Consider the following 264663-nt stretch of genomic DNA (forward strand, 5'->3'; position numbering starts at 1 on the left):
TTGAATAGGGATTTTTAAAGAGTGTAGCTAGAAAGCTGAGAGCAGAATTAGAAAGTGAGGCTTCTGGAGTTGGTATGAGATGCCAGCAAGAGAAATGTGTATGTGTGTGGGTGGAGAAGAATTTTTTTTTTTAAATATTTATTTGGCTGCTCTGGATCTTAGTTGTGGCACTTGGAATCTTTAGTTGCTGTAGGCAAAATAAATTCTTAGTTGTGGCAAGTGGAGTCTAGCTCCTGAGCCTCCTGCATTGGGAGGGTGAATCTTAGCCACTGGACCACCAGGGAAGTCCCTCTTTTTTTTTTTTTCAATTGAGGCAAAACTAGCATGAAACATTATATAATTTCAGGTGTACAACATTATAAATTGATATTTATATACATTACAAAAGGGGTCATGATCCTAAGTCTAATCACTACGCATCACCATACAATTGACCTCCTTTGTGCATTTCTCCCTCCCCTGGGCAGTGTGGGGATTTCTAAGAAGCAATGCTGAGGGTTAGAAGTTAGACCTCTTAATATTCCTTTGTAGATGTAGGCAAACATTCAAAAGACTTGTAAATATCTGGGGGTTGTTGGATTGTATCCTCCTAAGGCAAACTTGCCTTGAGGCTGGGCTCTAGGAGGCCTGATTCAGAGAAATATTAAGAAGCCTTTAGTTTGGATTTGCGAAGCTCTCTGCTAGGTCCCTTTAACATTCACTATATAGCAATGAGGCGGCTTCAGTTTCTGAACTGGACCTGGTGGAGGTAAATTGATTCCGTTCCTCTAGCTAGCTCGAATATGGCAACCAGTTCTTCTCAAGCGGGAATGTAAGAGGCTGAAAAGCTGGCTTTGAGGCACCTCTGGATGTTCACCTACAGAACACCTAGAAATGGACAAAGAAAACAGTGATATTTCATCCAAACCTGTTGATGTGAATGTAAGTACATTGTGAGAAACCTTCTCTGTTACTTGAATGCCATTTATTGTTGACCTTGTTAGTAAAATGAGACTGAGTCACTTTACAAAAATGAAGGAAACAATAATAAAATACTTAACCTTCCTTTGGTACTTAATGGACTTTACAAATATGAGCTTGTTTTAAAGTGCTACACTTGGTAATTGATTTGCAGCTGTTTTTATAAAACTCCAGGGAAATTGTACTGATCTCTATACAAATTCCATTTTAAAATTTAATCAGGGCTAACTGAGACTGCCTGTAATGTGTTCCCGCACTTAAAAAGACCCAACTTTGGCCTTTTTAGTTCATCATGGTCTAGAACTTCTCTATGTTTTTCTTTTTTACTTCTTGGGGGTATATTTTAACGAAACTTGACACCATAGTCAACTCAGCCTATAACAGAATGTTTTCTTTTTAGAAACACCATCCTCAGTCCTACAGAACAACACATTAGATGAACTCTGGTCTAGTTCAATTTCACTGGGAAGCATACAAGCTACATTTCACTCCAGGGGTTGACAAGAGTGTTTGGCACAAAGAATGAGGGAGCCATGAATAATTTAGAATGTTCTTGGCCACACATTATCCCATTAATTGGTAGGATTAAAGACTGGAAGACTTGTATTTTGTAGGGAACAGTGAGAGAGAGTAAGAGAGAATGAGAACACTCTTAGAGGAGAGCTAGAAAGGGGAATTATTTCTTTAACCTGGGTGTTCCACATTCTTGCCTTTAAAAGAATGTGTGGTTAAAAGTTATTTCATCATTGATGTTTAGTTACCTTGACATGTATAAATCTCTCCTTCAAAGAAGCTGAACTCTCACTTACATTATTAAAGAATTCACAGCATCAAATGACAGAGGGTAGAGGAGAAAAAAAAGAGGAGGGCAAAGAGTTAAATAATATACTTCTTCCCCCTGTTGCACACAACACTTTGTATGTCATTGTGCTAAAACTGGTAATTTTCTAATCTAACATAAGTCTCGTATTTCATTGTTTATTTATTTATTTATTTTTTATCATTTTTTCATTTGTGATTGAGAAACCGAATTATTGTTCAGTCCAGTCACTGACTTCTAGAGCATGCCTGTGAGGTGATGGTAAAATAAGCACTTGACCCCTGTCCTTTATCGCTACACAGACTGAAGGAGGAAAGGAACAGGGTGGGGCTGGCCCCATCTTGAAGAAGAAGGAAACTCCATCTTACATTCCCAGTGAACTTTGGACTATGCGCCTAGGTGCATTTTCAGTGAACTTTGGACTATGTGCCTGGTAGCCATGGAGATAACATACCTACAGCGGAACAGGCCTCCCGGACTGATAAACACCAGGTTCCATATGAAGATTTCCCATAGTCAGAAAGAATGCAATAACCCCCTATGCCGTCAATCACCTCTGTAATCTTTATGGCACCGACTGGTGTAGGCTACAGCGTATAAACAGCTGACCCTTCTGACTATGAATCATGGCTGTGACCTGACTGCATCTCCCTTTAACATTTTCCAGGCTAGGTTTAAGGAATTTGGGGATGGGGTCTTGAGCACGTACACTTAAGGTATGTAAGGTTTTCACGAAAGTCTGTCAGGATCCCTGGCTAAAGAGGAAACTCTGCCTAGGACCCGCCAGTGTAATAAACTGCACTCCGCTATCCACTCTGTCCTTCTGAGTGAGTTTGCTTCCCGGAGCATTTGGCTACAACAAAACAAGAGAATCATTCTGAAATTTTCTGTTTACTGAAGCCAAACCCAGCCTCTGTACTTGGACAAAGAATTGATTTTCAGTGACAGTTTTTAGGTGAAGTAGAAAAAAATAGCTTTATTGCTTTGTTAGTCAAAAGGAGCCACAGTGGGCTAATGTCCTCAGAATTGTGTGTCCCAATCTGGAGACGGTAGTGAGAAATTTTATAGTAATGGTTCAAAGAGGTTATGACCAGTTTGTGGGCCACCTTCTGATTAACTGGTGGTGAGGTAAGTGGGAGTCAGCATCATTATCTGCAGTCAGTATCTGCAAAATGGCTTAAAAATATTGTTATGTGTATCCCTTGATGAAGAACCAAGACTCTGACTCAAGGCTGGACTATTGCTCCTCCTTTGTCTCTGCATCCACCCTTCCCTAGTTAGCAACAGTTTGAACCTGCTCGTTGGAACTCAGGAAAGGTAATGGAGGCTGAATGAAGCCCATTTCCTGTAATCAAGAAATGGGGGACACAGAACAGGTTTTGTGTCCGGGAACCCCACAGAGTCCTGCTTGGTATCACCAGCACCGGTTCATGAAGCCATAATTCGGAAATCAATTCGTTTCTCTGAGGGACTCACTTCTGTTCTTACTGTCAATCCTGCCTCAGCCTAGAAGACACTGATTGTGGGAGAAAAGCTATATATATTGCAAACACACACATCCCCAGAGATGTGGACTCATGAATCAAACCACATAGAATCCTAACTGTCTGCCCTGGTCTTCACTACATAAAATTCAGGTCTATCCTCTCTAGCATCTATTTAGCAGAGTTGGAGAGTTTGTGGGAGAACCTGGATACAATTTCACTGGAGTTCACATACTGTCTATTTTTTGTTTTTGTTTTTTTCTGATTGGTCTTAATTGTGTGATTCAGTGCAAGTTGTTGCTTCTGTAAACCATGTGACTTATGCAGGCCTTTTAGCACTAAGATTCTCCTGACTGAGTGGTTGCGTTTAAGCCCGAGACTACTTCTGATTGTTAACACATCTTTCGTTCTTTTGAAGATATCCAATATCTCAGTGCAGGTGGTCAGCGCCCCAGGGAAGTTGCCAGGGAGACGACCTCCGAGAAAACCCATCGCCAGAGCCAAACCCGAGAAGCAACTCAAGAAGAAAGCGCCCTTTTGGAACGTCCAAAACAAAATCATCCTCTTCACAGCATTTTTGTTCCTCCTAGCGGTCACAGCCTGGACACTGCTGTGGCTCTACATCCGTGAGTTGAAATCCCTCGCACTTCGGTGTCAGGGCTTGCCCTGAGGGTTCTATTGCAGTGCAGGCCCCCTCTGCCCCTGGGTGTTTCTGATAGAATCTTCTTACTTCTCAGACTGAAAGCCATTTGCAAAACTGTTGAGGTTTTAAGGAAGAAGCCAGAACTGTCTTTCTCATTTCTTATTTTACCACCACTGCTTTCTTCCCAGAGGAGCAGAGATGCCAGAATGAGAAGAGCTGAGGAAAAGGCTTGGGAGCTTTTGACTGGTTCAGAAATGTAACGCATTTTTAGCTGTGAAAAATGAATGGAATGCTAAGCTGTTTATTTCCTCATCTACCCACTCAGGCCTGTTGCTAGGCAACCTCATGGTTCCAGCTCCCTGAACTTCAGTTTACCAATACACCTTTCTCTTCTTTGTTTTTATGTCGTTTATCCAGTTGATTATGGTTTTGTCAATCTTACTGATGCTTTTGGATAGGAGTAATAACTAAGTTCTTCCTTAGAGAGTAGTTACCCAAGCAGCTCAGTAGCTATAGCATTTATTGATTTATGCTGGACTTCCCACTCTACACATTATTCTATTTAATACAAGATACTCTCAAGGATATTAAAATTTGATTGGAAAACTAGATTATAGGCAAAGAATTAATGAATATTGTCTTGAGCAGTTCAGGTCAATTATATATAGAAATTGATCCCCTATGATTTGTGTGGCACCATGTAAGATATCAGGCACAGCAAGATGCATCTCCTACTTTTAAAAAGCTCACAGATGCATTTTCTACTTTCAAAAAACTCACAGCTCAGTGCTGGAGAGGCAGTGAGGATTGATTTTTTGTTTTTTTTTCTTAAGCAATTACTTTGCAGTCACAGAAGGGAGGCATCCAACAACCTGTTCAGGGATCGAGTCTAGATAAGGCTTCATGAACTGGCTTCTGAAAATTCATTTGACACAACTTGGGAGTGCCCACTATGAGCTGGACCCTGTGAAAGACATGGAACAGAGTGGTAGACAGGAAAGAATCTGTCTTTACAGACTAGCGGAGGCTGTCAAGTCAATGAGCAATTAAGACAAACACAAGACACACAGCCCCATCCCAGAGCAAACCAACTTATTTCCCATTGGTTCTCTGTCAGCCCTAAACTGATGTATTTGCATTGCCTAGCACATTCGTCGGAAAAGGCAATGGCACCCCACTCCAGTACTCTTGCCTGGAAAATCCCATGGACAGAGGAGCCTGGTGGGTTGCAGTCCATGGGGACCCTAAGAGTTGGACATGACTAAGAGACTTCACTTTCACTTTTCACTTTCATGCATTGGAGAAGGAAATGGCAACCCACTCCAGTGTTCTTGCCTGGAGAATCCCAGGGACAGGGGAGCCTGGTGGGCTGCTACCTATGGGGTCGCACAGAGTCGGACACGACTGAAGTGACTTAGCAGCGGCAGCAGCACATTGGTATAAAGCTCTGGGACGTCACTATGATGAGGTAATTTGTTGGTTGTCTGAACATCAGAGAAGGGCATTCAGAAAGACAGGCTACTACGAGGAAAGGAAAAAAGATATGAATAAGAGAGAATTGTTTGATGAACAACAGAGATTAGCTTTGATACATGAAATCTGAGCATGGAGGGTGCCCTTGAAAAATGTTAAAAAACAAAAATTCAACCAAGTAAATCTAGTGATACAACTGGCTTTATGCAGTTGCTCATGAATCACAGCATCCCATCTATTAATAGTCATTAAAATAGTAAATGGTAAATACTAGCAAGAAAAAGTAAATAATAGCAAATAAATCAATAAATATTATTTTATTTAATAGTAAATAAAAACCTTGGAGCTGGTGAACAAAATGGAAGGTTTTATAGGCAGAAGGAAGGTGGGGCAAGGAGGCTATTAGCAAAAGAAAAGACAGGATTGTTTCTGGGCAGGCCCTCAGATCTTGGGGGAACAGGGGTCTTTATCATGCAGCTTGCCTCTCTAGTGTTGTTCAGGAAATTTCAAATTGCCTATTTAAAGGTCACATTCCTGGGAGAGAGTGAAACTGCAATTAAGCCTTTTTCTTTACAATTTTATTTATTTATTATTATTTTTTAATTTATTTTTTGGCTGTGCTGGGTCTCTGTCTCTTTGTGCAGGCTTTCTCTTGAGATTGGGGGAAGGGGGCTTCTCACTGCGGTGGTTTCTCGTCGCTGCTCTAGGGTGAATGGGCTTTAGTAGTTGTGGCGCATGGGCAGGGCATGTCGCATCTTCCCAGACTAGGGATCAAACCTGTGTCCCCTGCACTGTCAGTCAGATTCTTATCCACTGCGCCACGAGAGAAGTCCTGCAATTAAGTCTTGATTTGAAGTCATGGGGGCAAAAGACTCCATTTGGGGCTTGTGAATTTGTTGTTGCTGTTGCTGGTTTTTTTTGGATGCACCTTGAAGCTTGTAGGATTTTATTTCCAGAGTTCAATCTCTGTCCATCAGCAGTGAGAGCATGTAGTCCTAACCACTGGAGCAACAGAAAATTTCCATGTTTTTAAAAAACATTCCATTTTTTTAACAGAAATGAGGTGGACAGCTCATCTGGAAGACCATTTGTTGTTGAATGCAAGCTTGCTCAATGCACAGTGAGGCCAAATAAACCATAATATTGGAGGTTGGAGCAGAGAGAGATTTATTTCAGGGCTCAGCAAGGAGAATGGGTCACTCATGTTCTAAACTCCCCGATGGTTTGGGGGGAGACGTTATTACAGGTAAAATCTGGAGTGAGGACTGCTGGGTGTACAACTATCTTTTAACTGGTTGGTGAGCTAACAGGGTGGTATTTAAGGATTCCTGTGCTTAGCCTGAAGTTAGCATCCTCCATCTGTATGGGTGGTTCCTGCAAAAGAACCAGGATCCTGGACGATAGCTGATTGTTTCCTTGTTTCAGCATCCCTTTATTTCCCTGGTTTTTAAAAATAAGAAAACTGGGGACACAGAAAGGCTTTTGTGCCTAAGAGGGCCCCACAGGGTCCTGCTCAGTTTCACAAGCAGGGATTGTATGTTGACCTGAGCTGAAGAGTTAGATAAATGTAAGCTGGCTAAACTGAACTCTCTTGCATTGTTTATCCCTCGAATACTTACGGATAGAAGAAGGATGTGTATAAACTTCTAGATGAAACCATAGCTTTCATTTAAATTTTAAGAATCTGTAACAGAAAAAAAAAAAAGAAGAAGAAACACCTAAGAATGACTTTCTTGGTAAAATCAGAAACAGAAACAAATGTTTCTTTATACAAGAGGCCTAATCAGGCAAAGTGGTTTGTCCAAGGTTACATAACTGTTGTTGAACCCAAGTTCATGTGCCCAACTCACAGTGAAGCCAATCAAATTGAAATGTCAGAATTTGGAGTAAGAAAGGTTTATTTTATGAGCCAAGCAAGGAGAATGGGCAGCTCATGCTCAAAAGATGCTAACTCCCTGATGGTCTTCAAGGAAGAGGTTTTAAATGAAAATTTTGTGAATGTGGGCTGAGGGGTGTGTGACGTTCTTCTGATGGTTGGTGGTGAGATAACAGGATGGCATGTCAGAAATCACAACCTTCAGGTTGAATCTGTTTCAATCTCAGCTTTCTGGTTCAACCCAGTCTGGAGTCCATGTGTTTGTGCTCAGCCTGAAGTCACCATTCACCACCTGTTTGGGGGCCTCAGTTCCTATAGAAGAACTCAAAGATATAGATCAGATTGTGATTGCTAGGTAGTTAGAATAGGAAAAAGCAGTCCAGAATGGTGGTGGCTAAGAGACAAGGAAGGGAAAAGCCCATGAAAACAGAACAAAGGAAGGTCCGAGGACTGGAGTGAGGACCTCAGGTAGAGCAAACAGCACTCTTGGCTAGCCCAATTTACATAGGCACTCAGGGGGAGGAGAAGAAACATATAAAAAGAGGAGCCAAAGAGTCAGGGGCTCTCTCTCTATCTCCTCTCTTTGTGTCTCTTGGGTTGGCAAGCCCTCATGCCTCGAGGATGTATTTTCCTTTATTTTCTAAATAAAACTGAGCTGTAACATGGAGCTGTGACACTGGCCCGTCTGAGGGTGGTAACACTGGTTCGTCGCTTCACATTTTTGCTGTGACAAGACAGAACCGAGGAAATCACACATGCCCCCGACGTGATGCATGTCCCTTGAGGAGGAGCCAGGCCTCTGCTTTATCGCTGCACTGTTGTTGCATGACCACATTTCCTTTGTTTCTGCATTCCTTCATTTCTAACTGGTAACTGTTTGAATCTACCTTTTGTAACTCAGGAAAGGTCTGGGAGGATGAACCCTTTTTCCTACAAAAAAGAAATGGGGAAAACAGAAAGGCTTCTGTACCCAGAAGGGCCCCCCAGGGTCCTGCTCTGGCTCAGTTCCCTCTTTTCTTTGAGGTGAGCAGCTGTAGGACAAGAAAGGGAAGAGAGTTTTGGACAGAAAGGTGAGTCCTAAACTCTGCAGAGGAATTCAGTTTTAGGAGGCTCAGCTTCATAACTTGAAAGAACAAATTTAGGACAGGAGCTCAGGCCTCTGGCCCCTCCCCCACCCTCCTCAGCCTCACTACAGGGCGGTGGCTCCCCAACCTTCACACAGGTTGCACCTTCTTTTTTTTTTTTTAATATTTATTCCGCTGTGTCTGGTCTCAGTTGTGGCATGCATGGCAATCACTGTTGCATCATTCACGACCTTCTGTTGTGGCACACAGACTCTCTGATTGTGGTGTGCTGGCTCAGTAGCTGTGGCAAGTGGGCATGTGGAATTCTAGTTCCCCGACCAGGGATTGAACCTGTGTCCCCTGCATTGCAAGGCAGATTCTTAACCACTGGACCATCAAGGAAGTCCTGGTTGCACCTTGTTTTAATTCAGCCTTCACTTATTTAGCATTTCCAGGCATTGGGCATTGTACTAAGAGAGACTATTCTCTCTTTTTCTCTCCCCTTCCTTCCCACCAACATTTATTGAGCTTGAAATCTAAGTCAGGCACTCACTACCCTATGTTAGGGGCTGAGGGACAAAAAAAATTTACTGTTCATTTAGAAAGACAGAAATTCAGACAGTTCTGATACCATGGGACATGTGTCTCAGGAAAGAAATATACCATGGCCATGAGAGCCTGGGGGTGATGCTCACAGCAGTGAAACCTTGTAACAAAAATGAAAGTCTGAAAAGAGAGTCCGTCATCTCCCTGGGCTAGTCTTAGGGACCTGAAGGCATCTCAAACATGGCAATATCTTTGTCTGTCTTGGCAGCAGTTTCTGGCCTGAATGATACCCCCTCCTGTGGTCCTCCTTGGACAGAATCTTTGAGCAGCAGTTATTTGACACTGGACTGAAGACCACACTTTGTGAATAAGCTCTCCATGAATTTCCCAGAGCTAAAGATTGGCCTAGCACCCGGGGCATCATCCACAAAAGTCAGAAAGGGGTGAGAGACTTGGGGCTCAGCGAAGTCAGCGGGGGGAGCCCTTCCCTCTTCACCCGCTGTGCTCACAGCGCCCCAGAGCTTGGCAGTGAACGTTTCTCATCTCCTTACCTGCCACAGACTCAAGACGTGAACATTGTCTATGCTCTGTTTTTGGCCCCTTAGTGACTCTGAAAGTGAAAGTTGCTCATTTGTCAGACTCTTTGTGACCCCATGGACTATACAGTCTATGGAATTTTCCAGGCCAGAATACTGGAGTGGGTAGCTTTTCCCTTCACCAGGGGATCTTCCTGACCCAGGAATCGAACCCAGGGCTCCCGCATTGCAGGTGGATTCTTTACCAGCTGAGCCACAAAGGAAGCCCAAGAATACTGGAGTGGGTAGCCTATCCCTTTTCCAGTGGATCTTCCTGACCCAGAAATTGAACCAAGTGGACTCTACCAACTGAGCTATCAAAAGTCCTTATTTAGTGACTCTAGGACAGACATAAAGTCAAAGAGGTCTGTGACCTTAAATTCTTAATCTTAAGCATTTGCCAGAAGATGATAGAAAGATTAGAATATAAAGGGCTATGATGGTTACCACTGATGGAAGAGATGTTGTAAAATACATTTAGAGCTTCTCAGGCTATGAACAGTAAAATACAAAATTGTCTAAAATAAAATCATTTTAGAACGGTGATACAGACATAGAACATGCCTCACCACCACACAGGTGGGAAAGCCTCCTGACCACCTTCCCTCCTGTCTTACAGGCGAGACAGAAAGCAGAGATGCTTTTTACTTTGCTGGGATGTTTCGCATCACCAACATTGAGTTTCTTCCTGAATACCGACAGAAGGAGTCCAGGGAATTTCTGTCAGTGGCGCGCACTGTGCAGCAAGTGGTGAGGTGATGGCGGAGCTGGGAGAGGCTGGGGAAGGTGAGGCCAGTGGGGAGGGACGGGGGCAGAAGGAAGAACTCAGGAAAACGTGGGATTTAGCTCATCATGGCTGTAAGATAAAATTGCTATTTTATCAAATTATTTCTTTTTTTTCCTACTGAAAATAAAAAGAAAGGACTTCCTGCACTTCAGTTTTTCTTATCTATAAAATAAAGTAATTGTATCAGGTGAGCTTTAAAATGCCTCCTAGTACAGAAATTACATGCATACTGATTAATTCTGTGATCCATACACATTTATTTCAACACTGATACATTGGCATCTCTTCACTTAAAAAAAACCCATTTTTCCTATTATAGAACTAATTCATATTTATTGTAAACATTTATAAAATTTAGAAAAAGTATTAAAAAAATAAAATCTCCTTTAATGCAATCTCCAGAGATAGAGCCTCTTCTGATTTTGGACCACACAGACATAGGATATAGCACAGAACTAGAGTATTACTAAATATTCAGTTTTATAATCTGACTTTTTCTTCTTAATATTGCATGTTTCTATGTGAGTACGTAGTCTTTAGAAAAAAACATAAATTTTGATAACTTTGAAGCTGGCAAGTCCCCTTTTATTAGATATTTAAGTTGTTTCCTATTTTTGCTATTACAATGTTATAACAAAACCACCAGGTAAGCTGTGTGTCTCTGATTATTTCCTTTGCTGAGTTCCCAGAAGTATAACTGGTCAAACAGAAAAATATCTATCATGGCCTTTCCTAAACATCAATTATCTCTCCAATTAGCCCAAAGAGAGAGGCATTCTTTTTAAATCTCCTTAAAATTTGTTTCCAATCCCAGGCAGTATTCCTCCATCCCCACCCAAAATCATTCCTCTCTACCGCTGGAGTGATCCTTGAACAATAACATTTCTCCTTTGGCATAAGGATAACATACTGATTCTGAAGAATGGCAGGCAAATACTTCTAGATCTGTCCCTGGTCATCCCAGTCTCATTTTTCACCACTCTCTCCCACAGAAACTTTGTGAAATAAGGCAATTGTTGCTTGTTATGAATAACCGTTGCGCTGACGTATCTGGTGGCTCTGATTTCTCATGTTACTCACTTTGGACCTAAACCTTTCTGTCCAGCCTCTAGGGAATGAAATTCCACCCGTCATTCATGACCCATCCAAAAAACCTCTTTCTCAAAGCAACCCTCCCTGGCCTCCTGCAGACTCAATGCTGACTTTGTGTAGACCCTGTTTGTATAGTTAGTACTGTGCTCAACCCATTTAATTATAACTATTTATCATCCCACCCAAAGAAGTAGGTATTTTTTATCACCTCTTTACAGAATAAAAAAGAGAGAAGGAGGCGGGGGAAAGGAAGCTCAGTAGGCCAAGGTAACATGTTCCGTGTTGCATAGTGAATTTAAACTCCGTGGATCATATTTTTCCATGATGCTGTATTATTTCTAAGGTTTGGGGAGTTTTGTGTTTTTCTCATGGGCCATTTGTTGTTCGCTCGTGTCTGACTCTTTGCGACCCCATGGACTGCAGCACTCCAGGCTTCCTTGTCCATCACCATCTCCCACAGCTTGTTCAAACTCACGTCCATTGAGTTGGTAATGCCATCCAACCATTTCGTCCTCTGTTTTCCCCTTCTCCTGCCTTCAACCTTTCCCAGCATCAGGGTCTTCTCTAATGAATTGGTTCTTCACATCAGGTAGCCAAAGTATTGGAGCTTCAGCTTCAGCATTAGTCCTTCCAATGAATATTCAGGATTGATTTCCTTCAGGATTGACTGGTTTGATCTCCTTGCAGTCCTAGGGACTCTCAAGAGTCTTCTCCAACACCACAGTTCAAAAGCATCAATTCTTCGGCACTCAGCCTTCTTTATGGTCCAATTCTCACATCCATACATGACTACTGGAAAAACCATAACTTTGACTAGATGGACCTTTGTTGGCAAAGTAATGTCTCTGCTTTTTAATATGCTGTATAGGTTGGTCATAGCTTTTCTTTCGAGGAGCAAGTATCTTTTAATTTCATGGCTGCAGTCACTATCTGCAGTGATTTTGGAGACCAAGAAAATAAAGTCCGTTACTGTTTCCATTGTTTCCCCATCCATTTGCCATGAAGTAATAGAACCAGATGCCATAATCTTAGTTTTTTGAATGTTGAGTTTTAAGCCAGCTTTTCCACTCTCCTCTTTCACCTTCATCAAGAGAATCTGGTAGGTTAGGTAGGTGATTTTGCTACTATGTAGGAAGGGGAATACAGGGAAAGACTTGGTAGAAGAAATTGGTTTTAGAAATGCTAAGTAAGGGCACACCATGCCAGTTGATTGAAGTAGCTCACTTTTTGAGATCCATTTATGGTGTTAAAAAAAAAAAAAATTCCTAAAAACTAGAGAGTTCTGAAGGGAGATGTAAGACCCTACCATGGGTACTACTCGCCCTCTAGCGGCTAATTTAGGAATGTGTCCTTGAGAATATACATTTTCCATGGTGTACGTTGATAGAAGAGATTGGGTCAAACACTTTGAAAATGTTCTTAAAGGAATTTTACTCATTGTGGGGAAAATTTACTATTGGAGTAGCATAATTCTGAAGTTAGGCTTGATTAGGGTGTCTAAAGACAGCAATAAATGAATAAAGGTAGCTGATTAATTTTAACCAACAGCAGAATGACAGTAACTCTGATACAGGAAGTAATAAATTATTTTAGTTCAAAGAATAATGCATGGGTTTGGGATTAGAAGCCTTTAGTTTGAGCCTGGCTTTTCTCCTTGCTAACTGTCAGAGCTTGGACCTATAGAATGCTGGGTACTGTGCAACGAAGCCAAGTTTGGGAGACTTCAGACATCTTTGCTATTCTTTTGCAGATAAACCTGGTTTATACAGCATCTGCCCTCTCCAGATCTTACCGGCAGTCTGTGGTTGCGGACGTCAGGTGCGGAGCCCCTGCTTTGGGACTTCTGGGTCACTGCTGTAAAGGCTCACAGCGGTGTGGACGGGCCGCAGTCACATCATTTCCAGTAACTTCTTGGAGACAGTTGTGTGTTAATACCCTTTTAGCACAATTGTGACCCAGAGCTTTGTCAGGCTGAGTTTTTCTCTTCATTTACCAAAACTCACTAGGAACTCCCCTGGAGAAGGAAATGGCAACCCACTCCAGTATTTTTGCTGGGAAAATCCCGTGGACAGAGGAGCCTGCTGGGCCACAGTCCATGGGGTCACAAAGAGCCGAACATGCCTGAGAGACGGAACACACACAAACACCAGAATTAACTTGGAGCTCTGCGCTAGTGCTGCTAGGCAAAACGGCCACAAACATGTCCACTATTGTTAGGGGAAGGCAAAAATAAAACACTGATCGATGTATTTCAAAATATGCTCAGTAAAAAACTAGTTGCTAGAAATCTTCTGAGAAAAAAGGCACCCCGTGGTCAAATGAGTTTTAGGAAAATGTGTGTGCTGTGGACTGTATCTGCCTTCCCCTACCTCCACTATATCTGCAGAGATTCACAATTCATTCTGGCAGATTAAAGGCACTGAGAAAGTCTTGTAGTAAAGCAATTTGTTTCCTTCCCTTCACTTTCCATTTCCCAAAATATGTGCGGTAGAACACTATCTTATGTTTTTTTTTTCATAAAACATGACAATATTTATGTCTTAGGAGATTCTGCTCCAAGAGCAAACTGAAGCAGGAGCAGCTACATGAAAACCAAATTAGGCTTGAATTCTAGGTTTGTTACTCAAGAGCTGTATGATTTCAAGCTGACCCTCATTTCTTCATGTGTAAAGTTGGAGGAGTAATAGGACCTTCCTCACAGGATTAATGGGATAAAGCAGATTTAGCACTGTGTCTAAAGATCCTGAGGTATCAAGCGTTCTAACTGCTGTTATTTGTAATGGCAGTGAACACTGATTGATACTCATAGAAACAGTGTATTCTCCATGGAGATGCAAAATATACTAACAGTTCTAGATTTGAACCCAGAGCAAGAATACACATATCAAGATGTTTTTCTTTCTAAATTCCCATAAAAGTGGCCAATGGCTTCCTAAAGAAGGAAGTTATGTTTAGTTGAAGGGAGTGCTCGTTGGCTTCACCTTGAATTTATCAGTTGGGTCACTGGCTCCTTACGAATGTCTACTTCCTAAGAGGTATATCCCTGAACTTCCTTCTCTTTTCACTGTAGCAGTAACAACAAAGGTGGCCTCCTTGTCCACTTTTGGCTTGTATTTGTCATGCCTCACGCCAAGGGCCACATCTTCTGCGAGGACTGTGTGGCTGCCATCCTGAAGGACTCCATGCAGACAAGCATCATAAACCGGACCTCTGTGGGGAACCTGCAGGGTCTGGCTGTGGACGTGGACTCTGTGGTTCTAAACGGCGATTATCGGGTAATTCTCCTTCAAGCTCTCCTTCCCGCAGTACTCTTGATGCCGTTTTATCGTAAGCAATGTTGTCACGAAGTACAGTCTTCCCTCTGTGTCCATGGACTCTGCATTCATGGATTCAACCAACCATGGATTGAAAATATTCAGGAAAAAAAATCCAGAAAGTTATAAAAAGCAAAACTTGAATTTGCTGCAGGCTGGCACATTTACACAGCATTTATGTTGGATCAGCCACTATGAGTAATCTCGAGATGATCCGAAGTGTGCAGCAGGATGTGCACGGATTTTAATGCAAGTACTGTTCCACTTCATGCAAAGGACTTGAGTGTCCTTGGATTTTGGTGTCCTTGGGGGTGGGGGTGGGTAGCCTTGGATCCAGTTCCTGGTGGATACTGAGGAATGACTGTATTCTTTTCCACAATCTCAGTGGAACAGGATTAGCTAAAGACTCTGGAGCTACATTGATTTAAAAAGTTGCTAAATGTTGTATACAGTGATTAGACAATAGAATTGGGGTCAAATATATTTATGAAATTGAATTTATTAAAGTATATTCCCTATGGGGCTTCCCCAGTGGCTCACTGGGAGAGAACTTGCCTGTCAATGCAGGAGATGTGGATTCAACCCCTGGGTCTGGAAGATCCCCTGGAGAAGGAAATGGCAACCCGCTCCAGTATTCTTGCCTGGAAAATCCCGTGGACAGAGGAGCCTGGCAGGCTATAGTCCACGGGGTCGCAAAAGAGTCAGATAGGACTGAGTGACTGAACAACAAACTCTTCTCTGTACATAATTTGGCTTCAGGCACCTTCAAACCAAGGCTCCAGGGGACAAAGTCCTGAAGAAGGAAAGGTTTTTCTGAGGTTTACTTTCCTTGTTTCTTCCTTCGTTCAGACAGAACTGTGTTCTATAGTGTGTTCCAGTGCTCCAAAATGGCCTGCTCCACAGCACAGTCAAGATGCAAACTCCATCACTTAACAGAGAAGTGGTTTAATTATCGTTTAATCCCAAATTTATGCATGTTTCTATTTTGATTTAAATGAGATAGATATAAGTGGGCATATAGTAGGTAGATGAAAAATAGAATAAGTAATGAATAAATGGAAAAATTTCTAGTGGAAAATTCTGTACCACATATACTATTTCAGATGCAAAACCAGTTATTTTCATATTTTGTTGGTGTTTTTTTTTGGTCGCAAAAAGTGTTTAAAGCTTGTTACTACAGATGATTTGAAGCATAAAAGTAAAGAGAATAGTTTAATGAACTCTTACACCCTTTATTCAGCTTCAACTATCAACTCATTATTTTTCTATTTGATCTCTAAATACCTAAATGACCTCCTTTACCCTTCCAGGATTATTTTAAAGCAGATCTCAGATATACTGATTGCTTTTAAATGACTGAAAATATTTTTACTAAGCAAAATTCTGACAAACTGATTTCTGGGACTGACAGTTTTGTTTTTTTTTCCTATGTGCTTTTTCATTGCAGCTGGTCTTCGGTCAGACTACGCTTCAACCACAGGATCTGGTAAATTATATCTGTGGTTTCTTCCCTGCCCTTCCTCCCCCTACCCATGTCCCTGCCTACAAATCTATATCCTGTCTGACTGTAACTTTCCTGTTAAAGGTATTTGTTAGTGTTCTTTCAGTTGCAAGTGACAGATGGATACTCAAGCTAGGTTAGGCATGAAAGAAACTTGATTCACTCATATAACTGGGACAGACACAGAGCACGTTGGCTGCAGGCGTGATTGGGTCCAGGTTCTAAGATAAAATACCATCAGGACTCCGCATTTCTGCTTTCTTCTGTTGAGGCTTCATCAGGCGGTTCTTCCAGGGTGGTGGTGTAAATGGCCACCAGCAGATCCACGCTTATAATTTATCAGTTTAGCAACCATGATGGGAAAAAAAGAAAACCTCACCTACATTTCATGATAGTTCCTGCAGAAGTCCTGGCACTGAGTCTCATTGTCTCAAACTGGCTGACATGCCCTCTCCCGAACCAGCTTCTTTGGCTCTGATTGGTCAGTCTGGATTGTGTGCTCACTTCTGGATCTAGGGGTGAGTTTAACCCCAACCAAACCGTGTGGAGGATGGTTTCTCAAAGTAAAATCTAGGGACTGCTATCAGAAGAGATGAGAGTGGATTCTAGGCTGGCAAAAGCAGCAGATATTCTCCATGTGAGCTCTTTTGTTGTTTAGTTTTTATAAAGATTTCTAGAAAAATCATTCCTAAAACAAAACAAAGCAAAACCAAGTGCTGTCTCCGCAGACAAAGGCTGCTCCCAAGACTTCTACGCAGATCACCTGTCTCTCCGCTACCCTCTGGAGATTTCAACAACCTCAGGGAGGCTGATGTGCCACTTCAAGCTGGTGGCCTTAGTGGGCCATCTGATCCGACTCTTGGTAGAGTCTGTCCAGATTGAAGCTGACAACTGTGTCACCGACTCCCTGACCATTTACGACTCTCTCTTGCCAATCCGGAGCACCATCTTGTACAGGTATGATGCAGGCACTCTAGTTGGCAAGTGTAAAGAGTTTTTATAATCTCTCCTTTTGCAATGTCTGGGTTGCCCTTGGATTTTCTTTTAACCATTTTTGTGTATGTTCATGAGGTCAGAGATTGCCCCATGCCTTAGTGAGTGCCCAGTGGATTAGCCAGAGCCTATCAGACACAACGTTTCTTTTCACTTAAGAGCATACAACAGGCAAAATCAGTACAGTGGGAACTTTGCTCAACAGTTTTGATATATAACAGATTTCTGGGGGGTGGGGAACCTTAATTTTACTTCATTACAGTCACAGCAAAGGCCATTGTTTCAATAGAATATTTAAATATGCTCTCCTCCAGGGGATCTTCCTGACTCAGGGATTCAACTCACAACTCTATGTCTCCTGCATTGGCAGGTGGGTTCTTCACCACTAGAGCCACCTCGGAAGCCCGTTTGAATAAATATTCTATTATGATTACATAGCTGTAGAAAAATAAAATTTTTCCTTTTTATAAAGATAACACAATGTTCATTGTGAAAGTGAGGTCAATCAGAGAAAACAATGTCAATTATTTTGCATTTCCATTACCCAGAAAAAATAAGCATTATATTTTTGCATACATTCTTTCATTCATACATGTACATTATTCTACACGTATATACATATACATATCTTAGTATTTTTTACTTACTAGTAGACATCTTTTTGTGAGTGCTGAATAGTTTGATAACCTAGTAATGTCAGTTAGGCTTTATTAAGAATTTGTTATTTTTACTCATTGTGCTAAAAGACATACAAATTATCTTATCATTTTAATAATGTTTATGTATATATAGAATAATATTTTTGTAAGTGTTATTTCTTCATATTTTGGTGGTGAATGAACATGTTAAAAATTCAGTGTCTAAAAATTTGTAATGAAAAGTATTTGTGACTAATTCTCATCCCTCAATCATTGTTATTGGTTTCTTTTCACTATTCCCAAACACAATTAGTCATCATCTCATTTAATCCCCATCACAATGCTATGAGGAGTATACTATTATTATTACTGCCGTTTCAGAGTTGTGAAACTGGCGTTTATGAAGAATTGGTTACTTCATTGCTCAGTTAAGTGACGGAGCTAAGTTTTGAACCCGGTTTTCCCTGGTGAAGAGCTGATGAATTTTGCCATTAAATACCCTTTGGGTATACCTTGTTTGCCCTCAGGAGGGTCCAGTGACAGCCATCCAGGAGAATTCTTCAGTAGTCCCTGGACAAAAGTTTCTGTGTCTGTATCAGCTCCGCTCCCTCTGCAGGGCCCTGTGGGAACTAACTGATGAAGACCTGGCTGGCAAAGTCCCAGATGGAAGAAGTAGCTTACGTCTGCAGCTGGCCCCAGAAAGGTGCAGAATTAGTGGCGGACGAAGGTCCAGCCCTCAACAGCCTGTTAATTATGTGCTTTTGTTTTGTTATCTGGTTTCAGAATTTGTGAACCTGCGAGAACACCAAAGTCATTTGTTTCTACAAATAATCTCATGTTGGTGACATTTAAGTCTCCTCAGGTATGGAGGCTATCAGGAATTCGGGCATATTTTGAGGTCATTCCAGAACAAAGTAAGTCTTTCCCAGTTGAAAAAAGTTATGAGAAATAGTTGTTTTGATAAGATATTCCAGTCATATCTCTCTTGAGGCTGTGTTGTAATACTAGTTGAGACCCTGAGTCAGGGTCTGGTCAGAAGAGGGAGATCTCATTAGCTACTCTAACAGAGAGGATTTAATATAAAGAACTGTTAGCTTAGTGTAGACGTGTGAAAATGGGTATCTCAAAAGGCCAAAAAAAAAAAAAATACCGTAAAAACACGAAAACAAAAAGACTGTAAATTATCATGGATGTAACACATGGAGGAAGCAACTACTACTGGTAGAGTTGGAGGAACAAATAAAAGCAATTGGAATGATTACAGTTTAGCACTTGGAGGAGGGGGGTCTGTGGAATGGCCCCTGAGGAGGGGGTCCTGCCTAGCTGGTGTTCGTGTCTATGATTTCGGAGGCAAGTGTCCATTAACTTGGGACCCAGGCCTTTGAGGGCAGGGTGCCTGACAGCTGAGCTGGCATCTTTGAGGGAGACACAATAAAGTGGAGGCTGGAAAACAGCTAACAAGATTGATTCTGCTACAAGAAGGAGGAGAACCTGCAGGGTGAAGTAGCATTACTGGGGTGACACTCCCAGAAATAAGAAACAGACGCAAGTCTTCCCCTCCAGATTTCTAGCCTCTCTTTAGCACCCCTTACTGGCAGAGCCTGTGTACTTGCCTGCTAAGTCACTTCAGTTGTGTCCGACTCTTTGTAACCCTATGGGCTGTAGCCCTCTAATCTCTTCTGTCCTTGGGATTCTCTAGGCAAGAATACTGGAGTGGGTTGTCACGCCCTCTCTAGGGGATCTTCCTTACCCAGGGATCGAACCCGCATCTCTCAGGTCTCCTACATTGGCAGGTGGGTTTTTACCACTAGTGCCACCTGGGAAGCCCTCTGGCAGAGTCTATCAGGAGGTAACAGAGAGAAGTTTGCAGAGTCCCAGACCAGTCTTGCGAAGCAGAGAGGGATGGGTTTGGAGCTGAGGGACAATAGCTCAGCAGAGCACATTCTTTTAGCACATTCTTTTGTGAATTCTCTTTTACAGTAATGCACATGAGTGCCAGGATTCCCAGGTTGTGCTAGTGTTAAAGAACTCGCCTGCCAGTGCAGGAGACACAAGAGATGTGGGTTTGATCCCTGGGCCGGGAAGGTCCCCTGCCGGAGGACATGACAACCCATCCCAGTCTTCTTGCCTGGAGAATCCCATGAACAGAGGAGCCTGGTGGGCTACAGTCCACAGGGTCGCAGAGAGTCGGACACGGCTGAAGCGACTCAGCATGCATGCACACAAGTGCCATCCTAGAAAGTGCTTGTGATGCAAAACCCAGAGGTTTTCTAGTGAGCAAAATGTGACCTTTCTCTTCATTCCTCTCTTTTTGACTTGGGTTGAAATAGTCAAACAGAACAGGATGAAAAGAGCCTTCACTGAAACGCTCATGTTTTTGTAACTTGGTTGCCTCGGAAACTGCTCAGATCTTAACAGGTCAGGTTTTGCTGACTTCTTTATGAACATCAACAGAAAGATCAAGATGGGGGGTATGGGAAAGGAGGGAAGATAATTTGGCTTAAATAGATGGTGAGAGCTACAGATCCATCAATGTTTTGGGGCAGTGGCTCATTTTGATAAATTTTTACAAAACCGAATGTAAACTTAATTTGTTGAACAAAATTGAACTAGATATTTGAGATATTGTTGCTTTGAAAGTTATCTGTAACTCCAAAGGTTAAAAAAAGAATTATAATAGAAATATGGTACTGGAATTTGTCTGTTTACTCAAAATATACTTATTGAATGTCTGTTGTATGCCAGAAACTACTTAGGTGTTAGGGAAATAATAAGAGAAATAGATTAAAAAAATCAGTGCTCTCAGGCAGCTTATATTCCAGCAGAAAGATGACTATATCAGTAAGAATAGACATTTAGATCGTCTTAAAGACGATCTTAAAGATCTTAAAGACATGTTTACATAACATGTTATGTAAACTGGGTATATACTCTTGAATAACAAATACACACTAATTTGAACAAAATTAATTCAGAACTTTAGAAATATATATATATAGTGCTGTATGTCAATATATACATACAGGGTTAATATTTTAATCATAGCTCAATAAAACTGGAAGAAAAAATATATTTAAACCATGTTTTTTAAAGAAAGGAATAGCATCCCATAGCATCCTGTAACCAAAATAAATTATTTGAAAACAAGTGTAGACTTTGAACAGTATAATAGCTATGTATCCTAGGGTACTATTTTTTTTTAAAAAAGTAGCTTAAATTTCAAAGATAAGCATTTATTGATCAAGAAAATGTGTATTTATAGTTAAAGAAATGTATGCTATCTATTTCTCATAATTTCACAACTGCAAATCACTATGTGTTACTGGATATTTTTTTCAGAATGTGAAAACACAGTGTTGGTCAAAGAAATCACTGGTTTTGAAGGGAAAATTTCAAGTCCATATTATCCAAGCTACTATCCTCCGAAATGCAAGTGTACCTGGAAATTTCAGGTAGCCTAGTTTTACCACTATCTTAGAAAAATATTGTTATCCTATTCTTAGTAGCAATTTATCTCTGAATTTAATTATACTGAACATTTAAATTATTGAAAAGAATGTAGTTTTATAATATTTAAGCTTTATTAAAATATTTTACCTACAACATGCAAGTTTGGTGTAATTTCAACTTGTTACCCACAGATTAATTGCTGTTTGCAACCTGGAGCTTATTTGTCCAGTTTCTTGTTCTGTTTGTACTTAAAAATGCAGGCTTCCCTGGTGGCTCAGATGGTAAAGAATCTGCCTGCAATGTGGGAGACCAAAGTTTGATCCCTGGGTTGGGAAGATTCCCTGGAGAAGAGAATGGCTACCCTCTCAAGTATTCCAGGGGCTTCCCTGGTGGCTCAGATTAAAAGATGCAAAGACATTATTATAGGATCAAGCAACTTATTTTATTATGATAGAGCTCATTTATTATTAATTTTTAATTACTTCATCAGCAAGAATAATTTAAAAAATAAAAATTGAATTAAGCAAGAAATGGCAACCCACTCCAGTATTCTTGCCTGGGGAATCCAATGGACAGAGGAGCCTGGCAGGCTACAGTCCATGGGGTTGCAAAAAGTCAGACACAATTTAGTGATTAAAACAAACAGAAAACATATATATCATTGTATAAACAAATAAGTTCAAGTTTATATGAAATACATACACCTCCTTCTAGTGCTAGACAGGGAGTCCCTGGTTTTCGTTTGTTTCTCTGTTTGTTTTTAAAATCTCAGTCTGTTACCCGTTTTTCCTTCTTCACCTTAATGTTCATGTCAAGGGAGATGGGGCAAGGTGTCACCTTTGCTCTCCCCGCATTGCACATGAAGTCATTCTTGTGAGACCATGAGATGTAGGTATTGTATGTAAGCGGCGAGCCCTGTCTAGTTTGTCTTCATTCCGCACGTTGTTATTAAATGTCTGCTGTGTGTCAGGCAGTATTCTGGACACTCAGATCCATGAAGTCTGACAAACACACACACACAAGCTCTGCTCTCGTGGCATTCACTATAAAGCAGAGGGAGACAGGTGACAAATAAACAAGTTAAATGTGTAGAGGTCCATATAGTCAAAGCTATGGCTTTTCCAGTAGTCATGTGCAGATGTGAGAGTTGGAACTAAAGAAGCCTGGCGCTTCAGAATTAATGCTTTGGGATTGTGGTGCTGGAGAAGACTCTTGAGAGTCCCTTGGACTGCAAGGACATCAAACCAGTCAATCCTAAAGGAAAACAACCCTGAATATTCATTTTAAGGACTGATGCTGAAGCTCCAATACTTTGGCCACCTGATGCAAAGAACCGACTCCTTTGAAAAGACTCTGATGCTGGGAAAGATTGAAGGCCAAAGGAGAAGAAGGTGGCAGAGGATAAAACAGTTGGATGGCATCACCAACTCAATGGATATGAGTCTGAGCAAACTTCAGGAGATGGTGAAGGACAGGGAGGCCTGGTGTGCTGCAGGCCATGGACTTGCAAAGAATCGGATACAACCAAGCAACTGAACAACAGCAACAAAAATGTATATAGTGCATTCCACGATGGTAGAATGCTGTGGAGAATGAAGCTGGGGAGGGGCTTTGTAGTGGAGTGGGGGTCGGGGTATGAAAGGTAGAAAGTCAGGGATTTGTTGTCTGAAATAGGATGGTCAGGGAAGGCCTCACTGCCAAGGGGACATTTGCATAGAACCCTGAGACACAAGGGAACTAAACTGGTGTGGGCCGAGGGCAACAGTGCTGCCGGCAGAGGGGAACGCTGACACAGAGTCTCCCAGGTAGGAGCCTGCTGACTGCACGTGCAGGGTGTGTGCAAGGTCATAACCATTAAATATGTAAATAATTTTATTATACCCAAATCTGTACTTGGTGTCAATGTCTTGCCAGCATGCATCCTTAAATTATTTTTTAATCATTATCATAAACATTTAAAATATATTTAAGACATAAAGGTGCTGAACTCTGGCTTACTGTCAGATTTTCGGTGCCTCAGGGAAGCAGAAGCTCAGAGCCTCAGGTGGCTAGCTAGTATGAAGGTGGGGGAGGTGGGAAGAGTGGAAGAGAATATGAGAAGGGTTGGGGAAAGAGGAGGGAAAGACATCAAATATGTCTCTTCAATCTCCTCAATGAACAGTTATCTTCTTTATAATATCTAGAACAAGAAAGGGGCTTCCCAGGTGGCGCTAGTGGTGAAGAATTTGCCTGTCAATGTAGGAGAGGCAGGAGACACAAGAGATGCAGTTTCCACCCCTGGGTCGAGAAGATTCCCTGGAGTAGGAAATGGCAACCCGCTCCAGTATTCTTGCCTGGGAAATCCCATGGACAGAGGAGCTGGGAGGGCTATAGTCCCTGGAACTGCAAAGGGTCAGACATGACTGCATGACTAAACACACAGAACAGGAAAGACTCCATTCCTAAAACCTCCAGGCGATTTTGAAACCCCTTTCGAGATAAAACAACTATTGATCCCACGTATAACTTAAAACTTCCTAAACATTACTGTGATTAAGCTTTAGTTTAAGGTACAAATAAAAATATCCAATCACTTTCTGTTTCACAGAATCAAGGGTTAGAAACACTGAATAAAAGGAAATCTTTAAAAGGAAAAGAGCCTGGGGGTGGGAAATGGGAAATGAGAGACAGGAAATATTGGGAACAGACTTCTGGGATGACGCCATTCCCCAGAGATCAAGGTCAGTTGTTCTCAGCATGAAGGTTAAATAAAGCTGTTCCTTCCTTGGAAAGCTTTGAGCAGCCACCAATAGCTGCATGAGAACATGTTTCTGAATGGAAATCCTGTAAAAAATAATTTGTCACCTGCAAAATAACTTTGTATTTATTAAAAATGATTAAGAACCAGATGACGTAAGTAACAAAAATACTGACTCAAGTCATGATAAACCTTTTTTACGCAAAAGTTACTTATGTTATCCACAGTCCTTCTTAATGCCTGGTTCAATTTTCAAATCTACTGAAGAACAATCAATTCCCTTCGCCAACTCACTTTCAGCTGAGTTTTTAAGGTCTTATTTATCTGAGAAAGTTTAACTCTTGCTCCAACTTAAAGCCCATCTGATTCTTCTCCCAAGCTCTCCTGTTCATTCTGTAAACATTTGTAGAATGTCTGCTACATGTCAGACACTGTACCTGTACAGGGTTGCCTAGTAGCAAGGTGACCAAAGTCCTTGGCAGAGCTTGCAGACTACAGAGGAGGGAGATATTAAATCAGAAAAACCAAAAAAGATCTTTGAGATTATAATATGTTGTCTACTTTTGTTTAGGGTGCTTAGTGGCATGGACTTTTTGTGACCCCATGGGTTGTAGCCCACTAGTCTCTCTGTCCATGGGATTTTCCAGGCAAGAATACTGGAGTGGGTTGCCCTGTCCTTCTCCAGGGGATCTTTCCGACCCAGGGATTGAACCCACGTCTCTTATGTCTCACTAGTGCCACCTGGAAAGCCCCACTTTTGTCTAGTACTTTAGTGCTTTCAGCACAAATACATTTTGCTCTTCAAAATGTAGCTCTGATGTAGGATAGATACTCTAGTTATGGTTTACAGATAAGAAAACAGAAATGGAGGCAAACCATTTGCCAGAAGCCACTCCAGTAGCGAGCAATCCATGTGGAATTAAAAGGAATCATACTTCCTCCATAAATAAATTCGGCAGCCCCTCCTTTTCTGGGCTAAAGAAGGCAGAAAGCCAAAGAACTGATGCCCTCAAACTGTGCTGCTGGAGAAGACTCCTAAAAGACCCTTGAACAGCAAGGAGATCAAACTATTCAATCTTTTTTTTTTTTTTTTTTTTAATTTTTTTATTAGTTGGAGGCTAATCCAAACTATTCAATCTTAAGGGAGAGCAACCCTGAATATTCACTGGAAGGACTGCTAAAGCTGAAGCTCCAGTATTTTGGTCATCTGATGCAAATAGACAACTCATCAGAAAAGTCCCTGATGCTGGGAAAGATCGAGGGCAGAAGGAGAAGAGAATGTCAGCGATGAGACGGCTAGATGGTATCACTGATGCAATGAACATGAACTTGGGCAAACTCTGGGAGATGGTGAGGGACAGGCAGCCCTAGCATGCTGCGTTCCATGGGATTGCAAAGAGTAGGACATAACTGAGCAAGTGAACACAACAACAACGAAGATGTTCAACTTCCCTGTGTGTCGGCAATCACTTATCTGAACATTCACCTCCCTCTCTCTTCTGTTCCCCGCCCCCCAAAATAATCAGTTTTGTTTTAGAGTCTCAGAAGCAAAGAAAGGAGCTGTCCTTTGAGTTGTTTTACCACAGATGTTATCAGCCCAACACCCTATACAATTAGGTATGTTCTACCAGATATAAGCAGGGATCACCATGGGCCATGGGAGTTCACCTCCTCAGATCAGATGGGATTCCCAGAATGAAGCCTCTCTTCCATGCTTCTGTGGCAAGCATCTTTGCTGCAGAATTCTCCAGTGTTCATCTGAAGTTCATCTGAGCTGTGTGTACACAACTGTTGGCAAGCTAGGGGTGATTGAAGATAAGGCATGTCCTGCATTCTGTCATCATCTTTGACTAGAGAAATATTTAAATACAGCAGGTCCAGATCAGACTTCCTCCCCTTAGTTGGTTAAAGGTCACAAAGCAAAGGCAGGGGCTGGGCAATGGGAACAGAGTATAGAAAGTAGAAGGAGATAGCGTGCTTAGTAGATTGTTCCTATTTCTTATCCATTTCTCAAAAATAGCTTGCAATGCTTTGTCAAAATGCACCTTGTCCCTCCGTTTACATCAGAGTGATATCACTAGTGCTTCTTGTTAATCTGAGTATGAAAGCGGAAAGTGTGCCGTGCTGTGTCAGTGGGATCAGCGTGCAAGGGGACATATTTCCTTCCCCTGCAGACAGGCTTTGTGCTGGGGAGAGGGGTAGTGGTGCCTATAAATCCATTTTTGTTTCGGTGCCCTGGAACAGTGAAAATGCCTAAGCGAGTTTCTTGGTGGAGGATTACACTGGAATATGTTCTTATGACATACAATTTAATTGATTCCTTGAAGAGTTTACTGTCTCTCAATTTGCATCTTTTTTTTTTTTTTTAGTATAAAGAAAGTCAGATGACGAGTGGAAAAAATGTGATATGTGTTTTCATTAGTCTTATGGTGAATAAAAAACAACCCTGTTCCTTTTGAGTTCCCAACATGGATCTCTAGTTGGGACTAAGAAAAAGGAGGCCTTCAGAGACATGCAGGACTAGTTTGGACATGCAGGATTAGTTCATTTCTTAACCTTGGGAAAGTTACTTGTCTTTGGTTATTTTAGATTTCTTCTTCTGTAGGATGGGTATCATACTACCTGCCTAACAGTGATGTTGTGACATTTAAATCAGAATCATAAAGTACCCAACTCCTTCCCTCTCAAAAGTAGGCTAAGGGGGAAAATCTACATTTAAACACACATTAGAAAGAAGCACACCACACAGCAAAGAAACTGTAACATGAAATATGACATAATTGAAAAACCAAATGTCTGTCAGAGAAATAACAATGGGCAAAATTCATATGTTAAAAGAGCAAGACAGTAAGATTGAATCACAAAATATTGCCTAAAACTTAACTATATGCTGTTTTTAAAAGACAAAATGAATTTAAAAGGTGATTTAATAAAGCTGAAAATAAAACTAGGCAGTTATACCAGACCATATAATCAATAAGAAAGCAGGGATCTCAACCTTAACGCCAGACAATACTGAAATCAGGGCATTCAGTGAGAAAAGGAAGGCAATCTACAGTTATAAAGAGGGCAATCCACATAAGGATCTAAGCACTACAAGTATTTATGCACCAAAGGACCTAGTGTTATTACTTGTAAAACTTACAGGAAGTACGAAGAGAAGTGGAGAGTGCTTCAGTAAGAGGTTTTCCTTTTTCTTGGCTCATTACAGAGGCAGCGGGGGCAGGGGTCAACAAATAAGGCTAGGAAGAGTATTAAATCATACAAATAATAAGTTTGGTAATATATGTATAAACAGAAATTACCCTCCGTTTCAAACTGACCTTGGAGACTTCATACATTTGATCACAACAAAATTCTTGGTAAACTAAAAAGTTAAAAGCTACATTGCAATAAATAATCTCTTATCTAACTTGGATAGAATTAAAACTTGAAAATGCTGCTGCTGCTAAGTCGCTTCAGTTGTGTCCAACTCTGTGCAACCCCATAGACAGCAGCCCACCAGGCTCCCCCGTCCCTGGGATTCTCCAGGCAAGAACTCTGGAGTGGATTGCCATTTCTTTCTCCAATGCATGAAAGGGAAAAGTGAAAGTGAAGTCGCTTAGTCGTGTCCGACTCTTAGTGACTCCATGGACAGCAACGTACCAGGCTCCTCCATCCATGGGATTTTCCAGGCAAGAGTACTGGAGTGGGTTGCCATTGCCTTCTCCAACTTGAAAATAAGGAAGCCAAAATTCTACTCCCTAAAATGTGAGAACTCTCTCTTAATCTCTGAATCAAAGTGAACATAAAACAAGCATTGTGGCATATCAGATGTGATGTATGTGCGTAGCATTCAATGCCACAACAAGGCCAGTTGCATTGTGTGTGTGTGTGTGTTCACTTGTGCATGTACCAAATAGGTAACTGCTTCTTTTATTTAATCTTTTCTGAGAATAGGGATGACTCATTTACTGCCTTCCAAAATACTAAGGTTTAATAGAAAGAGGATATTGATTCATTCTTCCTTTTTCTAAAGAATCAGAATAGTGTCTTAAATAAACTATGTCATTATTGTATTTAGGGAGGAAAGTGTGTATACTTGCTAACAAGTGGGTGTTTTCAAAGTTGAGCTCATTTACTAGGAGGAAGCAGAAAAGTAGAGATGAACTAATGCATCTACTCTAGGTCACCTGGGTCATCACACTGCTGCCTCACAGCAGCTCCCTAAGCCCTGGGTGGTTCACGTCTGTCTCTCATTTTCTCCTTAGGTAGGTTTGTTCAGGGGGACTGGTCTACTTCACCAAGTGCCACAGGGCACAAGGCCAGGGAGTGAGTTCTGAGTAACAAAATCTTAGTCTGAAACATATTCTTCAATTGAGTCATTTTTCTGACACTGACTTACCTTTGTTTTTCATAGTCTCCCCTCTCAACTCTTGGCATAGCATTGAAATTCCATAACTATTCAATAACCAAGAAGAGTATGAGAGGCTGTGACCATGGATGGTGGGAAATTAATGAGCACATGTAAGTGTTTACGGTATGTGAAGAATTTAATGAAAAGCCTTGTCCAGAAGTTCAAAGCCTTGGATTCCTTTTCTCCAAAGAGTTTTCACTTTGCTATTTACAGACAGGGGAACAGAAAATACAGGAGTTAAGTAATTTTCTCTCGGTTGCTCAGCTCGTAAAAGATTAAGCCAGGATTCATAAATCCCTGTTTCCATCACTGCTCCATGCTGTTGAGATATGGATATACATACTCCGTACTTCACAAAAATAATTGGCAGATAAACCATTGCAGTCCTGAAAGAAAATAGTAAAGAGAAGCCTTGGTGATTATAAAAGCTAGAAACCGTGAGCCAATTCTGTGCAGTAGGAGAAAGAAACTGAGAGAAATCTAGGTGTCTGGGCTTCTTGAATTGACCTAGTAGGTCCTCACTCTTTCCCTTACTTCATTCTTTAGCTGTTCCTACTGTTTATATGCTTCTAAAGTTATAATAGGTCTCATATCTTAAAAAATTACAGGATGCCCTGTTTTTGCCAAGTAGCTTCTCAGTTTACTTTAAGGATCCTTGTGAAATTAGCCTGAGAAATCCATTTGCTGACTCTTTGCTTCTTGTTCTTCCATGAATGAAACCTTCCCTTCCTATATGATTTTCCTGAGTAAACTTCTTCGATTTTCTTTAGACTCTTAGATGACTTTCTAGGAGACCCAGATTTGATACCTGGGTCAGGAAGATCCCCTGGAGGAGGAAATGGCTACCCACTCCAGCATTCTTGCCTGGAGAATCCCACGGACAGAGGAGCCTGATGAACTAAAGGCCAGGGAGTCACATAGAGTCAGACACTACTGAGCGACTAACACTTTTACTTTCATTTTCTGCTTGTTTTAAAGGCTTTCTTGGATCCATTATTAATGTGTGGCCTGTACTCCTTTGGAAAGTATTTTTGAATCAAGAGTCTATTATGTAAGAGGCAGAAGACCTAGGTTCAAGTTGCAGCCCTGTTATTTAGTAGCTATATTAACTAGGACAAATTATTTAATTGCTTTGATTGTCAGTCTGTAAAATGAGGTAATAAGGTGGAGTTTTTCGGTAAGCATTCAGTGAAATGATGCTTATCATACATCAAAATATATTAACTATGATTAATATGACTAAGATTGCTAAGGAAAAGACATCAGATGCATAAATACTTTGGAATATGCCCCAAGGCTTTAAAGATACAGCATTTTGGTATTTAATCAGAGGTCCAGAACACAAATCTTTACAAATCTTTTGTAAGCTTATATGCTTAAAGCAGCGCTTTGAAAATGGTATACTTCCCCCACCTAAGTAACAACCCCTACCACCCACGATGTATTGCTGCCAAAATATGGACAGTTTCCTCCCACAAATACCGGGAAAGCTTTCTGCCCTCAATACTTCTCCTGAAGGGCCAGTTCCTCCCCTTGTCTTGTGGGTTGGCTGAAATCCTATCAGATTCTTTTGATGCTAGCAATACCCAAAGGATTTTAAATGCCAGCCCTTTTCATTATCAGTTCTTTTCATCAGAAAGGCTCTAATTGAACTAATTTCTGACACTTTGCTGCTAAGTAGCCTAAAGGCTTTGGATCTAGAGTAGGGATGGAAGAAAAAGTAATGCTGATACCCGGAAGCCTGGTGATCCTAAATTTAGAGAACACAGGGGTTGGGTGTGAGTGTCCAAGGCAGCCAGAATGCAGTATACAAAGCTGAGAAAGGAACGGCTTCCCACAAAGCTTTTGTGCAACCAAGTTCCTGAGAGGAAGGCAGTTGGTTGGTTAGAAAGTGTAAAGGTTTAGTATCTGTTGAACTCTATCCTAATCCTATCTCTTCTTATTTGCTATTTGAACTTTAACAAATTACTTCACCTCTTACATCTCAGTTTTCTTACCTGTCGCTCATCTGTCCATGTAAACTAACACTTGCTGGGTTTCTCAGTCTCTCACTTTATTTTACGTTCATTTCATAAACTACCACTGTCAGTTCAGTTGCTCAGTCGTGTCTGACTCTTTGCGACCCCATGGACTGCAGCATGCCAGGCCTCCCTGTCCATCACCAACTCCTGGAGTTTACTCAGACTCATGTCCATTGAATCAGTGATGCCATCCAACCATCTCATCCTCTGTCATCCCCTTCTTCTCATGCATTCAGTCTTTCCCAGCATCAGAGTCTTTTCCAAAGAGTCAGTTCTTCGCATCAGAACTATCAGTATGCTCATCTTTGGAAGAAAACTCTAGTACATGTTAAAATCACTATGAGATACTGATACAATCACTGTGATATTAGAATGCATGATTCTGATTCCAAGATGAACACCTAGAGTAGACTCTGGACCCAAGAGCTTGACTCAGCTCTTAGGTACCTCTTGGATGCTGGCTCCCACTTAGCCAGTTGGGCCCTTACAGCTCCTCATATCCCCGGAGCTGATATATTCACCCATCAGCTCCTGAACTTCAGCCAAATGCAAAAAATTCTTTCTGAAATATACATGAATGCTTTGAACTATGGGGCTTCCCTGATAGCTCAGTTGGTAAAGAATCCACCTGTAATGCGGGAGACCTGGGTTCGGTCCCTGGGTTGGGAAGATCCCCTGGAGGAAGGGAAGGGCTACCCACTCCAGTATTCTGGCCTGGAGAATTCCATGGACTGTATAGTCCTTGGGGTTGCTAAGAACTGGACACAACTGAGCAACTTTCACTTCGCTCACTTTGAACTGTGAAATGATAGGCTCTTCCCACTGAATAATAGCATCTGATCCATGGAACATGTGTGGTTCCCAAATGCTTTGCGGACCTGGAGCGATTTCCATTCACAGATTCCAAAGGAGAATGACCTCCCTCAAACCTAGTGTTTACTGGTTCCTTTTGGAAACTTACATATTTCACCTGGAAAAGTCTTGACCACACAGGGCAGAGCCTAACTTACCGTGGGTACCCAGTGTATTAATGATTATACTTCATGTTCTGCTAACCATAGTGCTCAGATAATAAAAACTAATAATAGGAGGGACATTTTCTCCTAGCTGATGAGAAGTAAGAAATTGAAGTAGGGAAATATTGCAGATAGATATCACTATTTTGAAATTTTGCCAAGGACAAGCCCTGAAGTTCACCAGAGTTTAATTTAGACTGAAATATTGTTGTCTTTTGTTTTAAGTGTTGCTGGAATTTTTTGCATGCTTTTAATTTTAGTTGATGGATTTCACTCTGTTCTGTAGAAAGGTCTGAAGCTGAACAAAGGAGGCAATTCTTTTTTGTTAGGCAGTTATACATATGCTGAAAGAAGAGAGAAGACTAAGAGATATAAACCCATATTTCTTCCAGTTTTAAGTATTGGTGAGGAAAGTAACAGATAATAACATTTAGAGCACTGCTATTGTTTTATTTAGCAAGGGAGAAAATCGAGGGGACAGAAGTGACTCAATCATAATCACTTAGCGTAGGATGGATGACTACCATCAGACTACCATCAGCGTTACTATAAGCGTCTCTGTTTATGAAGCTCAAATGACCAAAGTATCAGTCAGTTTGGTCACCAAGCAGTTAACACAGTCTCAAGCTGTGTGCCCCTAACTCTCGCTGGCAGGTACTGCGGCTCCTACACGGATCACCAGACGATTTTCCGAGTGCCCAGCTCTCTGGCTCACATTCAGCGGCAGTGCAGTTCAAGACTTTCGGACAAGCCGCTTTCGGTGGAATATGGCAGTTACAACATCAGTCAACGTAAGATGGAGATCAGTCCCTTAAGAAACCGTAACGAAAGGTTAAACAGAGGCCAACATTTTATGACTCTAAACTTTGAGAATTTAAGGAATGAAAACTGCTTCTTTACTTCTGCTATTGACTAGCATATTTTTATAATCATATTTAAATAAATATATAGTAGAAACAAAATATATGATAAATAATACATACAATTATGTATTTATTCTGCTGAAGTTTAAATTATAGAAGAAATAATATAATTGCTTGTTATAATTGAAAAATAGTTTCTTACATTGTTCCTGAAATATCAGACAATTTCTTGATTCATTGTTCTTCTCGCCATCCATAATTTTTTGTAAATATGAAGTTTACATCATCATTTGGTGGATTGAACGGCAATAGTTGCAATTCACTAAGACCTCTGATACACAGGGAGAGCTGGCCATTCAAGGAGTCCAAATGCCAACCTTCAGAATGTTGGACTTCACACTGAGAACTACTGGAAACATGGCCAGGAAGCGGTCAGGGGAAAAGGCAATGTCTGAGGGAGTCATTAGTGCTGGAGAGAGTAGACCCTGACTCAGGAAATTCATGACCTGTTTTAAAAGCAGGGAAAGTAAGGGTTAATCACTTAGGAATCCATGAGGTTAAGACTTGAGAGAAAGCTCAGTTAGACCCTTCCATCTCTGCCAATACTAATATACCTCCTTCTGGATTCAGAATCTTGCACTTCTGAATATCAGAATATCACAGTCACCAGTGAGGACAGAGGTAAATAGTAAGCTATCTTATTTTTAACTATTTTTTCGAATGATGAATCTTTTCTAGGAACTCATCCTTTCCATTGTGTGCTATTGAGACAGTGGTTGACCTGACCATGCCCTATTCCTATTCATCTGCACAAAGCATAGACTAGGTAGCTTATACAGAACAGAAATTTGCTTTTCACAGTTCTAGAGGCTGGACATCCAAGATCGTGTTCCAACTTGGTTGAAGGAGGGCCATCTTCTGGCCTCAGACTTCTCATTAAGTCCTAGAGTGATGGAAGGAGTGAGGATGCTCTGGGCCTATTATTGAAATAAAGGCACTCATCTCATTCATGAGGGCTCTGTGTTCATCATTTATCACCTCCCAAAGGCCCCATCTCCTCCTACCATCACTTGGGGCATTAGGACTTCAACATATCAATCTGGGGGTGAAGAACACAGTCCTTTAGACCATGGCAGAGAAAAAACATTCATTATTACTATCATGATAAGCTACAAGCCCAGGAGTAAAGATTCTGGGCCAGGCAGGCAATGAATCTTTGATGAGTAGGCTGGTTGAAGTGCCTTAGAAGTCCTGAGTTTTGAGAACAGTTGTTAATCTCTCTAGGTCCAACCTTTAAGATCAGTGGTTACTAATACATTTTATGGCAGAGATCACTTGAAAATGTAATTAAATGCACAGACTCAGAATGATGTATCTGATCATAGAGGATTCAGAGACACCAGAAAGCCATTTAAATTCCCCAGAAACCCTAAAGACTGTACTCTGAGCCTACTAGATTCGAAGTCATGCTCCAGGTTTCTCTTTCTTTGAGTTTGGGATAAAGCCAAGACTCACATCCTTGCTGAGTCAAGGGTAGAGATGTAGGAGTCTGATTGTACATGGTGAACTGGATGCAGTGTTGACTCAGCTTCTTGTGGATTCATTTGCTTTCTTTGCTGTCTTAAATTCTCCCTTTTGCTCTTTCAAATATCAGCTATAGCTTTGCTTTGATGGAAAAATTGTATTATTACTATTGCCACATTGCTACTCACGTCACTTAGCAACTCACATTTCTTTGTTAATGTGGTCTGGTGCATTTTAGGGACCCACACAAGATTTCCTATTTTTTGTTGTCTCTAGCCTGTCCTGTTGGATCTTTTAGATGCTCCTCTGGTTTGTGCGTCCCTCAAGCCCAGCGATGTGATGGAGTAAATGACTGCTTTGATGAAAGCGATGAACTCTTCTGTGGTGGGTATTCAAGCTTTTATTATGACTTTTCTTAGGAATAAGTGGCTTGCCAGGATCATTGTTGGCGCTGATATATATCCTGGTCTTTGTAGCTGTTGTCTATTACCACATAACAAACTACCCCGACCCCCACCCCCAAACTCAGTGACTTGGGACGATCATTTGCGCCAGATCATCCCTCTGCGGGTTGTCTGAGGCATGACTGATCTAGGCTGGGCTCAGCTGGGTGTCACTGCCTAAACTGTGGTCCTCCTGGGCTTGGTTCTTCTCAGGCTGGAGTCCGGTCTACTTCTCATGGTTCTTTTCCTTGTTGAACTAGTGGACTGGCCACAGCAGTGGTAGAAACAAAGGCGGGGTGACCAAAAATGCAAGTTTCCTGTTAAGTCCTGGGCTTGGAGCTGGAACAGTATTACTTGTATCATATTCCATCAGTCAGATAATGAGGCCATAGTCAAGGGGCAGGGCTGGGACCATGGCAGAGGTGGAGGCGCATAGTACTATTATAGGGAGTGAAGACCTGTGGCTAATATTCAATCCACCACAATCTTAAACGTGGTCCCATTTTAAAGCACAGATCTTTCCTCTAAAAAGAAGTTCAGAATCTGCGGAGAAGTAAACTATCTCAGAATGCTTGTTTATGGAGTACAGGTGTTGAAAATAAAAAGAAAAAGATTTTTTTTTACCTGTATAGTTTACATCAATATCACATTGGTGATAATTAAATGGTGGGGTATTGGATATTATTATTTTGGGCAGAGAATCTCTGATTTGGCTTTTCATTACTATTTGCACATCATTTCTGAATCTATCTCCAGTTTTAGGGAGCAATATGGGAAGAATAGTTCACCAGATCATATGACGCCACTGGCAACGCTTTCTTCTGAAGAGCCAGAGTTTGGGACTTCCCTGGTGGTCCAGTGGCTAAGACTCCACACTCCCAGTGCCGGGGACCTTGGTTCGATCCCTGGTCAGGGAACTAGATCCCATAAGCTGCAACTAAGCGTTTGAATGCTGCAACTAAAGATCATGTGTGCTGCAACCAAGGCCTGGTACAGCCCAAATAAATAAACAAATATTAAAAATAAATAAAGATCCAGAGTTTAATACAATTGCTATGGTGATGCTATTTAATCTTTTTCATATTTTAGAGAAATATAAATAACTGAAAACTTCTGTTCATAAAAAAATAACCTATGACTCTACACCTTTTTTTTTATTGGCAAAACAAAATAAAACCCTCTTAACTTAGGCTTCACTAACAATTCAAATCTATAGGATCTTCTATTTCTTAAGAAAACATTTACTATTATATAGGGATTGAGGTTGCTTTTGTTTTTTATGTTATTATTCCCTATTAATGTGTCACTTGATGCTCCAAGTGAAAGTGATTATTGTTACTTTGTAACAAGAACTGTGCTTTAGTAATCATCATTTCTCATCATGTCATGTTGTGAGCTGTTCTCTAGGAGTTGACTAGGTTACCAGCTACTCTCAGAGTAGATATACGACAGCAATGTCCTCCTTTCTGCTCCCCTCAAGATGTACCTCTGAAAAAACAAGAGCAGATAACACAAATAATGACTTCTCAAAAAAAACAGAAATGTCTAAGAAATTATACCTTCTAAGAGTGCTCATCAATATGTTGTATCTGTCATTGGTTTAAAGGAAATTCCTGCAAATATTTCAAAGAAGAAAAATTATAATACATTTATATTGGTATTTCCTAACTCAGGAAATGAATGTCTCCAGGATAAAATAATTTTAAAGAAGAGTTTTCCTTACCAAGAGACTACAAGTCTGTTGTTTCTTGAGATCTCACATTCACTAATGTATTCAGTAACTTTTTGTGAGCACCTACTATTTGATCAGGCTTCCCTGGTGGCTCAGTGGTAAAGAGTCCGCCTGCCAATGAAGGAGATTGATCCCTGTGTCAGGAAGATCCCCTGGAGAAAGAAATGGCAACCCACTCCAGTATTCTTGCCTGGGAAACCCCATGGACAGAAGAACTTGGTGGCCTACAGTCCTTGGGGTCACAAAAAAGTCAGACACGACTTAGCAACTAAACAAGAACAACTGCTTGATCAAACACTTGGAGTACAGAGATGAGTAAGACAAAGTCCTCAACCTCAGGATACTCCATCTTGTTTAGGAAGGTGAACAAGTTCAATTTAGCTAACAGCTTATGATTTTTATTTTCCTTAAAATCTTATGATACATTTAATTGTAATTAAATAAACCACCAAAATGTAATACATTTACGCACAGCAAAAGTCAGATCTGACAAACTCAAAGTGCAAAGAGTTACCCCAAAGCTTAAACATCTACTTTTCCTCTTGGAGCTGTCAGTTTTGAGAAAATACACATTTTGTTTTAAGTCATCTTAACCACTTGCGTGTTTATAGGGGCACTGCTGGTCCTCAGGGTCCCGCTGATGTCTCAGGCTCACCCGCTTCTGTCTGTTCTCCTTCCAGTGACTCTCAAGCCTTCCTGCAATGCCAGCTCCTTCAGGCAGCACAGCGCCCTGACCTGTGACGGCTTCCAGGACTGTGAGGACGGCCGGGACGAGCAGAACTGCACTCACAGTGAGCGGGAGTGCTCTGCGCTCTCCTCTTCTCCCTAGCACACTCTTCTTTTTTTTTCAACTTTCCCATTTTATTTTTTTAAATTTATTTTAAATTAATTTATTTACTTCAATTGGAGGCTAATTACTTCACAATATTGTGGTGGTTTCTGCCATACATTCACATGAATCAGCCATGGGTGTACATGCCTAGCACACACTTCTAAGCCAAAATCAAAATATCTCTGTTGAGCTAGGGCAATCGACTTGTCCTAGTTTTTCCCATTGAAAGTCTCAGGTCCCAGGAATCCTCCTGGGCCCAGATAAAATGGATGAGTTGTTCACTAATTGAGGTGGCGTCTGCGCGCGCATGCGTGTGTGTGTGTGTGTGTGTGTGTGTGTGTGTGTGTGTATAGAGAGAGAGAGGAAAAGAGAGAGAGAGAATACTGGAAGATTTTCCTGGCTGACATAATTTTAATGCTACTCTTGACTAAAATATACTGTGGATCTGATATAGAGGGATGTGCCAGATATTGTGATTGGGTATAGTCTATCTAGCCCCTACAAAAACACACACAGCCAGGGTTGTGAACAAGTGTGCTGTATATTCACAAAATCTGCCCATTCCCCCCCCAACGGTATAAAAGGACTGAGTATTATTTTTGCTTTAAGATTTTCCTGGAGAACAAGACAAAGTAATGTCAAAGAGGTCATTAAGCCACTGACACAGCCGACTGCTTGGCATCTCCCTTACGTGGAAGAAAGGAGAGGCTGTTGGATTGATTCTGAACTAGCACCTGCCTGCCTTTCAGAGGCTCTGCTGAGACGCAGGGACGGGACCCTGTGGGGTTGCTCCAGTTCCCTCTGCCATGAGCAGCAAATACTGACCCTGTGGCCAAGCCATCCTTGGTGGACAGAGCTCAGTGTTACTCACTCAAATCAGTCTCTTCTTTTGCTCATTTTTAGGTATTCCATGCAACAACAGAACTTTTAAGTGTGGCAATGATGTTTGCATTAGGAAACAAAACGCAAAATGTGATGGCAACGTGGATTGTCCAGATGGAAGTGATGAAGAAGGCTGCAGTGAGCAGAAACACGTTCCTTCTGATCTTTTGTATTTCTCTCTCAGTCGACCTGTTTTTTCATTTTCATTTCATTCTTGATATAACTCCCCTGGCAGAAGTTGCCACAGGCCAGGCAAGAATAGTAGATATTGGTGAACTGAATCTGAAATGGTTTCTCAGAATTAAAAATTCTAGAGTGAATTCTTTTAATTCTTTCTTAATTCTTAAAAATAAGAAATAATTAAAACTTACTTATTCTTTATTTTCTGCCTTCTTTCTTGATAGTAATTATTCATGCACTAGCTGTTTACACGAAGAACTTCCACTTTCTAATAACCTTAATCAAGGCATAAGCTCTTAAAAAAAAAACTATGAGAAAAGAAATAGGTACTGGAATACTGTGGATGATTTTATTAATTATGCCTTATGTTGTGATCAATGTCAAGAGATGGTTCTTTCTTTAGCTATGACCTGAGAACTGTAATCTGCCATGTGTCATTATTAATTGCATGATCTCTAATTGGCCGTGTGCCAACATATTAATTATATATCCTTCTCAATACTATTTACACTGGAAAATAATTGCTTTGATACCTAGTTTTTCTTAACTAGGTTTTCATTTGTTTTGGATTTACAAATTCTCTCCTGAATCAACACAGTTTCAAGGACACTCTCAATTCAGTTGCTTTTGGGACTAATCTTTCTTCTCTGCCTAACAACCTGAACTCCACAGCTGCTGCTTTTACTGGTACGGCTGTTACTATTGGTCCCTTCCTCTCCTCATGTGTGTTACTGTACAGAGACTCTGCATCAAGGCCTGTTTTCAGGGGGGAGGTAGTGGTTTGTTGGTGCTGGTTTCAGACAGACCCACGTGTTGCCTCTCTAGATAAGCAGGGGATTGCAAGTTGCTTACCTAGTTAGTTACTTCCTAACCCAGCTCAAAATTTGACTGAATGCTTGGTTTTTCTTTCAAGTCTGCCTTTAACTCATGGGACCCCTCCTCTCCTAAAGGCTGCAGCAGCAGTTCCCCCACCCTCCACCGCATCATCGGGGGCACCGATACCCAGGAGGGGGGTTGGCCGTGGCAAGTCAGCCTCCACTTCGTTGGATCTGCCTACTGTGGTGCCTCAGTCATCTCCAGGGAGTGGCTCCTCTCTGCCGCCCACTGTTTCCATGGAAGCAGGTAGAGCATCTCAATTCTTACTCTGAAGTGACCACAGACCACATAGCTGCTCTGACATTGTGGGAAGAAGCTTGCATTTGGATCCATTCAATCAATTCAGTTGGTCGTTCTTAATTTCGTTTTGTTTCTGTGACACCAATTGTATGCTGAATGTTCTTTTAAGTTATTATCAACTTAAAGGGAAGGTCACAAAAGTATATCAAGAATGAATAGGCTTTTACTAGGCTGAGAAAATAAGATAGCGCTTTCAGGTTGGAAGGAATTCTAAGGGAACGTGTGAAGACTGTGGAGTGTAGGAATGTGTGGAGGACAGCGCTGAGGGATGACTGGAGTATGGAGACCCCTACTCAGGGTGTGAAGGCAACGACTCTGTACCCAGTTTCCAGTGCGGTGGTGGGGAGCGTTCCCACACCCCAGAGCAATTGTCTGACACCAGCTAGGTGTCCTATAATTCAGCTCAGTTCTGATTTGTCTGCCCATATAGACAGATTACGCACTTTAGGGGCTCAGTCTAACAAATCTACTCCCCTCCCCTCAATTCAGACACCAGTAGAAAGTCCAGGTTGTCACCTGCACTTTTGACTGACCAGCTATAGAGTGTAGGTTCCAGGGAGCCCCTCCTTGGATTTTACTAATTTGCTACAGCAGCTCACAGAACTCAGAGAAACATTTTACTTGCTGGCTTGCCAGTTTATTATAGCAAGATACAGTTTGGGAACAGCCTGACGGCAGACATACAAAGGGCGAGGTGTGAGAAAGTATGCAGTTTTCCATGCATGGACTGTTTAACTTCCAGTCTTCACGTGTCTACCAACCTGGAAGCTCTCCAAACCTTTTGGGCTTTTATGGAGGCTCCCTGACACAGGCACAATTCATTGAATCATTGGTCACTGGACACAGATTCAACCTCTAGCCCCTTCAGCCTTAGTTGCAGTCCCAAAGTAACCTCAGTAACATAACAAAAGACACTTTGGTTCCTCTCATCACTTAGGAAATTCTACAAGCTTTAGGAGCTCTGTACCGGGAATGGAAGGATGACCAAATGTATATTTTTTATTGTAAATCGCAATATCACAGAGGAGGATCACAAACAAGTCCTTTGGGATAATTGTCAGGAGGGCTCTGTCTGTCCTTACCGATGGGGTTATCGTGGGCCAGACATTCTCCCCTCTAAGGGAGAAAGGAAAGCTCGGACAACAACTTCACTTAAAATGTGACCTTATTTGGAACCAGTTGAATCCTAGGTACAAAAATATATCAATTATTTCTCACCTAGAATTTTTAAAAGTACTTCAATGAATTTATACAATTAGAGTATTTGTTTCTCCTGGAAATTACAGGATTCATGTTAATGACTGAAATGGCTATGCTTCCGTTCCATCACTAGTCTTTTATGTAATATATTACCCTTAATACTCCCCTAGGTCCCTGTACTGCATGTGAGATTAGGGGCCAAGCACTTTGGGATGTGTCCTTCTTTTTCTTCCAAAGCGTCCACATTCTCTTCACCGCACCAGAGCAAGGCAGCTGTGCTGGTGGAGATAAGAAACCCCAGATGGAGATTAGAAAGCCCTCATGACTTCATGCCAGTCCACTGGGGGGCTCATAGCAAGTGGGGCCCTGTGAATAGTCAAGCTTGAGCAGTTAGAGCAGCAATCTTTAAGGCTTCTGGTAGTTTGCAAAAAGAAATCTCCTTAAATTTCTGTTTGGAACACTTTGATTTCTAATCTGTCTTGGTATCATTTGAATTTGGTGAAAGGATCCCCAGATCACTGTCTTATTGGCCCTGTCTGTCACCATCAAATGCCACTGTCAGCATGAATAGGAAGAAGGTACCAAATAAATTCCAGTCACTAACAATCCTAACTTGTGGGTGGTTCCTGAAATATCGATGGCAAGAAAATTTCCAGCATGTCCTTAGAACTCACTGAGGAAATGTTCTGGAGCCCAGCTCTCATCTGCCAGCCCTACTCTACCTGACTTCATCTTGGTTTTACTAGGGAGACAAGGGAGGCCCGGAGGCACAGTCAGCTACTGCAATAGGGAGTGAAAGTCAGACCTCCCTTCCCGCAGCCCCTCTCTCTGCGGAGGGCTCTTTCCAAAGCACGTACGGTCTTCAAGCCTCTGACTCTGTGCTTCCTTCCTTTCGTCCCAGGCTGTCTGACCCCACGCCGTGGACCGCGCACCTTGGCATGTACGTGCAGGGGAACGCCAAGTTCGTCTCCCCGGTGAGGAGAATCGTGGTCCATGAATGCTATAACAGCCAGACCTTCGACTACGACGTTGCCTTGCTGCAGCTCAGTGTCGCCTGGCCCGAGGCCCTGAAGCAGCTCATTCAGCCGATATGCATCCCTCCTGCCGGCCAGAAAGTGCGCAGTGGAGAGAAGTGCTGGGTGACCGGCTGGGGGCGCAGGCACGAAGCAGGTGTGTGTCAGTGAGTGCCCTCCCCTCCCCTCCAGATCACAGCAACTCGTGTTGATGTGGTGCTTTGGGGTTCATAGAGAGGGTTTTTGTATAAGATCTCATCTGAGCCTTCTAACAACTCTGACAGATAGACTGGAGGAGAGTATTAAAATTCCGGTTTTATGATGCTCTCCCCTTGTCCCCCAGAGAAGTGAGAACCACTTCTTAAGGGAAGGTCTATGAGCAAGGCAGGACAGGATAGTACAGGCCCTTTTCAATCTCGTAGGAGTTTGCTATGTTTTCTGCTATAGAAGAATATTTCCTCCATATTTTTAGGTTCCCTTTCATTAAAAAAAAAAAAAGACTCATTTTCATAAACAAGAGAAGGTTGCTCATACACAACTTACTATGTCAACTCATAGACAATAGTCTGCAGGATTATGCAAGTACGTCCTTCATGAGGGCAATTGGCCAAGTGGATGAGAGTGAAGGCTGAAACCCAGATTATCCTCAGTTCCCCAGACTGCAGATTCAGGCCTGGGGGATGGTCACATCAGCCTAGGAATGGTCCAGCAAGAAAGAATGCCATTTTACAATTCCCCCGCCCAGAGGGGGCATCTTTATCATATGCACAAAGGTCAGATTGTATGGCAGGGAAGTCTTTACATCTGCCCTGCCAAGGTTTTTATGGCTTAGGATTCTAAATACACAGTAAAGAGGATAATCCAAAACTTTGTGAACATCTCCCCAGAGGTGAGAGCTGATGCTTTCCCTTGATCTCTTAGTCTTTATCTTGGATTCCCTTATAGTCATTTCTAAATGCTTAAAACAGATACATTATCTTTAAATCTTGAACTGTATCTTGGCCTTGCTTTGACACTCTCTAAAGATTCACTATGGGCAGCTTCTCCAGTGCTAACTACCCACATTTAGTTATTGAACTCATGAAATTCACCACCTGTCTGGGCCTTCTGGGAGAAGGCAGGTCACTGCTCGAACACCTATAAACCATCAGGGCTGTGCTCAGGGCTTTCATTACATCGTTGTTTATCATACGAGGAAAGAGTTTCTTCAACCACTTTATCATGGGGCATTTTCTTTTCTTTTTAAAAAAAAATCATTCTGCTGACTTTAATGTTTCTGATTGTATTATTAAATAGTTACTACACACAAAGAACATTTTAAACATTCATGTAAAGTACAAAACTTTGCACTACGCTGCTGTGTTCCCCAAGCCCAGAGGTGGACGTGGCCACCCCTGCAGCTGCCGCACTCACTGCTGCACTCCCACGCCTTTCCAGGAGCCTGGGCGGCCTGGCACTGCTGATGGGTATTTTCTCTACAAGCATGAGTGCGTCAATGAATTATCTTAGCCATATGGGTTTAAAAGGAAGTGAAAGGGCTGTATCCAAACTGTTACGTTTTTATGGTTCCTAGGATACTCCCAGATGTCAGTTATCATGTTCCACTTAAGGGGCCCTCTTGACCAGGGAGTGTTGGTAACGGCTGTTACTGACTCACAGTCTTGAAGGTAGGAGGTATGTGGAGAAGGACCATGGCTCAGATGGTCGAGTCAGACCTTGGGTCTGAATCCTGCTCTATTTTTCCTATTTGTGTGCCATTGGATAAGTCCTTTATCCTCCTAAGCCTCCATGTCTTCATTTGAAAAAATGAGGATCGTAATAGAATTTACCTAAAAACAATTGTTATAGAGTAAAAGGAGAAAATGAATAAATTGTCTAATAAAGTAAATGTAATCATTGCCTTGATTTCTACTTCTGTGTGTTTTCCAGACAATAAAGGCTCCCCCGTTTTGCAGCAAGCAGAGGTAGAGCTCATTGACCAAACCCTCTGTGTTTCCACCTATGGCATCATCACTTCGAGGATGCTCTGTGCAGGTGTCATGTCAGGCAAGAAAGATGCTTGCAGAGTAAGCCATCTTATGTTTTCTTTGTCTAACATGTTGTACTTTCCATAAATGCTTTCATGTTTAATCTACACCATACTGGCAATAACTCGGGCAGGTGATTGCCTTAATTCAGACACTAATTATAATCCAATTGTCTGAGATGAGGGAAAGGTGATTAAATACTAATTGGATCTGTAAAACTCATTTTCTAATTCCCATGTATTTTTCTCCAACAATTAGAGAATGGGGTCAGCATTTATCATTCTGCCATGATTGTCTTATAACCAGAAACTAAAAAACATAGCAAGATGGACGCAGTGTTTTAGGATTGCTACCCACTTCCCTAGCAGTGGCTGTGTACCTTCTAAAATAACAAGTATTGTATTCACTTACTCCTTTGACACACAGGCTGGGGGAGAGAAAACAGGAGTGGGAAAGGTGACTGGAGGCCTCCTGACAGTGGTGAAGCTGAAGGTTACCTTTGGGGGGATGTTGCTATGAGTCTCAGATTCCAATCTATGCAGATACCTAAATGATTACCAAAAAGTGAGCAGATGTTTTAGAGGATGAGCCAGTGCAGGAGACTCGGGTTCAATCCCTGGGTCAGGAACATCCCTTTGAGGGCGGCATGGCAACCCACTCCAGCATTGTTGCCTGGAGAATCCCATGGACAGAGGAGTCTGGTGGGCCACAGTTCCTGGGGTTGCTAAGAGTCAGACACGACTGACCGCATGTGCAGGCAGAGGGCAGAGGAGCTGTTCCCACATCTTTCCGTAACCTTAGACACTGCGCTACAGAAACTCATCTCATTATAAAGATGACTTCTATCTTCTGAACTCCTATTTTGTGGAAAGGACTATGCTAGGATCTTTACAGAAATTCATTCAAATTATTCTTTCATCCACATTTTATAGAAGAGGAAACTGGGGCACAGGGAGCCCAAGTAAATTACTCAAGGTCACAGAGCTAGTTGAGTTGGAGTTTGAACTCTTACCTCTGAAAGCTACTATATTTTGGGTGCTTCCTACAGGTAGCTGGTTATATAGTTCTGTTCTCCATAGCTACCAGGGTTTAGAGGTTAAATGAGGCTTCATAGAGTTGGAGTGCCAACAGTTAAAATAAAAAGATTTCAGTCTCTCTACTAGTTAGAATTTACCTAATCAGGTTTAGAATTTTGGGAGTGACATCCAGGGACAATTTTGGAATGCCTTTTTTATCTTTGCCTCTGAGTAGGCAGCTTTAGGGCTTCCCTGGTGGCTCAGATGGTAAAGAATCCGCTTGCAATGCAGGTAGACCCGAGTTTGATCCCTGGGTCAGGAAGATTCCCTGCAGATGGGAAAGCTACCCATTCCAGTGTTCTTGTCTGGAGAATCCCAGGGACAGAGGAGTCGGTGGACTACAGTCCATGAGATCACAAATAGCCAAACACGACTAAGCACCCACAAACATCTTTAGCCGAAAGTAAAAGTTCAGACGTTATACTTTAAATAATGAACAACGTAGAAATTCTATGTAAACATTGAATTATTTCAGCCTTTGTTTTTGGAATTCAGATGCCAGAAAGGGCTCTCGAGTGAGAGTGCTTTCTCTGTAACAACTATCAGCCAGTGATCCTTGGGGCTGTGTCATTGGACCCTGCAAACTACAGAGGATCTCCTTTCCTTTTTTCCTCACGGCCATGAGCCAACACTGAAGTTGCATGGCATAGAGGTAGAAGTCAACCAATCCTCCAAGATAACCATGCCGCAAGAGGTTATTGTGAAGATTAAATGACCCAAAATAGTGTTTAGCACATACTACCACTAAACGAAAGTGAAAGTCACTCAGTCGTGGGCAAGTCTTCTCGACCCCTCCCTTGTAGTATATTGAACACTTTCCAACCTGGGGGGCTCATCTTGTGTCATATCTTTCCATGTTTTCAGACTGTTCATGGGGTTTTCACGGCAGGAATATTGGAGTGGTCTGCTCTTCCCTCCCCCAGTGGACCATGCTTTGTCAGAACTCTCCACTGTGACCTGGCCGTCTTGGGTGGCCCCAAACAGCATGGCTTATAGCTTCACTGAGTTACATGAGCCCCTTCACCACGACAAGGCTGTGATCCACGAAGAGGCAAAGGTTATTATGAGGATTCAATGACCCAAAATAGTGCTTAGCACATCCCAGCACTAAATAAATGTTAGCTATTATTATTACTGTTACTACTATTACTATTTTTGTTATCGAGGTTTGCTATTTGTTTGTAGGTATATGAATGTTGATTCCTTTGCAAGAATCTTCAAATGTTACTCCTGGCCTAAAGAATCAAGTTTCTTATGATGAATGAAACTTTTTAATTACAGGAAAAGTAATTCTAAAACAACATTAGAAGTTTCACATTATTTCTTGATACTTCCCCAAACTGCATAGGAATTAGCTAAGAACCCGGTCAGACTGGGAGTTTGAACACAATTCATTAGGCACTTTAATAACAAAATTGACGACCATGGAACAAAAGTGCTTGTTACTTACGTTATCTTTTTCTGTAGGGAGATTCAGGTGGACCTTTATCCTGTCGAAGAAAGAGTGATGGAAAATGGATTTTGACTGGCATTGTTAGCTGGGGTCATGGATGTGGAAGACCAAACTTTCCTGGTGTTTACACAAGGGTGTCAAACTTTGTTCCCTGGATTCATAAATACGTCCCTTCTCTTTTGTAATTGTGCAAGTTTGATTTTTGACTGTGTTTTATGTGATAGATTCTTTTAAAAGGAATGCAGTAATTTTCAATAAAATGAGATAATTTTTTTCTTCTGGAAATTTCAGATTGCATACATTTGGTGTTTATTGAAAGATTAATATGTATTTTATTCCATGAAAAATTGCATCTAGGATACAGCTGTATTCATTCTTAAGGGTCAAAGGGCCCTTGATTCAGGAATGGAAGAAAACTAAAGTAATGTCATGAACCAAGCCTCTAAAATAAGATAAGTGGGTGAGATGTTCAGGAATCCACACCTTAATTTATGTTCTTATTCAAGGGCAGATATTTATAAAGATCTAGGTAAATATGATTTATTGAAATAAATTCCATAAAAAAAAACCATGCCTGATCTTTGGTGTTCTAATGGAATGCATAAAAATGACTCCTTCACAAATGCAAATAAAGGCAAACTCTGTTACTAACAGAGGAAATACCTATATCGTTATTTTCCAATATTTGGTCTAACCATATCATGGGGACATTTTTCAGCAATAACATGGTAATATTGTGTACAGAGAAACCATTAAACAGCTAACAAAACTAACAATTAGTACTCTTCATTAAAATGATAGAATTCAGCATTGTGGGAGGAGGATTGAAAACATTTACATGGGATTTAAAAGAATTGTGGTAAGGCTGGCCAACAATTTAAAGACAAAAGAGTTTTTGTTTTTGTTTGTTTGTTTTCATTTATTTTTATTTAGTTGGAGGCTAATTAGTTTACAACATTGTAGTGGTTTTTGCCATACATCGACATGAATCAGCCACAGATTTACATGTGTTCCCCATCCCGGTCCCCCCTCCCACCTCCCTCTCAATCCCATCCCTCTGGGTCTTCCCAGTGCACCAGCCCTGAGTGCTTGTCTCATGCGTCCACCCTGGGCTGGTGATCTGTTTCACCCTTTATAGTATACTTGTTTCAAAGCTGTTCTCTCGAAACATCCTAACCTCACCTTCTCCCACAGAGTCCAAAAGTCTGTTCTGTACATCTGTGTCTCTTTTTCTGTTTTGCATATAGGGTTATCGTTACCATCTTTCTAAATTCCATATATATGCGTTAGTATACTGTATTGGTCTTTATCTTTCTGGCTTACTTCACTCTGTATAATGGGCTCCAGTTTCATCCATCTCATTAGAACTGATTCAAATGAATTCTTTTTAATGACTGAGTAACATTCCATGGTGTATATATACCACAGCTTCTTTATCCATTCGTCTGCTGATGGGCATCTAGGTTGCTTCCATGTCCTGGCTATTATAAACAGTGCTGTGATAAACATTGGGGTGCACGTGTCTCTTTCAGTTCTGGTTTCCTCGATGTGTATGCCCAGAAATGGGATTGCTGGGTCATATGGCAGTTCTATTTCCAGTTTTTTAAGAAATCTCCACACTGTTCTCCATAGCGGCTGTACTAGTTTGCATTCCCACCAACAGTGTAAGAGGGTTCCCTTTTCTCCAGCATTTATTGCTTGTAGACTTTTGGATAGCAGCCATCCTGACTGGCGTGTAATGGTACCTCATTGTGGTTTTGATTTGCATTTCTCTGATAATGAGTGATGTTGAGCATCTTTTCATGTGTTTGTTAGCCATCTGTATGTCTTCTTTGGAGAAATGTCTGTTTATTCCTTTGGCCCATTTTTTGATTGGGTCATTTATTTTTCTGGAATTGAGCTTCAGGAGTTGCTTGTATATTTTTGAGATTAATCCTTTGGAAAGACAAAGAGTTTTTGGATGATTGTTTTGAAAGGGAAAATTTTCAGAAATCATCTAACTTCTGATCCTTTTATAAAACCCAAATGGCCAAGATTTTCTTTTATTTTCAGAGCCTTACAGTATCTAACATAGTTGTAAATCTATAGTACATGCTCAGTACATCACAGTTATTGATTTATTTTGTCCTGATTTACTGTGTTTCACACTTAATCTCAGAATAAACTTTTCATTAAAAGAGGCCAGACTTAACAATATCACCAAATAGATAAAAACAGCAGAAAGAAGAGTGATATTATTTTTTTCCTTGGGACTAAGTCAAAAAAGTAATCGCAATGCTATTTTTTGGTAGGGCTCAAAACAGTGGGACTGCTTTTCATAAGACATCAGAAAATCTTAATGTAACAGCAAAAGAATAGAGAGCAAAAGGTGTCATAACTGGGATCAGATAGTAAGGTTGAACTCTAAATATGATTTCTCTGAGACAGTGAATATTTTCCTGTTTGCAAAACATATTTTGATTTACAAAAAGGCTATTTCCTTCAGCTAAAGGATAAAACATTTTAATGATACTCCTCTGAATAGATCTTTTCAGATTCATTATCTGGCTGTGGCATAGTGCAATTCAGAGGGCCAAGTCACCACTTAATCCACAAATGGGGACTTAGCTACTGAATCCACTGCAGAGAAGAGCAAATTAGGCTGACAGTTCTTAAAACCAAGGTTTGTTTTGCCTCGTAATGCTGTGACCTAGGTACATGGTGAATTGTACTTTTTATTTATGACCATTTCTAAGGAAATTTGTTGTTCACCAGACTATTTCACAGCTTTATATAGGTTTATGATCTCAGTTAGGAAATGAAGAATGGCTGGCATGATCTGTCAGATTCATCAGAGGGAGTTTTCAAACCACACACACTTGGTACCATTCTAAGCACTAGTTGGTGCTAATGTGAGTGTACCACATTCCTCATCAGTGCAGAGATGGAGGAAAGGTTGAGAAACACCCGCCTAACTTATTTGGCTATTTCATGCCAAGATGCCTCTATAACCTGAACAGTGTGGAAAGGTCTACTTCATTCTTGAAAAGTGTGAGCAGGGGCAAATTCTAAGCTTGGTTTATTTAGCAGCGGGGAGTGGTCTCCAGAAACAAAGACTGGGACATTTCCATGTGTCAGACCACTGGGAGAACTTGTAGGGACTCCTGGCCTCCTTCACAATGCCTTGATAACTGAAAAATGAAACACTACAAGCCAACCAACTATTTCTCAGTTGTGTTCTGCTTGATTATTCTGCGTGGCTGACCCAATTGCTGATGTTCAGCATAGTACTGCTTGCCATCTGACAACATATGGGTACAAATTGTGGTGTTTTGAAAAGGCATAGATCTATTTGAAGCTAATGAGATGCTTTACTGATGTCACTTTAATGGTGTTACTTTTTGTTTTATCTGATAACATTTGGGAAATTATTTGCTCTTACAGAAGATGAAGAAAGAAGAACAAGTATTATGATGAGAAAAGCAAAACTGAACATTTTATACTGGTCAGCAAGTCTTGGCAAGAAGCATGTTTTAATTTTTTAACGTTATTTACATTTGGCAACTTGAATGAACTAAAGTAACTGAGTCAATAATAATTTTTAGATGATATTAAAAAGAACTATTTGTGCAAGAACAGTACACTTTTTGAAAGCACATTTAAAGAGGTATTTATGAAAGAACAAGATCCTTTAAAAAGCCACCCCTATAGAAGTCAGTTTTGAAGAAAATGCAAAAACAGATCTAGATAGAATTTGGTTTCTCATTCACAAATCCTAAACCTTCAACAAGAATTATTTAATCTAAGTTTGGTTCTACCTCCAGGATGAAACACTTCTTTCTAACTCTTTCTGAATCCTTAGAGTCAGACTGCCAGAGTGAAAAAAGTCCTCAAATAGAAATTGCAACATCCATATACATTCTAGGTCAGCTGTCTGGAGATGAAGAAATTTGCAGTTATCAGAAATCAGAATAAGTTCCATGTAAGAATTTAAGTAGTTCATTGTGAGTAATATTGTGAGGTGTCAGCAAGTGTCAGCAATCCAGAAAACATGATGGGACAGGAACACAAGTCAATATCAAAAGAAAATATATTCAGTATTCAAAGGTTATTTGTGGGGGCAAAGAATTTGGAGTGGGCAGATATTAGTTACAGAGATACAGTCATGAAAAGAAAGGAACATTGGGAATATTTACTGAGATTCTGCTTTTGTTGGGCACAGGGATAAATGCGTTCTTTAATTGCCTCATTTAATCCTCCTAATTCTACTCGGTAGGAAACATTTTATAAGGAGGAGAGAAGCTCATAGACTTTAAACAACTTGCCCAAGAACACACAGATAGCGAGGGTTTAAATTTGATCCTAACTCTTCTTCACAATCTATACTGCCATCGGGATGTCAACAGTGTACAAGGGCTAGGTTCATGAAATTCCGGAGATGCATTAGAAGCTAGGTGAGAGAATACATAGGCCTCACTTCACTGTACTCAGAAGGCATTGAGAAATCTGCTGTAGGCGGTGCATGTGACAGGAAGCAGTAGCTTTTTGATCCTCTGGAGGAGTGAAGGAGAGTTTTGGACATCTGCTCATGGAGAATCTGGAGAAGGCGATGGCACCCCACTCCAGTATTCTTGCCTGGGAAATCCCATGGATGGAGGAGCCTGGTGGGCTACAGTTCATGGGGTCGCGAAGAGTCAGACACGACTGAGCGACTTTTCACTTTCACTCCCTTTTAGGCCTTAGGGTATGGAGGGCTTTCTGGTGTTGCTAGTCCTTGGGTGCCTCAGCACCCCTTCTTGGTTCCCTTAACCCTTGCTCCTTCATTAAAAATCCTCTTAAAGAATTCTGGCTGAGAATGCAGACTGAGTCCTACAAGATCTGCCTTTTAGGGTAGAAAAAGCAGAAGTCAGTGACGGCCAGCAGCTGAGTGGCTACTGGATCCCATCTGGCAGGCTGATGGAATCCCAAGTCCAGATGAACCTGTAGCAGTCAAGAAACAATTAGAGAGTCCTGATATCTAGGCAGTGTCTGAAGAGCAGGCATCAAGGATGCTGGATTTTTGGACACAAGTCAATGTCTTCTGAAATGGAGCTAATTTTTATGTGACCCGTCTACAACACAAACTTATCTCAATGTGTGTTTGTTGGAGACAAGGATGAGAAGTAGGGAAGCAAGCTGGCTCTCAGCACACACCTTGCTTAGCAAACAATTTCAGGCTCATAAGACCAGAAGCTCTGAACCGTGGATTGTGGATTGTGGGTTGGTGCATAATTTTTCCCTCGGATTGTGTGTGTGTGTGTGTGTGTGTGTGTGTGTGTGTGTGTATGTGGTGGTGGTGGGAGTGACGGTGAGGTACCTGTGACTCCTCTTCTCAAAGGCATTTAATAATCGCCAAGGTTTGTGAATATTTGCTATGTATATCTAACTGCTTTGGTGACATCAACTCTTAGTCCTGGCAACAACTCCACTGGGTGAGTATTAACATTAGGTCAACTTTCCAGATGAGGAAATTCAGCACAGAGAGCTGAAGCCCAGGGTCTCGAAGTTTGGAACCCCTTTAGCACTGAGAGGGGATTAGTCTGGCAGCCTGGTTCTGGAGCCTGCAGTCCCCCCCTCTACCCATCAATGTGTCTTTGTCTGCCTCTGGACTCAAGAAGGAGGAGTGGGTTTGTGCGCATTAGTCACTGCCATTCGCTCAGTGCCTTGAGCGATGGCTGGCGCTCAGGAGACAGTTATATGTTCACTGTGGCTGTTGCTCAGTCGCTCAGTCATGTCCGACTCTTCGTGGCCCCAGGGACTGCAGCACGCCAGGCTTCCCTGTCCTTCACCGTCTCCCAGATCTTGCTCAAACTCACGTCCATCGAGTTGGTGATGCCATACAACAACCTAGTCCTCTGTCGTCCGCTTCTCCTGCTTTCTATCTGTCCCAGCATCAGGGTCTTTCCCAATGAGTCGGCTCTTATCAGGTGCCCAAAGTACTGGAGCTTCAGCTTCAGCATCAGTCCTGCCAATGAATATTCAGGGTTGGTTTCCTTTAGGATTGACTGGTTTGATCTTCTTGCGGCCCAGGGGATTCTTAACAGTCTTCTCCAAACTTCAGTTTGAAAGCGTCAATTCTTAGGTGCTCAGCCTTCTTTATGGTCAACTCTCATATTCATACATGACTACAGGAAAAACCAGAGCTTTGACTATACGGACTTTTGTCTGCAAAGTAATGTCTCTTTTCATATGCGGTCTAGGTTTATCATAGCTTTTCTTCCAAGGAGCAAGTTTCTTGATTTCAAGGCTGCAATCACCGTCCACAGTGCTTTTGGAGCTCAAGAAAATAGTCTTTTACTGTTTTCATTGTTTCCCGATCTATTTGCCATTAAGTGATGGGATTAAATGAATGAAATTTTGCTAGGCATTGAAAGCTAGAGCAAGCCCTGGCAACAGACAGCTCCTCGGGGAGGATGGAATGTCCATCCATGTCAAACCCCAAAGCCCAATCAGGCCACCCGCTCAGCTTCTTCTTTGTATTGAATTGTGCGAATTGAAAACGGCAGAGCAGGCAGCGCCCTGAACAAACCAGAAAAACAACCTTCTTCCGCCGTGCTCCCGAGCCCACAGCTGGGAATGCCTGTGGCGCCTGGAGGGAGCGAGGCGCGCTTCCCCCGCGCTAAAGTCAGAGGCCTGCCCGCCCCGCCCGGCGGGGCCCCGCCTACCACCCGAGGCCTCCCCGCCCGGGGGTGGAGTGAGTAGCTCGCTGGGCCACTTTGGACTCTGCACCCGCGGGTGTGTGCGTCCTGCTTCCTGGCGGGCTGTTTAGTCCCCCTCCGCCGGTTCATGGAGGGGGCCAGTCCCCCAACTCCAGGAGGTGAGCTGGAGCTCTCGGTGATCCAAGGGCAGCCAGACGAGCAGACGCCTCTCAACGGAGCCGTCCAGGGCATCCTTTCTTTAGCCGAGGAGCCCTGCCCAGAACCCCAGGTAAGGTCTCCTTGGCCCTGGCCGCTGTTATCCTGGCTCTGAGCCAGGCTGCAGGCCAGGGCCCGGGCGTGGCAGCGCGGTTTCAGGTTTCCACGCAGCTCTGGGGGCGCAGCCGACCCCTAGCGCCTGTGGTACGCTCTGAAACATTCTGAATGGAGCAGACACAGAAATGCCCTCCAGCCTGAGCCTGCCCTCGGATCACTCCGACTCAGGGAAATTAAAGAGTCTTATCCGGGAAGTGTGCGCTCTTCTCTTCAGAGAGAGAATCACCAGAGGTAGACGTGGTTTTGAAAAATTTTTTAACTTTCAAAAATCACCCCCCCCGCCCCCGCCAACCCCCCCGTGCAAAGAATTAGAATGATAACTGGAGTCTTTTCTTGAGAATCTCTTAGCCTTCCTTTTCTATACTGCCTTGCCACTTGTTCCCCTACCACGCTCCCACCCCCAGCCTTCACCCACTGCCCACTGTCATCCATCTTGGCTAACCACCCCTGGGGCCACACTTCACGTCTTCGCCCAGTCTGGCCATTTGGTTTCGCAGAAAGAGATGTAGGGGAGAAGGGAGAAAAGGGCAAGAGAAGGAAATGGCAGCACACTCCAGTATTCTTGTCTGGAGAATCCCACGGACAGAGGAGCCTGGCCGGCTGCAGTCCGAGGGGTCGCCAAGAATCCGACACTGCTGAAGCGACCTAGCACTTAGCACCGAGGACTGGGGTGGGGGTGGGGGTGGGGGTGGGGGTGGGAGTGAACTTGCGCTGCTTAACTGAGTTTCCAGGTTCGTGTCTCAAAGAACTAGACTATGATCATTTGCTTTGGCCTCATTTCAGTTTCTGAGAAAGTCGCTGGTGATGTTTAGACAGAACTCTTCGGATTCAGCCCTAACAGTGACAGGAAACTTATTCATTCTCATCAAATGCTTGTAAAACAGCAGAGACTTTGAATTCAACTTCTGATTAACCCTTCAAACTGGTTTGATGTTTACTAGGCATATGGACCTCCCCATGTATATACATATGCTTCCAGCCTGACCTTTCTGGGTTCCTCTCCTCCACTCCTATTCCTTTGACTGTTCAGCTGTTAATTTGAGGGGTAAACAGGAAATTCAGAAGTTGAAAGCATTGCTTTTGCCTTCTTCTTGATGCCTGGAAATAATGTAAATTCTGCTTTTATAGGTACCCTGGAGAGTAATTTGGTACTTTATATTTGAATGAAAGATGAATGCCATAGGGCAATGAATGTTGAATAAAGATGATTTGATCTCTGTGTATGTGGTTGTAATGGTGGACTTGCTTGGGTGGACTTGTATGGGTCCTCCAAGGTAGTGTCAGGAAGTGGGAATTGGGAGTACTTGCCTCATGTTGGGTAGACCCAGGAACCCCAGGGACTCCATGGTTTGGGACTGAATCCAGACATCTGAGTTCTGGTGATACCTTCCTTACTAAAAGGTGTGTCCCGAGGCAAGGAACTAAGGTCTATATTTTCTTTTCCCAGCTGTCAACTGACAGTAATGTAATGTGGCCAACCAGGCTTCTCTGTGAGCCTGGGAATGCACATTGAAGACAGTGGAGGAGCCGGACAAATGTAGGGTGTCAGTATTTTATTATCATTTAGTACCTACCTGGTAGAGATTGCTCTTTCATGTTTTAATTACTTCCTTGTTAGCCAGGTGTATACAGATATCTGAGACTTGTGAACTAGCTTTGTAGGTCACTGAATAGGAAAGCTGTGTGAGGAACAGAATGGTGTGAAGATGAGGGTTACATCAGCATTTGGAGACCATTCTAGAAATGATTGAAGAGGAAAAACTTTTTTAGAAAAGAGAAGAAAATCCTCATCTAATGTGTTGATCATTCTCTTCGGTTCCACAGCATCAGTGGAAGTGTATTTTAAATTGAAAAGTCAACAAGTGTAGCATAAGCATGAGATACAGACTCTTAAGAATTTGGTGTGTAGGTCTCTTTATACTGTATGTTAAGATTTCCAATTTTGAAATGTAGCATAAGACCATGTGTTTTTATTAATCATATGTTTTGTACCTATCATGTGTCAAATACTTCTGCTACCTAAATGCATTTAATTAGCACAGCTAACTTCATTCTGATTTGACAAAGAGTGACGAACTTGAGGCTCAGAGGAGTTACCAAAATACTGAAGTTCGTTGGCTCTGAGATTGAACTCAGGCTTTTTAGGATTCAAACTTATGCTGCTTTTGTTGATTTATTTTATATGTGTGCATATACATGAAAAGTGAAAATGTTAGTCTCTCAGTCCTGTCTGACTTTTTGTGACCCCACGGACTGTAGCCCACCAGGCTCCTCTGTCCATGGGATTCTCCAGGCTAGAATATTCGAATGAGTAGCCATTCTCTTCTCCAGGGGATCTTCCTGACCCCGGGATGGAACCTGGGTCTCCTGCATTGCAGGTAGATTCTTTACTATCTGAGCCACCAGGGAAGCACATATGTGTGTGTGTGTCTATTAATATGTACATCTAATTTGACTATATAAACATAATCACATAATTTATATTCATTTGTGTATAATTGCCTAAGTTATATACCATTACTGATTCTGTAAGTTATGGAACATAGGTGAAATACGAGGAGTTGAGTGGTATATCGGGACTGATGAGGGAGTTACAGGCAGATGGGTAGATGGGTGATGAGCAGGGAACAGTTTGGGCATCATTGGGAAGAAGACATCCCTTATCATGGAGTATCTTCCTACTTGGAAGGGATATCTGAGAGAGTATTCAAGGGTCATGGGAAGTTCTTTCCCTTTCTTATTTGGGTTTGGAAACTGAAGGAAAAATTGTAAGTCTTTGAACTTCACTTTGCCTGCCTACCGTCAGTGTGAACAGGGTAGCGAAGTTGGGTCAAAACTGGAAAACCATCAGGGGTAATTGAGCCAGACTAGCTTTTTTTTTCTTTTTTTTAATCAATTATTTAGTTGCCTGTGCCTAGTCTTAGTTGAGACATGTGGGATTTTTGATCTTCATTGCAGCATATGAGATCTTCAGTTGCAGCCTGTGGGATTTGGTTTCCTGATCAGGGATGGAATCCAGGCCGCCTGTGTTTAAAGCATGGAATCTTAGCCACTGAACCACCAAGGAAGTCCCAAGACTAGTTTTCTTTTATGGTTTATTATATGGACTCTGACCTCAGTTTTTAAACAAAGGTCCCAGAGACATTTTTAAGGATAGTAGCCTCATAATAATAATAACTATAATTCAGTACATGGAGAGTTTTGAAGCAGGCAAGGTAGATTTGAATAAGTTGGATAAAAATTAGCCCACTGCCACGTGTTGTTTAGAATTTAGGACTAGGATCAACTGGCTCTTTTGTGCTTCAGTCAACGAGTAGGTTAAGTCCCACAATGAAAATTAAAGTATAGATTTTACTGTGTGCTAAGAAAATTTCCCACTCATCTATATAGTATCTGGGCTTTCTTGGTGGCTCAGTGGTAAAGAATCTGCCTGCAATGCAGGAGCTGCAGGAGACATGGGTTTGATTCCTGGGTTGGGAATATCCCCTGGAGGAGGAAATGGCAACTCACTCCAGGATTTCTGCCTGGAGAATCCCGTGGACGGAGGAGCCTGGTGGGCTGCAGTATACAGCATTGCAGAGTTGGACCTGACCGAAAAGACTGAGCGTGCACACATACAATGTCTGCTCCTCTTTGAGCCAAAGAGGAGAAAAGCCTTTTGTATCCAAGAGCTATGTAGTCCTGCTATTGTTGTAGGACCTTATGTCATGTATTTGAACCTTTTCTGAAGAAGGATGTGAAAATCTGGGGGAATAGGCAAAGGAAAATCACAAAAATTCTTGGGCTGTATACTTCAATCATAAAATGTAAGATGCAGTTTGTAAAAATCTTTTAAAGTCACTCTGGAGAAAAAACTTCCTGTGGCCTCTCCTCATGACCTAGAGTTTGGGCAAGAGAGACTAAAGAAGGCAGTGAAGGAGGCAGTATGTTCTCATGACCCCGTGTGCACGAGTAGCACACATCTTTTGTGTCAGAGGCTCTGCACCCTCAAGGTCCAGTGGAGTCCCCTGGGGGCACTTCTAAAAAGGATTCTTGGGTTGACTCTAACGTAGAGACAGCTGAGAAGCCCTATACTCAGTTGTTGTGTTGTGTGTGGCTAACTGACCATTTTAGTATGACTTAAAGGATGTGAAGATGAGTCATTCAAAGGATAGTGGTCTCTGCCTTGGAGCGGACAGCAGGCAGGTGAAGGGGGCTGCATGTAGGATGGCTGTGACGGGCTGGACTGGAAAAGGCATTTCCTACAGAGGGGGTGCTATGTATTCTGAGCCGAGTTCACCCAGGAAATCAGAATATTGGTCTCCTCAAACCACTAGGGTCCTGGTTGTGGTCTATAGGGGACAGCACATATGAAGGCCCAAAAGACCAGAGAGGTACATGACCCTCATTCTCTGGCTCATTTGAGACTCCAGGACATTTCGTGCAGGGCCACCCAAGATGGTCATGGTGGAGAGTTCTGACAAAACGTGGTCTGCTGGCGAGGGGAACGGCAAACCACTTCAATATTCTTGCCTTGAGAACCCCATGAACAGCATGAAAAGGCAAAAAGATAGGACACTGAAAGATGAACTCCCCAGGTTGGAAGATGCCCAATAGCTCCAGGAGATCAGTGGAGAAATAACTCCAGAAAGAATGAAGAGAAGGAGCCAAAGCAAAAACAACACCCAGTTGTGAATGTGACTGCTGATGGAAGTCAAGTCCGATGCTGTAAAGAGCAATATTGCATAGGAACCTGGAATGTCAGGTCCCTGAATCAAGGCAAATTGGAAGGGGTCAAACAGGAGATGGCAAGAGTGAACATGGACATTTTAGGAATCAGTGAACTAAAATGGACAGGAATGAGTGAATTTAAGTCAGATGACCATTATATCTACTACTGTGGGCAGGAATCCCTTAGATGGAATGGAGTAGCCATCAGAGTCAACAAAAGAGTCCGAAATGCGGTCCTCGGATGCAGTCTCAGAAACGACAGAGTGACCTCTGCTCGTTTCCAAGGCAAACCATTCAATATCACAGTGTCCAAGTCTTTGTCCTGGCTGGTAATGCTGAAGAAGCTGAAGTTGAATGATTCTATGAAGACCTACAAGACCTTCTAGAACTAACATCCAAAAAAGATGTCCTCTTAGGGGGCTAGAATGCAAAAGTAGGAAGTCAAGAGATACCTGGAGTAACAGGCAAATTTGGCCTTGGAGTACAAAAAAGAAGTAGGTCAAAGGCTAACAGAGTTTTGCCAAGAGAACGCACTGGTCACAGCAAACACTCTCTTCCAACAACACAAGAGAAGACTACACATGGACATCACCAGATAGTCAATACCGAGTTCAGATTGCTTATATTCTTTGCAGCCAAAGAGTGAGAAGCTCTATATGGTCAGCAGAAACAAGACCGGGAGCTGACTGTGGCTCAGATAATGAACTCCTTATTGCCACATTCAGACTTAAATTGAAGAAAGTAGGGGAAACCACTAGACCATTCAGGTATAACCTAAATCAAATCCCTTACAATTACACAGTGGAAGTGCCAAATAGATTTAAAGGATGAGATCTGATAAAGTGCCTGAAGAACTATGGATGGAGGTTCATGGCATTGTACAAGAGACAGTCATCAAGACCATCCCCAAGAAGAAGAAATGCAAAAAGGCAAAATGGTTGTCTGAGGAGGCCTTATAAATAGCTGTGAAAAGAAGAGAAGCAAAAGGCAAAGGAGAAAAGGAAAGATTTACCCATTTGACTGCAGAGTTCCAAAGAATAGCAAGGAGAAATAAGAAAGCCTTTCTCAATGATCATTGCAAAGAAATAGAGGAAAACAATAGAATGGGAAAGACTAGAGATCTCTTCAAGAAAATTAGAGATACCAAGGGAATATTTCATGCAAATACAGGCACAATAAAGGACAGAAACGGTATGGGCCTAACAGAAGCGGAAGATATTAAGAAGAGGTGGCAAGAATACACAGAAGAACTACACAAAAAAGATCTTTATGACCCAGGTAATCATGATGGTGTGATCATTCACCTAGAGCCAGACATCCTGGAGTCCGAAGTTGGGTGGACCTTAGGAAGCATCACTACAAACAAAGCTAGTGGAGGTGATGGAATTCCAGTTGCGCTATTTCAAATCCTAAAAGATGATGCTGTGAAAGTGCCGCACTCAATATGCCAGCAAATTTGGAAAACTCAGCAGTGGTCACAGGATTGGAAAAGATCAGTTTTCATTTCAATCCCAAAGAAAGGCAATGCCAAAGAATGTTCAAACTACCACACAATTGCACTCATCTCACATGCTAGCAAAGTAATGCTCAAAATTCTCCAAGTCAGGCTTCAACAGTATGTGAACCATGAACTTCCACATATTCAAGCTGGATTTAGAAAAGGAACCATAGATCAAATTGCCAACGTCTGTTGGATCATCGAAAAAGCAAGAGAGTCCCAGAAAAATGTCTACTTCAGCTTTATTGACTATGCCAAAGCCTTTGACTGTAGATCACAACAAAGAGATGGGAATACCAGATCACCTGACTTGCCTTCTTAGAAATCTGTATGCAGGTCAGGAAGCAACAGTTAGAAGTGTACATGGAACAGCTGACTGGTTCCAAATCGGGAAAGGAGTACATTAAGGCTGTATATTGTCACCCTGCTTATTTAACTTATATGCAGAGTATATCATGTGAATTGCTGGGCTGGATGAAGCACAAGCTGGAATCAAGATTTCCAGGAGAAATATCAATAACCTCAGATATGCAGATGACACCCCCCTTATGGCAGAAAGCAAAGAAGAACTAAAGAGCCTTTTGATGAAAATGAAAGAGGAGAGTGAAAAAGTTGGCTTAAAGCTCAGCATTCAGAAAATAAGATCATGGCATCTGGTCCATCACTTCCTGGCAAAGAGATGGGGAAACAATGGAAACAGTGAGAGACTTTATTTTTTCAGGCTCCAAAATCACTGCAGATGATGACTGCAGCCATGAAATTGAAAGACACTTGCTCCTTGGAAGAAAAGCTATGACCAACCTAGAAAGCATATTAAAAAGCAGAGACATTGCTTTGCCAACAAAGATCAGTCTAGTCAAAGCTATGGTTTTTCCAGTAGTTATGTATGGATGTGAGAGTTGGACTATAAAGAAAGCTGAGTTCCAAAGAATTGATGCTTTTGAACTGTGGTGTTGGAGAAGACTCTTGAGAGTCCCTTGGACTGCAAGAGGATCCGATCCTAAAGGAAGTCAGTCCTGAATGTTCATTGGAAGGACTGATGCTGAAGCTGAAACTCCAATAATTTGGCCACCTGATGTGAAGAACTGACTCACTTGAAATGTCCCTGATACCGGGAAATATTGAAGGTGGGAGGAGAAGGGGACGACAGAGGATAAGTTGTTCGGATGGTATCACCGACTCGATGGACATGAGTTTGAGTAAGCTCCAGGAGTTGGTGATGGACAGGGAAGCCTGGTGTGCTATAGTCCATGGGGTTGCAAAGAGTCGAACACGATTGAGTGACTGAACTGAACTGAATTGACTTGTGATACCTGCTGTCTCTTGAGAACTAAAAATGCGTCTCAGGACCTCTGTTAACAGGAAGGTATGTTTCTAGCCCCTGAGAAATTCACGGCTTCTTGTATTGGGCTCCTCTTTGCTGTGTACCTTATTGAGCCCCTAGCCTTAGTCACCTTGGAGCAGTGCTCAGGCTTCAGGTGAGGATGAGAGGTGAGTATGCTCGGACTCCAGACACACTCACCTCAAGAGAGTTTGCCTCTGTCTAGATGCTGCTGGGGCCTTTACACCGTCCCCCCACCACACACCACCGGAAGGGCCGGTGCACGCAGGGGCTCCAAAGTGTGACCTCTACTCTAGAACTTTTCAAAGTACGTTTTCAAAATTTGGGGCACCCTTTGTACCTCAGGAACACACATTTATTAAGTGCCTCTTACCTGTATGAGGTGTGGGATATAAGAACAGGGGAATTTTAAGAGCCACTGCTCACTCTGGGTGGTTTCACTTTCCCTAGGAAGATAAGGCCAGTATCTGTTTATGTTTGGACCTGAAGGCAGAAGAGGCAGGTGGTAGCCACAGCAGTTGAGCTGTGTGGACAGGTCATGCACTGGGTTGCTCTCTGAGGGTAGCCTGGTAGGGAGGCCTCCACAAAAGGGAGAGATTTTACCTGCTTTCCGGACAGCAGGAGGCTCCAGGCCAGGGCCCCCCACCCGCCTCTGGTAAAGCAGCTGGTGCATGTTGGGAGGTTTACATTTTCAAACCAGGGCTGCCCATTTCCCCTATAATCTGGGCCTAGGTGTGTGTTGTTTAAATTCCCCTTCAGGAGATGCTGAGGGTTGGGACCCGTTCAGTAAGAAAAACTGCATTGTCCTTCCGTGGAGAGTTTTCCTTCCTGACGGCTCCCGCTAAAGTCACCGCGGGAGAAGACGTTAACAAGGCATCAGTCCAGGAAGCGCCTGCTGCTGCTTGGCGGGAAGGTGAACACCCAGGGTAACGCCGGCTCCCATGCGCTCAGGGCTGCCGAAGCGCGACCTCCGCTCTGCCCTTGTTTAGCAAGTGCTTCGTCGGCGTGATCTCTAGTTTTTACAACAGTCCTCTGGGCCAGGTTTATTACTTAATGTGTTTTTCAGTTGTGAACCTTGGGGCCAGTGAGTTTCGGTAAGTAGTTTGCTGATAGGCACCCTGCCTTTAAGTGGTGTAACTAGGATTGGGATCCCATCCAGATACACGTGTTTTATCCATCATATTCTATTGTTTCCCATGGTTTTCATGTAGGACATAGGAGAAGAGGAATGGAGCCTTTCAGGGGTTAGCTCCACTGCTGAGAGAGGAGAAAGCCGGGCACGCGCGTAAGCTGGAGCTCCACAGGCTGACGCGGGCGGCTGTGGAGCAGGGAGGGCGCGTGCGGGGGCCGGTGAAATCAGCCAGGATACAACCCCGACCCGGCTAACCTCTCCCGACTGCTGCTTCGACGTGGACTTATCTTTGTTCCTTTGTAGATGTTGCAGTCTCCTCGGGCTGCCATGAGAGAACACCCCAGGGCAGGTGGCTTAAACCACAGAAATTAATTTTCCCACAGTCCAGGAGACTGGACGTCCAAGATCAGGGTGCCAGCATGGTTGGGTTTTGGTGAGAGCTCTCTTCCTGGCAGTAGAAGGCCACCTTCTCGATGTATCGTCCCATGTCCTTTTCTTGGTGCGGGCACACAGAGGGAGAGAGAGACAGTGTGAGCTCTCTGGTATCTCTTCTTATAGGGACACTGTGTGGTGTGTGTGTGTGCTAAGTCACTTCATTCGTGTCCGACTCTTTGTGACCCTATGGACTGTAGGCCGCCAGGCTGTTCTGTCCATGGGATTCTCCAGGAGGAATACTGGAGTGAGTTGTCATGCCTTCCTCCAGGGGATCTTCTCCACCCAGGAACTGAAACAGCATCTCTTATGTCTCCTGGATTGGCAGGTTCTTCACCACTAGTGCCACCTGGGAAGCCCCATAAGGACACTAGTCCTACCCTTAGAACTTCATTGTCTATTATTTCTTTACCAGGCCCATGTCCAAATACAGCCACACTTGGGTGGTGGGTAAGGTGGTTTAGGATATCAACATATGAATCTAGGGACAAAACCATTAAATCCAAAAGAGGTAAAATGAGTTTCCTCCAGCTGCCTTCAAGATATTTTGTGTGTTTGGATTTCAGCAATTTGAATATTTGTCTAGATACAGTTTGTTTGTTTTCCCTAAGTTTGGACTCATAAGTTTCTTAAGTATGTAGTTTTGTGCCTGTCTGTAGTTTTAGGATATGCTTTATCCAGTATTTCTTCAAATATTTTATCTCCCCCCAGTTTTTTATTCTCCCTCTGGGATTCCAGTTATCTTTGTACTGTGTTGTTTAATATTGTCCCGCCGTTCTTCATTGCTCTGTTATTTATTTGCTCTTTTCTCTTCTCTTTGCTTTTCACTTTATGTAATTTCTATTATCCTAACTTCAAGTTAGGTCTTCCCTTGTGGCTCAGTGGTAAAGAATCCACCTGCCAATGCAGGAGACAAGGGTTCAATCCCTGGGTTGGGAAGATCCCCTGAAGAAGGAAATGGCAACTCATTCCAGTATTCTTGCCTGGGAAATCCCAAGGCCAGAGGAGCCTGGAGGGCTACCGTCCACGGGGTTGCAAAAGAGTCGGACATGAATTGGAGACTAAGCAACAACACTAACACCCCCCTTGCAGGGCTGCTTAGATAAGTGAAATGGTGTTCAGTAGACCACAGCGGTTGTATTTACTTTGACCCCACCCTCTGCATCACTGAACACACTGCAGCTTATTTCCTGGTGTTCCTTCCTTATTACATAGAGTCTGGGCCACAGCAGTAGGTTCTTAGCTTTTTCTTTTTTTTTTCCAACGTAACATATCACATTTATTACTGGTCTCAGACTGATAGTGAGGAAATAAGAAACATCAGGAGCCAAGCATTACAGTAGTGATGTTCTCACTGTGATTTGGCTGCTTAAAAAAGTGGTCTTAACATGTGTGCCACTTTTCACGTGAGGCTTCTAAAAATATGGAACGCTTCACGAATTTGCGTGTCATCCTTGCGCAGGGGCCATGTTCATCTTCTCTGTATCGTTCCAATTTTAGTATATATGCTGCCAAAGCGAGCACAGTTCTTAACTTTTTCTTGGTCTAAGCTATACATTATTTTTCTCTTAATCTTCTACTCAGCTTTTGTGTACCAGAAGTCTTCAGTGGGTTCCCAGTACAGACCAAATTAAGTCTACACCAGTCTGGCAGCATTCAAGACCTCTTCAGGGATGCTCCAACCTTTCATTCTCTCCAATCTTAACTCTCATCACTTGCCTCTGAAACCTGCATTTCCATCAGATGAATCTTTTAGCCAATTTCATTATTAATTAATGCTGAGGATGTTCTTTTCTGGGTTTGGAATGCCTTTCTCTGTCCTTCTTTCAAAATCTTGCCTGTTCTTCCCACCTCAGAGTCCCCAGAGCATGTTCTCCTTAACCTCTTTATGAGGTTCCATCTGTCCTTTTGTGAACTTGACTCAGCAGAGTGGAGTTCCTTGAGATCAGGATCCTGCTGCCTTCATTTCTGTGTCACTGGCCCATAGTAAGCATTAAAAACTGTTGCTTGAAACCAAATGACTGCATCACAGTCTTCCTCTGCTTTCCAGGCTGACAAGGAAAGCCCTTGGAGCTCCTGTAATAAGAAGTTGATTGGAAAGTGCAAACTCTGGATGGTCCTCGCCTCTATTTTCCTGAGTTTCATTATAGTCATCATCATAAGCTTATGTCTAACTGGAGGTAAGAGAGTTCTAAATGTGACTAAGTTGATGTATTTTAAGAACTTATGTAATGCTTATGACTTAAATGCTGAAATAGAAGATCTACTTACTGCTACTTCATTATTTATAATATGAATTTAAAATTGCTTTGGGGTATGTTGTATAGATGGGCAATATACATGATTTTGCTTTTTTTTAATTTTACTTTTGGTTTGTTTGTTTGTTTGTTTTATAAACTCTGGTAGAAGTATGGGGATCATTGTTTTACTCTATGCATTGGATGTTGAAGATTTCTTAATTTTTAATTTATTTAAACATAAATTGATATTTTATTGTATCTTACACATGTGTGTTTGAAAATTTTTTTAATAATTTATTTAGTAAATATAATTATTGTAAAGGGTTTTTATTGTATAAAGCCAACTTTATCTCACATACCTGGCACATCACTGTAATGACAAAATGATGAATAACATATTTGAAAGGATTTTAAAAACTATAGAGCCATGTATCTGTTAGCTGTCATTATCTTAACTTCTTTTAGAAATCACTATGTTTGTGTTGTATGGGTGTGCAAAATAAAAACTCATGGTGCTGGTGTTACCTATGTATTTTACATATATTATCTCATTTTATTTTTTATTCTGAATATGAAAATAGTGCATGTTCAGTTACCCATAAAGCCCACCCACATTACTAGTATTTTGCTACACTCTTCTCTAGTCTTTTTCTTACTTGTGTTTTAAGGATAATTTGAGGTCAGTTTTTTTTTTTATATATAATTTTGTGGCTTAACTTTAAAATTTTAATGTTACATTGCGATCATTTTGACAATTCATTAAAAGTTATGTGTGAACATATATATATATTTAAAAATTACTACATGATGTACTCTTCCACACTTTTAAAAGTCTTTTAGGTAGTTGCTATTATTTTTTTAATGATTATCAGTATTTTTATGATGCCAAATATAGCGCCACCTAGTGGAAAATCATTTCTGTTTCAAAAAAGGAGAAAAGGCTTTCATTTGTATGTGGGGGTGGTTGCAGGCTGCAGCGGTGTGCGGGGGCTCTTTGAAGCGGGGATACTCACTCTGAAGTGGATCATGAAAGTGATCCGGTCACCACAGGATTAAGGTGGAGCTGGGCTGTCCGTGGCAAACCCAGTCACAGAACGAGAGCCAGAATGGCGGCCCCGAGTTTCTCCAGAGGGGGGCCCTGGGAGTTCTCCTAAGGGACTGCATTCGTTATTCGCCTTCTGTTCCGCCTTGTCCCAATCCTTTGGCCTCCTGTCTCAAGGTTTCATGGTCCCTGAAGGAACAGGAAAACTCTGGTGAGGTGGGCCAGCCCCCAGCGCGCGCGCCTCCCAGGCGGCCGCCATGTTTGCTCAGTCATGGCGGTGTGAGGCGGGATGCTGTGGCTTTGTGCCCACAGCTGGCCCGAGGCAGGGAGCAGCGGATAAGGGGTGCTGCCGCCCCTCCTCCATCACACCGAGGACAGTAGGTTTAGTGTGAGTGCTGGAGCGCCCTCTTCCCATCAGCGCCCACGTGTAGATGTTGAAACTGAACTGAGTCACACAGCCTTGTCCTGTCACACCAGCCAGTGCTGTCCTGAAAGTTGGCTGGTCTGTCTGCTAGCATCGGGAGCCTGTAACAGAGGACGATGCCGCAGATCTGGTTGGTTTGATTGATATTCAGGATTCTAAAGCCCTGGACCCAGGCACTTCCCTGGTGGTCCAGTGGTTAAGACTCCATGCTGAGTTTGATCTCTGGCTGGGGAACAAAGATCCCACCAAGTGTATGGAGAAAAATGAAAACAGACAAAACCCAAAAGACTCAAGACCCCAGAGCTGTCTTCCATTCTCAGAGAGTCATTTAACTTCAAATCATGAAGAACAAATTGCAGAGGAAAGGATTCCATTTCCCTCCACAGTTTCTCAGGGGACAGGAGAGTTTACAGGATCATATTTAGGGAAGAACTTTTTCTTAACACCTGTGGTGCACACTTTCTTTTTAATTTGGTTATAAAATTGTTTAAAAGTGTTGATGCTCCAAGAGATTTTCAAACTTTTACTTTTTTTAAATCAGGGAAATACTTTTACTTTACTTGGCACCTGAACTTTCAAGGGTTTGGGCCTGTGGGGAGAGTCTAGTGTGGCTGTTGGGGGTACGGGAGGTAAGAAGGAGGAAGGACAGGATTCCCTCTGGGCATCCCAGCCTCACCCAGAGCAGCTCCATGGGTATGCCTGGGATGATAGTCTGCAATAATCAGCCATTGTTCAATTGCCAGGCCCATTGATATGAATTGAATGTTGACAGAACCTCTTGGCAATCTGTGGAAAATGCTGCTGCCTGGGAAAGTCGAAGGCTGTGCCTTCATTAGTGAATGTGGGAGGGGCGATATATGGGTAAGGCGGAAAGAAATCCAAACTTTTAGGTATAAAATAAGTGACAGGGATATATTGTACAACACGGGAAATGTAGCCAGTATTTTATAATGACTATGAATGTATTATAACCTATAAAAATTGTGAATCACTATATTGTACACTTGATAGGTCAGTTGGTAAAGAATCCGCCTGCAATGCAGGAGACCCCAGTTCAATTCCTGGGTTGGGAAGATCCGCTGGAGAAGGGATAGGCTACCCACTCCAGTATCCATGGACTTCCCTTGTGGCTCAGCTGGTAGAGAATCTGCCTGCAGTGTGGGAGACCTGGGTTCAATCCCTGGGTCAGGAAGATACCCTGGAGAAGGCCAAGACTACCCACTTCAGTATTCTGGCCTGGAGAATTCCATGAACTATATAGTCCATGGGGTCGCAAAGAGTCGGACACGACTGAGCAAACTTCACTTTCTTTTCATAACTTATATAATATTGTATGGCAACTATACTTCAATATATAAAACAAAGGAATGAGTATGCATTTGTTAAAAAGTGATGCTGTGTCTTCATTCAGAAGTGAAGTTTCTCAGGACCTTGTTTGCCATTCCCTTCCTCCTGCCTCCTTACTCTACTGTCTCAGGGCTCTGCAGTCCCCAGACTAAGGCTTAGAGATGAAGATGATAATAACCGCGGCGCTGGAGTGGACAGAGAGGGGACATTAACTGTATCCCAGTGTGGAAGGGCATCCAATTCTAGGGAGGGGACAATAGGGTACCCAGAATGAGATGCCTGGGGGGAGCTGTATCTTATCACTGACATTGATAGGAATGGCCATGATGTGGTGATAATACAAGCAGACCATCCTGTGGTCAGTTGCATTATTATTAATTCTATACAGATAGTGCACCCCTTCTTGCCTGTACCTGGGATGAGCTGGCCCCCCACTCTGCCCTTGGAATGCCACTGAAGTGATGGAAAGTTAGGATCACAGCTCAGCTTAAGGCATTGACCCTGGGCTGTGTCCATATTGTGGATCAGAGGCTAACACTCCTCCAGGCTCACGGAGACAATGAAACTTTATTATTATAATTTTTTTCTTTTTGAGACCTTCTTTAAATGGACAATTTGGGGGCGGGGGCATAGATCAGAGAATCTCCTTGTTGTCTCTAGAGGCCTAGTTTTGATCCAGCTCTCAAAAAAAGAAATACTGATGGATTCTCTCTTTCTCCCTAAGGAATTACAAATTCCTTGTTGTGAAGGGTAAAGGCAGTGGGCGGGGTGGGGGGAAGCTTTCCTCTCTGTCTCCCTCCCTTCCTCTCTCTAAGTCCTTTCCTGTCTGGATAATTTGAAGAATCATTTAAGCATCCTCAAGGACTCTGCTTTCTTTATTAACCTGTCCCAACCAGGCAGGGGAAAGATCCTAGGAACACCTTAACTAGTGAAACCCTTCCTTGGTTTGGGCAAAAATATTTTAAGTGTTACAGAATGCAAACTGTGACAAGTAGGTAGATGCTTACAAATGTGATTGAAAGGTGACCATTTTTAATAGTTTAGAAACCCTTATGTGATGCCTCTCAGCTCTCTTACCAGATCTTGGGAATAAGAACCACAGCTTACATCACACAGTCCTGATAGATAAGTAGGTCACACAGGTTGCTCCCTGGTATAGGGTGACTTTGGGAAAATCTTAGGCAGACAGCAAGGTCCTTGGGAGCAGGAACTTCACAGTCCAGGACCTTGAAATTTCTCTGCATTTTCCCCTGCTTCTCTTTCCCTCATGTATCATATGATCCTCTGCCTTCCTAAGACCAACCTCTTCACCTATGCGCTCCATAGAATCCTCTCCAGCTTCTTCTGACCTGTGGACTTCCAGATATTGCACGCCTTCTCTAAAAGCATCCTCTTGGGCCTCTTCAAATGTGCTCATAGTCTCTCTTTCAGAGCAGTCTTCCATCAGCATCTTGCTACTTCATTTAGATATTTCTCTCTTTTCACTGGCAAACTTCTAGAAAGAGAGATCTGTACTCCTAAACTACTGTATCTGTTGGTCCCAAATTCTCTTCCTAAGGTGAACAGCAAGTGTCTGACGATGAAGCCCGGTGGTCTTTCTCCCGTCCCCTCTCTGCCCTGTTTGCAGCTGTCAGCTCTCTCTGCTGTGTTGTACTCTTTCAGGCCTTCAGAACTCCCAGACTTTATTTCTGCCTTTGGCCTCTGTGTTGTGGTTGCAGGAGGCATATCTTCAGGTTTCTGACTTTTCTCATTCTTCGTTCTTTCCCTTTAGAAGTTCATTTAGTCCCAAGTCAGCGGCCATCCCCATCTTGGAAATGACTCCGAGAAATTCATGCACACATTTTCCCTGAGTTTTAGTCATGCTCTTTGCTGGAGTTCTCAACCTGGAAATAACTATCACTGTCTTAATCATTCATCTGAAACTACTATTTGTGGGAATCCCCTTCCTCACCCTTTATATTTTCGTGGTGAATCATGAAGCCAGATTTATATCATCCAATTGTGTAACTTCAGGCAAATTCTTCAATGTTCGTGGCCTCAGTTTCCTCATTTGTAAAATATAAGTGATTTCTGAATCTGTGTCTATAAATATACCCTGACCCTCCCACTTAACTAGCCCAATTGTCCTAAGCAAATTATGCCTTTTTTCTAAGAATGTCTTCATTTTAAAATGAAAACATAAATATTTAATTCATAAGGTTGATTGGAGGATTACATGAGGTTAAAAACTGCAAGTGCATAGCAGGATGTCTGTGCATAATGCTTAATATAGCAGCTATTATTCTTCCTGTTACCCATGGTTGATTCTTTGGAACATTTTTGATTTCTTCTTCTCTCCTGTAGCTAGATAATGACTAGGTCTTATCAATCATTCCTTGGTAGTGTCTTGATAGTAACTTTCAACATTGACTACCCACCTACTTCTAGGCTCCCTGCTGGATATGGTGGTTCTTACCTTTACCATCAGCTACAGTATAGGCATTGGTATTTCTGTTGAGGAAACTGCTTCAGAGATTTAAATGACCTAAGTCACATGGCTTGTGACTGGCTGAGGTGGAATTCAAACAACTTCTGGCCACCTTTACAGTCAGCTCTGCTTCCACCATCCTGGTCTTCCTCTTCCCTCTCCTTCCTTCCTCTTCTCACGGCTGTCAGTTGAAATCTGTCTTTCCTATTCTGGCGTCCGGTGGCCTCTTTACCTCCAGTCTCCCCCAGTTGCCTGTCATCCCATCTGTCACCAACAGATTTTCCTCTGTCTCCTTCCTGGGAGACATTTAACAACTTCCGTTATCTCCTGAAGACATCTGGCATTTAAGTCCTCCCTCTCTGGGCTCATTTCTTATATTCCTGCCAAAGAGCTATTTTTGTGTATTTCCAATGTACTTTTGTATATACTATGATTTTCAAAAGACATTTTCTCTACCTGGAAATACTGCCCATATTAAATCTCAACAATGGACATGAACTTGGGCAAACTTTGGGAGATGGTGAGGGGCAAGGAGGCCTGGCATGCTGCAGTCCACGGAGTCACAAAGAGTCGGACATGACTGGGCCACTGAACAACGACAACAGTGTACTCTGTGTATGTACTATGATTTTTAAAAGACATTTTCTCTACCTGGAAATACTGTCCAGATTAAATCTCATTAATAGCATAAAGATTCTGCTGACTGGGTAAGCCTATTGTGGCTGTTGTTACTATTTTAACAAACACAACTCTTTAGCTAGTTCTTGTACAGATTCATTATTCAGAACATACAAGTTATTACAGTAGAGCTATTATTAGAGACCTCTTTTTGATCTCAGCATTTCTTAATAGAAGGCATCCAAATTGGAAAAGAAGTAAAACTGTTACTGTTTGCAGATGATATGATACTATACTTAGAAAATCCTAAACACAATACCAGAAAACTACTAGAGCTCATTAATGAATTTGGTAAAGTTATTGGATGCAAAATTAATATGCAAAAATCTGTTGCATTTCTATACACTATCAATGAAAGATCAGAAAGAGAAATTAAGGACACAATCACATTTACTTTCGTACCCAAAACAATAAAATACCTTGGAATAAAGCTACCTAAGGAGGTGAAAGACCCTTACTCTGAAAACTATAAAACGCTGATAAAAGAAATCAAAGAACACACAAACAGATGGAAGGATGTACCATGTTCTTGGATCAGAAGAATCAATATTGTCAAAGTGACCATACTGTCCAAAACAATCCACAGATTCACTGCGATCCCTATCAAATTACCAATGACATTTACAATTATAATTTACAATTACAAAATACAATTACAATTTACAATTACCACTTTTCACAGAACTAGAACAAAAATTTTTTAAGTTTGTATGGAAACAGGAAAGACTCTGAATGATCAAGGCAACCTTGGGAAAGGAAAAAGGAACTAGAGGAATCAGGCTCCCTGTCTTCAAACTATACTTCAAAGCCATACTCATCAAAACAGTATCACACTGGCACAAAAACAGAAATCTAGATCAATGTAAACCCATGTGATTATGGGCAATTAGTCTATGGCAAAGGAAGCAAGTATATACAATGGTGAACTTGGCATTTCTTAATGCCCTTGAGTTCAGCAGTTCTGTGACTCCTGTATCCATTCTCTGGCATCCCTATTCTTTTCTGAGGTAATGATATCTACTCTGGAAATGCACGTGGTGGGTGTAGAGCTGAAAGATACTCATTGCAGCATTATTTATAACTTTGGAAAGCTGAAAACATTAAATGATTTTAGAACAATAATGTAGCCATTAAAATAATCTTTGCAAGGAATTTTGAACATGTGGGAAATGCCTTTTGATATGTTAATAACAGCAACAAAAGAATCAAGACATATAAACAATGAGGGCAGCAAACAATAAAAAGCAATATATAAATTACCTTTTCATTAAGACCTCAAATATATAAAATATGGGGGGAGACCTTTTGATTAAAGAATTATTAGTAATTTTTTTTTTTGCTTTGCTGCAGTTTTCTATACTTTGCAAGTTTTCTGCTTTGAGGCCCTAAGTCTTTTTTTTTTTTTTTTTTTTGACTGGTGGTTTGTGGGATCCTAGTTCTGTGACCAGGGATTGAATGCAGGGCCATAGCAGTGGAAGTGCCGAGTCTTAACCAGTGGATCACCAGGAAATTCCTGAGGGCATAACTTTTTATTCTCAGACAAAATAACATGATGACTTACAACAATTAATGATGCAGGGATAATTCCCTGTGTTGGGGTCCCCAGGATTACCCCCAGATTCATCAGTTTGCTGATAAGACTCATGATACTCAGCACATATTATAAAGGTGATTATGATTTATTACAGCTAAAGGATATAAAGCAAAATATAGAGGAAACCAGGGGCAAGCTTCCAAGAATCCCCGTCCAGTGCAGTCACACAGGTGCACTTAATTTCTCCAGCAATGAATTGTGGCAACAACATGTGAAGTCTTGTCCACCAAGGAAGCTCATTAGAGATTCAGTTTATATTGGGATTGGTCACATGGGCAGGCTCTGCCTGGCACCTACTAAAACCCCAGACTCCCAGAAGGAAAGGAGAGGCTCGGCACAAGCCACGCTGTTTCTGTAAACAGTTGAGGCACAGCTAGCCACTCTTACCAGGGAACATGGGAATTCTCTGGGAATCCAAGTTCCAGATTCCAGTAAGGGGTCAACCTTGCACCGGCCTTGCCAAGGCTGGCAGCCTCCGACCTGCTGTGTTAACTCCTCTGCAACTTCCCTTGATCTTGTGGCTCACACTTCAGACTTCCTCAGGGAATAAGGACCTGGACTCTCACTTCCATCATAAACCCAGAGTCGATACCACAGTGGCTTTTGCAAAGTCCAGTAAAGAGACTGATAATGTTATGTTTGAGGCACGGGATTACAGAGAAGTCCATGGCCCACAAACACCAGGTTCCTCCCACCCACGCTTTTCTCAGGGTTGGAGAGGTGGTCCCCAGGTGGTGCTGGCAGGGGGCCAGGGGAGCCTAGTGAGTGCCAGTGGGCCAGCTCCAAGTTCCTGGCTGCTGACTTAGTGTGTTTTCCCTTTGGCTCTAACAACTTAAAAATCAGTTAGCTCACAGTCCTTGGAATGCAAGCAGCACAGAACTGTTGTCTTAGGAATGTGAGTCCCGTGGGCCCTGGGACTCTGAGTGCAGTGTCCATTCCTTCTACAAACAGAGTGTGTCAACATTTCCCACCTGGGACATCCTGGAGAGTGATGACTTCATGCTTACTGGCTCGGATTCTAACCCAGGAGCTGTTCTCAATGATGTCACGTCCTCAGCGTGGGTACAGAAGCACAGGGGATTCAGGGAAATCCCTTGCTCTGCTCCTGTCCCCCATCTCCTGTTGTTTGTTGGCCATCTCTAGGACCTGCCTTGACACCTGTAAAAGTAGCTAAGTTGCAAGAGTCAGTTTGACAAAGAAATTCATGTTCTTCCCACCTCTTCCAGCTGCCCTTCACCCAGTCTGTGTTCAATGGAATCTGAGCCCCCTCTGTCATCAGATAAAGAAACAAAATTTTATTGTGATGGAGGCAAGCCCCTGTCTTTATTCAGCCTACCTGAGAAAAAGAAAGCATTTCTGCTCATACTTGCTTACTGTGACTAGGCTTGATGAATACTCATTGTTCGTTTATTTCTTAAGTATAGCAGCCAATGGAATGAATGTTATTTTATGCATGTGCTTACTTTTACTTTTTATCCCCCCCCCATTCTGTTTAGTAACTTATATTGATGAAGATGAAAATGAAATACTTGAATTGTCATCAAATGAAACATTCTCGGTCATGCTAAAGATTCCAGAGGAGTGTGTTTCTGAAGAGGAATTACCTGACATGCTCCAGAAGCGGGTAAGTTACCTTATGTATTATTACTGAGTTCTTAGCATTAGAGTGTGAATTCTTCTGGAGCAGCTGGGTTAGAGCTAGCCAGTAAGTAGCTTCAAGCTTGGATTCTTTGGATATCGGCAGAAACCAGTGCTTAGAAATAGATTTTCTGTAGTGCAAAGCTGGAAGGAAGAGCCCTGGCCTCCAGCTGAATGTGTCCTGGAGGACAGTATTCTGTTTCTCACTCTGGTCTTAGGTTTGATTCAACCTGAAATTTTATTGAGGGTCTGTGAGGTGCTAGACAACATGCTTAGTGCCAGCGCCATAGAGGCTGTGCCCTCAGTGGGGCTCAAAGTCCCAGTTGGAAGAATTTGGAGTCCAAGAGGAAGCAATTAAATAGTTATGAGCAGTGTGGTATGTTCCATCACTGAGATATGTACAGTGTGATTTACAACCGCAGAGGAGAGATGGAGGCTTGGAGGGCCTCCTGGAGGAGGATGAGTCTTGAAATGTGAACTAGGGGTATTCCAGATTAGAGAGCAGAGAACACAAGGGTATCTGCCCAGCAGTGTGCTATGAGCTCCACATACTGTGTAGCAGAAATGCAGAGGTGAGGCTGAACGGAAAGGAAGGGGTCAGATTACGAAGGTTTCCGGTTCTTTGGCGAGGTCCTGGAAGATTTTCATCTGCAGGCTGACATGGTCAACTTCTCATTTTAGTCTTTGTGTGATGATGGGAACATTGGAAGTGGAGGGCTTAGTTAGAAGGATGACAAGTGAGGGAGCCTAGGATTAGGGCAATGTCCGGGGAGATAATTGAGGTTCAGGTGAGATTTCAGAGGTCTGCTCCCTCAATAGGACTTCATGGCTGGTAGGATGTGGGCTGAGGGAGAGCATGGCTCCAGGCTTCTGGTTGGGTGACCACATGGGTGGATGGTGATATCGTTCATGGAGCGGGGAATGCAGGAGAAGGAGCCTCTGTGTGTAATGAGGGCTCTGCAGTAAGACCATAAAGGTTGGTTGGAGCAGCCCTGGTTATTCTGTCAAAGACAGAGTGGTTCACAGTCAGACCCAGAAAAGTTTGTGAGAACAAAATCTAAGCATGACCAGCCTGCTGTCTGTTACTCTCGTCCCTATGGTAGATAGGTTGAACGGGGTGAGTTCCCTTTATTTCCTGAAGGGCAGAGTCTTACCCAGTGGATGGCTAGGGCAGTGCCCTCTTTTTTACTTTTTTGATTGAGAGGTTTTGCATTGGCCGAGGAGAAACCAAGTGAGTCAGCATCCACAGTTGTCACTGGTCTATGTCAGGGGGAAATGGGTGTCACTCACTCACCTGAGAGCCATCTCTCTGGTCATAGAAGCAGATATGAGCAGCTTCTACAGGTGTTTTTAATTCATTGTGGTATAATGGCTGAGGAACAGGGACTGGTGGGTCTCTGGGGCAAGTTCACAGGCCTCTTTGAGTTGGTTCCTACTGTGATAAATGGAAATCACCTCACTTTCCCTGTATACCCACAGATGCATATAAAGAACTTTGTAAGGCATTTTTAAAAAGAATTATCTGATTTGCAGATGATAAACATAAGGTGCAGTGAGGTGAAGAAACTTCTGCTCTCTGGTTTCCCAACAAATGTTCAGGGGAAAAAAATGAGGAACTTGGAGATATTACTATCTTACTGTCAGATCGAGAACCCTTTTCTTCCACTTAGGACAGTTTCTGGGTTTGGAAAGTAAATGGGAATGGATATTGAAACACTGCACCCTCTGTTTTGCTTTATTGTCTTGCTTTCTAAGCACAGTTTTCCTGGCTCCTCTCATATCTCACTGCCAGTTTCCTTCTCTTTGGGTTGGGCTGATAACTTTGCTTAAGCTAACCTGGTAGCTACTCAGCGTCAAAGCTCAGCTTACCTGCTCGATGCCAGAGTCAGCAGTGGCCCTTCTAATAATGCAGGGGACATATCCCTCTTGCTCTGGAAGATGTTTTTCTTTTTTTAACATTATTACTTAAAAAAATTGAGATATAGTTCATACACAGTATTATATGTTTCAGGTGTATGACATAGTGATTCACAGTTTTTAAGATTACATTCCTCTTATAGTTACTAAAGAATATAGGCCATATTCCCTGTGTTATATAATATATCCTTATCGCCTGTTTATTTTATGTATAGTAGTTTGTACTGCTTAACCCCCTGCCCACATCTTGCCCCACCCCCTCCTCACTCTCCCCTGATAACCACTAGTTTGATCTCTGCATCTGTGAGTCTGTTTCTTTTTTGTTCTTGTTATATTTACTCATTTCTTTTACTTTTTAGATTCCGCATATAATTGATATCACACAGTATCTGTCATTCTCTGACTTATTTCACTTAGTACAATACCCTCCAAGACCATCCATGTTGTTGCGAATGGCAGCATTTCATTCTTTTTCATGGCTGAGTAGTTTTCCATCATCTGCGTATACCACTCTCCTTTGTCCATTCATCTGGTGATGGACTCTTAGGCTGCGCCCATATCTTGGCTATAGTCAGTAATTGTGTGTGTGTGTGTGTGTTCAGTTGTGCCCGACACTTTGTGACCTCATGGACTACAGCCCCTCAGGCTCCTCTGTCCATGGAATTTTCCAAGCAAGAATACTGGAGTGGGTTGCTGTTTCTTTTTCCAGATCTTCCCACCTAGGGATTGAACTCCTGTCTCCTGAGTCTCCTGCATTGGCAGGCGGATTCTTAACCATTGGACCACCTGGAAAGCTCCATTGTAAATAATGGAAACTGGTTTCTGATGAGCCACTGTGCCTGACTCTGGTGATCGGCTCGCTGGGCTCAAAGCTCAGTTTGCACTCAGCCTCATTGGCACAGTTTGGGAAACACCAGAGCAAGGGGTGAGGAGCGCCTCTTTTCACTCTTTTGATCCCAAAGTAGTGTGGTTGACAGCTCCTAAATATGTAAATATTTCCTAATCATAGTAGGTGATGGTGCCACAAAAAAAAAATGTTAGAGTGGACACTGAAATTGATCTAGTATACCACGCCATCTCTTAACATGAAATTTTAAAACTTTTTCTGAGTATCAATGTGCAAAACACAGTGCTTAGGACCCTAAGAATTAATGAAAGGAAGAATGAGAGGGAGGGAAAAAAGAAGGAAGGACAGACATAATTTCTGACAAAAGAAGCTCAATCTAAAAGGAAGAGAGGGATAACCAGGTGGGGTTTGCTATATGACGCAGGGCACTCAAAGCTGGTGCTCTCTGCCAACCTGGAGGGATAGGGTGGGGAGCGAGGCAGGTGGGGGCTTCAGAATGACCGGGACACATGTATACCTATGGCCAATTCATACTGATGTTTGGCAAAAACCATCACTATATTGTAAAGTAATTATCCTGCAATTAAAGTAAATTAAAAAATAAAAGGAAGAGAGGGATATTGTTGTTGTTATTATTGTTGTTATTTTCAGCGCTTGAGAAAAAATGTCTTCTCTAGCATCCTCATCTTCCTCCCTGTTCTGAGCAGTCCTGGGATTGCGCCAACCTCCGGGTTTTCTAAATGACTGTTGGCAACTTTCTCTGGGGCTCAGAAACTCTAAGATGGCCCAGTCATCTTCCCCGCAGAGTTCTTAACACTTTATGCTACTTTTGTCCTTGTTGTTCAGGAGACACTTTCCCCCTCGCTCCATCTGAACGGGTTGTGTGGTAAAACGTGAGGACGCTGGGCTGTCTGTACATCTAGGACTAGATTCCTTACTAGCAGAGTGACCTCCCTGAAGGCCTAGAGTTTTTTTAATTTTTTTCCATCAGCACAAAGGGAACAGAGGGCAAAGACAGCAGTGCCTCTTCTGTCAGCTTCTGATGCAGGTGACAGCAGTAGTGGCCGGGTTGGAGGAAGTGCTCTAAACCCCTCTGCTCTACCTTGGGGAAATTTGATTGTCACCTGTGAGTGTAGTGGGAGCAAACAACGGATGCAGCCTCCTTGAGATTCTGCCGAGGGTGGGTGGGGGACGATGGGCAGGCTTTCCTCGGGGGTAGTTCTGCTGCTTGCTGCGGAATAAAGCAGTGAGGCGACAAGCCATGATGGGTGCAGCGGGGCATGCCAAGCTCAGCACAGAGGACCCATGGGGGTGAAGTTTCCAGAGCAACGTTGGGCTTGAGGCTTCAGGCCAGCAGGAGTGGGTCTAGCTACAGGCTTGCTTCCAGCCTCAGAGCTGGATTCATGCTGGGGTAGTACCCAGATCCCAGCACTGTCCTCCTGCCTGCTAAGAACAAGGCATTTAAACTTCAAAGTAATAATTTTAGAGAGATGCAATGTAAATGCGTTCAGCCACAAGTTCTGGGGTACTATAGGTTGGGGTTTACATCTCTGAAACATGATGGAAAGACTAATCAAAGAGTGGGAGAAGATATCTGTGACATCAAACCAACAGCTAGTATCCAGAGTGTAAAGCAGTTTGGGTAAGAAAATGCAACCCGAGAGAAAGAACACTGGCAGACAATTCAAAGCTGAGAAATTCCATAGTTAATAGACACCTGAAAAGACACTCAGCCTCACTAGAACACAATATGACAGTGTAAACACAATGAAAACTCATCAGATTGGCAAAAATTGAAAAATCTGGTAACCTTAAATGCTGGCAAGGCTGTGGGCAATAGAGCACGTATACATTGGTGGGAGGGGAGTGAAATGGAGTGCAATTCAGAAAGAGTTAAGGTGGAGATGTGCTAACTCTTAGACCCAAGTCGTCCTCTTGGTATATGACCCAGGGAATCTCTTACCTGTGTGAGAAGAGAGGCCTAGGGATGTTCAAGCAGATCACCTCAGCATAGCTGTGGCAGGAGACAGTCGGAAACAAAGCACGTGGCCCCCAGGAGGGGAGGGGAGGAGGTGGAGCTGTCATTTCACGGAATCTCTGCAGAGGTAGGAGTCAGACCGAGTGACCTCCATCTAGAAGTGCATTGTGTTGTTGTTGTTTAGTCGCTCAGTTGTGTTCAGCTCTTTGCAACCCCACGGACTGCAGCACGCCAGGCTTCCCTGTCTTTCACCATCTCCTGGAGCTTGCTCAAACTCATGTCCATTGAGTCGGTGATGCCATCCAACCATCTCGTCTTGGGTCATCCCCTTCTCCTGCCTTCGATCTTTCCCAGCATCAGGGTCTTTTCTTTTTCAGTGAGTTGGCTTTTCAAATCAGGTGGCCAAAGTACTGGAGCTTCAGCTTCAGCATCAGTCCTGTCAATGAATATTCAGGGTTGGTTTCCTTTAGGATTGACTGGTTTGATCTCCGTGCTCTCCAAGGGACCATTGTGGGTAAACTGCAAATGTGATTTTGAGTGAAAAAAATCAAATCAGAGAAGGTGTAGAATATGGTATGTTTTATTTGAATAAAAACATGCATTGAATTTATATATGTATTTCTAAAAAGATCAAGTTGTTGGGGACTTCCCCGGCAGTTCAGTGGTTAAGACTCTACACTTCCATTGCAGGGGGCATGGGTTCTATTCCTGGCTGGAAAACTAAGATCCCGCATGCTGTGTGGAGCAGCCAAAAAAAAAAAAAATTACATATAGTTATGATTACACAAGGGAGTGTTGCATCCATGAAAACATGCGTGGAAAAGATACACGACAGCTTCAGGACAGTGGTTCGTAGTGGGCAGGGAGAGAGGGAGGTGGAATAGTGTGTGAGAATAACGTTAACTGTGCTGTTTCTTCAGGTAAAGGGCTCAGCTACATGTGGTAAAATGTGAAGGGGTGAAACCTGGGGAGTGGGAACACAGGTGTCCTTGTTTTTTATGGTTGCAACACTTGATGGCTAAAATAAGAACTTTGTATCATTGCAATTGTACCACTCATTTGGTTGCATTATCCAGAAACCACATGACTGTGTCTCCTTGGAGTGAAGTTCCCGGGCAAGGAGAGAAGAGGCCTTTCTTTGTCTGGTGATGTGTGGGCCCCTGAGTCGCCTGTTCTGTCTTCCCAGCCCCTTAGAGATTCCCTCCTTCCCGTGGTGCTTGGGTCTTTGTGGGCTCAGGCTGTTGACCAGTCAGACCACACGTCACAGTGCAACGTGTAAGAGTTGCTGAAAATCCCAGCCTGATCACTTGGTCCTTACAAATGAGGTCCTTTTAAATGAGTGCCAACTTAAATTTAGGTTGGTGTGGGGCCCACCCCTTCATGTTTCTTCACCCAGAACCTCTTGGTAAGTTCATTCCTCCCTAGGGTGGAATTTCCATCACCCAGGAGTAGTTTTGCTTGTCAGGTGATATGCAATATGATCTGGCTGTCATGTGTGGTTGTTAACTTGCCCCTGTTTGTTTTAGGTGACACACGTGTACAGTGATTCACCAGCTCTGAACCGCTATTTCACTTCGGTTGAAGTCATGGACTTCAGGTAAGAATGTAGAGTATTACAGTCTCTCTCTGGAGGTTGACAGTCATCATGAGTTACCCAAAAGGACTTCCCTAACCCCAAAGCACAAAGTTCAGTTCAGTTTAGTCACTCAGTCGTGTCCGACTCCTTGCGACCCCATGAACTGCAGCACGCCAGGCCTCCCTGTCCATCACCAACTCCCAGAGTCCACCCAAACCCATGTCCATCGAGTTGGTGATGCCATCCAACCATCTCATACTCTGTTGTCCCCTTCTCCTCCTGCCCTCAGTCTTTCCCAGCATCAGGGTCTTTTCAAATGAGTCAGCTCTTCCCATCAGGTGGCCATAGTATTGGAGTTTCAGCTTCAACATCAGTCCTTCCAACGAACACCCAGGATTGATCTCCTTTAGGATGGACTGGTTGGATTTCCTTGCAGTCCAATGGACTCTCAAGAGTCTTCTCCAACACCACAGTTCAAAAGCATCAATTCTTCTGTGCTCAGCTTTCTTTATAGTCCAATTCTCACATCCATACATGACCACTGGAAGAACCATAGCCTTGGCTAGATGGACTTTTGTTGGCAAAGTAATGTCTCTGCTTTTTAATATGCTGTCTAGGTTGGTCATAACTTTTCTTCCAAGGAGTAAGCGTTTTTTAATTTCATGGCAGTGTACCATCTGCAGGTACCATCTGCAGTGATTTTGGAGCCCAGAAAAATAAAGTCAGCCACTGTTTCCACATCTATTTGCCATGAAGTGATGAGACCAGATGCTATAATCTTAGTTTTCTGAATGCTGAGCTTTAAGCCAACTTTTTCACTCTCCTCTTTCACCTTCATCAATAGGCTCTTTAGTTCTTCTTCACTTTCTGCCATAAGGGTGGTGCCATCTGCATATCTGAGGTTATTGATATTTGTCCCGACAATCTTGATTCCAGCCTGCGCTTCCTCCAGCCCAGCATTTCTCATGATGTACTCTGCATATAAGTTAAATAAGCAGAGTGACAATATACAGCCTTGACGTACTCCTTTTCCTATTTGGAACATGGACCACAGTCTTGTCTAACTCAATGAAGCTATGAACCATGCCGGGTAGGGCCATCCAAGATGGAAGGGTCATGGTGGAGAGGTCTGACAGAATGTGGTCCACTGGAGAAGGGAATGGCAAACCGCTTCAGTATTCTTGCCTTGAGAACCCCATGAACAGCATGAAAAGGCAAAAAGATAGGACAGTGAAAGATGAACTCCTCAGGTTGGTAGGTGCCCAATATGCTACTGGAGATCAGTGGAGAAATAACTCCAGAAAGAATGAAGAGAAGGAGCCAAAGCAAAAGCAACACCCAGTTGTGAATGTGACCAGTGATGGAAGCAAGGTCCGATGCTGTAAAGAACAATATTCCGTAGGAACCTGGAATGTTAGGTGCATGAATCAAGGCAAGTTGGAAGTGGTCAAACAGGAGATGGCAAGAGTGAACATGGACATTTTAGGAATCAGTGAACTAAAATGGACAGGAATGGGTAAATTTAAGTCAGATGACCATTATATCTACTACTGTGGGCAGGAATCCCTTAGAAGAAATGGAGTAGCATCAGAGTCAACAATAGAGTCCAAAATGCAGTCCTTGGATGCAGTCTCAAAAACGACAGAATGATCTCGGTTTGTTTGGGCTTTGTGATCTCTGGCCACAAGAGAGAGCTCTTTGCCAGTCGTTGGCAGGGACAGTGTTCTGATTCATTACTGGGACTGGCTTGACTGCAAAACTTACCCTTGGCTAAGAGTCTCAGATGTGATCACTCTTAAATATTTTATTGCTACCTCTTAATCTAGGCCTTTAAAAAAAAAGGCTGGCCTTCTTGAACCAAAGGATAATTGTGAGAATTGTAAATGGGGAGGTAGCGTTTAACAAGCTGTGTAGACCATTGATCAGCTGAGGATAGCCGTATGATTATTTTTCTTTTAGAAGTAGGAGAATATGTTCTAGAAAGAGAAAAACCCTCTTTCCTAGGTTCCCTTACTGAGTGATGCAAAACCGTGGGAAGTAGAAACAGGACAGAAACCGTTGCTCACTTTGGGGACAAACCAGGGAGGTGAGATTTGCTGCTGGTACCCAGGGCCATCTGGGGAGTTTAGGATTGTGTATCCTGCCAATGGCAGGGAGCTTTGGGCCCTACATGGACCATTTTATAGGTTAATTGATGAACTGGTTAAACTGGAGAGCTTTGACAAGCCCGTGGGAGAAAGGAGACCAGGGAGAAAAAGGCTGCCTTGGCCTGCCTCTGGGCAAAGTGTGGTATTAGGTAGCTCTTGGAGCCTCCCCTGCATGGGCTCTCACGGTGGGCTTCTCGGGGTTGGGTTTTAGGTGAAAGGAGGTTTGGATAACTGCAATTTTGTGTGATGAGTGCATTGACGAGGGCTCTTCTATGGTAGTACACTCTTTGCTTTTTTATACTGGGAGAACTTGTAGAACTCAAAAGATGTTTTTGCTAAAATCAGTTTCCTGAGTTGCAGTGTGATGCTGTTGATATGTTTATTGTCTCTGTTTGGTTTGCCTTTCTTTCAGTGGTGAAAATGCCACAATAATCTTCCACCTGCACTTCAGGATTCCTCCTGAAGATGGCAGTTTTATGAAGTATGTGATGAGTGAGGAGTTCGTGCTGGGCGTTTTGCAGCAGGATTTCCATGATCAGAACGTGGCTGGTTGTGAGACTCTGGGGCTTGATCCAGGATCCCTCTGCTCCTACAATAAGTTGAGCACGTCCGGAAGGCAGAGCTGTGACGGTAAACGGGGGAACCAGGTGGGGCAGAGAGCTTACTTTGATTTCTGAGCAGGTGATGCTCCATGTCCCTACCCTTTGTGAGCAGATAGAGAAGCTGGAAAAAAAAGTCATGGAAGCAAACTATAAAAATGAGGGTTGCTTCGTGTTTCCTTGCTGTGGTTCACCCGCACTCAAAGCTCCGAACCCCACATCACAGTATCATTAGATGCCTTCATGGAAACGCTGTGGTCGCACTGGAGAAGCAAGTACTGAAGAATTTGAAGTAAATGGTATATTAAATTGTTGAAAGATGGTTCAATCTGGAGAATATCCTTTTCTGTTGAAGGCCACTAGTCTAAGATATTAACAGAGGGATATAGAGAGGCAAGTTCATCTCTTTCTTAGATTATAAGCAAAGTGTGCATCGACGTTTAAAGCTAAGAATGGAATGAGGAAATGGACGTTATTTAAATAAGCATAGATGATACCCCACTTGTCAGAATCTGAGAACGCTGTACAAAACCTATCAGGAAGGAAGGTGGGAGTTGAGATGACCGCTAGCCTCTGAGCCCTCCTCCCTGTGGTCTGCACTGAGCGTCAGCCTAAGTTTCCATTCTTCTCGTTTTCCACTTCTGAGCGCTCTCTTGGATGGGTTTTGGATCTTGGTTAGTCCATAATACTAATGATTTTGGATGGTTCCTTATCCACAATCCATCAGAAACACTCTGTACATCAGCAGTGGGAAATACTAGTTGAATGAATGAAAAAGGCAGTCACGAAGGAGGTGTGGTGAGCAGCAGGCATGGGGCCAGCTGCCAGGGGTCAGAAGAGTGGAACAGGTTATAGAGCGCACACATCCCCACGCGATGTTTACTGAAGAGGTGTTTACTGTGATGGCGCTTGGTTCTTGGGGACGAGAGGTAGGAGTGGACTCACCTTGGCCTGGGAGGGCAGAGAGTTATATAAAGCAGTTCTTAAGGCATTCTTTCCCCAAATGAATAAAAGGAATGACATTCAGAGGGCCGACGTTTAGCTCACTGGGGAAGTCACATAGTGAATAGTTTCCTCACTGAGCATCTGAATAGATGGAGTGTCTGTGGGCCAGACCAGTAACATTGTGTGGAGTGAAAAGGTTCTGCCTCCTCCACAGGAATTCTAAAAAGAAAGAAGGAAAGACAGAAAGGAGGGAGAGAAGGGGGGAGGAAGGAAGGACCCTCCAGCCCCATGCTGTGTACCGCGGAAGGAGAGAAGAGGCCCTCCGGCCTGCTGTGTGGTGACGGCCTTGACTCTCTGAGCCTCCTCTCTAGAACTGTGGTCCCAGCTCTTCCCAAACGGAGATGAGGGATTATGAGGAGGGTGAGAAAGAGTTGAGGAGGATTATGAAGCTGGGAAGTCCACACACAGCATGACAAACAGCAGGTTGCTTGTGAGGCCTGAAAGACCTGGAGCTGAGCCTCAGATTCGGCGTGGCCCCCAGGGTGCAGCCATGAGCAGCGGCGTTTGTGCTTCTCAGGAGACCGCACTCCTTCTCTCGGGCGTTTCTCCTGGGGGGCGGTCTCTCCATGACCCCACACCCTCTTTGCAGAGCCTGGACAGGGTTTGATATTTTCAGGAGTGTGAGTATCAGTTTCCTCTCAAATGGAAGGGAAGACAGTGACCATTTGGAAAGCAAGAAAGGACGAAGAGAGTCTAGAGGGCAGGGAGGCAGCGGGAGGGGCAACTCAGGGCAAAGTCCAGAGGGAGGGAGGAGAGGCCCCCAGGAGGGACCAGCAAGGCCTGGGGCTTCTGAGGCCAGCTCGCGTGTTCCCAGGCACTGTGGGCTTGGCAGGGCAGCCCCTTCTGTGATGAGCTAGGCAGCTGGTTTCCCACAAAGACAGTGTTCTAATTCTTCAAATAGCAAAGCTTCTTTTTTTTTTTGGCCATTAAAAAAAATTATTGAAGTATAGTCAGTTTACAATGTTGTGCTAATTTCTGCTGTATAGCAAAGTGATTTAGTTATACCGATAGATATCTGTCTATTAAAGAATCGGACATGACTGAGCGACTAAGCACAGCACATATCTATCTATTTATATGTATATATTCTTTTTCAGATTCTTTTCCATTGTGGTTTATCATAGGGTACTGAATAGAGTTCCCTGTGCTATATTGTAGGACCTTGATCTTTATCCATTCTGTGTTTTATAGTTTGTATCCACTAACCCCAAACTCCTGATCCATCACCATCCACCCCCATTTCTCCCCCTTGCCAGCCACAAGTCTGTTCTACAAAGGGCAGTGGTTTTTAAAATCGTTTGGTTCAGATGCCTCTTAGAGAATTTGCAGACAGCCGTGTAATTTCTCCCTGGAAAAAAATGCACATACTCTTCCCCCTGGACAGAATTTTACAATTTCAGGGATTCCAAGGATTCCCTGGAGCCAGTCTGCAGGTATGTGGAATTTCCAACATGTGTGCTAGAGAGCCTGAACCTTAAATTAGCTTGTAATTTGGATCCCTAAGGGATTGTTTGTGTATTTCTCTTTCTCTAATTGGGGAATATGATTGCTTGACCTAACTGCAGGCATTTTGATGCCTTCTACAAAGAAAAACTTCCTTTAATATTATAGTCATAAGGGAATTTTTAAATTTATATTTTCTTGCAGTGTTAATTGAGATATAATTAACAAGACAGTGTAAGTTTAAGGGGTACAGAATAGTGACTCAACCCGTATATTTTGAAATGATTGTCATAATAAGTGTAGTTAACGTCCATCACCATTACCTTGTAAGTTACAAAACTATTTTTCCCCTTGTGAGAACTTGTTCCCAGGATTGATTTATCTTATAATAGGAAGTTTGTGTTTTTTGACCACCTTCATTCAATTCCTCCTCCTCCACACCTTGCCTGTGGCAACCACCAATCTGATCTCTTTCTTTATGAGTTTGGAGATTCTACATAAAAGTGAGATCATGCAATAATTTTCTTTCTCTCTCTGACTTATTTCACTTAGCATAATGTCCTCAGGGTTAAGTGAATTTTTTTTGGTGATGGGTTGCTCCCTCCCCATCCCCCCATTCCTTGAGCTTCTTCGCCTAGTGGAGGGTAGGGTCCCAAGATAAGGAGGGGAAGTCTGTTTTACAACGTAAAACAGCTGTGTGACTTATGTTGAACCTTGTGAGCTATTCTGGACGTGGGGTAGTTATTTCATACCCTTCCCTGACCTGGGAAGGAGGCACCCAGCAGACTGGGCTCCCGTGTCTTGTCCTCAGTCATTGCCCAAGTGCCTCGGCCCCAGGCCAGCTATGCACCATTTCTCTCATTAGAGTTTCTCACTGTGTATTGTGCTTATATTAAAAAAATGAAAATTTAGAAATATTTTTAGATTTTCCATAGATTAGACTATGGAAAAAGACTGACTGTTAAAATGTCCTCTGCATCCAAAAGTCCTCATCAAAATGTTATTTATCATGAATTATGCCAAAGTAAATAAGCAAACAATGTGTTATTTCCTTTTGAAAGGAATTCAGGAGTTGTGAACGTGTGTGTGTGTGTGTGTGTGTGTGTGTGTGTGTGTGTGTGTGTATCTTACCTGGAGAGTAAACCTCCTCTGTTAAGAGTTTACAAATATTCCAATTTTACATTGGAGTTCATAATTAAGTAAAATAAAATAAAAACATAAATGTTTAAAATAATTATGCCTTTTTTAAAATTGTGACTTTCGTTTGTGTTTCCTTTTCAGAATTATGAAGGTTGATCTATGTCTGACAGCAGCACTCTGCTGGACTTTGGGATGCCGAGAGTTCATTCCACTTTATAGGAGAGACCCTGAGAATTAACAGAGGACTCAAAATGACTGGAGGCGTGGAGGCGTCCTCTTTCTCCAGCTTCTGCACAGTCACAGAGTCTGGTTCGGTGTCTAACTAAGCAGTACTCCAGCGGTGCCCCAGCTGGGTCTAGAGACGGTGGGGTGATGGGGCGGCTGGCAGATCTGCAGGGGGAGGTCCCTCCACCCACAATGGACACTTTTCTTTTTAGGGCAAGGGGTTCTTTCAGGCAGGATCCCGCCAACCTGGGCTAGAGGAAAGACAACAGGGAGAAGCCAAGCGAGGGGGAGTTCAGCCAGTCGCTCTCCTCCCTCCCAAACCTACATTTGATCTACCTCCAGACAAGGCTGTGGGGAAAAGGCATGCACTTTGTCAAAGGTAATTAACACTGTTCGTGTCTACTTCCAAGATGCGTAGACTTGCCACATATCAGGAAACCAGCCTTGGCACATCACCTGATGTTATTGCGTTATGTAGCACTACAGAAATGAAATGTTTCTTAATTATTTCCCTGCATAATTACTGTGACTCCCGAACACCTCTTTCGAAGACATGGGTCCCTGTGAATTTTGAACACACGACTCTTCATTTTGGATAGTTTGTCCATTTATATTTTTATCAGCTTCCATCAGACAGTCATTAAGACTGCTTACCGTCTGCTGGAGGTAGTTCATGTTGACTTTTTGTTGTCTGGGTTCCCTAGCCTTCCTGTAGGACTCAGTGTCTTCAAGCACTGATTATGTATCTTATTGAAGATGATTGTGAAATAGGAAGAACCACTCTCAGAACTAAACTGCTGGAAGTTTAATGCCAGATCCTTTGGCAGGTGAGGATTGGAGGGAACAAGAGGGACTGTTTTGGTCGCCTACAGACATAGAATTACCTGTCAAGAGGGTCTTGTTAGGAAAATGACGTTGCTGGAAATTTTCCAGGAGAGTTCTGTGGTCATGTAATGAGAGGTTCATAGCCTCAGGATCTCAGCTGACCCTGGTGGATGATGTGTGTGTGTGGGGAGGCAGCTGTGTGTGGGGATGTGTCAGAGTGTGCATCTCAGGCTAGGTTTGTTGAGCTCTTTATGACCCAGGACTCTGGATAATGTGAATGTGCTTTGTTATTTAACTGGAAGATATGTTTATTGTAACTCGGTGTCTCATTTTTGAGCATAGTTCCTCAAACTAGTGAAACAGGTGAATTTCCCTTCTTCCTCTTTATATTTTATGTGTCAAACCTAAGCCTTCATGTTTGTACTTTTAAGAAAATAATGAAGAACTTCTTTGGAGAGGAGTTAAAATATTGACAATAAATTATTTTTGCTTCCGCTTTGCTGTGTTAATGTTTGCTCTGTAGGCATTGACTCTCCAGGGCCTGGGTTTGGCCTGGTGTGTCCTTGCAGTAATTGGTGTTGGAAGCGACCTTTTCATGAGGGCAGCTTCCCCTTCTGAGTGAATAAGATTGAACCTGCCTGGGCTGGGTCCTCCTCTCCTTGTTCCTGTTGCAGAGGGGCTGTCTCTTCTCTCCACTTCCCTTGGGGCCCCGTGGGCATGACCAGGTGTCTGAAGAGCCTGGGGCTGGAAGGAAGGGCTGGTTCCTGTCTGGAGGCAGGACTGGGTTTGGTTCTGATCTTTGCTTCTCTGTTGGAAACCACCAATATCTTAGCACCTTGCCTCAGGTTTTGATCACTTGAAAGTCATAGGGAGGATTTTCTATTGGCTTGACCCTTCTGCCCAAATGGTGTGGAAAGAAATGAACTTTGTGATTCGAGCATTTTGAGGTGTTTGGGGGGGGAATGGCATTTATATACTGTTATGCTACCGGAGATGCATTGATTGGCCACGACACGTCTTCATGATGAGCATACCACGTGGTGCATAAGAAGGTTCCAACAAATATCTGTGGTGTAACAGCAGTTTTTTTGGCTGTGAGGCTTGTGAGATCCTAGTTCCCAGACCAAGAATGGAACCCAGGCATTGGACAGCCAGGGAATTCCCAAGTGAACTATTTTGGGGGTGCCTCTCTGTGCGGTCTGCAGGAAGTTTTCTGACAGGGATCGAACCTGTGCCCTCTTCTGTGGAAGCATGGACTCCTACTCACTGGACCACTGGGAAATCTCTCACTGAAGGACTTGAGAAGAAAACCTGGGAGTCACTTAAGTACAGACAGAAAGTATACACCAGATCAGAGGAACACGCCCTCTTCCCATCTCCAACGAAAATTCCAGCTATGTCCCATTCTTTTCTGCCTTTCAATTTAACTTAGTTTTGCAGATTTTTTTTAAATGATGTGAGTTGCAGAAGGCTACAGAATATACTAATGAAGATGAAAATGATAATAAGGAAAAAAACTGCTGGTCTTATTAGCGAGTCAGGCTCTGCACAGATGAAATGGGAAACTGGGAAAAACAAGATGTTAAAGATAAACAGTAGGACTGTGTGATGGTCAGAGAAAAGGGTGAAAAGTCTAGGTTAACTGGAGGAGGCTTTACTATCAAGTAGGACTGGAGCTGAACTTTAAAGCAATGGTGGGATTTGAGTAGACAGATTTTCTTTCTTTCTTTTTACACATTTGTGTCTTAGGATGAGACGCATGTTTTCTTCTTTTCCCTTTAGATATGGACTCTTGCCTTATTCAAAGTCTGATTAGTGCTTTGAGAAATGGGAGAAGTCTCCCTTTCAGCTCCCATTGTTGTTTCATTGTTTTAAAATAAGCTTATTCACACAATTACTGCATTGCCAGAAGCAACTTTTCCTTTATGATCGGAGGTCATTATCCTCTTAGCATCAGAAGGCAGTTCTCTCTTATTATAGTGGGAAATCAACGTCCGGAAAGGTGGAAGGACCAGCCCAGAATCCCACAGTTGTGGGGAGCAAAGTCCAGCCTAGTGGGAAACACATGATCAGTGGCCTCCAACTGGTGGACCCCCCAGGATCATGCTCAGGTCAGGCTTGGCTACATTCTGGAAACTCATGAAGAGCACAGGAGGAGGGAAGGGGATGGATTGTGAGGTGGGTTATCAGACTGTGCAAGACTCTGGGGTGGTCATGACCACTCAGCGCCTTACCAAGTGCCTCTGTTAGGAAAGTGGAACTTACACCGATCCATTTAGCAGCTGACAGATCTGAGGCACACTCAGATCAAGTGGCTCTCAGCTAGCTTTCTGAACTCGGTAGGTTGACTTGGAAAGAACAGAGTCAGATAAATGTAAACAGAATCTCCTTTTCCTCTGAAGGCTCCTGTGGAACCTTGGGGCCTCAACTTTCCTGTTCTACCTACACCCTTCCTTTCCTTCCATAGTGGAAGCCCCTGTCACCCAAGGTTGTCTTAAAAACATTAGCATTTGAATTTATTTGTTGTCAACGGTAGATTTTCCTGACCTATCTTTGTTCTTCTCTTGTACCTCTCTTGTGTTCTAACATAAGAATTTGTTCACAGACTAAGAGATTATTTATAGCTACTAGTATGAGCATAAAGCAGAAACCACAAAGCCTGCAGATACTGCATATGCCTCTGTCAACTCTGGCTCTGTGTAGTTTTAAGATCAGCATGGGGGAGGGGAGTTCTCTGATTCTATGTGTGACTTAAGGGAGCATTTTAAATTCTCAGGCTGTCTCTAATCAAGAACAGGAATTCTTTAATTTAGGGTTGCATCCCCAAAGGAAATTGTATACAAATTTGTGTGTGTGTGTGTGTGGTGTCTGAAGGTACATTTTCTGTAAAAAGAGTACACTTCTTTCATTAGAAATCCTGAAATCTATGGAAAACAGATCAGCATTAAATACAGCCACAGTAGGTATTTCAAAGTACTCCCAAAAGACTCTCTTGCTCAAAAATAGTTCCCTTTCATAATTCCTTTCAATTTCATTGTAAGACAGTTTTCTTTGTTTAAGCATTTATACTTAATATGTTCCCCAATAAAGCATATTTGGGAAAAATAATACTTTTACAGGGTAAGACTCAAACAACTATAACTTACTATGTTGTAACTACAAATATTTACTAATCAGCTTCCACAGTGGTCCAATGTCTAAGTGAAAAATCCCTGTGTAAACCCCAGTAATTATGTGTCTGCCTGTAAGGAAGACTGCCAAGTGACCCTGAACCCCTAGACACATCAGCGCAAATTTCTCTCTATACACGATGAAGAATTTTGTATCCCTTTGCTCGCTGACAAAATCTGTTCATAGTCTGTGATAGATGATGTACATACATTGAATGAAATCCTCCTGCTTATGGGTGATGGAGCTGAGCCTCTTACATGCTCAAGTTCACAGAGCGAGGAAGAGATGAAACTAGGACTCAAATCAATCATCTGACTCTTGCGTACACACTCTTTGCCCTAAGCCACGTTACGTCTTATACTGTATTCTCCATTACCATGCATGCCTCCTTTTGAAATTGAGTGAATCTCGGCCAAGGGTCAAGGATTAGGATTAACCTAATCCACATGGTTAGGATTCCATGTGGAAGAATTTTGCTAAAACTAGGAAGTTAGCAGAGGACACAATATTAAGATGTGATTGGCTTAGCTCAAGACCATGGACTGACTGAAGCCTCATCAAACCTATGTTGACACAGCCAACCTCAAGTCATTGGATTTATCCCAACAGGGCACTTAGCACATTTTAAATAGCAACACTGTTTAACTTTGGTTCACTTGGGGAGCAAAATGTTGATTAAACTCATAATGCACCTACTACTTGTCTCAACAAACTTCTTACTATTTTAACATCGCCCAAATTAGGACAATGGTTATGGGTTAAATAAAACGGGAAGTTGAAAGCACAGGTGTGCATATAGAAATAGTCTAATTTGCTGATTGTTCTTGCCCTCACCCTAAATTGTGGTTTAACATTTCCATGCCATTTTATTCGCACCAAATCTTACGGTTACACCAAGACCCAAAACAAATTTTTGTTTAGTTTATCTATATGATTGTTTAAGAAAAGGGTCTGAAAATTTGTTTTCTCTGAAAAGGGCCCCCAAATAAATATTTTTGGCTTTGAAGGACCCGCAGTGTGTATTACAACATTTCAGCTCTCCAGAGGTTAAGAAACCACAGGAGTATGTAGATAAATGAGCGGGCTGTGGGCTGCTGACCTTTTATTTACCAAGATAGCGAGTCAGCCAGGTTTGGCCTGTGGGCCATAGTATGCTGACCCTGTTTTAAGGGCTGGGCATAATTCTAGAAACACTGAAAGAAAGAAGGGAAAATAAATAATTGAGGCAAAGGGAGAAGCGCTCGTTAGAGAAGGTTTGTGTCTGTGTGTGAGATTTTTCCAGTGTGACACTTTATTCATAGTTTATACGTGACATATTATATAACACAGATGCAATATAGTAGACCCTTCTATGTAGTATATTGGAAGAGCACCAAAGTGGAAGCCAGGAAATCAGGCTCTAGGTAAAGTTTTGCCACTCACTTGCAGTGTTGCAGTGAGCTAGTTTATCCTCTCTGGGCCAAAAAAGATAGTGGGATTAAAGGATCTCCAATGACCTTTCTAGTCTATCTTTCTCTGATGCTATGATTTTTCCTAAGATTCTAGGGAGAAATACAAATTTAAAAAATATGGATTAAAATATATATAAAAATCTGGCCTGGAACTTACCAATTTAACCCATGTAACCAACCAAGGCACCAGGGTCAATGAGTCAAAGACACTCTGCAAAGGACACTACTACTTATTATTATTTTTTAATATACATTTATTTTTATTGGAGTACAATTGCTTTACAATGTCGTGTCCATTTCTGCTGGACCGCAAAGTGAATCAGCTCTATGTATACACATATCCCTTCCCTCTCGAGGCTCCTCCCGCTGCCGTCCCAGCCCTCTAGGTCATCACAGAGCATCAGGCTGAGCTCCCTGCGTTCTGCAGCGGGGCCCCACTAGCTGTCTATTTTACGCGTGGTAGTGTTTATGTGTCATTATTACTCTCCCAACTCACTCCACTCTCTCCTTCCCCTCCCCCACAGCAAAGGACACTTCTTAGAGGCCTGGCGTGAGAGGAAAGCCACAGGCACCTACCTGGAAGGTTATGAGCGAGGAGTTGGGGACACAGACATATGTGGAATGAGGTTGCCCCTTTCGGTAACCCAGGGGCTCTTAATATGATGGGTGAAGCTTTTCTGTGACTTCAGGGCACAATCACACAGACATTTTGTAAGAAGAACCTGAACGAAGGAGCAGGGGACCAGGGAGTCCCTCCCGCCACTGAGTAGAATGGCCCACATCCAAAGCCAGAGAACCAAAGATGGTCACTTCCTTCTCAAAGAGTGAGTATTCGGGATAGTTGGGTGATCTTTGGATGCTGGACATCAAGGAGGATTTAGGAGGCTTTGAGGTCTGCAAACCACTTTCTACATGGGCCTCCATAGCAAGAGCTGTCATGTGTGTGGGGAGCGGAGAGAGGCTGAAAGTGCTCCGTGCCCCAGACCTGCTTCAACCAAATTTCCCCACTCATGGGTTTATTTGCTGGTATTAATTGCTGGAAACAGCGACAGACTTTATTTTCTTGGGCTCCAAAATCACTGCAGATGGTGGTTGCAGCCATGAAATTAAAACACACTTGCTCCCTGGAAGAAAAGCTATGACAAACCTAGACAGCATATTAAAAAGCAGAGACATCACTTTGCCAACAAAGGTCTGTATAGTCAAAGCTATGGTTTTTCCAGTAGTCATGTATGGATGTGAGAGTTGGGCCATAAAGAAGGCTGAATGCTGAAGAATTGATGCCTTTGAGTTTTGGTGCTGGAGAAGACTCTTGGGAGTCCCTTGGAGTGCAAGGAGATCAAACCAGTCAATCCTACAGGAAATCAATCCTGAATATTCATTGGAGGGACTGATGCTGAGGCTGAAGCTCCAATACTTTGGCCACCTGGTACAAAGATCCGACTCATTAGAATAGACCCCGATGCTGGGAAAGATTGAAGGCAGGAGGAGAAGGGGAGACAGAGGGTGAGATGGTTGGATGGCATCACTGACTCAATGGACAAGAGTTTGAGCAAGCTCCGGGACCTGGTGAAGAACAGGGAAGCCTGGCGTGCTTCAGTCCATGGAGTCGAACACGACTGAGCGACGGAGCATCAGCAAATTAAGCGTTGGTCCAGTCGCTTCATCAGAGATGAGAAAACTGAGCCTGAGGAGGGGGCGCGAGTGGGCGTGACTGTCTCAGGGAGTGAGGCAAGGTTCCGCCGGGCATGAGAAGTTCATACTCGTCCTCTGGGGAGGATGGGTGCTTAGGGGCGGAGGGCACGCGAAGGAGTGAGTACTCAGTCTCGGTTCCTCCCAGCGATGCTCTGGGCCTCTCAGCCTTGAGGGAAACATTCTCATAGGATTCTTCAGCAGAGATCCCCGACGGCCTTTTCCCAAGGACGCTGTGATTGATGAGGGTGTAGCACAGATCCTCCGAGGAGCCCTGGTCACCATTCTCTTGCTGGGTAAAGGAGAGCCAGAATTAAGACTTGGCCTCTTGTCATTCTTCTACTTCATCTCAACAAGGCTCAGCCTCGGGCAAAGTCTGTCCTCCATGACCACTTTCCCTTCACCTCTTGTTTATTTTTCCTAAATGGCTGCCCCACCCCAACCACCAGCCCAAGCTGCCAGACTTCCCATGCTACTCAGAGAATTCCGCCTGCTCAGGCGTGTCCTCTCTTCCCCGTATCCCAGAGTGACCTCCCTATATAATTCCCAAAGTCTCAAGACCATGAGGGCAGCCATCCTTGTATAAGAGAACAATCCAAAAACAGCTTAAAATGCTTGGGTTATGATGTTTAACCACCCACTCTAGAGATATTTACATTATTAAAGGAGAATTCACTCAGTTGAAGGTCTTCTTCAGTGAAATCTCAGGAGATAATCAGCAAAACAGCAAGGGACAGAAGGAGCACGGATTTGGAAGCAAGACTTTTGATCCATGCTTCTGCCATCTTGTCAGCTGTCTGGCTTTGAGGGAATATCACTTAATCCTTCTATAAAATGGATAGGAAAATAATAGTACCAATCTTATAGTGTTGTGACAGTTACATGAGATGATGCATGTGAAGCACTCAGCCCACATAAACTGGCATAAACTGCCTGGCATAAACTAAATGCTCAATAAATATAAGTTCCTTTCAATAAACTGTGCAACAGAAGTGGCCATAGCTTCTGCTACCGGACTCTGCGTATGTCCCTGGACCCACACGCACTGGCATCCAAAGGATTCAGTATTAAGGTCACAAGGGGTCTTGGAGGTCTTCTCCTGCTACCTGAAGTCTGCATTTCTACTGTCATCTCAGAAAAAGTCTCAGAGATGTTTGCATTACCTGAATGGGAGCAGATGATGTTTCTTCATCTGGAGAAAGAAAATACACTTAATGAATTTCAGGTCATGGGAAGATTTCTGGGAGGGGAGGAGAGAGGCACTGAAAGATAAGCAACCAGAAAACCAAGGAACAGCTAGGGTTCCTTCCTGGGCTATCCTGATCTTCAACACATTCCTGGTCATCTAAACAAGAAACAGTCAAATGTGCTGAGAGGCCAAGTAGAAGGAAGGACATTCAGTGGGTCTTGGACAGGATGTGACACATCCCTCCCTTTCTCACTCCTTTTCTTCTCTGTCCCTTCTTACCCAGAATTCATTACATGCCTGGTGGTGGTGGTTTAGTCGCTCAGTCGTGTCTGACTCTTGTGACCCTATGAACTGTAGCCTGCCAGGCTTCTCTGCCCATGGAATTTCCCAGGCAGGAATACGGGAGTGGGTTGCCATTTCCTTCTCCAGGGGATCTTCCCAACCCATGGATCGAACCCGGGTCTCCTGCATTGCAGGCAGATTCTTTATCGACTGAGCCACCAGGGCATGCCTACTGTGTACCAAGAATTAGGGAGAAAAAGAAGAATCAGAGATAGACCCTGTCCTCAAGTTGCTCATAGGCTAGCCACAAGGCAGAGGAAGTCTGTTTCTACTATAGGTGACAGGGGATGATGGCGGAGTAGAAGCTGGTGCTCAAGAATAGTTCTACAGAAAAGGAAACTCTCAGACTGAACCATTTTTGAGACCGGTGACAGAAACAAACAAAAGCAGGCCAATTGCTAAAATGTCAACGTACTTAAAACCAGCAGGTTCTGGCCACTCAGCAAAGAGGGAAATACACCAGCTCAATAAGCAAACAAGAGCATTCAATGGAAGCCTCAAGACATCACCCTACCCTGAAGATAGGTGTGCCCATTTTAAAAAACGAGGATTGTTGAAGGAACTTCTGAAAAAAAATCAAGCATACTAACATTCACGTTTTAGGGATCCCTGAAAGAGAAGAGTGAGAGAAAGAGGCAGAAAATATATTTAAAGAAATAATGACTGAAAACTTCCCTAATCTGGGGAGGGAAACAGGCATCCTGGTCCAGGAAGCAACAAGATGAACCCAAAGTGATCCGAACCAAGACATATCATAATTAAAATGGCAAAGTTAAAGAGAGAATTTTAAGGCAGCTAGAAAAAAACAGGAAGTCACATCAGGGGAGCTCCTGTAAGACTATCAGCTGGTTTTTTAGCAGAAACTTTCCAGGGGAGCGGCAGATATATTTAAACAGCCCAAGAAAACTCCACCCAGCAAGGTTATTATTCAGAATTGAAGGAAAGGTAAAATTTCCCAGACAAGCAAAAAGTAAAGAGTTTATCACCACTAGATTGACCTTATAGGAAATATTTAAGGATCTTCTTTAAGCAAACATTATAACTTAAGATGATATACAAAAGAAAATATCTCACTGGTAAAGGCAAATATATAGCAAAGCCATTGTATCAGCCACTTAAAAAGCTAGTATGAAGCTTAAAAGACCAAAGTAGTAAAATCAACTACAGTAAGAGATTAAGGGATACACAGAATAAAAATGTAAAATATGAACAAAAAATAAGCGTAGGTGCGGAGTGGTGAAAATATAGTGCTTTTAGAATGCATTCAAACTTAAGTGACAATCAGCTTAAAACTAATTGGAGAGATGGATAAATTCCTAGAAACATCCAATCTTCCAAGACTGATTCAGAAAGAAATAGAAAATATGAACAGACAAATTACTAGTAAAGAAATTGAATCAATCAAAAAAAAAAAAACAACTCCCAACAAACAAAAGCCTATGACCAGATGGCCTCACAAGTGAATTTTATCAAACATTTAAAGAAGAGTTAATACTGAGCCTTCTCAAACTAGTCCAAACTATTGAAGATGAAGGAATGTTTCCACATGCATTTTACAAGGTCTGCATTACCGTGATCCATAAACCAGACAAAGATACCACAGGAAAAAAATACATAGGCCAATTTCCCTGATGAATATAGATATAAAAATCCTCAACAAAATACTAAGAAACTAAATTCAGTAATACATTAAAAAGATCATATACCATGGTCAAGTGGAATTTATTCCAGTGGATAATTCCAAGTGGAATTATTCCATGGATAATTCAATATACACAAATCAATGTGGTATACCACATAAACAAAATGAAAAATAAAAATTATATGATCACCTCAACAGTTACAAACAAAGCATTTGACAAAATTTAATATCTATTTATGATAAAAACTCTCAGTAAACTGATTATAGAGGGAACATACCTCAGTATAATAATGGCCATATATGTCAAGCCCAGAGCTAACATCATGCTCAATGATGAGAAGATGAAGTCTTTTCTCTTAAGATCAGAAACAATACAGGTATGCCCAACACTTACCACTTTTGTTCAACATAATACTGGAAGTTTAGCCCCAGCAACCAGAAAAGAAAAACAGATAAAGGGCATGCAAATTAGAAGAGAAAAAATAAAACTATCACTCTTTGGAGATGATATAATATTATATATAGAAAACCCTAAAGATTCGACCAGAAAACTGTTAGAACTAATAGATAAATTCATTATGTTGCAAGGATACAAAATTAGCACACAGAAATCTGTTGCATTTCTATACATTAATAGCAAACTATCAGAAATTAAGAAAACAATCCTAGTTACAATAAATAAATAATAAAATACCTAGGAATAAATCTAACCCAGGAGGTAAAAGATTTGTATTCTGAAAGCTATAAGACATGGATAAAAGAAGTTGAAGATGACACATAAAAAATGGAAAGATATACTGTTCTCATGAACTGGAAGAACTAATATTGTTTTTCACAGAACTAGAATAAATGATCCTAAATTTTGTATGAAACCACAAAAGATGCAGAATAGCCAAGCAGTCTTGAGGAAGAAAAATAAAGCTGGAGATATTGTGATCAGTGATTTCAAACTAGACTATATTACTGTACTATGTTACTGCTAGTTTCCTAGTGGGTCAGTGGTAAAGAATCTGCCTGTCATGCAGGAGACTGCCTGCAATGCAGGAGATGCAGGTTTGATCCCTGGGTTGTGAAGATCCCCTGGAGAAGGCAATGACAACCAACTCCAGAATTCTTGCCTGGGAGGCCCTATGGACAGAGGAGCCGGGCAGACTACAGTCCATGTGGTCACAAGAGCTGAACAGTACCTAGCAACTAAACCACTACCAACATGCTATTGATACAGTAGTCTATGGTACTACTAGTAACCTGACACTGCCATTCTGGCTAGTATTAAAAAGACAACAGATAACACTGTTGTCAAGGATGTGGAGAAATGGGAATCTTTTTGCACAGTTGGTGGGATTGTAAATTGCTGCAGCATCTATGGAAAATAGTATGGAGTTTCCTCAAAAAATTAAATATGCAACTACCATACTATCCAGAAATTCCACTTCTGAGTACTGATACAAAGAAAACAGAAGTGCTAATTTGAAAAGATATATGCACCCCAAAGTTCTTTGCAGCATTATTTACAAAAGCCAGGATAGGGAAGGAACCTAAGTATTCCTCGATACATGAATGGATGAAGAAGATGTGGTATATGTATATGCAAGGAAATATTACTCAGCCATAAAAAGAATGGAATTTTGCCATTTGCAACAACATGGATGAATCTAGATGGCATTATCCTGAGTGAAGTCAAAGAGAGAAAAATATCATGATTTCGTTCATATGTAGACCTAGAAATAAGAACAAATGAACAAACACAACAAAACAGAAACAGACTCATAGATACAGAGAACAAACTGATGGTTACCAGAGGGAAGGGGGTGGGGGTACGAGCTAGTAGGTAACAGAACTTAAAAGGTACAAACACCCAATTATAAATAAAGCATGAGGATATACTGTGCAGTATAGGGAATACTGTGAATAGGACTATAACATTAATTATTCTGTATGGTGACAGAGAGTAACTAGATCATCTTGATGTGTAAAAATAAATGCACCTGAAACTAATGTTTTAAGTCAACAAGTTCAATAGAATTTTTAAAAAGTGTCTGTGAGTTTCAGCATTAGAGGTCTTATTTCTACTATTAGAGGTCATTCCTATTTCTGTTTTGCTTTGATTGAGACTGGGGTTTCCTGACACCCACAACTCCCCTGGGTGAAGTGGCTAGAGGTGGGAGGGCTGTACTATTTTTTTACACACAGGGCTCTTTTTTAAAATTCAGGGTGAATGAACCAGGCTCTCCTCTTTAAACCCAGGAAGGCAAAAGCAAAACTCATTTTCTTTTCTTCTTTGGAAACACTGTGGCCTTGTCCTCCTGCCCCCAATCTCCCAGTTAGATGTGGCACTATTCACCACCCTCTCCTCTGAATGCTTCTGTTTCCTTCATTTCAACCCTGCTTCCATCACCACTGGCCTCCTAGGTGGTCTTCCAGCATCCATTTTTGCCACTCTCTACTATTATCTGTCCTCTGAACAGCAAACTGGGTGATGTCTTTGATGCAAATACGATCATACTTGGCCCTTGTTTAAAGCCTTTCAGTGCCTCCTGTAACTCTCAAGGTGAAAAGATCCTAACAAGAAGCTTGGTACCAAGGTCCCACTCCTCCTGTGTGTGCTCTGCGCCCACGCTGGCCTCCTTGCAGTTTCTCACAGGTGCCTTGTGCCCACAGCTTTGGCTTTTATTGTTCCCATTTAACTCCTTCAGCCTGCAGACCTCAGGAGATACGGGAAGGCTATGGAGTTCAGTAAGTCAATTCTTCCCTCAGTGAGCTCCTGATTTAGTGGAGATAGAGACATGCAATGGGACAAACAGCAGCAAATGTGTAAGTATCACCCTAGATGTATGCCCAAGGTGCTTTGGGAGCGGAGGGAAGAAGAAAAGCTAAGTCTGTCAAAAGTAAAAATTATGTGAAAACAATGACTTACTTTGCTTTCGGGAGTCTTGTCGTGCTTCAAAAATGTGTATTTTTTTCCTGTAAAAGAAAAAGAAAGTAAATTGGTTGTTTTATTATTCAGAAACTCTCAAAGGGAGTTATACTCAACTATAAAAGCTCACATTTAACTCATTTGTTAAAGTTATAAGGCTTTTATAACGCCTCCTTCAGCCAGAGAAACAAGAAGATAGGAAAAAAGGACAACTGGAAACGAGACTGAGTAGAAATCTACTCTTTTGTGTTTCTCTGTCTCCCTCTGTCAGCTCCCTTCTCCCTTTTCTGAGGCTGGTATGGAATTGACTTATAAGCAGAGAACTGTGGTGATGATGTAGGTAACATTTTTGGAGTTTTCTTTCCTGACAAAATACCAATTTCTTTTATATTAAGGAGCCATTGTTATATACAATCTCAATCTCAGTCTCAATATGTGATATCTAAACAAACAATCAAGCCAGCAAGCCAACACCTCCCACAAAAGCCCTCAGAAAAACACAGTGTAAATATCATGGCAGCCAGTTATCATCTCAGGGGACAAGGGCAACATCTGCCCTAAGGAGAATGGTCATATGTCCTGGTTTGCACAGACAGTTTAGTTATGTCATTATCAATCACTTAGTGACCCTTAACTATTTTTAGCCTCCTTTTCATTTGCAGAAGTTTTCTGGTTTGGACAATGAATTATACGTCATCCTGGCTATGCCTTCTCTGTGCCTCTGTCCCAGGAGCTCGCTGGGATGTGCAGTGTGATTAAGGGGCCTTTCTCTACTTCAGTAGCCAGTTTCATCCTTGCTTCTGAGACTTTCCCATTTGAAGGGTGTGTAACCACCCATAAGACTAGTGTTCCTGTTTCTCACCAAACTAGAAGTGTGGTTTTCTCTGACTGATGCTAGTGCCTGCTTCCACCTTGGCCACAGCCAGTGGGAGATTCACAGGTAACTTACAGCAAACACCACACTGAAACTACACTTACAGAAAAACAGCCCCTGAAAAGAGTTCTCCACTCACCACGGAAGGCAGAAACACCCCTCAGCGATGTGGCAGTCCGAGCATCTGAAATACCCAAGAAATGATACATATCACAGGTTTAGTTTCTGCAACTTTGCTATGATGCCTCCCTTCCCTTTGTCATTTCTGTGGAAGACCTTTTTTTCCCCTCCCCCAAGAGAATATTCATTCTAGGTGAACTAGACACATCTATCACTCCAGAATGCTTTCATCCTCCCAGGACACTAACTGGACCTTTGGAAATATGACCTTTATCTACTCCTAATCAGAGAAGGAACTTGCTGCTGTGTTCCTAGCAAAGGCTTGCTCATCCCCACTTCCAGTAATATATGTCGCCTCTTGTGAGGAAGGACACACAGTTATTCCCAGGAAATCTAAATAAAATTGTGTGGACATTTTAGAAATTTCTTTTGGGCATGGATTAGACAATATTTACATAGGAGCCTGCTGCACTCTGAACTTCTCCTATTTATACTCTATTATATTAATATTTAATATATTTATTAATTTTAAGACTTTATTTTCTTGGGCTCCAAAATCACTGCAGATGGTACCTGCAGCCATGAAATTAAAACACACTTGCTCCTTGGAAGAAAAGCTATGACAAACCTAAACAACATATTAAAAAGCAGAGACATTACTTTGCCAACAAAGGTCCATCTAGTCAAAGCTATGGTTTTTCCAGTAGTCACGTATGGATGTGAGAGTTGGACTATAAGGAAAGCTGAGCACTGAAGAATTGATGCTTTTGAACTGTGGTGTTGGAGAAGACTCTTGAGAGTCCATTGGACTGCAAGGAGATCCAACCAGTCTGTCCTAAAGGACATCAGCCTTGAAAATTCATTGGAAGGACTGAGGCTGAAGCTGAAACTCCAATAGTTTGGCCACCTGATATGAAGAACTGACTCATTGGAAAAGACCCTGATGCTGGGAAAGATTGAAGGCAGGAGGAGAAGGGGACAACAGAGGACGAGATGGTTGGATGGCATCACTGACTCGGGCATGAGTTTGAGCAAGCTCCAGGAGTTGGTGATGGACAGGGAAGCGTGGCATGCTGTAGTCCATGGGGTCGCAAAGAGTCAGACACGACTGAGTGACTGAACTACTCTATTAACATTTGTCTGCTCACTGGTCCATATCTTACACTAGAACATGAGTTTCGCAAGGGCAGGACCAAATCTGTCTGTTCATCATGGTACAGACCACCAGCATATGCGACAGTGTCTGGCACATAGTAAGTATATTTTCAAAAAGTGTCTGATAAATGAAGGAGTAGCTAAGAACAGAGCAACTCTAACTGGCGCAGACCATCAGGTCTGTCTTCCTGACCCCGAGGTAGCTATATAAGGGCTTCCCTGGTGGCTCAGTGGTGAAGAATCCTCCTGCCAGTGCAGGAGACTGGGGTTCAATCCCTGGGTTGGGAAGATCCCCTGGTGAAGGAAATGACAACTCAATTCAGTATTCTTGCCTAGAATGCAAAAATCTATTGCACTAAGTGTAAGGGTCAAATGAAGTTAAATATGGACAAAAGCTATTTTTAAACTGGTTATTTCCCCCAGTCAACTTTTCTGCAATGTATTTTTACATTTCAGTTTGGAGTTTTGGTCTAGGGTAGGTTCAGACAACCTTCTCTGAAACCAGATGAATCTCTACAACGTGGGCTGGTGGTGATTTAGTCACTAAGTCATGTCTGACTCTTGCAATGCCATGAACTATAGCCTGCCAGATTCCTCTGTTCACGGAATTCCCCAGGCAAGAATACTATGTGGGTTGCTATTTCCTTCCCCAGGGGATCTTCCTGAGCCAGGGATCAAACCTGGTTTTCTTGCATTGCAGGTGAATTCTTTACCAAATGAATCACGTGGGAAGTCCTACAACGTGGGCTACATGCTAGCAATTCCGGGTTCCTTTCTCTTAACACAAAGCTTCCCTGGCCCCCGAAGTCTGCCCAGACTCTCCCTCCTTATAATGCCCATGGCCCTACTTGTCTGTTTCATCATTTGGACTGATTACTTTCACATACGTCCAGTGATACACACCAAATATATGAGCCTTTGTTTGTACTGAAGAAAAACACCCTTTCTATGGGGGTTGCCTATGTAGGCTTTGACTGTGCAGTGGCTTTTTCAAAAGCTTCTCCTGAAACCATGGGAAAAGTGCAGATAACTCTTCAGGCCACAGAACAACTGGCTCTATTGCACTTTGGGATTCTTGGATTCAGGGACACTCGTTTCATATTTTAGTGTTTCCCTGACACTCAAAAGTCCTGGTCAGGGGACTTCCGTGGTGGTCCAATGGCTAAAACTCTGCTCCCAACACAGGGGGCCTGGGTTCAATCTTTGATCAGGGAACTAGATCCCACATGCCACAACTAATAGTTTGCATACTGCAACTAAGACTTGACGAAGCCAAATAAATAAAATTAAGGGGAAAAAAAGACCTGATCAGAAGGGACTGATGAGGAAGGCTGCATTTAAGAGCATCATGGTAATCACAGGTGTCTCTCTCCCCAAAACTTTCAATAACTGTAGCCATGTGGGGAATGTGGTCACCTCAGAAACAGAAACTCAGAGCTTAAAGTGAAATGGCCAGAATGGGGCTGGAGAAGAAAGGGACATGAGATTAACAGACAAAGAGACAATAGGAAATAAGGGTCTTCTTTCCACTTCTTTGGGCTATACTAGGTTCCCAGCAGAATGGCACATCTCCTGTCCAAAGGTTCAGAGTATTTTTGTCTTTTGTCTTGTCTTTGCATTTACTATTGTTACAACTGCTGTTGGGTTGAAGCAAGGTCTTCCATTCTGGGGTGTGTGCAGCCCAGGACCTAACAAACTTCATTCCTCACAGGTAAAGCCTGGGAAAATTGCTGTTGGATTTGGTCTCACCTGGATAGTCTCAGTTTGGGGCTTTGACTTCTCAGATTCCAGGGTGTTTCTTGAGTGTTCTGCTGCCACCTAAAACTCAGCATATCAAGAATGAGCTAAGTCTTTGCTCTCCAGCTTCCCACCTTGCTTGATCATTTTTCCAGCCTTCCTCACTTCTGCTATTTGTAGGTGAAACCCCAGCATTGCCTCGGCTTCCTCTTGCTGCCCTTCCATTTGTGAATATGCCCTTCTAAAGCACACACCCCAGTCTGTCCTCGACTTGACCTCCTCTCCATTGCCACTGCAACAGCCCCCCCAGTTTTCTCCAGCAACTGCTGTACACAACCAGGCCCCAATCTTTTTTCCCCAAACCTAGGCCTCCTTGTGACCACGAGATGCCAGGGCACCCAGAAGCCTGTCTGCTCAGTTTGGTTTCGGGGACCCTGCACTCAGGACTGGAAGGGCTCAGGCCTTGTCTCACGTACACTGCAGTTTTCACAGAAAGTACCAAGGCAGAGAGCGCAGGATACAAGGGAAGGAGAGAATGAAATGGAGAAAATAGATTGACTCAAAGTCTGGGTTGGGTTTCTGCGTAACTGTCCTTTTACTAGTGGGGAGTGTGGGGTATAGAGGAAAGCAAACTAAAAGCTAAGCATGATTCACCATGTGCTCATTATATATGGGCACACGGACTGTAAATGCTACTTGTTTACATGTACATTATTTATTACGCATACTACTTGTTAAGTGTAAGTAACATACACATTTTTTTATGTTATATTTCATTTAATCCCAGAATAAACCCATGAGGTAGACATTGTGAGTCTATGTCTTATCCATGAAGAAACTGAGATGAAAAAGCTTATGCAACTTGTCTGAGGACAGGTAAGTGAGAGTAAGGGGGAAAACTGAGTTTGCTCCTGGCAGACTCGTCCTCTGAGACTCTGAGCTCCTTTCATGAAGGGAATCAGTGCCATTCTGCCTAATGAGGGGGAGTTTCCTGGATTTTTGTAACAATTTTGATCTGGAGAGACAAGGTGGAGTGTGTTGATTGGATGATAACCAGGTGGTAAGGGTGAAGTTGAAAATCAGATCCAAGTAAATATGAGACTTTTGAGTATATTAAGGAAGATATTTTCAATCAGTATAGAAATGAAGATTCTGGGCCGAGTAATTAGGTGGAAAAATACATATTTCTATCTGACATCATATAATGAGTGTATGATGCTAAAATGTAAAGCAATAAAACCATGAAAATTATACTGTGGATCTGTCTTATCTTGGGATGAGGAAATAATTTTAAGCATAAATTGGTAGAAAGCAAAAAGCTTTCTAGATTTAATGCAATTATGTTTAAACATATAAGAATAACAAAAATTCTGTATGACACAAGACACAGGGACTGGAAAAATAATTTTTGTAATATTTATGATAAAGGGCTAATTTCTTCAAGTAAAAATACCTTTTACAATCAATAAAAGAAAGTACACCAAAATCCAAAACAAAAATTGGCAAAAGGAGTATTAACCCTTCATAGATGAAGAAATACAAATCTCTGATAAATAAAGACAGTAAAATTAAGATAGCACTTCTAATGTTATAAGTAGTTTTGTGATTTTCCAGTTTACTTTCTTGTTTATATTTTATTCTCCAATTTCTTTTACAGCAAACATGTATTAATGTCACATTTCTTCACCCTCTCACCAAAGTTCTAAAAAACAAAATTATAGATGTAACATCAATCTTAACTTTCTGTCCATCATATCTGTATTTTGTTTTATTTTTCTTTTCAAGACATTTATTTAGGTTTCCAAGCATTCATTCAGCATTTATTGAGTGCCTACTCTATGTCAGAAGCAATGTTAGAAAACACAAATTCAAAGATGAATAAGAAACAGTCTCTACTTTTGAGGACCTCACATCTAGACATAAAAACAGGGATTTATAATCTGATAGAAGAATGCAAGGGTTTCAGATTGACAAAGGGCTGTAAGTATCTGGAGAGAAGTCCTAGACAGCACTGACCCTCATGGAGGGCCAGAGACATTCCATGGCCTTGCCAAGACTCCTTTTGTCTGGTAGTTTTTTGGATCCTATGTTCAAGATCTCAGTAGCATGAACCGAGCTCCGGGACACCAAACATAATCCTGTAAAGACCACGTTCCACCTTCCCAGCTAACTGATTTTCACCATCTCACTTTGTACTGGAGGGACTCCTTTGTTTAGAGTGATACTAATTTTTACAGTAAAAGAAAAAGAAAGAAAACGAAGTCACTCAGTCATGACTCTTTGCGACCCTATGGACTGTAGCCTACAAGGTTCCTCCATCCATGGAATTTTCTAAGCAAGAGTACTGGAGTGGGTTGCTATTTCCTTCTCCAAGGGATCTTCCCAACCCCGGGATTGAACGCAGGTCACCAGCATTGCAAGCAGACAATTTTACTGTCTGAGCCACCAAGGAAGCCATTTTTACAGTGGCCACTGTTAATGAAGGTGATGGTCAAACTGACTAGTATCTCTTAGTTACTGAACCTGACTGTGTACCATGGGTTTGAGCAAGCTCTGGGAGTTGGTGACGGACAAAGAAACTTGATGTACTGCAGTCCATGGGGTTGCAAAGACCTGGACACGACTGAGCGAGTGAAGTAAACTGAACTGATGTACCAGTATCATGCTAGCATCACACACACTAGACTCCTCCAAAGTAAGTATTGTGCTACTAATTCCACTTAAAATAATGAAACTAAGGTTTAGAAAAAAGTTAAGCCAAGTTCCCTACCAATTTCAATGTCCTCTGCTTACCCATTGCAAGGATTGTATACCAGCTAAGGTCTTACGCTATCAGAAAGTTTGCTGTTTCAAGCTCTGAAGTGAAGAGAAGTGAAAGTCGCTCAGTCGTGTCTGACTCTTTGCAGCCCCATGAACTGTAGCCTCCCAGGCTCCTCTGTCAATGGCATTCTCCAGGCAAGAATACTGGAGTGGGTAGCTGTTCCCTTTTCCAGGAGATCTTCCCAGCCCAGAGATCAAACCCAGGTCTCCCACATTGCAGGCAGATTCTTTACTGTCTGAGCCACCTGGTAAGCCCAAGACCACTTGTGTGGGTGGTCAGGTCTCCAGCACTGCAGGCAAATTCTTCACTATTTGAACCACCAGAGAAGCCCACGAATACTGGAGTGGGTAGCCTATCCCTTCTCCAGAAGATCTGCCTGACCCAGGAATCAAGCTGGGGTCTCCCTCATTGCAGGCAGATTCTTTACCAGCCGAGCAACCAGGGTAGTGGTGTTTTTATGCTCTTTGTGGGGCATTAAGAGCTCAAAAGAGTATCCCCTTCCTGCCCCAGAAAGTTGCTCCATTTCTTAGAGAAGCCTGCACAGAACTTCCTTGATTAAGTCCTGCCTTTCAGTGGTCCTGCACTCGTGGTTACCATGAATCTGGGAAGAAGGCCGCCGATAAGGGACTGAGCATGGTCACCGGCATGCAGCAGGCATGTCATGCTTATTAGCCCCTTACCTGGCTGCCTTCTCCCAGCCAGCAAACCTCTTTTTCTCCTTCCGGCCCTGTTGCCCTGACCCGTCTCTCCTGCTCCCCCTCAGGGAGTTTGGACTCACCTGTTTTCCCTTGGCAGCAAGTTCCCCATCCTCTCAGTCCTTTGGGGCCCTCGCCTCGACCTGCCCAGCAGGCAGGCTGCTCCTGACTTGGAGAGGGGGCTGAGCGGCTCTGGCCACCAGGGCAGGGGGAGCTGAGGGGGGTGTGCCCTCTGAGGAGGGGAGGAGGAGCCCGGGGGAGGCGATTCAGAAGCGCCCACAGCACAGCTTCCTAAAATGTCAGAGGCCGAATGAACCAGGCTGTATTTGTAACCAGAAGCTGTTAGTCAGTGAGGGCTTTGAACAAATGGGGAAGCCCCATCTGCAATTGTAAACAGGTCGTAGGGGCTTTTCACTTCAAACGCCTAAACGCCTAAATGTGTTAGATCACTTTGTAGTCCTAGAAACATCAGAAGGGGAACTTTGTTTTAAAACAAAAAAGCTTAAAAATCAAGCCATAAACCAGTAGAAAATATTAGCAAAACATACATCTGATAAAAAGATTTTTATCCAAAGCATGCAAAGAACTCTCAAGACTCACTAGGAGTAGAACAAACATCAAATAAGATGGGCAAGATGGGTAAATTATTTGAAAAGATATTCATCAAAGAAAATATACAGATGGCAAATAGATTCATGAAAAGATGTTGAACATTGCGAGTATAATGATGTAAACCAAAACCACAAAGCATTACTTTTGCACACCCATTAGAGTGGCTAACATTTGAAAATGAAAACAAAAACTGATAATACTAAGTCCTGACAAGGAAATCAGAACATCTGGAAGTCTCATGTATTGCTGGTGGGAATGCAAAATGTTTCAGCCTCTTTGGAAAAGAGTATGGCATATCCTTACCATACAACCTAGCTCCTAGGCATTAACCCAAATGAAATAAGAAATCAAGAACTCTAAGAGCTTGTATGCATATGTTTATAGCTTCTTTACTCATAATTACCAAATAAAACCCAAAGCCTTTGACTGTGTGGATCACAATAAACTGTGGAAAATTCTGAAAGAGATGGGAATACCAGACCACCTGACCTGCCTCTTGAGAAACCTGTATGCAGGTCAGGAAGCAAAAGTTAGAACTGGACATGGAACAACAGACTGGTTCCAAGTAGGAAAAGGAGTATGTCAAGGCTATATATTGTCACCCTGCTGATTTAACTTATACGCAGAGTGCATCATGAGAAATGCTGGGCTGGAGGAAGCACAAGCTGGAATCAAGATTGCCGGGAGAAGTATCAATAACCTCAGATATGCAGATGACACCACCCTTATGGAAGAAAGTGAAGAAGAACTAAAGGGCTTCTTGCTGAAAGTGAAAGAGGAGAATGAAAAAGTTGGCTTAAAGCTCAATATTCAGAAAACTAAGATCATGGCATCTGGTCCCATCACTTCATGGCAAATAGATGGGGAAACAGTGGAAACAGTAGCTGAATTTATTTTTCTGGGCTCCAAAATCCCTGCAGATGGTGACTGCAGCCATGAAATTAAAAGACGCTTGCTCCTTGGAAGGAAAGTTATGACCAACCTACATAGCATATTAAAAAGCAGAGACATTACTTTGCCAACAAAGGTCCATCTAGTCAAGGCTATGGTTTTTCCAGTAGTCATGTATGGATGTGAGAATTGGACTATAAAGAAAGCTGAGCACTGAAGAATTGATGCTTTTGAACTGTGGTGTTGGAGAAGACTCTTGAGAGTCCCTTGGACTGCAAGGAGATCCAACCAGTCCATCCTGAAGGAGATCAGTCCTGGGTGTTCATTGGAAAGACTGATGTTGAAGCTGAAACTCCAGTTTTGGCCACCTCATGCGAAGAGCTGACTCATTGGAAAAGACCCTGATGCTGGGAGGGATTGGGGGCAGGAGGAGAAGGGGACGACAGAGGATGAGATGGTTGGATGGCATTACTGACACAATGGACATGGGTTTGGGTGGGCTCTGGGAGTTGGTGATGGACAGGGAGGCCTGGCGTGCTGTGGTTCATGGGGTTGCAAAGAGTCAGAGATGACTGAGCGACTGAACTGAACTGAACTCATAATTGCCAAATAAAACCAAACCCTGGAAACAACCCAAGTAATCTCAAGTAGTAAATATCTAAACAAACTGTGTCACATTCACATGATGGGATTTGGCCCAGTAATAAAAAGGAATGGGCTACTAATATTATACTTTTTATAATGTATATTAAAAGGAGGAGAAGGGGACAACAGAGGATGAGATTGTCAGATGATATCACTGACTTGGTGGACTTGAGTTTGAATAAACTCTGGGAGATAGTGAAGGATAGGGAAGCCTGACATGCTGCAGTCCACGGGATCACAAAGAGTCAGACATGACTTAGGGACTGAGCAACAGCAACTAATATACAACAACATGGACGGATCGCAAATGAATGAGTGGAAGAGTCCAGTCTTAAAGCCTATCTTTTGTGACATTCAGGATGAGGCAAAACTGTAGGGACAGAAGACACACCAGTGGTGGCCAGGAGAAGGAGTAGGAGAAGGTTTGAACTTCTGGGACCAGGGAGTTTTTGGTGGTTGCTGTTCTGTATCTTGTGGTGGCTTGACTGTGTGCGTTAGGATTCACGGGGCTGTATACCCAAACGTGTGCATTTTACTGTATGTAAATTATACCTCAACAGAGAGAGATTAAAAACTGAAAGAAATTAACTTGGGGGCAGGAATCATGGATTTTTAAAGTTATTCTTATAGTTGGTGATTGGTTCTAGTTCGGTCACTTATCTGTTCCTTCACTCCTTCAGCAATTATATATTGAGCGCCTACCGTATGTTGATCACTGTGGATTCTGTGGTGAACAAAGCAGATATAAGCCTGCCCTCATGGACCTCCTTGTATTGCTTGTCCTGGAGTAATGTAGAAGTCATACCTGCAACAGAGGGCAGTGTGGGGAGGCAGCTCAGAAGAAGTCACGTTAGAGAAGCTGGGTATTAGTTGTATAACACCAGACCCATCACTCGTGCCCCCGGGGTGCTCTCCAGGCTGCCTCTGTGAGGGGTTTCCTGGAGCAATTTCTCACAAACTGACTGAGAGGTGGACAAGCAATCCAGGAATGTTTCTTCCAGGCCCCAGGGGGCCATCTTTTGAAAATTCAATCTCCTTAGAAGATAAGGCCCTCATCTCCCAGTTTTCCTGGGAGGAGAGGCGTCAAAGCTAGCTCCTGGTTCCACATGGCAAACCTACCCCCAGGTAAAACTGTAAGAGGAAATTTGCTCTTTTAAGGACAATCAGCAAGCATATTACCAAGTGAAGCCAGGATAACTAATGTGTGACAAATAATGCACTCCTCTTGTTTGAGGACTAGACATTATTTGTTCTGAAAAAAATGTTTATAACATTTTGAATTATTTTGGCTATATATTAATAAAAGGGCACGATTTCTTTAGTTTTGTAATCTCCTTAGTGGATAGCCAATGATCCTCATTACATTCTGGTTTAATATTTATTCAATATGCCAGCTTTCCCAGAGCACAGAGTACCTTATTCTTGATCTCCACCCTGAACTCCTTTCCGGGTGTGTTGAAGGTCAGCAACTGCAGTGACTAACGACTCAATCCTTGCAGAACCAGATGGCGAGGGATCTTTCGTCGGTGCTTTCCACTCCAGTCTGACTTTAGCTGCCAAGGCAGGTTAGAGGCCTTTTGGATGATAGTGATTCTTTGAACTTTTTCAGTTTCAAAAACTGGATGGTATAAATCTAGCTCTGCTAAGCTGCTAAGTCACGTTAGTCGTGTCCGACTCTTCGCGACCCCATGGACTGCAGCCCACCAGGCTCCTCCGTCCATGGGATTTCCCAGGCGAGAGCACTGGAGTGGGTTGCCTTTGCCTTCTCCAGATCCAGCTATAGGTAGTCCTTTTTAGACTTTGCGATTAGAGATAGGAGTTGGGAAAGCTATTTATGCCAAGCAAGATAATTTTGGAACATTTTATGACAGGAAAAGAACTGGTTTATTTAAGAATGCTTATAGAGTCAGGAATAAGATAACTTAGTTAAGACTTCACCATTCTTCTTTTCCTTCAAAAAGTCTCATAGAGAGAGTGAAGGCTGTGTGATGATAGGTTAATATTGAGACGTTTTCCTGAGTATAATTTTCTATTAACTTTTGGGTACAGATTATGAGTTGATTAGGAGTCCTGGCTAATGTCAGAGAGTTATGTGTTTGAAAACTATGACTGTTAATTGCTAATATTCCTCACTAAGGAGTTTTTAGCTGTTTTTATTTTTTAAATTTTTGTTGAAATGTAGTTTTTTACAGCGCGTTAGTTTCTGCTATACAGCAAAGTGACTCAGTTATACACACATATCTTTTTTTTATGAATTTTTTTTTGGTTGCACTGGGTCTTAGTTGTGGCATGTAGGATCTAGTTCCCTGACCAGGGATCAAACCCAGACCCTCTTGCATTGGGGCCACAGAGTCTTAACCACTGGACCACCAGGGAAGTCCCATATGTATATATATATATATATATATCCTTTTTCATCTTCTCTTCCATGATGGTTTATCACATGATATAGAGTATAGTTGCCTGTGCTATATAGTAAGACCTCGCATTTTCTTTATTCATCTATGGATGGACATTTAGGCTGTTTCCATGTCTTGTTTATTACAAATAGAGCTACTATGAACATAGGCATGCATATATCTTTTTGAGTTATAGTTTTGTCTGGGTATTTGCCAGGAGTGGACTTGCTGGATCACATGGCTACTTTATTTTTAGTTTTTCTAGAAACCTCTGTACTGTTTTCCATTGTAGCTGCACCAATTTATATTCCCAACAACAGTGTAAGAGGATTCCTTTTTCTCTGCACCTTCTTCAGCATTTGTCATTTGTAGACATTTTAATAATGGCAATTCTAGTTTTAAAAAGGAGGCAATAACACAGTTCCAACCCCTCTAAGTGAATCTGGGGCTGGAATTTTGCTATCTGGTGAAGGGATGTTAGCATATGACTTCCTGGTGGCAATAATACTACAAAGGATTATTTTTAATAATAAAGGAATGGTTTGGGAACAAAATGGGAATTTTTTCAGTTCACTGAGAGGGCTCCGACAATGTACCCAAGCAGGTGGATGGTATAGCACTCTTCTTTGTCACTATTTGGACTATTTTTTGAGAATGAATGACCCTTAGGAAGAATGTTCTTTTTTTCTGCAAAGTTTCCTATTTTTCTTCAGTAAGACTAACATGGAATATAGAAAATTAAGTTCTATACATGGGGAAAAAATACAAACTAGGCTTAAGCACTGTACAAGTTAAAAGCTAAGCCAAAAATAAAGTCCCAAAGGTGAAAAGACCAAGTAGAGTCCTTGTCTAAAAATATTAAAGGCAGACATGCAGGCTTCCTCTAGCCTTCCTCTAGGCTTCTAGTCCAGTGGAAATGAGCTCTGAGCACACTTCTCAGCCCAAAACCTGCACTGCATTCCTTCTGGTGAAGGAGGAGTTCTGGGCGCGCAACCATCACGTGATGCAGAGCAGGGTGGGTGTGCACCTTGCAAGGTGCTGAGTTTATTTCACATCCCAGTGCCTTGTCTAGGCTCCTTTCTCCACTTGGAGATGTTTCCACTCAAGGACATGTTCCTAGTCAGGCATTGACAATGACTAATATCTGTGGAGTATGTCCTTCTCTTCTCCAATGGCTTAGATTTCCAAAATAAAATCTAGAGAACTTAAAAAGCATTGTATAATTATTCTGAATTAATTTGGGGGATGTAAGTCCAAGTGTCATCATGTCTATCTGTGACTTTGAGTAATTTTCTGAATTCTTTAAGCTCCATTACTAGTGCCTACCGCCCACAGTTTGGGTAGTGATTGCCCAAGCTGAAATGAGGGCAAAGCTCTCAGGAGAGTGGCTAGTGCACACGACTCTCCCTTTCCGTGGTGACTGCTGTTGGACGGCCCCTCTCCCTCCTGGTGTCTGGTTCCAGATCAAGGGCTTCACTCTCTGTTGCCTTAACATTCCGGGCCTGTCACCACCTCCTCATTCATTCTGCTGACGTGGAGTGGCTTATCAGGTTGAATTTGGAAGCAGAATCTGGATGTTCTTGTTTGGCCCTTTCTTTCTGATTTCTTTCGGGAGTGATCTCACCCTTAGAAACCTTAGTTTTTGCTGTTCTCAGCTATGTGGTAAGCTTAATGACAAACGCTCACAGTAGTAAAACTGTCCAAATCTGGGGGTCAAAAGGCAACCATGTCTTGTAAGTCAATTCAGTCACTAATAAAGAGGTGTGTGTGTGGGGGAGGGCAGGGTGGGATATGTGTGTTTAAGGTTCTAATTACCTCAATCCTTTGTCTTAATTTTCTTGGTTCAGAGCTCAGGAAAGGGTACTCATTAATAAGATCCTTATGGTATTATGCTAAGTGAAATAAGTCAGACAGAGAAAGGCAAATACATATAACTTATATGTGGAATCTAAAAATAAAATGAGCTAGTGGCTATAAAAAAAAAGGAAACAGACTCTCAGATATAGAGAACAAAGCAGTGGTTACCAGTGAGGCGGGGGAGACGGGAGGGACAATATAGGGGTAGGGACCTAAGAGATACAAACTGTTATGTTTAAAAATACGTAAGCTACAATACAGGAAGTGTATGCAACATTTAACTAAAGATGCAATATAACCTTAAAAGTTGTGAATTACTATGATGTACACCTGTAACATACAATATCGTACATCAACTACATGTCAATAATAAAAATGTCCTTCAGATATTAAAACACCTGTCATGTAACTATCACTGGAAAAAAACTTGTTGAGGTTAGTTTTGGAGAGAAGTGATAGCGGTTTTTCTTTTCCTTTCTTTGATTCTTGGTTGTCCTAGGTCTTCGTTCTGCACGTGGGTGTCCCCTAGGTGCGGTGTGCAGGCTTTCCTTGTGGGGGCCTCTCTTGCCTTGGAACACAGGCTCTGGGCTCACAGGCTTCAGCACTTGGGGGCATGGGCCTGACTGCGCTGGGTGGCATGAGGAGTCCCCCAGACCAGGATCTGAACCCGCGTGCTCTGCATTGGCAGGTAGATTCCTAATCACCGGACCACCGGAGAAGTCTAAGAGCAGTTTGATTTGACTTTCCCAACAGCAACAAACCAAACTATCTCCTCCACAAGCACATTTTATGAATGGAATCTCTACACTTGGCTTCTTTGAAAAATGTGCCTACCACCAGTTGTAGCAAGAACTGAGTTTGGAATAACATTTCCCAACCCCTAGGTGGAGGCATGATCCCGAAGATATATATTTAAATTTTTATTAATTCTTCAGGTACTTATTTAGGACCTACCATACTGGAGGTGTATACGGTACAATCACTAATCACAGACTTGTTTTCAAATTTCTGCTCTGCCTCTTACCAGCTATGAGGTTTTCCACAAAGCACTCAATTCACTCTTTACTTATTTGTAAATTGGAAATAATAGTACCTACCTTATATGATTACTGTGAAGATTACATAAGTTTATAACTGTACAGCATTTGTTATTTAACAGCATACAGAAGCAATGCAATATCTCTTCACTGTTAAGATTATTTTAAAAAATCATGTACTGCCTATTGTAAATATAATCATGAACAAAATGGACACCAAAAGTTTTATTTAAGGCTGAGTTACATGGTTAAGTCTTTTTATGGTTAAATCCTTTAGAAAGGATTAAAGCCTTTCTATTAGCTATTTTAAATCATTGAGGGCTTCCAGGATGAGTGAAATGCAATGACACTTCACTGAGTGAATAACAAAAATCAACACTTGGTTCAAGAGCAACATTTAAAATACTTTTTAATAGCATTTAATTTTCATCAAGTGAATCAAACCATTTTTTTCTAAGAGTAATATACAAACTATCCAGGTAGCATAAGCTTATTTTCTGGTTCTAAACCTAAAACTTACTCTAAGATATTCTGGGATGTTTTAGATATTTTAAATCCAGGAAATTTTGCAAAAAAATATATATATATATATTTTGAATGAAACAGTTGCAAAGTCCAAACTTCTTTCAGTGTGGCACCAAGAATATCCACATAGGATTCAACTCAAACTTGCTCCCTCTTGAGGGAGGGAAGCGTGCTTCAGAAACAGGAGGCATCTCATGGCAGCAGGGCCAGGACATGTGACAGTCTTCTAAACAGCCTTGTCAATCATTTCTAAAAGAAATGGAAATGAAAGAAAGCAAACAAAGGCAAAAGAACTCTGGAATCTTTCAACATTGACCCACAACCCAGAATAGGATGTCCAGGAGGGTCAGTTTTATTCCCACCAGAAATATCAGGTCATTGTTAATGACACCAAGGAAGGAAGCTGAGCAAGTGAATGTGAATCACTTGTCATCATAAGGGGTGGTAGCATGATTTAAACTGGGAGTGTGAATCCAAGAAACCCCTGGGGTCTGTTGAACTGGGTGCGGTAGTTTACGGACTATCAGGAGGAGGGTTTACCATTGTGGGAATAACTGACTGGAGTCATTATCACTCACTGAGTTTTGGCTCTGGCTATTACCATCTGATGGCTCAGATGGTTAAGAATCTGCCTGCAATGCAGGAGACCAGGGTTCGATCCTTGGGTTGGGAAGATCCCCCAGCTGAAGGGGACGGCAACCTACTGCAGTATTCCTGCCTGGAGAATCCCGTGGACAGAGGGGCCTGGCGGGCTGCAGCTGCAAAGGGCGTGACACATTAAGCACTAACACGTTCACATTCCCTAACACCGTGGGCTTCTGAGTGTGACGTGCGGTGCAAACGACAGCAGACAGCTTTCAAGTAATTTATATTTGAATAATTCTTAATAATTCTACAATCATATTTTTCATTATGAGTAATCAGTTCAGTTCAGTTCATGAGCCCATGAACCACAGCACACCAGGCCTCCCTGTCCATCACCAACTCCCAGAGTCCACCCAAACCCATGTTAATCGAGTCGGTGATGTCATCGAACCATCTCATACTCTGTCGTCCCCTTCTCCTCCTGCCCCCAATTTTTCCCAGCATCAGGATCTTTTCCAATGAGTCAGCTCTTCACATCAGGTGGCCAAAGTACTGGAGTTTCAGCTTCAACATCAGTCCTTCCAACGAACACCCAGGACTGATCTCCTTCAGGATGGACTGGTTGGATCTCCTTGCAGTCCAAGGGCCTCTCAAGAGTCTTCTCCAACACCACAGTTCAAAAGCATCAATTCTTCAGTGCTCAGCTTTCTTTATAGTCCAATTCTCACATCCATACATGACCACTGGAAAAACCATAGCCTTGACTAGATGGACCTTTGTTGGCAAAGTAATGTCTCTGCTTTTTTATGCTATGTAGGTTGGTCATAACTTTCCTTCCAAGGAGTAAGCGTCTTTTAATTTCATGGCTGCAGTCACCATCTGCAGGGATTTTGGAGCCCAGAAAATTAAAGTCAGCCACTGTTTCCACTGTCTCCCCATCTATTTGCCATGGAGTGATGGGACCAGATGCCATGATCTTAGTTTTCTGAATGTTGAGCTTTAAGCAAACTTTTTCACTCTCCTTTTTCACTTTCATCAAGAGGCTCTTTAATTCTTCACTTTCTTCCATAAGGGTGGTGCCATCTGCATATCTGAGGTTATTAATATTTGTCCCGGCAATCTTGATTCCAGCCTGCGTTTCCTCCAGCCCAGCATTTCTCATGATGTACTCTGCATATAAGATAAATAAGCAGGGTGACAATATACAGCCTTGATGTACTCCTTTTCCTACTTGGAACCAGTCTGTTGTTCCATGTCCAGTTCTAACTGTTGCTTCCTGACCTGCATACAAGTTTCTCAAGAGGCAGGTCAGGTGGTCTGGTATGCCCATCTCTTTCAGAATTTTCCACTGTTTATTGTGATCCACACAGTCAAAGGCTTTGGCATAGTCATTAAAGCAGAAATAGATGTTTTTATGGAACTCTCTTGCTTTTTCAATGATCCAGCAGATGTTGCCAATTTGATCTCTGGTTCCTCTGCCTTTTCTAAAACCAGTTTGAACATCTGGAAGTTCATGGTTCACATATTGCTGAAGCCTGGCTTGGAGAATTTTAAGCATTACTTTACTAGCGTGTGAGATGAGTGCAATTGTGTGGTAGTTTGAGCATTCTTTGGCATTGCCTTTCTTTGGGATTGGAATGAAAACTGACCTTTTCCAGTCCTGTGGCCACTGCTGAGTTTTCCAAATTTGCTGGCATATTGAGTTCAGCACTTTCACAGCATCATCTTTCAGGATTTGAAATAGCTCAACTGGAATTCCATCACCTTCACTGGCTTTGTTTGTAGCGATGCTTCCTAAGGCCCACTTGACTTCACATTCCAGGATGTCTGGCTCTAGGAGAGTGATCACACCATCGTGATTATCTGGGTCGTGAAGATCTTTTTTGTACAGTTCTTCTGTGTATTCTTGCTACCTCTTCTTAATATCTTCTGCTTCTGTTAGGTCCCTACTATTTCTGTCCTTTATTGAGCCCATTTTTGCAAGAAATGTTCCCTTGGTATCTCTAATTTTCTTGAAGAGATCTCTAGTTTTTCCCATTCTATTGTTTTCCTCTATTTCTTTGCATTGATCGCTGAGGAAGGCTTTCTTATCTCTCCTTGTTATTCTTTGGACCTCTGCATTCAAATGGGTATCTCTTTCCTTTTCTCCTTTGCTTTTTGCTTCCCTTCTTTTCACAGCTATTTGTAAGGCCTCCTCAGACAGCCATTTTGCTTTTTTGCATTTCTTTTTCTTGGGGATGGTCTTGATCCCTGTCTCCTGTACAATGTCACGAACCTCTGTCCATAGTTCATCAGGCACTCTCTCTATCAGATCTAGTCCCTTAAATCTATTTCTCACTTCCACTGTAGAGTCATAATAAAACGACATAAAATAAGAGAGGTTAAATAAGACCATCCCTACTCTCCCTTTTCTTAATTACATCATTTGTATTTATCTTTTCTGGCCTTGTTTACACTAAACATTTTATATGTACAGTTTTGAATTCAGCTTTTACATTTTATGTTGGACTACTCAACCATAGTAGTACGACACTCCTTGTATTACGGATGTTCTGTAGTGAAATTATACATTTTTTCATTGTTGAACATTTTGGCTATTTAAATATTTTTGTCACTAGAAATAGTAGTGTATTAGACATTTTGCACATTTGTCTACTTGTATACCTTGTATTACTTTCTTTGGATTGATTTTCAGAAGAGAAATCACTGAGGCAAACTGTGTGAGCATTTTTATGACTTTTGTTGACAAATTGCTTATCTACCAGCTAAATATGAGAAAACAAGTATCATTCTATTTTCATTTATTTCAAAGGAAATAATTCTACCATTGAATAAAAATAGTTCTTTAAAAAATGTTAATACTTTGTTGTTTAGTTTTCCTTTTTTTATTTTCTCCACATTTTGGGTATTGTTTTTTTCCCTGAATTGGCTGTTCATAAGTTTGCTTGTTGGTATCATAGTGTTTTCCTCATCATTTTGTACACATTTTCCCCAGGTAAAGATATTCATTGTGTTGCAAATAATTCTTTCAAACACCTTTTACATGGTGTATTGTTAGCCTTTAAATCTATTTTAAAATATGATCTTTGTCATAGGAAGTGGTATTCAACAGTTAATGTTTTGGAAATGGAGATAAAAAATTTATCTGAAGGTCATATAAAGCACTTATAAACACAAATATTTCCCTAGAGACACGACATTTTGTACTGCCAACAGCTAGGTTGGTCTATTCATTGTTTCCTAAAAGTCTTGGTCTCTTCTGTCTTCTGTTCTAAGCATCAGCTTCTTTTCTCTGCAAAGACTTTGCTATGCTCAGTAGCTACCTGTTTCTTTTGAATTCATTTAACTGCAGTTGACAATGTCCACCGTGTTTCTTGGATTGTCATTTAATTGCCTTCTGTGTGGTAAGTTTTGTCTCCTTAACTAGAACATAAATTTTTGAACATGAAGTCATAGCTTATTGTCTGCTTATATCTTCCACATTACTTGGCTACTTGTAAAACAACCTACCAAACTGGGAGCAACTAGTGTTGCATGTGACATTAAATGGCAGAATATAGAGAGGGAACCATGAAACTATAGTTTCAGAAATTCAGATAAAGCAATCTCATTTTAAAATTAATTTTCCAAATTAGAATTTAGAATTAGTGCCAGTAGAAGAATCTTCTGGCTAATAGAAGGTGGTATAAGCGTATTTTCACACAAAGGCAAATAAACTGGCTTCCTTCTACATCTCCAGGAACAAGTATGCTCCCACTGATGTTGGGGAAACTGAACCAGCTTACCAGACTTCCATTCAGGCTTATTCGAGGCATTCTCATAGATGCTCTTATCCATCATGATCTTAGCAGTTGATTTTGTAGGCTCTTGATTCTAAAAATGGAGATAGGAGTTAAAGTCTGAGACTGTTAATAAGATTTAAAAAACAGAGTTGGTGTCGAATCTTGTCTGTAGATCAGGGGACCTACAGCTGGGACTCCTGGCAGAGGCAGCACTGTGTGGGGACCAAAATGCTCTGTAAGGAGCCACTTGATGTTGTGGCAGGCTTTCTAATGATGTAAACGTAAAGCCACAGTTCTGGGCTGGTGGTAATCAGGGAAAGGTTTGAGGGGAGAGGGAAGGGAGTTGGCTCAGAAACATAGCCAAGATTTAACATCAGGGAGAACAACATGTATTAAATAACAGAATTTGCTGATCTTCTCTGTATATCTAACTAGCTGATGTTTCTACCATTTAACGGGCTCTCACTTTCAAACTACTTGCTCTATGTTAACAACTCTCATGCAAATCATTTTCTTTTTAATTAAGTAAAAGCAGCAATTTGGGGCATTATGTACTGGGAGAGCGTTAGCTTTCCTGGCTTCTCCCTTCATTCCCCCAAATACGCTATTAAGATAAATCCTACAAGCTTGGCAGCCTACCAAGTCTAAGGAGAAAGATGGCTTAATCTGTAAGCTGGAAGGAGCCATCTTATATTTTATCTTAAGTGTCTTCCTCATCGTTTTTTGTTGTTGTTGTTGTTGTTGTTGTTTATTTATTAACTGTAATTTCCCTTTGTTATTTCCTAGTCTTCAGCAGAAACTATGTTTGGGAGAATTAGAGGAAGTGACTATATTCATGTGTTTTTGTTTTTTTTTTAAAGAAAGTTAATATGGAAAGTGCAAAAGACATTTGGAGAAGCAGTTTAAAATGTTAAGAAATGGTGTCAAATACTATGTAGTGTACTTCCTGTTTCTTTAATCTCCATAGCAGCACCATAGGTAAGTGACTTATTATTTTATCTGCTTTATAGACAGGGAAAATGATGCTAAGGCGGGTTGAGAAATTTGTTCAAGGTCACATGGCTAATTGTGATGGAATCAGGAAGCAAACCAGAGACTTTCATGCTACACCCCATGCTCTCAACCCCTATGCTATTGGGTCAGCAGTTTGAGGCAACGAGCAACAACTAGGGAGGGTTTGAGGAAAAGCTCCCGCAGGAAGACTCTGAAACTCAAGGATGAACTGAACTTCCTGCCTTTATGTAGAATGAGAACTTGTGTATTAAAGAAGAGGGTTGGGCTCCTCAAGACCTGAGAACTTGGACACATTTGAGTTAAAGACGAACATGAGAAAAACACCTTCAATGACCCTCATGGAACCTATGATAACCTTTCATTCAACATATACTCATGAGGCAAGTTTCAGGGGAGAAGGAGAATGTGTTTTGAGTTTGATGCCTTATGCTAATAGAGTAAGTGGGCTGAATCAATGTAAAACATCTTTGACAATCAAATATACAATTTTCTGATGTATTCATTTGTAGCAGATATTTCTCATATTCTGGGTATTATAATTAGCATCTCCTGGGACAATACTACCAGCTCGGAAAAGACTAGAAATAAAAATAAATTCTGTACTTTGCTTAGAACTCCATAAAATCCAATCTACAGGTAGGTTGATGGAGATCTAGTGAGGTCCAGGTAGGTTGATGGAGATCTAGTGAGGTCCAGTTGTCTCTAGATATTTTCAGGGGTCTGGTTCCAGGACAGCACTCCATCTTCCCACAAATACCAAAATCAAGGGATGCTCAAGTCCCTTATATAGAATGACATAGTTCAGTCAGGGCCCAGGAGCCACATGTTCTGTGTTCTAGGGTATGGAGAACTGACTGTATTTTCATTCTGTTTCTCAGTTTACCTGAGTGCATGTCTCTTCTTGAGAGAGATTTTCATGTGTTCCACTTTCACCTGCTTCAAATTGAGTATGTGTGTCTTCTGGAAGGGGATATTCACATGTTCTGGATTCAGCTCCTTCAGAAAAGACTGCATTAATTCAAACACTGAAACAAACAGCCATGTTAACTAGTCCAACTATCCAATTCAACCAAGTTCAAGTCACCGTGATCTGAAATTGGTGGCAATTTCAGTTGGTAGGAAATGGGGTCACTTTAAAAAAAGAGATTAAAAGTCTTTTATTATACAGATTGTGTAACAAATGTGCAGAAAGTTTGGAAAGTACAGAGACAAAATCATTTACTGTCCCGCCATCCCCAAAGCACTTTTATATTAATATGTGCTGAGCATGCCAGGTCCATTGTAAGTAATGGGGATGCATAAGAAAGCAAATGAGTGGTGATCTGTGCTCTCTTGGAGAAGACGGATCAGCAAACATACAAACAAAAAAATACATGATGGGAAAGTAGGACTGTGTGCATAATGGCCTATGGGAGCACATGGAAAGTACAGTTCTGTGAAGTTGGGATATATCAGTGATGCTGAGATTTAAGGAATAAGAAGTTAACTCCACAGAACGGGGAGATGTGGGGACAAGCACTTTTAGAGGGTTCTAGGCAGAAGGAAGAGAAGAAATGTGCAAAGGTTCAGGAATGAGAGACCACGAGGTCTCTCATATTATGTGAACCGTTAGCCGTTTGGTGTGGCCATGTTTTAGATTGTGGGGCGGGAAGATGGCTGACGAATGAGCAGATGGTGAGGTTTCCCATACTATGTCCTGTTTCTGCTAAATGTGAAGATCAGTGGGGACCCACGGAATGGCAGTGTTGTGTTCATCTGGATTCTAAGGTTTATAATTGTAATATAATAAAGACAAAATTTGTTTAAAATTAGCAAGACAATGTTGTATCAGTGCTACTTTTTCTTGATATGTATCATTGGTCTTTTCCAAGGTACTACCTGGGAAATTAATTGTTTAATGCTTATTAAGCATTCAATTGTGTTGGCTAATGTGTTAATTTAATTAACCATTCATTTATCATTAGACATTTTGATAACTTCTGACTTCTATTCTTATAAATAATGCTTAATTACCTTATTTTTTTCTTTTTAAAATTAATTTATTTTTTTATTGAAGGATAATTGCTTTACAGAATTTTGTTTTCTGCCAAACCTCAACATGAATCAGCCATAGGTATACATATACCCCTCCCTTCCGAACCTCCCTCCCATCTCCCTCCCAATCCCACCCCTCTAGGTTGATACAGAACCCCTGTTTGAGTTTCCTTAGCCATACAGCAAATTCCCATTGGCTATCTATTTTACATGTGGTAATGTAAGTTTCCATGTTACTCTTTCCATATATCTCACCCTCTCCTCCTCTCTCCCCATGTCCATAAATCTATTCTCTATGTCTGTTTCTCCATTGCTGCCCTGTAAATAAATTTCTTCAGTACCATTTTTCTAGATTCCATATATATGCATTAGAATATGATATTTATCTTTCTCTTTCTGACTTACTTCACTCTGTATAATAAGTTCTAGGTTCATCCATCTCATTAAAACTGATTCAAATGTGTTCCTTTTTATGGCTGAGTAATATTTCATTGTGTATATGTACCACAACTTCTTTATCCATTCATCTGTCGATGGACATCTAGGTTGCTTTCATGTTTTAGCTATTGCAAATAGTGCTGCAATGAACAATGGGATACATGGGTATTTTTCAATTGTGATTTCCTCAGAATATATGCCTAGGAGTGGGATTGCTGGGTCATATGGTGGTTTTATTCCTAGTTTTTTAAGGAATCTCCATACCTAGTTTTTTAAGGAATCTCTTCCTTACTGTCTTCCATACCATCTTCCATAGTGGCTGTATCAATTTATATTCCCACCAACAGTGTAAGAGCATCCCCTTTTCTCCACACTCTCTCCAGCATTTATTGTTTATAGACTTTTTGATGAAGGCCATTCTGACTGGTGCTAGATGATACCTCATTGTAGTTTTGATTTGCATTTCTCTGATAATGAGCAATGTTGAGCATCTTTTCATGTGTTTGTTTGTTAGCCATCTCTATGTCTTCAGAGAAATGTCTGTTTAGGTCTTTTTCCCACTTTTTGATTGGGTTGTTTGTTTTCCTGGTATTGAGTTGTATGAGCTGCTTGGATATTTTGGGAATTAATCCTTTGTCAGTTGTTTCATTTGCTATTATTTTCTCCCATTCTGAGGGTTGTCTTATCACCTTGCTTATAGTTTTCTTTGCTGTGCAAAAGCTTTTACATTTCATCAGGTCCTACTTGTTTACTTTTGTTTTTATTTCCATTACTCTAGGAGGTGGGTCATAGAGGATCTTGCTTTGATTTATGTCATTGAGTGTTCTGCCTATGTTTTCTTCTAAGAGTTTTATAGTTTCTGGTCTTACATTTAGGTCTTTAATCCATTTTGAGTTTATCTTTATGTATGTTGTTAGGAAGTGTTCTAATTTCATTCTTTCACATGTAGCTGTCCAGTTTTCCCAGCACCATTTATTGAAGAGGCTGTCTTTGCCCCATTGTATATTCTTGCCTCCTTTGTCAAAAATAAGGTACCCATAGGTGCATGGGTTTATTTCTGAGCTTTCTATCTTGTTCCATTGGTCTATATTTCTGTTTTTGTGCCAGTACCATACTGTCTTGATGACTGTAGCTTTGTAGTATAATCTGAAGTCAGGAAGGTTGATTCCTCCTGCTCCATTCTTCTTTCTCAAGACTGTTTTGGCTATTCAGGGTCTTTTATGTTTCCATATGAATTGTGAAATTTTTATTCTAGTTCTATAAAAAATATTGTTGGTAATTTGAGAGGGATCACATTGAATCTGTAGATAGCATTTGGTAGTATAGTAATTTTCACAATATTGATTCTTCCTACCCAGGAACATGGAATATCTCTCCATTTGTTTATGTCATCTTTGATTTCTTTCATTAGTGTCTTATAATTTTCTGTGTACAGTTCTTTTGTTTCCTTAGGTGAGTGTATTCTTAGGTATTTAATTCTTTTCATTGCAATGGTAAATGGGGTTGATTCCTTAATTGCTCTTTCTGATTTTTCATTGTTAGTATATAGAAATGCAAGTGATTTCTGTGTATTGATTTTGTATCCTACAACTTTACTAAATTCACTGATTAGCTCTAGTAATTTTCTGATACTATCTTCAGGGTTTTTTATGTCATGTCATCTGCAAACAGTGAGAACTTTACTTCTTTTCTGATCTGGATTCCTTTTATTTCTTTTTCTTCTCTGATTGCTGTAGCTAGGACTTCCAGAACTATGTTGAATAATAGTGGTGAAAGTGGACACCCTTGTCTTGTTCCCAATCTTAGGGGAATGCTTTCAATTTTTGAGCATTGAGAATAATGTTTGCCATAGGCGTATCATTTATGGCCTTTACTGTGTTGAGGTAGGTTCCTTCTGTGCCCATTTTTTGGAGTTTTAATCATAAATGGATGCTGAATTTTGTCAAAGGCTTTTTCTGCATGTATTGAGATTTTTATATGGTTTTTATCTTTCAATTTGTTAATATGGTGTATCACATTGATTGATTTGCTTATATTGAAGAATCCTTGCATCCCTGGAATAAATCCAACTTGATCATGGTGTATGAGCTTTTTCATGTGTTGCTGAATTCTGTTTGCTAAAATTTTGTTGAGGATTTTTGCATCTATATTCATCAGTGATATCAGCCTATAGTTTTCTTTTTTTGTCTTTGTCTGATTTTGGTATCAGGGTGATGGTGGCCTTGTAGAATGAGTTTGGAAGTGTTCCTTCCTCTGCAATTTTTTGAAAGAGTTTCAGGATAGGCATTAAGCTCTTCTCTAAATGTTTGATAGAATTCTCCTGTGAAGCCATCTGGTCCTGGGCTTTTGTCTTTTGGGAGATTTTTGATCACAGCTTCAATTTCAGTGCTTGTAATTGGGTTGTTCATAATTTCTATTTCTTCCTGGTTCAGTCTTGGAAAATCAAACTTTTCTAAGAATCTGTTCATTTCTTCCAGATTATCCATTTTATTGCCATATAGTTGTTCATAATAGTCTCTTATAATCCTTTGTATTTCTGCATTGTCTGTTGTACCTCTCCTTTTTCATTTCTAACTTTGCTGATTTGACTCTTCTCTCTTTTTTTCTTGATGAGTCTGGCTAATGGTTTGTCAATTTTGTTTATCTTCTCAGAGAACCAGCTTTAGTTTTATTAATCTTTACTATTGTACTGACATTTTGATAACTTCTAATTTTTATTCTTATAAATAATGCTTAATTATCTTAATTACTTTTTTGCTTTATTTATTTACAATAAATGTCTAGAAATTATATTATTAATTAATTTTTTTGAGATATAATTGACATATTTAGAAATTACATTATTTAAGCAAGGGATATAAATGCTTTTAGGGCTTTTGGAATCTTGTGATAAACTTATTTGATCAATTTGTACTGTGTCAAGATAAGAATGTATATCAGAAAAACTACATTTAAAGAAATTTTTGAATTTATTTTTAATTGGAGGATAATTGTTTTACAATGTTCTGTTGGTTTCTGCATTCAACATGAATCAGGCTTAAGTATACATACATACATTCTCTTAAACCTCTCTTCCACTCACTACATTTTTTGAGCTTTAGTCATTATAATTCTTTAAAAATCTCATGAATGAAATAGGCTAATATTTAATTTCTGTTTCTTTAAATATTAGTAGTGTTGAACTTTGTCTATATTTTGTTTTCAATAAAACTTTTCTTCCATGAACTGTCCTTTGTTAATCTCTTGATTGGTAATATTTTTATCAACACAGAATTTTAGAATTAATTTCTGTATTCTTAAATTTAGAACAATGTCTCCTTCAGAGAAATGAAAAATACTAAAGAATATTTATTCCAACCAGTCCATCCTAAAGGAGATCAGTCCTGGGTGTTCATTGGAAGGACTGATGCTGAAGCTGAAACTCCACTACTTTGGCCACCACATGCGAAGAGTTGACTCATTGGAAAAGACCCTGATGCTGGGAGGGATTGGGGGCAGGAGGAGAAGGGGACGACAGAGGATGAGATGGCTGGATGGCATCACCGACTCAATGGACAAGAGTTTGAGGAAACTCTGGGAGTTGGTGACGGACAGGGAGGCCTGGCGTGCTGCGATTCATGGGGTCGCAAAGAGTCAGACACGACTGAGCAATTGAACTGAACTGAAATGACTGATTCCATAATTCAAATATAACTCAATTTTTAAAACTATCTCAAATTTATTTTCCAAATTTTAATTAATAGCTTATAGCAGTTATTAAATAATCATATATATTATGATTCAGTTTCATTCATGCAAAATTTGTATGGAGAATAGGCTTATAATAAGGTTATTTATTTGCCTGGAGAATCCCAGGGATGGGGTCACACAGAGTCGGACATGACTGAAGTGACTTAGCAGCAGCAGCAAGGTTATTTATTCAGTTCTATGATTTATATCTCTGTTATTCAGACAACACAACAACATTTTCATTATTACTGCTATATAAAATATTTTAACTTTTGGAAAGAACTAGAAATTTCCTCATCAATCTTTTCTTCATATTATTTTTATATATTTATAACATTTATAATATATGATACCTATTATAATTATGTATTTATTTTATAGATTAAATATAGAATAATTTCTAACTATAACTTAGATATTCTCAGTCATAATTCACATATTGGATATCAAATATGGCAGTTAAAAGGATTCCTCAATACTTTAGGCAGAGTGCATGCAAGTTTCCAAATACTATAGGACTATTTCATAAAAGAAAAATAAGTTCCCAATTATTCAAAGAATTCTAACTTACATACCTGATGTTGTTGGATCAGCTGGTTTATGTGACGCTATATACTTTCTAGTCTTCCACCTGAATCTTTTCGAATAAATCGAAGTTCGAACAATTGTTACCTTTGTGAAATCTTCAGTGCCTTGTATCTGAAAGTCAACAGATTACAAGATAATTTCTAAGTAAAAACCTAACAAATGTTCTCTAGTAAGCTACTATCTCAGACCCTCTCTAAATATCTGGGCCTGAAAATTGACATTGTAAATAGATATTGAAGTGAAGTGAAGTGAAAGTTGCTCAGTTCTGTCCGACTCTTGCAACCCCATGGACTGTACAGTCCATGGAATTCTCCAGGCCAGAATACTGGAGGTGGGTAGCCTTTCCCTTCTTCAGCGGATCTTCCCAACCCAGGGATTGAACGCAGGTGTCCCGCATTGCAGGTGGATTCTTTACCATCTGAGCCACCAGGGAAGCCCAAATAGACATTAGATATAGCTAAATACTTGGATATGTTAGTTTTGTGAAAGTCAATATTCTATATACTCTCACTGATTTTAAATTATTTTGTCCATTTTTATTACAAATGAGAAAAATAGTGAAGACTTAATCATCCATGACCCTTTAAAATATCACCCAGAGTATTTTTCTATGTGGCAGAAAGAAAGTCTGAATGTCAATGGATTTCAAGACATCTTCCAATCCAAACCCACAGTGAGGAGAGCCTTATGCCCAGGACAGTAGACAGAGTTGGGCAGGTTTGGGCTGCCTAAAGAATTCCTTTCTTGGTTATCTAAATTCCCAACCCAGCATCCCTAACTAAGTTCTATTATTACATATTCAGGAATAGCGGTAGGGAGTACCATAGTTAAAAATAGTGTTTCACTTCCTCTCACTGGCTATCAGATTAGTGGTATCCACGTGGAAAATTTTCTTATGACCATTTCTCAGCTCAAGATTCCTCTTACCTCCAACATATTTTTCTTGTGTCTCATATTTACCTTTTAAGCACTTCTATCATAGCTGTAAACATTCATGTATCTATTTTTATATATTCCTTTTTGCTTGGTTGAGAGATCTCTTGAGGGCAAGTTGCAAGACTCATTTGTTTTGATCAGTTTAGCATCTAGCACTGTTTCTGTCATAGTTGCCTAAAAATATGCTTACTTTAATTAACTCTAGGTCTCTCTTTCAATTTACTTTCTTTAGAAGTATTTTATGTGTCCTCTGATTCCCCCAGACATGTGCCTCTCTTACTCTACCCTGGTACACACACACACACACACACAAACACACACATATACTATGATATTCCTTCATTCTCTCTTTCTTCTCACGGCACAGCTTTTCATTGTAATTGGGCTTCCCTGGAGGCTCAGACAGTAAAGAAACTGCTTGCAATGCAGGAGACCCAGGTCCTGGAGACGGGAATGGCTACCCACTCCAGTATTCTTGCCTGGAGAATCCCATGGACAGAGGAGCCTGGTGGGCTACATCCACGGGGTTGCAAAGAGTTGGACACAACTGAACAACTAAGCACACACGTAACTCAACAGCTTAATATGAGAAGGTCCTTTATTTTTACACTCACTTTCAAAGTAGCTGAAGAAATAACCAGTAATACTCAACTTCAGCTTAGGACTGAAAGAACCTTTTTACAGTACTGTTGATATAATCCAGAGAGAGTAGTCCTGAAATATGTACATGAACTGAATGGGTCCTCTTTTGCTATTTACAATTGCACCAAAATCTAACTGTGGCCAAAATGTATAACTTGGCCTGATTCATTGATAGTGAATAGGAACAGTTTGGTGTTTGGGCTACCCAGTGCTAAAGCAATCAATGAACTTGGAGTGTGTATGCTGTGCATGCCTTCATGGAGTGGTAGGGGAATGGGAGAGAATGGGAAGGTGGAAAAGTGACACTCTTTCTACTATTAACTCATTGTTGGACAAACGGAATATTGACCTGAAGATATGAATCAGTATTTCTTTACCTGATGACATGTTATAGGAATTAAGAAAGGAGCCTTATAAGCTTTTCGTAACTGACAATCTTCCACAGCTCCATGGATGAGGATGACATAAATTACTGTTTCATCATATATATCAGTTTTGGTGTTCTTTGGTATATCTTTTACATAAATGTTACTGAGTTTTAATTGCATCTTGTAATTCCAATCCTAAGAAAAATACAATTTTGTAGTCTATTGTTTATAAAGATTAATATAAATTCCTAAATAGTTAATTTCTAACAATACTTTAGTTCATTTTCATTCAGAGAGAAGGACAATTTCACATAAGCACCTCTTACCTCATAAGATAAATGTTCCCTGATTTTTTTGGCAGTAATAGAAAGTCCAAGTTTTAGCCACATTCTGTATTCAATGTGAGGACAAAATTTTTCAAAAGCTTCATACAAGTAATTTTTGGGGATAAAACATGTCTGGAAAAAAGAGGATATCAACTTACTATTTCATTCTGTGCATTCATGATTCAATGAAATGAGATTTTCTCTTATATACATGTAACATTAAAGCTAATAATATTTAAATTATGCAGATTCATTTTATTGCCTGGAAACCTAATAAACGTATCTATTTAGTAAATATTTGTACACTATTGTCATATACTAAGTATTGAAAGGCTGTATGATTTAATGAGACTTCATTATTCTTATAGATTCTGAAAAAATAGAAAACAAAGAATCAAAGATCATTTAACCCTTTAAACTAAAGACATAAGTATTTCTAAAAACATTATTTGGGGGGAGCAAATGTTTTGGTCAGTAATAAAATTCTGATGCTAACAATAATTAGACTACTGACTCTTAGGAATAAGCTTCTATGAAGACACAAGAGACTGTGTTTGTTGGTTTTAAATTCTCTCGGTAAGCAGCTATGAGTAGATTTGCTGGGTAATATAGTAATGTGTATTTATAATAAACTGCTAAACTGTTTTCAGATGAGGCTGTAATATTTACCATTTAACTAGCCATGTATGAGAATTTCAGTTGCTTAACATCCTTGCTAATACTGTGTGTTCAACTTATGTATTTTTAGCCAATGTAGTATGTATACAGGGATACCTTATCATGATTTTAATTTGTGTTTCCCTGAGCACTAATGATATTGAGCATCTTCTTCATATGTTTATGGGCCATTTGTATATTTTATGAAGTATCTGTTCAAATCCATTGCCCAATTTTAAATCCTGAAGCATAGTTGATTTACAATATTTTATTAGTTTTAGGTGTGATAGTGATCCAATATTATTATAGATTATACTCCATTTAAAGTTATTACAAAGTATTGACTCTATTGCCTGTGCTGTACAATATATCCTTCACACGTGGTGACTTGTACCTCTTAAGCCCCAAGCGAGAATACTGAAGTGGGTGCCCTATTTTGTCCTGCTCCCTTCCTCTCCCTGCTGATAACCACTACTTTGTTTTCCATTTCTGTAAATCTGTTTCCGTTTTGTCATATTAACTTGTTTTATTTTTTAGATTCCACATAAAAGTAATAACTTACAGTACTTGTCTTTCTCTGTCTTCCTATAATTTCATTAAATATAATACCCTCCAAGTCCATCCATGTTGTCACAAATAGCATAATTTCATTCTTTTTCATTTAGTAATACTATATATATATATATGTGTGTGTGTGTGTGTGTGTATATATATATATCTCAAATCTTCTTTATCCATTCATTTGTTGATGGATATTTCGGTTGCTTTCACATCCTGGCTGTTATAAATAATACTACTGTGAATATGGGGGAACATGGATCTTTTCAAATTCATGTTTTTATTTTCTTCACATACCTAGCTAAGAGCAGAATTCCTGCATCATATGATAGCTCTATATTCAGTTTTTTTGAGCAACCTCCATACTGTTTTTCAAAGTGGCACAAATTTACATTCCTGCCGACAGTGTAGGTTGATGGTGGTGTTGTTTAGTCACTAAGTCATGTCTGACTCTTTTGTGACCCCATGGTCTGCAGCCTGCCAGGCTCCTCTGTCCATGGGATTTCCCAAGTAAGAATACTGGAGTGGGTTGGCACTTCCTTCTTCAGGGGATCTTCCTGACCCAAGGCTCAAACCTGTGTCTCTGGCATTGGCAGGTGGATTATTTACTACTGAGCCACCAGGGAGACCTCAGAGGGTTCCCTTCATCCACATCCTCACCAATATTTGTTATTTGTAGACTTTCTGATGACAGCCATTGTGACACAGGTGATAACTCACTGTGATATTGATTTGCATTTCTCTGATATTTACCAATGATGAGCATCTTTTCATGTGCCTGTTGACCTTCTGTATATCTTATTTGGAAAAATATCTATTCAGGTCTCTGCCCACTATGTAATTGAGTTGTTTTGATATTGAGTTGTATGAGCTGTTTATGTGGTTTGGATATTAATCTGTTATTGGTCATGCAATCTGAAAATATTTTCTACTGATCAATAGGATGCCTTTTTATTTTGTCAATGGTTTCCTTTTCCACAGAAAGGCTTTTAAGATTAATTAGGTACCATTTGCTTGTTTTTGCATTTGTTTCCTTTGTCTTAGGAGACATATCAAAAAAATATTGCTATGGTTTATGTCAAAGAGTGTTCTGCCTACGATCCCTTCTAGAGTTTACAGTTTACAGCCTTACATTTAGGTCTTTAATTCACTTTCAATTTTGTATTTCATGTGAGAAAAAGTTATAATTTCATTCTTTTACATGTAGCTGTCCAGTTTTCCCAGCAACACATTGAAGAGCCTGTATTTTCTCCATTATATATTTTTGCCTTGATTTAGATTAGTTGACCACAAGTACGTAGGTTTATTTCTGGATTCTCTGTCATGTTCCATTAATCTGTGTCTCCTTTGCCTTTAGCTTCTCTTCTTTTCTCAGCTATTTGTAAGGCCCCCTCAGACAACCATTTTGCCTTTTTGAATTTCTTTTTCTTGGGGATGGTCTTGATCACTGCCTTCTGTACAATGTCACAAACCTCCATCCATAGTTCTTCAGGCACTCTGTCTATCAGATCTAATCCCTTGAATCTATTTGTCACTTCCACTGTATAATCGTAAGGGATTTGATTTAGGTCATACCTGAATGGTCTAGTGGTTTTCCCTACTTTCTTCAATTTAAGTGTGAATTTGGCAATAAGGAGTTCATGATCTGAGTCACAGTCAGCTCCTGGTCTTGTTTTTGCTGACTGTATAGAACCTCTCCATCTTTGGCTGCAAAGAATATAATCAGTCTGATTTTGGTATTGACCATCTGGTGATGTCCATGTGTAGAGTCTTCTCTTGTGTTGTTGGAAGAGGGTGTTTGCTATGACCAGTGTGTTTGCTTGGCAAAACTCTGTTAGACTTTGCCCTGCTTCATTTTGTACTCTAAGGCCAAATTTACATATTACCCCAGGTGTCTCTTTCCTTCCTACTTTTGCATTCCAGGCCCCCATGATGAAAAGGACATTTTCTTCGGGTGTTAGTTCTAGAAGGTTTTGTAGGTCTTCATAGAACTGTTCAACTTCATCTTCTTCAGCTTTATTGGTTGGGGCATAGACTTGGATTACTGTGATATTGAATGGTTTGCCTTGAAAATGAACAGAGATCATTCTGTCATTTTTGAGATTGGACCCAAGTACTGAATTTTGGACTCTTTTGTTGACCATGATGGCTACTCCATTTCTTCTAAGGAATTCTTGCTCACAGTAGAAGATATAATGGACATCTGAATTAAAATTGCCCATTCTAGTCCATTTTAGTTCACTAATTTCTAACATGTCAATGTTCACTCTTGCCATCTTCTGTTTGACCACTTCTAATTTACCTTGATTCATGGACCTAACATTCCTAATAAATCAATACTTTGTTTCAAAGTTTATATTCCTGATGTGAGTATTGATACAAAGCTTTCTTATTTATATTTGCATGAAATATTTTTTCCCATCCCTTCACTTTCAGTCTGTGTATATCTTTAGCTCTGAAGTGAGTCTCTGGTAATCAGCACTGTTTTTTATTCAATTACCTAACCTATATCTTCTGACTGGAGCATTTAGCCTATTGACATTTAAAATGATTACTGATAGGTGTGTGCGTATTGCCACTTGTTTCCTGGTTGTTTTTGCAGTTCTTCTCTGTCCCTTTCTCCTTTTTTAGTTCCTTCCTTTGTGGTTTGATGATTTTCTTTAGAGGTACACTTTGTTCCTTTCTCCTCTAGCTTTATGTGTGTCTATTGTAGGTTTTTGACTTGTGGTTACCATCACGTTCATATATGTTAACCTGTAACTAGATCTACTTGTTTTAAACAGATAGTCATTTAAGTTCAAACATATCCTAAAATTACTTTCTTTACTCTCTTCTCCCAGGTTTTATGTCTTTGATGTCATATCCCTAACTATTTATTCTAGTCCTAGTTGATGTTACAATTTTTTTGTCTTTTAATCTTGTAATAACTTAATTGACTGATCCACAGGCTTTACTATATATTTGCCTTTATTAGTGGGTTATTTTTCCTTTCTGGACCTTTTTACTGCCATCCCCAAACTACTCTTTTTAATTCTAAAATTTTCATTGGATTCTTCAATATTTCCTGTGTCTTCTTTCATAAAGATTACATTTTTCTTTAGTTGCTTGTACATGTTTCATTTTAGTCCTTTGAATCTCTTCTTAGCTCCTTAGTGTCTTCATTTAGTCCATAGTCTGGGTAATTTCAGTGTTGTTCCACTCCCCTTTTCCACATTCAGGGTCACATTTTCATGCCTCTTTGCTTGCTTAGTAATTCATGATTCCTGAAGATAAATTGTTGATATTCCAGATTCTGTTATCTTCCTGTGATCATTGTTGATGTTTGTTGCAGTAGACCCCTTCATTTACTGTCTGATGACCTTGATTTTGTATAGGTTGTGTTTTATGATTTGTTTTGTTTAATCAGTAGAAAACTCTAGGCATTTTCATGATTGTGTAACTTAACCTCCAAACAAGTCTGCCAGGGCTTGCTCTCAGGCTTGTTTTAGTAAATTTAGAGATAGTCTTACTAGGCCATGATATTTGCTCTTAAGGTGTATTCCTTCTGGTTGCTCACCTGTATGCCAGAGGTTTTAAAAAGTGTCTCCTTTCTATCAAGACAGAATCTTAAAATATCTCAAATCCCTGACACTCCTTGACTTTTAACATCTCTGTTTCATTCTTAGCAATCTGGTAATTTAGTTTTGTCTTACCTTGTGCATTTGCAGCCTGTCCCTCAACCAACGAATTGTGGACCATAGATTCCTCAGGTCTCCCTCTGTGAACTCTGATCCTATGCCCTGCTCTACAGATTCCAATCTTCTTTAGCTGCCACAGTTTCTAACCTCTCCCATCTCAGCTCAGCAGGATCATTATTTTCCACTTGGATTCTTAGTGAACTGTGGTCAGAAACTGCCCCAGTCAGAGAGTGAAGGTGGATGTGGAGCTTATCTCGTGAGTTTCTCTTCTCTTGAGGTTTCCAGACTCAACACGTCCTGTTTTCCAATGGTTGAAAATATTTGCCTCATATATTTTGTCAAGTTATGGTTATTTATGGTAAGTGTGCCACTGTATTCTCAGTAACTTCTTTATATCCAGAAGCAAAAGGCCAGAGTATTTTTATGCAAATGTCAGATATCATATAATTTCTCTTATAAATATTCTAATATGCATTGTTGAATGATAGAGACAAAATTTCCTTTGCCTTCTTCTTCCTTTCCTTCCTCTTCCCTTTTCATTCCTTTGGTTTGTTAAAAAATAAATGGGTTATTGGCCTGTTGACATCCCACAGTCTAGATTTAGCTAATCATCCTCTCTTGGTGTTGGTTAACTTGTTTCCTGAATTTTCTGTAAACTGGTTGGACCTAGAGGCTCCAGGTTTCTCTTTCCTGCGCAAGAAGAGTCCAGGGTGCCAGCACTCCTGTTGCATCAGATTGTGACGCACGCGGTGCCCAGTTGCCATTGTGTTAGTGATGCCAGGATTGCCCGCAGGTGACGTTAGTGTGGTTTCCATTGCAAACTGTTCCACTAACATTCCACTTGGCAGTCTTAGTATCAATCGGTGGTTATTGCATAGGTCCATTATTTCATTAGGGCTGGCTAAATGGAGATATTTTAATTCTTTTATTCTACATTTATTGGCTTGAATTCTTCTACACAGAACAATTTTCCTCTTTTTTTTTTTTTTTGTAGTTTCCTTGAAAGAGTTCATAGAGGAAAGGCAGGATAAATGTTTAATTATTTCTTTTTTAAAATAAGCAATCCATTTTCAGAGATATAAGTTGATATCCTAGCGATCTTTTTAAAATAAAAAACTTGATACCATTATCAACTTATGAACTTCTATGTTTGTGGTTTTATTGTTTACAGTCACTGTTCTTTGTGAATTCACATTAGGCCAGTGAGAGCCCCTGTTGCTTTGAGGATTTTGTTGTGACTTGTGTGTCAGAAACTTCTGTTCACTGTGCTCAACTTTCTATTAATAAATCCCAGCTCTTTGACTTTTTCCCTTCTTTACCCTCCAAATTATGGTATTCACATTTAACATATCCCATCTAATTTCCCATGGGACATCTCACATAACCAGTTTTTCTGGTTAAATCCTTGTTCCAATACGGTAGATTAACTTTTGCAAGCCATTTTTGCTAAGACACTACATTGTGTACATAAGATTCTGTAACAAGTTTTATTTATTATTCCTATTTCTTAAAATATGTTCACTAGACTACAAACATAAACAAATACAAAAATAACTTTAAATTTGGTACTAGATATTTAATAAGCTATAATAATAAGACATAAGGTGACATTTTCTGACCTCTACTACTGTTTTGCAGGTGGCAGAATATTTCATGGGTGCATTAGTCAAGCAGTTTAGCTCTCCTATCACTGCCCCACTGATCACAAAGTCTGTATAAGTTATCTGGTAATCTTTCTCCTCTGACTCCCAGATTATTTGATCAATTCCCAAACCTGGCTTTGATCTTTGAAGCTGTTCAAGAACAAAGAAAGAAAGAAAAAACAAATACATGAACCAGTTAACTTACCAAAACTATTTGATTTATGGCTTTTCCCTTTGTCTAACAATTTTAAATACTTGCACATTGCCTGAAAATATGTATTACTTATAACTGTTAAAGTGAATTTATTAAATTAGCAATGACTTGGAAACAAAACATTCTTAAATACTCTCATCCTTTTGATTCCACCAACTCAATCAATTAATACCTGTCATAGAATAGCTAAATGCCTAACTCAAATATAAGATAAATAACAACTTATAACTTTCAACCTTAATGCTGATCCTTTTAAAGTTTCTTGTTATCTATGGGAAAGTATGGCTTAACAAGTGATAGCTGGTGTTATTCATTGTGTTTGAGGAAGATAATTGTTGTTTGGATAGTAGCTGCTGTCCTAAAAAAAGGATTAATAGAGTTCTTAGCATTGAAAGATATTTATTCTCAATTATGTATGTTTTTAACTAATGCTCACAAGCGCATTTATAAATATCTCTGCCTTACCTTTACCATGCCTGAAATAATTACATAAATTCCTTTAGGCTCATCACCTTCTTCAAATATATCATTTCCACAATCAAATGTTACAACTCTGGATCTTTCCTATAAAATGTCACCAAATACATAAGCTACAAATAATATTTTAGCAGTGATTAGAGTTTACATTTTAATAAAAGTTTTATGCTTTTAAAGTAAATATTACTCAAAAATATCCGAGACATTGTATTAGTAATAAATTTGTAAGAGAAAATAGGAATTATGGCTAAAAAAGAGAAAGTGGATATTAATGAATATATGTAATTTCAGGTGGGGTATTTATACATAAATTAGAAAACAATCTAACTTAAGAATTAGAATGTATGGAAAGGTGAAAATATTTCTTTGGATGAAAAATAATCTGAACAGATACAAGCTAATGGCACATATACGTCTTAGACATACTCATGCTCTAAACAGCAGATGAAGTAACAAAAATTCAATCATTCAAAATATTTTAACCAGGTGAAAAAAAATATAATTGGTCTTTTGGAGCTTACTAGATACAGAAAAATGTTATTAGAACAGGTTAAATCCATTTATTTGTTCATCCCAGAAACACTTATTGAACACCCAGTATGTGAGATACAACATGGTAGGCACTGAGTAGTCAAAAGTTTGATGAGGTAAGTATTATAGAAGGGGGGAGAGGTGTAAAGATAATAATTGTAATGTAATATAATTATGCTATAATAAAGGTGTATACTGGATGCAATGGTGACATCTTTGGTCCTCCAAACTCTGGATGGACCACAGGTTGGTCTTTTACTGGTATTTGACTCTAAAGCCTGCTTTTTAGAGAATGTTTCCAGAGAAGAAATGAGCAGAGGCAGTTTGGGGGGGTGGGGTGGGGTGGGAGGTGAAAACAAAGGGCATTTTACAATCAGTAAATAGCACTCACAGAAGAACGGAATTTAAAAAGCATAAAGTTCTTGGAGTATCATGAGTGAAACAAAAGTGAAAGTGTTTAGTCACTCAGCCATGTCCAATTCTTTGCGACCCCACAGACTGTAGCCTGCCAGGCTCCTCTGTCCATGGAATTCTCCAGGCAAGAATAGTGGAGTGGGTAGCCACTGCTTTCTTCAGGAGATCTTCCTGACCCAGGAATTGGTCCTGGGCCTCCCGCATTGCAGGCAGATTCTTTACCCTCTGAGTTGGGGTATATGACATATAGATAACTAAAGGTAAAGATGGAGAGATAGGCAGGGGGCAGATTATGGGAAAACTTTGCATGTCATTCAAAGGGATTTTGATTTTGATTTTACTCTATAGGTAATCACAAATAACAAAGAGTATCGTGGCTAGACCTTTAATTTTTAAAAGAGCATTTATTGGCACATTAGAGATATTATTAGCAGGAAATACAAATATTACCTGAATAAAGTTTATATGTTCTTGGTCTTTATGTAGCCATGGGATATGATAAAGTGCTTCATCAACAGTAAGAGGTTCATATGTAGGTTGAAAATCAAGTATGTCTCTTTTTTTGGCCATAATTATCTAAAACCACCAAAGTTAAGAAAGGAGATGAACAAAACTCGTGTTAATGAAATGTTTAAAACAATTATGAGTTGTACTATTTTCTTTTTCTTGATCTCCTGAGATTTCTGTTCTTCCATGGAAAACTTCAACCTATCCCGTCTTAAAGCATTTTTCTATGTTATCATTATTCTGAAGTCATAGATTATTTTTAAAAGTAAATCTTTTTACTGAAGTATAGCTAATTTGCAAAAGTGCACAAACCCTAAAAGTCCACTCAAAGAACATTTGCAACATGAAAACATCTGTGTAACCATAACCAAGATTAAAAACATCGGTTGCACCTTAGAATCCTCCTTTATGTCCTCTAGAAGAGGTCATTACTTCTATCCCAAAGTAACACTCTTCTTCTATTACCATGGTTTAGCTTTTGTCTAGTTTTGAGTGTTATCTGCATGAAATCAATGTATGTACTTCTTTGTGTTTCATTTGTTCAACATAATGTCTCTGAAGTTCATTTATAATGTTCAGTTCAGTTCAGTCGCTCAGTCGTGTCTGACCCTTTGCGACCCCACGGACTGCAGCACACTAGGCCTCCCTGTCCATTACCAACTCCTGGAGTTTACTCAAATTCATGTCTATTGAGTCAGTGATGCCATCCAACCATAATGTTGCAAGGAACAAAAATTCTTTCCATGTTCACTGTTGTGTAGTGTTATGTTTTATGAATATACCACAGCTTTATTTATCTGTTGTTGATTGACATTGGGGCTGTTCCAGTCTGGAACTTTTGAAATGCCACTTTCTGAGTGTTTGTTCACTGTACATATATACACATTTCTGTTGTATACCTGGTTATATAATTTCTGTGTCTTAAGATATGTATATGTCCAAATTTAGTAAATTCTGACAAGCAGTTCTCCAAAGTGATTGCGTTGGTTTATACCCCCTTTCTAATGTTTCGGTTATTCCACATCATTGCCTACATTTGGTATTGTCAGGCTTTTTTTTTTTTAATTTTAAGTACTTTGATGATTGTGTATTGGTATTTTATTTTGGGTTTTTATTTGCATTAAGCTTATGATGATGACACTTGGCATCTTTTCTTATATTTGCTGGGTGCTAGAATATTCTCTGTTGGGAAGTGCCTGTTCAAACTTTTTGCTGATTTTTTAAAAACATGAATTTTCTGTCTTGTTCTTTTTGATTTGTAAGATATATTATGAAAATAAGACCTTTGTTGGATATATTTATTTTGAAAATATCCTCTACCTTTTTTGTGGACTGTCTTATCATTATCTTGTATCTTTCTTTGCCTCTCATTTTCTGCATTACTGTCTTCTGTATTTAGTTGATTTTTTTTGTAGTGAAACACTTGAAACTCCCTTCTTGCCTATTCTTATGTAATTCTTTAGTTATTTTCCTTTTTATTATCATGGGGATTACATTTATCATCCTAAAATATAACACTCTAATTCGAATTTCTACCAGTTTAAATTCCATAACATACAAAACTCTGTTCCTTTAACAGTTCCATCCTTACCCCTGTAGTTGACATCACAAAATTACATCTTTGTATGTTGTCTATCCAAAACATAAATGAATATTTTTTTAAATGCTTTCATCTCTTAAATTATGTAGAAAACGAACTATAACATTATAAGTCAAAGATATAATACTGCTAGCTTTTAGACAAATAGTTACTTTTAAGAATGTATTGGTGTCTTAAATCATGTAGAAAAAAAAAGTAAAGTCAGACACCATTATTACAACAATGCTGGCTTTAATAATTGCCCACGTATTTAACTTATTGAGGTTTTTATTCCTTCATATGGATTTGAGTTATTGCCCAGTGTCCTTTCTTTTCCATCTGCATGATATCTTTTAGCATTTCTTTCAGGGCAGGTATAGTGGTAATGAACTCCCCCGGCTTTTGTTTGTTTGAGAATGTCTTCATTTTCCTCTCATTTCTAAAAGACAGTTTTGCTGGATATGAGTTTCTTAGTTGATTTCTGCTGCTGTTGCTGTTTAGTCACTAAGTTGTGTCTGACTCTTTGCGACCCCAAGGGACTGTAGCCCGCCAGGTTCCTCAATCCATGGGATTTCCCAGACAAGAATACTGGAGTGGGTTGCTATTTTCTTCTTCAGAGGATCTTCCCAGCCCATGCATCAAACCTTATTCTCCTGCTTGGCAGGCAACTTCTTTACCACTTAACCACCTGGGAAGCCCTCTTAGTTGACTACATTTTTTTCTTCTAGCACTTTGAACATATCAGCCCACTTTCTTCTGGTATCCAAAATTTCTGATGAGAAATCTGATGATGATTTTATTGAGGATCCCTTGTATATGATGAATTTTTAAGCTTTTGCTGATTTCAAAGTTCACTATCTTTCAGCAATTTGGTCTTGGTGTGGGTCTGTTTGAGTTCATCTTACTTGAAGTTCACTGAGCTTCTTAGATGTTAATATTCATGCTTGATATCAAGTGTGGGAAGTTTTAAGCCAATATTTATTTAAATTTCCTCTCTGTCTCTCTTGTCTTCATGGGACATCTACAAGGCATATGCTGGTTCATGGATGGCTTCTCACTGGTCCCTTAGACTCTGTTCACTTTTCTTCAGTCTTTTTCTTTCTAGTCCTCAGATAGTATAATTTCCATGGAGCTGTTTTCAAGGTGACTTGTTTTTCTGCCTACTTAAATATGCCTTTTAGTTCCTGCTACATGTGTGTTATATATATTTTACCTTGAGTTCAAGCTTAAGTATTTAGAGTTTCTAATTACTACCAATGAACACAATATTTTTCTACGTTTTCTTTAGTTTGGAATACTTTTTAATGTTGATCTTGTTTCTGGAAGCCTTGTTGAATTATTTTATTGGTACCATATTATTCATCTAAAGTTAATTCTCAGGGTTTTAGATTAAACAATCAATAAGCAATAATAGTTTTGTCCATTCTCCAAAACTTCCATATTTGAAGTTCCTTTTGCTTTTCTGCTAAGACCTACAAACACAGCTTTCACTACTTGGAATGAACTATTCATTCTTATTTTTTCCTGATTCTAATGGGAATATTGCTTAAAGTTTTGCCATCTAATACAATGTTTGTTTCATATTTTTAATATATATTCTTTATTTAGTTAAGAATGCTGCTTATTTTATTAGCCTTTGAACATTCTGAATAAGAGTTGGATTTTATCAAATGACTTGTCTTCTTTGATATCTCAATAAGTGAGTTATATAGCTATTTTGAGAGACAAAACCTTTTCAGTTATAGCATATCATGCTTTGCCTATACTGCCAGATTCAATTAGCTACTATTATGTTAAACAGTTTTATATATGTATTCACAAGTATAATAGCTTTATTTTTTTTCTTATACTATTCCTGATTTGGGGCATAAATTTTATACTTACAGAATGAGTTGGGACCCTCTCTATCTTTTTACATTTCCTGATACCATTTAAACAACTTGAAGAAAGAAAATTTAATTAATTTTTACCCTATAATTGAGTGTTCTTATCAATCACAGTTTCTATGGGAAAATTATTTCGGTGTCATAAATAATTGCCAGGAACACACTAATATGCAGTCTAGCCTAGGGAGAGGAATGATTTCACTGTACCTTTGTTTTGGGTACAAAGCATAGAAAGACGTGGTCCCTCATTGTGGCAAGAAAGGAAAGAGAAGTTGACCATTAGAGTTGCCTGGAGGAAACTCTTCTGTAGGTACTTTTCTTTAGACAATTATTTTAAGTAATGTATTTACATTGCAGAAATGGCCTATATTGGAAAGGACTGAAAGCAGGTTTGAAGATCATAAATGACTATCAAGTAAGAGTATTTGCTTTGAAAATATTCCACCATACCTTGTTAATTTCAGAACCTTCAATTTTATGAAGAATGCCTTTTAACCTGAAAACTTTAACAATTTCTTTAGCCAAACTGAGCATGACATTAATTTCCTCCTTTGTTTTCATAATGACAGCGATTTCTGGGTGATCATACTCTAAGTAGCCTGAAAAATAACAAAATATTTTCAGATGAAATAGGACATTGCTTAAATATTTCATGTGGACAGTAAGTTAATATTTATTTTCTAAACCCATGGAGCACAACCCTTATCACAGGGAAATGTATCTCTCCCTAAAGAGATTTCTGTAATCAATCAAAATTCACCCATAATTGCAGAGTTCTGCCTGACATTTCCTTGTTGGCAGCCCCATACTGTGTCTAAGCCCATGAAGAAGTACAGACAACCCCTAGTCCTAGGATTAACAGTTATACTGATGCACCTACACCAGATGCTGAGAGGCTCTCCTGGGCTCTAGGTCTAAAGTTTATGACCCGATTTTTTATTCTGTTTGAATCAAGATTTCTGACAATAAACTGTGTGCTTAAACATGGCTTCTGATCAAGTCCTCTCACTCATTCTGGGTCATTTCCACCCACCCTGCCTGGGCATCTAGATGATGCATCCATCTATGTCCTGCTAATGTGATGTAGATTCCTAGGTGCCCATGAGAGTTTCATCCTCTTAGAAGTTTTTCTTGGTCATGACCTCTTGTCTGACTTGACAACTCTCTGCCATGCAAGATCTCTCACGATTAGGCTCATTCCAGATTTGCTGTGTTCTTTTACTGTTTACCATTCGTACCAAACTCCCTTTTCTGAACATACAGACACTATGCCATAGGGATGTCTGTCTCACTCCCAGGATTTGTCCCGCACTAGGACCATGACCTGGCACAATTCAGAGAACAGGCTGTTGTCATGTGTGAGCACTGAGCCTTCTAGCAGCCAAACCAGCAATTCTGTGAGATTCTGTTCTGATTTCAACTCATTTTAAAGCCTGAATCCTCAGATGGCAACTCTGTGGCAAATGGAGAAAAAAATAACTTCTTTCCTTGTGTTGCTCAGCATAGTACGTTTGGAAGAAAATAGAATTTGTAGTGTGATAAAGACATGCACAATCATGGAATGCTAATGTATTTTCTTTAAACAGAAATGAAAAGGTCTTTGTTGTCACATAAGGCAGAAAAAGCAAATGTGGAGGGGTAATATTACACTATTTTCATTCAAAGATATGATCATGTTGATTGCTGGAGTGATTCACTTTATTATGATAATAAGTAGATCTCCTCAAAGACCAGTTTAGTTGTCAAAACCATTGCCTTTCTAAAGGAGTGATGACAAAGAAATGGTCATGCTAGAGCTTTAGGGTGAGAGGTACCTACCTAGTTCTTTCATCGCATGTCCTGTGTTCTTCGTTACCCTCCTTAATAACATCTATGGAACAAAAGAAATATTATTCTTATTGGAAAGCAAACTGTTATAAAAAGCCTTTACGTTTACAACTGATTAATTTTTTACCTAAATTAGTAACTGTAAAGAAAAATACGATGGAGATTTTTCAGGAACTAGAACTGAATTTTGTGCATGTGTGCCAAGCCACTTCAGTCACGTCTGACTCTGCAACACTATGGACTGTGGATTCTTCAGGCAAGAATACTGGAGTGGGTTGCCATGTCCTCCTCCAGGGTATTGTCCTGACTCGAACTGAACCCGTGTCTCCTGTGTCCCTGCATTGGCCGTTAGGTTCTCTACCACTATCGCCACCTGGGAATTGTGTGCAATGAATTTTATTTTACTCCATCAAGAGTAGTGGAGAAGATGAGAAGTGGCATTACCTAGGCTGATTTTGAGAAACCCAAAGGTAAGTCATATATTTTTCTTAAAGTAACTTACTTTAGGATACTGTTGATTCTGAAAAATACAGGCATGTGAGGTATTTCCCATTCAATTTTTGAGAACCTCTGAATTTTGGAAATACATGTGGTTTTCAACCTTAAATGAGATAGAAGTTTTAACCAAAATATGTGAGAGCAGAAATGAGGATTGAAACTGGCCAATATCTTAAATATTCAAGTTCTTTTGTATTTTCTACTGTGTATCCTCAATATGAGTGAGTATAAAAGGTAACAAAATTCAGCAAAGGTTTTAAAGTTACAGGTGGTGAAGAGAGAAAAGATACAGTGATTTGTGTTCAACTACATATTGAGTGTTCAATGTTCTCAACTACAGAACTTTGGGCATATGACATATAGCATTAAAATATTCTAAATTATCTTGAAAGATGACTAATTTCACATCGATGACAAACTTAGGGGCACACATCAGTGTTAATCTGACTCAACTGAGAAAATGAAAAATAAGATATAGAACTTAGGCCCTAGCATTCTGTTTGCTGTTTACTAGCTGTGTATGTGACTTTGGACATAATCATTAAATCTTTCTTGGCTTCATTTTTCTCATCTGTAAAATGAGGGAATTAAATATGGTTTCCCTCTAAATAAGTTACTGGTACTTCTTTCTACTTGTCAGATCCCCATCTCTCATTTTTACTATTTACTGTGGGAAAATCAAGCATATAGAGAAACAGAAGGAGATTTGGAGATTATAAGGAAGGTCTGTCTGCTCAACCCTGCCATCACTTATCATCCTTCAGTATTTCCTATTTAATGCATCTTAGCCTGATAGATCCTGGAACTTGCATTGAGAGAAGCTCATTTGTACACATGGGTTTCATGATAGCTCCAAAAGGACCAAAATGTATGCCCCAAGAGGCTCATAACTTGTTGTTTTTTTTTTTAACTCATTCAAAGTATATAATTAAATGACTTTTTAATACATTCATGGCATTGTGCAATCATCCTCACAATCAATTTTAAAACATCTTCATCCTCCAAAAAGAAATTTCATAACCATTACAGTTCCTCCTCATCCACACCCACCGCCCCCACCGCCCCCGCTCCCCCAGCCATAGGGAACCAGTAGTCTATTTTCTGCCTGAATAGATTTGCCTATTCTGGACATTTCTTATACATTGAATCATACTGCAAGTGCTTTGTGACTGTCTTCTTTCAGTTAGCATGCTTTCAAAGTTCATCCATGCTATAGTATTGATACTTCATTCTTTTTATTGCTTAATAATCTTAGTATTCCATTGCACAATTACATCACATTTTATTTATCAGTTCAACAGCTGATAGACATGTGGGTTGTGTCAACTTTTTGGCTGGCACGAATAATGCTATTTATAAGAGCCAAGACATGGAGACAACCTGAATGTCCTTTGACAGATGAGTGGGTAAAGATGATGCGGCACATATACATAGTGGAGTACTATTCAGCCATAATAAGAAAATACTCTTATTTTCGGAAACACAGATGGGCCTAGAGGAGCCTCATAACTTGCTAATGTGTCATAGACACTTCAGTGAGGAGTCATCTGAGTAATATAAATGTAGACTGGTTTCTGTTTTTGCAAAAATTTCTCAGCAAACCAAGAGTCAGAGCTCACCTCTACATATATAGAAAGAAGACAAGATGGGCGAGGGCAACTGAGGAGTGAGGGAAAGGAACCATTTTCTTAGTACTTTAAGCTTTCCTCACCTGTTTAACCTGTTTAGAACTTGCAATCTTATCAATTATAGTCATTATGTCTGCTTCGCCTTGGACATATCCTTTTAGTATAGCATACCTAAAGGACAGCTGATGGCTCATCCTTTTATCTAATATTTGCAGCAACCTTGGTGTTACAAGCTGAAAAAAACAAGACTATTTAATATAATTTGTACAAATTATGGTTGATTTTATGTTGGCTAGTTTAAAATAGGTAATAATAAGAAATGACATGCTCTCAGTGGTAACTATAGCAACTTGTCAAGATTCTTAGTTATTTTATTCACAGAATCTCTGTAACTTCATGGCTAGAGCTATTTCCCCATAACTAATAATATTAGATGACTAAATTTAAGACTTTATTTTTTACTTATTTCCATTGTAGAGAATTGCATGATATTTTAAGGGATTTTATTCTTGGGAAACAACGTGCTTAATCTTCTGGGCTTGGGTCACAAAATGACTTGTCTATGAAGTACTGCCACTTTTACCTACTAACCCTCCCACTAAACTTTGCACTAGATGGTTCATAGTTCCTTTGAGTTAGAGCTCACCACAACTGTGGTCCTTATTTGACCTCACAACTAACTTCTCATTGTTTCTTTGCTGAGGGTTTAAGTCTTCAGCTTGACTGTCACCACTGTACTGTCTCCTAACTTCAGCAGAACTGGCCAAACCCTACATTTTCCCATCTTTGTTCCACAGTTCTCCACACTTATACAGAGAATAATTACTGGTTCTATTGCTATAGAAAGAAACATTAGACAATTAAAGGTCATTTTAGATGCTGTGATTTTATAATACTATGAGTTTATATAACACAAAATGTGCATTTTTCAGTTTCTTAATTTGTATGCATGTACACTACTTGCATTGTCACTGCAAACATACATGGTTTGCTTTGCAGTTTCTATCATATATTTCAGGTATTCATAAGAATAATGTTACTTTGGGGTTTCCACATGCTTTCTACTGAAAGGAAAGGCTGTGATGGGTATTTCTGTACTTTCATGTGCTAAATGAATTTCTAATATAATTTAGATATTCATAATATAATCTGTTATGAGACTTAACTTGTCAAAAGAATCTAAATATAAACATCAGCCCAACAGAAAGTGGAAACCACAAAACTAGTAAGCTGATTTTCATCCATATTTCATGAAGTAGTCAGAAGAAATTTGAAACTGCTTGATTTAATAGTTCTTTACCTTCAAAATGCGTAGGATGCGAAGAAATCTAACAACTTTTATAATGATGACTATTTGAACCAAATCAAAAATATAATAATTAATGGGATTTGTCTCAATCAGAATTACATCTATGATGCCAACTAGCGTAATTGTTAGCTCAAATAGATTCCAGGCATGGAAAAAATATTCCTTCCTCATCGCTGCTATCTGTTGATTTAAAAAAAAATTGCACTACTTTATTTGTTTTTGCTTTCACAGTGTTTTCCGTAATAACTGAAACATGAATAGTTAAGTTTTTCTCTGATGTACCTTAAGACTCTACTCGTCTGAAATACTAGTAAGTGATCACATCAACTTGAAATTAAATGGCTAAAACATTGAAGCATCTATTCCAAGACAGAAAATATTCAAAATACCTACTAATTCATTCATTATTTATTTATTTAAAAATATTTTATTGAAATCTTATTATAAATAAGCAAGTCAAGAAACAACAGTTAGAATCAGGCATGGAACAAGGGACTGGTTCAAAACTGGGAAAGGAATACATCAAGGCTCTATATTGCCATCCTGCTTATTTAACTTATATGCAGAGTACATCATGCAAAATGCCAGGCTGGATGAATCACAAGCTGGAAGGAATCAAGATTGCTGGGAGAAACAAAAACAACCTCAGATATACAGATGATACCACTCTAATGGCAGAAAGTGAAGAGGAACTAAAGACCTCTTGATGAGGGTGAAATAGGAGAGTGAAAGAGCTTGCTTAAAACTCAACATTCAAAAAACAAAGATCGCAGCATATGGTCCCATCATTTCATGGCAAATAGATGGGAAAAGTGGAAGCAATGTTAGATTTTATCTTCTTGGGCTCCAAAGAGGCCCAAGTCACTGGATACTGACTGCAACCATGGAATTAAAAGGTGTTGCTCCTTGGGATAAAAGCTATAACAAACCTAGACAGCATATTAAAAAGCAGAGACATTACTTTGCCAGCAAAGGTCCACATAGTCAAAGCTATGGTTTTTCCAGTAGTCATGTACAGATGTGAGAGTTGGACCATAAGAAGGGCCAAAGAAATGATGTGTTCAAATTGTGGTGCTGGAGAAGACTCTTGAGAGTCCCTTGGACAGCAAGGAGATCAAACCAGTTAATCCTTAAGGAAATCAACTCTGAGCATTCACTAGAAGGACTGATGCTGAAGCTCCAATACCTTGGCCACCTGATGCAAAGAGTCAACTTATTGGAAAAGATTTTGATGCTGGGAAAGACTGAGGGCAGGAGAAGGGGGTGACAGAGGATGAGACGGTTGCATAGCATCACCAACTCAATGTACATGAATTTGAGCAAACTGCAGGAAATAGTGAAGGACAGGGAAGCCTGGTGTGCTGCAGTCCATAGGGTCATAAAGAGTCAGACAGGACTTAGTGACTGAAGAACAGCAACTATAACTAAGAGAGTGGGAATAGTCAAAAATGACTGTGGATTCCAGCCTGGGAAATTAGATTTCCAGTGGAACTTTGAAGAAAGAGTAGGTTTAGAGATGATAAGTTTATTTTGAATAAATTATTTGAGATGTTGTTTTGTTGTAGAGACCCAATCATCAGTTGTCTATATGATCTGAGGCTCTGAACAAAATCCAAGCAGAAGACATAAGTTTGGGAGTCATGAGACTCTGAATGGTAGTTGATGCCAGAGAAGTGACTGAGATGGCCTGGCCCATGAGACCCTGTCTCATAATTCATGTCTGTGCCTTTTATTTTATTTTCCACATCCTCCACACAAATTTAACATCTCTCCAGTCTTCATCCTGACCAGTCCTGTCATTAGGAATAGGGTTCCTTGTGTGTGTCACATTGTCACTTCTAAGTTTTCCTTTGTGCTTGTTGTCTATTCTGCTCCTTACTCACATGTTCAGTCTCTACGTTGACTCCTATTCATTATTCAAAGTTCAACTGAAGCATCTCCTTTCCTTAATAGACTTGTTTCTCTGACCCTAATATTCTCCATAACGAATTCCCATGTTTTCCAATAGCACCCTGTGTATTTCTTTATCATAATACTTAATATACTGATTTGTAATATTGATTAATTTGGCTTTTTTAGCAACCTTATCCTCCTACTCACTATAATTCAGAGAAAGTGAAGGAGATAGACATATTTATGCCAGGGAGAGCAAAAGCTTCATTGTAAATTAAGAAATTGTCATCAGTTCAGTTCAGTCACTCAGTTGTGTCTGACTCTGTGACCCCATGGACCCCAGCACACCAGGCTTCCCTGTCCATCACCAACTCCCAGAGCCTACTCAAACTCATGTCCATCGAGTCGGTGATGCCATCCAACTATCTCGTCCTCTGTCGTCCCCTTCTCCTCCTGCCTTCAATCTTTCCCAGCATTAGGTTCTTTTCCAATGAATCAGTTCTTTGCATCAGGTGCCCAAAGAAACTGTCATACTTGTTTGTAAACAGACAAGTGGTAGAGGGTTTAATGGTATAGCCTCATTTCTTTTGAGTGTGCTCTCATTTGGCCAGGCTGAGGAAAGTCAATGTCTGAATCTAGGGAGCCGAAGATCAGATCCTGGTCTTGTGAGGTCCTGTGCAAGACACAGTTTAGCTACTGTAAGTCTCATTTCCTTCTTGTTGCAACAGAGTATAGGTGAGATCTTTCTCTTAGGAGCTTAAAAGAACTGGTATAAATAGTAAGACTTTATCTAGATACCAAGTATTCAGAAACATGAAGGAGTTATTTGGAGGTCAAAGAATACAGCCACTCAGGCTTCCTTGGGGGCCCAGATGGTAAAGAATTTGCCTGCAATGCAGGAGGCACAGGAAAGGAGGGTTTGATCCCTGGATTGAGAAGATCCCCTGGAGAAGGGAATGGCAACCTACTCCAGCATTCTTGTCGGGAGAATGCCATAGACAGAGGAACCTATGGGCTACAGTCCATGGGGTTGCAAAGAGGTGGACATGACTGAGCTGCTAACACACACACACACACACACACACGGAATAAAGCCATAGGAGAGGAAGAGCTTGGTATAAAATGATAGCACAGGCTTCAAAGGAAGAGAGGTCTGTCAAATATAAAGTTGTTACAGCCTCTGGCACTCAGATGCAGAAGAGTGATTATCCTTCCTTTGAGAAAGTTTTAAAAGATCCATTACTCTAATAGGTTGAGGAGTATTGGGGGAAAGTTTGAAAATATGAGAAGCAAAGTTTAAGGCAGAATTGTGTATAAGAAAGAACACACTCTTTGAGGGATTGGATCCCAACTCTCCTATTCATTAGCTATGTGACCTTAAACAAGTTACAAAACTTTTCAGAGACTCAGGTCCCTCATCTGTAAAATGCAAGGCATAATATCTACATTAAAGTGTAAACAAGGGTTAGAAATGTTACAATTGCAGTGATACCTGGCACCTCAGAGATCGTTTATTATTGTTGTTATTGATATAATGAATATTTTAAAAGGCATACTACAAAGGGGGAAGAACTGAACTAAATAGAAAAAAGGGCAAAGAAAATAAGTGAAGGCAAGTTTGTAAACTGGGCAGTGAAGATGAATCTTGAGTTAAACAGAAAGGAGAGGCAGACACAGGATTGAACAGTTGGGAGTGTCCTCTTAGCTCTGAAGATTTAGGCCAACCTTGATATTTTACAGAAGAAGGAACTGAAGTTGAGAAAAGTTTACTGACTTGGTGAACAGCCAGCATTTTATTGGAGAAAGCCAAAACCAGAGTCAGGCCTGCATCTGGGCTCACTGTTCTTTCCACTATAGTACGTATTAAATGATTTTAGGGAACACTTTACTCTTATCCTCACCCTAGTACTAATGCTGACTCTAATTGCTTTATTTTTTCTTAACTCTGTGACATCTCCTATGGTTTTTCCAACTAGTTGGGATTTATTACATACAATGATTGAATGTGAATCCATTCCACTCTCCCCAGTAATCATAGCTCTAGTATTTTAATGTTCCAGTAATGATTTGAGAGTCATCCATTTTGTCCAAATATCAAATTTAATTCCTCTATTTAAATCATTTGGCTAAAAATATTTTATAGACAATTTGATCTATACAGCACAAATTGTTGTTGTTGTTTAATTGCTAAATTGTGTCTGATTCTTTATGACTCAATGGAGTGGACTGCCAGGCTCCTCTGTCCACGGGACTTCCCAGGCACAAGAATACTGAAGTGGGTTGCTTTTTCCTCCCCAGGGAATCTTCCCAACACAGGGACTGAGCCCACATCAGCTGCCTTGGCAGGTGGATTCTCTGCTGCTGAGCCCCTAGGAAGCCCCATGTAACACAGTACTGTTGTCAGTTGTGGACATACATTTCCATTTCAACAGCTATCTTTACACTAAATTTAAAAAAATCAAACTATTAAATGTTTTTTAAGTATAAATGAATCTCTATCAGTTTACTTATCCATCTATTTATTTATCTAATATAAAAATAAATTTTAAAAAATCCAGGTGCTCACCACTTTGCTAAGCTGAAGAACATTGCCAATACCCTTGTAACTCACTCTGCACTTCTTTGACACACATTATTTGAACATTTGCAAATACAAAATCAGTCCTTAAAGTATGAATATTTATTATTGTCACTGTAAAAATCACCTTTAAAAAATAAAGTTTGTTTGAGGAGTGAGGGAGAATTTTATACAATCCTTTAGAAAACTGTCTGTGCAGCTAGTGTAGAAAAATAAAATTATGAAATCTCCCTGTTAGACATACCACCACACACACAAAAGCACATTTAGCTTTACCTTAAGTAGTGCCTCCATGATATAAAATGCAAGAAAAGAGTAGTTAGCATATGCTAATTCTGTTTCATAGATATCGTTCAACACAGATATACAAGAAGTTATAAGAGGAAACATATTCATTAGTATGACAAGGTATCCGATGTACTCAAATTCATCAGTAAATACTATTTTATGGCATGCACGAAGAAAGCAATGTCTGCAAAAAAAAAAAGTTTAAAAAAAGATATAGTTTTATCTGATAAAATAATTACACTGAATTAATTTCATTATATGCTCAGTCCTGATCTAATCATCAATAGCCACAAAGCCCAGCTTAATTCTGAGAAGTATCCGTCGCTACCAAACACTTGTTGGCATTCTACTTCAGATACTGATCCTTTAATTTCCTCCTCTGTAAACGTCCTTAGGCTAGTTTCCCCTCTTTCTTTCTTTCTTTCCTCACCGCTCATTCATTTTTACTTATACTTTTAGTAGAAATACTTCAGATCATAAAACAGAGATAATTCAAACTGGAGATATTAATAAGAAAAAATCTCTCCCACCTACTAATTATTCTACTTCTCAGAGATGGCTACTATTACCAGTTTTAATATTGTTTCAATATTTTTGTTTATATAATCATTATCTATGAATACAAAAAGAACTATATCATGTATATTGTTCTATAACCTGCTAATTTTTCTCTTAGCAGTGGAGCATGAGCATTTTTCCTTGTCAAGGCATACAGTCTGGCACAAATCCTAATATGTGTGGGAGTGAAATGGGATAGGTACACATTTTATAAAAACTTTAACATATGTGCTTTGAAAAATTATTTTTATACTGAGTATGCTGGATAGTAGAATTGTGAGTGAAAGGATTTACTTTATGCAGTTTTAATTTTAATTTTAAATTATCAAGTAGTATAATAATGCATTATTATTGCTAAAACTCAAACAAAATGATTAATCAATTATCGACTAAAGAGCAGGTGAGTGCTGATTACTTTGTCATTCTTAGATTTAGACCCGTGTTATGCAGGACCTGAGGTTTTTACAATCTTTATGACTTGCATCTCTATTTAATAAAAATGAGGTAAATCATAAATGCTTATATGATCCTGTCATCACATTGCAAAAATCCTCCAAGGTCTCAGGCAGTGCCAGAGAGAGGGAGAGCCATAGAATGAAAGCCTCATTAACTTCAAGGTAATACTTCCCTCCCAGCTGTCTCTTCAGACTGTTTTTCTTTACTTTTAAAAAAAAATTCAGTCATATTGAGGTATAACTGACATGTAAAATTGTAGATATTGAAACTATCTATCCTAGTGGCTTGATATACATATACTTTGTGAAAGGATTCCTCCCATCTAGTTAATTAATATACCCATCACCTCACATGATGTGTGACTATTCTGAGGTATGACTAAATTCTTTTCTCAATTATTGTCACCATGCACTACATTACATCTTCAGATCTTGTTCGCCTTATAGCTGAAAGTTCGTAACCTTTTACTAATCTCTGTTTCCCTAAACACTCAACTCTGGTAACCTCTTTTTCTACTCTCTGTTTATATTAGTTGACTTTAAAAAATCTATTATTTCATTTCATTTTACTTATTTTTGGAGTCAACATATAAGTGATACCATGCAGTATTTGTCTTTTTTGGTCTGACATATTTAGCATAGAACTGTCATGATCCAACCATATTGTCACAAATGACAAAAATTCCTTCTTTCTCTGCTGTATTTTCTTTATCCATTCATCTGTTGATGGATAGTTTATTTTTACATCTTAACTATTGTGAATACTGTTACTATAAAATATGATTGCAAATTTCTTTCTGATGTGTTTATTTCTTTTGGATATATACGCAGAAGTGGGACTGCTAGATCATATGGTAGTTTAATTTTTAATTATTTGAGGAACCTCCATACTGTTTTCCATAGTGGCTGTACAAGTTTACATTCCCCCCAACAGTGTATTATGGTTCCCTCTTTTTCATGTCCTTGCCAATACTTACTACTTGGTTTTTTTTTTTTTGATGATAGGCATTCTAACAAGTATGAGATAATATTTCACTGTGATTTTGATTTTTACTTCCCTGGTGATTAGTGACATTAAGCACCTTTTCATGTTTGTATTGGCCTTTTGTATGTCTTCTTTGGTAAAATGTCTGTTCAGTTCCTCTGCCCATTTTTAATTGGATTGCTTGTTTTTTGCTATTCAATGTATGAATTCCTTATATATTTTGGATACTAACCCCTTATCAGGTATGTTGTTGTTCAGTAACTAAGTCATGTCAGATTCTTTGAGACCTCATGGACTGCAGCAAGCCAGACCTCTCTGTCCCTTACCATCTCCCAGAGTTCACCCAAGTTCATGTCCATTGAATCAGTGATGCCATTCAACCATCTCATCCTCTACCACCCTCTTCTCCTTTTGCCTTCAATCTTTCCCAGCATCAGGGTCTTTTCCAGTGCGTTGGCTCTTTGTATCAGGTGGCCAAAGTATTGGAGCTTCAGCTTCAGCATCAGTCCTCCCAATTAATATTCAGGGTTGATTTCCCTTAAGATTGACTAGTTTGTTCTCTTTGCTCTCTAAGGCACTCTCAAGTCTTCTCCAGCACCACAATTTGAATGCATCAATTCTTTGGCATTCAGCCTTCTTGATGGTTCAACTCTCACATCTGTACATGATTACTGGAAAAACCATAGCTTTGACAATACAGACCTTTGTCAGCAAAGAGATGTCTTTGCTTTTTTTTTTTTAATTTAATTTATTTTCTTTGGGCTGCTCTGGGTCTTCGTTGCTGCATGCAGGCTTTCTCTAATTGTGGTGAGTGGTGGCTACTCTTTGTTGCAGTGCTTGGGCTTCTTATTGCAGTGGCTTCTCTTGTTGCAGAACATGGGCTCTAGGGCTTGCAGGCCCAGTAGTTGTGGCTCATAGGCTTAGTTGCCCTGCAGCATGTGGAGTCTTCCCACACCAGGGACTGAACCCGTATCCCCTGCATTGGCAGGTGGAATTTTTAACCACTGTCACCAGGGAAGTCCTGTCTTTGCTTTTTAATATGCTGTCTGGTTGTCATAACCTTCTTTCCAAGAATCAGGATTCTTCTTCCAAACAAGAACCATCTCAGGAATATAATTGCACCAGCTCCAAATGTCCTTGGCAGAATGTTGAAAACTGAATTATGGCTAAGAACTCTGTGCCAATAAATTTCTTCCCAATCTGGCCTTATGTTGCAGCCCTCTGGTCCAGTATCCTCAAGATCCATTCCCTTATATGTTCTATTAGCATTTGTTGATATCAGTCAAGTCCTATAATTCTTTCTGCTGATAAGTTGTACTCTTCCTGAAGCAGCCACTATATTTTTCCCTCCATCTATGTTAAGACTTGACCTGGGTAATTACCATGGAAGCAATGAAAGGTGGTAGAAACTAAGAAAAAGTTTTATCTCCTGATGTCTTTGCAGCACTTAAAGGTGATAAAAGGTTATTGTTCTCCAGCAGAAGAGAGGTGGCTACTTCTGTCAAGCCAAGGTATTCACAAGAATGCCGAAGTTCAGGATCCTCAGGTTTGCCCCCCAGGGGTCACCACTCCAGGCCTCACAGTCCTGACCTTTCCGCCAGAGGCCTGGCCCTGACACAGGCCCTGCGTTTGTTGGCATTGTACAGCTCTACCTGAGTCCCTCCAGGTAGATATATCAGGTGCTCAGTGGTAAAGACTCTGCCTGCCAATGCAGGAGATGTAGGTTCCATCCCTGGGTCAGAAAGATCCCTTAGAGCAGGAAATGGCAACCCGCTGCAGTATTCTTGCCTGGGAAATTCAATGGAGGGAGGAGCCTGGTGAGCTACATGGGATCACAGAGTCGGACACAACTGAGTGACTAAGCACACAAGCATGTTATCTTTTAACTCTGAAAACTTAAGCTGAATTTTTAATTTTAAGAATTGTATGTATTTTCCATTTTTCTATTCATTTTCTTTTGGTAATTGACCTTGCTCATGTTTGTGATTCCATCACTTGCTAATTTCAACATTTCAGTAATGCTTATAGTCCATACTGGATAATTTTAATAACTGAAGCCTTAGGGATATAAATCTGCTGCTGTTATTTCTGCTGATTCACTTTCGTGATCACTTCTTTTCTAGTGTGCTTGTTCAGCTTTGATAGTGACTTCATTCATTGGCTAAAGAATTCAATTTTTAATCCAACACTATTTAGCGCTTACCAGTAAATGCTAATATTTGAGTGCTTAGCTATCATTATTCTCTGGACTAAGTGCTTCTACACACACAATTTATGTAATCTTTACAACAATCCCGTAAGGTATGCAAAGGAGAACGCAACTAGCATACACTAGTACCTACTTTGTGACAGTTACTTTATCATGTGTAACCTGTATCAGTTAGCTTTCAGAATATGACAGATATTGCTTTACCCATTTTTCAAGTGAAAAAACTGAGGCCTGTAAAGCTCCTTCAGCAAATAAATGATTCAATGAAGACTAGGATCCTAAATTAAGCCACCTGACTCCAGAATCTGCACTACCTACTGTGAGATGAATAATACTTAAGAGACAGCCTAAAAGGTAGATTGACTATCAATCCTAGTTTTTCAAATCTCCATTTCTTTGTCACATCAACAGAAATAATTATTCAGATAGTTACAGCTTAAGTCACTATTGAAGGCTTTAAAAGAACCATTGTGTATGTATTGATACTTCTATTGAAAAGAGAAAAACCTCTCTTGAATCTAAGTAAAGAAAAGACATCCCAATTGGAAAGGAAGAAGTAAAATTATTCCTCGATGACAGGATCTTAAATACAGAAAATGCTAGAGAATTCACAAAAAACAACTAAAACTATTAAATGAATTCAGCAAAGCTTTAAGATACAAGATCAATATACAGAAAATGATTTGTATTTCTATACATGAGAAATGGACTGTACAAAAATGAAATTAGGAACAAAATTTTATTTAAAATAGCATAAAAATACATAAGATTAAATTTTACTAAAGACATGTACGCTGAAAACTAAAGATGTTTCTAACAGGAATTAAGATCTAAATAAATGAAAAGCCACTCTATTTCATAAATCAGAAAGTTAAATATTTTAAGATGACAATTTACAAGTTAGATGCAATCCTTATGAAAATCCAAATGAATTTTTTATGTGCATAAAAAGACAAGCTAATCCTAACATTCAAATGGAATTGCAAGGAATCCTGAATAGCTATACCAATCTTGAAAAGGAAAAGTAAGGTAGATGGACTCACATTTCCTGTTTTCACAATTATCTAGCAGCTGAGGAAAACAATTTGGTGTTTCCTCAATAAATTAATTAAATAAGTTTTATTTTCATATGATCCACCAATTTTACTCCTAGGTGCATACCCAAAAGATGGAAAGCAGGAATTCAAACAAATATCTGTACATAGGCGCATAGGAGCACTGTTTACAATAGTCAAAGGGTGAAATAACTCAACTATCCATCAGCCAGTGAATGGATAAAGAAAATACAGCACGTCCACACAATGGACTATTATTATTCAGCCGTAAGAAGAAATAAAGTATTGTTACTGCTATGAAGTAGATGAACCTTATGCTACAATATGGAAGAAATCGTATGCTGAATGAAAGAATCCAGAAACTAAAGGTGTTACGTTGTGTAAGTGTATCTATCTGAAACAGCTGAATAGGTAAGTTCATAGAGACAGAAAGCAGACTAGTGCTCTCCAGCAGCTGGGGAGAAGAGTGAATGGGGAGTGTCTGCCTAATGGGTACTGGGTTCACATTTGGGGCAACGGAAATGCTATGAAATTTGATAGAGGAAATGGTTGTCCAATTTTGCAGATGTCCTAAATAACACTGAATGGTACACTTTAAAATTGTTACTGTTTAATCTTGTATGAAATTTACATCTATAATAAAAGTTATTACACTCTATCTTTATTCTTTAGGTAACTTTTTGTGTATATATATATATGTGTATATATATATATATATATAAACAACTTAGTTGTAAACTACCTCAAAATATTTTACAAAGTATCCAGGATATACATTTTAAAAAATAAATAAAAAGGAAATGTCAAATGAATATAATAGCATGTCTAGTAAGGTTTAAAAGCACTGACCTTGATGGGATCCCTTTTTCCTTTTTCGTATTATACACCCAATTGAGCAATACTTTTCTAGTAAAGACAAGAATTTTTTTGCTTTCAGAATAATTCTTTATTGTCTCAGCATTCATATACCTTAAAAAAGGAAGAAGAAACCTTTAAGCATGCTTTAAAATTTGTGAGATAAGTTTAATGCAGAATTATCAGAAGGCAGGAAAACTATTTTGTTGCGTGATGACAGGAAGTGAGACACTTTCATAGGCATGGGTCCAAGTAACAAAGATGTCGATAAAGGTGGATTATTTGTGAAATTAGGAGCTGGAGCTTTAATTAATTAATTAGAGAGTATAAAAATTCACTTATTAATTAGAGTATAAAAATGGTTCAATATTAATTATAGAGTATAAAAAATGGTTCAATAAAAATTGGTTTATTAATCAGAGTATTAAAAAAATGGTTCAAAATAGAGAAGTCATGTTTCAGGAAGAGAAAGCACGCCATGATTAAAATACCTGGGATTCAAATATATGTGGATTTTTGTGTTGGATCCTCCATTATCTGGGTGGCAATGAACTAAATACCTCACTAACTTGTTTGCTTTGCAAAATGGAGGTAAGACTACTAATGCCAGCCTGGGAAAATTAAATGAGAGCGTATATAGGAGGCATCCGGCTCACCTCACATATCCCCCATCTCTTTTCTTTCACCTTCTGGGCAAGTAATCAGGGAATTTATGGGGTAAATACAAGTGGTGAAGTAAAAGAGTAAAAATGGTTACCTGGAAGACTTGGTGCTCATAAACCCACCAAAGACATTTGTCCCCAAGTTGCCTGTAGGTTTTTTCTGTTTTTTGTTTTTTTTTTTTTTGAGACATCTCAGATCTGTGTGCTATATTTAGGTCTTGCTCTTCATCAGAAGGAGGCTGGGGCTCCATCCCGGGGTGTGAGGCCCTACCTTAAAATGCGGCTTAATAGAAGGGCATTGGTGACTTAAGTCCAAAGGAAGGTCTTGTTCTTCCTATAGATTATAATGTTCTCACCCTAAAAGGTGGGCAATTTCTCTGTTACAGAGATACTGACATAATTAAAAAGAAGGAAGGTAATCTGTTCTCTGTGATTAATGTAACAGTGTGGTAATGGCATGGAAAATCATGAATGTGTATATGACTTGATTCAGTTCTGATTGTTAAAATATTTGATTGAGTACCTATTATGCTTGATAAATGAATGGGGTATACCATTAAAAAAATTACTGGACTGTGTTTTCAAGACTTCTGAAGACTAGTGGAGTAAAATGTGCCGACAACAGCTGCAGTTAAGTGTAGTAAGTGTTCTGCACAATAAATAAAAGGGCACTCTGGATCCACACAGGGGCTGTTTAATATAGTCCTGGGAAACCAGGAAAGCTCAGTTAATGTCTAAGTTAAGATTTGATCATTTCACAAGTTCCTGTGAGCCCTAAAATTCTGTGACATCGGTGCATGTGATATTTTAACAGGCCACCTTATAGTGTACATCAGGCTCTTGGGTTCCTATCTGATATGCTCTAAACATGCTCACTGTTTAGACTTGATTTAGGAAAACAGTGTGATCTCTTTAACTGGATAGTGAGGTAGCCTGGCTTTGAATCTGGGCTCTGTAATTAGTCAAATAACCTTGGGTAAATTATTTAATCTCTCTGTGCCTCACTTTCCCTATTTGCAAAATAAAGGTAACAATAGCACTTAGAGGATTTTTACCACCTGAGTGGGTAATATATGTAATATATTTAAAACTGTATCTGACATAAGACCATAAACATAATCCCTATTCAAAGTATTGCTTCTTAGATAATTACACAGGTGCTTAGCACAGGTCCTGGTACCTCTGTTTAAACTCCCTACTCTTTCTATCTTTAGGCTTTTTTCCTTGCCACAGGATACCCTCAACACATGGGGTTACAGATAGGAATGATCAGCAAATAGTAGAATCAGCTCCAGGGCAGCCCAGCAAAGAAGCAAATACTGAACTTAAGAGTAATTAAGGGAGACTTCTGCTCTGATTTGAAAGCCATTTCACTGATCTTGATATTCCCAGGGCTGGCATATAGTTTTGCACACATTTAGGATTCAATATTTATCTCTTGCATGTCCAAATGAAAATGTAATACATTTCAAAATTTGCCTTTGTTGTCTACTATGAATCGTTTCAACCCTTAACTCCCTTTCCACACAATTTACCTCCTTTCTGTATCCATTTACTCTGGGTCCTCAGAGGCAGATGTTGATTCTGCCTTTGTGGATTTTAAGAGGAAAAATCAAGGGAGTGGACTGAACTGCCCTATGCAAGTACTGTTTTATATGTGTTCTATATATGTTAACCTCTCCTGGACTTTCACATGTCATTTTCCATTCATCTAAAAATTTCTGCTGTACATAGTGCATCTGTCTTTAAAGTATGAATCTGATTGTTTTAAATTGATCTGCCCAGCCCTCTCCTTCTACTTCACTAATGTCCATCAGGTCCCCTAGCTTCTGAAGGGGCCCAGAGCAAGAAGGTAGGTGGGGGCTCTTGTATCATATATGGAAATATAATGTGATAATGATTTGTATGGCTAGGCTTGAAATTAAAATTCTTAGGCTCTGACAATCTGTACTCACACTGCAATGGGAACATGCCCCAGTGTCTGGTTGCTTCTCTTCCCACACAGGGCTTTATCTCTCACTACTAAACCTCAAGCCCAAAGAATGCTGAAGAACTGATGCTTTCAACTGTGGTGCTAGAGATGCCTGAAAGTCCTTTGGACAGCAAGGAAATCAAACCAGTCAATCTTAAGGGAAATCAACCCTCAATACTCATTGGAAGGACTAACGCTGAAGTTGAAGGTCCAGTAGTTTGGTCACCTGATGCGAACAGCCAACTCATTGGAAAAGTCCCTAATGCTGGGAAAGATTGAGGGCAGAAGAAGAGGGCATCAGAAGATGAGATGGCTGAATGGCATCATCGATGCAATGGACATGAACTTGGGCAAACTTCAGGAGATGGTGAAGGACAGGGAGGCTTGGTGTGCTGCAGTCCATGGGGTTGCAAAGAGTTGGACAGTACTGGGTGACTGAACAATGACAAACGTCTAGCCAGTGTATGTGAGCAGACACCAGCCTCCCTCATCTCGTAGGTTTTGAGGAGTGGACACCAAAGACCTGGTTTGCTTGTAAGATGATGACCTAAGGAAAAGGTCCAAGCAATCCTAGGACCAATTGAGCAGGGAATTTTGGCGTTCATGGTACCAGAAGAGAGATCCAGAACAAGAGGGTATGTCTGGGTTTGGGGTGGTCATTGCTGCAACCACACTGCAGTTTAGCTCTTCCCTCTGCCCAACCATGCATCCTTCATCCTTCCACAGGGGATGATCTGAGGGTACTCGCTAATACGCTGACTCAGGAACTCACTGCTGGCTGTGGAGGCTCACTTCTAAAGAAATCAACATAAATATGTCAAGAGAGGGTGTGCATTGGGAAGATGTGCCTGGAGGGTTGAAGGAAGTCTTTGACTTCAGCTAGGTGTCTAAAAGAAGAGTGGTTTACCACAGCTTAGCTTTAGGAGGGGGGCGAAAGGAGAAAGAGAAGGTATCAGTCAGAAGGAGTAGCTTGTTCAAATGCACAGAGGTGTGTGAATGAGTGGAGCAGGTCTGGGAAACTGGAAGCAGATGACTTGGCCTACTGGTGGAATGGAGAACAGGCAGTGGCTCAGATGCATCATACTGGATGATCTCAGGTTACCAGACAAAAGCGGAAACTCACTCGCACAATTTCCTAAGTGCAGTGGCTTAGGATAAAGCTTTCTCTTGAAATCGTACTTACTCTACCGTCTTCTCTCCAAAGCTTCCTGCTGCCCCTACCAGCACCTGGACTGCGCTCTGGGACAGAGTCTCACTCCCATATTGTCTCTGGTAGCTCGCCTAAAAGGAATGTTGAATCAAATCGTTATATAATGTGGATCAGAGTGACAACTTATGGAAAAATAACCCATGAGAGAGAAGTTAAAACCCAAAAATAACTTAGTATCTTTATTAAAAAAAAATTTGTTTCAGTGGAGTCTAGACCATGAGGTCAGTGCAAAAGGTACATCTGAGTTTTGTGTGGAGTGAAACAGATTATGCAAGAAACTAGGTTCTTGTAGATGTTAATTATGTTTTCAAAATAAGTGGAGTTCTGTGGCCAAATAAGCATGGGAACTGCTGCAAACTACCCCCACCTTAGAAGTTCATAATACATATTTGAATTTTAAAGCCTCTGAGAAATTTTACAGTAAGGGATCCTGGTTTATGCCTTTCTTTAACTTCACTTAGCCAAATATTTTGACAACAGAACTCTCTTGTCTCCAATCTATTCCCAGCATGAGATGACCTGCTGCTATGGTGCAAAACACACTCATTCATTCATTCAGGCATATACTGAGAGCCCACTCAGCTTCTGTGTGCTGAACACTGTTGAGAATATACTTCCTGATTTGGAATGCATGATATGACTAAAGATTCCCAGTTCCATAGAAGACATTCTGTTTGCACAATTATTTATGAACATTGAAACATGTTTTGCTCTGGAGAATACTAGAAAGGGATAGAACTAAATTTTAGGATAAAAGATCAAAAAACTAGTTGTCCATAATAACAAGAAAGCTTAGCAACACAAGTAATTGACCAGTTCAATACTAGAAAAATGTTTATTCTTAAATGATCATTCGTACCAATTTGTAAGAATTAAGAGAATGGCTGATTCCTAAAAATAACTGCCATCTATGAGCTCCCTAATATACTATTGGATTAACATAATAATTTTTGTTTTACATAAAATTATTTAATTCTTGCAACAGCTTTATGATGAAGGTATTCAAATCTGTATTTGATAGATGAGAAAGATGAAAATCCTCAAGGAGTTAAGTAGTTTTCTCAAGACCACATTAGAAGCTCAGTTCTTTCTGAACTGAAAGCCTGTCCTCCCTTCCTCCAACCACATCGTGCTCTCTGCTTTGCCACTGTCTTGCCACGCTATGCTCCCCCTTCAAACGCACAGTAGTGGAGGAGATATTGCTCCCATTAACCTGAACTGGCTGAGATTTAAACAAAGAACTCTCAAAGGTCTGAAAACTATAATAGCCAATTAATACTGTTGGGAGCAATGAATATTAGAATGGGGATTGCAGAAATCAAATCAAACCAAGATACACATGAAAATACATCTAGTACAAAGAAGGACTAAAAATGTACAAGGTGAGATGAAGATCTGGAGAATAGAACAGAGAGATTCAATGCACTTTGAAAATAAGACTTCTGGATTAAGACCTAACAACACAAAATCAATGAGGATATAATAGTAGAAATAGGGAAAAAATTAAAGGGAATAAATAAAAAAGATACAGAAAGCATGTATTATAGAAAATATAGGATATCATGGGAGGAGGAATTTAAGAGGTCATTTGGATAGCTAGTTTCTCCTTCTACAGATGGGGAAAATAAAGAAAAAAGAATAAGTTCTGAGCCACATATTGTATTAATAATGAAAGCAAGACACAAAATAGAGTCTCCCACATTGATTTTAAGGGTTCCTGAATACTATATTTTCCTCAAAATAAAACACCTTCTGCTTAAGCTAATTTGAGTGGATTTTTTTTATCTTTTCTTTTTGCAGTGAAACAGATTCCTAAGACAATGCCAAACTTCCCTTTACCTTTGTAAACCATCTATTAAACTGTGCAGGTGAGCATAACCAAGATGTATTAAACAAGGGAGAAATTTTTCAGTATAATTTTAGCTAATAACTTAATTTTTTAGTATAGTACTGGCACAAAAAAACAGACAAGTAAATCAATGAAACAGGTAGAGAGCCCAGAAATAAACCCATGCACCTATGGTCAATTAATCTATGACAAAGGAAGCAAGACTGGGGAAAAGACAGTGTCTCTAAATAAGAGGTGCTAGGGAATCTGGACAGCTCTATGTTGAAGGATGAGATGAGAACATTTTCTCACACCCTAGATAAAATACAAAAATAAACTCAAAATTAAAGGCCTAAATGTAAGACTGGAAACCACAGAACTCCTAGAAGAAAACACAGGCAGAATACTCTTTGACATAAATTGTAGCAACATTTTGGGAGCTCTGTCTTCAAAGGCAAAAACAAAAATAAACAAATGGGACCTAATTTAAACTTAAAAGCTTTTGCATAGCAAAGGAAACCATTGACAAAATGAAAAAAATCTACTGAATGGAAAAAAATTTGAAAGTGATATAAACAACAGGCCAATAATTTTAAAAAATGGGTACAGCATCTAAACATATATATTATCTAGGGTGAAACAGATCACCAGCCCAGGGTGGATGCATGAGACAAGTGCTTGGGCCTGGTGCACTGGGAAGACCCAGAAGAATCGGGTGGAGAGGGAGGTGGGAGGGGGGGATCGGGATGGGGAACACATGTAAATCCATGGCTGATTCATGTCAATGTATGACAAAAACCACTACAATATTGTAAAGTAATTAGCCTCCAACTAATAAAAATAAATGGAAAAAAAATAGATAATAAAATACTAACTATTTGTGTTGACAAGAGACGTCTATTGGCCAACTCCATTGCTTCAATGTTAAGGTTATCATCTATTTCCTTGTTACAGTGTAGACATTTCACTTTTTGATGTTCTTTTGTTTCTCCTTGGCCCAACTAAATAAAATACAGATCAAAACCAAAAAATAGTACATGAACATTAATGTATTGTTTAGCATAAACCTCAAGCAATTCACATACCAGTTTGGTTTAAGAACTCACAGAAAATCTGCTAGATACTTTAAAATGTTCAGATGAGTTTTGCACTTACACAGTCATCTAGAAGGCAAAATAATTGCCAGTTTGTTGGGGAAAGAATTACATCATATCTTTACCTTTGAATGGCATTGGTAAAAGTTTACAAAAACTACTGCATTTTTGATTACACCTTAAACCACTGGTTCTGAAAGTGTGGTACCCCAGCACTGTACCATCACCTGGGTACTGCTAGAAAGGCACATTCTCAAAGCCTGCTACAGATCTGATGAATCAGAAACTGTCCTGTATTTTATAAACACATTTCATGATTCTGCTACAGCTAAAGTATGACAACACTTGAAACTAACCACTTACAGTAGAATAAAAAGTGAACATGGCTGTTAGGAGATGGGAATATGGATACCTCCATTTTGTAGATGAGAAAAGTTGAAGCTTAGATAAAATACAAGTTTTATAAAAGATCACAAAGCTATTTATTAAGTAACAAAACTAGGATATGAATCCAGATTTTCTGAGTCCAAGGCCAACATTCTATCTGTAATACTAAAATATCTCTCATGTCTGCATCATAAAGAAGAGAATGTAGTTGTTTATTTATCTGCCTTCTGAAACAGATCAAGTACCAGAGTTTGACCTTAATTTTGAGTTTGCATTAGAATTAGCTGGGTAAATGGATTAAAAATACATATTCCTCAGACCAACTGCATCAGAACCTCCTGGATAGAGGTTGGGAAATCAAGGCTGTGTGCTCTGTCGCTACAGTTATATCTGACTCTTTGTGAGCCCATGGATTGTAGCCCTCCAGGCTCATCTGTCCCTGGGATTTCCCAGGCAAGAACACTGGAGTAGGCTGCCATTCCCTTCTCCAGGGGATCTTCCTGACCAGGGGTTGAACTGGAGTCTCCTGCATTGGCAGGTGGTCTCCTGCATTGCAGGCAGATTCATTATTGCTGAACCAGCAGGGATTCCATATTTTGAATAAGCTTTCCAGGTGGTTCAAATGCAGCCAGGTTAGCAAAAGGCCAGAGTTAGATATTGAGAACTACTATGAAAAAATCCTTAGATTTGACTTGGCACTTTTCTTAACCAGAAATCCTATCAATATTCCTGCAAACATAGGACTTGATTCTGGGCCTCCATCTGAAGCCTCAAACACCTCTTGCAGGATATAAAATGGAGTTTTGCAAATCCTATCTCATAGCAACCAATTATGTCTACACTCTTAGCAGTTGTCCCCTTATATTGTGTGATGCAGAAAAACACTGCAATGAAAATTGGACATGATAGGCAATGACAAACCAGAAAAAACAATGGGCAGATCATAGGACAACTTTTATTATTTCTCCAGCAGTCATGACTGCTGATGAATTATGTTCTCATATATGAATAAGAAGTCTGACCATGGAGATTCTGAAGTATGTCTCAGAAGCAGGAGGTGATATTTCACCATATCTAATCTTATGATACTAGCTTTTAATTCTGTTTTATGATAAAAAGTAACAGTAACCATAAACCAAGGCTTAACAAGTACTTCAATATATAATAGCCTAAATAAATACTGAATATGCTGTCCATCCTCAGTCTAGCAAAAAAAAAACACCTGTTTTCTAAAGCTTACTCTCTTCTTTTTATACTATCTTTTAAAAGTAGCTCTCATACACTATTCTTTCTTTTGAATTTACAATATCCAGTTCAGTTCAGTTCAGTCACTCAGCCATGTCTGACTCTTTGCAACCCCATGGACTGCAGCACGCCAGGCTTCCCTGTCCATTACCAACACCCAGAGCTTGCTCAAACTCATGTCCATTGAGTTAGTGATGCCATCCAGCCATCTCATCCTCTGTCTGACTCTTCTCCTCCTATCTTCAATCTTTCCCAGCATCAGGGGCTTTTCAAATGAGTCAGTTCTTCACATCATGTGGCCAAAGTATTGGAGCTTCAGCTTCAGCATCATTCCTTCTAATGAATATTCAGGACTGATTTCCTTTAGGATTGACTGGTTTGATCTCCTTACAGTCCAGGGGACTCTCAAGAGTCTTCTCCAACGTCACAGTTCAAAAGCATCAAATCTTTGGTGCTCAGCTTTCTTTATAGTCCAACTCTCACATCCATACATGACTACTGGGAAAACAATAGACATTTGCGATATACTCAAAGTGTGTGTTGGGGTGGGGCTAGCTTGCTAGCTCAGACAGTAAAGAATCTGCCTGCCAGGAGACCCAGGTTCGATCCTTGGGTAGGGAAGATCCCACGGAGAAGGGAATGGCTACCTATTCCCATATTCTTGCCTGGAGAATCCCATGGACAGAGGAGCCTGGTAGGCTACAGTCTATGTGGTTGCAAAGAGTTGGACATGACTGAGCAATTAACACTCATTTTTCACTTTCATATACCCAAAAGGGTTGTCACTTCTACTTTGTCTCACAGTGATCACAAAATTCCCTAAGAATTGTGAATTAATATTTATAACATTTATACTTAAGATGAATCATATCCACTTTGAAGGAATAAGCAAAAGATATTTTCTGTTAATAATAACAAAATTTTGTTTTGGAATAAACAGAAGTAATACTTAAAAAATATTACTTGCTTACTGCATATGGGTTTTGAAGTATAATTGCTTTCTCAACTATGTTCCAATCTGCATTAGCAAGATCTTTGTCAAATTTGAGTGCAGAGGCTACAGATTTGGTTAGTTCTTGAAAGTGTTGAAATGTATAATACAGTGATTTATACTTTGTTGATGTGACATCACGAAGACCTTTGATAAAAAGAACACATTTTATAAATATTGGACATCATTTTGATAGTATGTACAGAATATATGCACATATACACAAATAAATTTGTAGGAGATACATATGTAGGAGGTATAGATATACATATATGTACACAGAAATATATGCACTTATATATATTTCCTATGTATATGTAAGATCATATATATATTTGATGTACATTTATTTACCTCCAGATATATATAGTTGACCTTTGAACAATATGGGATTCAGGGATGTCAACCCTCCATGCAGTTGAAAATCTGCATATAGCTTTGCAGTTGTCCCTCCATATCTGTGGTTCTGCATCCTCAGTTTCAATAAACTGAGGTTTGTGTTGTACTGAAGTACATATGAAAAAAATTCACATCCACTTATAAGTGGACTGACATAGCTCAAATTCATTTTGATCAAGGATCAGTGGTATATATATACCTCATAAAGGTTTGAAGGACTCTTACTATCAAACACAGATTTCCTTTTTTTTCAACATAGAAGTTTCTTCAAAAAGCAATAATATTCCATGAGCAAATGTTCACTTTTCTCAGTGCAAGTAAACAGACGCTCTACAATAAGAATTTTAGGTTTATTTAGCTACTAAGTAGAACATCTGATGGGCTTCCCTGGTGGCTCAGTGATAAAGAATCTGCTTGCAATGCAGAAGATGTGGGTTCGACCCCTCGGCTGGGGAGATCCCCTGGAGAAAGAAATGGTGACCCATTCCACTATTCTTGCCTGGGAAATCCCATGGACAGGATCTGATACTCTGCAAAATGTTACCTCTTTAATCTGTTCTTCTCATTTTACTATGTCAAGGCCCAGAAAAGAAAAAAGTAAATGGTAAAAAGGATATGGCTACAAACATGAGAATGAAGATTCAATATTACCCATAAAGATGAAATTTAAGATTGGTTAAGAAAATGTCATATGAATGAAACAGAAAGGGTGCTAGAGCAGTTAAGAGTAAAGTGGATTAAAAACATTAGAGGAATGTACTTTTAGTTTGTTAACTGCCATTACTGAGTTGTGTGATCTTAGACAAGAACTTTTAACTCTTTAGATTTCAATTTTTCGGTTGTTAAAAAGTAGGAGATGGAAGCAGTCATACTGCATAGAGTAGGTGCCTCCTAAAGCTGGTGTTTCTGCTCCTGCTCTCTTCATAGGCCCCAGTCAGCTATCCAGAGTCGTCTTTTTAAGGACCTTATTCATAAAATTACACCTACTTGCTTAAAACCAACCAAGAAATCCATTTACCTCTTAGAATAAAATCTTAAAATTCAAGGTCTTTCATGATCTAGCTCTTTCCCTACCTCTCCCATCTGGACTTCCTCCACTATTGACATAGTTCTCAAAGGTTCCAGCACCTTACCTTCTTTTCTTGAACACGCTTGGTTTCTAACCTCCTCAGGAACCTACTGCATGTTGTATTTCTACTTTCTTCACATGTGGTTTGAGCACTGTCGTGCACCAGTGACACTCTGATATTACCTTATTTGACTTGTTTAGAGTCTGTCTCTCCTCTCTCCAATTTAGCTTCGACAATTCAGACTTGCCTGTCTTCATAATGCATCACTATCAGCTAGAATAGTGTCTGCATATAAGAGGCTCTTAATAAAAAGTTTGTTGAATAATTAAATAGACATTGTATTATTTCACTTAAACTGGACTAATGTAAATAGGTAATCTTATTTATAAGATTATTGCTTATTGGCTTAATGAACTTATTGGCCTTAATGATTCATGTGACTTTATATTGAGATCCAATTTCCTTTTCAATTAGATACTTTTGATTTGTATTTATATAGCTTTCTTCTTCATTATTAGCAAGTCTTTAGTATATTTGGAATATTTTTCTCTTTACTCAGGAATTAGCAGGGCTTACCAAGTTTAGTAACTGCCATTGGCAAAATAAATCTATTGACAATCAAGGTAATTAAGGATACTGACACTCCATGAAATAATATCTGGAATAGAAAAACAAACCAAAGTAAGTTTTCATCATAATTTCATATAATATACTCTATATTTACCAGTGTAAATTAAGCTAAGTTGTACTATGTCAATATTTGGGAAACATAACGACTTGCTTTGACAAGTATTTATATACTTATAAAGACATTAGGAAAAAAATTTGTTCTTAATTTCGATTTCTGAGCTTCTTGTGTCCTGGGAATAGCCCTGTAGTTTATCAATTCTCGTGTACCACTTACACTTCTATGTACATAGCCACCCAGTTCTCTGTTCAACATTACCAGCACATCTGTGTTAAATAATTCTCTCCACCTAGAAGAAACAACACACGGCCTTGGTATGTTTGTTCTACCACATACTTTGCCTCTCTGGTACCCCGTCATTACCAGAAAAAAAGGTGAAAGTGAAGCTGCTCAGTCCTGTCTGACTCTTTGCAGCTCCATGGACCATACAATCCATGGAATTCTTCAGGCCAGAATGCTGGAGTTGACAACCTTTCCTTTCTCCAGGGGGGTCTTCCCAACCCAGGGATCGAACCCAGGGCTCCCACGTTGCAGGTGGATTCTCTACCAGCGTTACCAGAAGGGAGGAGCAGTTGATTCCTTTGGTGTCACTTTTTTTTTCCTCCTCGTATATCTCAAGTTATCTCCACAGACAGATGAAGAAACACTTCTCAGTCTGATATTACATATTTCCATCGATTTATGGAATTCTAACTTCAGGAATTTATTTTAAACTCTTAGCCAGTCCTCTATTCTTTGGCTACAGATCGAAATTAGAGACAGAATGTGACCAGAGGCTTTCACGGCTGCACACTCGGATCACTTGAGAAATTCTAAATACTGGTGCATAGGACGCTCTCACTGAATATTCTAATTTAATTCCTCAAGGGGGCCACCCCTGCACTGGTCATTAGGAAAACCAAGGTGTGATCTACACAGAGTGAAATGTACTTGTGCATCTGATAAGTTTTGACAGTGCATACACCCATATTACCCTCAATCCTTTCAAGATGTATGATATTCTCATATCCTCTAAATTTCCCCAGTGCTGCTCCAATCAATCCTCACCAGACAAGAGACAACTACTGTTTCTATTTCTATAGATGGGATATGCCAATTCTAAAATCTTCATTTAAACTGAATATTATGTTTCTCAATGTAGTTTTAATTTGCATTTCCCTAGAGTAATGATGTTGAACATTTTAATATGCTTAGTGGTATATACATTTCCTTTTGAAACACTTGTTCAACTCTTTTGCCTGTTTTAAAAATTGGGTTGCTTTTTTGTTACAAAATTGTAGACATTTTGAAAATTATATTCTGGAGAGAAGTACGTTGTCGTATAGATGGACAACAGACACATGAACAGAAACTCAATATTGCCAGTTATTAGAGAAATGCAAATTGAAACCACAGTGACATATCACCTCACACCAGTCAGAATATCATAGTTAAAAAGTCTATGAATAATAAATGCTGGAAAGAGTGTGGAGAAACAGGAATTCTCCTACATGGTTGGTGGGAATATATCAATAAATTGACGAGTCCACAATGGAGAACAGTATGGAGATTTCTTAAAAAGCTGAAAACTGAGCTACCATATGATTCTGCAATCCCATTCCTGGATATATATCTGGAGAAAACTCAAATTCAAAAATACTTGTGCCCCAGCGTTCACTGCAGCACTATGTATGACAGCCAAGATATGGAACCAACCTAAATGCCCATTGGCAGATAAATGGATAAAGAAAATGGGGTACATACATATGGTGGAATATTACTCAGCCATAAGAATGAATGAAATAACACCATGTGCATTAACATGGGTAGACCTAGAGATTAACATACTAAGTGAAATAAATCAAACAAAGACAAATATCATATGATATCACTTGTATGTGGAATCTAAAAAAACTACAGAAAATGTGCATATCAGATATATGATATATGTTATTATGAATACTTCCTCTCAGTTTGTGACCACCTTCCTTATCCATTTCAAAAGTTATCTTTTGATGAGCAAACATTTTTAAAGTTGAGGACTCCAATTATTACTGTTTTTGGTTTTAAAACCTTTTGTCTATTCCAAGGCTGCAAAGGTATTCTCTTGTTTTCTTCCAGAAGTTTTAGAGTTTTTCATTTTATTTAAGACTCTGATCCATCTCCAATCAGTTTTACATATGGTGTGAAGTAAAAAATAAAAGATTCTGCTTTTATTTATCTTATAACTGGAAGTTTGTACCTTTAGACTGCCTTTATCCATTTCCTCTATCTCCACTTATCATCTATGGAAATCACTAATATGTTCTCTCATTCTATGAGTTCAGTTTTTTTAGATTTTACAAACACTTTTTTGAATGTTAAACTAAAATTATGGACATATTTTTGAATGAATACTTAACCATAATGTCTTATACTTCTTATATATTTAAAATTAATTGGCTATATATTTTTTAAGAATTTTTGCATCATGTTTATTCAGTGGTTTAATCAGTTTTTTGTTTGTAATTCTCGTTGTTGGTATTTAGTATCACACTGGGCTGGCCACATAAAATAAGAAAGTGTTTCATCATTCTCTATTTTATGAGAGAGTTTGTTTAGAATTGTTATCATTTATTCATTAAATGTTTGGAAGAATTCACCAGTCAAGCCGTCTTGGCTTCTAGCTTATGAGAAAGTTTTAATTTATATATATAATTTCTTTAACACATAGAGGACTATTCAGAGTTTATATTTTCTTTTGTGTCAGTTTAGGTACATTGTATTTTTTGAGGAATTTAACCACTTTCACCTTAGGTGTTCAATTGTTTGGACAAAAGTTATGCATAGTTTTTATTTATTACTCCTTTAATTGCTGTATAATTTATAGTCATGGTCTTTTTCATTACTGATATCAATCATTTGTTTCCTCTTTCTTTCTCCCTCTTTTGTTCTTTTTTAATGTTTAACATTTTAAGATAGTTGTAGATTCACATACAGTCTTAAGAAATAGGTCCTGTGTAATATTTAGCCAGTTGCCCCCAAAGGTATCACAATCAGGATATTGACAATGACACAGTCATTGACACAGTCAAGATACAGAACTGTTCATAAGTATTCCTCATGTTGCCTTTTATAGTCACTTTTATTTCCCTCCTGTCCTCATTTCTTTATTCCTGGCAACCACTAATTCGTTCAGTTCAGTCACATCCGACTTTTTGCAACCCATGGACTGCAGCACGCCAGGCTTCCCTGTCCATGAACTCCCGGAGCTTGCTCAAACTCATGTCCATTGAATTGGTGATGCCATCCAATCATCTCATCCTCTGTCGTCCCCTTCTCCTCCTTCCTTCAGTCTTTCTCAGCATCAGGGTCTTTTCCAATGAGTCAGTTCTTCACATCAAGTAGCCAAAGTATTGGCGCTTCAGCTTCAGCATCAGTCCTTCCAATGAATATTCAGGACTGATTTTCTTTTGGATTGACTGGTTTGATCTCCTTACAGTCCAGGGGACTCTCAAGAGTCTTCTCCAACCCCACAATTCAAAAGCATCAATTCTTTGGTGCTCAGCTTTCTTTACAGTCCAACTCTCACATCCATACATGACCACTGGAAAAACCATAGCTTTGACTAGATGGACCTTTGTTGGCAAAGTAATGTCTCTGCTTTTTAATATGCTGTCTAGGTAGGTCATAGCTTTTCTTCCAAGGAGCAATCATCTTTTAATTTCATGGCTGCAGTCACCATCTGCAGTAATTTTGGAGTCCAATAAAATAAAGTCTGTCACAGTTTCCATTGTTTCCCCATCTATATGCCATGAAGTGGTGGAACCAGATGCCATGATCTTGGTTTTTTGAATGTTGAATTTTAAGCCAACTTTTTCACTCTCCTCTTTCACTTTCATCAAGGGGCTCTTTAGTTCCTATTCTAATCACTAATCTGTTCTCAATTTCTATATCTTTGTCTGGCAACTGCTCATCTGTTCTCAATTTCTACATTTTCATAAGAATGTTATACAATTCAAATCATGAAGTATGTATTCTGTTTTGAATAATTCTCTGGAGATTTATCAAAGTTGTTGCTTTTATTAATAGTTTGTTCCTTTTTACTGCTGAGTAGCATTCCAAAGTAAAATTGTACAAACCTACTAAAGGACATCTGAATTGTTTCCAGATGTCTGGTTATTATAAATACAGCTACTATAAAAATTCACATACAGGTGTGTTAGACATAGATCTCCAGGCTAAATCCCCAGGAGAACAATTGCTGTATGGTAGTTGCATGTGTAACTGCCAAATTATTTTTGATTGGAGGGTAATTGCTTTAGAATGCTGTGTTGCTTGCCAAGTTCTTTCCCGGAGTGACTGTACTATGTGATACTCCTACTAGCATCTGGGAGTGGGCAGTTTCTCTGCATCCTTACCAACATTTGGTGTCATCACCATATTTTATTTTAGGCTTTCTGATAGATGATATCTTTCTGTTTTCTCAGTTTGCATGTCTCCAGTGGCTAATGACATTGACCACCTTTTTTATTTTTATTTGTCATCTGTATATCCCTTTCAGTGAAATGTCTCTTTCTGTATTCTATGTGTTGTACTGTTAAAAGTTTTCAATTTTGAAGAAGTGTAATTTCTTCTTTTATTTTTTTCTTTTCTGGATTATGCTCTTGGTATCTTTGTGTTATAATAGGTCCTAAAGGTTTTACCCCAAGCTTAAAAAAAGTTTTCTGGTTTTACACTTTATATTTAATTCTGTGATCCACTTTGAACTAATTTTTATAGAAGAAGTGAGGCTTAGGTCAAGGTTCTTCTCTCTCTCTCTTTTTTTTTTGTACATGAATGTCCCATTCTTCAGCGTCATTTTAAAGACATCATCTATTTAATCACTTTTGCATATTTATCAAAAACTGTTGGTGATATTTGTTTGAATCTGAGTTCTCTATCCTGTTCCATGCTTCTCTCTCTCTCTGGCAATACTACACAATCTCCATGGCTGTAATCATACCTTAAAACTGGGTATACTGATTCTTACCACTTATTTTTCTCTTTCAAAATTGTTTGTTATTTTAGTTCCTTTGCTTTTTATTACTGAATGATTGTACATGGTATTGTGTCTTTAATTTTTGATTCCTTGAATCAATTGCTAGTATATAGAAATACACTTGATTTTATACTTATATCTTGAGATCATACTAAATTCACTTATTAGTTCCAGGAAGGTTTTTTCCCCCTTCTTTTTGAAGACCCTTGGAATTTTCTATATAGATAATCATACTATCTTCAGTAGGAATAGTTTTATCTCTTCCTTTTGAATATTCTTGTTTTTTTTTTCTCCTTTTTTGTCTTATGGAGCAAGCTAGAATTTTCATCATGATGCTTAGTAAAAAGGATGAGGGTCGGGACTCTTGATTGTTCATAAATTAATTGAGACATTCTTGGATTGTTCCCAGTTATAAGGAGAAAGCATCTTTCACTATTAATTATAATGCTACTTGCGGATTTTTTTTGTAGATGTTCTTTATCTACTTTAGGAAATTCCCTCTTATTTCTACTATTCGAGAGGTTTATCATAAATGGATATTGGTTTTTATTTGCTAAGTGATTTTTCTTCATCAGTTGATATGATTCTATAAATGTCAATTAGATCCTGTTGGTTGATGGTGTTGTTTAGTTCTTCCATATCCTTGCTAATTTTTTTAGTAGTTCTAGCTTCCCTCATGGCTCAGTGGTAAAGACTTTGCCTGCCAATGTAGGAGATGTGGAAGATCCGTTAGAGAGGGAAATGGCAACCCATTTCAGTATTCTTGCCTGGGAAATCCCATGGACAGAGGAATTTGGTGGGCTACAGCCAATGGAGTTGCAAAAGAGTCAGAAACCACTTAGTGACTAAACAAAACAAAAAAAAAAAATACTTCATTAAACAAATTATGGAAAGGAGTGTTAAAGTCTCCAACTGTAGTTTGTCTATTTCTCCTCTTAGCTCTCCATTTTTGCTTCATATATTCTATACACTTGTTTGGAACATATTCAATTCAGTCACTGAACTTGTGAGTAGTAGAGACAGGATTAAGTTAATAATTTAAGCTTTCATTGTAGTGCCTCTTTTTGAGTATTAATAAATTAGCTGTAGGAGTCACCAAATTGAATTAAAGAAGGACTGCTAATTTCTTCTCAACTAGTTAACACTACTGAAACATCCCTCAAAATGATTTGATTGACCAAAGTTTTATTTCAAAAGATGTCTACATGACATTATCGTCATTGTTATCAGAACTCAGATTTACTGTACATTTACTAGATACTAAACAATGTGTTAAGCTTCTTATGTATATTTTTAATTTCTCATAATAACTCTTTGAGACAGTAGAGAGAGTAAGATAGCCAGATAGACTTGGCTCTTACCAGTTTGTGAATGCTGATTATTACATTTTCAGGAAGTTTATAGGCTGACTTATGTTTTGTTGGTGCCAATGATTATGGAACAGAAATTTGGCAAACACTCCCCCTTTCCAACACTCCCCTGTTAAATACCTACTAGCAAACCATTGGTATTATTGCGGACTGCTTTGGAATGAGGGAACAGACACACAGAGGCAGGGGGTGGGGGTCGGAATTAAATAACTTGTGGATGACCACACAATAAATAGCAATTAAAATTTTCAGAACCCAGATCCAAGTGCAATGTTCATCATTACACTGGTCAGGACGTATGATGATGACACTGATTTTGATTATCCAGACAAAGTGGAAATTAGTTAAAAAGAAAGAGGGGTGTGAATGTATTGGTTGCACACTGGTGTCCGACTCTTTGTGATCCCATGAATTGGGGCCCGCCAGGCTCATCTGTCCATGGGATTTTCCAGGCAAGAATACTGGAGTGGGTTGCCATTCCCTTCTCTAGGGGATGGACTCTTTACCATCTGAGCCACTAGGGAAGACTGAAAAGAAAGAGGAGGTTGGTAATATTAGATACTTTGGTTTTTAAAGCAGTCTTTGAATATTTAGTTTTTTTAAAATCTTGATTATTATTTACTTAGATACATAATAATAACCTTGACATGGTTCCCTTTACTCTTAGAAGTTATGTTAAGAAAAAACTCACAATGGAAGTGTTAGATGTGTTGTGATGTCTACATAGAATATTTCTTAAAGAGTTCCTTGAAATTATCTTATTTTGAGATGTGGTAAATGGATAGTCATACACTTTATGTTCTATTGGGCAGAATTTGGGGGTTCTATCTTAGGAGATAACTTCCCTTCATAATTAAAATGTTTTGGTTTCTAGCACTACTAAATGTGGTTTCATAAAGTTACAGAAGGCAATACAACCATTCATAAATAGGTTTCTGCTTTTAAGTAGGTATTAGGAGTAAATTAAAAAAGAATTTTTTAATTTAATGTACTCATTTGTTGAGTACATACTCTGTATCAGGTACTATTTTAAATGATTTATAAATTTTAATTCCCTTAACTTTCACAATAACCCTAATTTTTAGGAGTGTGATGAAGGAGTTTAAAGATATGTAAGCTGGAATGAGGAAGAGGAAAGTTGCCAGCTGCTTTTCTCCTCCCAAGTTTCCCCATCATAGCTAAATCAATCCCACAGTCCAAGTGGGATTGAGCGATCTACTACAAAAGCATATTTTAGTACACAGAAACAGTTTTCATAAAACATTCAAATAGAAAAACTACATCTTTCTTTACTTGAGATTTCTCCCTCTCAGATCCAAGAGAGTTTTCAAAGTAGGCAAGCAGAAGAGCCAAGTTTATATTAGGAGTCCCTTTCATTTCACTCCAGGCCATTATGAATGCCCAGCGCCAGCTGAAACCATGACCAAGTCGAGACAAAAGAGGGCTCAGTAACAGAAAGACCAGAAGTCTAAAAGGCAAAACAGATTTTAAAAAGTTATTTTTGTCATAGAAATTTCTTTCCATCTCATGCTATACTACTCCAATCTATTCCCTGTGAAATTGCCAACTCTCAGAAGAATGAGGCATCTTTGACACACCTTTGGCATTGCAGCAAAGGAAGGCAGAAGGGCATCCCATGCAGAAACATGCCAAGGGAATGGGATTATTCTTTCTTTCTTTCTGTTAGCTAAGCAGTAGAAAAGTTCCACATCACCCTTAAGTGGTGCTTCTTCAGGTAGAAAAGAAAGTGCTAGAAACTTCTATAGATCTACTCTACTCTGGATCCCAGAAACAAATAAAAACAAATTTAATAAATGGGAGAGAAAACAATGCTCTCTCTTTTTCTTTGTAGATTTTAATCATACTGAATTTACACAGTATCAGTTAATTCATTTCTATTTCTTCTTTCAGTCACAGATAATTCTTATATTTTACACTAATTGTATCTGATAATTTGGGACGAATCTCCATTTACTTGGCACTGGCTGACTTAATGTTGTTATTTAGTCCCTAAGTCATGTTGGACTCTTTTGCAGCCCCATGGACTATAGCCAGCTAGGCTCCTCTGTCCATGGAATTCTCCAGGCGAGACTGGAGTGTGTTGCCATTTCCTTCTCCAGGGGATCTTCCTGACGGAGGGATCAAGCCTACATCTCCTGCATTGACAGGCAGATTCTTTACCACTGAGCAACCAGGGAAGCCCAGCTTAGTGATGAGTCCAACCTAAGTTTCCTAGAATGCTAACAATTTGGCTAATAGTATTGTTATAGTGGTTTTCCTCTTCTATATTATCTCCTTTTCAGTTACATAAACAGACTGCTTTCTGAAAGCCTTTTAACATTGGAAAAGAGGCCACAAAACTTATTTAGGCTAACATGACATTTACAAGGAGGACTTCCTTATGATTTTCATTCTTATTTATTTATTTAGACATGAGATAATTTTATTTTCATCTTTTATGAATCAAAGCTAGAAAAATGGTAGCTTGGTCTTCAACACTTTATCTTAGTGAAAAGTAGCAACACAGCAGAATACCAGAAGCACAAGATCACTGGACAGAGCAGGTAAATGATATGAAATAATAGTGAATAGTCATTTAAGAGGGAAGAAAGGCTATTGTTCTTTTTTTTAATTGGAGTATAGTTGATTTACAATGCTGTGTTAGCTTTAGGTATTCAGCGAAGTGAATCAGTTATACACATACAAATATCGCCCTCTTTCTGATTCTCTCCCGTACAGGCCGCTACATGGTTCTGAGCACAGTCCCCTGGGCTCTTCAGCAGGTCTTTGTCACGTGCCTATTTTACATCTGGGGCGGTAGTTTAGTCGCTAAGTCATGTCCCGCTCTTGTGACCCCAGGACTGCAGCCCACCAGACTCCTCTGTCCATGGGGTTTCCCAGGCAAGAACACTGGCGTGGGTTGCCATTTCTTTCTCCAGGGGATCTTCCCAACCCAGGGATCAAACCTGGGCCTTCTTCATTGCAAGCAGTGTGTATATGTCAATCCTGGTCTCCCAGTTTGTCCCACTCTTATTTTTAAAAAGCTATTTCCAACTATACTTTATTAATACAAATTATCTGTCATAAAATATTAAACAAATAAAACAAGTTAACATTTTAATTTATAATAGGTGTCTAACTTCATGAAACCTCATAGAATAAAAAACAATACAAAACTCTGGAGGAAATATGTGAAATAGTAGTGTTCGCCTCTAGGTAGTAAAGATTATGAGAGTTTTTTTCTTTTTTTCAAAAACTTTACAACATGCTTGCATTGTTTTGAAATGCAGTTAAAAACTGAAAACACTAAGTCTTAATTTGCTCATGATTCCTTGGGAAATTTGAGTGAATTCTTCATTCCAGAATGAAACATTTCTGTCATTTAAAGAATATCTTCAGGCTTAGTCAATATCACATAAATAGAAAAATTCAAATGGCTTTCTTACCTGAACATAATAAGTGTTAAGTAGATATTTAATGAATAATATATATCAGAAAATGATATATATAAATATGTATGTGCAGGAATTAGAAGTCCAGTGAAAGTAAACACCATAATAAAAGCAACAAATGATAGACAATTCCAGAATCTGCATGTTTAGAAAAAAATTAAATATAGTTGAGATAGTTAACTGAGCTAACATAGTCAATGCAAGGCTTATCTATGTGAGGCATTGTGCTAGGCGTCATGAAGAAAATAAAGATGAATAAGACATTCACCAACACTCAAGGAGTGCGTAATTTAACTGGGGAGAAAGGAACGCTAAGATAAGTAAACAAATACTTCTAAAGCAATTTTAACCAGTTTGCACTGAATATAAATTAGTGTCTCTTTTTGGGGTTGACTTTGAAAGACATGTTAGGTTGTAGCTATGCTATTTGACAAAACTCATTCAGGTACTATGGTTCAAGTAGCTAGAAAATACTATGGTTCAAGTAGCTAGTCCTTGTATCATTAGGAAGAGCTAAAATTGTTTATTTTAAAAGGAAATACTGAACTCCTAGTCTGATTTACATAGTGATAGAATTAAGCCTTTGCCCAAAGTCTAGCTTGCACTTAAAGAATGTGAATGAATCTTTTATTCACGTGAATGCCCTTTGTAGACTCTGTGATCTCTGAGTCTGTGCTTATTCAAGTACTCCAGAGCCTAGGAAAATGGCATCATTCCCAAACTCATGTTCTCAACAGTTGCAGGCAAAACAGTTTGAAAAAGCACACTCAGACATCATTATTTGTCATTTTGGGTGTTGGGATCATAGCTATTTAAAACTTACTTCTCGTTATCTCTCTGTGTATTTCCTGTCTTTAATTTGACATTATATGTATAGCAAAATAAATTGAAAAGCTTAAAAGGGCACATGAATATTACTTCATGAGAGGAAAAAGAGCTTGGTTTTACCCATATGCTGCCAGACTCTGTCCCTGAAAAACAAATACCTAGCTATTACCAGAGAAAATTTCATTATGATACATTGAGGGGGGAAAAAAACTCAGTCTCATTAATTAGCACAAAATGTAATGAAATCAGTTAAGTAACAAATGCTGAGGAGTTATTAAGACTCTTTCATATGTAGTAGAAATTAATGGGAGAAATTGGATGAGGAGGAAACCAGATTCTCCAAGGAACCAGTGCCCATTATATTCAGAGCATAAACGAGCTGAAAACCAAGCTCCAAAACCATCTAATAGACCTGCGCATGTACACATGTGTGTGCATGTGTGCAATCAGTCAGGCACGCAGTAAAAAAGCTTCTGAATTTTTTAAAATAGCACCTTTTCTTTATGTGGTGATGAGTTGTCCCAACAAATCTAGATCTTTTATAGGAGCAAAGGGTTGCAACACTGTCTGTATTTAAGTATTATCTAGGAAGAGTTTTTTTAAATCAGACATCACAAGCTTCACCCTCATAGATTTTGATATTATGAATCTAAGCATATGTGTCATTTTTATATCTTAATGTTGCATAGCCCCTAGCCTAGAGGAGTGAGAAGACCTTATGGCCTGGACATTTTAGGAACATCAATTTGCCAGGAATAGAGGATTATACAAGTTGACAAGGAAATACCTCTTATTTGGGAATTTCTTCCTAAAAAGGTGATGTATGAATAGAAGCATGAAAGAACTAAGGCAGCCACTTATGCTAATATGTAAAGAAGCACATTTCAAGAGCAGAAGCCCAAGGACGCAAGTCAAACAGGGACCCTCTTTGGCATGTATGAGGAATAGCCAAGTGTGGGTAGAGGCGAGTGGGCGAGGGTGAGAGTGGCAGAAATGAATTACCGTAGTAACAAGGGGACAAATAGAGCCCCTGTTTGCCATGAAAACAACCTTGGTTTGTAGCCAAATGAGATGAGAAGTTATTAGATGATTTTTAAACACAAGAAATGATTTGGATAAGGAGGGAGTGAGGTGGATGATGGTCAGAAAATAGCATAGGATCAATGCATTGTCTTCTCAGTGTGACTATGTAATTGTTAGAATTGGAGTCCTAGGGGGGTAAACTGAAAAGATGGGAGACAGTGTAGACCTCTGTAGCATTTAATAGGATTTACTATTATTATCTTAGATTTCTACTCTCTTGCAGAGTAGGAGCTGGTTCATATTGTATTTTAAATATTATAATTGTTGAACGTGAAATTATGAAGTGATTATTTGTATGAGCATAAAGTGGGTGGCTGAAGCAGAGTGGTAAATATGATCGCAAGAGGAGAAGTCCTGGAATTGAAAGGTGAGGGAATAGAAGCATTAGCTGAATGAATATTGACTGACATCACTAAGAATGGTGAGTTGTGATGTTGGAATGTCACAGTGAGAGGGGGCCAAAATCGTCACAAAATGGAGAGTGTGATTCTGGGTTCTACAACCAACAGGGTGACAGGTGGTATAAGCTGATGCTATAAGCTGGTGGTATAAGCAGCTTCGAAACTGGCTGCTTCTGGGGAAGAAGAAGGAAAATAGAATAGAAATGACTGAGGTACAGAAAGATCACCCACCTCCACTCTAGGCTTGTAGCACCAGGGATGCAGGAGAGAAAGACACTATAACCTTTAAGGAACACAAGGGAAATCATGTCTTCAGGGGAGATCCAGGTTTCAGTTAGAGCAAGAATGAAGGGAGCCTTCAGAATCACTCCCCATAGATACAAATACATGCATAACATGTTTAATTCTTCCTACAGTGGTGGCCCAAATAATGCTACCTAGCTGCTAATAAACTGGCTTCCATTATAATTGACATGAAATTTTAGTGACATGCTCTCAAAGCCTGTAATCTGTATTTTTAAGCTTCTGACTTCTGAACTCATTTCATCTTTCACAATGTTCTCCCAAATGTCAAAAAAATCATTGATTTAGTTCAGGGCCTCTGTTAACACATATCTTGTTATTGTGTCATTTAGGCCAAGTTCCCATCCCATGTATTGAAACATTTCAGAAAATATCTTCCTTTAAGACCAACACAGACTCCACTGACCCCTCAGGTAGGTACCCTCAAGCAAGGCACAATTTGTACTTTTCTATTTTCTTTTTTAATGCTGCTAATTGTATTTAAATGTCCTGGCTTACTTTTTAAATTGACTTTGCATGGCCTCTCTTCACTGTCTTTAAAATATTGGTCTTTCATTCTAGAGGCATTGCCTTACTGATCCATATTGGAGCCTGAGGCAAAAGGAACTATCAGTAATATTGATCTTTAAAAATTTTGTATTTTCACCATTGATTTTTTGCATTAATTTTGATTTTAAAATATTGTATTAAAATATTTATCTTGATTATTGAATCTTTTGGCATCCTCTTAGATTTTGTGCCTGAGATGAGGGCCTCACTTCCCTTACTTTAACCCTGGCTCTGTCTAGGGGATCAGACTGAACACTACTGAGTAATATGGTCAGGGACGTAAGGGAATTAGTAGTGAAATACAGTCAATGTGAACTCAAGGTAAGGTTACAAATTTTATCTGAAATTAGAGGTTTAAGGAACATAAGCAATAGAATTTTTAAAGGTGGGGGGGGGGGCGGTTATTTTCAGTTGGCTAGCTTCCAAGTCAGTATCTTATTCTGGCCATGTAAATGTAGTTACTGTTTTAATGTTATAACTTCAATATATGAAAACAAAGTAAAAGTATGCTAGTCACTTACTCAAGAAGAAGTGCTTCAACTCCTGGTTTAAAACTTGTAGAATTAAAAAAAAGTCCCATAATGACAAGAGTAAATATTCCAGACATTTCAGTTAGCTCACCTATTTTTTTTAAGGAAATAAATAAAAAGTATTAATTTAACATCAAGAGTGGTACCAATACTCCCAGAGATGAAAACATCCTGATATCTGATAGTAGGGACTTCATAGAGAGGCTATCACACTTGGTTCCCACTGAATAATGTCACAAATGATCACTACAGACCAACTGTTCCTCCTGCTCAGATTCACATTCAGTGTGCGGAGAAGTCTGTACTGGACATCCTTGCTCTGCTTTGGCTTCCGATCATTGGCAGCAATGTGGAACTCACAAATCTTTTCAGGTACCCCAGTGAGGCTAGAGCACCCTCCATAGGTCTGATTTTTTCAGAGCAGCTCTGGATGAATTAAGTGGAAGTAAGCTGATGAGCCCTCTATGGACTAGCCTACTTCATATACTTCTTCTTGGGAGACAGCAGGAGATAGGAATGATTTGATTTTGTGACAAGGCTAAGAAAGTGGAGCCAAGAGAAACCCAATGCAGATCTGCTTCCCAGTTTAATTATGGTTTGGTGCACTTACTGTCTGAGACGGAAAAGTGTAAAAAACTGTGGAAACTCTTAAATATCATCAACTTTCATGAATTAGAGGGAAAAACAATTTTGGAAGTGGCTTATGAAAGTGACATATTATCACTGTGAAAAATTCAAATAATATAGTACAGTATAGTATAGAGATTATATTTTTTTAGAAAAAGGTGGTAGTTAAGTTGCTAAGTCATATCCGACTCTTGCAACCCCATGGACTGTAGCCCACCAAGCTCCTCCATCCATGGGATTCTCCAGGCAAGAACACTGGACTGGGTTGCCATTTCCTTCTCCAGGGGATCTTCCTGACCCAGAAATTCTTTCCAAGATTCTTCCCAACCCAGGAATTCTTCCCAGGAATCTTCCTGACCCAGGAATCAAACCGGGGTCTTCTGCATTGCAGGCAGATTAGAAAAAGGGAACACCCATAACTACACTGCCAAGAATTCAGGTAAATTTTTGAAGAAAATTTTGATTGAAATTTCTATTGAGGAGAGGACTATATTTGCCTAGAAGAAGTCATTTGATAAGCTATTTGACAGTACAGTATGAGACCCAAAAGGCAACTCCAAGCATTAAAAGCTGCTTGCTGAATTTCTGTACAGAAGACAAGTGGTAAAAATTAAGTAGGAAATATAGAAAAGTGAGGAGATAATGGTAGATGTCGGATCTCAGAATTGTGAACTGCACAATGTAATTTTCTCTGTGAGCTCCGCTTGTTTTCACTTTCACTAAAGTTCACCAAGAAGCAGAAATTGTTAGATATTTAGGAGGAGACAGCAGAGATTATGAGGAAGAAAACTCCAGAAACTGTCAGAAATTTTGAGGAGTTATCTTTGGGTTGGGCTTCCCTTGTTGCTCAGCTGGTAAAGAATCTGCCTGCAATGTGGGAGACCTGAGTTTGATCCCTGGGTTGGGAAGATCCCCTAGAGAAGGGAATGGCTATCCATTCCAGTACTCAAGCCTAGAGAATTCCATGGACTGTATAGTCCATGGGGTCGTAAAGAGTCAGACACAACTCAGCGTGTCTATTGGAAGCTTAAGATAACTGGATCAAGATTTTGGGAGTGGAGTACCCAGTGAACACACAGAAGCTCATATCCAGCATACATATACATAAAGTCACACATTAAGAAAATCTACAGAGGGATTATCCCTGGAGAAGAAAATGGCAACCCCCTCCAGTATTCTTGCCTGGGAAATCCCATGGACAGAAGAGCCTGGTGAGCACCATTGCATGGGGTCCCAAAGAGTCAGACATGAGTGAATGACTAAACAAGCACCCAAAGAGGGATTGTAGAGCAATACTGCTTTGTAATGGGCTAATTATTTTTTCTCTTAATGTTTAGCAGACTTTGTTCTAGGTAACAGTTACAAATTAAAATTTTGCTTTAATATTAAAGAATATGGTGGATATGCCACTTTTCATAGGCTCTTCTGGTAGCTCAGCTGGTAAAGAATCTGCCTGCAATGCAGGACACCCAGGTTTGATTCTTGGGTGGGGCAAGTTCTCCTGGAGAAGGGATAGGTTACCCACTCCAGTATTCTTGGGCTTCTCTGATGGCTCAGACGGTAAAGAATCCACTCGCAGTGTAGGAGACCTGGGTTCTGTCCCTGAGTTGGGAAGATCCCCTGGAGGAGGGCATGGCAAACCACTGCAGTATTCTTGCCTGGAGAATCCCCGTGGACAGAGGAGCCTGACGGGCTATAGTCCATAGGGTTGCAAAGAGTCAGACACAACTGAGCGATTAAGCACAGCACACATTTATCAAATGGATCCGTTTCCCTGGTTAATTTGTATTCCTCTGTTATAGCAGTCGTATTTTAATTATTATAGGCTTATTAAATGTCTATTATCCACGTAGTAGGAAAAATCCTTCACTTAAATAGATTGTCATGCCATATGACATATGTCATAAACATAGCCTCACAGTTTATGTTTCCAGATGAATTTTTTAAATTTTTCTGTAAAATTTCACTTCCCTCCAACTTTCTATCATTATTTGATTTAGATTGTGATAACTTTTTAAAATATTCATTTATTTGACAGGCCAGAGTAAAAGTTTTTTACATTAGATTTATACTTACTCATTATCTGCTTTCTAAAATATTTATTGAGACATCATGACTCTAAAAAAGTTCAATTATTTTCTTGGAGATTAGGGTAGGGGATTATAAAATACAAGCTAGTATGTATAAACTAAATAAGCAACAAAGATGTCTATTGTCCCACACAAGGAAATATAGCCATTATTTTGTAATAACTTTAAATGGAATATAATCTATAAAAATTCTGAATCACTATATTGCATACTTGAAAAATAATATAACATTGTAAATCAACTCTACTTAAATTTTAAAAATTAAATAAATAAAATTATTTCCTTGAGCATAACCTTTAATCTTTCTGTTTTAATGGTTAAAGATCAGATGAGAGTTTATTACAATGATGCTGTTACAGGAAATTTAGTTATTTCTGTGACATACAACATTTTAGGATAATTAGAATTATAATAACATTGTATCAGGATGTATCAGATTTTTTGGAACTTCATGGAATTTCTAGAACAGTTATATTAATAACATTCACCCATACAATATAACCTAAGAAGGTTTCTCATCACTTATTTTAACCCTTAATCTTGAGGCTATTCTTCCTTACTTGATGATGTTAAAAGAAATCATATTTGCTGAAATACGTTTTGAAGGTTTAGGTATGTACAAGGTAGTGCATAGTGAATGCATTTGTACTGGCTGATCATTCTGTCACTATTTATTAATTCGTTAACGGATTCTGTAAACTCACTAGATTATAATTGGCTTAAATCCAGATTGGTTTGGAAACCTCAAATATTTGTGTTATGCCTTTCCTTTCTCAGAAATGAAAATAACGGATTCTGTTGCTCTAGCATTTCTACAAAGAAGTTTTCCTTTGTGTCTACTGAAATTTTTAATTTTCAGAAAACTTGTGTAGTTTTCTGTTTGGGTCCAAACTTTTGCTAAGTTTATTCCTTGATATTTTCTAACTTTTTGTCAGTGTAAAGAGAATCAATTTTCATTATGTGTTATACTAGTTGTGAGTGTGTGTGCTCAGTCACTTCAGCTGTGTCCAAATCTTTCTGACCCTATGGACTGTAGCCTGCCAGGCTCCTTTTTCATAGGATTCTCCAGGCAAGAATGCTGGCGTGGGTTGCCCTCTCTTTCTCCAGGGGATCTTCCTGACCCAGGGAGAGAACTGCATCTCCTATGTCTCCAGGATTGCAGGTGGATTCTTCACCTGTTGAGTCACTGGGGAAGCCCCTGTAACTAATTACTGCTGGTTTGTAAGAATGTTGTTTGATTTATTGATTTTTAAAATATTTATCTTTTATCAATCATTAAAGAGCCTTGCTATCTTGGTTTATTAATTAAGTCTCTTGGGTTTTTATATACTCTAAAATGTTGTGACTAATGTAACCATTTTTTCTTTAAAATATGTATAAAACTGTATTTTTTTTCTTATTATATTAGCTAGAGCTTCCAGAATTATTTTTATTCATGGATATGAGGCTAGGCAACATTGTCTTATTCTTAAATGTAATGGAAAGATATAGAGTCAGTTGGGAAGTTGGTATTATCACACATGCCAACTTCAAATCATTTGTAGAGCTGTCTAAAGGGCTGAATGGAAAGTGATTCTGAGGCAGTATCAGGAAACAGCGATATTGGTAATCATTGTCTGCTGTACCTCTGTGAGAAGGGAGTTGTGGTAAACGGATTAGCAATGTGATAGAATTTTTAATATTAGCCTTCCTTGATCTGTAACTTCTATTTTTATTACCTTCTTGATCTAAGAGTTACCAAGAACAGTTTGCTTTTAACTTCAGGCAGTTAGAATATTTATTTTTAAAGATCCTCCTTTTAAGACAACTCTTTAACAAGTGGTGATGGGAAAACTGGTCAACCACTTGTAAAAGAATAAAACTAGAACACTTTCTAACACCATACACAAAAATAAACTCAAAATGGATTAAAGATCTAAATGTAAGACCAAAAACTATAAAACTCCTAGAGGAGAACATAGGCAAAACACTCTCCGACATAAATCACAGCAGGATCCTCTACGACCCACCTCCCAGAATATTGGAAATAAAAGCAAAACTAAACAAATGGGACCTAATGAAACTTAAAAGCTTTTGCACAACAAAGGAAACTATAAGTAAGGTGAAAAGACAGCCCTCAGATTGGGAGAAAATAATAGCAAATGAAGCAACAGACAAAAGATTAATCTCAAAAATATACAAGCAACTCCTGAAGCTCAATTCCAGAAAAATAAATGACCCAATCAAAAAATGGGCCAAAGAACTAAACAGACATTTCTCCAAAGAAGACATACAGATGGCTAACAAACACATGAAAAGATGCTCAACATCACTCATTATCAGAGAAATGCAAATCAAAACCACAATGAGGTACCATTGCACGCCAGTCAGGATGGCTGCTATCCAAAAGTCTACAAGCAATAAATGCTGGAGAGGGTGTGGAGAAAAGGGAACCCTCTTACACTGTTGGTGGGAATGCAAACTAGTACAGCCACTATGGAGAACAGTGTGGAAAAAAAAAAAAAAACTGGAAATAGAACTGCCATATGACCCAGCAATCCCACTTCTGGGCATACACACTGAGGAAACCAGATCTGAAAGAGACACGTGCACCCCAATGTTCATCGCGGCACTGTTTATAATAGCCAGGACATAGAAGCAATATAGATGCCCATCAGCAGACGAATGGATAAGGAAACTGTGGTATATATACACCATGGAATATCACTCAGCCATTAAAAAGAACTCATTTGAATCAGTTCTAATGAGATGGATGAAACTGGAGCCCATTATACAGAGTGAAGTAAGCCAGAAAGATGAAGACCAATACAGTGTACTAACGCATATATATGGAATTTAGAAAGATGGTAATGATAACCCTATATGCAAAACAGAAAAAGAGACACAGATGTACAGAACAGACTTTTGGACTCTGTGGGAGAAGGCAAGGGTGGGATGTTTTGAGAGAACGGCATCGAAACATGTATATTATCTAGGGTGAAACAGATCACCAGCCCAGGCTGGATGCATGAGACAAGTGCTTGGGCCTGGTGCACTGCGAAGACCCAGAGGAATCGGGTGGAGAGGGAGGTGGGAGGGGGGATCGGGACGGGGAGTACATGTAAATCCATGGCTGATTCATGTCAATGTATGACAAAAACCACTACAATATTGTAAAGTAATTAGCCTCCAACTAATAAAAATAAATGGAGAAAAAAAATAAAGATCCTCCTTTTGAAGTAAGCATTTAATTGCACTGTAGCTGAATAATGTTTGAAATTTTATTGATATGTTCTTCTAGTCTAGTTTATTTCTGTTAATGTCTATAGGTATGTGTAAAGAATAAGCATTCTATTTTGGAAGATAAAACTCTATATATCTTGGGAGTCAAGCATTTAAGTTTTCATATAAATCTTTCATAGCCATAGTCATTTTTTTAATCCAATTGGTTATGAAATTATCTAGGAAAGGCCTGTTAAAGTTTCTCCTTGTAATTATGATTTTGCAGTTTCTCTTATTATAATTATCTTTATGTATCTTGGTACATTGTTTCCTATTGCATACATATTAATATTTTAATGTCTTTTGATAAATTATTTACAAAAATATTCCTTCTAGATCAGTTGCATGGTGGTTTTTTGTTTTTTTGTCTTTTTTTTTTTTTTTTTTGCTTTTCACCTGGTAAATATTTCCCACATCTTTATATCTTTAATTTGAACCTTTTTTTATTATTTAATTTTAGGCATAGTCCCCTTACTTACAAATATAGAAGATGAGGTACAGAAATGAAAAGCTGAGACTTATATGATTGACATCCTCTCCAAAAACAGTAGACAGCCATAGTTGAATCAGTTTTGAACTAACAATTCCAAACAAGAAACTTACTATAAGTTGTAACCAAATTTCTCTCACAATGATATAGGCTAAAAGAAAAGGGAATAAATAAGAAAATAATTAATAGAATTTATGTACTTTTAATTTTAAGTGATAATCTGGGTCAACTTTTCTTTCTGACATTATCTTTTAAAATAGCTCATAGCCTTTGGGATAGATGTAGGGTATTTTCTTATTCTTAAATTGAAAGAGTTTCTTTTCAAATGCCAAAAGTCACAGTTAAATTGATAAAATTTGATCAGTTTAGTTTAAGAGCTTTTTAAGTCCCCATTCAGGAATATATATTTATTTAGTGCCAAAATGTGTAACACATTTTGAAAAAACAATAATGAATAAGAAGTAGAAGTTCTATAACCTCATGGAATTTAGAATCTACATCTAAAATAATATACACAAGAAATTAAAAAATAATAATAAGGGAATGCCTCTGGTCACAGCCAAGTGAATCTCCTGTATTGTATTGGCCTGCCAAACCAATCCGATTGGTTCCTTACTATTGGACATTTGATTGTTTCCAGTTTTTCTCCCAATAAGCAAGGTTGTGGTGTATATTTCTATACATAATTTTTTGTACTTCTCTGATTACTTCCTTAGGCCCCAGAAATGGAATTGCTACACTAAAGGACAGTTGATCCTTTACTGATACTGTTATATTTTGCCAAATTTCTTTCAACAGTCATTATGATGCCCTTCCCAGGTAAACAGGAAGCCTAAACCCTCAAGGGCACTGTTTGCTGGAATCAGGCATTTTCAGTAGATGAGGAAGTCCTTCTCATCTTTATAGGATGAGGAACAGAGGAGAAAAGTTTTAAATCACAGATGAAAGTGGGTCTTAGGTGCAGGAAAGCCTGAAGGGTCAACTTCAATAGAATATGTGAAGAGCAAGAACAAAACCAAAACAAAGAACAGCCAACAGAAAACAGCAATAGCAACCACATCAAAAAACAAGGCTAAATTTGGGGAAGTAAATCCCAGAACAGTGCTCTGAGGTAGTAAAATGAAGGAGAAAGAATCCTTTTATGAATTCTTAATCATAAATGTCCACTGGTAGAGAGGGCACTGTTAAGATTGCTGAGGTTATCTAAATTCCTTCTCTACCTAGTCTCATTCCTATGACTGAAAAGAGAGCCAAGGTTTCTAGATGTGCCAAGCAGAAAAATTTAACACTTGTAGGGATAGTGTGAACTTGAGAGAATTTTATGAATGACTCTAGGTAACGTCCAATCTAGGCATGGGGTTGACTATGGTGATAATTTTAGGAATCCAGCACCTCCTGTAAATGAAACATATGCTGGATGCTGATGCTGGTTTCAGAAGATGCAAAGAACTGAAGTTAAAAGACCAAGTTTAAAAGATGCTTTCTCTTTTAAAAAAGAAAAAGAGCTCTTAAAGAATAAAATATTTACTGGATGGATTTACTAGGCCAGGAAATGCCTTCTCCATCAACAGAGGAGCCTGATGGGCTACAGTCCATGGGATTGCAGAGTTGGACATCACTGAGCAGCTTGCACATAATACTAGATCAGGTATATAGGTTGGACTTTGATCCTTCTGACCAGCATGTATGACTCCACTTTACATTTCTCAGTTTCCCCCGAGGATGGTTTTTGAGCTTTTAAGATGCTTTTGAATATAAACATTTCCTTTTTCCTCACCTCAGTCATCTATAGGAAGGTCCTATCTGCAGCAAGTTTTGTGGTAAAAACTCTCTGAGTACTGCATTCTGTTACCTCTTTTTGTACTCTGCATTTTGAAAAATATTCTATGTATGTAGTTTGGTTTTCTCACACACCACAGAAAGGTTATGTGAAGCATTTGAAAAGGATGTACCTTGCTATGCTAAACTGGGGTTCTAGGATCACAACAGATATTCCAAACTGCCATGGTTTGAGTAAACTAGTTGGATACAAAAAACAAGGCTGAAAGTAAGTGCTCCTTATGCCCACGTTGGGTGGTTGTTCACAACCTGGACCGGCTCTCTTGAGAAAGACATGAGAAGGGTGACTCTACTGGGGAAGGGTTAGTCTTCTGGTGTGGTTGCCAGCACATACTGTTTTGATTACTGTAGGCTCGGAGTATAGTCTGAAGTCAGGGAGCCTGACTCCTCTAACTCAATTTTCCTTTCTCAAAGTTGCTTTCAAGGTCTTTTGAGTTTTCAAACAAATGAAAAAAATTTTGTTCTAGCTCTGCGAAAAATGCCATTGGTGATTTGATATAGATTGCATTTAGTATGTAGATTGCCTTGGGTGGGATAGTCATTTTGACAATACTGACTCTTCCAATCCAAGAGCCTGTTTTATCTTCCCATCTGCTTGCGTCATTTTCAGTTTCTTTCTTATACTTTTCAGAGTGCAGATCTTTGTCTCCTTAGGTAGACTTATTCTTAGACATTTTATTCTTTTGGATGTAGTGGTAAATGGGATTGTTTCTGGAGAATTTTTTTTTTTTTTTTTTTTTTTACCATAAATGGATGTTGAGTTTTATCAGAGGCTTTTTCTGTATCTATTGAGATGATCACATAGTTTTTATTCTTCAATTTGTTAATGTGGTATATCACATGGGTTGATTTGCCAATATTGAAAAATCCTTGCATTCCTGTGGGATAAATCCCACTTTTGGCCATGGTATAGGACCTTTTAAATGTATTGTTTGATTTGGTTTGCTAGTATTTTGCTGAGATTTTTGCATCTATGTTTGTCAGTGATATTGGCCTGTAATTTTCTCTTTTTTTTGTGGTATCTTTGTCTAGTTTTGGTATCAGGGTGATGGTGGTCTCACAGAGTAAGTTTGGAAGTATACTTTCCTCTGTAATTTTTTGAAATAGTTTCAAAAGGATAGGTGTTAATCATTCTGTAAATGTTCCATAGAATTCACCTGTGAAGCCATCTGGTCTTGGACTTCTGTTTCTTTTGTTTTTGAAATCACAGATTCAATTTCAGTACTTGTAGTTGGTTTACTCATATTTTCAATTTCTTCCTGGTTTGATCTTGGGAGAATGTATCTTTCTAAGAACTTGTCCATTTCTTCTAGGTTGTCCATTTTAGTGGCATATAGTTGCCTGTAGTAAGTAGTCTCTTATGGTCCTTTGTGTTTCTGTGGTGTCAGTTATAACTTCTTTATTTCTAATTTTGTTGAAACTACACTCTAAACTACTGAGAGGATGAAGGTTTGATTAGGAAGGGGCATCTAAGATGCTCACAGGAGTGCTGACAACTGTATTTTTTGTCCCGAGTCATCATTACTCATCTATATGCTTTATAATCACTCTTCACGGTGTGTGTACATCACTTGCCTTATATACACATGCATGCACATACGCATGATAAAGGACAAAATATGTATGGTTCAGGACTATCTGAATGTGGTAAATGAACTTCTAGACATTTTACAATCTCTCTGCTTACAAGCACTGTGCTCAGGCCTTGCGGATGGCCGTACAACTCACGCTTCCTCCCTGAGCTGACAGCTCGCTGTGCTGCCTGCAGGGAGACAGTCACACAGTGCAGGGGAGGGAAGATCCCTCCTCTCGGCACTGGGGGTTCCCTACTCAACTTATCTTTGAGTTCATCTTCAACAGATAAAAAATTCTCTCATTCTTGTTATCAATAATTCTGGTTCAGTCTAGGTCTGAGGAATACTGCTTCTATAGGCATCCTCATGAAAAGTCCCAACTTAGCCTCACAACAAAATCATAACCAATATTAAATAAGGGATGTTTGGTACTTCTTTGTAAATGGCCAATAATTATACTCATATGATTATGTTTGCATAAGTGTAATTTTGGTAAGGTATTATAATATACATGTCAGAGTATAGAAAATACAGAATTCTAGTTTTAAGAAATAAAGATTTCAGAAAATATGGGATTCTAATTTTAAAAGATTAAGAAAAAATACTTACCTAAGGACTGGATTGTATTTTTGTGCAAGCTAAGGTCAATATTCACAATAACAGTGAATGTAATTAAAGACATTACAGAGGTCATCAGACTTTCTCCATTTATTAAACTGACGAGGCTTCTAGAAAGACCTATAGAGGGAAAAATATTTTTTTAAGGAGGGAAAAATTTAATGAATATTAAAGAACAGAATTTTATTAACAAGTAGAAGTATATTTTCAGCTATGGATTTATATCATGTACTTTTCCTACATACTTAAATATACGTTAGTCATGTTTGTAAAATCTGTTCAAGAAACTTTCATTATGTATTAACTTACAAGTTTAGATCATCATGATTAGGTACCAAATTAACTGTGGTTGATTAGGAATCAAAGAAAGGGCTTCCGTGGTGGCTCAGATGGTAACTAATATGCCTGCAATGCAGGAGACTTGGGTTTAATCCCTGGGTTGAGCAGATCCCCTGGAGAAGGGAATGGCTACCCACTCCAGTATTCTTGCAAACTAAAATGGACAGGAATGGGTGAATTTAACTCATATGACCATTATATCTACTACTGTGGGCAAGGATCCCTTAGAAGAAAGGGAGTAGCCCTCATAGTCGACAAAAGAGTACAAAATGCAATACTTGGGTGTAACTTCAAAAACGACAGAATGATCTCAGTTCATTTCCAAGACAAATCATTCAACATCACAGTAATCCAAGTCTATGCCCCAAACACTAATGCTGAAGAAACTGTACTCAAACAGTCTATGAAGATCTACAAGACCTTCTAGAACTAACACCAAAAGAAAAAAAATGATGTTCTTTTCATCACAGGGAATTGGAATGCAAAAGTAGGAAGTCAAGAAATACCTGGAAAAACAAGCAAGTTTGGCTTTGGAGTACAAAATGAAGCAGGGCAAAGGCTAATAGAGTTTTGCTGAAAGAACACTCTGGATGTAGCAAACACCCTCTTACAGCAACACAAGAGACAACTCTACACATGGACATCACCAGATAGTCATACCGAAATCAGAGTGATTATATTCTTTGCAGCCAGGATGGAGAAGCTCTATACAGTCAGCAAAAACAAGACCTGGAGCTGACTGTGGCTCAGATCATGAACCCTTATTGCAAAATTCAGAGTTAAATTGACGAAGGTAGGGAAAACCACTAGACCATTCAGGTATGACCTAAGTTAAATCCCTTATGATTATACAATGGAGGTGACAAATAAATTCAAGGGATTAGATCTGATAGAGTGCCTGAAGAACTATGGAAGGAGATTTGTGACATTGTATAGGAGACAGGGATCAAGATCTCCCCAAGAAAAAGAAATGCAAGAGGGCAAAAGGGTTGTCTGAGAAGGCCTTATAAATAGCTGAGAAAAGAAGAGATGCCAAAAGCAAAGGAGAAAAGGAAAGATATACCCGACTGATTTCAGAGTTCCAGAGATGGCAAGGAGAGACAGGAAAGTCTTCTTAGTGAACAATACAAAGAAATAAAGAAAACAATAGAATGGGAAAGATTAGAGGTCTTTTCAAGAAAACTGGAGATACCAAGGGAACATTTCATGCAAGAATGGGCATGATAAAGGACAGAAATGGTAAGGACTTAACAGAGGCAGAAGAGATTAGGAAGAGGTGGCAAGAATACACAGAGGTCTTAAAGACCCAGATAAACATGATGGTGTGGTCACTTACCTACACAATCTTGGATTGTGAACTCAAGTGAACTTTCAGGAAGCATTACTATGAACAAAGCTATTGGAGGTGATAGAATTCCAGCTGAATCACTTAAAATCTTAAAAGATGATACTGTTAAAGTGCTGCATTCAATATGCTATCAAATTTGGAAAACTCAGCAATGGTCACAGGACTGGAAAAAAATCAGTTTTCATTCCAATCCCAAAGAAAGACAATGCCAAAGAATGTTCAAACTACCATACAGTTGTGCTTATCTCATACCAGCAAGGTAATGCTCAAAATCCTTCAAGCTAGGCTTCAACAGTACATGAACCGAGAACTTTCAGATGTAAAAGCTAGGTTTAGAAAAGGCAGAGGAACCAGAGATCAAATTGCTAATATTTATTGGGTCAGAGAAAAACTAAAGGAATTCCAGAAAAATATCCACTTCTGCTTCATTGATTCTGCTAAAATCTTTGACTTCTGGATCACAACAAACTGTGGAAAATTCTTAAAGAGATGGGAATACCAGACCCCCTAATCTGCCTCCTGAGAAATCTGTATGCAGGTCAAGAAGAAATAGAACTGGACATGGAACAACAGACTGGTTCTAAATTGGGAAAAGAGTACCTCAAGGCTGTATGTTGTCACCCTGTTTATTTAACTTGTATACAGTGTATATCATGTAAAATTCTGGGTTGGATAAATCACAAGCTTGAATCAAGATTGCCAGGAGAAATATCAACAACCTCAGGGATGCGGGTGATACCACTCTAATGGCAGAAACTGAAGAGGAGCTAAAGAGTTTCTTGATGAGTGTAAAAGAGGAGAGTGAAAAAGCTGACTTAAAACTCAACATTCAAAAACTAAGATGTGGCATCTGGTCCCATCACTTCATGGCAAATAGGGAAAAGGTGGAAACAGTGGCAAAGTTTATTTTCTTGGACTCCAAAATCAATATAGATGATAAAATTAAAAGATGCTTGCTCCTTGGAAGAAAAGTTATGACAAACCTAGCATACTAAAAAGCAGAGACATCACTTTACTGACAAAGGTCTGTATAGTCAAAACTATGTCTTTTCCAAGAAGGGAGCTTCCTGGGTGGCACAGTGGTAAAGAATCTGCCTGCCAATGTAGGAGACACAAGAGACATGGGTTCAATCCCTGAGTTAGGAAGATTCCCTGGAGTAGGAAATGGCAACCCACTCCAGTATTCTTGCCTGGAAAATCCCATGGAGAGAGGAACCTGGTGGGCTATAGTCCATGGGGTCACAAAGTCGGACACGACCAAGCGCACAAACAAATGGTTTTTCCAGTAGTCATGTATGAATGTGAGACTTGGACCATAAGGAAGGCTGAGTGCCAAAGAATTGATTCTTTTGAATTAGTGCTGGAAAAGACTCTTAAGTCCCAGGATCCTCTGTCCATAGGATTTTTTAGGCAAGAATACTGGAGTGGGTTGCCATTTCCTATTCCAAGGGATCTTCCAAGGGACTAGAACCTGCATCGGCTGCATTGGCAGGCAGACTGTTTACCACTGACTCAGCAGGGGAGGTTGTTTAATGTAAGAAAGATAATTAGCTAGAGCTCTTGTTTCTTGTTTCAAAGTACAGATGAACATGTGAAATTCATTATTTTTTAATTCTGAGACTTAGTCTATATAAATATGTACACCATGAATTCAAGACAAGACAAAAAAAAATGATAGTAGAGGGATAAGGCAAACTTATAAACCAAAGCTCTATACCATGGTAATTAACCAAAGTATTAATGCAGTTGTCCAGGTAGTCAGACTGTAATTAGTAATTGTCTGACTTTCTCATACATCACTTTCAATGGTTTTAGAAATCAAACTCCATTAATGGAGAGCATTCTGATATAATCTATTTCCATCTTGATCTCCTCCACTTATGATATTATTCCAAGTTTAGATATCTATCAATTATTATTTCTTTCTTTGCCATTCAGTGTTCCTGTAGGGCAACACTATAACTGAACTTCTTTAATAATTTTCAAAATGTCCATAGGAGGGAAATATTCTTAAGGAAATGATAAAAACCTTTCTTGTGAACCAATCAGCTTATCCTTCTGATCACAATCTAATACAGTAAGTATGCTACTGGAAAAGAAGAAAAGCCAAGGCAGTCTGTCCCTGTAGAAACTCATTGCCTTGATAATCTAATTCCTTACCTGTCTCTGCATCCATGCCTTCTGCTATAAGATTGAAGTTTCTATCACCAAAGAGATTTATTTTCATGAGACTTTATACAAGGAAAGGCGTGAGAAAGATTTCTGTTTCTCCTCTCTTAGATCCCTGACACCATCATGGCAGAATTTCCTGGCTACTCTTCTGGAGGAATGTGAGAAATAATATGGGAGAAAAGTGGATCTTCTGGGTGAGGCCATTCTAGATCACTTGGCTCCCAGATGACCCTCTCGCTGACTGCAGATTCATTAGTGAGCCTAGCCAAGATCAGCAGAGCCCAGTTCATACCATCAAAGCTACCAAACTCATGAGAAATAAAAAATTATTGTAGTTTTAAGCCACTACACTTGGAGTTATTTTTAGTCGAAAGCAAAGCCCAAAACAAACCCTAACTGATACTGTTGTATAACTATTCCATCTTAGAAAATAGGGCTATAACAAAATGAATATTTGGAAATAAAGACAAGGAGCATAAGAGGAGTCAATAGATCATAAAAAGCTCAAGACAATGTGAATGTATCCATGTACTCCAAACATAAGCCTGGCCAGATTTTATTGTTGAGAATAAAATAAAAAACATATGAAAGTCTTTCTGTGAAAACTCAGGCAAAAATATTTCCAAGAGAAAAAAAAATTTTTATACTTTAAAAATGATGCAAAATGAGGAGAAAAGCAAAATTCCAAAAGTAACGGCAAGATGGCCAAAGATAACAAGAATAACTTTGTAAGTAAATCCAAAGAAATGATTTAAATTCAACAGTGGTAAACCAGGAAGTCAATGGAACAACTAAACTCTAAGATTATAAAGTTAAGAGGATTATGGAATCCTCTCAGTTAGTACAGAACTCCTCCACATCTTATGAGCATGAAAAGGAGCAGGCATTGACAGAGTCCCAGAGCAGCAGGGTTGGGGGTAGATACTAATACAGTCTTAATCTCCTTGTCTTAAAGATCTGACCTTTCTTTATTCATATAGATACACTTAGTATTTCTCCCCTACTCTCCTTCTAGTTACCTCAGATAGTTCTTTCCTTTTTAACTGTCCATAACAAGTGTTTGTGTGAGGGTGTGTGCACATGTATGTGCCACATTAAAATTCTATTTTAAAACAAATGTTTCAGTTCTCATTATAAAAAATTGTCAAAAAAAAAAATTGTCAAGCAAACATAAATTAGGTAATTTTTCCTTTTTTTTGAATGCGAGTCTTGGATTTTTTTTTCTGGGTTACACTGACTTGGTATTTTACTTTTCAAAAGAGGTTTCTTTCTCCTAAAACAGTGCACACTGATAACACTATATCATTAATGATTTTATTGTTTTTGACTCTTTAGAATTTTGTTCTTAATGGTGACAAAGACTTAGAAGATAATTTTTTTTACAGATAGCATTATCCGAACAGTGTTTTCAACAGAAAAGAGGTGTTGGGCATGAAATACATACAATATTGCAATGCCCCCAAAACTATTCTGTTGGCTTAAGGCAGAAGCATGCATAAAGTCAAGCATTCCAAATAATGCCCTGCCCTAACCAAGGCATTGGTGGTAGAATTTCTCGCTTGCCAGGTGGGAGGCTGGGGATCGATTCCCAGCCAATGCAAAAAGCAGATTATTTTCTTTGGTCTTCCTTCATGGCTCAGCTGGTAAAGAATCTGCCTGCAGTGTGGGAACCTGGGTTTGATCTTGGGTTGGGAAGATCCCCCAGAGAAGGGAAAGGCTACCCACTCCAGTATTCTGGCCTGGAGAATTCCATGGACTGTATAGTTCATGTCATCACAAAGAGTTGGACATGACTGATCGCCTTTAACTTTCACTTTTCACTTTCATCCCACAACTGAATGTAAGACTTAAAATACTAAGTAAGCCCATCACTGGCATTTCATTCTATTCTAAGAATCACCACATGAATCTCTATGCTCAAACCTTAGTGTCCCAGCACCCCACTTCACATAGTAAGAAACTATAATGAACAAAGATCTTAAAACTAGACAATTTAAACATGGAATATATTTTAAATATAGGAAAAGAGAAAAATACACCTACCCAGATCTTTTATAGCAGATGAAGTCAGCATGGGATCTAAACTCACAAGGATAGCTGAAAATAGTAACCATGGGGTGGTTTTCAGAAGCAATTTATTCATAGACGCCAGATACCAAAGGATTAAGGCGTAGTTAATCAGAAAGCCAGGAACTGTAATGAAAACTATCTGCAAAGAAATTTCATAGATATAAAAATCAAATTGCTTTTGTATTCCATTTTTAAAAGCAAAATCAGGATACTGAAGATGTAGAATCACATTAGAATCACATTAAATCCATCAAAGGGAAATTTTCAATTATCTTACTTAACAACTATGTGCCTAAAACTCTGGAAATAAGGAAAAAACTGCAGTGAGAGTCTTAGAATCTAAGAAATACTAGTTATAGGAAATACTATAATAAAAAGTAACTTTTATACAAACTACTACATATAAAATAGATAAACAACAGGGTCCTATTATAAAGCACAGGGAATATCCTGTAATAAACCATAAAGGAAAAAACAAATTTTTAATTATCTTGATAAAGACATTGAATATAGATATGTATGTGTGAAGGCATATACATAGATACCATATAACTATCCTATATGTTACATATGTATAATATATATACACATTTAACAATGGATAAAAACTGAGGCATAGCTTATTAACACAGAAAAAAGAAAAAACATTTAGAAAAAAGTTACAAAAGACTGGGGGTGGGGGGAGGAAAGAGAAAACAAAAAAATAGAAGAGTGCATGGAAATGGCAGAGGACCAGTGAAAAGATAGGAAGGAAAATTCTATTATTTCAGAACTGGAACCTGGCCTTCTGCCTTCCCACTGTTGGGAAGTTGCCTTCTAGTTTTTCATATTTTCCTGTGGTGGCTATTTAGCATGATTTTATGACCAAACGGACTTGGGAAAATATGCTGATTTTTCCTTAAAGTACCTATGAGAATTCACAAATATACTCCCATGTTCACTACAGCATTATTTACAATAGCCAAAACATTAGGCAATCTAAATGTCCATATATAGATGAATGGATAAAGAATATGTATTTTGTACATATATACATATATGGAATATTTTTCAGTCATAAGAAAAAGAAGGAAATCTTGCCATTTGCCACAATATAAGTGGATCTTGAGGGCATATACTAAGTGAAATAAATCATACAGAGAAAGACAAATGCCATATAATCTCACTTATGTGTGGAATCTAAAAAAAACAAATTCATAGATTTGGAGAACAGATTTATGGTTGACAGAGACAGGCAATCAGGTTAGTTGGGAGATGGAAGTGTGAAATGCATAAGATTGGTCATAAGGCACCAATTTCCAGTTATAAAATGAGGAAAGCATAGGGACATAATATCAGTATGGTGACTACAGTTAACAGCAATAATGTATTTCATATATAGCCAACAGTATACTGATTACTCATTCCTATTTAAAACAGAGAAAGGCCATAAGACTAGCAGAAAAGATCTACAACTAGAGATATAAATAAAAAACAAAAAAGAAAGAAAAAAAGAGAAAAAAAAAGATGTAAAGAAACCATGACAACTCAAGTGCCCATTAACAAATGAATAGATAAGAAGATGTGGTTTTTATATTCAATAGAATATTATTTAGCCATAAAAAGAATGGAAGGCACCTATGCTCACCACTATACAACCAATGCAAGAATAAAACTCTGCCATTTGCAGCAATGTGGATGGACTTAGAGAACATTATGCTTAGTGAAATCAATCAGAGAAAGATAAATACTGTATATCATTTATATATATACATTTATATATATATACATTTATTTATATATCATAAAAAATACAAATGAATATATATGCAAAAGAGAAATAGATTCATAGATGTAGAAAACAAATTAGTGGTTACCAAAGAGAAAGTGAAGTGAAGTCGCTCAGTCCTGTCTGACTCTTTGCGACCCCATGGACTGTAGCCCACCAGGCTCCTCCATCCATGGAATTTTCTAGGCAAGAGTAGTGGAGTGGGTTGCCATTTCCTTCTCCAGGGGATCTTCCCAATCCAGGGATCAAACCCAGGTCTCCCTCATTGTGGGCAGACACTTTACCATCTGAGCCACCAGGGAATCCCAATAGTGGTTACCAAAAGGGAAAGGTAAGTGAGGTAGGGACAAAGTAAATGTATGGGGTTGACGGGATGTATAAAATAAGCAACAAAGACACGTTGTATAGCACAGAGAATTATAGCCATCATCTTTTAATCTCAAAATATATTGATTCACTACATTGTACACTTGAAACTAGCATAATATTTTAACTCAACTATATTAAAAAGAAAAAGGAAACACACCATGAAATGGGAAGAGGGGCCAGAGACACTATAGAGTCAAGACCCACACCCACAGTGAGTGAGCCACAACTAGAAGGATAATTACAATTGCAGAGTTTCTCTCTTAGAAGTGGAGTCCAGGCCTTGCATCAGGATCCCTGGTCTGGGGGTACTGCACCATGAAGATGATATCACTAGAACATTTGGCTTTGAAGGCCAGCAGGATTTGCTTTGGGGATAGACAGATGGCTGTGAGAAATAGAACCTCCATTCTTAAAGGGCACACACAAAATCTTAGATGCTCTGGGACCCATGGCAGAAACAATAATTTGAAAGAAGCCAGGGTCAGACCCACCTACTTATCTTGAAAAGTCTTTCAGAGTGGAATGATGACCCAGAGACATAGATACAGCCGGTAGCTATTTGGGGGAACTTGTTCTACCATGTGGACCCTGGTACTGGCAAGTGCCATTTTGGAATCCTTTGTCTAGCTTATTAATCTGCAGAATCTGGCCCTGCTTGTTGGCAAAAGTATTGGAACACCTCAGGACAAGCAGCTACCTGGGTCAGGATACAGCTCTGCCCACCAGTAGGCTAGTTTCCTTAAGACTCCTTGAGTGTACAGCTATCCTGAGACAAGGCCCTGTTCATCAAAAAGGCTAGGATCCAACCCCACACATCAATATACTGGTACTAATCCTAGGATCCTCTGACTCTACAGTCAGCTGGAGGAACCCAGTTTCATCCAAAATCAATCTGGCAGTATCCCCAGGATGTATCCTCACCCACTAGTGGGTAGACATGAACCCAGGAACCACAAGAGCACCAAAGCCATCCTGATGAACAGGACAGCACTTGCTCCAGGCCCCCACCCCCCCACCTTGGATCATGGCCCTGTCCATCAGCAGTCCAATACTAGCCCTGGGACCTCCACCACCCAGCATATCAGCAAGCTAATACCAGCTCCAAGACACTTTCGATGCCTCAACTGCCCACCCCTGGCATTCAGCCCTACTCACCAACAGGTCAACATGAACTTTGGAGCACCCCAGGTCCTATAATCAGCTGTGTCAGGAACTGGACCCACCAATCATCAGACAGACACTAGATACAGGATCCCTGGTCCCACAGAAACCCACTACAGAACACAGCTCTGCCCACCAGTGGGCCAGCCTGAGCCCCAGGATCCCCCAGGGATCTGCAGCCAGCTGCCTGTGTCCAGGCCCTTCCCACCAGCAGCTGGCAGCATGCACGTGAGGCAAAGCCTAGAAACCAGCTGGACTAGGGCCAGCCACCTCTGTCAGACTTGCCACGGTAGTCAGCCTGCTGCAAGAGATGGACCCATGTAGCTCATGTAAGAAGAACCCCTAGAGGATGTAGCTCTGGTGAAGAGAGGGGAGTGTGTCACTGGGGCACAGAGGACTTCTCCTAAAAAAGACCACTTCCCCAAGGTTGGAAAATGCAATGAACCTATCAGATACATATAAATAAAATAGCATATTAGGCAGAATGATGCAACAGTGGAGTATGTTCCAAATATATATTTGAAGGGAGAAGATAAAATCTCAGAACTAAGTGAAGTAGAGATAAGCAATCTATCTGATAAAGATGATCCAAGAATCCAGGAGAAGATTAAATGAATAGAGTGAGAAGATGGAAGTTTTTAACAAAGAGTTAGAAAATATAAAGAAGAATCAGAGATAAACAATGTAATAGTTAAAATTAAAAATGCAGTAGAAGTAATCGACCGGAGAAGGCGATGGTACCCCACTCCAGTACTCTTGCCTGGAAAATCCCATGGATGGGGGAGCCTGGTGGGCTGCAGTCCATGGGGTTGCTAAGAGTTGGACATGACTGAGTGACTTCACTTTCACTTTTCACTTTCGTGCATTGGAGAAGGAAATGGCAACCCACTCCACTGTTCTTGCCTGGAGAATCCCAGGGACAGGGGAGCCTGGTGGGCTGCCGTCTATGGGGTTGCACAGAGTCGGACACAACTGACATGACTTAGCAGCAGCAGCAGAAGTAACCATCAGTAGATTGGAAGATACAGAGGAATGGAGCAGCGAACTGGAAAACAGAGTACTAGAAATCACTGAAGCCAAATACAAAAAAGAAAAACATACAAAAAGAAAGGAGGACAGTTTAAGAGACCTCTGAAAGAACATGAAACATACTAACAGTAGCGTCATAAAGTCTCTGAAGAAGAAGAGAGAGAATAAGGGACAGAGGATACATTTAAAGAAATAATAGGGGAAGGCTTCCCTAACCTGAGAAAGGAAAAAAATAATTATTGTATGGGCAATTAATCTGTGGTCAATTATGACAAAGGAGGAAGAAATGTATAATAGGGGAAAGACAGCCTATTTGATAAATAGTGTTGAAAAAACTGAATAGCTATATGCAAAAGAATTAAACTGTACTACTTTCTCACATCCTGCACAAAAATATATTCAAAATGGACTAAACATGTGGAAAACTTCTAGAAGAAACCATAGGTAGTAAGATCCTTGTCATCAATCTTAGTAATCATTTTTGTTTGTTTGTTTGTCTCTTTAGGCAAGAAAAACAAAAGTAAATAAATGTGACTACATGAAGCTAGAATACTTTTGCATAGTGAAGGAAATCATCAACAAAAGAAAAAGATCACCATTTAGTAAATGGAGGAAGATATTTGCAAACGATATATCCAATAAGGGGTTAAGATCTAAAACGTACAAAGAACTCATGTTACTTAACATCAAAAACAAGCAAACAACCCCATTAAGTAATGGGCAGAGGATCAGAATAGTCATTTTTCCCAAGAAGACATATAAATGACCGATAAATATATGAAAATATGCTCAACACCATTAATCATCAGGGAAATGCAAATCCTTGATTTCAACAATGTGATATCACCTCACATCTGTCAAAAGGGCTATTATCAAAAAGATAACAAATAACAAGTGTTGGGGAGGATGTAGAGAAAAGGGAAACCTTATGAACCACTTTAATTTAAATTGGTGCAGTCACTATGGAAAAAAGATATGGAGATTCCTCAAAAATTAAAAATTGGACTACCATATAATCCAGCAATTCCACTTTTGGGTATTCATACAAAGAAAAAGAAAATGCTAATTCAAAAAAATATGTGCACAATACCCAGTTGTGGACATGACTGGTGATAGATGCAAGGTCCAATGCTATAAAGAGCAATATTGCATAGGAGCCTGGAATGTTAGGTCCGTGAATCAAGGCAAATTGGAAGTGGTCAAACAGGAGATGGCAAGAGTGAATGCTGACATTCTAGGAATCAGCGAAATAAAATGGACTGGAATGGGTGAATTTAACTCAGATGACCATTATATCTACTACTGTGGGCAGGAATCCCTTAGAAGAAATGGAGTAGCCATCATGGTCAACAAGAGTCCAAAATGCGGTACTTGGATGCAATCTCAAAAACAAGAGAATGATCTCTGCTCGTTTCCAAGGCAAACCATTCAATATCACGGTAATTCAAGATTATGCCCCAACCAGTAATGCTGAAGAAGCTGAAGTTGAACGGTTCTGTGAAGACCTACAAGACCTTTTAGAACTAACACCCAAAAAAGATGTCCTTTTCATTCTAGGGGATTGGAATGCAAAAGTAGGAAGTCAAGAAACACCTGGAGTAACAGGCAAATTTGGCCTTGGAGTACAGAATGAAGCAGGGCAAAGGCTAATAGAGTTTTGCCAAGAGAATGCACTGGTCATAGCAAACACCCTCTTCCAACAACACAGGAGAAGGCACTACACATGGACATCACCAGATGGTCAACACCAAAATCAGATTGATTATATTCTTTGCAGCCAAAGATGGAGAAGCTCTATACAGTCAGCAAAAACAAGACCAAAAGCTGACTGTGGCTCAGACCATGAACTCCTTATTGCCAAATTCAGACTTAAATTGAAGAAAGTAGGGAAAACCACTAGACCATTCAGGTATGACCTAAATCAAATCCCTTATGACTATGCAGTGGAAGTGAGAAATAGATTTAAGGGACTAGATCTGATAGAGTGCCTGATGAACTATGGACGGAGGTTTGTGACATTGTACAGGAGACAGGGATCAAGACCATCTCCATGGAAAAGAAATGCAAAAAGGCAAAATGGTTGTCTGAGGAGGCCTTACAAATATCTGTGAAAAGAAGGGAAGCAAAAAGCAAAGGAGAAAAGGAAAGATATTCCCATTTGAATGTAGAGTTCCAAAGAATAGCAAGGAGAGATAAGAAAGCCTTCCTCAGGGATCAGTGCAAAGAAATAGAGGAAAACAACAGAATGGGAAAGACTGGAGATCTCTTCAAGAAAATTCGAGATACCAAGGGAACATTTCATTCAAAGATGGGTTCGGTAAAGGACAGAAATGGTATGGACCTAACAGAAGCAGAAGATATTAAGAAGAGGTGGCAAGAATACACAGAGGAACTGTACCAAAAAGATCTTCACCACCCATATAATCATGATGGTGTGATCACTCACCTAGAGCCAGACATCCTGGAATGTGAAGTCAAGTGGGCCTTAGAAAGCATCACTATGAACAAAGCTAGTGGAGGTGATGGAATTCCAGTTAAGCTATTTCAAATCCTGAAAGATGATGCTGTGAAAGTGCTGCACTCCATATGCCAGCAAATTTGGAAAACTCAGCAGTGGCCACAGGACTGGAAAAGGTCAGCTTTCATTCCAATCCCAAAGAAAGGCAATGCCAAAGAATGCTCAAACTAACACACAATTGCACTCATCTCACATGCTAGTAAAGTAATGCTCAAAATTCTCCAAGCCAGGCTTCAGCAATACATGAACTGTGAACTTCCAGATGTTCAAGCTGGTTTTAGAAATGGCAGAGGAACCAGAGATCAAATTGCCAACATCCGCTGGATCATTGAAAAAGCAAGAGAGTTCCAGAAAAACATCTATTTCTGCTTTATTGACTATGCCAAAGCCTTTGACTGTGTGAATCACAATAAACTGTAGAAAATGCTGAAAGAGATGGGAATCTCTTTCAGAGACCACCTGACCTGCCTCTTGAGAAACCTATATGCAGATCAGGAAGCAACAGTTAGAACTGGACATGGAACAACAGACTGGTTCCAAATAGGAAAAGGAGTACGTCAAGGCTATATACTGTCACCCTGCTTATTTAACTTATATGCAGAGTACATCATGAGAAACGCTGGGCTGGAAAAAGCACAAGCTGGAATCAAGATTGCCGGGAGAAATATCAATAACCTCAGATATGCAGATGACACCACCCTTATGGCAGAAAGTGAAGAGGAACTAAAAAGCCTCTTGATGAAAGTGAAAGAGGAGAGTGAAAAAGTTGGCTTAAAGCTCAACATTCAGAAAACTAAGATCATGGCATCTGGTCCCATCACTTCATGGGAAATAGATGGGGAAACGTGGAAACAGTGTCAGACTTTATTTTTGGGGGCTCCAAAATCCCTGCAGATGGTGATTGCAGCCATGAAATTAAAAGACACTTGCTCCTTGGAAGGAAAGTTATGACCAACCTAGGCAGCATATTAAAAAGCAGAGACATTACTTTGCCAACAAAGGTCTGTCTAGTCAAGGCTATGGTTTTTCCAGTAGTCATGTATGGATGTGAGAGTTGGACTGCGAAGAAAGTTGAGTGCCGAATAATTGATGCTTTTGAACTGTGGTGTTGGAGAAGACTCTTGAGAGTCCCTTGGACTGCAAGGAGATCAAACTAGTCCATCCTAAAGGAAATCAGTCTTTGGTGTCATTGGAAGGGCTGACGCTGAAGCTGAGACTCCAATACTTTGGCCACCTCATGTGAAGAGTTGACTCATTGGAAAAGACCCTGATGCTGGGAGGGATTGGGGGTAGGAGGAGAAGGGGACGACTGAGGATGAGATGGCTGGGTGGCATCACCGACTCTATGGACATGAGTTTGAGTAAACTCCGGGAGTTGGTGATGGACAGGGAGGCCTGACGTGCTGCGAGTCATGGGGTTGCAAAGAGTTGGACACCACTGAGTGACTGAACTGAACTGAAGTGATGTTCATTGCAGCATTATTTACAATAGCCAAGATATGAAGCAACCTAAATGTTCGTTGATAGGCGGATAGAACAGATGAGGTATATATACATATGCACACAATGGAAGACTACTGAGCAACAAAAGAGAATGAAATCTTGTCATTTACAACAACATGGATGGACCTAGGGGGTAGTATGCTAAGTGAACAAACAACAAAACAGAAACAGATTCATAAAGAGAACTAACAAGTAACCACCTGGAGAGGGGATTGAGAGAAGGAAAGAAATAGATGTGGGGAATTAAGAAGTACAAACTTTCAGTACAAAACAAATGAGTCACAGGTTTGAAATGTACAGTGTGGGGAATACAGTCAATAACTAGTATTAACCTGAACATGCAACTCATATCATTAAAAAAATTAATTAAAAAATTAGCTCAAATTTGATCATAGGCCTAAATGGGAAATCTAAACTAATTAAACTTCTAGAAGAAAACATAGGAGAAAATCTTAGTGATCTTTAATTAGGAAATAATTTTTTAATATGACATAAAAACACAAATTCTAAAGGAAAAATTTTTCAATATTTGGACAAATTGGACTTCACCAAAAGTAAAAACTTTTGGAAAAATGAAAACTACAATGGTACCAAAGGAGAGATTTACTATTTTTGATCATGAATCTAAGTCATACATGGAAGACAATGAAACTATTAAGTAATTATTGAAGAACCAGCTAAAAACAATATGTAATGGATTTTTAAAATCAATTTAATTGAATACAATTTATCTTTCTTAGGAATGATTTTTGAAAATAATGCCTGTAAAAGTCACTATGTAATATTTTTCACCTGGCATCTATTTGAGGCTTTAAGAATAAAGCTGTAGAAACCACCTCCTACTTTTTTCTGATTAATTAATATTTGAAAGAAATGTAGCATATGGAAATAACAAATAATGAGAAAATCAGTCTTTCTACTTGTACCCCATGACCTTGCAAATTACTGTTTGTGTTGAAAGTCACATCAATATTTGGACAAATTTCTAAGGTAAGTCAAATTAAATTGAATCATTAAAAAAACAAAAAAAGGTTGGATTAGGGATTGCCTCACTGATACATTGGTAAGGGACTGACTTCAAAGAAATTCTGAGGGAATTCTCTAGGTTGACGAAAATTTTTATATTTGGATTGGGTGATGGTTACACAGGTATTTATCAAAACTCATCAAACTGTATCCTCAAAATGTATGCACACTACTGCATGTAAATTATATCTCAAAATAGTTTTTTAAATGTAAGAAAAATTTTTTGTAAGAAAATTTTTTTTAAGTTTTTTAAAATTTAAGAAAAGCCTGAACATAGATCACATGTAGTAGTTCATGAGTGAATAATATTATTGAAAATAACACCTGCCAAAATAACTTCTTACTCTCTAAAATAACTTCTTACCTGCCAAAATAACTTGTGGAACAGGTAAACATCCATATCAAATGCAACATTAAAGATAATTACCGGTGTAAATAGATTAAAAAATAAGTGTGGATCCATCCATTGTATGGCATCTGCATATTCTTGGACCTAATAATATAAGACTGTTATTTTCTCATTTACCCATTCGTCTGTTAGCATGGAATACATATCAGGCACTCCTATCTCTAGCAAAAAATAAAAAGATACATAACAACATAGTAAGTGCTTAAGTCTTAACTCTGTTGGATTTTCATAGTTTTCCATCAGATCATTACCAGATACAGCAAAAAGTTAATGGACATCTTTATGTCTAGTGTTTCTTTTTAAAGAACAAACATAGGAAATACATTGACATAGGTACTAAAGGATATGTAGGAGATTTTCAGGCCTACAAGAGAAAGAGATTTTGGGTAGATGGATCATCATGCACAAAATCCACAAAGGAGTAAACAATTACATCAAATTCCAGAAACTACATAATTAGCCATGGCTTATGTAGATGTGTATGGAAGAACAGTAGGAATAAGAAACTAGGAAGTTAATGCAGTTCATGAAATAATTAATTAGTGGCATTTATCATAAAATATTTAGTTTCAATTTTTAACCCTTATTATGGGTGTCTGTAACTAAGCAGGACTCTATGGGGCCTTCCCCAGATAGACCCCTCCCTCATAGCCTCTGCTTTAGCTCCTCTCTTAAGTATCTAAATAATAGTGTCTGATGCATATCTGCTGAGTTATTTTACAGATGCGAAACCCCCACCTAATGAAAGAAATAAACACATCCCCTCAGGAGTCTGGTTGGAACTAGGAAATATTTGCAATGATTTTACTTTACCTCACCATCAACCAATCAGATAATTGTGCACAAGTTGATCACATACCCTGGGACTCCCCTCATTTGCCTTGCTTTTAAAATGCTTTGCTGAAACCCATCAGTGAAGACTTTCTGAGCACTAGATGTCCGGTACTCATTGTATGGCACCTTATAATAGATGCTTTCCTTCACCACAATCCACCATCAGTAGATTGGCTTTCCTGCTTGAGGGTGAGCAGAGATGAGTTTGGTTCATTAACACATCCATTCAACATTCACTCATGAAGGAAACACAGTCCTACTGGTTAGGTGATATTCTTGTATTTGGAACGTAATTCTTCACTGGTCTCTTGTGTATCTCTGTACATTATGGGTGGAGGCACTGATTGCTTTTCTTCCAGGAATATTTTCTTTCAAGAATATTTGTATGTACTAACAGCTTTGGAAGATACAGCAAGTGTCTCCCTCCAGAACAAAGGGCAGGTTTACTATTACAGTCCTGTGTAATAAGGATAATACCTCTCTCTGGAGCAAGGGGGAAGATGAGCTCAATGCCCATCATAAAATAATTCAAGTTCTCTAAACTCAGATTTCCTGTCTTATAATGTAACCCAATGCGTATGCAGATTTCACCTTGCCCTCTTTACTTCTCTTTGTGGGGTTCATAGAATGGGACAAGAAAATCCTGAGGCTCTGGATTCTGCTATTGCTATGAGTAATAGAGTATTTTGTCTCTAGCCTAGGAGTCCCATGTGTTTTGACAGGATTGTGAAACTGTGGCATGTTAATTTATTAGATTGAAACCTGAGTAAAATCTTAGACCCTTCACAGTTCTAGACATAGGGACCTTTCCTTTAAAGAGTTGTTGATAAATAGGAAGGTTTATAGAAGTATTTAAAGTCACATTTATGTAAAATATCATATGATTATGAAACCTGTTCATAAGAAATGAAGTAGTAATCTGCTTCTGTTTTTGCCTGGATATATGGTTTCCATTATCTTTTTTAACATCACTGAATTTGTTTGAGAAAGTCAATCATTTTTACACACATTCCTATTTACATATTGATTAACTAAGGCAGGTGTTGGCAAACTATGGTCCCTGGGAACAAATCTGGCTCAATGCCTGTTTTTGGTAATGAAGTATTATTGGAATACAGCTATGCCAATTTACTTATGTATTGTCTGTGGCTGCTTTTAAATTACAGTGGCAGAATTGAGTAGCTGTGATAGCGATCATACAACCTGTGTAGTCCAAAATATTCACTATGTGGCTTTTTACAGAAAAAAAAAAAAAAAAAAAAAACTTTGCTGCCAACCCCTGGGCTAGAGGACTATTTAATGTGCTAGTAATGCATTCTACATTCCTTGTAGTAAATATATTCTCTCTTCTCTACCTGACTACAGCTATTCCCAACTATTTAGTATTACTGTAGATACCTTGGCTATATAGTTTGCTTTTTCTCTCACTTCTAACTCCATGTAAGAGGTTCAGGGTATGCTTCTTGATACATGCTAAGTCAAGCTTAGAGAGAGCCTCCATCCTAATGGGAACCCCACGAAACATTCCTGAGGCACTAGATTGGTTCAATGTCAGAATTCTCTTGGTAACGGAGTCCTGTATCAGTAGTTCAAAGTCTTTCTGGATTTCCACCTTGTTAGCCAATTTCTTGTCTGAGGTTTTGAATTATGATTAAATGCTCAGCTACTCACACTCTCAGTGGCTATGTGTATTCATTCTGAATTACTTACCTAGTCTGAGACCTAGGCTCTGTTTGACGATGTTAAGCTGGATTTCAGCTCTTTCACACCTGGGTCCTTTTTCTACACAGCTGATCTAATGTTATTTGCATTACAAGCATATATGAACTGGCAGAGCAGTGAAGAGATAGGCTTACAAATTTCCTTAAGCCATCTTTGTATGAATCTTAGATATACTCAGAAAAATAAAACACACATATTTACTATACACACCTTGTCAGATGTAAAACTTAGCATTTCAAAACTGCATCCAAGTAAAAATAATATCACAGGGAGAGGAATTGGAAAGTCTTTCAAATGTTGGTTCAAAAGTGCTGCAAAAAATATGTCTATTGAAAGGCAATGACATATCACACTTAACAGAACTTTAATTTAATATGACTTTTTAATATGAAGACAATGAAATATAGAAATATAGCAAGTAAGTGACGAAACAGTTATTGAAGCCCTCCCTCACACTTAAACACAGAATCAGTATAATTGGTAATCTACTAAACTCATGCTTCACTTCTTTTATGATGTACATAATTTCCTTAGAATCTTTAGTAAACATTGCTAGTAGTCATTGGTTCTTGGGTTACTACTAAAATATTTATAGTAATTTATGTACATGCTATAAATCAGATATTCATTTCTTAAGCAATCCAGCAATGAGGGATTAATAAATAACTAAAATGAAATATCCTGGCTGATCCTCAGTATTACAATGAGGAGTTAGTATAACAATGAGAAAATCTAGCTACCTTCCCTGGAGGCTGAGACACTAAAGAGTCTGCCTGCAACGAGGGAGGCCTGGGTTTGATCCCTGGGTCGGGAATATCCCCTGGAGAAGGAAATGGCAACCCACTCAAGAATTCTTTCCTGGAAAATCCCACGAATGGAGGACCCTGGCGGACTACGGTCCATGGGGTCACAAAGAGTCAGGCACGACTGAGGAGCTAGCACGTTCACCTCACTGCCTGTTGGAAAACCAATAATGAACGCTTGACTTTGTCCTTTTCTCTAAGCGCAATAAGCAATATCACAGCGTTTCCTTCAGTTTACTGTTTCCTAATTCTTTGTAATACAGTTCCTAATCAGGTCAAAGGATGCAAAAATTGTCCTTTCTTTTGATTTCTACAGTGTTCTGTTCTTCTCATAAAAGCTCAGCATATTTTACTATTTGGATAAAACCCAAGAGAACATCTGTGCCGTGCCCTGCTAAGCTGCGTCAGTAGGGCTGGACTCTCTGGCAGCCTATGGACTGTGTCCCTCCAGGCTCCTCTGGCCATGGGATGCTCCAGGTGAGAATACTGGAGTGAGTTGTCATGCCCTCCTCCAGGGGATCTTCCCACCCAGTGATCAAACCCAAGTCTCTTATGTCTCCTGCACTGGCAGACGGGTTTTTTGCCACTAGTGCCACATAGGAATCCCAAGAGAACACCTATCAAGGGGTTAAAAAGTGACTGAATCATTCAGAAGACCTATCACTTTGAAAATTCTTTTTCCAAGTGAAGAAAGCTGTGGGACAGCTAACTTAAAAATATGGATGAAACTATAGTTTATGATAAGGCAGGTTAACAATAAAATTCCTAACCTTTGATTATCTGTTAATCTGATTCAATTCACCACATCACTTAAATCTAACCATAACTTAGCAAGTAAGAAGGTATGGATATTCTGAACTCAATAGAGGTGAAGAATATGAATCAGATTTACATGGTCTCTCTTCAGGAGTAGATTATTATTGGATTCATTTGATTGAAAATCTTGGGATAGAGGTATGAATTTAGGAAAAAAACACTAATTTCCTACTATTTTTACCTTCCTTAATTCTATATGGTGACATATACAGAATATATCCACAGAATACACTGAAATAAAAAGAATTACACCCACCTCCAATTATACAGATCAAAGACAATATTAGAATGATTTTAGGGAGTTCCTGAGAAGTTTTCAAGAATGAATGCCTAAAAACTTCCATCCACTCATCAGTAAACCCTTTCCGAAAAGAAGTGAAATTAGAAATTTGGCCATCCATCCTGTGGTTTCTCACAGGCTGTCTGAATCCAACTCTCAGGACTCTGCAAAACTTGCCTAGAACAAAAAGAAAGTTAGATTTTTCTTCTTGGTGGCCTCCTAAAGCTTTTCTTAAAAAAATAAGGAAAAAGCCTATATTTGTCCTTATTTCCAGTAATTTCTTAGAGTCTGCCAAAATTAGGGATGTGGCTCATAGGTTAAAGCATTTGCCTACAATGAGGGAGACCTGGGTTCGACTCCTGGGTTGGGAAGATACCCTGGAGAAGGAAATGGCAATCCACTCCGGTATTCTTGCCTGGAAAATCCCATGGATGGAGGAGCCTGGTGGGCTACAGTCCACAGGGTCGCAAAGAGTCCGACGCAACTAAGCGACTTTACTTTCACTTTCCTCTTCTATGATGTTCTCTATTTAAATGATAAAGAAAAAGTACAACCCCAAGTAATAGAGACTGTCCAGTGTCATCCTGTGTTCTTATGATGCCAGGCACTAATCAGCTATTATTCATGCTGTATCTATTCAACTGAAAAGAGGATTTTTCATCTAGCCAGTAATAGGGACCACATGCTAGTACAGGTTACTTAGTTCTCAGGAGGGACAACTGAGGGGTTTCCCATCACTTATCTGAGCTTATGGAAGCATGTTCAGGCAGCTATTCCAAAGTGGGAAGTGGTGGAAGGGGCAGGATATTCTGATCTCTTTTCTTGTTATATCCAGAGAGAAATCAATAGACCATGATGATATTCAACAATAATCATCTTTTATCTGCTTCAAGACATTCATGGGCCAGATTTTCTCTAATTTTTAAATATGTTTATAGCAACTAAGGACCTAAGAAAAATATTGAAACCAAAATGACTTAAAACAGGAGAATTGTTACATGTTTCCAATGTTACTTCTTGGAAGAAGAACAAGGGCCATGATGTGTCTTGGTCTGAAGAAATAGGTGATAGCTGCAGTCTGCCAATCTCACTTGCTTCCCATGGTAAGGAACATTTTACATCAAGGTCTTAAACTTCATGGAGGGAATTCTTCCAATTTTATCTCTCCTAATATTGGCTTAACATTTTTTAGCATCTCTTAGCATCTCACCTTGCTGCCTCGCTAAGCAATCAATTAGTTATTACTAAACTTCCTCTCATGATCCAGCAATGTCTTTTTCACTTTCATATTTCATATACTTATATGGATTCTTATATGCTCTTTTCTGACTATCTAAACAACTTTTTGAAAGAAGACTAATTAAATAAATGTATGCTTATGGTGAACACTTTTGAAATAAATATATAAACAAACATTTCAAAAACAGGAAACAATTCTGCACAATCATGTCGTCTAGTAGCTCTTATATATTTTATTTACACAATTGGGTTCATCCTTATATAATCATACTTTCTGCTTCTTTCCACATGGTATTATATCATCAGCATCAAAGAGCCTTGCAAACACTGTGCCATATTAGCATTAATGTGAAAGCGGTAACTCTCTGCTCTGACTGCCCACATGCAAAGGTCTGTTGGGCTTAGGCTTACAGCATAAAAGACTCTGGGCAACCTGCTGTTGGCTTCAGTTTTCTAATTTGTATAGTTTCCCAGTCTGTGTAATTTCTCTCCCTGTATTTATAACTTTCTTTGAAATCACTTGGGGAGATATGATAACACTGGTGATGAGTCTTATCCCCACTATTCCTATTTAAATCAGTCTGCGTGGCAGCCTGGCTCCCCAAGCGATTTTAATGTGTAGCCAAGGTTAGTAACCACTGTGCTTCACCCAATTAAAAAGCAACCTTGCTCAATTTTCTGTCTCTAAGCCAACATTTTTTTCCAATATTCTTGAGTCAGGTATTTTGAGAAAGGATATCAGTGTCCTTCTGGTGAAGACCCCAGAAACACATCTGTAGTGACAGGTTTGGTGTATTATGTGTCTCAGTGAGGGAGACATATCCATCCTGGGGAACTGTGGTGGGGGGTTTCAGTAAAAGGATGTTAGAAAGAACTAGTTATGGATCTGGGTAATATCGGAGAGGGAGGGTCTAAGGAAGTGAGAGTTTATCCTGATTTGGGTGCTGTCAGAAAGTAAGGACAATTCCGTGGTTGGGTACTCAATAACTCACCTACAGAGAGAGCAAACAGGAATGGGGATAAAGCTGTGCTGAGCACAGAAGCAGCAGCCACTCGTTTCAGACAAGAATGAGAGGTATTCGGTATTGGGTGGGTTGCATGGTGACTTGTTCTGTCCAATTTTATTATCATCTCGTAGTGACCTCATCTGATTTTGATGTTCTGTGAGATTATTTATGTCAAATGAGAGAACAACATGGACTAGCTGTGACCATCACACCAGTTTGTGGCAACGCCGAGTGGCACCTGGCCCTGAGTGTCCGACCAGTTTCCCAGGGTCTGGGGCTGCTTTCTTTCTTTCTTTTTTTTTAAACTTGTTGGTTTTGTTTTTCCTAGAAGAATTTCTAAATTCCTCAACCTTACTGTAACATGTTAAGAACTGGAAGTAGACCAGGGGATCTTGATAATAGAATAGTGATACAGCAAAGTAAGCTCAGTTATCCTTCTAAGACAGACATTTTTAACCTTGGCTACATATTAGAATCAGAGAGTTTTAAAAATACAGGGATTTACCTGGGTGGCTCCCCAGAGGTTAATTTAATTGGTATAAAGTGCAGCCTGAATATTGGGAACCTTAAAAGCTTCCCAGTGATTCTAATAGTCAGCCATTATTTAGAAGCACTGCTCTAGGAGAAATCTGTACCTTAGGGAAGAACACTGAAAGACTGGTGTATTTGCTCTCAAAATCAAACTGGTTAGTAAAATATTGTCAATGACACCTATTAATTTTCTCACTGTTACAAAGCAAAAGGGCTTGAACAAAAAAGGAAAATATTTTCTGCATCATAGTTATATATTCCTCTATGCTCGCAGAATTTAATACAGTTAAGGAGTCTATTGTCTTCCAAACTAAAAGCAGAGATACATGATCCCATAAGCAGGTTTCTCATTTCTAAAGTAGCTTATTTGAAAACCTTAATAAGTGTTTGTATATTCAATTCTAATAAATCCCTTTAATAAAAGAATAAAATTACCCCAAATCTTAATTATACTTGAACTTTGGGGAAATATATGATCAAACTCAGAAGAATTTCAGTTTGGTTGTGAAAACTCATATTAGTTTCTTCAATCTCCACTCCAAATTCTAACAAACCTTTACTCCCACAAAATGATCTCATGTTAAGTCAGCATGTAAATGCTAATATTATTCAAGCTTGACACTTTAAAAAATATGGGTAAAGAAGTAGCAGTTTAGATTAAACAGATTTTCAATGTAATTACAATTTTTATTATTCAGCTTAAATTGACTTTTAACAATTTTGAATAAGTTTATAAGTCCATGTCACATGCATTAAGGAAAAAAATACTGATTTGCCTTAAAATTGCCACATGGGTTTCCTACATTAACTTATCAGGAAAATTAAATAATGCCTCAAATCTCTTTCTGTGGGAGGTTAATAATTGTCCTCTCAAATGGCACATGGATTTGTCCCCAACAACAGTCAGCCTTGAGAAATTCTCTCTCTCATGGTGTGGAAATCATACTGATTCACTCTGTCCCTGAAAATGGGAAATATTTCTTGCTTTTAATCACTACTTTTTGCAGGAATTAAGTGACAAAAGTATCCTGAAAAGAGTGCTGTGGGAGCCCAGTAATCTTAAGAAGCTGCAAAGCTCTCATGATTTTTGACAGGTGAAAAACTGGAGTTGGACTCTCTGACCACACAACACACATCTTCTTACTCACAGACGCTGTGAAGGTGGGCGGTCTGTTGCCTTCCTAAGATTTCTTCACTAGAATGAGCCCTTCCTCGCTCTCGGCTCTGCTCCATACACCTAAGATTAGCCACGGCGTCAGTGTGGTTTCCTCTTAGTGCCTTGTAAGGCAGAGAGAATAAATACTAGGTCGGTGAGCAGCTTGGAAAGTTGATATGGGAAGTGTAATGGAGGAGGGGCAGGGGCTAAGGGACAGAAATTCACACCGAGAGGCTGGTTGATCTTCGGCAAAGTCATAGGAAAGGTGGAAACTTCAAGATGAATGGTTGGCTGAATCTGTAGCTGGAATACTGTGAAAATATTTGTTTCCTCTTTGAGGAACAAGGTACCAGCAAGGAAGGGCAATTTCCTGAATGGGAAGCTAAAGGAAGACTCACCATCCAGAGCGTCAGGAGGAGTATCATGTAGTATGTAAGTGATAGGTGGAAGGGAGCTAATCCGTTCATCCAGAAACAGCCACAACCAACTGCAACCTCACTGACAGTTACTTGCTCTAAGCCCCGCCCCTGGCCTGCACCCATTGGCTTTAGGTTCACAACCCCTGACTTGATTGACTGACAAAGTACAGTCATTGAAAGTGCTACACAGCATCATTACCTCTGAACATCTATAACAACCCTTGAAGTATTAAGGCTGTTGTATTTTAAAAATAAATAAATACATAAGCAAGGGTGAAAAGGAAACTCCAGAAATTGTATTGCTATATTAATTTAAAACTTAGGAACAGTAGATTTGTGGCAAAGAGCCAATGGACACTGTTTTCCCAGAATTCTAGTGGAAGTGAGATTCCTAGGTAAGATAGAGTTGTAGAAAATTTGAAATATGAAGATGCATGTTGCTGAATTAGGAAACAAAAGAGAGAGAGAGAAATAGTGGCTAGTCTAGCCGTATGATGGAGAAGGAAATGGCAACCCACTCCAGTATTCTTGCCTAGAGAATCCTGTGAACGGAGGAGCCTGGTGGGCTGCCGTCTATGGGGTCGCGCAGAGTCAGACAGGACTGAAGTGATTTAGCATGTGTACATGCATTGGAGAAGGAAATGGCAATCCACTCCAATATTATTGCCTGGAGAATCCCAGGGAAGAGGAGCCTGGTGGGCTGCCGTCTATGGGGTCACACAGAGTCGGACACGACTGAAGCGCCTTAGCAACGGCAGCAGCTAACGGTATGAACTTAAAGTGAAAGTGTTAGTCACTCAGCCCTGTCTGACTCTGTGAGCCCATGGACTGTAGCCGGCTAGGCTCCTTTGTGCATGGAATTCTTCAGGCAAGAGTCCTGGAGTGGGCAGCCATTCCCTTCTCCAGGGGAGCTTCCTGACCCATAGGTTGAACTCGGGACTCCTGCATTGCAGGCACATTCTTTACCAACCGAGCCACCAGGGAAATCCCATTCTAGCCATGCAGGAGAACGCAATCAAGACAGGCAAGATAGAATTTAACTCTCCAGAGGTCTTTATCTGGGGAAATTTTTAGGAATAATGATAGACTCATTTCTTTTTTCTAAACATAATATGAAAAGGATATTTTCATTGAAATTGCTTAGTTTTAATACCATAGAGAGAATATTCATATTCCCACTCTCATCGCAAAATATTTGGGTAGGAATACTGGAATGATTTTGAAATTAAACACTTATTTGGCATGTGTGATACTTCTTTATAATTTTACTCACTCGAAGTCTGTGAGGCTATTTGGATGGCTACAAAAGGCATGTTCAGAGAAGAAAGGTCAAAGAATAGGGAGTGAAACGTGAACCCACCGAAGACAGAAGTAAAAGCTAAAGAAGTGGTGATCAAATGATCCTTCTGGTGGGCAGAAAAGCATTCAGAACCTTCATATGTGTACTTGTAGTGGCCACAAAACAGTAGTCTTTGTTGAAGAAAATCATCTTCCTAAAGTTAACAATGTAAACCCACCTGGGGGATGGTTAGTCAAAAGAAACTAAGTAAGGCTTTTAAAAGTGATAATGTTCACATAACGTCTTAATGAAATAAAAGACAAGATTGTTTCTGAGTAAATCATTTAGATAGAAATATAACTATCACGTGCAGTATCGTTTTGTTGTTGCTTAGTTGCTAAATTGTGTCTGACTCTTTTGAGCCTGCCAGGCTCTTCTGTCGGTGGGATTTCCCAGGCAAGAATACTAGAGTGGGTTGCCATTCACTTCCCTAGGGGATCGCCCCTACCCAGGTATCAAACGTGCATCTCCTGCATTGCAAGCAGATTCTTTACTGCTGAACCACCAGAGAAGACCTTCTATTATAAAAAGTCAAGTCGCTCAGTCGTATCCAACTCTTTGCGACCCCATGGACTGTAGCCTACCAGGCTCCTCAGTCCATGGGATTTTCCAGGCAAGAATACTGGAGTTGGTTGCCATTTCCTTCTCCAGGGGATCTTCCCGACCAAGGGATTGAACCCAGGTCTCCCACATTATAGGCAGACGCTTTACCATCTGAGCCACTAGCTAGAATTAAATTAATAAATGAAGCAATCACTGTATCTATTTACTTGTGAGAAATATATTTTTATTTTTTTTTCTCTGTATTTTATCTCTTTCTCCAGGCCAACGGAATTCCACCCCTAAAACTACAAGGAACAGGTATCTGTATCATTCTTTTTTCTTTTTTTATTTGTGTGGAATTCAATGGAAGATAATTATGATTTGTTTCTACAGTATCTACTGTGAATGATCTTATAAAATTCCATTATAGAAATGTTTTCGCTATGTCCCATAGATTTGAGATCCTTGTGTGTTTATTTTTATCTCAAGGTACTTTTTTATTTCTTTGATTTTTTCTGGTAATCTATCGGTTGCTTAGTAGCATATTGTTTAGCCTCCATGTATTTGTGGGCTTTTGTATTTTATCCTGGCAATTGATTTCTGGTCTCAAAGCATTGTGGTCAGAAAAGATTCTTGATATGATTTTAATTTTCTTACATTTATTGAGACAAACTTTGTATCCTAGAATGTAATCTATCCTGGAGCATATTCCAAGTGCACTTGAAAATAATGTATATTCTGCTCCTTTTGGATGGAATTTTTTTATAATTCTACTAAGTCAATCTGACTAATGTGTCATTTAAATCAAGTGTTTCCTTATTACTTTCTTCCTGGTTGATCTATCCATTTATCTAAGTAAGGTGTTACTCCAGGTAGCTCTTGACTTCCTACTTTTGCATTCCAGTCTCCTATAATGCAGAGGACATCATTTTTGGATGTTAGTTCTAGAAGGTCTTGTAGGTCTTCAGAGAGCCATTCAATTTCAGCTTCTTCAGCATTACTGGTCAGGGCATAGACTTGGATTACTGTGATATTGAATGGTTTGCCTTGGAAATGAACAGATATCATCCTGTTATTTTTGAGATTGATCCAAGTATGCATTTTGGACTCTTTTGTTGACTATGATGGCTACTCCATTTCTTCTAAGGGATTCTTGCCCACAGTAGTAGATATAATGGTCATCTGAGTTAAATTCACCCATTCCAGTTCATTTTAATTCACTGATTCCTAGAGTGTTGATGTTCACTCTTGCCATCTCCTGTTTGACCACTTCCTTGATTTTGCTTTGATTCATAGACTTAACATTCCAGGTTCCTATTCAATAGTGCTCTTTACAGCATCGGACTTTACTTCCATCACCTGTCACATCCACAACTGGGTGTTAGTTTTGCTTTGGCTCTGTCTCTTCATTCTTTCTGGAGTTATTTCTCCCTCTTCTCCAGGAGCATATTGGGTACTTACTGACCTGGGAAGTTCATCTTTCACTGTCATACCTTTTTACCTTTTCATACTGTTCATGGGGTTCTCGAGGCAAGAATACTGAAGTGGTTTGCCGTTCCCTTCTCCAGTGGACCACGTTTTGTCAGAGCTCTCCTCCATGACCCACGCATCTTGGGTGACCCTACACAGCATGGCTCATAGTTTCATTGAGCTAGACAAGGCTGTGGTTCATGTGATCAGTTTGGTTAGTTTTCTGTGACTATGTTTTTTCATTCTGTCTGCCTTCTGGTGGATAAGGATAAGGGGCTTATGGAAGCTTCCTGATGGGAGAGAGGAGGAAACTGAGGGGGAAACTGGGTCTTGTTCTGATGGGTGGGGCCATGTTCAGTAAATCTTTAATCCACTTTTCTGTTGATGGGCCATGCTGTGTTCCCTCCCTGTAACCTCCTTCAAAGGTCCCAAGCACACACTGCTGCACTCAGTGCCTCTGACCCTGAAGCAGGCCATAGGGGACTGAAATGCAAAAGTAAGAAGTCAAGAGATAGCTGGAGTAACAGGTAAATTTGGCCATAGAGTACAAAACAAAGCAGGTCAAAGGCTAACAAAATTTTGCCAAGAGAATTCATTGGTCATAGCAAACACCCTCTTCCAACAACATAAGAGAAAACTCTATACATTGACATCACCAGATGGTTAATACAGAAATCAGATTGATTCTATTCTTTGCAGCCAAAGATGGAGAAGCTCTATATAGTCAGCAATAACAAGACTGGGAGCTGACTGTGGCTCAGATCATGAACTCCTTATTGCCAAATTCAGACTTAAATTGAAGAAAGTGAGGGAAACCACTAGACCATTCAGGTATGATGTAAATCAAATCCCTTATGATTATACATACATATTAGATCTGATAGATAGAGTGCCTAAAGAACTATGGACAGAGGTCTGTGACTTTGTACAGGAGGCAGGGATCAAGACCATCCCCAAGAAAAAGAAATGCAAAAAGGCAAAATGGTTGTCTGAGGAAGACTTACAAATAGCTGAGAAAAGAAGAGAAGTGAAAAACAAAGGAGAAAAGGAAAGATATACCCATTTGAATGCAGATTTCCAAAGAATAGCAAGCAGAGATAAGAAAGCCTTCTTTAGGGATCAGTGCAAAGAAATAGAGGAAAACAATACAATGGGAAAGACTAGAGAACTCTTTAAGAAAATCAGAGATATCAAGGGAATATTTCATGCAAAGATGAACACAATAAAGGACAGAAATGGTATGGATCTAACAAAAGCAGAGTATATTAAGAAGAGGTGGCAAGAATACACAGAAGAATTATACAAAAAAGATCTTCATGACCCAAATAACCACAATGGTGTGGTCACTCACCTAGAGCCAGACATCTTGGAATGTGAAGTCAGGTGGGCCTTAGGAAGCATCACAACAAACAAAGCTAGTGGAGGTGATAGAATTCCAGTTGAGCTATTTCAAATCCTAAAAGATGATGCTGTGAAAGTGCTGCACTCAATATGCCAGCAAATCTGGAAAACTCAACAGTGGCCACAGGACTAGAAAAGTTCAGTTTTCATTCCAATCCCAAGAAAGGTAATGCCAAAGAATGTTCAAACTATTGCACAATTGCACTCATCTCACATGATCAGTTCAGTTCAGTCGCTCAGTCCTGTCCAACTCTTTGTAACCCCATGAATAGCAGCACGACAGGCCTCCCTGTCCATCACCAACTCCCGGAGTTTACTCAAACTCATGTCCATCGAGTTGGTGATGCCATCCAGCCATCTCATCCTCTGTCTCCTTCTCCTCCTACCCCCAATCCTTCCCAGCATCAGGGTCTTTTCCAATGGGTCAACTCTTCGCATGAGCTGGCTAAAGTACTGGAGTTTCAGCTTCAGAATCAGACCTTCCAGTGAACATCCAGGACTGATCTCTTCTAGGATGGACTGGTTGGATCTCCTTGCAGTCCAAGGGACTCTCAAGAGTCTTCTCCAACACCACAGTTCAAAAGCATCAATTATTCGGCACTCAACTTTCTTCGCAGTCCAACTCTTACATCCATACATGACTAGTGGAAAAACCATAGCCTTGACTAGACAGACCTTTGTTGGCAAAATAATGTCTCTGCTTTTTAATATGCTATCTAGGTTGGTTGTAACTTTCCTTCCAATGAGTAAGCGTCTTTTAATTTCATGGCTGCAATCACCATCTGCAGGGATTTTGGAGCCCCCAAAAATAAAGTCTGACACTGTTTCCACTGTCTCCCCATCTATTTCCCATGAAGTGACGGGATCAGATACCATGATCTAGTTTTCTGAATGTTGAGCTTTAAGCCAACTTTTTCAGTCTACTCTTTCACTTTCATCAAGAGGCTTTTTAGTTCCTCTTCACTTTCTGCCATAAGGGTGGTGTCATCTGCACATCTGAGGTTATTGATATTTCCCCCAGCAATCTTGATTCCAGCTTGTGCTTCTTCCAGCCCACCATTTCTCATTATGTACTCTGCATATAAGTTAAATAAGCAGGGTGACAATATACAGCCTTGACGTACTCCTTTTCCTATTTGGAACCAGTCTGTTGTTCCATGTCCAGTTCTAACTGTTGCTTCCTGATCTGCATATAGGTTTCTCAAGAGGCAGGTCAGGTGGTCTGGTATTCCCATCTCTTTCAGAATTTTCTACAGTTTATTGTGATTCACACAGTCAAAGGCTTTGGCATAGTCAATAAAGCAGAAATAGATGTTTTTTTGGAACTCTCTTGCTTTTTTGATGATCCAGCGGATGTTGGCAATTTGATCTCACATGCTAGCAAAGTAATACTCAAAATTCTCCAAGCCAGGCTTCAACAGTACATGAACTGTGAACTTCCAGATGTTCAAGCTGGATTTAGAAAAGGCAGAGGAACCAGAGGTCAAATTGCTAACATCCACTGGATCATCAAAAAGCAATAGAGTTCTAGAAAAACATCTACTTTTGCTTTATTGACTACACCAAAGCCTTTGACAGTGTGGATCACAACCAACTGTGGAAAATTCTTCAAGAAATGGAAATACCAGACCACCTGACCTGCTTCCTGAGAAATCTGTTTGCAGATCAAGAAGCAACAGTTAGAACTAGACATGGAACAACAGACTGGTTCCAAATTGGGAAAGGAGTATGTCAAGGCTGTATATTGTCATCCTGCTTATTTAACATATGCAGAGTACATCATGCAAAATGCCAGGCTGGATTAAGCCCAGGCTGGAATCAAGATTGCCAGGGGAAATACCCATAACCTCAGATATGCAGATGACACCACCCTTATGGCAGAGAGTGAAGAGGAACTAAAAAGCCTCTTGATGAAAGTTAAAGAGGAGAGTGAAAAAGTTGGCTTAAAACTCAACATTCAGAAAACTAAGATCATGGCATCTGGTCCTATCACTGCATTGCAAATAGATGGGGAAACAATGGAAACAATGAGAGACTTTATTTTTTCGGGCTCGGAAATCACTGCAGATGGTGACTGTGGCCAGGAAATTAAAAGACACTTGCTCCTTGGAAGAAAAGCTATGACCAACCTAGACAGGATATTAAAAAGCAGAGACATTACTTTGCCGACAAAGGTCCATCCAGTCAAAGTTATGGTTTTTCCAGTGGTCATGTATGAATGTGAGAGTTGGCATATAAAGAAAGCTGAGCTCTGAAGAATTGACGCTTTTGAACTGTGGTGTTGGAGAAGACTCTTGAGAGTCCATTGGACTGCAAGGAGATCCAACCAGTCCATCCTAAAGGAGATCAGTCCTGGGTGTTCACTGGAAGGACTGATGCTGAAGCTGAAACTCCAATACTTTGGCCACGTGATGTGAAGAACTGACTCATTGGAAAAGACCCTGATGCTGCGAGGGATTGGGGGCTGGAGGAGAAAGGGACGATAGAGGATGAGATGGCTGGATGGCATCACTGAATCGATGGACATGAGTTTGAGTAAGCTCCGGGAGTTGGTGGTGGATGGGGAGGCCTGGCGTGTTGCAGTCTATAAGGTCGAAAGAGTCGGGCATGACTGAGTAACTGAACTGAACTGAACTGATACATGTATAAATGGTTATATTAAGTTGCTTATCTATTAAGTTTAAATGCATTTGAACAACTCTGCATTTTCCCCTCACAATGTGTACTGATTTTACATCATATTTTACACCACTTTGTTTTGTGTATCCCTTAATATAGCCTCCCGGGTGACTCTGTGGCAAAGAATACATCTGCCAATGCAAGAGAAACGGGTTTGATCCCTGGGTTGGGAAGATTCCCTTGGAGAAGGAAATGGCAACCCACTACAGTATTCTTGCCTGGGCAATCCCAAGGACAGAGGAGCTTGGTGGGCTACGGTTCATGAGGTCGTAAAAGAGTCAGACACGACTTAGCAACTAAAACAACAATCCTTAAACTACTCATTGTGGATATAGATAATTTTACCCTGTTTGTCTTTTTACCTTCCTTATACCTTCATGCATTGTTTATTTACTACCTTTACTGTATATTTGCTTTTACCAATGAAATTTTTACTTCTGTGATTGGCTCATAAGGTTTTAACTCCAATACTTTGGCCACCTCATGTGACAAGTTGACTCATTGGAAAAGACCCTGATGCTGGGAGGGACTGGGGGCAGGAGGAGAAAGGGACGATAGAGGATGAGATGGCTGGATGGCATCACCAACTCGATGGACATGAGTTTGAGTAAGCTCCGCGAGTTGGTGATGGACAGGGAGGCCTGGCGTTCTGTGATTCATGGGGTCGCAGAGTCGGACACGACTGAGTGACTGAACTGAGATGAACTGAACTGTAAGGTTTTATATTTCGAGTTGTAACCTTTTCTTTTTTGCTATTAACATTTAACATTTGTTGTAAAGTTGGTTTGGTTAGTGTTTATAAGCTACAGGAAGGATTCCAAAATAGTATTTGCCAGCACCAGTGTCCCCATGGCAGAATGAGCTCCCCCAAATTGTTGTTGGCAGTGTCTATGTGCTTGGGGCAAGCCTCTGCTGCCTTCTACCTCTTTAAAGGTCTCTCCAAGATCAGCATGTTGGTCTGATCGAGGCTTCTTTCAAATTACTGCTTCTGCTCTAGTTCCTAAAGGATGTAAGAATCTGTGTGTGCCTTTATGTGTGGAGTCTTTATCTCCTATAGCCCTCTGGCTCTCCTGAAAGCAAGCCCTGCTTGCCTTCAAAGCCAATTGTTCTGGAAGAATCATCTTCCTAGTGCAATACCCTCAGATTGGAGAGCCCAATTTGGGTCTCAAAATTCTTGATTTTTTGGAAGAAAGTCTGCAGTTGTAATTATCCTCCCATTTGTCGGGCTTCTTTTGTGGCTCAGCTGGTAAAGAATCCACCTGCAAAGCAGGAGACCTGGGTTTGATCCTTGGGTTGGGAAGAGCCCCTGGAGAAGGGAAAGGTTACCCACTCCAGTATTCTGGCCTGGAGAATTCCATGGACTATATAGACCATGGGGTCAGAAAGAGTCGGACACAACCGAGCGACTTTCACTTTCACTTTGTGGGTTGCCCACCCAGATGTGTGGGTCTTGACTGTACCACATTTCTACCTCTCCTGTCCACTTTATATCTTTAGTTGTGGAAGCTATTTTCTGCTAGTCTTCCAGTTTTTTCTCATCAATAATTTTTCTTTCAATAGAGATGAATGGATAAAGAAGCTGTGATACTTACATACGATAGGATAATACTCAGCCATAAAAAGGAATGCATTTGAGTCAGTTCTAATGAGGTGGATGAACCTAGAGCCTATTATACAGAGTGAAGTAAGTCAGAAAGAGAAAAACAAATATTGTATATTAACACATATATGGAATCTAGAAGGATGGTACTGATGAACCTGTTTGCAAAACAGCAATGGAGACACAGGCATAGAGAACAGACTTGTGGACAATGTTGGGGGAGAAGAGGGAGAGGGTGAGACGAATGGAGAGAGGATGCGTATACACTAACACATGTAAACAGACAGCCAGTGGGAATTCGCTGGGTGATTCGGGAACTCTAAGGGGGGCTGTGTAATAGCCTCGAGGGAGAGGGTGAGGAGAATGGAGGGAGGAGCATGGATGCATATACACTAGCATGTGTAAACAGACAGACAATGGGAATTGGGAACTCTGACGGGGCTATGCAATAGCCTCGAGGGGCGGGAACAGATAGGACGTGGGAGGGAGATTCAAGAGGGAGGGGACATGGGTATACCTGTGGTTAATTCATGTTGATGTATGACAGAAGTCAAACCAATATTGTAAAACAATCAATTAAAAATAAATATTTAAAAAAAGAGAAAAAATAATTTCTGTCAATAGCTGTAAATTTGGTGTATCTATGGGAGAAGCTGAGCTCAGGGTCTTCATACTCTTCCATCTTGGCCACTCCTCTTAGCACTTTTAATATATCTCTCACCTCTGTGTTTTTGATAAAAATTATCTGTTAATGTTATTGAAATCCTTTGCTACTTTCAAGATTCTCTTTGTCTTTGTTTGATTGTGTTATGTTTGATTATGCTTGATTGTCTTATGTTTGATTATGATGTGTTTTGCTGTGGATCTTTTGTATTTATTCTACACAGAGTTTGCTGATCTTCTTGGATATGTAGACTAATATTTTTTAAATCAAATTTGGAAAGTTTTCAGGAATTATTTTTCAAATATTATTTTTATCCCTTTTCTTTCTTCCTTCTCCTTTCTGGGATTTTATTTATGAGTATGGTGGTGCTCAGATAGTGTTCCTCCACAGATCTCTGAGGTTCTATTCAATTTTTTTCAGTCTTTTTCTGTTTCTTAGACTAGATAGAGCTTCCCTGGTGGCTCAGAGGGTAATCTCAATTGATCTATGTTTAAGTTTATTGATTCTAATTTCTGTCTCCTTTAACCAGTTGTTGAGCTAGTGAATTTATCATTTTGGTTATACTTTTCTAATCCAGAATTTCTATACATTCCTTCTTATAATTTTTTACCTCTTTGTTGATATTTTATATTTGGTGATATATCATCCTTACTATACCTTTCTTTGATTTTTTAGACATGGTTTCTTTTAGAATATTTTTCTGGGATTTCCCAGTTATTATTTAAAATTATAATGCTTGTGTTCACATCTTTATTATTCACAAGAAAAGAATTGGGGACAGGGTTTTCACCATAATAAAGCATCCTGTTCCTCAACATAGCAGCAGTACTTCTCACTGACTCAGAGACTGCTGGGCATCTAATCCTAATACCTTTTATTCACAATGAATTCTTTCTCCATCTCAGGAACAGTTCCCAAAACCAGGCATAATATATTCATAGTATTGGTTTCCATTTCCCTTTGAAAACTGAGTTTTCTTTGCCTCATTAACCAAGACAGTATCACTCATGTGGGCAGCAGAATTTTGAGTGGGGGCTTAGAAGCTGGAATATAGATAGAAGGAAGTTGGTTTTAAGAGAAATCAGGGAAGAAAGACTTTTGATACCTAGAGCCATAGCAAAGAGACGAATGTTGTTATATGAGGTGGTGGGGGGTGGGGTGGGTAGGGAGTGGTGACCATCCATGCCAATAGAGCCTTTTATTTTCCTGACTCAGGAGCTGAGGGAGAAGTTATGAGAGGAGAAGGAGATTTTTATAGAGATTCATGAGAGACAAAAAGAGAAAAGAGACTCCCCTGGTGGCTCAGACGGTACAGCGTATGCCTACAATGCCGGAGACCCGGGTTCGATCCCTGGGTCGGGAAGATCTCCTGGAGAAGGCAATGGCAACCCACTCCAGTATTCTTGCCTGTAAAATCCCATGGACAGAGGAGCCTGGTAGACTACAATCCGTGGGGTCTCAATGAGTCGGACGGACTGAGCGACTTCACTTTCACTTTCTTTCATGAGAGACAGAAAAGAGAAAAGAGAAGGTTTAGTGCCCAAAATGTGTTCTCTGTGTGAATACATTATTATGTGTGCATGGATGGGAGTGGGGGGGTATGGCTATGTGTGTACTAACTGAAGCTGGCTAATGATCCCGCTCCAGAGAAGCTAAGCCCAACTGTACTTTCCTGAGAAGAGTATTTGCACCAAGTCCTAGCCCATTCCACTCCATCCCATTATCCAGCTCCTCATGCCTCCCCTCTGGGTACAAGGAGCAGGTAGCCCTGGTTTCAATTCCCCAACCTTGGTCCATTTGGCTAATTAAGTGTAATTCTAGGAGGCTCTGGATAAAGGTCACCAACCATAACTTATAAGACAGAACACAGGAGTCCAAAAGGCACTAAATAGACCAGCAATAACAGACGGGAAGAAGGAACTCACTTTCAAACGAACTATCCATGTTAAACTATACTGTGAACTGATAGAGAATTGCTTTTCCAGAATTCCAGCAGGAAGAAGACATTAAAGGAGAAAAATGGAAACCATAATAAGCACCAGTCAAGAAGTGCTTTCCCTCTATTTAAAATTGTATATAGAGAAATGAGTTTATAGGAAGATGAAAGTGATTTGTGTCTTTTTTTTCATTTTAATACATAAATAGTATTAACTTTGAAACTGCTTGATGATTTTACAGGAAAGTTATTTTTTAATTTTCCCACTCTAGCTGTTTGAGGAGGTGGATGTTAGGGATTTAGATGCTGAGAGGAATGATTTTTAGAAACTTACCATACTTCTGTGGAAAGTGGTCTTTTCACTTTCTCTCATTGTGGATAAACATATGCATGACATACTTAAGTAACAGGACATAAAGACTGGGAAAGGTTAGTAACACCCCCCAAAGAAGAGCTAACTAAATTTTCTTGCAAGTCAGCAGGTAACTTTTAAGACCCTGTTTATAAATCCTGCAACAGGACAGCAGGAAGATATGGTTAAGTAAAATTTTATGCATAGACCTGATATTCTGAATGGAATTGTCACACAAGGAAGTTCAAAAGTCAAGATTACATTTTAATGAATTTTCACTGCTAGTGGTTATTGAGTAATATTTTTGGCGGGAAATGCTCCGTTTAGTTTCAGAATTCAGGGAACGAAATACTACAAATGCTGGTGAAGGTTTTATCATCAAATTTCATGGGCTTTCCACCCCATCTTATTATCCAGTTCCTCATGCTTCCCCTCTGGGTACAAGGATCAGGTAACTTTTCACTTTTTCTCTCAAATGCGCTTGGCTCAAAATCAATGACAAATAAATGTCAGCCTGTAGTTTTTTTACCTGTATAAGGTTAGAAGAAGAAGACATTATGTTTGGGTCTGCATGTTAACCATGTAGCTATCCAAGTTGTTGGCAACTAGCAAACGGTTTAACATATTTGAAATGGTGACTTAGTAAACAGAAAATGAACGAAATGTAATAAGCACTTCTGAGTTGAGCCCAAGTAGCTCAAACTAAGCGACCAGAAACCTATTGGAAGCAAATGAATTCTTTGCACATTAGTTAGTTGGTTTTGTATTATTCCTTGTAACTCATTTGCTGTTTAAGTTTGATTTGTTCTTAGGCTCTTCTTGGTCATTAAGAAGTTCTTCATTTTTGTGTGTTGTCGAATCTGTTGGGACTTTTGGTGGGTTTGCTTATCATTACAAACTGAGGTACACCTGAAACACATGAATGATGTAATAAGTACTCAAGACCTGTCATTTTATGGTCACTTAAAAATAATTTTATTAAAGATATTTAACTCAAATCCATCTGAAGTCGGTTTGATCAATGGTAAAGGCAATAACTAATGTTCTATAAGGAACAGCAGAATTAAAAAAATATCATGATAACTTCTTGTTAAGAATTTTTTCATGGGGAAAGTATCATTTGAATTTAGCTAGATGGTTTAATCAAAAGTTGAATGTTGGGTGACATGCTGAGGACAAAAAGTGTGATAGGTAAAGAAATCATTATGTTCAGGTTTCTTCTTCTTAACTTACTGCTGCATCTAAAATGCAAAATGGAGAAGATTATCACCAAATAATTCAGAATCTAGTGACCAGTATGTAAAAAAGTAATAATGAAGGGGTGTGTTAAGCACAGTTATAAATTGCTATGGAATGAATGATAGTTAGTTAGCTTGTTACTCTTACAGGAATTTCTTTTGACTTCTCTTAGTATTTTCTGTCTTTCCTCGAGGGCAGGGACTACATCACCCATAATAACTAAAGTATCTATGGTTATTTATAACTGGCATTACATCTATATATTCTCTTTTAATATTCACAATACCTTGTGAGTTAGGTACCATTAAGCCCATTTTTTCAGATAAAAATCCTAAGCAGGAAGGTAAAAGATTGCTACAAGACCACACTTCTTAAAAGTAACCTAGGTAGGACATCATCACAGTCTTTTGTTGACTGATGAAATACTGTGTATGCAACAAATGTATTGTCTGTATTTAAATATTCTACAATGCTGTGTACATAGTTCCAGACTAATAAAGTTTTAAAAAATACTTGAAAAAATGTGTTCATAATTTGAACATGAAAAATCAAGAGAAGTAGATGAAAAGCAGAGAACATATCATGAGGTAAATAAAGTACATGACAATTTTTTTTTCAACCTTCACATTTCAGTAAAACAGAAATACATGGAAGTGTATAAATGTAAGGATATAGTTTGATTCATTTTCATAGTGATCCCACCAATATATCCAGCACAGATCAAGAACAGAACATTAACAGCATCCCAAAGCTTTACTCATGCCCACTTCCTTTCACTGTCCTCTCCTAAGAGTACCACCATCTTAACTGCTTACCCCATGGATTCATTTTATCTGTCATTAACTCTCTCTTACCAAACATGATATTGTCTAACCTCCATGTTAGTTATTCTGGTGCATGTGTTGTTTAGGGTTTGGTTTGCATTTCTTTGATGAGTAAAGAAGTCAGACATCTTAAATATTTACCAGCCATTTAGACATTCTCTCTTATGATGAGCATACTCAAATATTTTGCATAATTATTATTTTTTTTTTTGGCCAAGTCCACATGGAATCTTAGTTCCCCAACCAGGAATCAAGCACATGCCTCCTACAGTGGGACTGCAGAGTCTTAACTACTGGATTGCCACAGAAGTCCTTCAACTTTCTATTGAGTTGCTTGACTTTGTCTTACTGATTTGTAGAATTATACATACATTAGAATGCAAGTTTTTTGTTTTATATATAGTAAATAACTTCTCCCACTCTGTGGGTTGCCTTTTTACTTCTGAAAATGTATTTTTTAAATAGGTCAATTTTCATTTCTTTATCATTTAATATTCTTATGAATGGAATAACACATCAGATAATGATGTATGTCCCATCTAAGAAATCACTGGCTACTCCAGCCCAATAGGTGCTTCACAACACCTTATTTTTAAATCTGTGTTTTATCTTTCACATATATTTAATGCATTTGAAATAGATTTTTTTTCCTCTGGTCTACAATGGGAATCCATATATAAGTTTTCCAAAGAGTTGTCCAGTTTACACATCATAATTTATTGAAAAGATAATCTTTTCCTCAATTCTATGTACTGTCTGTTTCATTTGTCATAAATATCAGATACTATGGGTTTCCCTGGTGGTTCAGTGGTAAAGAATCCACCTGACAACGCAGGAGATGCAGGTTCAGTCTCTGAGTCGGCAAGATTCCCTGCAGAAGGAAATGGCAACCCACTCCAGGATTCTTGTCTGGGAAATACCATGGACAAAGGAGCCTGGTGGGCTATAGTACACAGGGTTGCAAAGAGCCAGACATGATTTAGCGACTAAACAACAACAATTAGATGACTATATATGTCTGGGTCTATTTCTTACTTATTTCATCATATTTATCTATTTACTCATCCTTAAATCAGTATCACATTGCATTATTTTAGTTTATATCTGGATAGCAAGTCTTCAGTTTATTGCTTTGGCATTTTTACACTCCACTTGTCAATTTCCAGGATTAAAACTTTTAAAAAACTGATTTAAGTTATATCATATTTATATAAAGTCTAAAAAGTAGTTTGGAAAGGATTGGCATCTTTATGCTTTTTCCTATTTATAATCTATCTTTCCACTTTAATTTTTCAAATATGTTTTGTAGATTTCAGTGAAGAAGTTTTACGTATCTTTCAATTGGTCTATTCCTATGGGTTTTCTTTTTAGGGAGGGTATTGCAGATAGTACTTTCAAGTTCGTATTTTACATTTAATTATTGAAGTTATATATATATACACGCACACACACACACACACACACACACACACACACCCCTTACCAGGTTTGCACTATTAGTATGGTACATTTGTAATAATTATTAAATCAAATTTGATACATGTTTCATAACTGAAGTCCACAGTTTATTCAGATTTCCTTAGTTTTTAGTTAAAGTCTTTTTCTCCTTAAGTATCCCATCCAACATATGTTACATTTCTTTGTTGTTTCTTCTTAGGCTTCTATCAACTGACAGCTTCTCAGAATTTACTTGTTTCTGATGGATTTGATTATCTTGAGGTGTGCTGGTTGAGTATTTTATAGAATTACCCTCAATCAAAATTTGTCTGATGTTTTTCTCATGATTAGACTGGGGTTATGAATTCTGGGGAGGAAGATCACAGAGGTAAAATGTCATTTTAATTATATCATGTTAAGTATATATACTATCAACTTATGTTTATATTTGCAATAAAGTTAGATTTTCAGGTTATAATCTTTACTCCTTGGGAGTCTCAATTTTCTCATTAACTTTTAAATTGTGTACATTGAGGTTCATGTGCTGCCAAGCTGAATATATCTTGACAGCTGTATAATGTCTCTTATTACTATGGTATCACACAGAATTGTTTTATTACCCTAAAACTTCCCCGTACCTCATCTATTCAGCCCTACCCCTACCTTTGACCCCCAGGCCACCACTGGTATTTTTACTGTCTCCATAGTTTTGACTTTCCCAGAATGGCATAAGTAAATCATACTGTATGTATCAGTTTTCAGACTGGTTACTTTCAGTTAGTAATATGCATTTAAGGTTTGTTGTTGTTCAGTTGCTAAGTCCTTTCCAACTCTTTGTGACCCCATGGACTGCAGCACACTAGGCTTCCCTGTCCTGCACTATCTCCCAGAGTTTGCTCAAACTCATATTCATTGAGTCAATGATACCATCCAGCCATCTTATCCTCTGTCACCCCCTTCTCCTCCTGCCCACAATCTTTCCCAGCATCAGTATCTTTTCCAATGAGTCTGCTTTTCACATCAGGTGGCCAAAGTATTGGAGCTCCAGCTTCAGCATCAGTCCTTCTAATGAATATTCAGGGTTGATTTCCTTTAGGATTGACTGGTTTGATCTCCTTTCTATCCAGAGGGCCCTCAAGAGTCTTCTTCAGCACTGCAGCTTGAAAGCATCAATTCTTTGGTGCTCAGCCTACTTTATGGTCCAACTCTCACATCTCTACATGACTACTGGAAAAACCATAGCTTTGACTATATGGACCTTTGTGAGCAAAGTGATGTTTCTGCTTTTTAATACACTGTCTAGGTTTTTCAAAAGTTTATCCATGTCTTTTTGTGGTTTAGTAGCTCAATTCTTCTTATGGCTGAAAAATATTGTGGTATAAATGTCATTTGTTTAAACATTTACCTACCAAAGGCATCTTGGTTGATTTCAATTTTTTGTGATTACAAGTAAGGAGGTTATAAACATTTTCATGCATATTTCTGTGTGGATATGTGTTTTATAATAAGTTGGGTGAATACTTAGGAACACAACTGTTGGATTATATGGTAAGTATATGTTTATTTTGTAAGAAACGGTCATGCAAAGTAACTACACCATTTTATATTACCATTAGCAGTAAATGAGAGTGCCTGTTTTTGGCCACATTCTCACCAGCATTTAGTACTGTAATTTTTTTAAACCACTCCAACAATTCTGTGGTAGAATTTCACTATTGTTTTAATTTTCAGTTTCCAGATTACAAGAGATTTTGTGCATTTTTTTCCTGTGCTCATTTACCGTTTGTATTAATATATCTTCTTCATTGAAGTGTCTGTTTAGACTTTAGCCTAATTTTTAATTAAGTTATCTGTTTTCTCATTTTTTTTAATGTTTTGGATACAAGTCTTCTTTGGTCTAAATGTTCTGACCCCCTCCAAATTCATATTTTAAAATCCTAACTCCCAAAGGTTATGATATGAGCAGATGGGGCCTTTGGGAGGTGTTCAGGTCATGAGGGTAGAGCTCTGATGCATGGGATTAGTACACTAAAGAAAGATCCACAGAGAATTTGGCCCCTATCACCATGTGAAAATACAATGAGAAGTCAACAAACCACAGGAGGCCCTCACCCAATCATGCTGGCACCCTAATCTTGCACTTCCACTTTCAGAACTGTGAGAAATATATTTCAGTTGTTTATAAGCCACCCAGAATATGGTATTTTGTTAAAGCAGCCTGAAAGGACTAAGAAAAAGTTCTACCTTACATACATATTTTACAAATATGTTCTTCCAATCTGTGGCTTGTCCTTATAGTCTTTAAACATTGTCTTTCACAGAACAAAAGTTTTAATTTTAGTGATGTCCAACTCTTCAAATATTTTTTCATTCATTGATCATACGTTTGGTATTTTATCTAATGGCTCATCACCAACCACAAGATTACCTAGATTTCCTCTTGCTTTTTCTAGAAGTTTTACAGTTTTGCATTTTTTACTGATCTGTAAATCCATTTGAGTTAATTTTGTGAAAGTTAGATGTCTGTTAATTTTTTTTAGTATATTGATGTTTTGAAAGGTTAATAACATCCACCCTACTCCCAAATTTATATCCACCTGGGACCTCAGACGTGATCTTACTTAGAAATAGGGTCTTTGCAGATGAGAATCTCAGGATGAAATCATCCTGGGTTAGGCTTAAGGACACCAGTAACTGATGTCCTTATAGAATAGAATAGGACACACAGAGACAGAGTAGACCAGCATATGGAGATGGAGGCATCCATGGCTGATTCATGTCAATGTATGGCAAAAACCACTACAATATTGTAAAGTAATTAGCCTCCAACTAATAAAAATAATTGGGAGAAAAAAAAGAAAATCTTGGAGGGACAAATTTCCAGAGACCAATAGTATACCTAGAGAATTAGAGCCAACTCAAGAGCACCCCTTGGGGCACACAGGTAAACTCTGAGCAAGAGCTGCCATTCCCCAGAGATTATTCCTGTTATGGACTTTCTTGATCCTGAATTCAGTTGTTCAAACTAACTTAACTATGAGGAAGATGAGAGCAGCCAATCTAACATCACCTGCCAATGCCTGACAACAATAAACTAAAAGTGAGAAAATTAAAAAAGAAGAAGAAGATGGAGGCAGATATTACAGTGATGCATCTACAAATCAAGGAACACCAAGATTTACTGGAAAACATTAGAAGCTTGGAGAGAAGGAACCAACACTGCTGTCACCTTGACTTAAGAGAAACTTGTATACACGTCAAGAAATAGCAGTTAGAACGAGACATGAAACAACAGACTGGTTCACAATTGGGAAAAGAGTATGACAAGGGTGTATACTGTCACCCTGCTTATTTAACTTATATGCAGAGTACATCATGTGAAATGCTGGCTTGGATGAATCACAAGCTAGAATCAAGATTGCTGGGAGAAATATCAACAGCGTCAGATATGCAGATGATACCACTCTAATGGTATCAAGTGAAGAGGAACTAAAAAGCCTCTTAAGGGGGGTGAAAGAGGAGAGTGAAAAAGCTGGCTTAAGACTCAACATTCAGCAAACTAAAATCATGGCATCTGGTCCCATCACTTCACAGCAGATTCAGTTCAGTTCATTCACTCAGTCGTGTCCGACTCTTTGTAACCCCATGGACTGCAGCATGTCAGGCCTCCCTGTCCATTGCCAACTCCCGGAGTTTACTCAAACTCATGTCCATTGAGTCAGCGATGCCATTCAATCATCTCATCCTCTGTTGTCCCCTTCTCTTCCTGCCTTCAATCTTTCCCAACATCAGGGTCTTTTCAAATGAGTAGGGGAAAAAGTGGAAGCAGTGACAGATTTTCTTTTCTTGGGCTCCAAAATCACTGTAGATGGTGACTTCAGCCATGAAGTTAAAAGATACTTGCTTCTCAGAAGGAAAGCTGTGACAAACCTAGACAGCATACTAAAAGGAGAGACATCACTTTGCTAACAAGGGTCTGTACAGTCAAAGCTATGGTTTATCCAGTAGTCATGTATGGCTCTGAGAGTTGGCCCATAAAGAAGGCTGAGCACTTAAGAATTGATGCTTTTGAGCTGTGGTGTTGGAGAAGACTCTTGAGAGTCACTTGAACTGCGAGGAGGTCAAACCAGTCAATCCTAAAGGAAATCAACTTCGAATATTCTTTGGAAGGACTGATGCTGAAGCTGAAACTCCAATATTTTGGTCACCTGACCCAAAGAGCCGACTATTGGAAAAGATCCTGATGCTGGGAAAGATTCGAGGCAGAAGAACTGGCCACAGAGAATGAGATGGTTGGATGGTGTCACCGACTCAGCGGACAGGAATCTGAGCAAACTGTGGGAGACAACGGGGAACACAGAAGCCTGGGGTCCCACAGCCCATGGGGTCGCAGAGAGTTGGACATGACTTAGCAACTGAACAGTAGCAATAACAACAACTTATAGATGTAAAAATATTCTATTGTTTTAATTAATCAAGTGTGTAATAGTTTCTTATGGCATCCCTAGGAAAGTAATTAGACATCCAGGTGTCACAATGACCTCATTTGTTAAAAAGACTTTTTTCTTTTTTGAATTGTCTTTGCATGAAGCTAAAGGAAACTGGAATTAGGTCATTGTCCTTGCACCCACATGAGGTAGGGCTCTGGTAAAATCTTTTCCCCTGGATAAAAGGTCTTTTTATGGAAAATGCACTGGGCTTATTTAAAAATGGAGACTTTCCTCTTTTCTTGACAAAGATTAGGAGGTGATTTTTTTGGCTCTTCATCATGAGAACCTGGTGGAATTTCTGCTGGTGAAACCTATGGAACATGGTGGTCTTTCCTAAGACTGGGGCCCTGAGAAGTTTGTCACTTATCTAGGTCACACTCAGGCTCCAGAAATTTATTGAAATTATCATAACTCATTTTAGTTGGTTAATTTATATTGTAACTTTTGAATTTGATAAATATTTGTTGATTAGGTATTATACAGCAGAAACTATTTATCAATGGTGAATAAGAGAGGAGAGTTCATTTTCTAATGGGGGAAGAGAGGGAAATCAAAAGATAATTATAAAACAGAGAGATAAGTGCTATGATAAGGGTAAGTCTAGGGTAGTATGAGGGCTTCCCAGTGGCTCAGTGGTAAAGAATCTGCCTGCAATGCAGGAGATGTGGGTTCGAACCCAGGGTTGGGAAAATCCCCTGGAGGAGGTCATAATAATCAACTCCAGTATTCTTGCCTGGAGAATCCCATGGATGGAGGAGTCTGGCAGGCTCCAGTCCATAGCTTTGCAAAGAGTAGGACGGGACTGAAGTGACTGAGCAGGCACGCATAGGGTAGTATGAAAGTATATTTCTCTTGATTCATACTGGGTTTTATTTTCAGATTATTCACATAGGATAAAGCACAAAAATAATGACACAGCCGAATTGGGAGAAAACGTGACTATTTTCTGCAATTTAACAACTCCAGCAGATGTTGTCCAAATTACCTGGCAGAAGATCCAAGATTCTTTGCCACAAAATATTGGCACATATAGCCGTAAATATGGAGAAAAGATTCTTCCTCCATACATAGATTGGCTACCCTGCAAGGCCATTGAACCCAATTCCTCATTCATAACTATCCAAGAGGTGACATTTGAAGATGAAGCCTGCTACAAATGCTTATTTAATGTGTTCCCACACGGAAGCCATGTAGGACAAATCTGCCTTAACATTATAAGTATATGTGAAGTCAAAATTGTGGGGATTTGGTCTTTGATGGTTAAGATCCAGAGAAAGAATTTTAGAGAAGAAAAGACTATAATAGAGGTCATTCAGGCTAAGTCTTTTATTATATGGAAGAAAAAACAGAAGTCAATAATGATTACATAATTTGCCCATTTTTACACAGTGCAAGACCAGGCAAAGCATTTAGACCCTCTGCCCTCTTATCTAACATTTTTTTGTACTAGATTGCACTGGCTTCAATCCATTGGATATATCTCATGAATGGCATGAGGGTTTTCACTGGGAAAGAGACGAAAAGAAAAAGAAATAGTAGAGAAGAAGAAAGGAGAAAGAAGATGCTAAGAGAATAAGAATTTCCCAATCTTCAAACTGACAAAACATTGAAGGAATAGTGATAGTGTCATAGTGTCACCTCATTATGTTATTATAAATTTAAAGTATTGGGGGTTTATATAATGTAATTTTTTATACTGGAAGAAGTATGATTTTTTAAAATATTTTGCCCAAGTTGTGAAACATAGGTAGAAGTTTCTCACAGGAAATGCTACTAAAAATTGTTCTTAAAAATTTCTATTTTATTTTGTACAAAAGTTGATCAAATACTAAATATACTCCTTGAAAATGAGAATCTACTTAGCATCACAAATAAAGACTGCAGAGGAAATTGAGCAATGAGCAAATGAAGATATTAGGATTCTTGCATTATAGTGTCAAAACTTTAACATTTGACTATTAAAAATGCTAACAATAAAATTCTAATTAATTTCAAATTTAAGCATTCAGAATGTAATTTTAAGGTTGACTGGAAGTGGAGATCCCAATTGTTCCTCTCAGATTGAAGGATAGTGGGTATAGGAGTTGGAATCAGGAGGTTTTGTAATATGTGAGGAGAGCTATTTGTGAGAGAGAGAGAGGGACATCTTTTCAACATTTTGTTTTCTATAAAAAATTTTGGGAAGTCCATCTTTAACACCATAGAAATCTAGGGTGACTTTTTTATATTTAATTTTGTTTCTCTCTCTCTCTTTTTGCCTCAGCTGTATCTGAATTAAGAACTGAACTCCAGAACAACCTTGATTCTGAAAATTTTCTGAGATTTATTTATTCAGCTGTAGGAAAACCTGCTCTTCAAATACCTCTTCCCATTACAAGTCTTGATCAATGCTCCAGAGGAATTCCTTGCTCTGAATCCCAATGGTACAGTTACTATCGCTAAAATGTATAAAGTCTCCTTGGAGACTGTGATGTCTCTAAGGCTCCAGCACTGACTGCGCATGTGGATCATGCGCATCCTCTGAGGAATGAAAATATTACTTCATTGTTATTTACTACCTGACCAGTTTTATGTCTCTTTTTCTCTCTTCCTGAATTCTTCTAGATTAATTATTTGTTTTTATTTCATTTCCCCCCTCTTTGTTAATTATACATTCCTATACCCTTCTATACCCTTTAAGTGGTTGACTTGGAGATTGTAACATATGTCCTTGAAATATTCTCTTACTATCAAGTTTTATACTGGCCATCATTTATTCATCTTTTGTAGCTGCATTTCCACAGCTTCAATGTCAATGGGGCTGTTGTTACCACTTTCAAGAATTAATATGCTTTGATTCAAGTTTCCAGAAATTAAAAAAAGGAGTTTCCTGCCCTCATTGCATAGCCTTAAATGTTTTTAACAGAAAGAGAAGGGCTCTTCGCTTATCAGCCAACTAGAGTTCATAGAAGAAATCTACTATTAAGAGTTTACTATTCAGAGAGTAGTACTTCAAAGCCTAGGCTTTATAATGAGTGAAATATTTTCTTTCTTTGAAATACACAAGGCAAGTCATTTATTACAGATTATTTTAGGCAAGAAACTATAGCACCTCTGCACATCATTTGCAGAAAGCACAAGCTAATAAATTTTCCAGAATCTTATTTGACTGGACAGCTTGCATAGCTTGAATAATGCTATATTCAGAGTTGGTGACAGTATTGAGTAAATCACATTAGTTAGCCTACTTATTCTATTTTATTAAGATATCTTTAGCATAATCTATATTTTTGGTTTTTATAAACACAAGAAAATGATGAAAAGGATAAAGTATCTCCATAATTTGTCACATCCACCCAAGAAACAAAAGCATCACTAGCCTTCAGCGATGTTGAATCATAAATTTTGAATGACTGAAGGAGACATCATATCTTTTGGAAATCTAAGAGTTTTGTATATAACCAACTGTAAAAGTACTGAAATGAGTAGTCTAGTAAGCAGTCCAGATGAGCTAAATATAACCTCATTTAGGCCTGGGAAATCTCATCAATCTCTGAATTAATAAAAAACTCAGGGCTTCCCAGGTAGCTCAGCAGTAAAGAATCCACCTGCCAATTCAGGAGATGTGGGTTCAATCCCTGAATCAGGAATATCCCCTGGAGAAGGAAATGGCAACCCACCCTAGTATTCTAGACTAGAATACTAGTCTAGAATTGAGTTCAAAACTCAGTGCTGTAGATCAGAACAAGCAGCTGTTTTCCTAGTGACTCTGGTGGTCATGCTAAAAGACCACAGAATCTATCCTATGGTCTTAGAATGCTTTTACATGTGATGATATCTTGCTTGTTATACAACTTGAAGCATTATTCTGGCCTCAGAACAGAGTATTTCTCTGTTACCTTGACCATCTATTGTTATTGATAAGAAGCCAAATGTCAATCTGATAATTGTGATAGTAAATATTACTTCTCATTGGTAACATAGGCTCTTCTACTATTAGACTTTTGAAACTTTCTAGTGCTATTTTTATTAATAGTTGTCTTTTTAAAAATCCTTTAATGTGATGGAAATTTATTTGGTAGGTTCATCCAATCCAGAGACTCAAATCCTTCAACTCTGACAATCTTCTCATATCTTTGAGACTTCCTCCCATTCATATAACATTCTCTTTTGATAAACTTTATTAAGCAGCCATTAAACTATTTAGTTTGAATTTTATTTTTTTTTCACATTTGTGTCTCTTTTTCTTTTCTTCAGACTACTGAGAAAGTTTCTAAAATTTGTCTTCAAACTCTTCATTAACTGTTTCCTTCTTTTGATAATCAAGTTTATAATTCTGAATTGCTTTTATAATTTAAAATTAATTTTACAAATTATCTTCCTACTTTAAGAAAATAATATCTTCTCAAATTTAAGAATAATAATTTAGGGGTGCTTTAATTGTCTTTAATTATCTCTACTGGTCCCTGCCTCACCTTCACTACCATCATTTTATGTTATTTTTACTCAGTAATTTCCACTTTGATTACAGGCTTTCTTCAAAGTTTACAGATTCTTGACTGGGAGTTTAAAGTATCTTTATTGGGTTTATTGCATCTTGTGAAGAGCTAAACTTTTATTTGTAGGGAGCAGGCAGCAGTTAACCAGGAGACTCTGAAAGTCAGAATGTAGAGCCTTTTCTCTGGTGCTCTGATCCCCTCTACCTTGGCTATTTCTGCATATTTAATGATTACTTGAACCTCTATGTTATTTGCCTGAGGAGTAAGCACTTGGCTGTCCAAAGTTGTGCTTTGGGATATGGAAGTGATGCTTTTGCCTCTAACCTTTATTCTGTGATTCACTATTCCTTCCTTTGTCATCTGAATCCTGAGCCTCTCCCCCTAAGTCTTGCAAGGCTCTCTGTGCAGGAATAGTCTGCTTTGTACATACGTAAGCCTGCAGTTTCTTTCATCTTGAACCTTCATAGGCCATTCTGTACTTTTTACATCTTTCATACGCTTGTTTAAACTTCTTGTTAATGGAGGTCTCTCTTCTGTCTACTTGTTATTTTTCATTTAATCATTTTAGTTTTGTTACTATTATTTTAATGAAGTCTCAGGAAAGAGTAGAGATAAGTATTTCTGTTACATTTATCCTTTCAAATGGAAGTCAATCAGCCTTTTTCTCCTGGTAATTTTCCCCAAATCATGAGATTGAGTTATGGCAACTAAATGGCATATGTATGTCCCATCAATCTATTGAGTAGATTATTATGGTTAATTTCACTTCTTTTAAAAAAAAATTATTTCTCATTGAGATACAAATGTCTTCAAAGATGTAACATCAGTTCAGAAGAGGATTTTTCCATGTTTATCTTTAAGGTGAGGCTAGTAGAAAAGAACCCACCTGCCAATGCAGGAGACGTAACAGACTCAGGTTCGATCCCTGGGTCAGGAAGATCCCCTGGAGGAGGGCATGACAACCCACTCTAGTATTTTTTCTTGGAGAATCCCATGGACAGAGGAGCCTGGTGAGCTACAGTCCATGGGGTCCCAAAGAGTTGGACATAACTGAAGCGATGTAGCACTAGCTTTATAGAACGTATTTGGGATATAAATCCCTGATTTTGCTTAAATCTTATTTAGAGTTTTCTCCCCCCCCACCCCATTTTTTGCCATTGACTTCAGGTCTGTGTTCAAATCTTTGTGCCAGATTCTTTCCATTCAGCTTCCTCCACCCATTTGAATGAGCAATGCAGTATCTCCCTGAAAAAAGACAGAGTTAAAAATAGAAAAGAGGCAGAGTGATATGTGACCAATCAAAAACAAATGGCACAAATCTTTTCAACTAAAATCTATGATTTTCTAATAGTATCTCAGGGAAGAAGTAACTGCTAACAAGAATTTATCTTCTTTTCAATGATAATAAAAAACTAAAGCAGCAAATTAAAAAGGAATGAGAGGTTACAATAAGCAGACAAATGACATCAATCTGACAAACAGAAAGAGGACAGAAACAAAGATACAAAATACACAGTAATTCATGCCACTTAACATAAGTGAAAATTTCCTTAAGATCCATCCACCATGAGGTACAGGTTCATTTTTATGCTACACCTAAGAACTATTATTGATAATCATAATGATGGTCTTTTGTTAAACTGAAGTTATAATATAAAATATATTTTATATTCAGAAGGCTATATATAAAGAAGGAAAGTTTATAGGACAACTTAAGTACATTGTAGTCAAAACAGCTATTGTAGAAAGTGTTAATGCTCAAAGTGTTACAAGTGTTACCATTTCTGTTTTTTCTTAAGTATGCCAGCCGGGAGTCAGAGAACTGCACTTGCTTCTCAGTTTTGCCACCTAATCACTGTGTAGTTTTGGGCAATTTTCTTACATCTTAGGGCCTCCGTTTTCCATTTTGTACCAAATAATTGTGCTCACCTCGTTGATGTAAATAATTATAGGAATGGAAGAGTTTTCCCTTCTTCCCTTTTAGGTTCTTTGGCTAGTCTAGTAATTAAAATGATATTACAAATTAACAGGAGAAAAACAAATGTCAGTGTATGTACACATGGGAGAGAACTGAGAAGACAGAGCCTTTGAAAGGACTGACAACATCACCGTAAGTGCTATCCTCAGCTTTTTAAAGAAGAAAGATGTTAGGGGTGGGGAGTCAGTTATGGGAGGTTACCAGGAAGCCACTGTAAACATGGGTAAGGGTGTTATGCAGATTTAAGTTGTTGCTTTCTCAGTTGATAAGAATCTACAGATATAGCATCATCCTCTTCTTCCTGGTACAAATGGAGATTTCTCTTACAGATTGTCTTATAGATTTATTTTTCTTATGAACATCTTTCTTACCAAACAGTAACTTCTACTTGGTTTTCAGTTGTATATCCTGTGTTTTCAGCTTCTTAAAAAAATCAGCCTGAAATAATGCTTATGTGAAAGAGATGTATTTCAGGGTGGCAAATACTACTACCTTACATAATCCTTATAAAGTGTCTATTGTATCACTAAAAACATTAATTTAAATATGAATTATCACTGTAAATTTATTTTCTAAGGTTATTACAGAATGTTTGGAAATTCAATTTTACTAACAGGATAATATTTCATTAAGTGACTATATTATATTTTGCTTAATAATTTTTAAAGTGGTTATATCTAAGTGGATATTTAGGTGGCTATATAGATATATTTTTAATTCTTGAGAGTGATAGAATGATAGTAAATATTGTCTGTCTTCAATTTGAATACTATTAGTATATTATTTTACAAAATGAAATGTGACAATCTTATAGTATCAATTTGAATGTCAACAAACCAATGGTAAACCAAAAGAGCATTTCAGATTAAAGGTACCAAAATGTCAGTATAGTACATAAAAAGAAGTATAGTCCCAAAGAACATATTTCTGGTTTGTGTTTTCTAGGTACTGCTGGGTTTTCTTATAATTGGCTACATACATTTGATACATTCTTTACTGTTTCATGTATTTTATTTTTCATCTTCTGTATTGTTCAGAGAAAGAAAAAGTAAGTTGTATTATTACTACCTGTTTTCATAGAAAAGGTGGATTAAATAGGGTTAGTTTTAAATTTGAAAAAAAAATTCTGATGGCTCTGGGAAAATCAATCATGGAAAGAATCATCACGGAAAACTTTTGTATATTCTTGGTGATTTTTTGCAGTCGAAGGATTTATCCTTATTAAAATGACATGCTACTTGGGATTGTTACAGAGGTAGGCTGTTAGTAATCATTCATGCTTATAGTAAATAGAAGGTTTCTCAGGTGGCACTAGTGGTAAAGAACCCATCTGCCAATGCAGGAGACACAAGAGATGGGAGTTCAGTCCCTGGGTTGGGAAGATGCCCTGGAGGAAGGAAATGGCAACCCACTCCAGCATTCTTGTCTGGAGAATCCCATGGACAGAGGAGCCTGGTGGGCTACAGTCCATGGAGTTGCAGAGTCAGACCCAGCTGTAGTGACTTGGCACACACGGTAAGTTGAGTTTAAGATTCTTGAGGACAGATTGTGACAGGAGAGAATCATAGGGACCTCAGACGTCTGGTGGAAGGATGACCACTGGGTGGTAAAAACGGTGAGGACAGGAAACTTGAGATAAGTCTACCTGACAAAACCACAGTAAGGTGACAGTGGTGTTACTCTACAATACTAATATCATAAAATATTGATTCAGTTATTTAACAAATACTTCCTCAATGCCTATGCATTGTTCTCAGTGTGGGAGACACTCACAGCTAAAACCTACAAGTTCTTTACCTTTCAGAAGCTTGTGTCCTGAGGGGAGAGGCAGTCAAGGAAACATACAAGGAAATAAGAAAATACTGGGTAGCAATAAGTACTATTTAGAAAATAAACAGAATGATAAAATTGAAAGAAATCATGGGGCCAGTTTATGTTGAGTGGTCTCTTTGAGGAGGTGACTATTAACCTAAGAACTGGGTAAGAAAAAAGTTGAATAAAGTTCTTCTAGCAAAGAATATTCCAGACAAAAAAGGAAGAATTTGTATAGGTCCTCAGTTGGGAATGAGTTTGAAGTGTTCAAAGAATAATGAGAAGGTCAGTGTGACTAGAACAATGACTTAGAAATAGATGTGAGGGCCAGAACAGGTGAGACCCACAGGACTGGAAAGACATTTGAGCTTTTAAGTGTCTGCAATAATAACCCATTGAAGCAGTTAAAAGAGTAGAAGGATCTAGATTCATGAATCTGGAATTTACAGAGCATGTAAATAAGACCAGAGGTATAAATTTGGTAGTATACAGGGCATGTTCTCCAAGGAGACGAATCATATCAATATATTATTAAAAATCAATGATCAAAAACATTATTGAAAAGATATTTTTGATCTGTCAAGAGAGTTTGAATCTCCCTTTTCTATTCGTAGCATGCTTTACAATACACCGCCACTAGGGAGAGTGTTTGGGTTGTATTCATCTTATGTATCATCACAGTCTTTGTGTCTGTAGGTCTGAAAATGTGCTTGAAGCCACACTCCAGCTGAAAAATGAAAGTGAAGTGAAGTCGCTCAGTCGAGTCCCGACTCTTTGCGACCCCATGGACTGTAGCCTACCAGGCTTCTCAGTAAATGGAATTTTCCAGGCAAGAGTACTGGAGTGGGTTGCCATTTCTTTCTCCAGGGGACCTTTACAACCCAAGGATCGAACCTGGGTCTCCCGCATTGCAGACAGACGCTTTACCGTCTGAGTCGCCGTGGAAGCCCATAGGATTTACCTCTCCCTGGGGAAAGGTACTGCTGCTGAGACACCCCTAATGAACCACACTCCTTAACGAACACAGGGAATTGGCAAATGTGTGGCTTTTGCTGTCATTGTGTATACTTCAAATTTAAGACTTAACCTTTCATTGCTGCCTTTGGTCGCAGCAATCGTTATTTTAAAAATAAATGGAAAAAATTATTTATATATAGTTTCATGAATCAGTAATTTCAAATGAGGTTATAGTAATAATCATGTCTTTGAATGTTTCAATTCATTCCCTGATTTACTGTCTATTCCCACCTCCCACTGTCGCCAACTGAATGGCTTATCTGATTTTGGATTTTCTTTTTTCCTGAGTATTAATAAGTATGAGCATGCTTTATATAGGTTTCCCCTTCTGAGAGTTATTGTCTACATCTTCATATGACCTTGGGTTGGTTGTCTACATCTATAGATATTCATTATATCCTAGATTTTGTACATACTAGATATTGATTACTCCTCCCTATTTGGCATCATTCAAATCTCTCAGCTATAACATTAAAAGAAAAGAAATCTTTAATGCTTTAATGCTGCTAAATTCATCACTTTTTTACCTAATAGCTTGAGTTTGGAATCTTATTTAAGAAATCCTCATCTACCTAAACTCACAAAAATATAATCGTATTTACTAGCTTTCTATTTTTCTATTTTCTATTTAGGTCTTTAAACCTTTATACATAATGTAGACCTGATAATATAGTGTTAATTTTCATCATATAATGATCCGTATTTCCTGACATCATCTACTACATGCTCTATCCTTTCCTTACAGATAAGCTTTATTTCCAGCTCTCTCAGGTGGGACTTTTGTTCCACTGTTTTTTGTTTTTTTTTTTCCATGAAAGCATACTTTTTATTACTATGGTCTTTTGTTATCTGTTAAAATGTGGTAGGGAGAGGTTTCCATTTTTTCTTTTCAAACTTGATATTTCAATTGAAGGATACACAAACATATAAATGTATCATGAAATAAGTTTAAATTCTTTAAGAAATACAGCTGGAATTTTGGTTAGTCCTACATTGATTTTATAGGCTAATTACTTTTGGAAGTATTGGTATCTTTATGGTGTAATTTGCTCACCCTACAAATATGTTATCCCTTTATTCAAGTCTTTCTGAATGTTATTTTAAAAAGTTTAAAAATTTTCTCTCAGTAGGTTTTGTGGATCTTTTCTAAGTTAATTCTTTGGTACTTTTCATTTGTTTGCTATAATGAATAGTAACTTATTTTTTAAATGAAATTTTCTAGCGTGTTATTAGTGGTTTAGGAACAGTTATTGATTTTGTGAGTTAACCTGTAGCTGGAAACCTTGCTAAACCGTTTATTTTTTCAAAGTTTTTCTGTTGATCTAATGATTTTCCACATAGATCACCATCTTGCTTGCCTGTAATGACATTTTTGCTTTAAAACACTTCTGAATTTAAAAACAATGTCTAAAATTTCTCTACGATATCTGCTGCAGTGTTTGGCCTTTAAGCATATTATCAACTTAAGAAGAAGTTCCATTATTTCCATTTTCTGTGGTTTTATCATATATAAGTTTATCATACTTAAGTAATTTTTTTTGTACTTGCTGAGATAGTGACATGAACTTTCCAAAGTAGTTCATAAATACAATAAATTCCATTGACAGATTTTCAAATGCTAAACCATTTGGGGAATTTTTTCTGCTTTATAAATGAAACTGGACTATACTTTTATTTTTTGGAATCATCTTTCCTTTCTATGAAATAAAATTTCAAATTAAGGTTTTGAAATTAACACTCAAAGAAAGAGCTTAGTCATATAGTATTTCTCCTTTTAGAAACATGTATAAGCTAGAGATTTCTATTCCTTAACAGCCATCTGGATTTATAGATTTTTTTGGCAGGGGAATTATTTTATTTCATTTGAGTTCCTTTCAAAGTTATTGGATTATTCAATTTTAAATTTCTTATAATGTATATAAATTCATTTCTATTTTTACATTTTAATTCATTATGGTAAGAACATTTAACATGACATCTACCCTCTTAATAAAAATTATAAGCATACAATATAATACTATTGATTATTAGTACCATGTTGTAGAGCAGATCTCTAGAACTAATTCATGTTGCTTAACTTAGGCCAACTAACTAGTAACGTCCCATTTCTCTCTCCCCAGCCCCTGGCAACAATCATTTCACTCTGATTTTATGAATTTGACTATTTTAGATCACTCGCATAAGTGGAATTATACAGGATTTATCTTTTGTGACTGGCTTATTTCCCTTAGAATAATGCCCATGATGTTCATCCACATTGTCATATATTGCAGAATTTTTCAAGGCTGAATAGCATTTCACTATATATAACACATTTTTGTTATCTATTGATCTGCAGATGAATATTTAGGTTGTTTCTGCACCTTGGCTAATGTGCATCATGCTACAATTGATATAGGAGTGTTAATATCACTTTGAGATCCTGGTTTCCACTGTTATGGATAAAAACCCGGAAGTGAGACTGGATCATATATGGTTCTATTTTACATTTTTTGAGAAACCTCTTTACTGTTTTCCAGAACAGTTGCATCATTTTGCATTCCTATTAATAGCAAGCAAGGTTTACAGCTTCCCCATATTCTCACCAACACGTGTTGTCTTTTGTTTTTTATTTATTTATTTATTTTATTAGTTGGAGGCTAATCACTTCACAACATTTCAGTGGGTTTTGTCATACATTGATATGAATCAGCCATAGAGTTACATGTATTCCCCATCCCGATCCCCCCTCCCACCTCCCTCTCCACCCGATTCCTCTGGGTCTTCCCAGTGCACCAGGCCCGAGCACTTGCCTCATGCATCCCACCTGGGCTGGTGATCTGTTTCACCATAGATAGTATACATGCTGTTCTTTTGAAACATCCCACCCTCACCTTCTCCCACAGAGTTCAAAAGTCTGTTCTGTACTTCTGTGTCTCTTTTTCTGTTTTGCATATAGGGTTATTGTTACCATCTTTCTAAATTCCATATATATGTGTTAGCATGCTGTAATGTTCTTTATCTTTCTGGCTTACTTCACTCTGTATAATGGGCTCCAGTTTCATCCATCTCATTAGAACTGATTCAACTGAATTCTTTTTAACGGCTGAGTAATAGTCCATGGTGTATATGTACCACAGCTTCCTTATCCATTCATCTGCTGATGGGCATCGAGGTTGCTTCCATGTCCTGGCTATTATAAACAGTGCTGCGATGAACATTGGGGTGCACGTGTCTCTTTCAGATCTGGTTTCCTCAGTGTGTATGCCCAGAAGTGGGATTGCTGGGTCATATGGCAGTTCTATTTCCAGTTTTAAAAGAAATCTCCACACTGTTCTCCATAGCGGCTGTACTAGCTTGCATTCCCACCAACAGTGTAAGAGGGTTTCCTTTTCTCCACACCCTCTCCAGCATTTATTGCTTGTAGACTTTTGGATAGCAGCCATCCTGACTGGCGTGTAATGGTACCTCATTGTGGTTTTGATTTGCATTTCTCTAATAATGAGTGATGTTGAGCATCTTTTCATGTGTTTGTTAGCCATCTGTATGTCTTCTTTGGAGAAATGTCTGTTTAGTTCTTTGGCCCATTTTTTGATTGGGTCATTTATTTTTCTGGAATTGAGCTTCAGGTGTTGCTTGTATATTTTTGAGATTAATCTTTTGTCTGTTGCTTCATTTGCTATTATTTTCTCCCAATCTGAGGGCTGTCTTTTCACCTTACTTGTAGTTTCCTTTGTAGTGCAAAAGCTTTTAAGTTTCATTAGGTCCCATTTGTTTAGTTTTGCTTTTATTTCCAATATTCTGGGAGGTGGGTCGTAGAGGATCTTGCTGTGATTTATGTCGGAGAGTGTTTTGCCTATGTTCTCCTCTAGGAGTTTTATAGTTTCTGGTCTTACATTTAGATCTTTAATCCATTTTGAGTTTATTTTTGTGTATGGTGTTAGAAAGTGTTCTAGTTTCATTCTTTTACAAGTGGTTGACCAGTTTTCCCAGCACCACTTGTTAAAGAGGTTGTCTTTTTTCCATTGTATATCCTTGCCTCCTTTGTCAAAGATAAGGTGTCCATAGGTTCGTGGATTTATCTCTGGGCTTTCTATTCTGTTCCATTGATCTATATTTCTGTCTTTGTGCCAGTACCATACTGTCTTGATGACTGTGGCTTTGTAGTAGAGTTGTCTTTTGTTTTTTAAGAATAGCCATCCTGACAGATGTCAGGTGATATCTCATTGTGGTACTGATTTGCATTTCCCTGATAATTTGTGACACTGACTATTTTTTCATATACCTGTTGGGCATTTGTATCTTCTTTGGAGAAATATCTGTTCAAATTCTCCACCTATTTGTCCATTGAGTTATTAGGGGTTTTTGTTATTGTTGTTGTATGTGTGTTTGTGTGTTGCTATGAGTTGTAGGAGCTCTTTAAGCATTTTGGAGATTAACTTTGTTGGATATATTGTCTGCAAAAATTTTTTTCCGGGGTTATGTTATCTTTTATTACTAGCACTGATTAATTTAAAAACACATTTGGAAACACATCCCAAGTAAAGTGAAAGTTAATTTTAGAAGCTCATTAGGCCAGATGATATGAAAATAAATGGGAGAAATAAGGTGCAGAAGCTCAGAATAGTTTCCTATACAAGCACTTTGGCTCTGAGGCAAGAGCTTTAAGATTGAGATGGAAGACAAACCCTGACACTGAGCAAATGTCATTGCTTATCCTGGAGCTACTTGCTTGTGTATCTGAGTAATTGTTTCCTCTTCCATATCTGGAACATACATGAATGGGTTATGGTTTTAAATGTCATTAATGACACAGAAAACATTTGCGTGCTTGTGATGGTTTTATGACTGTTAAAGACCACTGGAACTATTTCTCACATTCTTCAGGTTGCCCTTCCACACTGTTCATTGTTTCCGTTGTTGTGCAGAAGCTTTCTAGCTTGATACAGTTTCATGTGTCTGCTTTTGCTTTTGTGGCCTGTGCTTTTGGTGTACATCCTTGAAATCATTGCTAAGACCAATGTCATGAAGTCTCTCACTGATATTTTTTCTAAGATTTTAACAGTTTCAAGTCTTACATTTAAGTCTTTTGTTGATTTTGAATTGACTTTTCTATATGGTATAAAGTAAAGGTTCAATTTCAGTCTTTTGCATATGAAGATCCAGTTTTAACATTATCTTTTGTTCAAGAGACAATTCTTTCCCCATTGTGCATTCTTGGCGCCCTTGTCAAAAATCAATCAACTGTGTGTATATGGATTTATTTCTGAGTTCTCTATTTCATTTATTCACATGTCTGTCATTACCACAGTTGCACAGTTTTAATCACTGTAACTTTTGTACTCTATACTCTAAAGTCAGGAAGTATTATACCTCCAGGTTTGTTCTTCTTTCTCAAGATTGATTTGGCTATTATGGCTTTTTGTGTTCCATATGAATTATAGATTTGTTTTTTTCTGCTTATGTAAAAAATGCTATGGGAATTCTCATAGTCATTACATTAAAAACCTAATTCTACTCCTTCAGGAGCTAGAAAAGAAAAAAACAAAAACAAAACTGAGCCTAAAGTTAGCACAAGGAAGGAAGTTACAAAGACTGAAGAAATAGAATATTTTTAAAAAATAATAAAAAAATAACAAAACTATAACTTGGTTTTTGAAAAGATAAAAATATTGACAAGCCATTAACTAGACTAAGAAAAAAGAAAGAAGACAAATAAATAAAATCAGAAACAAAGCAAGAAACATTATGATTGATGAACAGAAATGAAAAGGATCATAAGAGACTACTGTGAGATATTATACGCCACAAACTAGATAATCTAGAATAAATAAATTCCTAAAAGCATACAACCTTATCAAAACTAAGAAGAAATAGAAAGTCTGAACAGATCTACAACTAGTACATAAATTGAATCAGTAACCAAAAACTTTCTAGTAAAGAAAAGTTCAGGATAAGATGGCTTCACTACTTCCCTGGTGGCTCAGATGGCTAAGAATCTGCCTGCAATGCAAAAGGCCCAGGTTCAGTCCCTGGGTCAGGAAGATCCCCTGGAGAAGGGACCAGTTACCCACTCCAGTACGTTCCCTGGGGCTTCCCAGGTTGTGCTAGTGGTAAAGAACCTACCTGCCAATGCAGGAGATGAAAGAGACCTCGGTTTGATCCCTGGGTTGGGAAGATTCCCAGGAGGAGGGCATAGCAACCCATTCCAGTATTCATGTCCATGGAGAATCGCATGGACAGCGGAGCCTGGTGGGCCACGGTCCATAGGGTTGCAAAGAGCTGAACACAACTGAAGTGACTTCAGTCTACCAAACATTTAAATTCTACCAAACAGGCACCAAATTCTACCAGACATTTAAACAAGAATCAACGCCAATGTTTCTTAAACTCTTTCAAGAAATTAAAAAGGAGGGAACAATTCCAATCTCATCTTATTAGACCAGATTTACCTGATACCAAAGGTAAAGACAACACAAGAACAGAAATATATTATATAACAAATATATTAGGTTGGTGCAATGTAATTATGGTTTTGGACTGTGAATTTTAAATCATTATAACTAGGCTCAAACACATCTTTATTAGTCAAAATAGGAACCATTAAAATCAACACATTTTAGCCAATATTCCTGTAACATAAAAATCCATGCTTCAGGATTCAATGAACTCTTGGAAAGCATTTTCTGCCTCCTGCTGGCTTGTGGAAGTGTTTTCCCTGCAAAAAGTTGTCAAGATGCTTGAAAAAATGTTAGTCGATTGGCAAGAGATGAGGTGAACATGGCAGATAAGGCAAAACTTCATAGCCCAATTCATTCAACTTTCGAAGCGTTGGTTTTGAGACGTGTGGTTGAGTGTTGTCATGCAGAAGAATCGCACACTTTCTGTTGAATGCCAGCTGCAGACATTGCAGTTTTTGGTGCATCTCATTGATTTGCTGATCATACTTCTCAGATGTAAAGTTTCCACTGGAATTCAGAAAGCTGTAGTGGATCAGATGGACAGCAGACCACCAAACAGTGACCATGACCATTTTTTGGTGCAAGTTTGGTGTTGGAAATCGCTTTGGAACTTCTTCTCGATCCAACCACTGAGCTGGCCATCCCCAGTTGTCATATAAAATCCCTTGTTCATTGCCCATCACAATCTGATTGAGAAATATTTTGTTGTTGTTGCATATGATAAGATCACACTTCAAAAATGACAATTTTTTTGATTTTCAGTGGGCTCATGAGGCACTCACTTATTGAACTTTCCAATTTGCTTCAAATGCCAAATGACCATAGAACGGTTGATGTTGAATGGTTGATGTGCAGCAGCTTCTCATGTAGTTGTAAGAGAATCAGCTTCGATGACCACTCTTAATTTGTTGTCAACTTCCAATGGCCAGCCACTGCATTCATCATCTTCAAGGTTCTTATCTCCAGCAGTTTCTGGACCAAATGCATTATTGATGTTGTGAGTTGTCTCTGCTGCTTTACAACCCATTTTGAACTTGAGTATGAAAATCACTTAAATTTGCTGTTTGTCTAAGACACATCATTTCCCTAGTCTAAAATAAATATACAATACACAGCAAGTAATGTCATTAGCAAATAAATAAATAAAGTGAGAAATGTGCATTAAAATGATACGTAACACAACCACATTTATTTAAGAATATATTCCAATATCAAACAGCCAAGTTCAATAATGCAAAACCACAATTACTTTACACCAACATAAATATATGGAAGGGCTTCCCTGGTAGCTCAGATGGTAAAGAATCTGCCTGCAATGTGGGAGACCAGGGTTCGATTCCTGGGTCGGGAAGATCCCCTGGAAAAGGGAATGGCAACTCAATCCAGTATTTTGCCTGGAGAATCCTATGGACAGAGCAGCCTGGTGGGCTACAGTCCATGAGGTCGCAAAGAGTCAGACATGACAACAACTGAGCAGTAACAGCAGAAATATATGGAAAAATCCTTGACAAAATACCAGAAAATTAAATTCAATGGCACATTAAAAGACTCACACAGGCTAGAACTTGGCCAAGATAGTAGAGGAGAAAGGCCCTGAACTCACCTCCTCCAATGAGCACACCAAAATTATAATTTTCAGAGCAACTATCAGTGAGGACAACCCAAAGACTAGCAGAGAAGAACTTCTACAGCTAAAGATATAAAAATGGAACCACAAGAATATGGATGGGGAGGTGGAGACTCAGTATAGTCAAGACCCAACCCCTCAGGTAGATGACCCACAAACAGGAGGAGAGTCACAATTGCAGAAGTTCCCCCCAAGAGTGAGGGGTACAAGTTCCATATCAAACAATCTACCCTGGTGATCATGCACCAGGAAGATGAACCCTAGAAAGTCTGGATTTGAAGGCCAGTGTGATGTGCTTTCAGGAGAGCTTAAGGGCTGTAGGAAGTAGAGACTTCATTGCTAAAGGTACACACAAAATCTCACTCAACAGAGACCTGGGGAAGAAGCAGGAATTTAAAGGAGTGAGGAAATCACTCAAGCTAAACAGAAAAAAAGCATTTTAATAAATAAGGACAGTTCAAGAGACTTCTGGGACAACAACAAGTACACTAATGTTGTCATTATAAGGGTCTAGAAGGAGAAGAGAGAAAAAGACAGAGAACATATTTTAAGACATTGGCTGAAAACTTCCCTAAGTTAAGAAAGAAAACAAACATCTAGGTCCAGGAGGAACAGAGTCCCAAATAGAATTAACCAAAATAGAAACACAAAGAGATATATTGTAATTAAAATGACAAAAATAAAGAGAATATTAAAAGCATCAAGGGGAAAGTAACAAGTTATACACAAGGGAACTCCCAAAAGACTGTCAGCTCAGTTCAGTTCAGTACAGTCGCTCAGTTGTGTCCGACTCTGCGACCCCATGAATCACAGCATGCCAGGCCTCCCTGTCCATCACCAGCTCCCAGAGTTTACTCACCCATGTCCATCGAGTCAATGATGCCATCCAGCCATCTCATCCTCTGTCATCCCCTTCTCCTCCTACCCCAAATCTGTCCCAGCATCAGGGTCTTTTCCAGTGAGTCAACTCTTCACATGAAATGGCCAAAGGATTGGAGTTTCAGCTTCAGCATCAGTCCTTCCAATGAACACCCAGGACTGATCTCCTTTAGGATGGACTGGTTGGATCTCCTTGCAGTCCAAGGGACTCTCAAGAGTCTTCTCCAACACCACAGTTCAAAAGCATCAGTTCTTCAGTGCTCAGCTTTCTTCATAGTCCAACTCTCACTTCCATGCATGACCACTGGAAAAATCATAGCCTTGACTAGATGGATCTTTGTTGGCAAAGTAATGTCTCTGCTTTTTAATAGGCTATCTAGGTTGGTCATAACTTTCCTTCCAAGAACTAAGCGTCTTTTAATTTCATAGCTGCAATCACCATCTGCAGGGATTTTGGAGCCCCCAAAAATAAAGTCTGATCCTTTTTCCACTGTCTCCCCATCTATTTCCCATGAAGTGATGGGACCAGATGCCATGATCTTAGTTTTCTGAATGTAAAGCTTTAAGCCAACTTTTCACTCTCCTCTTTCACTTTCATCAATAGGCTTTTTAGTTCCTCTTCACTTTCTGCCATAAGGGAGTGTCATCTGCATATCTGAGATGACTGATATTTCTCCCAGCAATCTTGATTCCAGCTTGTGCTTCTTCCAGCCCAGCATTTCTCATGATGTACTCTGCATATAAGTTAAATAAGCAGGGTGAAAATATACAGCCTTGAAGTATTCCTTTTCCTATTTGAAACCAGTCTATTGTTCCATGTCCAGTTCTAACTGTTGCTTCCTGACCTGCATACAGGTTTCTCAAGAGGCAGGTCAGGTGGTCTGGTATTCCCATCTTTTCAAAATGTTCCACAGTTTATTGTGATCCACACAGTCAAAGGCTTTGGCATAGTCAATAAAGCAGAAATAGATGTTTTTCTGGAACTCTCTTGCTTTTTCGATGATCCAGCGGATGTTGGCAATTTGATCTCTGGTTCCTCTGCCATTTCTAAAACCAGCTTGAACATCTGGAAGTTCACAGTTCATGTATTGCTGAAGCCTGGCTTGGAGAATTTTGAGCATTACTTTACTAGCATGTGAGATGAGTGCAATTGTGTGTTAGTTTGAGCATTCTTTGGCATTGCCTTTCTTTGGGATTGGAATGAAAGCTGACCTTTTCCAGTCCTGTGGCCACTGCTGAGTTTTCCAAATTTGCTGGCATATGGAGTGCAGCACTTTCACAGCATCATCTTTCAGGATTTGAAATAGCTTAACTGGAATTCCATCACCTCCACTAGCTTTGTTCATAGTGATGCTTTCTAAGGCCCACTTGACCTCACATTCCAGGATGTCTGGCTCTGGGTGAGTGATCACACCATCATGATTATCTGGGTCGTGAAGATCTTTTTGGTACAGTTTTCTGTGTATTCTTGCCACCTCTTCTTAATATCTTCTGCTTCTGTTAGGTCCATACCATTTTTGTCCTTTACTGAGCCTATCTTTGCATGAAATGTTCCCTTGGTATCTTGAATTTTCTTGAAGAGATCTCTAGTCTTTCCCATTCTGTTGTTTTCCTCTATTTCTTTGCATTGATCCCTGAGGAAGGCTTTCTAATCCCTCCTTGCTATTCTTTGGAACTCTGCATTCAAATGGGAATATCTTTCCTTTTCTCCTTTGCTTTTTGCTTCCCTTCTTTTCACAGATATTTGTAAGGCCTCCTCAGACAACCATTTTGCCTTTTTGCATTTCTTTTCCGTGGGGATGGTCTTGATCCCTGTCTCCTGTACAATGTCACAAACCTCCCTCCATAGTTCATCAGGCACTCTATCAGATCTAGTCCCTTAAATCTATTTCTCATTTCCACTGCATAGTCATAAGGGATTTGATTTAGGTCATACCTGAATGGTCTAGTGGTTTTCCCTACTTTCTTCAATTTAAGTCTGAATTTGGCAATAAGATGTTCATGATTTGAGCCACAGTCAGCTTTTGGTCTTGTTTTTGCTGACTGTATAGAGCTTCTCCATCTTTGGCTGCAAAGAATGTAATTAATCTGATTTCGGTGTTGACCATCTGGTGATGTCCATGTGTAGAGTCTTCTCTTATTTTGTTGGAAGAGGGTGTTTGCTATGACCAGTGCGTCCTTTTGGCAAAACTCTATTAGCCTTTGCCCTGTTTCATTCCGTACTCCAAGGCCAAATTTGCCTGTTACTCCAAGTGTTTCTTGTCTTCCTACTTTTGTATTCCAGTCCCCTAGAATGAAAAGGACATCTTTTTTGGGTGTTAGTTCTAAAAGGTCTTGTAGGTCTTCACAGAACCATTCAACTTCAGCTTCTTCAGCATTACTGGTTGGGGCATAATCTTGAATTACCGTGATATTCAATGGTTTGCCTTGGAAACGAGCAGAGATCATTCTCTCGTTTTTGAGGTTACATCCAAGTACTGCATTTTGGACTCTTGTTGACCATGATGGCTACTCCATTTCTTCTAAGGGATTCCTGCCCACAGTAGTAGATATAATGGTCATCTGAGTTAAATTCACCCATTCCAGTCCATTTTATTTCGCTGATTCCTAGAATGTCGGCATTCACTCTTGCCATCTCCTGTTTGACCACTTCCAATTTGCCTTGATTCAGGGACCTAACATTCCAGGTTCCTATGCAATATTGCTCTTTACATCATCAGACCTTGCTTCTATCACCAGTCACATCCACAACTAGGTATTGTTTTTGCTTTGGCTCCATCCCTTCATTCTTTCTGGAGTTATTTCTCTACTGATTGATCTCCAGTAGCACTATTCAGCAAAAACTCTGCAGGCCAGAGAGAGTGGTACTATATATTTAAAGTGATGAAAGGGAACTCCTACAAACAAGAATATTTTACCTGGCAAGGCTTTCATCAGATTTGATGGAGAAATAAAACGTTTTATACATAAGCAAAAGCTAAAAGAGTTCACCACCAAAGCAGCTTCACAAGAAATGTAAAAGGAATTTTATAAGCAGAAAAGAAAGGAACAAAATCTAGAGGTTAAAAAATTACAAAAGGAAAAATCTCATTTGTAATAGCAAATATACATTAAGGTAGGTGATCAACTACTTATAAACTTAGCAGAAAGGTTAAAAGGCAAAGGTACTAAAATCAACTATATTCACAATAAATTGTAAAGGGATACACAAAAGACAAAGATAAATAATATAATGTCAAAATAGTAAACTTGGAGGAGTAAAAATACAAGGCTGTTAAAATGCATTTGAACTTAAGAGATTAGCAACCTAAAATAATCATGTATATATAAATTATATATACATTCATATATATATATATACACACATACATATATATATATAAACTTCATGGTAACCAAAAACCAAAATTTATGATAGATACACTCACAGAATGGAGAAAGGAATCCAGATATAAAACTAAAGATAGTCGCCATATCTCAAGGGAACAGAGCAAAAGAAAGAAAGGAATGAAAAAGGACCATAAAAGAACCTGAAAACAACTAACAAAGTGATAAGCACATGTGCATGTGTGCATGCTCAGTCACCTCAGTCATGTCTAGCTCTTTGTGACCCTATGGGGTATAGCCTACCAGGCTCCTCTGTCCATGGGAATTCTCCAGACAAGCATACTGGAGTGGGTTGCCATGCCCTCCTCCAGGGGATCTTTCTGACCCATGGATCAAACCTGGGTCTCTTACATATCCTGCATTGGCAGGTGGGTTCTTTAGCACAAGAGCCACCTGGGAAGCCCAGTGAGCACATGTCTATGTCTGTGCTAAGTCACTTCAGTCGTGTCCAACTCTTTGTGACCCTATGGACTGTAGCCTGCCAGGCTTCTCTGTCCCTGAGGTTCTCCAGGCAAGAGCAGTGGAGTGGGTTTCCATGCCCTCCTACCAATAATTACTTTAAATGTAAATGGAGTAAATGCTCCAATCAAAAGATAAAGAGTGACTGAATAAACAAGAAAACAAGACCCATATATATGTTCTCCATAAGAGACTCACTTCAAGTCCAAATCTATACTAGCCTGAGAGTAAGGGATAGAAATAGTATCCCATGCAAATGGTAGTCAAAAGAAAAAAAGCTGGGGAAGCAATACTTACATCAGACAAAATGGATTTTAAAACCAAGATATAATAAGAGACAAAGAAGGATATTACAAAATAATAAAGAGATCAAACAGCAAGAACATATAACAATTATAAACATATACATTCAACATAGGAATACCTAAATATATAAAACAAATATTAACAAACATAAAGGGAGAAATTGGAAATAATACAATAATAATGGCATAATAATAGTAAGGGACTTAAACACTTCATTTATATCAATGGACAGATTATCCAGACAAAAACACCAAGGAAACAATTGCCTTAAACAACACATTGGACTTAATAGATCTATATATAATATTCCATTTAAAGCAGCAGAATACACACTTTTCACATATGCATAGAGCACTCTCCAAGATAGATCACATGCTAGGCCACAAAATAAATCTCAGAAAGTTTAAGAAGATTGAAAGTTTATCAAGCAACTTTTCCATCCACAAGGCTATGAGACTAGAAATCAACTATAAGAAAAAGCTGCAGAAGTCACAAACATGTGGAGGCTGAATAATATGCCACTAAACAACAAATGAATCACAGGAAAAATTAAAGAAGAAATAAAAAATACCTGGAGACAAAAAACACAATCCAAAACTATATGTGACATAGCAAAATCTGTTCTAAAAGGGAAGTTTACATGATAAAAGTCTACCTCAGGAAGCAAAAAAATCTCAGGTAACAATCTAACTTTACACTTAATGGAACTAGAAAAAGAAGAACAAATAAATGCCAAAGTTAATAGGAGGAAAGAAATCATAAAGATTGGAGTAGAAATAAATGAAATAGAGATTTTAAAAGTAACAGAAAAGACCAATGAAACTAAGAGCTGGTTCTTTGAAAAGATAAACAAATTGCTAAACCATTAGACTGATCAAGAAAAACAGGATGGGTAAAAATGAATAAAATCCCAGATATGAAAGAGAAGTTACAAATGACACCACATCAATACAATCTCCTAAGACTGAAACAAGAAGAAATAGAAAATACAAACAGACCATTTACCAGGTATGAAATTAAATCAGTAATTAAAGAAAATCCCAACAACAAAAAAGAAAGACCAGAACTAGATAGCATCACAGGTGAATTCTAACAAACATTCAGAGAACAGTTAACATATATCTTTCTCAAATTATTTAAAAAAAAATTCAGAGGAAGAAATGCTTCCAAATCCATTTATGAAGCTAGCATCATTTGGATACCTGAAGCATACAAAAGCAGCATAAAAAAGAAATTATAGGTCGATATCACTGATGAACATAGATGCAAATTTCCCCAACAAAATATTAGCAAACTAATTCAACAATACATTATAAGGATCATATAACATGATCAAGTGGGATTTATCCCAGGGAGATAAGGATGGTACAATATCTGCAAATCAATCAAATGTGATACATCACATTAACAGATTGAAGAATAAAGATCATGTGATCATCTCATAGATGCAGAAAAGCTTTTACAAAATTCAACATTCCTTTATGATAAAAACTCTCAACAAAGTGAGTAAAGAGGGAATATACCTCAAATAATAAAGGTCTTATATGACAAACCCACAGCTAACATCATACTTAATGATAAAAAGCTAAAAATATTTTCTATAAGATGAGGAACAAGACAAGAAAGACCACTCTTGTCACTGGTATTCAACACATTATTGGAAGTCCTAGCCACAGCAACCAAATAAGAAAAGAAATAAAAAGAGATTTGGATTGGAAAGGAAGTAGGAAACTTATGACTGTTTGCAGGTGACATCATACTACACAGAAAATGCTAAGGATGCCATCAACAAACTATTAGAACTCATTAATGAATTCAGTCAAGTTTCAGTATATAAAATTAATATATAGAAATATGTTCTTTTTCTATACATTAAAAATGAATTACTGAAAGAAAATTAAGGACATAATCCTATTTATAATTTCATTAGAAAGGATACAATATATAGAAATAAATCTAATTAACGAGGCCAGACCTAGAGCCAGACATCCTGGAATGTGAAGTCAAGTGGGCCTTAGAAAGCATCACTGGAGGTGATGCTAGTGGAGGTGATGGAATTCCAGTTAAGCTATTTCAAATCTTGAAAGATGATGCTGTGAAAGTGCTGCACTCAATATGCTAGCAAATTTGGAAAACTCAGCAGTGGCCACAGGACTGGAAAAGGTCAGTTTTCATTCCAATCCCAAAGAAAGGCAATGCCAAAGAAAGATCAAACTACCACACAATTGCACTCATCTCACACGCTAGTAAAGTAATGCTCAAAATTCTCTAAGCCAGGCTTCAGCAATATGTGAACCATGAACTTCCAGATGTTCAAGCTGGTTTTAGAAATGGCAGAGGAACCAGAGATCAAATTGCCAACATCCACTGGATCATCAAAAAAGCAAGAGAGTTCCAGAAAAACATCTATTTCTGCTTTATTGACTATGCCAAAGCCTTTGACTGTGTGAATCACAATAAACTGTGGAACATTCTGAAAGAGATGGGAATACCAGACCACCTGACCTGCCTCTTGAGAAACCTGTATGCAGGTCAGGAAGCAACAGTTAGAACTGAACATGGAACAATAGACTGGTTCCAAATAGGAAAAAGAATACATCAAGGCTGTATACTGTCACCCTGCTTATTTAACTTATATGCAGAGTACATCATGAGAAATGCTGGGCTGGAAGAAGCACAAGCTGGAATCAAGATTGCTGGGAGAAATATCAGTCATCTCAGATATGCAGATGACACTCCCTTATGGCAGAAAGTGAAGAACTAAAGAGCCTCTTGACAAAAAGTGAAAGAGGAGAGTGAAAAGTTGGCTTAAAGCTCAACATTCAAAAAACTAAGATCATGGCATCTGGTCTCATCACTTCATGGGAAATAGATGGGGAAACAGTGGCTGACTTTATTTTTTTTGAGCTCCAAAATCACTACAGATGGTGACTGTAGCCATGAAATTAAAAGACACTTACTCCTTGGAAGGAAAGTTATGACCAACCTAGACAGCATATTAAAAAGTAGAGACATTACTTTGTCAACAAAGGTCCATCTAGTCAAGGGTATGGTTTTTCCAGTGGTCATGTATGGATGTGAGAGTTGGAGTATAAAGAAAACTAAGCATCAACGAATTGATGCTTTTGAACTGTGGTGTTGGAGAAGACTCTTGAGAGTCCCTTGGACTGCAAGGAGATCCAACCAGTCCATCCTAAAGGAGATCAGTCCTGGGTGTTCATTGGAAGGACTGATGCTGAAACTGAAACTCCAATACTTTGGCCACCTGATATGAAGAGCTGACTCATTGGAAAAGACCCTGATGCTGGGAGGGATTGGGGGCAGGAGGAGAAGGGGATGACAGAGGATGAGATGGTTAGATGGCATCACTGACTCGATGGACATGGGTTTGGGTAAACTCCAGGAGTTGGTGATAGACAGGGAGGCCTGGCATGCTGTGGTCCATGGGGTTGCAAAGAGTCGGACACAACTGAGGACTGAACTGAACTGAACTAAAGGAGGCAAAACACCTGTACTTGGAAAACTACAAGACAATGATAAAGAAATTGGTAACAACACAAACAAATGGAAAGATATACCATGTTCGTGGATTGGAAGAATTAAAATTGTTAAAATGACCATACTACCCAAGGTGTGCTACAGCTTCAGTACAATCCCTAACAAAATACCAATGGCATTTTCACAGAATTAGAACAAATGTTTATCAAATTTGTATGAAAACACAAAAAAACCCAAATAGGCAAATCTATCTTAAAAAAGTAGAACAAAGCTGGAAGTATCATACTCCCTTATTTCAAACAGTACTATGAAGCTACAGTCATGAATGCAATATGGTACTAGCACACAAACAGATACATAGATTAATGGAACAGAATCAGAGCCCAGAAATGAGCTCACACTTATATGGTCAGTGAATCTACAACATAGGCGGCAAGAACATACAATAGCAAAAAGACAGCATCTTCAATAAATTATGTTGGTAAAAGCTGGATAGCTATATTCAAAAGAATCATACCGGACTACTTTCTCACACTACACACAAAAATAAGCTCAAAATGGATTAAAGATGTAAATGTAAAACTGGAAACCATAAAACTCCTAGAAGAAAATATAGGCAGTAAGCTCTTTGACATCAGTCTTAGCAATATTTTTTTGACTCTGTCTCTTCAGGCAAGAGAAACAAAAATGAAAATGAATGAACAGAACTACATCAAACTAAAAAGCTTCTGTACAGTGAAGGAAACTAACAAAATGAAAAGACCATCTACTGTTTGGGAGAAGATTTTTCAAACAATATATCTAATAAGAGGTAAATATCCAAAATGAGAACTCATGTAACTCATCATCAAAAACAACCCAATTAAAACTGAGAATAGGACCAGAATAGACATTTTTTCCAAAGAAGACATAGAGATGGCCAACAGGCACATGACATCAGGATCAACACTGCTAATCATCAGGGAAATGCAACTCACGACCACAGTAAAATATCACCTCACTTGAAAATGGCTCAGTAGAATGGCTATTATGAAAAAAACAACAAATAAAAAATGTTGGTGAGGATGTAGATAATAGAGAACACTTGTGGAAATGTACAGCCACTATGGAAAAGAGTGTGTAGGCTCCTCAAAAAATTAAAAATAGAACTACCATATGATCCATAAATTCTGCTCATGCGTATATATCCAAAAAAAAAAAAAAAATGAAAAC

General features: G+C 39.3%; 4 protein-coding genes and 1 non-coding gene across 7 annotated transcripts; 2 read left to right on the plus strand and 3 right to left on the minus strand.

Moving 5' to 3' along the window:
* Positions 1-316: 316 nt before the first annotated feature.
* TMPRSS7 (transmembrane serine protease 7) lies at positions 317-46072 on the plus strand. Its single transcript, XM_043448867.1, has 18 exons — positions 317-921; positions 3683-3890; positions 10061-10191; positions 13071-13138; positions 14391-14584; positions 16082-16120; positions 16864-17092; positions 18550-18680; positions 21106-21218; positions 28353-28459; positions 32041-32177; positions 34050-34157; positions 36629-36739; positions 37684-37800; positions 38793-38964; positions 41120-41388; positions 43161-43297; positions 45802-46072. Exons 1-18 carry the CDS (start codon positions 874-876, stop codon positions 45970-45972), a joined length of 2490 nt encoding a protein of 829 aa, XP_043304802.1. The 5' UTR covers positions 317-873; the 3' UTR covers positions 45973-46072.
* A 6442-nt stretch (positions 46073-52514) lies between these two features.
* C27H3orf52 (chromosome 27 C3orf52 homolog) lies at positions 52515-87516 on the plus strand. Of its 2 annotated transcripts, XM_043449050.1 has the most exons (6): positions 52515-52732; positions 63941-64070; positions 73179-73306; positions 79589-79659; positions 82198-82415; positions 86114-86247. In XM_043449050.1, exons 1-6 carry the CDS (start codon positions 52592-52594, stop codon positions 86119-86121), a joined length of 696 nt encoding a protein of 231 aa, XP_043304985.1. In that variant the 5' UTR covers positions 52515-52591; the 3' UTR covers positions 86122-86247. The 2 variants fall into 2 exon arrangements, with proteins under 2 accessions (XP_043304985.1, XP_043304986.1); XM_043449051.1 differs by lacking the exon at positions 82198-82415 and having other exon boundaries at positions 86114-87516.
* Positions 63308-63414, minus strand: LOC122429011. The gene has a single exon (XR_006265882.1). It is a non-coding gene; the product is annotated as a U6 spliceosomal RNA (small nuclear RNA).
* A 5438-nt stretch (positions 87517-92954) lies between the features above and the next one.
* Positions 92955-107166, minus strand: GCSAM (germinal center associated signaling and motility). Of its 2 annotated transcripts, XM_043449090.1 has the most exons (6): positions 106912-107164; positions 103325-103393; positions 100440-100484; positions 99427-99473; positions 94500-94528; positions 92955-93628 (listed from the first exon to the last, which is right to left on the minus strand). In XM_043449090.1, exons 1-6 carry the CDS (start codon positions 106938-106940, stop codon positions 93311-93313), a joined length of 537 nt encoding a protein of 178 aa, XP_043305025.1. In that variant the 5' UTR covers positions 106941-107164; the 3' UTR covers positions 92955-93310. The 2 variants fall into 2 exon arrangements, with proteins under 2 accessions (XP_043305025.1, XP_043305026.1); XM_043449091.1 differs by lacking the exon at positions 103325-103393 and having other exon boundaries at positions 106912-107166.
* Positions 107167-110012: 2846 nt separating this feature from the next.
* On the minus strand, positions 110013-217719 carry SLC9C1 (solute carrier family 9 member C1). The gene is made up of 30 exons (XM_043448877.1): positions 217576-217719; positions 217170-217299; positions 213221-213325; positions 211556-211656; positions 208745-208873; positions 198980-199145; positions 193069-193197; positions 189036-189197; positions 182570-182669; positions 178879-179022; positions 176726-176900; positions 168952-169033; positions 166887-167053; positions 164065-164190; positions 161335-161432; positions 157512-157631; positions 151389-151584; positions 146633-146821; positions 145416-145565; positions 143198-143249; positions 141830-141978; positions 137858-137983; positions 136451-136549; positions 135748-135921; positions 129237-129368; positions 128920-129105; positions 126952-127075; positions 121059-121183; positions 119165-119252; positions 110013-110107 (listed from the first exon to the last, which is right to left on the minus strand). The coding sequence occupies exons 1-30, from the start codon at positions 217717-217719 to the stop codon at positions 110013-110015; spliced, it is 3963 nt and encodes a 1320-aa protein (XP_043304812.1).
* Between the last annotated feature and the right edge of the window lie 46944 nt (positions 217720-264663).

This window comes from Cervus canadensis, chromosome 27 (genome assembly GCF_019320065.1).
Source record: "Cervus canadensis isolate Bull #8, Minnesota chromosome 27, ASM1932006v1, whole genome shotgun sequence".
In the NCBI taxonomy this organism is placed as follows: domain Eukaryota; kingdom Metazoa; phylum Chordata; class Mammalia; order Artiodactyla; family Cervidae; genus Cervus; species Cervus canadensis.

What these genes read in the sequence shown, in the direction of transcription:
- TMPRSS7 (XM_043448867.1), top strand. Translation starts at nt 874, where the DNA reads ATGGACAAAGAAAACAGTGATATTTCATCCAAACCTGTTGATGTGAAT. An exon ending in CGCGCACTGTGCAGCAAGTG is followed by an intron (nt 10,192 to 13,070) that starts GTGAGGTGATGG and finishes ATTCTTTTGCAG; the next exon opens with ATAAACCTGGTTTATACAGC. An exon ending in CACTGTTTCCATGGAAGCAG is followed by an intron (nt 38,965 to 41,119) that starts GTAGAGCATCTC and finishes CTTTCGTCCCAG; the next exon opens with GCTGTCTGACCCCACGCCGT.
- C27H3orf52 (XM_043449050.1), top strand. Translation starts at nt 52,592, where the DNA reads ATGGAGGGGGCCAGTCCCCCAACTCCAGGAGGTGAGCTGGAGCTCTCG. An exon ending in AAGCTTATGTCTAACTGGAG is followed by an intron (nt 64,071 to 73,178) that starts GTAAGAGAGTTC and finishes CATTCTGTTTAG; the next exon opens with TAACTTATATTGATGAAGAT. An exon ending in GTTGAAGTCATGGACTTCAG is followed by an intron (nt 79,660 to 82,197) that starts GTAAGAATGTAG and finishes CCTTTCTTTCAG; the next exon opens with TGGTGAAAATGCCACAATAA.
- GCSAM (XM_043449090.1), bottom strand. Translation starts at nt 106,940, where the DNA reads ATGGGGAACTTGCTGCCAAGGGAAAACAG. An exon ending in GGGTGTTTCTGCCTTCCGTG is followed by an intron (nt 99,474 to 100,439) that starts GTGAGTGGAGAA and finishes TTTCTTTTACAG; the next exon opens with GAAAAAAATACACATTTTTG. An exon ending in ACAAGACTCCCGAAAGCAAA is followed by an intron (nt 94,529 to 99,426) that starts GTAAGTCATTGT and finishes TTCTTTCTCCAG; the next exon opens with ATGAAGAAACATCATCTGCT.
- SLC9C1 (XM_043448877.1), bottom strand. Translation starts at nt 217,719, where the DNA reads ATGGGTGCAGGCCAGGGGCGGGGCTTAGAGCAAGTAACTGTCAGTGAG. An exon ending in AATGGCAGTTACTAAACTTG is followed by an intron (nt 167,054 to 168,951) that starts GTAAGCCCTGCT and finishes TTTTTATCAAAG; the next exon opens with GTCTTCGTGATGTCACATCA. An exon ending in TCATGGAGGCACTACTTAAG is followed by an intron (nt 146,822 to 151,388) that starts GTAAAGCTAAAT and finishes TTAAATCAACAG; the next exon opens with ATAGCAGCGATGAGGAAGGA.